At 46.2% G+C, this 288358-nt stretch overlaps 1 protein-coding gene and 1 pseudogene across 3 annotated transcripts; both read right to left on the minus strand.

The window, feature by feature from the left end:
* Positions 1 to 33063: 33063 nt before the first annotated feature.
* Zeb1 (zinc finger E-box binding homeobox 1) lies at positions 33064 to 201216 on the minus strand. 3 transcript variants are annotated; one of them, XM_021653868.2, is made up of 8 exons: positions 201111 to 201216; positions 85103 to 85306; positions 50491 to 50652; positions 47581 to 47783; positions 45690 to 45795; positions 39476 to 41265; positions 37275 to 37455; positions 33064 to 35477 (listed from the first exon to the last, which is right to left on the minus strand). In XM_021653868.2, exons 1-8 carry the CDS (start codon positions 201166 to 201168, stop codon positions 34879 to 34881), a joined length of 3303 nt encoding a protein of 1100 aa, XP_021509543.1. In that variant the 5' UTR covers positions 201169 to 201216; the 3' UTR covers positions 33064 to 34878. The 3 variants fall into 3 exon arrangements, with proteins under 3 accessions (XP_021509543.1, XP_060236619.1, XP_060236620.1); XM_060380636.1 differs by lacking the exon at positions 201111 to 201216 and adding an exon at positions 199266 to 199405; XM_060380637.1 differs by lacking the exon at positions 50491 to 50652.
* Positions 166067 to 170481, minus strand: LOC132653152 (large ribosomal subunit protein eL30-like; annotated as a pseudogene).
* Positions 201217 to 288358: the final 87142 nt, after the last annotated feature.

The raw sequence follows: 288358 nt of genomic DNA on the forward strand, positions 1-288358 counted from the left end.
GTGTCCTGGGTGTGGCCGGCCACACAGCTCTGCCCTGGGTGCGCTGTGGGGACACCCGGGCCTGTTCACTGCAGGTCTCCCTGCTGGGGCAGGGCAGTTGGGGACGCAGAGCCGTGTTTGCCTGAGCTTCCCTTCTCCTCCTTGTGTTGCAGTCCCAGGCTGGAAAAAGCAGAACTGAGTAAAGCCTCATTCCAGAAGCTTCCAGAAACGGCCACAGTTCTTGGAACACTTTGGGGGAAAAAAAAAGAGTGTCTGGCACCTCAAGCGCTCCTTAACAGGAGACAGCAGCTGATTGGGTTAGGGGCGGGGGTGGGGGAGCACAGTCCTGGTGGGGTAGAGCCCCTGGTGACTATGGGATTTAATAAAGCCATTTCCTGCCTTCTCTGTCTCTCTAACCTTGTGTCCTTATGTAACGACCCCGCGCTCGCAGCCCAGTGTCTGGAGTCTATGATCCCTGTCCTGCAAGGCAAGGTGGGCCTAGGAGACAGGGCTCCTTCTTTGTAGGAACAATTTGGCCTTATGGGCCAGCTTCTGGGTCTAGAGGCTCCATTGCCATGGCAACAAGTTCTTCCCGTGGGAATAGGGAAGTCCTGAAAGTGGAGCAAATTGGAAAGGGGCCGCCTGAGTGCCAGCTGGGGCTCCCTGCCGGCAAGGCAGGCTGCAGAAGGGAGCTTGGGCCTAGGGGGTGGGGGCAGGGGCTGCTGAGGCTGGTCCACAGCCCTGAGCAGGACAGGCAGCATTTCTAGTGGGAAGCTACTCGGGCTGGGCACGTGATAGGCGGCCCTCTCCCCTTGGGCCGGTGAGCAGATGTGTTTGCTGAGAACAAACACTGGCGTGGGCTAGGCCTTTTACCTCCAGAAGGTGCTGGGCGAGGGAGGGTTGAGAGACAGCGGAAACCAGGAGTGAAGCTCTGTGCGGTTGAGGCCACTGAGTTGTTTTACAAAACTTCTCATGCTTTAAAGGTTTTAAACCATAAGTTAGATAGTTGTGTGGGTTTTTTTTTTTTTTTTCAATCTGGATATGTTTAAAAAGTGAAAATGTATAAAAGGTGAAAAATACCCACCACCACTCACTGATAACTGTGGTCATGTAGCCCAGGCTGGTTCCCGGCCCCTCACCCTCCTGCTTCTGCCTCCTGAGTGCTGGGACTACAGCACGGGTCCCTGGGAAGCCTTCACCTTTCTGTGTAGAAATAGAGCGTGCTACCTCTGCTTGACTTCAGTTTTCTCTCGGTGTGAGAAAGGCGTGGAAGCCAGAGTCTCTGCTGGCGCCACAGACACACTGCAGTCTATTAGCCTAAAGACACTGCTGGAAATTTAACTTGTGTACACATGTTTTTGAACACTCAGCCTGTTAGATTTCTCAAGGTAAAGTTCTAAAAGTAGAGCAAGTAGGTTAAAAGACACCAACACTTGAATATTTCTCATGCACATTTCTATATTTGGAGGCTGTGGCTTTTTTTTTCCTTCCTTCCTTCCTTTCTTTCTTTCTTTCTTTCTTTCTTTCTTTCTTTCTTTCTTTCTTTCTTTCTTTCTTTCTTTCTTTCTCTTCTTCAGGAGCCAGCAGAACTTAATTGAGAACGGCAGGGAAAAGCAGCCATTCTGCGTGGCGTCTTCTGCTTCTGTGGGGAATTCCTCCCCTCCAGCGCAGATCCAGAGAGCGCTGCGGGTGGTGACCGGGCTCCTGCTGGGATCATCTGGGGCTCCGTCCTGCAGGAGGCCCCGAGGGGGCCAGAGAAGGAGAGTACCCTCACAGTTCCCCATCAGTGATGGCAGGCACACACACCCCTCTCCCTCCCCGAGGCTGGCTGGAAAGCATGGCAGGTATACTCTCAAGTAGGTCAAGGGCATGTGGCCAGAGCACCTCAGCTACAAGTGAGTTATGACTCTTTTCCCGAACCCGTGCCAAAGGGGAGGTTAAACCGGGACAGAATTGCATAATGGGTTAAGATTTCATTCGGCCCCTCACCTTCCCTCTCTGCTCCCTAAACCTTTCCTCCTCCGTGCCAACTTCAGCCGCTCAGGATCCCAAACGACTTAACCCTTCAGGGCACGGCGAGAATGTAGGCCATCTTAGCAGTTTAGATGTTTGGAAATAAAAAATGCTGCTCTCTGAGACACATTGAAGTTTCAAGACAGAAGTCAAAGGGCAGGGAGATTCTTGGCTGAAAGATTCCTAAGATGTAGCAGCCAAGGGCCTTGCTGGTTGGGGTCCCCTGAGCTCGAGGCTGTCCTGCAAGGAATTGTGTCCTTTCCTGGCAGGGGCGGGTGAAGATGATAGGATGGACACCGGAGCAGAGGGGAAGAGGCCAGCAGCCATTCTCGAGCCCCGACTCCCACCCCAGCCCCCGCCAGGAAAGTGAGGCTGGGGGGAGTGGAGAAGGAGCGAGGTACTCAGAGAGATGGAAAAGATGGTACATGAGTGGGGAAAGAATGGAAAAGGACCTCTCCTGGCCTTGGGCTAAGGGAGACACTGGGCCACATACTCCAGGTCAGTTAACATCTGCCCACCCAGTCGGGAAGCGGAGGGAGGGTGAAACAGTGGGCGGAATCCTGGGGAAGGCATTTATTCCCTCTGGGTGTGTTCACGCTGGAGAATGAGTATCCCTTAACGTTGTGGGCGGCTTGACAACGGCCGGTTTACCTCCCTGAGCAGCTACACGCATCGACCTTCACAGGCGCCGTCAGACCGACCGTGTTTCCCCACTAATTCTGTGTTGGAGGCACACGAAGGCGAGGCCTCTCTTCTCGCAGACAGCTCTGTTTGTTCCCTGCTTAGCCCTCTCCGGCCAGCCCCCGCTGCCATAGCCATCTGCTGACCAGCTCTGGTGGCCGGCTCTTCAATTCTCACACCGGTTAGAATCTCAGTCTCCTCCAGCCTCTGTGGCTCTCCATCCTCTCCTAGGTCTGTCCCAAGAGCTGAACTGTTTCCTCCCATCTCCGAATCCCAGGCCCCCCCCTCCACTCAGCACTCTGCCCTTCAGAGGAGTCTGAGGGAGTGGAAAGAAGGCCGGTTTTGGAGCCGGAGCAACTGTGCTTGACCCCGGGGCTGCATCCTTTCTTAGTTGCATCACATCTCCGAGCCTCCATTTTCTCCACCGTAAAGCACAGATCATCACGGGGGTCGGAGATCCTGCAGGGCGGGGGCCAGGCATGAGGTAATGGAGGTAACGTGGCAGTCATGGCTACTGCCTCTTGCTCACCTCCAGGTGGAGGAGGGCCGGCCCTGACCTCTCTCAACATCTGCTTTCCACCTGCTAAGTGTCTCTGCTTTGATGTCCTGCCACAACCCAGCAATGGCCTGCACAAACCAGCCTGTCACCCTTCTCTCTCCAAAGCTACCTGCCTGGATTTCCATGTCGCAATTTCCCAGGCGCTCGGCCTGGAGCAGTCTTCTAGAGTCTGGAGTGCAGACACCGTTGCCCTCCGGAGGAGGTGACAGTAGAGTGAGTGTCTGAGTTACTGCAGGGGGATGTTGACAGGCCGAGGTCCGAGAGATGCAGAGGCCTGGCTGAGGCAGAGCCTGCAGCACAACACTGGATGTAGAGCCTGCTCCTGTTCTGTTTCCAGATTGTCCTTCCTCCGAGCCACAGGCTGGTAGTCTCTCTGCCCTCCAGGCCAGCCTTTCCCCATGCCCCCCTACTCTTGGCCTCCCCTCACTTCCAACAAGCTTCTTGTTAAGACTCCTGGACACCCCAGCCTGATGTGTCCTGGTGTTCCTTGGCATTGTGCTTTTGGCTTCCATCGCAGTGCTGGAATGGCACTGACCAAGGCCAATAGGTGACCTTCTCAGGCTGGTTCCCTTACTCTTGCACAGCTGCGGCCCTCTCCATGTACACGCCTCAGTTAGCCTTCTGACTTCCCCTTAGCTTCTCTTCTGAAGTCCCTTCTGTCTCCCCCTTCTGCCTGGGTTATTTGCTCCAACCTCACTTGAATACTGATGAGCCTCAGGTTTTGTTCAACGCCGAGAAGCTCTTTTCAAGCTTCATATTCTCCTTGGTGACCTCATTCAGTCCTGTGGCTTGGAATCTGTTTCGACACCACTATATTGGCGATTCTGAAACATCTGTCTCTTGCTTGCTTTCCCAGATACTTGTTATTCACTTAAACTATCCTGCTTGGAGTTCCCATCCTGTATCTCCCACTTGCTGGCAGTGTTTGTCGCTGTCACCTGCGTGCAGAGTGGCCAGATGTCTGTTGAAGCGTCATTCTGGGTATGTCTGTGTTTCAGGAAGGGCCTGATGTTCTCTGATGACAGTGGCGTGAAGTCACCTGGCAAAGGATCCAGACTCCTCGGCAATCGTTCTCAAGGCTGCCCATCTCCTAAATGTCTCCTAGAGTTGGGGTGGGGTGCCTGTGACCTGCTGAGGCTCTTAGGGTGAAAAGAGGCAGGATGGGATAGGTAGCGTGTGTTTCAGCTCAAGGCCAAAGACAGCTTGATCCCTGGGAGCTCAAAAGGGTCACAGAACGGTCCCACCCTGAAGACTTTTGTAAGCCTCTGCTCCACAGGGCGTGGGGCGTGACCAGCCTCGTGAGGCAAGAATAAGATGGTTTGAGCAAATAGCACATGGATACATCAGACGCCCAAATTAGAAATGTGGGAACCATTTCCATCATCTTCCTTCCTTCAGTCCAATCCAGTCACTCTCTGGGATTTAAATTCTATCTTCTATTATGTCGTTTACTCTTTATGTTTTTGAAATTACATTTATGTAGTGTGTGTGTGTGTGTGTGTGTGTGTGTGTGTGTGTGTGTGTGTGTAGGTTAGAGAACAGCTTGCAAGAATGGTGCTCTTCTTCTGCCACGTGGTTCCTAGGGACTGAACTGAGATAATGTAGCTTGGCAGCAGGTGCCTTTACCTACAGAGCCATCTTGCTGGCTCCCGTTTAATCTTTTCTGTTCCTGTGGTCCTTATCTAAGTCACATCACTGCTGTCTACTTTCTGTATTACTACCAGAGCGCTTGTGTAACTAGCTTATTATCTGTAGATAACAAGCAGGCGCATTCATCATTCTAAAGTTCCCCTCCTTTCCTGCTGCCTTCTTTGTTAATTCTTCTGTGACTTGTATGCTGTTTTAGACTTTGACAGAGGGTCTCCTGAGCCCAGGCTGGTCTAGAACTCTGTAGCTGAGGGTCATCTTGAACTTCTGATCTCTCTGCTTCTGCCTCCCAAGCAATAGGATTACAGCTCTTCACCAGGCCCAGGGCTCTGCGCATGCTGGTCCAGAACTCTGCCAACAGAGCTAAGCTGCAGCCCTCCGTGATATTTTAAAGGACCAAAAAGACCACGTGTGACTGGTTCCCTTCATGAGCCCTGGCTCCCCGCCCACTCTTCACTTCTTTAGGGCACAGGGACCGCTCCCAGTGCCCTCAGTGCCCTGCAGCATCCTTGGTTCTGTCAGCACATTCTCTCCACCTCCTGCCCCTTGCCAACTGCCTTCATCTCTAAGCATCTCCCGGCTCAGCCTGTGCCTTTTAGACACCAACCTTCCTCCTTGCTCAGGATACCCATAATTCCTTGTACCACCTCATCTTTTCTTTCGCCACGTGGCACTAGAAGCCTGGCTTTGGTGCTGTGTCCCTCCCGACCGTGCTGAATCTCCACCTCAGTTCTTTCTACACCTTTTCTTATCTCTCTTCCCTCTCACCATTTCCTGTGTTTTCAAGACAATTTTTTTTTTTCTTTCATTTCCTCTTCTCTAGTGGTTTAGCAGGAGTTCATTTGATATCTACTCTTTAAAACCCCGGGGGGTACTTAACTGCTGGTCTACCTGAATCCCAAGCCTGATGGCTTCAGGGATGCTGCCTACATTTCTTCTTACTGTTACCAGGGCCTGGTACATGGGTGGGGATGAATGCAATTTTTTAAAAATCTGAGTTCATAAGTAATGATAATAATAATAATAATAATAATAATACCCTAGCTCTCCTGCTTCTTCTGAGTGCTAGCACCTGTACCTTCCTTACGGGAAGTAATTAACATGTATGTTTAGACATGTGTGATATGGTGTGTGCATGCATGTGTGTATATGTGACAAGGTGTGGTGGTTTGCATATACACATGTGTGCATGTGCATACATGTGTGTGTGTGTGTGTGTGTGTGTGTAGGTAGGGCTGGGAATCAAACCCAAAGCCTCACACATGCCAGGCAAGCCTCCAGTCTCAGCCAATAACGAACTCTAAGATTATCTCTTAGTTTTCTGTTTTCTGTCTTCACAATAGCTTCCTGCCAGGTTCGGGTCCATCTCTACCCAGAGTCTTGTAGCAGAGTGTGACATCAGTGGATGGCAGCTTGGGCAAGGATGAGAACAGCTCCCAAAGGGCTTCCTGGGCCTTCACTGTAATGGAGCCACGGCTCAGAGCAGGGGTGCTGGCACAAAGCCATCTCGCAGGGCCTGGAAGCTGCGGATGGACGATGTCACATTTGTGTGATTTGTGGGGGGCAGCACGTCCTGTTTTTGTGTTTGTTTCACCTCCTGGCATTTTAGGAAATTTCTGTCAAAATGTTGTCGAAACACAAACAAAAGGACAGAAACTTCCATAAAAAAAGTCACACATAGCTTTTGCAAAAAAAATCTCTAAGGAGTTTCAAAACAAGTGTATGCCTATGGCTTCTAACGAGGAGGGGTTTTATTCCCAGAATTATTACATTCGCACAACCAAATGCTCATTTTTCACCAACTAAATCACAAGACACAGGTAGAGGCAGCCACAAACGCTTTACTCAAATACTGACAGAGGCTGTGTGCCCTTCTCCCGAAGTCAGCCAGCGTCTACCGGATGAAGTCTTGAAGGCAGCTCTTCCTAACATGGCTGAAGAGCTGACAGAAAAGCTGGACAAAGAACTAAGTGGAGTCAAGAGAAGAAGAGAATTAACAGCAAGGTGGAAAATTATGACAAGGGATGGAAGGGAGAGCGGCCACGGAAGTGGAAACATGAGAAATGATGGGACATCGCTCTGTGGGTCCCTTGGTGCAGTGTGGGTTACACAGGCAAAGAGTGGGAGAAAGAGGTCAAGGCAAACCTTGGAGAACACTGCTCAAACTCAAGGAGACACATTGGGGAGGGTGGAATGTAAACACAAACCATAGAAAATTCCATAAGCAACGCGCCAGCTGCAAACCTGCCGGAAGTCTTCCTAAAGGAATATGCGATAATCCTGTCTGCAGACCAACGCTAATTGACCTGAGCTGGGCTTCGGTAATGTTACCTTACTTATTAATATTCAGTAGTCCTTCGTTCCCTACAGGGTAAAAATCTAAGTGCTTTGCAATTGATAATCTGATTTCAGTGACCCTTTTAGCCTCACTCTCTCCCGCAGCCAGCCTTGAGCCGGCAGACAGCTCCGGGCTGCTCTCCTGCTGCTCTCTGTTCTCCTCGCCGCCTCAGCCTTCACACAGCCTCTGCCTCACCGCCTCAGCCTTCACACAGCCTCTGGGCACTCTTGAGCACTGTGACTTTGAGGGAGCTCTCTCTAATGTCCTAAAGCTAACAAGCTGGTTTTCCCTTGAACGGCAATCCACTCCAGTTACTCACTCTTCCCCAAAGCCTTGATAGGAGTGAGCAAGCCTTCCCCTGAGCAAGGCTTCCCCTGAGCAAGGCTCGGGGAAGGTGAACTCTGCAGGCCTTCTTACCTGTTGCTGAGCTCTGGGCTCTGATCTGGTGTTCTCCTCGCTGGGCTCTGCCTCTTTTTCCTAAAACATTTTTCCTAGGTCATTTCTCCAAATGTTATAGAGGCACTTTTGTGGACACTGCTCAGAAGCTTGTCTGAAGGCCGCTTGTCAGAGGAGCTTTAGGGGGCTGCCATGATGGCTCCTTCCTGGTCTCCATGACTCTCGTTCCCTTGGCTATGACTTCCTGTAGCTTGAGACTCGCTGCGACCTGTCTGGCAAAGGTGCCGGGATGTATCTGGTTTCAGTGTGAACTGCTGTCCACAGAGACGTGTTTTGAGGGCGCGTCCCTCCGTTGCCGGTGGCATCTGGGGGATCCTTTTGTGGAGCTTTTAGGAGGGAAGGCTGGCGTGGCAGAAGGAGGCAATAAGGGGCGGGTCTTGGAAGGGGACACTTACCCCTGGTTCCAGCCCCACCTCCCTGGTACAGTGTAAGCGGTTGCCCCAGGCTCCCCCCACCACAGGCAGCAGTGGCATGCCTTCCCCCCAACGCGGACTGAAATTAGCACGACGCCAAATGTGCCAGGTGTTTGGCTGCAGTGACTCTGAGGTGGCCAGTGCGATTCAGTGAGGCTGTGGCCTAGCCATCCAGTCCTCCTTAGGAGCTTAAGGAGGCTACAGCATGCTGGAAGGGCCACATGCCAGAGAAGCAGAGACAGCTGCAGGTCACGAAGGTGGTCCTTGGCCGACCGCCAGCAAGCGGTTGATACAGTCAGCTACCCAGTCACAAAAATGTAGACTCCGAGAGGGGCTTGAGTTGCCTGAGCAGGTTCGTCTTCAGCTGGGCCTCTGAGAGGAGACTTAGGTGCCATAGAAACTGTGAGGTCATAAAAGCATGGCGCTCTGCACCGTCCCGTTATCCACACAGGAAAGCAGATGAGCGCCACAAGCCGACGGGAGCGGAGGCTCAGTGTCCTTAGGGGAGGATGAACGTGTTCCCAGCCTTGACCTTGGAACCCAGAGCCCTCAGCGCTTGTTGTAACAGGACACGCTCTCTGCTTTCTCCCGGTGAACTGACCTGCTTAAAATTCAAGTGTGGGAACACAGAGACAAGCAAACTGCGCTGGTGGGCAGGGCCCGCAGTGGTTGTTGTCCATAGAATAGGATGTTAGGAAAGTCCAGACTCGGCGCCCTCTGCATTCCCAAACACACTTGGGCATCTTGAAGTGATGTGTCGAGGTTCAGCCCAGGTCCCGTTACCCTAACCTAACTAGGAGAGAGAGAAAGAGGAGAGAGGAGGCCAGGTTTACCTTAGTGACAAAAGCAAAGGACAAGATTTCAAAGTAAGCTCTTCCTTAAAACTTAGAGGTGATTATAGGCGTCAAGGACTAATGGATTCTTGTTAGAATCGCTCTTGTTAAAGGAGGTATACTTCGTGATTACTATGGCTTAAATTTAACATTTATTCCGGCATGTGTGGGGGTGGGGCACAGACACACATTCGGAGATCAGGGGACAGCCTTCCGGAGTCTGTCCTTCCACCATCCAGGCAGCAACGCAACTCACAGCTTCTCCCAGGCAGCCTGCGATTAGCACACCAGTAACTGATTTTCGTGCGAAAGCAGAAAGATTTTACTCTTTCTACAGCAATGGAGATTAATTTAGGGCCATGTGCTAGGTAAGAGGCCACCACTGAGTAGCATCCAATTTTAGAGGCTTTTAAATATAGACTAAACATTAACTTCATCTTCAATATATATACTTAGTTGATGTTTTAAAGTAAGACCCAAGCATGACATAATTGTATTTGGGACAGACTCTATTTAAACAATCACAAACAAGCTAGATACAAATTACAGAACTGCTATTCTATGTTCCAAGGGCCTGAACCCGGTCCAGGCTCCCCCTGTGAAGCTCCTAGAGGTACCAGAAGAGGGAGGATGAGGGGGTGTTCCTTCTTCCATCCAGCCACCTGTCAGCTTCGCTGTCCTCCAGAATGCACGTGTGACCCCGAGGCAGAGCAGCTCTTGGTTGCAGAGTTCTGTTTTCCTGCCTCCTGATAATGTCCCTTCTAATGTCACCTCAGAATCTAGACACCATTCAAAGACCACCAAACAGTTGCTCTTGAGAAGAGGGGCCTTTACCATCCCATACTTAAGCCAGCGCTTCTTCCCTAGGGAGGCTCCTGACCTTTACTTTAACAGGGCCCAACCGAGGCCTGGTAGTTCACACAGGAGCTCTGGCTGGAAACCACAGACTCCATTTTCTTACAGAAAGGCTAAAGGATGATTTCTATGAAGAACTCAGCTCTGGCTCAGAGGAGGAAGAGGAAGAACCAGAGAGAGGGCACAGATCTCCAAGGGCACTTGAAGTCTGGATATGCCCTGTGTAATCGTGGTGGCGTGCTCCTCAGGCGAGCCTTTCCTTGGTTCCATGTGCCCCTGAGGCTGCCAGACTCTCCTTCAGCAGGGCCAGTGTTGGATCTGCAAGCAGCACAAGGCATGAGACAGTGGACGCCAGGATCTGGGGTCCTGTGTCAGGTGCAGGGCTGCTCAGCTCCTAGCTATGTGGCTCTTGGTGAGTTCTTAGCAGCTGAGGGCTTCAGAATCCTCTCGCCTCCCTTCCTCTCCCTTCCCTGTCTACCTCTTTCCTCTCGCATTCTTAGAGAATATGCCCTACCTCCTGCCTTCAGTTCAAGCTCCCCAGTGTGTTTCCATCTGGCCCTGGGCCTAGCACCTACACCAGAATCTTTGATGATGAAGAAAAAGGCCTGTTTTTTCTGTTTCTTATATTAGCTAAAATTTATTTGACTTCATGAATAGAGACCCCATCAAAACAGCTTAAAAATAGCAGCATTCTTTTCCTACTGTGAAAGTCTGGGCCAAGGACCTTTGGATGAAAGATAGCTCTATCCTACCCTTAGATAGGGCCAGCTCCGAGCCTCACTCAGGTGAGCATCAAGCGTTAGGCATGATGTCTGAAGAAGAAGAGGAAAGGAGCAGGGAGGAGGTGAACCATGACTCATATCCCTTTGGTGCTGGTTTGAGTGAGAACAGCCTTCCCTGGGCTCTTGTGCTTGAATGCTCAGTCACTAGGGAGAGGCACCATGCGTGAAGGATTAGGAGGTGTGGCCTTATTGAAGGAAGTGTGTCGCTTGGGGACAGGCTTTAGGTCTCAGAAGCTCAAGCCAGGCCCAGAGCCTTTCCCCTCCTGCTGCCTGCAAATCCAGCTGGAGAACCCTCAGCTGCTTCTCCAGCACCATGGCTGCCTGCGCACCGCCGTGCTTCTGGCCACACTGATAATGGACTGAACCTCGGAAACTGTAAGCCAGCCCCAGGGAACTGCGTTGGTTCATAAGAGCTGCCGTGGTCATTGTGTCTCTTCGCAGCAAGAGAACACTGACGAAGACAGCCAGTTGTTGCTTGGCAACAGCAAACTGGAAGAATGTCGTCAGAAACCACGTCATTTGGAACAATCTGTCTTATGTGAAGGGGCAGTTAGCAGCTCTGGTCACCTTCTCTTTCAATTTTTCTACCATTTGGCTTTTAAGCTTTAAAAAGCTTATAACACATCAGCAAATACTAAGATACGGAGGGAAACCCCACACTCTTGAGGAATGAGTGTTACCAACTCAGCGTGCATTCTTTCATGTCTTCTTTGAGTCATTAGAGACAGGCAAACGCCTCTGTCTCTATGCCCGCTTTGAGTCGGATCTTTAAGGACTGAAACTGGGCTGCACACAGCATGCTAGGGACTGTGTATATGTGATTACAGAATCATTTCCTGTGCCTCTCATTTTCTGTTTTAATAAGTGCATAGTATGTTTTTGTTTTGTTTTGTTTTGTTTTTTTCTTGACACAGGGGTTCACTCTAGCCCAGGCCTTTCAATCCTCCTGTCTTGGTCTCCTGTGTTCTGAGATTATAGGAAAGTGCCATCATACCCAGACTGCTGGTTTCATGGTATCCCATAGATTACATTTTAACTTAGGGACACACTGTATTTTCTTCTACTGTCCCCCAACTATACAATCGAATACCTCTGCATAGGTCATTTACGTTTGTGTGTGTGTGTGTGTGTGTGTGTGTGTGTGTGTGTGTCACTTAAACACCGCTGCAATAAGAACCTAGTACATCATGGAGCATTTCTGTCGGGTACCATTGAATTGCAGTGGATGCTACATGGTAACTTTGGGCAAAGACCTTCTTCAGTTGCATGGGGGAAGGATTAGGAGGTGTGGACTTGTTGGAGAAATTGTGTCCCTGGAGGGGATGGGCTTTGAGCTTTCAAAAACTCAAGCCAGGTCCAGCACCTCTCTCTTCCTGCTGCCTGCAGATCCAGCTTGTAGAGCCCTCAGCTACTTCGCCAGCACCATGTTTACCTGCATGCCACCGTTATTCCTGCCGTGATGAGAAGGAACTGAACCTCTGAAACGGTAAGCCAGCCCCGATTCAACGCTGTGGAGTTCGCACACCTCTTTGCTGTTAGAAGGAAGAGGAGCGGAGAGGCCGGGTGTCTGGGGGACTGCGAAGTTTCCAGGAACACTCTGCCTGGGTCAGTGGAAGGAAGCCTCTCTCCAGCCCTCTCTGCTCGCAGAGACGGAAAAGGTGAGGTCACCTCCTCTGGCTGCCTCGAAGCCGATGAAGTCACGGTGCTCTATCTACACAGGCAGCCCTGCCCTGGGGAGCGGAGACTAATTTCAGGGAGGAGCTTTGTGCCTTGTGGAGGGACTGGAACTCTTTGCTCTTGTGTGGGAGGGCTGGCGTGGAGGCAGCTGTCGTCCTGGCCAGCCAGCAAGTAGACAGAACACGGCTGGAGTTTCTGCTTCTCTGTCATGAACGCCTAATGCCAGCTCTGCATGGTCCAGACAAAGAACTCCGTCCTTGTGGCACCACCACGCTCGCTGGTTGAGACAGGGGCAGTGTCCAAGCACAGGGACCCATTCTCTGTCCCCACTGCTGTGCATCTGCAGGCTTGCATCTGCATCTTCTGGCTTGCATTGCCCTTTGCTTCTTGCGGGTGGCAGGCTGGCGAACCAACAGGGTGGCCACTCAGGCTGGCTACACGTTCCCCAGGAGACACAGGTATCCCGGGGACTAGGGCAAAGGCCAGAGCTGGCTGTCCTGCTTCTCTTTGTCCTTGGTTCCAATCACTTGTTACATCTGCATCCAGCAGAGAGGTCCACAGGGAAGGCATTGGGGACATGTGGCCCTTCCACAGCCAAGGCAGGGCGGGAGTGGGTGTGTCCTGAGCTTCCTCTGCTCCTCCCAATCCCATTGTAAGTCCTGCTTACAATGGTCAGAGGAGCTGAACTTCCTGCTGGGCAGGGCCCAGCACTAGACCTCTACAGTTCTTTCTTAGTAGGAAAGGGAATGTCTCACTTCAGGCTTTTGCTGCTATGATGAAACACCACGACCAAAAGCAACTTGGGGACGAAAGGGTTTATTTCATCTCTCGACTTATATCATCTGTCATTCAGGAGAGTCAGGGCAGGGACTCAGGCAGGGCAGGAACCCGGAAGCAGGAGCAGACGCCAAGGCCAGTGAGGTGTGCTTCTCCGTGCCTTGCTCCTCATGGCTTGCTCAGCCTGCTTTCTTATAGCACCCAGGACTGCCAGCCCAGGGGTGGCCCTGCTCACGGTGAGCTGGGCTCTACCACATCAATCATCACTCAGGAAAGTGCAGCACAGGCTTGAGGCCCACAGGGAAATGCACTGCGGGCACTTCCTCAACTGTTTCCTCTTCCAAAATGACTCTAGTTTGTGTCATGTAGACATAAAACGGGCCGGTATGTGTGGCAGTGCTGGAGAAGGCAGGAGTCCGTGTTTTGATGTCTGAGTGCCCGGCCTGGGGGTGAGGAGCCTGGCATACAGATTTAGATGACCCAGACAACTGTGTCCCCTTTGGAATTCACTTCCTGCCTCTGGGTTCCTGAGACTCTTCTCCCAAGGTTACCCCACGGAAAGACGCCACCACACGCTCCCCTCAGAATGTGTCTGGGACCTACCTCAGTAAGCTGACCACTGTCCAAGCCAGCAAAGGAAAACAAGAGGTGGGCGGGAGGGGAGCAGCCTGTTCTGCCTCCAGGGTGCTGGGTTTCTCCTGCCCTGGGTAGAAAGCTGCGATACTATGTGCTGAAGGTCAGCCCTCACGGAGGGTGTCCGCTTTCCCCAGCCACCCTGAGGAGCTGGGCTGAAGGAGCGCCCCCAAGGGTCATGGCTTACCTTCTCTCCCCATGCAGAGACTTTTGCTACTTACAGATACAACCTCTTGTTTTCCCACACTTGGGGAAGGTACTAACCTCGCCTCCACCCCCACCCCACCCCCGCCAAGTGGTTCTCAACCTTATTAATGCCATGATCCTTTAACACAGTTCCTCATGTTGTGGTGACCCCCCATCCATGAAATTATGTCATTGCTACGCCATAACTAATTTTGCCACTGTCGTGATCCTGCTGTAAATATTTGTTTTCTGATGGTCTTAGGCTATCCCTCTGAAAGGGTTGGTTGACCCTCAAAGGGGTCACGGCCACAGTTTGAGAACCACCGATCTAAGCTATTTGCTCAGCCGCTCAGAGAAACATGGCCTCTAAGGATATTTCTGAATCTCAGGCAGGAGGGCAAGCAGCCCAGCAGGCTAGTTCCGCCGTTCCAGAGCAGGCCGGCCACAGGCGTCTCTCCCTCAGCCTGTGGGCTCTGAGGAGCAGAGCCCATCTTATTTCCCCTGGAATCCCTGGCGCCCCTGCAGAGCGTGGCTCAGAGAATTTGCTAGATAAACATTACTGTACAAATGCAGAGAAACTATGGGTTCAGAGGCAGGCCATGGCCAGGAATGCTGTGTCACAAACACAGCACTTTCGGTTATTATTTCTTAAAGTACCAGAAACGTAAGTCCTGGCCCTCTACCACTGAGCTGTATGACTGGTCCCTCCCTTCATGTTAGGACACTCAGGGGTGGCAAGCATTTCCACAGCACAGCACAGGCACCAGGGTACAAGCTCAGGGCCCACCCTTTGGCTTCCTAGGGCTGAACCAGGCCTGGTGTGGATTCTGGGGCTGTACCGAGTGTTAGGAAGCAGGGCTGACTGACGGTCAAGGGCCTCCCGTGGCCTGAGGCCGCAGGCTAGAGCCCTGAACCCTGGCTGCTCTCTGGGGCTTTTTATTCCTTTCATTCCTGCTCTGCTTTAGTGATTTACATCCACAGGCCCTAGCAACAGTTGCCAAGATAAACAAACAGTAGTGGAAGCCTGGGGCTCACCTCTTCTGAGTGTGGGGGTAGTCCTGGGAGACATGCTAGCCCCCACAGTTGGCCCTGGATGGGTAGAGGGCCTCGGCGGGTTTGGATTGCTGGACACCAGGGACCAGAGCAAGGCCATTTGTTACCTGTAATGAAATTGAGCTAATTTCATTCTGTGACACAGAGGCACAGTCTCGGGGAAAGAAGATCTTATCCCGTGTCGTGTAAATGTCATCATTATCCCCCCACCCCCGGGGAAGAAAGGACATTTTTGATCTGCTCCTGGTCCCCTAAGTGGATTGGAGTCAGTTCCCCGAGGCTCACAGCCAATCTGATGCCCAGGCCGCTAGGAGCCAACTCACATGAAATGTTACATTTATATAATCAGCCCACAGACAGACAGGAAGGTGCTTTTTCTGGATAAAGCTAAGAACTAAGGGAGGGAGGCTGACCAATCAGAGCACAGAGGCCTCTGGGGCCGCAGGGCAGCCGACGAGCTCAGCCCAGCTGTGGCCATTCATCTTTCCAGGTTTGCCCCATGGGGAAATGACAGAGAAGCAGAGAAAAACCCCAGGCAGCCACGTTCCCTTTTTAGTCACTGTCCTAGAGTGGTTCTGAGAAAGCAGGTGGCCCTCCGGACTGGGAAAAGAGAGAGAGACAGCAAACAGAAAAGAATGACCTCAAAATACTTCTCAAGATAAAGATTTGAAACAAACCAAACGCTGGCCTCTGAGAGTTCAAACTCTGGACAGACTCAGCCAAGGCTCCAGAAGGGCTGTGAGAAAAAAGGCTCATGACAAGAGCAGGAGGGAGCGTTTCCTTCAGGGGACTAAGAACTTTCTGGCCTTGCCACCCTCCAGGTCCTTGGCAGAGATCCTTGACCTACTTCCTTCCCTTGCTTGACCCTGACCTTAGCCTTGACCCCCCTCAGAACAGTCACACCTGAAACAACTTGCTGTCCCCAGTGAGGGAACAGCCACCAGGGACAGAGAGCTCTCCAGCTAGGCTGCCTGAAGAACAGCCCAGTTGGAAGGGCTGATGGTGGGGGCTCTGTCATCCCCAGCATCTGGGCCACTGCAGAGGCCTCTGCACTGCCTGATGTCTTGCTTTCTCCGCCTTCCAGCAACTCAGCTATGACTCCAGCAGCTTTTCCTCAGGGTGGGGGCCTCTGGAAGTCTTCCTTCAAGAGAGCTCCGAGGGCCTTTGCAGCAATGGCCAGTCTTAACATGCTGGCTCCAGGGCTTGCTGCAATTAGCTCTTCCAGAAAGAGCCACCATAGACTCAGACCTTAGGGGGGCCAGAGCCAAGCTTACAAGGAGATGTCCGTTTTTGGGAGGCACTTGAACTTCTTTATGCTATGCAGGGCACACGTCACACAGGCCCCTTCCTTCACCATGGGCGCCTGTCACTGGGAAGTTGATGCGCGCCCAGCTCTTTCCTCTCCAATGCTGCATTAGCCTAGGCCCAACCCACTCACTCTGCCAAGGCCCAGGTCCCTCTGAGCCTGGATTCCACCTGAACACTTTGATTTGTCTGGGCCAGCAAATCAAAGAGAGGTGTTAGTTTGTATTTGTCATGCTTGGTGGTCACTGCAATACACATTTCCTCATACAGATTCTCATCCACCCTACTGAAACCTTGGACTTGGGCATCAAGGTCTGGAATGCTCCAGGCACACATTACAGGTCACAACTGGATCTTCTCTTTCAGGGATCAAATCCCAGAGACCCCCACCCCCGCATCCTTTCTCTCCTTGGATTAGCACTAGCTTCTCACACTCTAAATTCTCAGGGATCAGACCCTTTGGCCTTGGCCATCTTTATATGGCCCTGAGGCAGGCATAGTATGCCTTGAAGGTCCATGACCTCAGCCAGGATGGGAATGTTGATATCAGCAGCATCAGCAGCATCATCACAATCATCATCATCAGCAGCAGCAGCAGCAGCATCGGCATCATCAGCATCACCATCATCACCATCATCACCATCACCATCATCTTCACCATCATCACCATCATCATCATCATCACCATCAGCAGCAGCACCATCAGCATCATCAGCATCATCACTATCATCATCACCATCATCAACACCATCATCATCACCATTATCATCAGCAGCAGCAGCATCACCACCATGACCATCATCATCATCACCATCATGATCATCACCATCATCATCACCATCAGCAGCAGCACCATCAGTATCATCACCATCATCACCATCATCACCATCAGCGGCAGGTTCTCCAGAGTCTTGTCTGCCTGTAGAAGAGGTCTTTCCTAAGGAGTTCATTGCAGAGTGGGTTCAAGCTTAGGTGCTCTAAGACCTTCCGTTGTCATAGGCCATCCACGGCAAGCTGGGGGCTCACTACAGCACAAGGGAGGCCCTGTGGCTCGTGACTCAGTAGTGACATCATCTAAAATCCTGGCAGCTCTTCATGCCAGTATCTGATGGCCCAGGAGCCCAGGGTTCTCATAAAACCTCACACAGGTTCTCAAGGTGAGGTCTGCGCCACGTGATGAGGTAAAGTGCCCAGGACTCTGCTGCCACTCTGAAGGTGTCGTTGCAGAAGCTTCTTGGCAGCTCTATTGTGGCTGCTCACGGCTCAAGTTGAAAGGACGTTGCTTCACCTTCAAGTCCCATCCTGGCGGTAGCTTCCCCTGGCCCTGCCGATGTGTGCTTGGCTCTGTCCTAAGGGGTCATCACACATGCCGTCACTGTGGGTGGGGCACTCTAACCTACCAGTGAGGACTTGCCCATCTACGGGCATCGAGAAAGAAGGGGCTTATGCCGCTGCGCCCTGACCCTGATGGCAACTGGCAGTCTGAAGGCATGTGGTGTTTCCCGGGAGGCCCCAGAGTGGGCATCCGAGTAGAGCCTGGTGGGAGAGAAGCACCTGGGTAACAGAGAAAGATGGGACCAGGGCATTTTAGTTTAGCACAGGAAAGGACGGGAAGGACAGGACCTGCAGGACCTAGGGTGGACAAGCGTGACACCAGCAGGAGTATCTGCCCTGTTCCAAGGGGCCGCTCTGAACCTGCGGCCTCCAGGAATCCCTGAGCAGTTCCGGACGGGCAGCGCTGTGCAGGCATTCCCTGCTCATCACCGTTCAGCCTCTAACACATGGGACAATGCTGATGGGTGCTCAACAGCCCTTGCTGGGTGATAGACACTGAACCTAGGAAGTGAATGTGCTTCCACTGTTCTAGAGCTGGGGTTCTGGAACAGGGCTCAGCATCTGGCACCAGCTGGCATGTGGTTCTTCTTTTCACCAAAAGTGCTCTGGTCTTCCGGGAGACTCTAAAGCCAACTCAGATCCTGTTAGTGTCTCACCATAGCAGGCCTGGGATCTGGGCTTTTAGGAGTATCCTTGAGTCTGTAGTCTCATGCAGATGTCAGGAGAGAAACTGAAGCCCAGGCCAGATCCTAGGGCAGGGTCTGTCTTCCCTTCTGGAGGCTTTGCACCATTCCAAGAAGAGGTTGTCTGACGGCAGAGAGCAGAGGCTGACCCCGTCTCTCGTAGCTTGTATATGCTCAGCTTTTCAGGGTCTCTCCTCAGGGGCAGCGGTGTGGGTGCGTATGTATGTTGGGGGTGGGCAGCATGACATCTGGGCCTTCCGCAATCTGCCTTGCTACCTGCCCAGTGTGTGTGTATGCTGGTTAGTTTTTGCCAGCTTGACACAACCAGAGACACCTGGGAAGAAGGACCCTCAGCTGAGGCGCTGCCACGGTCAGACTGGCGCCTGGGAGCATCTGTGGGGCATCTGCTCCAGGGCTGATTGATGTGGGAAGGCCCAGCGAAAAGTGAGTGGTGCCGTCTCTGAGTGGGTGGTCCTGAGTTGTATAAGGCAGGCCGAGCAGGTCCATGAGGGGCCAGCCAGTAAGTGGTGGTCCTCCATGGCCTCTGCGTCAGCTCCCGCCTGCAGGTTCCTGTCCTGGCTTCCCTTCGTGATAGACTGTAAGCCGTAAGGGCCAAGTTGTTTTTGGACGTGGTGTTTATCGCTGCACCAGACGGTTGATCCAGGACAGAAGCAGGTACCCAGATGCTGGAGGTATTGCTATGATGGACCTGGCCATGCTGTCCCGGGAAGGATTGTAGAAGGAGTTTGTAATTTTTTTCCATGGTGCCAAAGCCATCCCCACGGGGAGATGCTAACCCATTACCAGTTTGGCTGCCAGCAAGATGGACCAAAGCTACTGCCTGCTGCCCCCGAGGAAACACTTCCCAGAAGATTTCTGCTCAGTGGTGCTGGTCTCCAGTTCGTCACGGCTGACATCTCAGCCCCAGCTGACCAGCAGAAGTCCTCCCCGTAAAGCAAAGGGCAGAAAAGATGCTGAGTGTTCAGAGCGCTTGCTGAGCCGCTGTGGGAACCCGGAGGTGAGAATGTTGTAAGCAGTGAGGCAGATGGAGGCCCGGTCTGTGACGTTTCAAACGGAAACTTCAGAGCCCTTTAAAGATTCCCCAGGGGCTGTGTGTCTGGGACAGCTGGATAAAGAATCTGTGGTGTCTGGTCAGCTGGAGCCCAAGAGACCAGAACCACTGAGGCAGAACCTTTGGGACGCCTGAGGCTGGTCAGCTGGAGACCAGCCTCACCGAGCAGGAGTCTTCTGGGAAGTGTTTCCTCCGGGGCAGGGGACAGGAGCTCTGCTCCATCTTAAGCTGGCAGCCAAGTTGGTAACGCGTAAGCGTCTCCCCATGGTGATGGCTTTGGCACCATGGGAACCGCAGAACTGAAGGAGGTATGGAGAGAGGTTGAGGCTTGGCAGAGTTGGAGTCCAGGAGAGGCCGTGGCAAGGAGGCAGCCTCCCAGGACAGTGCAGATACAGTAGCCCACCGAGGGGAGCAGCAGATGCGGAGCGGGGCTGGGCCTCGAGTCTGCGTGTGCTGCAGACAGTGCAGCCAGAGAAGCGAAGCTGCCCAAGACCCCCGAGTCCGGACCCTGAGTCCCAGACACCGGACACCCAACTACTCCCATGGTTCCGGTCTGGTGTGGCTTTGATGTGATTCTAACTGTGTCCTTGATCTTCCATTTTGAAATAAGATGGTTTTTAACTTATTTTGGATTTTAGAAGAACCCACAGTTCAAAGACTTTGAACTTTTAAAGTGTTTGAATGTTTAAAAGATCGTGGGACCTATGCTTTATGTTGTGGTGCTAACACAGATCTTGGGGATAAACGAGAAAGGTTCCGTGTTTAATGTGATGCGTTTGTGCGTCGAGACAACTGTGCCCTTAGCATTTGTCAACTTGCTACAAGCAAGAGTCGACTGAGAGGAGGGAACCCCAGTCAAGGAGTTCGCCCTCACACTGGCGTGTGGCATGTTTTGGGGGCGTCGTCGAGATTGACGATTGACGGGGAAAGGCTCAGGCCACTGTGTGCACTCCCAGCTCCGGGCGAGCGCTCCCAGGCTGTGTAAACCACAAGCTGAACAGACCGTGGGAAGCCAGCAGCACGCAGGGTTCCCCTGTGGCCCTGATTGATTCACTTCCTACCCAAGGGGTTTTTCTTGTTTGTTTGGATACAGGGTTTCACTGTGTAGCCCCGGCTGTCCTGGACTTGCTGTGTAGGCCAGGCTGGTCTCGAACTCACAGAGCTCCACCTGCCTCTTCCTCCCTGAGTGCTGGGGTTACAGGTGTGTGCCACTGTGCCCGGCTCTATCTTGAGTTTTTGCGCTGACTTCCTGTCATGGCGTACTGTGATTGCAACATTTAAGCCAACAACCCCTTTGCTCTCTAAGACATTTTTGATCATTACATTTACCACAGCAATAGAAAGAAAACCAAGCAAGCTCCCATGAAGGGAGTAAGATGTTTCCAGGAACCCTTTCAGCTAGCTCCCACCCAGGGGTGCTCTGAAAGCTGGGCACTTTTTCCTGTAGAAACCCAGCTCTTCCTGGTGGAAACGTGGCATGTTGGATCAGTGTAAAAAACCTTGACTGATCTTGGATGTGGCTGGATACAGTTCTCCTCCAGGGCTCAGCTCTGCTTCCCTGTGAGTGGGCCCGGCCTTGGAAACTGTCAGGAGAAAGCTTGGCCAACAGAGGAGTGCAGAGAGAGGAAGAAATGTGCAGAAGGGTGTGGAGGAAGGCGGGAGCTGCAGGGGCAGGGGTAAGGGGAGCCAGTGTTTACAGCAATCCTTACCGACCCTGTGTACAAGGCCAGAGATGTAAGCCGTGAAGCCTGCTCAGCGTGCAGGGCACGGACTGGTCTCGGGTCTGCTTGAGATGCTTTAGCGCAGCAGGATCGTGTCCCTGGGAGCCTGCTTCTTCTCATGGTCTTCCTTTCAGCTTTGCTTCGTTTGTGCTCTTTTTCTTGTTGATGATTTCTCTTCTTCTGTGGCTGAACCATAATGTCTCTTTTCCCCCACTGAACCGGTGAACTTCAGTGGTTGGGCTGTTTCCAGTTTTGAATAGATAGGCTGAAAACCTTTGCAGACTGGGTTTTGAGTAACGAGGTTTTCACTTCACTTGGGCGGATGCTCAGGTGTGAGACTTTGAGATTCTGAGGCACGTGTATCTGTACCTCTGTAAGGCACCAGCAGCCGTTTTCTGAAGGCCCATCGTACAGTGAACGGAAGGGTGAACGAGGCTGGCCGCGTCCCGCCCAGTCCCCGCCCCCTCCACTCGGTGCTCAGTGGCTTGTCTGCATCTGGCTTTAACTTGCCATTTTCTTCTTAACTGGTGTGTTTTATTGGTCCCATTTGCATCCCTGCCCCTTCTTTGATGAAATTATCTTTGTAAATCTTTTTTCCATTCTTCAAAGTTGAGTTCTTTGTGAATTTTGAAATATATTTTCTGTAGAAGTTATTTAATGGACATCTGATTTTGCAAATATTTTCTTTCTGTGACTTTTTAAAAATTCACTTTACACCCCAATCTCAGCCCCCCTCTCCTCTCCTCCCGGTCCCACCCTCCCTCCCTCTCTCTCTTCCCTCTCCTCAGAGAAGGGGAGCTCCCCTCTCCACCCACCCAGCACAGCGGGTCACATCAGGACTGAGTGCATCCTCTTCCACTGTGGCTGGGCAAGGCAGCCCCACCAGGCAGAAGTGATCTAAAAGCAGAAACAGAGTCCACGACAGAAGTTTCTGCGGGTGGTTTGGTGTTCCCCTCCACGCCTGCCTTCTCAACCCTCAGGAGCCTGAAGCAAGAGGGTTCCATGCTCCTGGGCTGCAAGGCGAGACCAAACCAGTCCTGTAACGTGCACTCAGCAGCACTGTGCCGGTCAGCACAGCACTGGGGAAGGGCATCCTCGGGGGAGGTGTTTCACTCTCTCTCCCTTGGGTCGGCTCTGGCTCCATTAATTTTGTCTGTGATTTACAGACTGAATATGTGTGTGCCTTTAGGATTCAAGGGGGCTTGAGATATAAAATTCAGTAATATTGTCTGACGTCTAGTGCCATTCTCTGTACATCTTTGTAAAGCATGTTTTATGCGCATTTCTGATTTTATTTCCTTCAGCACTGTTTTTTAGACCTCTTGTCACGTAACGCTAACCTAGCTCACGGTCCCGAATGCCGTAGAATTCAGTAGCGTAGTGTGCATTCCATGTGGCCAGTTTGTCCTTGTAGTAACAAACACGTGGGCTTCTGATGTCCCTAACATGGCAAATAGCGCTGTCAGCTGCCAGGGAAGGAAGGAAGGAAGGAAGGAAGGAAGGAAGGAAGACATCTTGGGATCGTCTCTGGGCTGTGCACCCTCTGATGGCTGCGAGGCTGGCAAGAAGGGTGTTCCTCATTTCCCTGTGCACTGGCAGCACGTTGGAGTCCATGCTTTTCCTCTCTGCAGTGCTGAGGGTTTTTCTTTCTCACACTCTTCAGCCCTCCACCTCATGAGTGCTGTCTAACTCTCACGTGCGCGTATCTCACCGAGTTTGTCTTCCAGGCCCCATTCAGCCTTCCTTTCCCCCATCTGTCTTGCTTTCCAGGGAAGGATTGTTGATTAGTTTGCAGAGTCTTGCTAAGCTGCCCAGGCTGGCTTTGAGCTCATGCAGCATCTGGGTTTGCACAAGTGTGTCATTGCACTAGGGCTTTTCATTGTTTCTTGTTCATTAATTTTTCCCTAAACTTGTCCACAGGGCTTCCTAATTCTATTTGTTTTCTTGCACATTCACTTTCTTCTTTCTGTTTCATTAAAAATATATATATTTATTTTTTTATGTATATGAGTGCAGTGTCTGCACGGACAGCTGCATGCCAGGAGGGGGCGCCAGATCTTATTATAGATGTGAGCCACCACATGGGTCCTGGGAATTGAACTGAGGACCTCTGGAAGAATAGGCAGTGCTCTTAACCTCTGAGCCATCTCTCCAGCCCCCACATTTTGTTTTGTTTAGTGGTGCTGGAGATGGATCTAGCACCTTACTCAAGCCAGGCCAGGACCCCACCACTGAGCTGCACCCTTGCCCAGAAGCTTCCCTTAGATCAGTTCTGATCATAACGTCTTTTCTGATAGCCATCTCTAATTTATGTTGCTAAACACACCATTTCTATTTTCCATTTTATTCTCTCGGGTGTTAGTTAAGGTAGCGTTTCCTGCTTCTGAGTCACAAAGACATTTGCCTCCATTTTCTGCCCTTGGCCTTAACGCCTTTCTTCTATCCAAATTCATTGGCTTTTGATCCTTCCCCAGCTGCCCAATCTGCAGAGCCTGCCTCACCTACAGCCTCATATTTTCCACACCTTGTCACCTTTTCAAAGGCACCAGGGCAGCTAAGAGGGTGTCAACACCCCCATCCCTCCACAATGCGGCTGTGTGGCTCCTGCCTTCCCCTTTGCCAACAGTGTCCCACCCGTGCCCTCGGCCTCAGCCCTCCTTTCCAGCAGCCCTCTCTCGCACTCTGCTCCTTGACTCTTTCCAGGGCTGCCCACGTACAGATGGGTGAGCCTCCCCTTTCTCTCAGCACCGGGTTGGCTGGACACCAGACACTCTTGGGTACCACGGTGTTTCTCCTGGGAGATGCCCACCGCCTCCTTGCTCAGAAACACCCACTAGCACCGCAGCTGTGGCTGCAGGCTGCGGAGAAGGCGGAACCACCAAAGCCAGCAGATGAATGTGAGAACTCAGAGCCAAGTAACGGAGAGGATAGCATCTCTTTTATGTTGCTGGTGCTGAAAGGCTGCCAGTGGTCTGCTTCGTCCTGAGCTAGCCTGGCCTGGCTCATGCCGGACTGGCCGGTAACACCTGTATCTCTTGATTTTGGCGTTACAGATAAATTTCAGCAGCGGGTAAATTCATAAGCACAGACTCCCAAAATCAGGATGGTGACTAAGGGTTCCGGTCCCTTCTGCACCTCTGCCCGCTGGCATTCTGTGTTCTTCCAAACCCCCGCCCCTGAGTCCTGACATCTCTCCAAACTTGGCTTTCCTGCTGGAAGAAGAATGGACACTTACTTTTCCAAAAATCATTTCACAGTTTGGAGCCCCTGCAACATGCAGCTGGAGCTCTGTCAGGCCTCGAATCAGCTTCAGACTGAGAAGAAAATGACTGGCTTCCAAACATTAAGTTCTTCGTTTGTGAGCGGAATGTGGCGCATCACAGTATGGCTTTTGTTTTCCATCTGTTAGAAACACAGGCGTTTTTCTTCTAGGTTATTGATGAGATACATTTCTAGGTACTTCAAGGTTTTTTTTAAATTATAATTGTCATAAACTGTCTTCTTTTCTATTGTATTTCTTCCTACGCTTTCATAGACAAAGGACACTATCATCTTTGTAAGTTGACATTTCATCTTGCAATATTAGTGAACTCTCCTCAGTTACAAATGGTCCATGTTGTTTTTAACTCTTTGTTTTAGGATTTGCTTGTGAGGTGAGGCCAGAATGAGTTTCTGAGAAGCATTTGGGAATGCTGGCTGAGTGGGTTTGCCCTTCCCACTGTGAAACCCCAGGAACCTTGTCTGGTGGCAGTGTCCTTGTTTGGGGACCGTGTGGTCACTGCTTCCCTCTCTTCTTAGCATCAGCGCAGGGCTTTCTCAGTTCTGTCTATTCAGGTGTCTCAGGGGCGCCCCAGGCTTGTGTTCCCTGCCTGGTGCTCCTGTCTATGGGGCAGTGATTGGCCTGGGGCCAGTCTGTCCTGACAGTTTATTTTATTGGTATTATTAATTTGAACAAACTAACATTTGTTAAGTAAGAATAAAAGAATAAGGTTTAAATGTTTACACTGGCTTTATTCTTTAACACGTTTTCTTTATGAATTATATTAGTCTTAAACTTCTGAGAGATACTCATCTCGTCACTAAAATAAACAATAACAATTTTTGCAAAGCATTTCTGCTGGCAGTGACCCCCCTCAGTGCTTGTCCAGGGCACAGAATTCTTAGCCACCCCCGCCCCAGTACTTTAAATATTTCTCCCACTCTTTTACTGTTGTTGGTTTGCTTGGATTCTTAGAAGCTGATGCAGCCCTTACCTTTTCTCTTCTGTAGGTGAGCCGTCTGCTCCCTCGGTTTCTTCCCTCCTTTTATCTTTGTTATTTTGTGGTTTGAAAACATGTGTGCCTGTGGGGTTTTAGTATTTGTCCTGCTTAGTATCCTCTGCACTTCTGGAACTGTGTTTTGATAGCTGACATTAATTTGGGACAAATTCTTAGGTGTTATTGTTTCACTGTTTCTTTCTGCTATTCGTATTTCCGCATATGCCCACGAGTTTTGATCTGGGACACTTTTTTTGTGATTCTTTCTTTGAGTTTCTGTCTCTCTGCTTACACTGCTCATCTCTTTTTCCACACCGTGAACTTTTTTCCTGAACATCTTTGTTTGCAAATCACGGGTGTTTTAACTCCCCATTCTGGTTAATGGTCTTCGTTCTGTCTGGTCCTGGTATTTGCCTGTCTCCTCAAGCTGTGAGCTGCTTCTCTTTCTTATTCTGCTTTGTAATTATTTCTTAATAACTGAGCAGGGTTATCTGAGCAAGGAGTTGTGGAACCGCAGTGCCTTTGATGACAGTAGGTGGGGGCAGGTCTTCACAGAGTAATGTATAAGTGATATATATTTTTACAATGTGAGCACAGACCACAAACTAACATTTGATGCCAGTATGGGCTCCAAACCTGAGGGGAAACAGGAACTAAGGGGCATGACTTGATGTTTCAGAGAGGCTGCTGTGGAGCAAGGTGTGACTCTTTTAAGGAGTGTGAAGGCTCTGCCCGCCACACCTAGCCCAGAGTAGATGTTAGATGAGGAACTGTCTTAGACAGAAAACTCAAGATCACTTCGCTTGGTTTCAGCACATGGAATTCTCCTTGCTGAACCTCTACACATGACAATGATCTTCTCATTGCAAGTAGGGACTCCTCGGCCGCTATCCCGCCATCTTTCCCTAGGCTGGAAACCTTTGGTGACACAGGATGCTGCATCTCCAGCGGTATCTGGGCCATGGCTCTCTGTGGCCTTCCTTTTTGGTCTTGCTGTCCCCAAGGATCACATGGGGACCTCATAGACCAACAGTCAATGTGTTTTCTGCCCACATTGTCCCTTCTACCTCTGTTCCTCGTGCTCTGCTGCCCTTATGACCTAAGTGTGGTTCCTAGCCCTCTTGTTAGCTGGCTCACAACTGCCTGGAAGTCCAGATCCAGGGGGAGCTGGACACATGTGGCCTCTTCATGTGTACATCCCACACATAGAAACATACCCATACACAGTTACATACAAATAAATCTGAAAAACAAAATAAGACAAAACACGCCAGTCCTAAGATCCTATGCAGTCACAGAGCAGAGGAGCCTGGGGCGCTGGGGTCCACCTGTGCTCAGACCAGCCCATCCCAGCTGGGTCTGGCCACCAAGTTACCCCTTGACTACAGCCAGTCACTCTGCAAGGACACTGTTGGAAATCATCCTTGCTTGCTACATTGGCCTCTGTCTTCCTCGTCCTCTTTGTTCATCTGTTCACCCACTAAATAACAGCTGGCCACCTACAAGATGTTAAAGAAAGAAAAAACAACCCAACTTCGACGTTTGGGCTCTGAGAGATGCTTAAATACAGCTATGGAACTCGGTAGTCACAGAATTCACTGTAGCTCCTCATCAGGGCGGTATCCGTGTGGCTCCAAGAAGGCTCAGGAGGAGAGCCACGGTCATTCAGGGGATGTGTCGATGGCTCATTCCGGAAGGCAGGAGACTGAGTGTGTGAGGGCTCAGTCAGGAGGCTGTGGCCCTGGAGAAGCCCATGGAGCATTACACCACTGAGGCCGGGAAAGGGCCAGAGACAGAGTGGGCCCGAGAGCCAAAGAAGCATCTCCAGAGTGTTTGGGGTCTCTGAGGCAAAGCCAGTGCCCGAGCTGTCCCCAGCCTCCTGGGAGAAGCCTGGGAGAGGGCAATCTCAGGGTCCAGAGTCCCAGACAGGGTGGTTGAGGTATGAGTTCACTGTGGTTCCCCACTGCCAAACTTAGGTTTGATAACTGGCTCGAATAATTCCAGGATGGAAGGAGGCGCTTCAGGTGTGATGGTTTATTGGAAAGGATACAGCTCAGGAGCAGGCAGGTAGAAGAGGTACGTGGTTAGGATTGGGGGGGGGGATGAGCAGCGCCACGCCTTCTCCTTCGTGTGAGCCTTAGTGTGCACTCACTCTAGCCATGCCTTAGCAGCCTGTAAGTCTCCAAATACATAGACACACATACATGCACACACACACACACACACACACACATGCACATGCTCACACACGTCCACACATAAGCACACATGTGTACATACATGTACACACCTCAAAGCTATGGTTCTAGACCCACCTCCTTTCCAGCTGTCTAGAACAGTGCCATAGCTTCTGTGTCCTACCGTCAACTGGTTTAAGGGCTTTCGTCCTCATTTGTCAGTGAAAGATCATCTCAAACCACACTAACCCACAACTGCGCAAGCATTTGTTTTCACTGTACATGCTCGTTAGATGTTCTGATCCACCAGGATTTCCAGTGCTTCTGTACAGATGGCCCTGGACACTTCCTAGTTACTGAGTTTGAGGAGTGGCAAGAAGTAGCTTCATTAGGTTGAAAAAGGCTTCACACTATTCTCTCTAAAGCTGACTGGACTCTTGAGGAAAGCAGTTTATAACGTGACCAAGACTCTAAACTCCTGCTAGTTCATGGCTGGCACAGACACAATTAGGCTGCTTTGGGTCAGGGTGCCCCTGGACACACTCAGAGCAAGCTTAGACACTTGGAGCTTAGAGATGTCCACTCTAGAAGACGGTTCTAGACCTTGGCCCTGGGCTGGGCTGGCTGCCGGAAGTGGAGGGCACGGCCAGCCGTCCATGCTGGTCTCTTCAAGTATGACCGCCGGGTCTTCAGGTCATGACTGAGTCGCCTGCCCCTGTGTTGGCCACAGCTGCAGTCTGGGCCGCAGGTCTGGGTTTCAGCAACACGATAACATTTTCCGGGTCTTCGGATGAAAGAAAGTGTAGCTTGTGGTCAGTCTGGAACACTCCTAAATTGGAGATACTGCTTTCTTTCCCCAACCTCTAAGGCTGAAAGAAAAATAATACCAATAATAATAATAAAAAATAATACCAATTTCACGAGAGAAATGGTGTGTTGGACAGGTGCAACGGCGCCGGCCTCTGCAGCGAGGCTCTGCTGTGCTCAGACACAAAGCCGCTGCAGCCTGCTCAGAAACGGAGGCTCAAAGCTTTTGGCAACGGTGTACTTCACAGGGAAACCGAACTGTGCTTTGACTCAATGAGATAGTCATCGTGTAAGCCAGGATTAAGTTGAAATGTCTTTTCTGAGGATTAATTTCAGTATAATTGATTGCTTTCCTTTCAAACCAATAAGCAGTTTGGGATAGACGCTCAGGGTTGCTGGCACACAGGAGTGGCTGCAGCCGGTTTGGGAAAGACGCTCAGGGTTGCTTGCACACGAAAGTGGCCGCATCTTTTATGTGGAGGTGGGTCCCCTGCACCTGCTAAGAATCAGCTGTAGCGAGCCAGTGTAGCGTGCATCTGCTAAAACTCACCGGGTTCGAATTTAAATGGTCCAGGGTTCGGGAGGTGTTTGCTCTTGTGCTTTCCCTGCACGCTGCTCTGTCGAGCATTCTAATTTCACCTTCACTCACACGGCTTTGTCCTGAGTGCAGCCCACTGCGTGCGTGCGTGCGTACGTACATGGGTGGACGTATTCACCCCATCACAGGGGAGGACACTGGGCTAGCTCCAGACAGGCTACCCTGATGCACTGTCTCCTTCAGGAGAAGCGTGTTGTTGTTTATCGTAGCTAGATCAAGGAGTGGCCCGAACTTCTCTACAGGGTCATCTTCCAGAGGGGACGAGGCATTTTCAATTCCTGCCAGCCATGCACAGATGGTTCGGCTGCTTTAGACCCTGGCCAACACTGGGTGTTACCGAGTCTCAAAGGTTCAGGTGATCTGTTGGCTGGACAGAGGCAGCATGTTGTGGCTAACCCAACCTTAGTAGGTGTTTAGAAGATGGTGCTGGCTTGAGGCTCCCCTGTGCTCATCACACTCACATCCACCTTTTAGCACATTTATTAACACAGCTCAGCAGCACAGAGACCCATGTAGAATTTACTTACACACGTTAGCACAGTCCCCAAGGAAACCTGCACCCACAGAATTTGTCACCATTTCCTCTGCCTCCAGCCTGAGGCGGCCGAAAGTTTTCTCTCTGAACTGACTGGATTCTGTTTGGACACGCCATGCACGGAAACAGTGTGGTCTGTTGTCAGTGATGCCATGCACTTAGCACGAGGCTTACAGTCAAGGCTTATCTAGCCTACTGCACATGTCATCCCTTTTCATGGCCAAGTAATATTTTATTGGACATAACGTACTTCGTTAACCAGCTGACTAAGTTTTACTGCCAACTTTCTAGCTACAAATTGTACTGCTCACACTCGAGCGTAGGTATTGTGTGGACAAATTTTGACTTCCTTTGGTTATACAGTATATACGTGTGTGTTCTGCAAATATTTCATCCCAGGCTAAGTTTTAATTTTCTTAACGGCCCACATGCCAGCAGGCCAGCAGCGCAGTTTGGACAGCACCTCATCATGGCGTTGTCTTGGCACCTTTGACACTGGACAGTGTGTGTGGGTACTGGCTGGTAAATCCATTTTCTTCATCTGTGGCTGTTCTCACACTCAGACACTGTGGTGAATATGAAGTATTATAAAACTACAAATTACACATTCTTCAAATTTATTCTTTTCAAAATGATTTTCTTAAAGTCCTTTGCTCTTCTACAAAACGTCTCCAACATGTGGCTGACATTTCGATTAGAACAGGACTGTGTCAATAGTGAAACTGTTTCCTTAACACTTTTATCATCTGATTCACAAACACGGGGTTTTATTTTCTTTGCATTTTTAATTTATTTCAGCAACATTTTGGAGTTTTTAGTGCACAGGCTTTGACTGTATTTTGTTAAATCATTACTAGATATTTTAGTTTTTTTGATACTGTGTGTAGGTGTGAATTCTCACTTCTAGGACTATTTAATCAAAAAGTGCCTGAATTTCTCATGCCTTCTTGCCTTGCCTTCCACGTTTCTTGTTTCTTATGTACGCGACACGGCTGCCTGCAGGTGAAGCGCTGCAGTAGTCTGTAGGTACAGGACAAAGTCTGGCCCGAGGTTTGGCAAGTGTCAGTGGCGTTCTGGCCTCGCTCCTCATCTAGAGGAAGGCATGGCTATTTCACACTGTGTGTTCTACGCATAGAGGTTTTGAAGATGACAATTACTACAGCAGCCACCTCCCGTTTCTAGATTGCTGCTCACTTCTGACTCGCTGCTGAAGTTTTCTTTTTTTACTTCTCCTATAACCACTCTTTCGGATCTTGTATGAATCCATACAAGATCTTGAAGATCTTGAAGGTCTAGGGCAAATCCCACTTAATCAGGATGCATTTTCCTTTTGATAAAGCGTTCAAAGTAATTTTCTAACATTCAGTTGAAGGGCTTTGCATCCATTGCCTCGAGCAACTGAAGTCTGTAGCTCTCGTATTGAAATGCCGTTTTTGGTTGATCTTAGCTTCACAGGGAACTGAGGAAGGAGATATCTGTGTAGAATCGGTACTACCTTTTCAAATGTGTGAAAGAATTCAACAGGGGCACTGCTGGTTTGAATTTCATTTGCAGGTAGAATTTTAGCTTTGGATTTAATTTGGAATCATTTAGGTTATTCATGAATGAGCTTTGGTAATTAGGGCCTTTCAAGAAAGGCCACTTTTACCTAATCTGTCTGATATACGAGCCTGGAGTTATTACTTCCTAATCTTACTGTTGGGTCTGTAGACTGCCTCCTTTCCCCTCCCCCCCCCAAGATTGGGCAATTTATGTCTCTTTGTGTTCCTTGGTCTATATAAATCTACCTTTTCAAAGGTTGACTTGATTTATGTGGTTTTTTATGCCATCATTTTCCCCTTGTTATTAACACTCTCCTGCTTCATTTGTGTTTTTACTTTTAAAGTCTGAGATGGAAACTTAGATGAGCCAGTTCTTTATTCTTTCCTGTTGCAGAGTTTAACACTGCATTTTCTTGCATATATCACTTTAACTTTATGCTGCAAGTTTTGATGTAAGATCCCATCATTTGAGAATCATCTTTTCCATCAGGAACAACTTGATATGCCTTTCTAGTAATTTGGGAGATTTAAAAAAAATGTATTTATTACTGATTTATAGTTTATTTAAGCATTTTTATGAATTGTGTGTATATGCATGGCACACGTGTGGTGGTCAGAAGACAGCATTAAGAGTTGGTCTCCTTCTGCTGTGGGCTGTGGGGACTGGCCTCGGGTCAGCAGGCCTGGGTAAGCGCTCTTCCCACCGCGTAGTTAGGGAAGCTCCGTGTCCATCCCCTCAGACAGGAGCGCTCTGCTGTGCCCTATAATAGGTTTTTCCTCCACAAGTGTCTCAGGAGTTGCTGGGGTAAATGTGTGTTTGGCTGAATTTTCTTCACTGAGCAGAGGGGCTTCTGGAGGTTCTGTTACAGAACCCGATACGGCATCCATCTGTCCTCGGGGAGAGCCAGGAGTGGATTTCTGTGTGAGCTTGGGCGCTTTTGTAGCACTCTGAAGTCCGCACGAGCCTGAGCAGAACCCCAGGCCCCACCTTCCTCTGCCTAGGAGCGCACTGCGTTCAGGCTGGCCTCTGTTCTTCTCGTCTAGGCCGGGCCTAAGCTTCCTCATGGCCAGAAGAAACCAGTCAACATCAAAGTGGTGCAGGCTGGGCAGATGCGTGAAGCCTGGAGCCAGACAGGCCTGTGTCAGCGCCTTACTGCCTACTGCGCATGTGCACACGTGGCTTTTCTGGTGTTGTCAAGGTGCAAGAGATCACCTTGACGAAGGCGGCAAGGCAGCCACAGCTGAGGGTGTGCTGCTGCTTTCTGTGCTGTGAGGGAGCAGCGGGGAGCCGCTCCCTGTTACATTCCCTCATCAGCCCCTCAGCCACACGGCAAGGCCCTTCGTCTCCAAGACTTGCTCTCCTGGACGCCATAAGCGGCGCCTTAGGATCTGATAACCTTTACAGTACATTTGTCTATGGCACAGCTGGCGTTAGGGACAGAGGGAACCAGGCAGCCCGATGACAACAGGCACAGAGGAAGCGGGGCCCGGGCACGGGGAGTGAGCCCTGGATTGAGAGGTAGTCCCACCCTCAGCTTCCAAAGCCATGTCCCAGGAAACCGAGCAGAAGACACACACCTGGAGACACTTGTGTCATCCCAGGAGAGCTGCCGCCTACAGAGGCGGTGACTTATCACACCTATGCTGAGCGCTCAGCGAAACCCCAGGAAGAGCACGGGCAAGTTACGGGCACCAGTTACCATCTGGATTCTCAGGTTAGAAGCGAGACGGTGAGCATAGCCCGGCTCTGCAAATGCACAGCTTTGGTGCTCACTCAGTGCGTGTCTGTTGCAAGGTAGCTCGCTGGGCGGCAGGCACAGGAGGGACTGTGACACGGAGAAGAAGTCAGTGACAGTATGGGAGCTGGTGAGAAGGGTACAAGCAGCAGAAATAAGCAAAGGGCATCTAAGCTTGGTCATCCTTGAAGTGCCCAAAAGGTAAGGGCGCCCATCTGGGGGGAGGGTTTCAGAAGAAGGGCGACATATGCAGAGGGTTCCCCAGCCCTCTCCCCACAGGAAGGGATGTCTTTCCTGCTCAGCGTCTCAAACACTTAGTGTCTGAATGAATGAACGAAGCTCTGGGATGTAGCGCCCACTTCTCAGACGATTTCCCAAAGACAACCTTGACAATGATCCAAAGAACGACAGCAGGTTAGGCTTGTTGATGCATTTTATTGTGAGCTGGGCAGTCTGGTAAAAAACTAGAAAATGACCATGGTGTAACAAGGAACTTAAAAGGAAGAGTTGGGTTGGTAGCTTACATACATGGGTACAGGGACAGATTGGCACGACATGTTAAACACTGTCCCAGCACTGTGCACAGAAGGCGAGGCTAATTTGGCTTGCTAAGGGATGAGTTAGGCTAACTCTCAACAGAAGACCTGCAGAGCATCATGCTATGAGCCACACAGTGAGTTTCAAAGTGTAAGAGTTTCATATTAAAAACTGGGTAACGGGAGAATGACTTGATTGTAGTTGTAAAACTAATACATTCCCATTTAAACTCCGTTCTACAGTCCACGGCGAGTATAAATGTTAACAGAACACTGTTAAATCAAATCTCAATGCACAGGAACCAACTGCATCTCTACTTTAAATCTTATCAACTTTCCAAAATTTCATACTAAAATATATTATTGTATTAATACAAACTACAGTATTATACACTACACTGTGTAATAAATAAAGAAATATAAAAATAAGACACATAAATATAAAAGTTTTCTAAAACTAAAAGTACGTGTCAGTAAGAAGGGTATTAATACTGCCAGGCTTGAGGACGTACAGTACAAAAATGTTGCACAGATCTATAAACTAAAAGAAAGAAAATAATACTGGTAGGTAAAAATCAGCTAATGTTGTTCATTAACTGGGTCCGTAATAACTAACATTTGGAAATGGTTGTGAGCTTAATACCAATGGCTTATCCATGTCCGACACGCGAGTACATGGAGGAAGGAGTTTGGAGAATTTCCCTTTTGTTTCTGTAGAGATTTCTGAGAGTCAATCAACACAAAACGAAAACTGAGGAACCAAAGGAGGAACCGTCCCAGGACTTCAGCTTCTCCGACAGGTCAGTGGTTTGGAGTTTTATTGGGAAACTTGGAACAAACAATCAACAAATGCTAGTTATCGGAGGCCACACACTGAGCGAAGGCAGCAGAGCCTAAAATACTGACAATGGCACTTCCAGCACAGGTCTTGCTTAAGGCCAAAGGAGACACAGCGCTTCCTACGGCTCCTGCAGAGCTGCTACCACGTACGTGAACAATCACGGACACTGATTGTGCCGACTGTCGTCCTCACCACACCACACTGTCCGTCCGTCCCTGCAGTCAGAACTCAACGACAACCTTTGAACTCCACTGACAATCACACGAGTAAGAAACGCCAGTTCTCTCGGCTGCTCCCTTCTGGCTAGCAACGCGTGGCTCTGCCGTCAGGTGCTCCCTCCCGACTGGCCTGGCAGCAGGCAGCCAGCGCGCTTGGAACCGCTTTCTACCGCTCTGTGAAGGGAATTCTGTAGTGCACAAGTTCTCACATTTTAAAAAAACATAATAAAATACTGAAGTGGATTTAGCATATGTTTACCAATAAAAAATTATAAAACTTCTCCCATTGTACAGCTTAAGAATGAACCAACGTAAGAGTGATAATACTGATAGCCGTGCCAGGCGCTCATCCAGCTCCCTGCTAGAAACCTTGTTTTCTGAGTCAGTAAAGTGTTCTAATCTGCTTCATGTTACAAACTTGTTCCTAACTTTGAAAACTGCATGAAAAATTACTAGGTTTGAGGTTCAGGCACACCCGGATTTTTTTTTTTTTTGTATTTTTTTTTTTTTTTTTCAGTTCTGACATTACACAGTAGTGAGCAGGAACCACAGCACGGGAGCCGTGGTCCCATGAAAAGCATGGGTAATATAGAGCAAATTTCATTACCAAGTAGAATTTCCTTGTAGAAGGAGCCCTAGGCTTCATTTGTCTTCTCCTCAGACAGCTGCTCGCTCTCCCTCCCCTTCTGCTCCAGGCTGCCCGCCTGCTGTGCCGCTCCGGCCTCCGCACCCTCAGTCTTGGCTGCTGCCTCATGCTTGGCTTCATCTACCTCCTCCTCCTCTTCTTCCTCTTCTTCTTCATCCTCCTCTTCGTCCTCCTCTTCTTCCTCCCCCGGGGGGTTTTCACATTCCTTTTCTTCCTGCAATTCTTCCATCTCTTTATCCTCCTCTTCCTCTTCTTCCTTTTCACTGTCTTCTTCCTCTTCCCTTGTCAAACTTTCTCTTTCATCTGAGTCGGCCTGTGAGGGGGACGCCCGGGCCCCAGAGAGCTCGCTCCGCAGGACTTCGGGCCCAGCCTCCTCCTGCTCTGCGCTGTCTCTTTCTTCGGCCTCTCTCTTGCAGTAGGAGTAGCGGTGATTCATGTGCTGAGAGTAAGACCCCGAGTGTGAGAAGCGCTTTCCACACTTGTCGCATTGGTAGGGCTTTTCTCCAGAATGTAACCGCATGTGTTCAATCAAATGATGTTTGTGTTTAAACGCCTTTTTACAGATTCCACACTCGTGAGGCCTTTTCCCTGCAAGGTAAGAACACAACCATGAAACAAAACACTGAGGTAAGTAAGGAAAGTGTCTGGGAGCATTAGGGGACAGTGAGGCTGTGGAGAGGGGAGGGTTACGGTTTCATGCCTCTCCAAATGTACTTACAATAACACTATGGTTTATCACTCATGTGTGTGAAAGCCAAGGCTTCACACACATGACATCAGAGCTAAGGATAGAAGGCTGATGCCCAAACCACACACGTCAGGACCATACGGCACAAAGTTTACACTGAGGCTCTCGTGAACCGTTGGTTGTGAGTACAGGAGGCCAGGACTCTGCTTCCCGGGGTATTCTAACATCTCATAGATCTCTTTACTGATGAGCAAATTCATAGAAGCATACAGTTTCTGTAGAAATTCTTCAGAAATTATAATGTCTGAGACAGCTTTTGCCCCAGAGGGCAATCTTGGCCCTGGCAGGTGGGTATGGCTGTGGGCCTGAGCAACACTGCAGACACAGAGAGTGACAGCTGGGACATAAGCAGCCTGGCTACTGACAACTCCAGGGCTATGAGGCAGTTGGCACTTAAAAACACAGAAGTGACTTTTGACATTTCTTTTTATAGCTAAGATGTAATTTTAATATTGATAATTGCTAGTATTTAGTTCTTCTAAAGGAATGAGGAGGTTTTCTAAGTTTCTCAGTGAACACAAGCCTTACTAGAGAGGGTACAGCTTTGGACCCCAGCAACTGGCCCAGGATCACCCGGCAGTGTGCAATGAACTCTTGTCTGCTTTCTTCTCACCAGAGCGAGTGAGTTAACACAGTTGGTAAGAGCATGAGAGGCATCTGTGGACAGCTACAGTGCTGGTAAGGGCTGGGGAAGGCGCTGGGGCTGGAGTTCATGATGAAACCAGCCTTCACGCAGCCATCTTGGTGAAGAGAAACCGGTGGGCAGTGCGCTTCTCATCGGCCGGGAGTCTGCTGCTAACCTAAACTGAGTTGTCTGATCCAGCTCCAGGTCAGTCAAGGAGGAGTTCCCGGGCCACAGGGTCTGCACACACCCTTGTCTGTGTCTCCTGGCTGCAGGGCACACGCACCAGAGCTGACTAGCGCGGCTCGGCAGAGGGAGGCAGGAAGGGCAGGCATTTTCTGTGAACTCCTGGGATTGGCTGGTCTTTGTCCCTACTGCAACCACTAAAATCTATCACTGGCAAGAACAGAAAAGCAGCTTTGGACAGCAGGCAAGTGAGGGCTGACAGAGAGGAGTAAAACGTCATCTAGAATGCCAAATTTTAAGTTTTACTTTTTAAGTCTTTTCAATCACTAAGAATGTAAAGGTTCATTCTTGGCTCACAGGTATCAGAGACGACTGAAGCCTTGCTTGGTCTGTAAGACACTATCTGCCAGTCCCTAGATCAGCCTAAGGCACATGTATTTTGTGGAGAATTACAGACTCTCAGGGCTGAAGGGATCGTAAAATCAAGGTCAGACTCTGATGCAGAAGCTCTTTCTAGAACAGCAAAGTCCTTCCCGGCGGCCAGGAGGTGAGCACAACTTCTTCCAGAAGCTGGATCCTCTCTCTCCCCGTCCCTCGGGTCCACAGCCCTGACTCTGTCAGCACGGCAGAAGCTGAGCTGACGGTAATGAGTGTGAACGGAACAAAACGCTCTGGCAGACGTGAGCAGCTTGAACGCTGCTTCAGGAGGAAGAGTGGAAAAGCAGAAACTAAAAGCAATTCTGAGAACCTCGGCTGTTACTTCAGTGTTTTTCCTATACACTGGGTCACAGGCCCCTTTAGGACCTCGTGTGTGTCGCCTCTGACGTACCTGTGTGCTCATACTTGTGTCTCAACAGCGAGCTGCTCTTCTGAAATATCTTGTCACACAGGTCACACGCGTACATCCCATTCTCTGTCTTCCGAGTTTTCTTTTTGGGTGGTGTGGAGTCAGAGTCGTTCTGGTCCTCCACGGTGGAGACGCCCTCCGAGCTAGTGTCCTGTCTTTCATCCTGAGGGAGAAAAGAAGGTTAAATCTCCAATCGAGAGGTATGAAAGAGACGGGGTCAGTGAGGGGCTCAGCAGACAAAGGCTGATGGCCAGCGCCGGATCCTTGGGATCCACAGGGAAGGAGAGAACGAGTTCCACAACTGTCCTCTGACCTCTATGTGTGAGTGGCAGCACGTGAGGCCCGCTGCAACACAGAAATAAGCCCAGGGAAAGCGGAAGATGCACAAGAGACAGACTCCACATTAGAGGGCTGCGCCCACCAACCTGGCCACAGCGAGCACACCGCATAGTGACACTGTGGGGGCTCCCAGGGGCAGCCACTCATGCCACAGACAGACACAGACACAGAGGGAGGCTGGGACCGCACAGGAAAAACACTTCTGCAGCTGGGGCCGAGAAGGAGGCCATCAGAACGAGGGCATCAGACGGCCGGGAGCCACACTGACCTCGTTCTGACAAATTATGATTTTACAGCATCTTGCAGAAAGGCTTAATCAATGAGCCTGCTAATTCACCACTCATTTCCAGCCTCGTCATTTACCACACTTTTTATACAAAAAGTCTGAGTTTCATTAAGAAAAAGTTAAGATGCAGTGTTTAGAAAACGTCCTTGAACCGCGTCCTCCATTCTGGAGGTCTCTGTGCTAGCTGCCTGGGTCTGGCAAAGAGGGGTTTTCTTTAGTCCACACTTTCTATGGAATAAGGAGGAGTGCTGTGACAGGGTCTGTGATTTTTGTAAGAAAGAAGCCTGACAATTCTCATAGAATAAGCAAAATATGACCCTTTGCCTCAAGACCCAGGGAAGTCACTGTAGGAGACAGAGAGCCTGTTGCAGACTTAGCTCCACTGAGTCTTCCTGTTTTCCTAGAATCTCCCAGAGCTCTGCCCTAAGCCCATCTATCTCCAGGAAGCTCTGCCTGACAGGCAAAGCCATTTGCTGTCCCTGCAGCTGCCAGAGCAGAGGCGACGCTGCTCCACAGCTCTCTGACACAGTCGCTCATCTGAAATGGCAGAAGCTGTTTCCTTTAAATTCAAACATGTATCAGCAAGGCCTGGAAAGATGGCTAAGCACGGAGCCTTGAGTTCAGGTGCCAGCACACATGGAAAAGCCAGGTGTGTAGTGACAGGCATCTGTAACCCCAGCACTGGTGAGTGCACACAGGCAAGCAGACAGTGGAAACTTGCTGGCCATCCAGCTTAGTCAAGATGGTGGGCTCCGGGGTAAGGGAGAGACGCTGTCTCCAACAGTGAGTGGCTGAAGAAGACAGTCGTTGTCAGTCTCTGGCCCCTACATGCACACTCATGGGTGAACACACCTGTACATACACAAGTATACATTATACACACATGCACACACACACCTCAGAAACCTTGCATCCTGTCTTTGGCTATGGCGACCAAAGACATTTGCACATACGTCACGTATGCAGTGACATTTTCTTCAAAGTCACTGCAATTCTGGGGAAGCCCAGGAGTGGCGGCCTCGAAGGGCAGGGAGGCCTCGGAGCACACCTGAGCAGGACACGGAAGCACCTGAGCTGTGCCTGCTGCACGGCTGAACAGCCAGCTCTGGCGTTTGAGTCAGTTAAAGACTGCCGGCTAAGTGGTGGCCTCAGGCCTAGTGACACAGAGAGACTCGGGACAGACAGCGGGGAACAGCGACAGAGCCAAGCTCTCTCCACAAACAGAAGGGAGCCAGCCAAGCTCGACCATCCAGGGAGGCAAGCACGCTTGGACTCAGCCGCACCCCTTGACGATGACCACCACACAGTCCTCCTGAGGGCCAGAGCGCTCCGCCTAACCAGGGCCCCTTACCGTGGTGTTGGCGCCGCGAAGCACCAGCAAAGCCCTTTTCAGCTTTATGGTGAATGGGAACCAGAACCCTAATTCCGAGCCCGTGACCCGCTCCCCCCCCCCCCCCCCCCGCTATGCTTCTGAGGGCCCACAGGTTCCTTGCCCCCCCCCCCCCAGCTCCTCCCCAGCGGCAGCAATCTGCCTCTCACCAGGAGGGGCGTCACTAACCTGGCTCCCGTTGGGCTGCACCACCTTGGGCGGCTCCTGCAGCGCGGGGCTGACGGTGGCCGAGTACGTGTAGGCTACCTGCGGGATCAGAATAGTCTGCTTGTTGGCAGCGAGCGCGCGCAAGCACGGGACGCTGCTCTGGTCGGCGATGGCCACGATGGTGGGCAACTGGGCAGTGACTGTAGGGATAGCGATATTTATGGGGTTGGCACTTGGTGGGATTACATTTACAACTGGTTCTGAGTCTGTAACACCGCTGTCCTTCTGGGGCTCCTTCCTTGCACAGGACAAGTTCAAGGGCTCCTCCTGGACAGAATAAACACTGTTCTGGTAAACGCTGCTGACGCTTGACCTTTCTGGCCCGTCTCCCTGCTGCTTTGGCAGTGAGAGGTCCAGGGGCTCCACCTGGGGCTCCTCCCGGGCGTCCTCCGGCCCGCAGGGGTAGCCCTGCGGGGTCCTGGCCGAGGACAGGTTCAGGGGCGTGGGGGACGGGGCACAACTCTGGGGGCCGTTGACGGCTGGCCGCCCCGGCCCAGCGGGTGAGCTGGCCACCTTGAGCGGGCTCTGGCCCCCCGGGCCGTCCTCCTGGGGCTCGTCCCCATCCGCAGGTTGAGGGTCCTGGTCGCTCTCCGCAGGGACGCTCCCCGCATTGTCTGGAGAGGGTGGCTCGGGAGCCTGTCCCGGAATCTGTCCGGCCTGCATCTTCTCAAACCACTTTTTGACCGAGTCCAGCGGTAGGTTCACCGAGTCCGCAATCTTGGCAAGCTCGTCGGTGCTTGGCTGCGCGTTCAGGGCATAGTAGGCTTTTAAGAGCGACAGGAGGTTCTTTAACGGAGGCTGGCTGGGTGACAGATCACCCAGGTCGCTGTCTCCGGCTGCCGAGGCGCAGGGCTCCGGGCCGGGGGCTGCGGGCTGAGCTGGGCGCTCCGGGTCATGGTGCTTCAGCGCAGGGAGGGCGGTCAGTGTTGGGCAGTCGTCACACAGAAGGCAAGTGCTGTCCTCCCCGGACCCCTCGGCGCCTCGGTCCTTCTCGGACTTAACAGTAAGGTCTTCTGGTAACTTCTCGCTCTTGCAGCTGTTGGTGGGGGCTGCGCTTTCTTTCTTTAAATTCTGAGGAACAAGTTGAAGTTGGCTGGGCTGCTCCAGGCTGTAGTTGATGATAATTTTGGTTGTCCCGTCCTGATCAACTAAAGGAAGACTGATGGCAGAAATGACAGAATGGCCACCCTGCTGGGCGGAGGAAGCACTGAGTGCTTCTTGCTCTTTGGATGCAAGACTGGCTTGGTTGTTCTCCAAAACCTGCCGTATTACATTGCCGTCCACTGCCACTTTAAGTACATTCTGAATGTCACTCAGGTTGATACTTATGGGAGATACCAAGCCAACTGTTGGCAGAACAACAGCCTGCACCACACCCTGAGGAGAACTGGTAGCCTGCAATTGGCCACCACCGCTAAATACCCCATTTTGTAAAGGGGTTGAACAGTTGATTCCTGAAGCAACCACTATGGGTTTGAACTCATAATCCACAGGTTCAGTTTTGATTTGGTTTACAGAAAGCGGTTCTTGAAGGGGTTTATTCTCCATCTTCTGGCGTATCTGTGGGCGCGTGGGACTGCCTGGTGATGCCGAGAGAGATGGTGAGGAACACTGAGATGTCTTGAGCCCTGACCTGGGCCTCCCATTCACAGGCACCAAGCTAATGCACTTCTTACTGCTTATGTGTGAGCTGTAGGAGCCAGAATGGGAGAACCGTTTCTTGCAGTTTGGGCATTCATATGGCTTCTCTCCTAAACAACAACAAAATGTAGTCATTGAATCACTGCATTTTCACAAGGCCCTACAACAACAAACAGCAGTTTTACAAAAGCAAGACTGTGTGTGCCCACGGCACTATGTTCTTTATAGTTTCAAGTTCAACAGCCACAGGATGTAAGGGGCAGCCTCATTCAGAATGGTGGGCAGGGCCTTGCTGTGTGCACAGCATTCCTGCTCAGACACCATCAGACCCACTCTAGGCCTTCCCTTATCCTGGTTCATCAAGAGTTAAAATTCCACTCAGCATCGTAGAAGAAACTAACATCAGAGGAAAGAAACATAAATGTAATCTCCTCTCAGATACAACAGGCATGTGTGTCCTTAATTGACAAAAGTTCCCACACCCTCATGGCTCCCTTTGGAAAACTTTTTCCCTTTTGGGGAGAGGCTCCATAGAAGCATTTGTAAGCACTGACTTCCCTGAGACCAGGCTCTTGTGGGGTCTGGGATGCCAAGGCCTCAGCTTAATCTCTCACCCTAGCAGGTATGGTAAAGTTCTGCTTTTATGTTCACAGAGTAAATCTGGTTAAATCTAACATTTGTGTGAACTGGCAGGAAAACCAGCGTAAAGTCAGCGAGGGTCTTGCTGCTGGTGGAGGCCTCCCTTAAAATGTTGCTTACGCTCTCCAGGACACAAGGTGTTTGTCCTCCTTGGCCATCAGATCCACTCTGGGATGAAAATTTGAGAAGAAGTACTGACATTAAGGCAATATTGTTATGTGAGCCTGTTTAGACATTTGGTTCTGACTCAGTCACCGGCTATCAGCTCCAGGAAGGTGGGATTCCCAGGGGTTCACTGGCCACTATCTCTTAAATACAGGAGGGTGGGGGTCACCTTTCAAGACTGGTGGCTCCACCGGTCTCTCTAGTGGGCATTACAGCAGAGCGCTTTCCTTTCCTTCAGGGGATAAAGAAGGCACTGAGGGAGCTGTGCGGAAGCTGCTGTGTGTGTGGCGGGGGGGGGGGGGGGGAGTGAGCCCCGCCTTTCAGCACTGTCTTATCTGAAGAGCCAGATATTAGAATTTCAAGGGATCTGAGAAGCACAGGGCAGGTACTGCGTCCAGGCTCCTTCCCGCAGCCTGGGTTCAGATCATCTGCCACTGCCCACTTTGCGTGTGAGTACACACGTATTCTCACCGGGTGGAAAGCTACGGAAGGTCATAAGATTATACAACCAGACTTTCAGCATGGTCCCTACAAACTGCAATGTTCCTACAAAGGGCAATTTTACTAAGACAGGGGCTGCGGCACCACGCCTGTCCCTGCTCTCCCTCGATCCACCACACACTGACTCAGTCCTGCAGACTGAATCCGGACCCTTCACGAGCTTTCTCAGACAGAGCCTCAGGCCCCTGGCAGCCTACTGGCCTACGTCTGGGCACTCTGCCCCTCTCGACATTTTGCACATGGGCTGCCTGGAACGGGATCAGTGCTCGGTCTCACCAGACACAAGCGTGCAGTGGCCGAGGGGTAAAGGGTGACAATGCAGCTCTGTCTGACCTGGGGTCTGTTCTACCTCAGCTCAGTTCAATACTGTCAGCAACTTGATAACGGCTTTGCTGGGTCACAGGGTATTTTCCCATTGGGGAGACAGAAAGGCAGGCGTGTCCCGCTACAGTGGCTTGGAGTTGGGATGCTGCCGACAGAGCTCAGGTATGTCTTGAACTCGCCAAGTGCCCTTGGGGACGTTAATTAAGCATCGTGAGCTTATGTGTCTTTATCAGAAAGAGGCTGTGTGTGACAGAACCTATCTGATGGGGTTGAGACCTGCAGAAGTCCACGCAGCATGTCTTGTCCCTTGCTGATCAGAGTGACCCAAAGGCACGGACAGAGCCACTACTCTAAGCCAAGGTTGTGATGCTGGAAACTCCTGGGTTCTCGTTTCTGCTCAAGCATGGCCTTTCACTTTGGCCATGGCACTAGTGGCGTCTGGAGTTCCGTCAGAATGGGCACTACCAAGGTAGTCCAGACTGCGGGCTGTAAGGGCCAAGGTGTGGATCGCCACATCTCATTCCATACCGTCCAGGCCAGAATGCTGGGCCCATGGAGCGGACATGCGGACTGGGTGGAGGCTGAGCCTGGGCAATGCCGTCCTGCTGTGGGGGCTGGCCGGCACAGCACGTCTGCGCGGCAATGCACACGGCTGACAAGAGCAGAGGAACAACCGAGTGCATTTAGGGAGTGTAATTCCGACTCTGATCCTCAACACATTTTAAGAGCTAAAGAAAAAAAAACTAAGGAAAAAAAAAATCACTGCGCATGATTCCGGAAGAGCACGCAGCTCACCCATTATTAAGCACCTGGACTGTGAGGACTCACGCCACCTGGGGGAAGAGTGTGAGGCCTTTCTTTCTCTCCCTCTCTCTCTCTCTCTCTCTCTCTCTCTCTCTCTCTCTCTCTCTCTCTCTTAAAGTTTCAAGTTATTATTTTGTGAAATTTGGTAAAGTCTAAAGAAAATGGGTTCAGTGAGATGAGATCAAAGTTCTTCCCATCAAGCCTGATGACCCCAATTTGACCCTTGAGACCCAGATGGTAGAAGGAGAGTTCCAACCCCTGAAAGCTATGCTCTGACTCCACAGGTTGACTCACATGTGCACGCATGCGCACATACACACACATAGCACATTTAAAACAATAAAATGTCACAGCAACAGCCTAACATAGTAGTTTCTCAAAGGCTTAGTCTCAACTTGGGTGTCATTTCTTGGAGAGAGCAGGAGCAGGAGGCTGGCGGGTATGTCACACCCTGGCTGGCACTGCGGAGGCCCTGCTTCAAAGTCTTCCTTTGGCATAGACCAGACTTTCAAAAAGCTTATACACTTGGGCTGTCTCCAAGCGGCCACCTTGGAGAAACGTGTTTTCTAATCACACTTGGGTGAAATATCAGTAACCACTCCTGAAGAATCTGACTAAAAAACAGAAACCCTATCATGTTTTCCTACAGTGTGTAAAAATAATTCTTATGATATAATAAATCATATTTTGTTCTTTAAAAAATTTATTTTTACAGGTACTGGTGTTTTACCTGCACATATGTCTGTCTGAGGGTGTCAGATCCCTTGGAATGGGTATTACAGACAGTTGTGAGCAGCCATGTGGGTGCTGAGAATTAAACCTGAGCCCTCTGGAAGGGCAGACAGTGCTCGTAACCCCTGAGCCATCTCTCCAGCCCCATATATTGCTCTTTTTGATGCTCTAAGGAACATTTTCATAGAGCAAGTGTCAGGAAGATAGACCAGTTTTCCTCAGCATTTTTGAATGTTTCTGACAGGCCGCGCTAAGCAGTGCAGGCCTCAGGCTAGAGAAGCTGAGGAATACAGCGTGAGGAGTGCAGAGTTTTGTGTTCTCCAAACCGGCCTGAGCTGGTTCTTATTTTTAAGCACCAGCGCACCGTCAGGTCACTAAGATCTTCATGATGTCAACTCACTTCCTGACTCTCGGTTTTGATCTCCAAGAAGGATTTCTCTGTTAAATTTCAGCGTCTTGTTTCTAGATCAGTATTTTGATCTTTGGAAACAGCCACACACCCCAAGTTTGTATTGTCACAGAGCTGATAACTGCTGATGTAAAACTACAGCATAAATCAGGATTACCTTATCTCTGTTCTTCAGCCCTAACTGCGACACTTACTGACCCTCTTGTTTAGCTAACATTTCATACCATGTCTAACGTAAGGGTATGTGATTTCTTACCAGAGAGCACTGGTCAGTAGCACCTACTGTGCAGGCTGTAAGGGAGAGCCTGTACTTTCCAGAAACAGTAACAAATAAATACATAAGAATAAACTAAAGTTTCCTTTAAGGATCTTGGGTTGAGTGTTTTCATGGGACAATTTTGGCGTATTTCTCACTGAGGGTTAATTCAATGACTGAACAGTGAAACTTGCAGAAATGCAATTCTAACCCACACAGAGCTACAACCACCGCAAAGCAACCACCAGTGGCCTGGAGAGGCATGCATTATCAAGAGAACAGGGTCTGCAGTGGGAGGCCAGATAGCTACATTTTCCTTATAAGTGTTTGTTATTAAATCCACAAACCATGCAAAACAGATGTGGAATAGAAAGGTAACGGTTCTGGGGAATAAGTTTTCTTTTAAATTCTCATTTATGCCACATTTCTTCTCCTTATGCTGCTTGGCTCTCTGGGACCACGACACTTCTCCAAGACTTAATTACGTTCCTTTTTCACTTACCTTATGTAAAGGCTACCGTCACCTACTTACACGCAGATAGGAAGTGGAGTTTGCTCTATTATATGCTTTGGAGGTTAGACACTAATAACACTTAAATGAAGAGCAGCAGGTGGTTCTTACACTTGTGGCCCACTCTGACAGATGCATCCGTTAGCATGGATGTCATGGCTGTATGGAGTGCAGGGAGAAGGTGCCTACTCACCGCTGTGGATTCGTAAGTGCTCTTTTAGATGGTGCTTGTATTTGAAAGCTTTTCCACACTCAGTGCACTTGAATTTACGGTTACCCCCGGACTGTGTCACGTGTCTCTGAAAGAAAGAATTGGTGTTTTGTGTCTCACATCCAGGTAAGCTTCGTGATTCATTTGTCTGTTACAGGTCTGAGGCTGTAGCAGCCATAAGCCGAGGACAAAACAGAGTGCGAGACCTTTATTAGGACCCAGGGACAGTCTTGTCTGTACTCTGGATGACAGACAAGGAGCGCAAGCTGTCTATAGAACCTGTGAGGGGAACAGAACAAGGACCGCCTGGCCGGGCCCATCCAGGAGATGCTTGCTGTTTCTAAAATGCACTTCAAGCCGATGTTTTCTGAAAGTACATTAACCTTTTCCATTTTAGTTTGGTTTTGTGTCAGTTGTGTGTGCCCTGGCTGTCACATCTCTGTTCTATTACTTCTTGTTTCCTTACTACATGGGATTGAGCCTGACACATGTAACAGAAATGGAAACACGTATCAGGTGCATACCTTTTAAGATACAGACATGCTCATCCCTTGGTCACAGTATGATTTCCAAAGACCTGAGAGACCAACGTTCCATAATGGCTTCCGGCCCTCAGCACCCTGCTCACACTGGCCCCATGCCAACATGGCTTCTTCAGTTCATAGGCAGCAAAGAATCCCCACAGAGGGGCTCATGGCCACTGCGCATCCCAACAGTTTGTTCTACAGTGTGGCTTCGGCTCTGGTGTCCATCTGTTCTTTGGTGAGGACCCTTACTGCCAAGCTGGGCAGGAGGCGGCTGTCACGTGGCCCTCCCCACCCCACGCCTTCTCTATGCTGTGACCGTGGCTGAACCAGCCTCTGAGGCAAAGAGCTCTCTCTGTGCTGCCCTTGGGCAGCCTAGGCAGCAAGGCCCAGGAGCAGCGCTCTCCGGGAGCTCCCTTAGGTCGGCTTCTTCACTTCCCCGTTGCCTCCACCTCAGGACGCTATCAGTTACAGCTGCTGGAAACTGCTACGCTCCCCTCAGCCCACCCCCTTATTCCTGAACTTTGTGAGTGACGTCAAAGTCCTGAGCAAATATGCTGACCCTGTTTCTTCTTTCTCTGTTGATGTTTTGGGGAGGCTAGCCATCAGCATAGCAAGGCTGTGGGTAAGGGAGCTATACTGGTCACCTACAGAGGGTCGCCTACACAGGGCTGTGTGGTTCACAGCCCTGGGACACAGGAGCTGGACACAGGCTGGAGCCCTGACCTGTGTCCCAGCGCCCTGCTAGACCATTACTGGACTTGTTAGTGTCAAATGGGTGTCAGCGAGCTTGCTGGCAGCTGATAGCTACCAACCAGTCCAATCACTGAGGTGCCTTCGATTTTAATCCTAACTGGAAAGCCAACACTAGATCTAACTCAGTTAAGACATTCCACTTATACCTCTAGAAAAAGGGCACGGGGCAGAATAGAGTGAGCTATCAAAGTTGTAAGGCTTCAGAGAAGGCGGTTTCTTCTTACTGCTGCACACAAATCACAGCAGCTTATACCGAGTGCAGCGTATGCCTCAAAGAAAATTAAAAATTAAAGCTTCCCCTCATTTGGTTAGTGCCGAAGGCAAGTGGCTTAAAGGCTGATACACACTTTCTACACAGACCGTGTTGATCAAAGGCAGCCTGGAGTCTCTCAGCCTCAGGATACGTGTTTTGGTTTATGCTAAACATTTAGTAAGGATGGCTCTTACCTGAAAGGGAGGCTCAAGACCCACCCTCTCAGGTGTGAGACCGCAGACACGGCAGGGCCCCCACACGAGACGTTAGTGCCCAAAGCGCCTGCTTCCCCTGGGTCCCGAGTGTGGGACCCTGGCGGGCCCCTGCTGCTGTCACTTACTTGCTCTCTTCCTGACTTATGTGATGTCATGTGACGCTCGAGCTGGGTTCTGTATGCAAAGGTGTAACTGCACAGGGAGCAGCTGAAGTTGTCTTCGTTCTTCTCATGGCGGTACTTAATGTGTTCCTTCAAAGACGTGAAGCGCTTGTAGCCTCTGTCACAGTACGGGCAGGTGAGCAACTGGGAAAATGCATCTGGCGTTCCTGGGAAGGGAAAAGCACCAGGGATGCGGTCAGTCGCCACCGCTGTTACCAAGGAGACAATGTGACGATAGATAGAGGGTGAGCAGCTTCGAAGCTGCAGAGCACTCAACCCCTGCTTGCAGAGCCCCATCCTGGAACGGTCTTCCCCCCTTCTTTTGTGGGGCTAGCTGTAGAACACCAGTCAGCGACTTTCGAGCCTGGCACAGTTGGCACGGAACAATTCTGCTGCTTGCTTGGCACTAACTCCTTTCCCCTTGAGCTCCTGCTGTGAGCAGTGCAGTTTCCACAGCTCCTGGGGTTAGGTGTGGCCACGTGACCGTAAAGGGCATGGCAGGCCCAGAGAAATGGCAGGAACACCATGGCTGAGAATCGTGTCACAAAGTGGAGTACTTTGCCAACTAAAACCACCCCGTGCAGGGTCCCATATTTTATTTATTTTTCAAAGAAAGTAGTGCACAAGTGATATTTTAGTGTAAATACACTCTCTACTATTTTTTGAAATTTTGAATTCTTAGAAAATAGGTACCCTAAGTTTGGTAATGCTCTCCAGATGTTTCAGCCCAAGCACAATTGCTTTACTGGAGTTCAAGTCCATGCAAACTAACTATCTCGCTTAAAGACTGGCCTGCAGATGAGACTGAAAACCTGAACCCCACGTGACTAGTCAAGTACATGAGTAAAATCGAATACCCAGAGCTCCAAAGCCTGGTAAGGCGTCTCTAGCTATGAGCTGGCAAGGGCGTGTGGATCCAGAGAGCCTGGTTAGGGATCGTCCTAACGTAAACTCTCTCCTCAGAGAAAACCATGCTACATTTTGCACAGGATGATGGAAACCAGCATTCGGACCTCCCACTTGCCTGAATGCCCACTGCACCTCACAGAGTTAATGGAGTGTGATGTCAAGAGGCGAGGGCTGCTGTTGTGGTGTGCACGGCGATGCACTGTGGCTCCATTAACCAAGCTGCTCTGAGCCAACGGCAGAGAGCATGCACACTCGCTGTTTGCTATGGCTTGTCTTCATTAGGAAGCAAACTGGTAATGAGTTGGGAAAGTGACAGGCTGCTCATGATATCTGAACGGGAAGTTATTTTCATAAATCAGTACATTGGATTCTCTTAAGCACAAAGTATGGTTTTTATTTTGCTAGGCCAAAAAACAATACAAAGAAAATGTGAATATGTCTTAAGAATCATAGAATGAGGAGCTGGGGTGGAACTCTACTACTTTAAAAGCTAATTGATAAAAATAGATTTCAAAGAAGTCTGAGTGACAAAAGAGGCAGGCGATGGCGCCTCAGAAGACGGCACTTAATGACCACAGTGCTGGGCGTTGGTGCACTGCGGGTCAGGAGTCCTCGGTAGCCCCACAAACACCGGCTACTGCTATTACTCTCGGTTGCCCATGAAAACTAAATGCTAAGACCCTAATTCTGAAGACACCATACACACCTGTTTCAAGACCTGGAGAAATCAATCTCAAACTACCTGGGAAGCGTCGCGCTGGCTGGCCCTCACAGTACTGAAGGCAGTGCTCGGGTCATCAGGGAGGGGAAACTGTCAACCGACTTAACCTTGATAGAACCGACATGTGACAGCACTCACCTGCCACGGGAGAGAGAGTGGCATGACCGCTTTGCGGATGACCAGTGGCTTTCTGAGGCCTGCTCCACAGGAGGGAATTCATGCCCAGTTCTGCTAACCTGTGTAACAAACAACCCTGGCTGCCCTGGAACTCGCTCTGTAGACCATGCTGGCCTAGAACTTACAGAGCTCCACCTGCCACTGGCCCCTGAGGGCTTGAACTAAAGGCCTGTAGTACCATGCCCAGCTTTCTCCACCCTTCCTTCCTCACTGGGAATTCAGACTGGACTGAGCAGAGCCTGAGAATGACTGTGCCCAAGTTTGCATGCTTTCACCCAGACCACAGCTTTTACTTGCTAAAAGAGTGACAACCAACCAACCAACCAACCAAACAAACAACCAACCAAATCAACCAACCAAATTAATCAAGGGACAGAACGGTCAAACTCCTCCTCACTTCTGCCAGCAGCTGGTAAAAGTAACCAGGGGAAAGTAACCCAGACAGCGCAGAAGCGCCTGGCTTGTCAGTATGTCTGTGAGCATCCAACAGCTCCAGAGCTGTACTGATTCTCTTCATGAGTACTCACTGCAAGTATCTGGTTTTCATAAATGTTTCCTTTAGAAGAACTACATTCCCATTATAGAGTCACAGAAACAGAGTGCTGGCTGGTTTTGTGTGTCAACTTGACACAAGCTAGAGTCGTCAGAGAGGAAGGAGCCTGAGTTGGGGAATGGCCTCCACAAGATCCAGCTGTGAGGCACAGTCTCCATTAGTAAATAATGAGGGAGGGCCCAGCCCGGTGTGGTGTGGGTGGTGCCACCTGTGGGCTGGAGGTCCCTGGTTCTATAAGAAAGCAGGCTGAGTAAGCCATGGGGAGCAAACCAGTAAGCAGCACCCTCCCTGGCCTCTGCATCAGCTCCTGCCTCCAGGATCCTGTCCTGCTTGAGTTCCCATCCGGACTTCCTTCAGTGATGAACATCAGTGTGGAAGTGTAAGCTGAACACACCCTTCCCTCCCACCTTTTTAGACACGGTGTTTCACTGCAGCAACAGAAACCCTAACTAAGACAAATGGCCAGCCTTTAACTGGAGGAAGACAAGCAAGCGCTAAGCTGTACTGTACCCACCATTTTCGTCATGGCCGCTGGCTTCCGGCGTGCCCTGCCTCTGGTCCTCCTCGGGCGCCTCGGGGTAGATGATGGCGGTGTCTTGTTGTTGCAGGAACTCTTCCACATTAGGATCATGGTTTTGCTCATTTTCTGCGTCTGAGTCACACTCTTCATCTTTTACTACAAGAAACACACTCTCTATAAAGGCTATTTTATACCAAGGTGTTTTAAAGCTTTTCTAAGTAGAGTTTATCTTGATAGAAGTGTGGGGGTTGAACCTGGGCGCTGACAGCAGCTCTGTCACAGCACAGAGAAAGTGTGCGACGCCTTCTGGTGATGTTCTCATGAGCTGCACCCTAACTGCCAGCCAGGAGCTGCCTCGGGACAAGGCACCTCAGACATCACTCTTGGGGTGCCAGTAGCTGGAGTCTGAATAGCTAAGGCTCTTCATGCAGTGCCACTGAGTCCTGTGCAGCTAGATACACTCATGAAGGGCACTTAGATTTCATGTCATCTTATAGATTACATGGCTAGATTTGCCAAGACAGTCACACCTCTTTTCTCAAATAGTTGTGAAAGATTTCAATTTGTAATTCTTTATTTTATAAAATGGTGATACTTTTCATATCACAGTAACAAAACTACATATATAGCTCCTGCGTCTGTCAAGACGCAGAGTAACAGTGATAGCAGCACAGACAGACCGAAGTGAACAGACATTTTACCATGAACTAAAAGGTTTATCTAGCCCTCAGTCTGAAGGCTTTAGAATTTATTTAGAAGTATGTCTGACACATTTGTCTTGTGATCAACCCTGAACTAGTGGTGATAAATGATAAATCCACTTTCAGTTTTAGCATTCTTTTTGCTGCTGAAATACAACAGAAATATCAACTTTATGCACATATGTATTTGCATCAATTGCCCAAAGAGGACCTGCTAAATCTACATGATGGTACTCATGGATGTTTTCAGGGTGGCCATTTGTCACACTGAACAACCAATGCATATTTTCTGATAGAGAAATATGAGAGTTGATCAAAAATACTGTTAAGCATATTATGTTAGCCCAAAACTCTATTCGGTTGCCGAAGCCAAGTATGCTAGAAAGGACTTCCTGTTTAATGTAAGATAGCAAGTCGGATGAGTTCGGATGCTATAAAGCCTGACTGTCATCCAGCTCGGGGCCGCTAAGAGTCAACGCTGTGCCCCCGTACCTGCTGGTGCTGTGTTTGGCACGTGGGAAGTGCTGTTACCATGAGCTATTTTTGTTAGAGCATCACCTATAAGTGAACACCCTAGTTCTGCAGGTCACATTTTTCTCAACAGAAACATTAGGCTTAAGATGTAGACAGCCTTCCCAAAGCCTCGTGGGAAAGCATCACTGCTAGCACAGACGAGCTGACATTAGGTGTTTCGATCACACTCCAGGCTGCTTGCACTAACCTGCACTGTGCTCATGAACTCGCCATGCTTGATTTGAGGCTGACATGAACAATCTGTGCTTTACCCATCTATTTTAAGTGTTCGGAAGTGCACATGATGAAAAGGTCAATTATGAAGCAAATTTCCTCTAACTATGTATGTAAACATTAGCGCAATGGGCAATCCAGTGACAATTCAGTTTTTCTTAGGTGAGAAAGCTCAGCACTGGCTGTCAAGGTGCAGAACTACAGGACTATCAGAACGGATGAGAGAGAGAGTCACTAAATGCAAGCTAAAATATCTTATTCTCAGTGCAAAGCTTCTCACTACACAGAAATCTTTACCACCTAGTTTTGAAGCTTTGTGAAGTATTACCTATATAAACACCAGTGGAGGCGCAGAGACAGGGGGGGTTTGGGGTGAGTATCTCTGTGTCTAAGACTAGGCATGGCAGACAGTTCTAGTGTACTAACAGCTAATGGCAGGTCAGCTGCACACGTGACCTGAGACCGGGGAGCATCCTGAGTGGGTCAGAGCGGACTGCTTCTGTCACAGCCACTCCCTAAACTCAAGGCTGGAGCAAAAGCGGAGGCAACAGAAATGGCTAAGTTTCTGTTCGTTCGCCTGTTGCCCGGGCTAGCCTGGAACTGTCTATGGAGACCCAGTGCTGGGACTGAAGAAGCAATGCCCTGTGCCTGGCATCAGGCTAGACCTTGTAGAGAGTCCCCGTTGAGGTCTCCAGAGCTCCGGGGCCATCCTTCCCTTTAGAGCCATGCTCACAGGGGTTTATAACAAGTTCACTCGTCCATGACCCCACCTCATGTTCCTGGGAGACCCTGTGGACCAGCCAGGAGGAGCAGCTCCATTTAGGAGCTTCCAGGCAGCTTTTAACTCGTGGACTGCAACCCTTTGTGGGGGGCAAACTGCCCTTTCACGGGGGATGGCCTGAGACCATCGGAAAACACAGATGTTTACATTAAGATTTATAACAGTAGCAAAATTAGGCAACAAAATGATCTTACAGTTGGGGTCACCACACCATGAGGTACTGTGTTAAAGGGTGGCGGAGTCAGGAAGGCTGAGACCACTGCTTCAGGGGGACCTTCTGTTGGGAGAGGGGGACTGTCTGTCGGGGGCCGGGGACTGGCAGTTTGACAGCTACTCTGGCTAACACTGCTTTCTCACGTGACTTTTTGAGGGGAAGGAATCTACGTGTACTTCAAAGTGAAAGAGTGTATTTTCATAGTGAAAAACAAACTGTGAGCCTCCAGCTACAGATGTGTCGTTTGACAGTGCCTTGTCTGGAAGAGGGAGCCGTCCCGTGACACCGGTGGCAAACCGTTTATCAGTCACCAAAGTTACCATGAAATGCAACAAGCAGCTGCTTTTGTGTGCACCGGTATTACTGATTTACTTACAGACTTTAAATATTTCATATGGCATTATTGTTTTAGTAATACTAAATACCAAGCTTAATGATCTTATATAAGCTTTAGGACAGGGTGACAAATATTTGACAACAAGCATACGTGAATACATTATTCATGAAAGTTACACATGGCCAAGGTAAGGGACAAAAAGAAAGTAGGCAGGTGGCACAACTCATCATATACTTCATTATTAATTAATTATTTGGAGTTCGAAGAGTTATTTTCTGTTTGAGGGAAATGACAATTATGTAGTGATAATGCTCACTGATGAACTCCTGTTTTGGTCCCTTCCAAGCCATGGATTACCCCAAAGATGTACTTCACACGCAACAAACCTTAACACATTTTAAGCTATAAAGAAACGGAAGGAAAGAAAGAAAGAAAACCAAAACAATTGAAATAACAAGTTAGGGCTATCTAATCCAAGGCTGAGTTTCTATTTCATATACATACATGTGGTGTGTGGTGTGTGCGTGTGTGTGTGTGTGTGTGTGTGTGTGTGTGTGTAACTTTGTGGAAAGTGCATCTTAATGTTGGGAGTTCCTTGGTTTGGTTTACATGCAAACAGCTCTGCCAAGCTTACAGGCCACAGAAGAATGCTGAGGCCAACACATGTAAGAGGTTGAAGGTTTCCACTCACTCCTTGTTTCTTAGCTTTGGTCTGACTCCGTTACAGTGGGTTAGCCTTGGGAATACACACTTTAGTCACCCAGGAGCAAATTTCCTTGTTACTATCATTGAATTTCATTTGGCCACTGAAGTTGGAGTTCACAAGAAAAAAGCTGATTCCTGTTTTCTGTGATACATTCACTCAACTCATCAACCTTCATGATACCATCTATCTTACAGAGAACCCAAGACACTGCCTATTTTCTGTCTGCCTCCTGGGGGTAACTTAAAGCACATCAGCAACTAAGGACTCAGTCCAAGGTAGTCATGATCCGCACTTTCTAGCTTTGATAAAAACATCATCTACATTCAAAGTTTCATTGGAAGACTTCTTTTGCATGATCTCTAAGTTATACTCATCATATGTACAGAATGGAAAATCTGTGTCATATAGAGCTGTAATTATAGATTATATTTAAACAGCATTAGCATCCAGGAGTTTCTGTAGTGCCTCGTATGCTAAAACTCTTAACCATTTGAGGAGGGCAGGCTAAAAGAGAAGGAAATAGATGAAATTCAGCATTCACAGGTGTAAAGGCAACGCTGCAAAGGCCTGTACCAGAGGCTGGTGGTGAGCCCATCTGCACATCTCCACTGCCCCCCCCCCGAGCTTCCGGCCCCGGAGTCCTCGCCCTTCCTTTCCTGACCAGAGAAACATGGGATTAAGGCAGAGCCACACTCACAAATTTTAACTTCTGAAATGTGAAAGAAAAGAGTTCATACTATATTTCATCTTGAATTTTTTTCTTTTAAAAACGACCAGTGTGCTTTCTTTATAAAGCAATCAGGCAGATTTGCTGTTATGAGGATTTTTCAGAGAAACAAAAGTCAGACCAGTTTTGGACCTAATTCTGGAAGTATACTTGTTTTGGAATTATAGGTAAAGTCTACCTTATCTGGACTGCTTTGGGCCGACCAGAAGCAGTTGAGATTTCAGATTTTTCAATACTGAGATAAACAAATGAGACAGCTTTGGGACAGAACCAAGTCTAAAATGCACTGTTTGTTTCTTAGATAGCTTATGCACGCAGCCCTAGCACACCTTCTGCACTGCTCTGCGAGGACAGGTGGGCTGTGCCCAGCCAAGTGCTCTTTGTGCTGCTCTGCTAATGGTTACCTGGCATCACACAGTGAGGTCAGAGTTCACACTTCTCACATGGGGACTGTGCGGGCTGCGGGGTCTCAGGAGAGCAGCTCTATTTATGGGGCGGGGTGCAGTGCGTATAAGCAGTAGTGATTCCCTCCCCCCGTTTCTTCTCCAAACTACACATTCCTGAGCTCCAGGCATTGCATGAGACGCTTCGCAAACCCCTTCCCTGCTAATCTTCACAGCAGTCTATTTTCTAAGTTAAAAACCAAAATAGAGGTGGTGCTGGTCGAACTAATGACTTGCCAGGCACACAGCAGCTTGGGCGAACAGGCTGACTGCGGCCTGGCCTGACTGCCACACCCTGACCTTCAGAACAGAGGCAACAGCAAGCAGGAACACACAAGCAGGCATGCACTCACAGAAAGCAGTACAGCTTTTCCTGGGACTGTGTTCATTATCATATCAACTGGCAAGTCACAGTCAATAGAAATGGAAGGTTTGTTTTCCTCACATGACACCTCTGTGTTCAGAGTGAGCTGGTCAGAATGTTCGATACAGAATAGATTATAAGTAAAGATACTATAAACAAATGTCTACATTGGGTAGGAAGAAATTCTGCTGTCTGTATTCAGGTACATTTGAGTTATCATAACTTAGGAATGTGCACTCACAAAAGGTAGAGTTAAGATGAACTGCTTTTTAACCGGAACAGAGTACATGTCCTGATTACAATCAGAATATTCACAAAATCAGGCAGCACAGTTATTTGTACCCAATCAAATCCCACTGAAGATGTCAGTCAAAACCCTAAATTTGACTTTCCCTAAGGCTGACCGTTGCGGAGAGCTCTGCCCACTCACTGAGCGCTGGTGGCGCATGTGTTCTCTAAGCCTGTGCAGCAGCACCCTCCTCACACTCGGTCCTCTCCTCTCCACACGCTTTTGCTCTTCTGAGGAAAGGTCTCATGCTGCAGCCTCCACTCGCCTGAACCCATAGCAACCTCCCTGCTTCAGCCCTGTGAGGTTGGGCTTACACTACAGGTATGGCTCTGAATGCATGGCCAGTTCTCTTAATTTTTACGTGACTATTCCAGGATAATCATGACATGGAAAGCAGCTAGATATGCATCCTTTCTAAATAAATATGGAAGTGCAGTCTGAAGGATATAGCTATTGAAAGGATTCTTTTTTCACCTTCCTGATGGCAAGATGACAATAGCTACAGGGCAGGTGCCATGTCTGTTATGTGTCTGTAAATATCTAAGCAGTTTCCCTTCCTTCCTCCCTCCTTCCCTTCCTTCCTTTCTTCCTCCTTCCTTCTTCCTCCCTCCCTTCTCCCTCCTTTCTTCCTTTTCTTGTCTTTATTTCGTTCTTTTTAATGCATCTACTTAAACGGAATGAGAATGTGACAGTTACAGTTACTTACACATATGCCTTTTGTTTTTCTTCAACTGAAAACAAAAGTTACGACGTGATAACATAATAGGAAGGGTGATATCAATGGCAAAATTAGCTTTTGAATATCACTGATTTTTCTATTTGTAGATATTATATTTATTTAAAAGCTATTTGTGATTCAATTAAGTAACTTCTTCATTTATTCTCCAAGAATCTAGGTTCTGTAGATGATCATTTGAAATACTTGAGGATCTATTCCCAGAGTTGCTCGTTACTTACGACTTTATAAGTTTTTAGTAGACCGCGTAGCGGAATTCTTGTGTCTGGGTATGAATGTGCATACATGCATGTGTGGAGGCCAGCTGTTGATGTGGGGTGTCCTCCTCAGTCCTCTCCCCCTTTGTAGACAAAACCAGATATTTTGAGACGGGGTCTTTCAGGGAACCTGAGCTCCTCGCTTAACTATGTGATGAGTGGCAGGGACGTGCCTCTGCCTTCCCAACGGCGGGATCACAGGCACACATACCACACGCAGCTTTTTACAGTAGAAACATGAGTTCTGGGCATCTCAGCTCAGGATCCTAGGCTGTGGGCGGTCACTTCCCTGCGCACGCCATCTCCCCAGCCCAGGACAGGTGTCCTCTGCTTACGCTGGTGTTTCCCTCCTCTCCCTCTGCCTCCCTTCCCCCCCCTTCTCCAGTCCCCACCCCACACATGCACTCCCCTTTCCATTTCATTCCCCACGTGCTCTTACCTCCCCGTTACTTCTCTAAAGCATCTCCCCCCTAAACCCCTTCATAGCTTTTCCTGGCTCCCTGACTTCTACCTATATTGACTCCCACATAAATAAACACACAAAGGAGGAGCTGGGGTCTACATATAAGAGAAAACACGTGGAATCGGTTTTTATGAATAGGGCTTCCTTATCTTAATACAGTGCTTTCTACCCACTGCCCGCACTCTCACATCTCTTTATGGATGAATGTGTACACGTACTGCAGGGTTTATTTTCTATTTACATCTAGGCTGATTCCATTTCTTTGCTTATTGTGAACAGGAAGCAGTGAACTCGGATGCACAGGGATGTCTGTAGGAGGGTGCCCAGGACTCCTTTGGTTGTGGGTCCAGGAGGCGTTTAAGTGAGTCACATGGTAGTTCTGCTCTTGGTCTCCAGTACATGTCTATCGTGACGTCCACAGTAGCTGAGCCTGTCTACACTGCCGCCAACAGTGACGGCAGTCCTCTCTACCCATCCTCGCCAGCATTTGTTATCATTTTCCTGATGGTAGCTATTCTGACTGCAGTGACTTGGAATCCCAAAATCTTTTGAATTTGTATTTTCCTGATGAGTAAAGATGACAAAGACTTTTACAAATACATATTGACCATTTGTTCCAATTTCTTCTGAGAACTTCTGTTTATTCATTAGCACATTTATTAAGTGCATGTGTTTAATTTTTGTAGTTCTTTATATATTTTGGATAATAATCCCTTCTCAAAATTATAACTGCAATTTTTTTTCTCCTGTTCATCCTGCTGACAGTTTTCCTTTGTTCTACAATTTAGAAATCTCTACACTTTTCTAGTTTTCTGGCTGAAATTTTGGTTGAAGAACTTGAAAACAGCCAATTTAATGAATACAGAAAACAGTGCAATGCTGGCTTACACATGAGCACTACGTGTTCACTGCAGAAGAGATTCCAAGTGATACTCTCCTTCCTGTTTGTTCAGGCTTAGCACAGAGACAGCACTGAAAAGCGTGTGCACCAATCTCCTTCCTGGGAACACAAGGGGAGTGAGGCAAATATTCTATTTGCTTATAGAATATTTTTCTAGAAGGCAACAATGTCCATACCTTTTGACTGGTTAACCTAAATATTTATAAACTAACGTGATATATAAATATTTATATTTATATAAATATTTATAAACTACACTTTGGTTTGGTTCAAAGGTAGAGCACTTGTCTGATGAATGTAAGGGAAAAAAGGGAGAAGAGGAGAAAGGGTGGACTAAGAGAGTTCCTGAGGCTTTCCAGTGAATTCCAAAGTGACCATACAAACACGAGAAACTTTTAAGACTTTTCAAGGAATGGCAAAAATATACCCTGATAAGTTAAATATTACTTCTGACTAATGAGAAGGAATAGCCTATAATACACAGTAATCAGGTGAATCACTAAAAACTATAAAAAGTGAAAAGAGCAATCCAAGAGCTGACACTGCTTGAGTTTATTCATAGGCCATTCCTGACATAGTGACAAAAATGAAGCAGTTAGTGATCGCCTGGGCTAGTGATGGCATGAGAGGAGGGAGGGCGGGCGGGGAGCATGAAGAACCTTGGGAGCCTTCAGGAAGTGTACTTGTGGAGCTGTGTCTTGACTATGAACGCAAGTGTCAGTGTTTTGGTTGTGATTTCAATTACAATTCTGCAGGATTGGGGGAACCATGTAAAGGGCACACGGAGTTTCTCCAAATTTTTATGAATCTATAACTTTATAAAATTTCTACAAGTATGTAATTACATCACAATTAAAGTTCAAATCAAATAGTCCAAAAAAGATACTGGGAATTTAGAGCCAAAGAGGGAACACTTGTGTTTTCAGCCCTGAGATAATTCCTGGTAAGGACACAAACACGGCAGACCACTGGTTTTAGCAAACACCGAGGGTCTGCACACCGCCCGCAGCCCTGACTCATGACTTAGCATGTGCTGAACTCTAAACTTGCGCTCTGGAATTCATACTCATCTGTCTGTAATCGTTTCAGATTGTTCCTGGAAACTTTTACAGCCCTCTCTAAGGGGCAGTGAAGGCCTGCGTCAGCTTTTCCATACCTGGTTACAACACACTCATCTGCAGAGGAAAGCCTATGGAGAAGGCACGTGCCAGCAAATTCCTGAATTCAAACTTAAAAAAGTGTTCAAACTTTAACTGAGAATAATATATTTCTCTCTGTACTTTTCCAGGCTATTTCTTCTTTCTGCACTTCGCATCCTCCAGCTTCTTATTATATGCCAATATCTGTGGCATAGGTTGAACACACCTGATTTGAGAATAAAGTATGTTTTGGATGTCAGGGCATTTTGGATCATACGGTTTGCATTAGACACGCTCAGCTCAAGTATCTTAAGATCCAAAGAAGTGACAGGAAACACTTGATATGTGGAATATTCACCCTGTGCAAGCCCCTGGAAAAACCTTGCAAGTGTAGGCCACAGTGACCATGAAGACTAAGATGAAATGTGGAGCAAGCATCAACTGAGATGAAAGCCTTCACAAACTACTCCGTTTCCCCTCAAACGTCAGCAATGACAGCGGAGAGAGTGAGAGCTGGCCCCCTCGTGCAGGGAAGTCGCAGCAGCATGAGGAGAAGTACAGGGCACACCAACAGGCTCTTCCATTCTCCTCCCCCCCCGCCCCCCAGCCACTGTGGTGTCCTGCCTGGCTGGGATTCTCCAGTCTAAGTTTATGGACCAGAAGGGGTCAACGAGGAGAAAAGTTAGTTTCTCTTCAGGTCCTCATGCTCAGCCTGAGGTAATTTCCGGGTGATGATGAAGGAGATCAAGGCTCCTGACAACTCAAGTGAGGGCATACTACTGAACCTCCAGTACTCATTTCTTCCTGAGCACGTGGCTGCGGAATGCAGCCAAAAAGACTAAGTCCAGGCCCAGATCTTCAGCTCGATGACTGATGAGGGGCGTTTCCTGGGAAGCACCAACTCTGGGAGGTCGTGACAATGGACATGCTTAGGAAAGCAGCCTCTTTACACTGGTAGTGAGCTCCTGGACTTACAGGCAAGTGTTCACATCTGAATCTGAGCAGGGACTTGACGCAGAGTCACACTGAGTCACTACCTACACCCAGACTAAGCACTGGTCAGTGTGCACGGGCCAGAAGCACACAGCGATGCATCCAATTAGAACTAGTGAGCTACAGAAGACAGCGCACTCTTTCCAGCCTGCATACAACCTGGGGCCCTGCCTGCTGAACCCGAGAGCAAGAATCCCCCGGTTCTCAACAGCTCGAATCTGGTCCGGAGTGATTGGGCATGTGAAACTGGCCCAAGTTCATCCTTCAAGGGAAAAGTAACACAACCATAACATGGAGGGCAGAGGCCAGGAGTCCTGGTTACACACTTGAAGAGTGTGGGAAGTGCTTTAAGAAGGAAGGGCAAAAAATGAAGAAGAAGGAAGGGCAGAGGACACAGGGGTCTGAAGTGAGGACTCTGGCTGGAAGGGCTAAGCAGAAGACTGCAGAGTCGCCTCTGCCAAAGAAAACAGTGACATGAAACCATGACTGGCCCCCTGGAGCGAGGACCTGGGAGACAGGGTGGGGGAGGTGGTTCCCTCCACATCTCCCTTTCACACTCCTCCCTGGCCTGTGTGGCAGATGATGGGCAGAAGTTGACAGCTGAGAACCTCCGTCAGGTAGTGACTCCCGCAGCTGCTGTGCCAGATGGGGCCCTTACTTGAGTGGATCAGCACATCTCCTGGTACATGGTGGGCGGTCACTGAGCTGGCCTTTTTCTGGTCCCTGCCTATAAGAATCACCAGAGTGGACCTGCCTTCACTCGGCAGGGCTGGCAGTATTGACAGTTCTACCTCTAGGACATATTAACTCTGCAACCCTGTGTCACAATTTAGAAAAGGTCTTTAGCATCTGTCTCTTCCAAAAGCATCACATTGCTGCTTTATTTTGATGCCATTGTGCTGAGTAGACCAATGAGCAGGGGGAAGCTACCAGTCTGAACTTCACTGTTAACACATATGTACACCACAAGGCACCAGAGCCTTCGACCTTACTGACATTCTTAGGACTCCAGTGGTGTGGGGATGTGCGGATACTCCTTCTAATATTTTACCTAGCCCCTCACACCGGCACGAAAGCAGCACAATGTGCAGTGGCCTATTGGATCCTGGAGTCAGCACATTCCTCACTGGGGTGTGTCACTCTGGCCCACACAACAAGCGACTTGAAAAGCTGCTAGCATGGGACAGGAGAATGCTCCTCACCAAATTCAGGCTGCTCTAACCCTTGGACCATATGATCCAGGAGAGCTGATGGTACCTGAGGTGTCCTGGCAGATAGGGGTGCTGTTTGAAGCCTCTGCGATAGGTAGGTAAAAACTGGACTTCTGGAATAAGGCTCTACCATCAGCTGCTGACAACTGCTCTCCCTCTGAGAGACAGCTCCTAGCCTGCTATCAGATCTTAGTGGCAAGTGAACAACGTTTGCCAACTTGCCATTACCATGCGACCATGCCCATCATGAACTGTGTGTTATTTGACTCACCAAGTCATAAAGCAGGATGTGCACAGGAGCAATCCATTATCAAGAAAATGGTACACATGGGATCAGGCCAAAGCTGGTCTTGAGGGCACAAGCAAGTGTCATGAAATGCTTATGGCTTCTCCTCCCACGGCAATGACGTCCGCTTCTGAGTGTGGCCTCATGGGTATCGCCTATCATCTGTGGCCTGAGGAACAGAAGACCAGCGCCTAGTTCACTGATGATTCTGCACGTGTGTAGGCCCCACTCAGAAGCGGACAGTTGCAGCACCACAGCTTTTTCTGGGACAACCATGAAAGACTCCAGTGAGAGAAAATCTTCACAGTGGGCAGAACTCCAGGCAGTACATATTTTATACATCACATAGTTTTTGTTGGGAAGAAGAAGTGGCCAGGTGTGCAGTTGTGCACTGACTCGTGGGCTGTAGCCAATGGACTGGCTGGATGGTTGGCTGGACAGACTTGGGAAGAGCAGGGTGGAAAACTGGTGAGAAAGACATCCCAGAAGCCTATGGACAGAGCTCTCCAAAGAGGCGAAGGATGCGAAGGTTCTTGTGTCCCATGTAAATGCTCCCATGTAAAAGGCAACTTCAGCAGAGGAGGGGTTCAGTAATCAAGTGGACAGATGGCCTGCTCTGTGGACACTCGGCCTCTTTCCCCAGCCATCCCTGTCATTGCCTGATGTCCTGATGGACAAAGTGGCCATGATGGCAGAGGCAGAAGTTATTCACAGGGCCAACAACATGGACTGCCACTCACCAGGCTGAGCTGGCCACAGCTGCTGCAGAGTGCCAGATCTGCCAACAGCAGAGACGAGCGCTGAACCTCAGATATGACACCATTCCCCAGGGTGACAGCCAGTGACCTGGTGGCAGGCTGACTACAGTGGCTCACATCCTCCATGGGAAGAACAAGGCTTTGACCTTACTGCAGTAGATACTTATTCTGGTTATGGCTTTGCCTTTCCTGCCCTTGATCCTTGTGCCAAAACCACACTCTGTGGGCTTACAGAATGCCTCATCCACTGTCCTGGTGGTCCTCACAGGAGTGCTTCTGACCAAGGAAGTCACTTCACAGCAGGAGAAGAGAGAGAGAGAGACTGTGATCATGGAATCTACTGGTTTTACTGTGTTCCCCACCATCCTGAAGTAGCTGGCCTGATAGAGAGATGGAATGACCTTTTAAAGACACAGTTACAGCGCCAACTAGGTGGCAGCAACTTGGAGAGTTGTGACAGGATTCTTGAGAAGAAGGTCTGTGCTTTGAATCAGCATCTAAATATATGATACTGTTTCTTCCATAGCCAGGATCCAAGGGTCCAGGTGGAAATGGAATACCTCCATCCACTATCACCCATAGTGTCTCACTAAGAAAACATTTTCTTCCTTCTGCTGGCATAGACGTTTTGTTGCCAGAGCAGGGAGTGCTCCTGCCAGGAGCCACAACAAACACCCACTGAGCTGGAAGCTCATGCTTCCCCCTCTGACCACTTTGGCTTCTGATGTACTAAGCCAACAGTGTTAGGAGGGGTGACTGATCCAGATTACCATGGGGAAATTGGACTGCTTCTCCATGATAGAGGTAAGGAAGATTATGGCTGGAGAGCAGGAGGTCCTATAGGGCGTCTCCTGGTGCCACCCTGCGATTAAAGCCGGTGGGAAACTACAACAGCATAATCCAGGCAGGGCCACAAAGAGCACTGACTCTGAGGAAGGAAAAGAGCCAGTACCTGCCGAGCTGCTTGCAGAGGGTGGAGGAAATACAGAATGGGTAGTAGAGGAAGGCAGTTATGAGCATCAGCTAAGGCCACGTGACCAGCTGCAGAAGTACGGAGTATAAATGCCATGAGTGTTTCTCTCATGTTTTCTTAAGAATGCATTTGTACAGCATTTGTTTTCTTTCCTCAATTTCTTTGTCATGTGACATAACATCCATTAAAAGAATATCAATGGTTATCATATTTGAGATACGAAACGAATTATCCCTTGAGGCACACTGCACTGTACCTATTTAAAATTTATAAATGCATTTGTGAATGTACGAGAGATAGTTATATTAGGTATAATTATTACCTGGTTAAATATACAGTGTATTTTTGAGTGTATATGAGATAGTAATATCATGTTTAGGTGTTATTATCTGATTATTGTTTTTATTTAGAAATTAATGTGATAGCTATTCTTGGTCATTAACTTGACTACATTTAGAATTAAGAAATGATTTGAAGTAAAAAAAGATCTACTTCTTTTTTGTAATTTATTTTTATTTTATTATTTATTCACTTTATTTCCCGATTGTAGTCCCCTCCCTCATCTCCTTTGAACCCATTCTCCCTCACCCTTCCTTCCTCCCCTTCTCCTAGTCCTCAGAAAGGGGGAGCCCTTTTCCCCTACCATTTGACCCCAGACTATCAAGTCTCATCAGGACTGCCTGCATCTTCTTCATCTGTGGCCTGGCAAAACCCCAGGAAGTGATCAAGAAGCAGGCAATGGAGTCCATGTCAGAGAAAGCCCCTGTTCCCCTTACCAGGAGACCCACGTGGAGACTGAGCTGCCATGGGCTATATCTGAGCAGGGGGTCTAGGTCTTCTCCATGCCTAGGCCTTGATTGGTGCATCAGTCTCTGCAGGGACCCCTTGCCCCAAATTTGTTGGCTCAGTTGGTCTCATTGTGGAGCTCCTGTCCCCACTGGGCCCTTCCATCCCCTATTCTTCCATAAAACTCCCTGCACTCTGCCCAAAGTTTGACTGTGAGTCTCAGTTTCAGCTTTGATTCCCTGCTGGCTGGAGCCTTTCAGAGGACATCTGTGGTAGGCTCCCATCCTGTTCCCTCTCTTCAATTGCTTCCGATGTCTGTTCTATTTGCCCTTCTGAATGAGAATTAAGCATCTTCCCTAGAGTCCTCCTTGTTATTTAGGTTCTTTGGGTCTGTGGATTTTAGTATGGTTATCCTATATTATATGGCTAATATCCACTTATAAGTGAGTATAAACCATGTGTGTCTTTCTGGTCCTGGGATACCTCACTCAGAACGATCTTTTCTAGTTCCATCCATTTGCCTGCAAATTTCATGATTTCCTTGTTTTCAATAGCTGAGTTCCCATTGTATAAATGTACTACACTTTTAAAATCCATTCTTGGTTGAAGGACATCTAGGTTGGAACTCATTGGCCCAGGAGACAACTTTCTGAACAGAACACCAACAGCTAGGCTCTAAGATCAACAATCAATAAATGGAACCTCATGAAACTTAAAAGCTCATGTAAAGAAAAGGACACTGTCATCAGAACAAAACGACAGCCTACAGACTGGGAAAAGATAGTCATCAGCCCTACATCTGACAGAGTGCTAATATCTGGAATATATAAGGAACTCAAGAAATTAAACACCAAGAAACCAAATAACCCAATTAAAATGGGGTACAGAACTAAACAGAGAATTCTCAATAGAGGAATATCGAATGGCTGAGAAACACTTAAAGAAATGCTCAACGTCTATTGAGAATTCCGTTTAGCTCTATATCCCAATTTTTAAGTAGATTACTTGATTTGTTGCTGTTTAACTTCTTGAGTTCTTTATATATTCTGGATATTAGCTCTCTGTCAGATATAGGGTTGGGGAAGATCCTTTCCCAATCTATAGGCTGTTGTTTTGTTCTGTGACAGTGTCCTTTGCTTTACGTAAGTTTTTCAGTTTCATGAGGTCCCATTTATTGATTGTTGATCTTAGAGCCTGTGCTGCCAGTGTTCTGTTCAGGAAGTTGTCTACCATGCCAATGAGCTCTAAGCTCTTCCCCACTTTTTCTTCTAACCGATTTAACGTGTCTGGTTTTATGTTGAGGTCTTTGATCCATTTGGACTTGAGTTTTGTGCAGGGTGATAAGTATGGATCTATTCACATTTTTCTACATGTAGATATCCAGTTACACCAGCACCATTTGTTGAAGATGCTATCTTTTTTGTTTCCCCATTGTATAGTTTTGGCATCTTTGTCAAAAATCAGGTGTCCATAAGTGTGTGGGTTTATTTCTGGATCTTCGATTTGATTCCTCTGATCCACCAGCCTGTTTCAATGCCAGTACCATGCAGTTTTTATTACGGTTGCTCTATAGTACAGCTTGAGATCAGGGATGGAGATACCTTCAGAAGATTTTTTATTGTAGGGGATTGTTTTAGCAATTCTGGGTTTCTTGTTATTCCAAATGAAGTTGAGAATTGTTCTTTTAAGGTCTGTAGAGAATTGTGTTGGTAATTTGATGGGAATTTCATTGAATCTGTAGATTGCTTTTCGTATGAGGCCTATTTTTACTATGTTAATTCTGCCAAGCCATGAGCATGGGAGATCTTTCCATATTCTGATATCTTCTTTTTTCAGACACTGGAAGTGAAAACAAGGAACAAGCCAGGAGCCTACCACAGAGGTCCTCTGAAAGACTACCCATCAGGGTATTATAGTAGATGCTGAGACTCATAGCAAAACTTTGGGCAGAGTGCAGGGAATCTTATGAAAAAAGGGGGAGATAGAAAGACCTGGAAGGAACAAGAGCTCCAAAAGGAGACCAACAGAGCCATAAAAACTGAGCCCTGGGTACACTGAAGAGACTGAGCTCCACAAGAAGACCAACAAAACCAAAAAATCTAGACTCAGGGGTGTTTTCTAAGACTGATATTCCAACCAAGGACTATTCATGGAGATAATCTAGAACCACTGCACAGATGTAGCCCATGGCAATTCAGTCTCCAAATGGACACCCTAGTAAGGGGAGCAAGGGCTGTCTCTGACATGAACTCAGTGGCAGGCTCTTTGATCATCTCCCTCTGAGGTAGGCAGCAGCCTTACCAGGCCACGAGGAAGACAATGCATCCAGTCATGATGAGACTTATAGGCTAGGGTCAGATGGAAGGGGAGGAAGACTTCCCCTATCAGTGGACTGGGCAATGGGCATGGGAGGAGAAGATGGAGGGAGTGTAGGATTAGGAGGGGACAAGGAAGGGGGCTTACAGCTGGGATACAAAGTGAATAAATTGTAATAAATAAAAAGAAATTTTAAAAAATGTTCAATGTCCTTTGTCATCAAGGAAATGCAAATCAAAATGACTCTGAGATTTCACCTTACACCTATCAGAATAGCCAAGATAAAAAACTCAAGTGACAACACATGCTGGAGAGGATGTGGAGAAAGGGGAACCCTCCTCCCATTGCTGGTGGGAATGTAAACTTCTACAACCCCTTTGGAAATCAATCTGGTGCTTCCTCAGAAAATTAGGATTAGTGCTATTTCAAAATCTAGCTATACCACTTGTGGGCGTGTACCCAAAATATGTTCACGTATATAACAAGGACATTTGTTCAACTATGTTCATAGCAGTTTTAGTCATAATAGCCAGAAAAAGATCTACTTCTAGTTCGGGTCTTTGAGGTAGGAAGACATACCTTTGATCTAGATCTAAACTGCGCCACACCTTCTACTGGAAGCCTATATAAGGAAGAAGGAAGCTTTTACTCTTTGCCTGCTTGCTCTCACCTTGCTGGCACATACATTCCTTCACCGGCATTAGAGCCTATTTCTTCAGGATGCCAACATATCCTGAAGACCAACTGAGATATCCAGCCTCATCAACTACAGATGTCCAGACTGAGCAACTACAGGATTCCTGGACTTTCCATTCACAGCCAGCCACTGTTGAATTAGTTAGACTGCAGCCTGTAAGTTATTCCAATAAATCCTGTCTGTCTGTCTGCCTGCCTGCCTGTCCATCTGTCCATCTATCCATCCATCCATCCATCCATCCATCCATAAAATCCAACAATGATTTATTGGAATGACTTAAATACAAAGACTTACTGACTTTATCTCCTCTCTACATATATCTACCTATTATGTATATGGAGAGAGAAAGAGAGAGAGAGAGGAACAGAGAGGGGGAGAGGAAGAGGGAGAGGGAGAGGGAGCGGGCTGTACATTTGCGGTCAGCTGCCATGGTCACGTAGCCACTCTGAAGGTGCTCGCCCAAGCTACACTGGGAACAGGGACTGGAAAGACAGCACCATGGGTGAGGATCCCTAGGACCCGTGTAAAGGGCGGGTGCTGCGGTGCGTGTTTGCAGCCCCAGCACTAGAGGGAGCAGAAGCAGGCTGGGAGAATCTCTGGAGCTTCCTGAGTAGCTGGTCAGCAAAGGGTTCAGCCCCAGCTTCCAGGAGACTCTAGAAGTAAAGGCTGGAGTGGGATTGCAGACAGCAGAGGCTCTCCATGCGCAGGCTCGGCCCCTTACATAAACATGCATGCATCACACCACTGACACAGACACCAGGAAGAACAGCTGGAACACACACTGCAGCAAGACTTCCACGTTCTTCTGGAGTGCTCTAAACACTAAGCACATCTGAGCAGGCGGTGAGCACATTTCGTCTGCTCTAACAACCGCACACTTTACTCACTGCATTAGCCAAAGTGCAAAAAATGCATCATTCTAACTTAGAAAGTTAATACTAGATTTATAGAGATTCAATCAAAACTAGAGTACAATATTGAATATACTGTAATTATAAAAAAGAAGTTACAAAAAGTGGAACAGAAAAAACAAATAATAAAATGGCAAAATCCTAAATCCAAACAGCAAAGCTGCATTATAATAGTGTAAACAAGCAATTAAGGTACAGACCTTCTCAGACTAGATGGCAAACCAACCTACCAAACAAACTCTAGTTCCACTTCACCTGCTAGCTACAAAAAATTTATTTTAAGTCTAACAATAAAGATGAGAAAGTTGAAAGGATGAAAACCGTATTACACAGGCATCAAACAAAAGAAAGCTGGAGTGATAATGTTAATGTCACACAAAAGTGGTGTGTGGCACTAAGGGCACCAGCAGCCCAACAGAGAAACAGCACGCAGTGACACTCAACCCACGTGCTGCAAATGTGGCAAAGACAAACGTACACGCACAGATGCAGAAAGGGAAGCCAAGTGGACACAACAGAGACAAGCCCTCAGCCCTGAAGGAGCTGCTCTCTCAGTAACAGCTGGGAACCGAGCAGATAAAAAACCAACAAAGATGAAGGGCTGGGCCACCACGGCAGAAAACTAGATCCAAACTTACAGACCTTCCACCCAGCAACAACAGAACATTCCTACGAGGTGCACACAGAACATTCATGAAGACACAAGATCCAAGATCATATGGATGATAAGAGCTGGCCACGAACACATGAGGATTTGGAGTGTTTTTGTTTGTTTGTTGTTTTTCCAGATAGGGTTTCTCTGTAGCCCTGGCTGTCCCAGACTTTCTCTGTAGACCAGGCTGGCCTCGAACTCACAGAGACCTGCCTGCTTCTGCCTCCCAAGTGCTTGGGATTAAAAGCATGCACCACCACTGCCCAGTTGAGGATTTGAGTTTAACCCCAGCACCCACACAATGAAGCCAAGCATGGTGGCATGTGACTGTGACCCCAGAACTGGGGAGGCAGAAGAAGGGAGATTCCTGGGTTTCAGGTCAGTCAGACTAGCAACTTGTCAAGCTCCAGGTGGAAAGCAACTAAGAAAGAATCTGATGATGACCTCTGGGCTGTACACACGTGTGCACACACATGAACACACATGAATACAAAAATATTCAGGACATAAAATAGTAAGTCTTAAAGACTGAAGTCCTTCAAACACATCTTCATGACCACAATGACTTCAACGAGACACCAGCATCAGAAAGTTGCCATGCAAATCTGCAGATATGGAGATAAGCATACTTTTAAAGTGTGTCAAAGTGTTAAAGTGGGTCAAAAGTAAAAATTTTTAAATGTCAAAAATTTTGGAATTGCCTTAAGTTATTGCTTAAAGAGACAACTACAGCATTAAATGTTAACGTTCTAAAAAACAAAAACAAACAAACAAATAAAAAAAAACACAACTAAGAAAAAGAAAAAAAAAAAAAAGCCAGGATCAGGCAAAAGGAAACACTAGAGACCTTAAATAAACAAAATTTACAAAAATAGATCAATGAAACAAAAGCTGGTTGTCAATGAAGACCAACACAGTGGAGTGCCAAGTGGCACGGCCAGCGTGTGGGCGCTGCAGTAATTCTGGGACAAGCACACACGAGAACCTCTGAAATGCACTGAATAGAACTGAAGCTAGAAACTACCCACACAGGCCAATGAAACCAGTCACCTCGACAGCCCTATAACTACTTTAAAAATCAGTTTTACCATCCATCTAGCAAGACTCTGGACACCAGGCCCAGCACCGCAAACCAGGTGAACTTAGAAATTCTCCCACGTAAAAACTCCATGCCAAGATTATTCTATTGGCAAACTTTATCATTCATTTAAAGAACAAATACATCAAGTTTAACTTTTATTTTGCAGGAAAATAAGAGTAAGAAATACTTTCTAACTCATTCTAGGATCCCACTGTTCTTCTGGTACCAAAGCCATGTAACTGGTCAAAAAGAGCACTATCCTTAACTAAAAACAGACACAAAAATTCCATTAACATATTGTCAGTCAGTTCAATAATACACAAAATGACCAAACCAGGCTTTCCAGGGAATCAGGGTTGGTTCAATATTTGAAAACTCGTTAAAATATAATATATCATATCAGTGGGCTAAAGACACAAAACCTCATACTTTCAATTAACAGGAAAGAAGCCAGTGGAAAAAAAAAACTCACTGCTTATGATGTAAGTTCTCAGCAAAGTAGGAATTTTTAGCAATCAAGACAACGTTGGAAAGAAAAAGAAGCCCAGGCCTGTAGTTCCTAACTTGAGAGCATCTTTAAACCCCAGTGCTGGCAGAGGACACAGACGTCAACAGAGCCGAGAGCACAGACAGCTCCACCTAAATAAAGATGCTTAGCTCCTGACAAAGGAAAGCCAGTGCCACACAGAAAGACCGTCTTTCCAACAGAGCGTTCAAACAACTAGACACCTAGATCAAACAAAGAATGAGCCGTGACGCCATATCTTAAAAATGTTAGCTAAATGAGTCCTCAGCTATGACTCCAAAAGCATGCTCTGTGAAAAGAAAAACCTGGTAGTCCACACTTGAGAGAACGCGTATCCTGGGAAGGATGAGGCTGACAGAATGGAAAGACAAGGTGAGCCCTGGAAGGCATTCACTAAGGGTGAGTATGCTGCTTCGTGGCAGTGCTGCTGGTCTAGCCTCGCCTGAGACCCTGCTCCATGCCCAGCACCAGAAAGGCATGGATTTACAACTCTAAACAACTCTCAAGCTGGGAGAGGTGGCACACGCGTGTAATCCCAGCCAGCACTCAGGAGGCAGAGGCAGGAGGATCTCTGTGAGTTTGAGGCCAGCCTGGTCTACAGAGTGAGTCCAGGACAGCCAGGAATCCTGTCTCAAAAATATCAACCAACCAACAAAGCCAGAACCAAACAAAGAAAGAACTCTCCTATCTTTAATAGAATAAGTCAGAACACACACAAAGAACAGCAGATGTTTCCCTGAGCACAGAAGCAAGGAAGCGTGCAAGCTTCTGCTTCACTAGCTATTAGGGAAAGCCAAAATCAAACACGTGTCATGATGACACACTGAAGACTAGATAAGGTAAAAACTACTGCAAGGCCAGTGCTATCAGTCAGTGCCAGAGCACGGCTGCACATGTTCACCACCCTGGGTTTGGTCCGCAGCAGTGGAAGCAGCAGCAGCAGCGACCCAGGAAATGCTGGTGTGCTGAGGAGAAACGGGCCCTCCCTTTGCAGATGGCACAGCCACACTGGTCAACTGCCTGGCAGCTTCTGACACTATAAAGAGACTTACTGCGTGCACAACAGTCCCACCTCTAAGCCGTTACCCCACAGAACCCAGGGTGCGTCACAGCCTCCCGCACGTTAGTGTTCAGGCTTTCCACACTTCTCCAGAGTGGCCCCGCGCATGTGCACCTGGCACACCATCCACTGCACTATTATTCAACAGACGGGGTCACAGATCCGTGCTTGGGGAAACATGTCTGATGCAAATGGCTTCACATCAGATGGCTCCACTTTTATGGCATCCTCCCCCCCCCCCCGGAGAGAAACTGTATAAATAAAGGCCTGGACCACGACAGTCGCATCTGGGTGGGAGGAAGACGGAGCTAAAAAGGAGTTGCACTTGTGAATTTTAATAATGAAACTTTCTTTGTTCTGTGTGTGTGTTAAAGCACATCAGACTGTACACCAACAATAAAATGTTAGGTTCATTTTTAAAATGATTCTTGGGTTAATGTTTAAAAAAAAACCAAGAAAAACAATTTTCTAGTCATAGGCTCTACCTAAATGGAAATGTAGAATTGTACTCTGTCTAATTAATAAAACTACTTTACTATCTTAGTCTTGACATCAACTGATAGTGATATTCAGCAATAGATTTGAATTAGTGAAGTAAACAGAAGTCAGATTTGCTGGTTCACAAGTGTGACCTCAGCATGCAGGCGACTGCCATGGGAAGACTGCTGCCAGCTGAGACCAGCCGGGGCCACACGGTCAGTTTAGGGGGAACGTGGGCTGCGCAGTGAGGCCCTGTTCAAAACCATGAAACCAAATCAAACAAACACACACACAAGTGGGAAATGAAACCGAACCCAGAATCTGTGGGTACTTTTAGGACAAGAAATAGGGAGGTCAGAGGTAAGAGCAAAGGCCAGTAAGGAAGAAACACCACGTGCCTGAAAGTCTAGTAACATATAATCTGACTACACATGCAGGGTTTCAGTGTTTACCTCTGGAAGAAAAACATCCAAAGGCTCAAATTATCCGATAGATCAGTTCATCCTACTCAACATCCTCGTTCCTGGGTTCAGGAGTCACTTGGGGAAGGGTCACGAGTTCTTTAGTTTTAACTGCTATAAAACCAGGGCACCGCCTAGCAGGACTGGAAGACTGAACAAGAATGACCGGACTGGAATGGATGTGAGGTACTCAGCCCAAGGCCTATACCGCAGGTTTTCCGTAAGTCATGGCTTCTGTGATGCAGTTTAAAGAAACACAGTAACTGTTGGAAGAACGTTACCCTCAGTACATGCAGAATTTGGAGATCATAGTTTAAAACACTGTGACCTCAAATTAATTCAATCAATTCTAAGAGCAGGGTCAAGTGGACTGACAGTTACAGAACGGCAATTAACTAAGCCATCCATTACCCGCTCTCATTATTTGAGAGCTTACAATGAACCAGAAACTTTGCCAGGTGCTGGAACATGAGACTGCAAAGACTTGATCATTAACTTCAAAGAGTGACTTATGGGGAAGAGACAGTTATTACGGTGCTGCAACAGGGTGCCACTGGATTGCATGAGAGCAACTTAATTATTTTTTTAATTCCTACGAAAGTTGACCCACAGGGATTGATTTAACAAACAGTGGCATCTAATTCAACAGTGACAGTGAGTAAAATCAGCTAACTTACATTCATTTCCAGCTAGCCATGTTTCTTTAGTACCATTCCTTGTGCATGTGTGTGGGAGATAGAGATAGATAGATAGATAGAGAGAGAGAGAGAGAGCGCACTAGAGACAGAGAGAGCTAAAATACTTGTGATAACCTACCGATGTACAAGCAAGGTACCATCATTTTTTTCTTCCCACCACAGATTAGGTAAATAAAATAGCAGATGTCCTGGATCACACGAGTATCTACGGCACTGCAGAGTATAATGGCGTAACCTCTGGATTCAGACCAGCTAGATCAAGTCCCTTCTCACACAATAGTGATTCTAGAAAGTGCCCACACCCTCATCTACAAAGCAGGGGTGTTACCCATTTCACTGCATAAAAATCAAACACTGGCCAACAGAACACAGCACACACAAAGTTTCTAGTAATGGCTAGGAGGCTATTACCGTCATGCTGTGGTATGTGGACTGTGGAGAATTTTCACACATATGTGTGTAATCTAGACAATAATACCTTCCTAAAGATGCCTTCGTTCTAATTCTCCAATTCTCCAAAAAGTCTCAAGTGGCAAAATAAACATGTAGATGTGGTTAAGGCTGAGCTTGAGCCAGAGGTTTTCCTGTGGGGTGGTTACTCGGCTCTTACAGGGACGAGCACAGAAGAGTGGAAAATGAAATGAGGGTAGAGCCCAGTGTAAGCGGACTTGTTCTGTCTTTAGATGGAGAAAAGGTTGAGTGTTAAACGTCAGATTGTCAGAGTCCGGGAGCACCTGGAGATAAGCTGCTGGGCATGCCACAGTTGGAGTTGGAATGTTGTCCACCTGGGGTGGTGCCCTCCCTGGCTGGGAGTCCAGGCTGTGTAACCGGAGAAAGCAGCATGTATCCCCCTCCCTGATCCTGACTGTGGATGTGATGCGGCCAGCTGCTTCAAGCTCCTGTCACCTCGACTTCCCAGCCTCGGCGGGATGTACCTTATCTGTGAGCCAGAACAAAGCCTTTCTCTCGAAAGTTGCTTTTGTTAGAGCACTTTACCACAGCAACAGGATAAGAAACTATGGCGTGGGTCATGAGCCAAGGAATGCAAGTACCCACCGGAGGCCAGATGTGGGCCCGAGCCAGCAAGGAAATAAAGTCCTCTCCCAGCCAAAAGGACAGAACTTCTGCCAACAACTCAGGAGAGAGAAAGAAAGATCCTTACTATGAACTTCCAGAAGGAATTATGTCTGTGTTTTAATCTAGTGAGATCGTAATGGAAGCAAGATAACTAACTTGCATAGTTTAAACCATCAGATGTGTAGAAATTTGTTGCAGCAGCATAGAAAACACACAACTGATTAAATACTGTTAGAGAAGGGAGAGAGAATCAGGGTAACAACTATTTGTCTGTTAGCTGCAGGGAAGATTCGGTCTCGTTTCCATTTTGCTGCTTTAGTTTTTCCAGACCCTGAATTTAAAAACCAGTGATTAGTGGTTCTTAGCCTTGTTGGAGGCCATGGGAAATACAAAGTAGCGCTTGACATGGCAGCTGCTCTGAAGATAGTCCCTCGAGGAAGGACACTGACAGCACAGTCTAACTACTACCCATTGCTAGCATCTTGATGACAGGCATATTTAATGTATGTATGTTTTCTGTTGTTAGAAAAGAAAGACAGAATACTTTGAGACCACACAGGTCTGGCTTGAGTCTCAACCTTCCATTTAGTTAATGACAATAGCTATTGTGCAGATCTGTTGTAAGAGTAAAAAGATAATGCACAGAGCAAAGTGACTGATGTACAGCTGCTCAGAACACTTAGCCTTGTAATACCTGCTGGTCTCCTCAGCCCTGCAACACTGCAGAAACCACATGAGTCTTAAAATCCAGCCAGACCTGACACAAACTAAGGAAAGGAAGAAAAGCTTGATTATACTGGCCCCCAGTTCCAAGCCTTTTGAGAGCATCCTGAATGTGGAGTTAGGTCGGCAGAGACAAAGGTCCCAGTCTGGGAACGGCTGCTCCTCCAACAGGATATATATTATACAAGCTGAATTGTTAGCTTTCAACAGTTTCCTTCTACCCTGTTAAGAGTTTATTTAAAAAGTTGAAACAACTTTTCTCAGAGAAAGGTAACGTAAGGAAACTGTTTTATGCTTTATTTTGATCAGTATGCTTAAAGGTCTTTAATTAGAAACTCCTTAGATTTACAGAGAAGTTCTAACTTACTCTTTAATCAGCTTCCTCTCCTCAGAGGGAGAATTTACAAGTATCACAGGAACTCTGTCGTCCCCATTACTACAGTGCCGCCAGCCAGCCTATAGGCTTCTCGGAGTTTTGCAGGCCTTCTCACTAACTTTGTCTCCTGGCTCAGAGGCCGCTTCAGTATCTTACGCTGCTGTCCATGTTGTCATGTTCACGATCTCCTCCAATAGCACATAACTTGTAGTTTGTGATAAACTAACTTAAGACAGCCTCTGGTAACTGGCAGCAAAGATGGTCCTTGCCATGGACTGCCGCTGCTTGAGGGCTTAGGGCATAATTACTGCATGCTGCTAGTACTCTATCTAAACAGGAAGGATGTAATGGTAGGCTGTGACTAAGAGCTCACGCTACAAACGCTTACGAGAAGGAAGCCTTCCTGACGTGCTTCTGCTTTAAATACTGTGAAGAATGTTCCAGCGGAGTGAACCTCTGCAGCGGTTATGCAGTGGCTACACAGAAGACTCCGACATGCACTGTGCTGTGCAGCGGCGGCGCTCGAGGTGTTGCAATAGTGACTCTCCATTGGTTGCTACAGAAATATCCTTACCTGTAACTGATGGTTGTGGCTGTAAGGGTATGCTGCCTGTATTCTAGCTTTATGTGCTAGATTTTAATATCCTTGAGCCTGGGCAAGTGCGCACGTCTTTTTAAACAAACAAACAAACAAACAAAAAACAACTTGGTTTACTTGCACGAAACTGATCAGTTTTGAGAGATCTTAATGCCCTGAGGTGGCTTTTTATGGGTATGAAACAAATGGTGAGATTTTGAATTGGTCCCTCTTACTATAGTACTGAAATTAAGTCTACCCAATTTATCAAGTCATGTTCATGCCCTGACTTTATATACTTGTATTAACAAAAATTGTAATATTTGGGAAAAAAAAAGATTGTGATAAGCTGCTTCGAGTCTCTGTTCGTTTGTTTGTTTTATTTTTCAAGACAGGGCTTTGTAGCCTTGGCTGGCCTGGACTTTGGAGACCAGGGTGGCCTGCGTCTGCCTCCCCGAGTGTCGGGATTAAAGGTGTGTGCATCGTGTCTGGCTGCTGCATCAAGGCTTTGTGTCTTGGACTCTGACACTTTTGGAGAACACTGGAGACTCACTTTGCAGCACCCACTCCACTTGGATCTCTGCTTTCTGATGTCTGGACTGACACTGTAGTCTAGGAGAGGGTGCCAGCGGCAGTGTGCTGTACCCACTGGTGGCCTGTCCCTATCTCTCGGCACTGCTGACGCTAAGAGCTCAGTTACGTGGCTAGAGCAGAAGATGGCTGCCAGTTCACACCACTTATGATGTATTTCTTGATAATGAATTAGTAACAGTATAGTAGGAAGTTCTTTTAGATATAAAAATACTTATTAAAAATTTGCTAATTTACCCCATTTTGATTCTTGACTGAAGCAGTTATTACCATGCTATCTGCCTATTTCTCTACTTATCAATATGTAATTGGAATCCTACTAGCAAGAAAAGCTGCTCATTTCTCATATATTTTTATCTTATGTTTCAATCCACATGGATGAATTCGTATTTCCGGTGTTACTATTTTCTTGTAAACAGTGCTCTAGATTGGGTTATGGAAGCTCTTTCATATTGGATCCAAGTTCCTTTGATAAATCTACTTATCATTCATTCAAATGCCCCAGCTCACCTATTTTCCATGTCCCACCCAGCTCTGCAATTGGTCATTTCTCTTCGGACCCCTGAAGCATTCTGTTGGTGAATGGCATTTGAAGCCTGCATCTCGGTACTATACATCCTTACGGGAGCTGTCCTGTGCCCGTGCACTCTCAGCAGAGCAGGCAAACACACATGTGCTGTGTCTGCATATGCCTAGGCTGAGTTTCCATATTTATTTTAACATGCACGGTGGACCATAAGTTCATACTGAGAATTGCAATTCTAAGTGACCACCATAGGGTCCATTGAGTCCTTCTCATGAAGGAATCGGGTTATGGTAAAGTTCTTGAAGGTCGGGTGTGTGATTATTTCTTAGGCTATATTATCTGGTTGAGGACTGTTCTGCTCCAAGCTCAGTGTCATCTGCATTTGTTGCATGCAGTACGCTCTTATTACTGTGTCCAGTAAGTCTTATTATTACAGATCATAAGAAAGGGCACTGAACAATTTTTCATGACAAACAGGTTTTTGTAGCCTTGATCTTGTAGTAAACGTAAGTACCTCTAGTTTTAAGACATTTCTTATGAAAAACTCTTACCGTCACTATCCTGAGACATTTTAGAATATTAAGAAACAGCCATGTTACAGTATTTTACACCATTAGGTTGGTTTTAGATACAGCTTTCACACTAAAAGCACATGGTGTTTCTACAGAGGTGTCCTGAAGTTCAGAGGTGTGTGTGTTCAAAGAGGCTTCACGGACACAGCACCAGTCTTCCGCAGAACTACGAGGTGCTGCAGGATGAATGCATGCAGGCATGCAGCCACCGCCTTATCATGCCTTCTTCCCACAGAAAATGCAGACAATATGCCTTGACGTTATGCTTGTTTTCAATAGTGAGCACGCCACGGGTTTCTAATAGAGTCCCAGAGCTTGCTGTGTTCTCAGAGAACAGTCTCTTAACGGCACTTCAGCTGGCACTCCAGCAGACTCCATTTTCCCCGGTCATCTGCAGCTCTGATTCTTACTATGTTACTGCAGTTCCACGTGTGAGTCTGCAGCACACCAACTTTCAGTGAGCACTCTCATGCCAGTCCGACTGTCTTTTCTATTCAAGCTGATGTTTCCTCCTTCGTGGAAACAAGTCATTTTGAAGGAAGCATGGACGTCTTTGTTATCACTTAAGGAAACAGACAGCAGCGGAGAGGCCGAGGGAGCTGCTTCCCAGGCCACTCTCAGCATCTGCTCCTCACAGGAAGAAAGGGTTACTGGGCAGAGGGCTCATGTTTACTGCAAAGCAGCAATGGGGTCAGGTCTTCCCCACTAGGCTTCTGCCCACATCACCCTGGGCAGGAAGGCTTCATTCCTGTCTTAAGAGGGTTCTACAGAAAGCTTCTCTGAGCGAATGCTCGAATGCTCTTGTAATCCTGACTCTTCAGGAGGCTCCTCGGCCCTACTCAGTGGGATGGTGGGAGGCTTTGTTGCCACTTGCTCTTGTGTGACCCCCCTGTGGGAGGGGATGGTAGGATGCCCGCTTCAGTGAGAACAGAAGACAGAGCTTCCTCCTGAGGAGCCTGCAGTTTTCTCTGTGGCATTTGGCTACAGTTGAACAGTTACTGTCTAAAAGTTTGCTGTCTCACAAGGCTGTTGTTTTCCTGAATTTAGGCTGGAGGGAGCTTGAGCCATTGTGTCATGTGTGTACCTGCTAAGGTTTTAGACTGGCTTCTCCAGCAGACAGCCTCGTGTATGACAGGGAGAGATAGGGAGCGGAAAATGCAGGGATTCCACTACCACTGCTCTGGCATTATTTGTCTTCTTTTATGTCTCTCTTTCTCTCTCATACTTAACAGGAGGGACAGGAAAAATGTCTATTCTATTCTTCCAGAAAGAGATCTTTATAGTCCTTTTTAAATAGGTGATAAATTAAATGACTATCTGACTTCACTACTTTTTAGGTATTTTACACATGAGCTAAGAAAACAATATTTTTAATTGGCTGTATTCTCTATTCTTGTTTTAAGGAAAGATAAACACTGCAGAGGGAGTTTTTACATAGTTCATATTTTATAAGTGTGTTACAAAGGTCAAACAGAATGTCACATAATTAAAGATGAATGTAACAATTTAAACAATGTAATGTCCAAACAGTGTCAGATAAAAGTAACAAAGAACTGAAGCTCTCAAAATAAAAGAAAAAGCAAAGAAGGGCAAAACTTATTTTCTTGAGATCAATGAAAGGTCAGAATTTAAAAGGAAAATCTTAAGGTATTTATTGCAGACATGCTGAAGAGATGTCTGCAATAAATACCTTAAGTGAAGAGATACACATGTTAGTACATCAGAGCCTCTCCTGTCAACAGAGTGCTCAATACTCCCATCCCCAAGCAGCTGTGGTGCCCTGCCACTGTGCGAGGGAGTTCAGGTTTAAGAGGAGGTGACAGAAGAGAAGGCGGAGGAGCAGGACATGGAAGGCGAGAGACAAGAGCAGTACAGATAAGGTTGGGAGGGGCGCCTGTAAGGTTAGCATTTGCACTCAGATCCAAAAGCAATGGAGAGCTGCAGGAATGAGGTCCCATCTCTTCCAGAAAGCACAGCGGTCAAGAACGCAAAGATACCCAAGCCCAGGGCAGCAAGTCCCCACACAAAACACACCCTCTCATGGATTTGGCTTTGGGTCGTGTTCACAGTTAAGGTGTCTTTACCACGGGGGCTTACATCCCTGGTCAGAAACTATCATCACTGTCATGTTAGTGCTGACGTCTTGTCTCTGAGTGGCTCTAATCTTTGAGGAACAGTGAAAATTGATAGATGGGCAAATGCCGTCCATGATCTATTTCCACTTCTGACTTCCTTCTGTAAACTACAGGTAAATACATTTTTTTTCCTACCCAGAAAACATTTTATGGGATGAGGTGATAATGAATACAAGCAATTAAACAAAGAATAAGACTACCAAACCCCCAAACAAGCCACCCCCACCCCAAAAGCCCCTATCACCAGCAGCCAGGGTCACTTTACTAACAAATAAAAAATTAATCATAAACTGGTCTCAGATCCATTTTTGATAACATTACTCCAGTATCTGTGGAAAAACTGGTAACTCTAGTATAACTGGATATTTAACATGATTTTCTGTTATATTTATTTCTGAAGACACAGATGAATTAAAAAGTAGCTGAATGAATGCATAAAAAGTGGTTTCTGGGCCAGATGGGAGCTCTTGGCAGTGGCAGAAACTTGCTTCCTGCATGAAGCTGCAGGTCCGGTGCCCAGCGCTGCTGAGCAAACACCACCCAGGCAGCTACTGACATGAAGCAGCTTGGCAAGAGCAGTTTATAAAAGAAAGCTAGAACTACACCCCCAGCTCCATCCTCGTTCACTCTGCAAATATTCTGGAAGGCACAAGGGAAATGGACGTGATAAATGCCAGGATCATGAGAAAGGGTAGCTAAGGGGTACAGAAGGTGAATGACTTGTGAGCACAGGGCCTGAGCGCAGACCTGCACCACGTGAAAGCTGCTGCTGGCCGGTCGCATCTCATCTCAGCACCTGCTGGGGATGGAAGACCCAGGCTCAGGGGTCAGCTAGCCCAACTCCCAGCAAACCTGAGCTTCAGTGAGACTGTGTCTCGAACGATAGGAGGAAAGATACCAGATATTCTCCTGTCTTCCGTACGCACACTGCACACCTCTGTGAGTACATGCACATACATGTGCACACATGCAGGAACACATACTTGAAAAATAAAACTATGTAATTTTGATTCCAACAAAATTACAAATAATGAATGTCATTCATTTTTTTTCAAATGTCAATAAACAATGGAGCTGAGATCATCTTACTCTTTTCTCTTATTCCAGATTACATCTTTCAAAACTTCCTATGAATAAGCTCTCACCTTGAAAACACAATCGGAATTCTATACCTTCCTGCCTTCTCTACAGCTGGCAACCTGACTGGGCTCCGCTGCTGCCTTCCTGTTCCTCAACTGGCGATGTGGCCTTTGCAGCAAGTAGCACCACTGTTCTGTCTGTACTCTCCCTGCACCCACCTCTGCAAATCCACACAAAAGTGCTTCTTACAATTTTAAAATCGCCAGCTGTTATGAAACTTCATTACCACTCAGGCTTTACTGCCTTTGATCTCCCTCTGCTTCTTAGCCTCTGCTGCTCCTATCACAGCACGTAAAAGATTACAGTGATGCCCACAGATATCATGTGTTGCTGATACAAAGTCAAAGAAAGATACTTCACTGTTATGTCATTTCCAAAACTCCACACCCGTGGTCTCGCTACAAGAGAAATCAGACAGGTTCAAGCTGAGAGATGCTCTACAAGATTCCTGACCACAGCTATTCAACACCGCCAGTCCTGGGGACAAAGGATGACTGAGCAGAGAAGGTGGAGGGACACAGCAACTACCTACAAGGTGACACACCAGAAGGAGCCCTGGGGCAACAGTAAACAGAAATAAAGCGCAAAGGAAAGTAAAACCTAGTCTGTCCCATGAATGCAATGTTCTGTACTCACTGTGGTAGCCTCTAATACCATACTCCTAAAAGTTTATAATTTTTTCTTATAGTCATACACACCCAACTTTACTTTATAGCGCTTACTGATATATGGAGATTACTTTAAATTCAGTGCTTTATTTCATTTGTTTTACAGTATTAAGAATTGAACCCAGGGCCTCACATACTACAGGCAAGTTCCCTAACACTAGGCTAAATCCCCAGTGGTTGGTTACTTGGTATTCAGAAAACTTAGCAAATTATTTACTTATTCTAATATACTTATCTATAGATTCAATATTAGGTATATGACTATCATTTATAAATGATAGATTTTTCCCATTCAAATTCCTGCCTCTACTGATTAACTGTCCAGTCTTCTACAGAGGAGCCACCTCAGCAAGAGGCTGACCGGGTAGACAATGGCTGCCCCCAAGTTGTTTCCAGTCACAAAGATGTTAGACAGGAAGCGCTCACGCTTTTATGACATCCACTAAATTCTGTTAAACATTTTCCTTTTTGTTGAGACAATTAGTATTTGCTTATTCTGAGGTCTGCTATGGTGACAATCAGAAACTACCTGAAATGTTATCCTGACATGGCATTCCACATATGTACATGCACATAGTTTTCCTCATTTTGAACATTTGTAAAATTCCTCCATTTTTTTCATGCACATGTATTTTTTTCATGCACAGGATTTTGGCACCTGTGTCTGGACTGGGAATTTCCTTTTATTTGGCTCTCTATATGGTAGTCCCTAAGACTAGGGTGTCATATCCTTGAACGTTTAACAGAACTCGCTGGTGCCATGTGCATCAATGAGGCTCCAGGCTCCAGGCAGGAAACACACTAATATCCAGAAAGCGTCACTGTTACTTCTGTTGTTCAGGTCTATACGCCGCAGTCCCCGCACAGGCTCAGGGAGGAACCTTTGCAAGCAGGTAGAGAACTGTCCCCTCACTGCCCGAAGTCCCCAGGGCTAGTGAGCTATCGTACTCTCCCCAAGTCCACATAACCAGGGATTTGTTATTTATGGAAGGGCTTCCCTCTGAGAAATGGCGGAGGCAGTCATTCCAGAACGCCTTCTTGAAATGGACTGCTTTCACGGAGCACTATGCTGCTGAGGTCGGTGCACCCGGATGCCCAGGCCAACAGTGTGACCTTTGTTCCACCGCCATGTTTGAGGGCACACAGTTTCCTTCCCTCCACCTGTGAAGGATGGGGGGGTCCTCACACTTAGTTTTAGGGGGTGGTTTGCACAGCTGGCTGACTCTGCCTGCTGAGAGCAGCATGTTGAAGGCTGCTGTGCTTGTTACGTTGCTGGTTTTCCTTCAGTGCTATGACTTGCTTAAGATGTTTGCTAGCATACTTTTGAAAATTTTAAAATACTTTACTTATCTCATCAGTGTGCACTCGCACGTTTAGCGCAGTCTGCGTGGAAATTAAAGACAACTTCTGGAGTTGGTCTCTTCCCCCATGTGGGTCCCGTGGGATCCTGAGGGTCCAGCCTTCTTGCTCGCTCGCTCTGGTAACAGTTTTGTAAACACACTATGTGACCACTCTGCCTGCAGTGACAGGGTTTCACTCCCACTTCATTGTTCTGATCACCATTCTATGGAGTAATTTTCCACCCTCCCTCTCTGAGCCTGTGTCTTCGAAGCTAAAGTGAGTCTTTTGTAGCTGGAACAGAACATCAGTACAGTCATCTGTGGCTTCTGGCTGGCAGTCAGGCCACTCACACTCAAGCACTGGTCAATCACGTGATGGCACCATTCTCTGAACGGTTTCTGCTGTTTTGCTGTCTGCCTTTGTTTGATGTTTTCATGCTGCGTGTATTTTGATTTTTTCGTTTCACGTATCTTCTGTAAGTTTTCTTCTTTATAAGTACCATATTTCTTACAGTGTGTATTTGGGGAAATTGCTCTTTTTGCTTGGAAGGACAGCTTTGCTGGGTACAGAATCCTACTTGGCAGTGTTGCTCTTTCAGCACCTCTGGGATAGACCGCCCCACTCTACTCTTGCCTTTTAAAATGTTTCTTCTTAGAGACGTCACAGACATGTTTAGTGTCCCTCGTTTGTAGTGAGCCACTGTGATTTCGGTGCTTTCAGCACCCTCTCTGTTTTGAGAACGATGTCTGTTGGAATCTGTTCACTCAGAGGCAGCTGCAGCAGGCTGCTGCGTGCTCCTTCCTTCCCCTCTCTGATTGCCCTTGGATGACTGAACTGTGTCTCTGTACTCAGATGTCGCCTTCAGTTCTGCAAAGTTCTTATCTTCTATTGCTTCAGATGCTACTGTTGCTTACTCTCTAATTACCTGGACTTCACCAGCATATTACACTCTGCCTCCTAGCCTGCTTTCTATGTGCCTGTTTGGATTTTACTTTGTGCATCTTCTCTACTTTATTTATTCTCTAACTAGATTTAACTTGCTATTAAATTCATTTTTTGGAGTGGGCTCAGAGGTTAAGAGCACTGTCTGTGCTTCCAGAGGTCCTGAGCCCAATTCCCAGTACCTACATGGTGGCTCACAACCATCTATAGTGAGATCTGGTGACCTCTTCTGGCATGCAGGTGTACATGCAGATAGAGCACTCACATATTAAAATAAAAAAACAAAACAAAATTCATTTTGGGTTCTTGCCACTTATATTTTTAAGTTTTTGGAAATTACATTGTTTCTAACGTTTTCATTTACTAAGTTTGCTTTTAGGTAATTTTGTACACATATGCGACACTAACCCATAGTTGTCACCCCAGCTCTTTAACACCCTGTCAATCTTTCCTCCTGCCCACAAATCCCTCTTTCACATTTCTGCTTATTCATTCTGTTCTGTGGCCATTGAGATCAACCAGGGCTATCAGCATGGCCATGGGTTTGGAGCTAATAATTTATGATATCTGCAGCTAATTTCCAAATTGATTTTCAAATAAGAAAGAACATTTCATAATGAGAAGAGTTTGAGTTAGCCTTTGCTTCCTTTACTTCCTCCCGTTCCTGTCCTATTATTGGGAGGTCTCTGTAGCACTCAGAGGAAAGGTTTGCTGGATGGATACGGAGGCTTGCAATACCTGCGCTTCCACTCACACACGGCCTCAGATGCCTGAGCTCAGCACTCAGCCATGTGAACTGGTGCTCAAATCTGTACACACAAGTGAGGGTGCTAAGCCCTCCTCAGACAGCCTTCCATTTCCCTGATGCTGGATCCAGGCAACTTTAATTTGCTAACACTGTAGGCACAGACAGTAGGGAGGCTTGTTTTCAGTTCATAGTTACACTAAAACATCCCATAACACAGATTTGTTTGAGCTGTTTGCATATTTATTTATTTTATTGCATTAATATTTCAACAATATGTGGAAAGTTCAGCCCTGGTTAGAAAATTCTAATAATTTCCATGTTTTTAGGTACTCTGCAACCTGTCAAAACCGCATCATTCTGAGTCAAAATTTACTTCCACAAAATAAGTAGAGCATCTAATATTGGTTAATGTACAAATAACTTTACTGTTTATTTACCACCTTTACCCAGTTTACCTGTTCCTCTAATACGATTGTAAGAGTCAGCGCCCACTCACCGGCGTCTTGCCAGCAGCCCTTGGCAGTGGCCCCCCTGTCACTGGCCCCTGGTAGCACTGTCTGGTCTGCTGGCACGTCGTCGTCGTCGGGCACGCCGCCCTCACAGTCAGCCGCATCTGCGACGCTTTCTTCCTCCACGATGTGGAGTTTGTCTTCATCGTCAGAGTCTGAGCTCGCTTCCACCACAGTGTTATAAGTTGTAACTGTAACACGAAGGAATCCATGATCAAGATACAAGTTAACTTACAAACAGACCGCGATTTTAATAGCGTTTATAAGACCATGATTAGCAGGCAATGCATCTGGTAACACATCTGGGCACTGGATGGCCACAGCGACAAGTACTGGTGCCTGCACCTACTGAAAGCCCACAGAACGTCCAAATGCTTTGCAAGTATTAGCTCATTTAACTCTTAGTGTTTTAAAGCAGGCACACGGCACAGGCTCTCCCAGCTGCTGCCTATGTTCCTACTGTACGTGTGAGAAATCGGGGGAGGGTAGCATCTCTGGCAGGCAGCCAGCAAGTCACGGAGCCAGAACCAGGAGCCCAACAGTCTGTCCGTGTTCTGTGCCCTCAAACTGTGTGACACGTACTCTGCACCTGCGCTGAGCTCACTCTGAGCAACGCTGCCATGTAAGTTTAGGCTTCGAATCCTTACAGGGGCCATCTTTCCTAATAAAACCCATTCATCAGCAAAGTTACTCTAAGAAAAGGATTGCTGTCAGCCACATGCACTGTATAGTAATCCCACAGTCGCTTCAGAAAGCAGCAACTAACTGGGTCAACTTTGTATATAAGAAAATTTCTAACTAATTTTAGTGAATTTAATATCATGATTATGGACAGTTTTGAATGGTTTCCAGACTTTGCAGAGTCTATGAGTCACAGCAGACAATAAACAACTGTAAACAATCTAGTAGAGATGAGGTTTTCCTTCGAAGTGGGCAGCAACCACCCTGCAGGCGTGGTCAGTATCTAAGAGGGCGGGCGCAGGCACAGAAGACCTCATTCAACTGTTTGCACAAAGATCACTATCTCCTCACTGAGAGGAAGGGAGGGAACGATGCTTAGCTCCGTCTGGATAACTAACACAGTCAGTGCCCGGCTTCTTCCCTGGACCGTCAGTCAGCCATTCTGGAGAGTCACCACCTAAGTGGGCAGCATAACCCTCTCCCTACAGAAGCTCACACATGTGTGTGTGTCCCACACATCATAGCCAGCCACCCAGACACACATACACCACTGACAACGTGTACAAACACAACTGAGAGTGTAGTTATGCAAGTGAAGGAGAGAGGAAATAAGCAAAACCTCCAGGATTCCTTTTGCAGGCCACAGGAAGACAGTTTGTTCAAAAACCAAAGGCACCATGGCACTACATCACACGTTTTTCACATTTTGGGTCCAAAGAAAATACTGTTAATATTTTAGCATAAAGACATTTATCTAGATCTTGTTTCTAAGAGCAAATGGTTTTCTCTCATAAAATCCACGTTCACCATAAAAATAAGAATAAAAACTTTCGAAATAAGCAAAAGCACCCATCTTCCCTCAACCTCTATGCATTTGCCCTACTATAACGATAACGGGCATTGTGTCAGCACACTGGGCACACACGCTGTCCATCATTAGACCGCTCCGTATCCTGCTCGACCATAATAAAAGTCCTGCATGGCTGTGCCTGATACCTACCACAGACACGCACACAGCACCGTATTCTACCATCTGGCCCCTTTACCGTGAGTGGAGAACTTTTCTTGTCTGTGTACCTGAAACTCAATTCTCCTCTGGTGTTGGCCAGACAGCCATGATTGTGGAGATACAAGTTTTCCCCGGTTTTTGATAAAAATTGTTTCTGGTGGTAAGAACTAACATCAAAATAACTTTTCCTTGCTGATACAGTTTGGCTATGAATCACCCCCACAGGCTTGGGTACTGAGAGGACACGGATGGAGGGGGCAGGCCCTTCCTGATGCCTCCAGGTTGTGCTGTAGAACACTGGGCAGCTCCTGCTGCTAGGACGTTTCCCTAGACGCATGTGGCCAACCAGCGACTCAATATTCTGAAACACTGAGTCCAATGCTTTTCCTCCTTCAAGTTGTTTCTGTCAGGAATTTTACCAAAGTGACATAAAAACTAGCAATACAATGGCCTCTCTTGCACAGATTTATGAGATAGTTTGTGGGGGTGGGATGGTTGGATCAGGGGCAAATTTTGCTCGGTAGACAGTGTTCATACGTCACTCTTCAAAGTGACTTTTTAAGTGTTTCTCAGATATTACGTGAGAAAGCCGGCTCAACTTAGCATTAAGAAAAAGGTTCCCTGATGTTTAAAGAAGATGCCAGTGTGAGGGGATTCTCTGTGACAAGCCACAGTGTGTGGCTGGGAAGCACCTCTTCCCTCCTATGGGAAAGAGGGAGACGACCCTCAGCTCTGGCCCATGCTCTCATGATGTCCCCTAACCCCCAGAGAGGTGCAGCCATGCATGTACACGGAACAGGGACTTTGCAAAGCATGCTATTGACTTTCCTTCTGACTGTCTAGGTTTCCTTACAGTAGCCTTCTTCATGATTTGATAAGGGCACTCGAGAGCAGACAAAGCAGCTAGCTCTGGCTAAGGCTGGAGCAGGTCTCTGGCTGCTCTGGAAAGCTGGGCTGACTGCAAAGTTCTCACTATGCCTGTGCACAAGGGAAGTCTACACGTGGACAGCTCAGCTTCCAACTGCTTGCTCCACAAAGCGCTGGTGCAATTCTGAGATTCCAGCTTAGCCGTCAGTTCATATTGGCGCTGCCCTTACCTTTTGATGAAGTAATACTATACTTTAGCATTATCATAATTAGTTTTGTTAGTTGTAGGTGCTTCGGCCAACTTTTGATTGTATATTTAATGCATTGTAACTAGAGTGTTTAGACTTGGAAGTTTCCTCTGAATTTGGCTTTAGGGCCCAAGTGCACTATGTTTTAAATGTCTGTTTGCATATCTTGTATTTTCAGACTCCCTGTTAACCTAGACTGCAGTATGTTCCACAGGCTAGCACTTTCTAGGGCTTTCCTGTCCCCAGTATGATGTGCCACTGTGGTATGAAACAAGCTGAACAGCCAAAGCACACAAACAACACACATATAAGATTACAGAGCGTATGTTGATATGTAGCATATGTAGCATGGAAAAATGCCTTAACTTCCAAACTTTATTGCTTATGGCAGAAAAAACAGATCAATAACTGTTTTCCAAATTTTTTCCCTTTCTTTTATCTTTTCTTTTACCCCAGTCACTTGGCAACAGAAATCAATGAGCACCCTGTCTACTATTTAAATGACAGTAATATATATAGTATTATATATATTATATAGTATATATATATATATATAGTATATATAGGATTATATAGTAATCCGGATAGAATAGTAATTCTGGATCTGTTCTTTCAGAGCTTGTGGACTTTAGATTTTCCTAAGGCACCACTGAAACACACAGACTAACCCAGGCCCTATCAGAGCCCATTGGGTGCGGCTCACACCTATAATCTCAGCACTCAGGGAGGCAGAGCCAGGCAGATCTCTATGAGTTTGAGGCCAGCCTGGTTTACAAAGCAAGTCCAGGACAGCCAAGGCTATACAGAGAAACCTTGTCTTGAAAAATCAAAACCAAACTAAAATAAAACACCCTCCCAAGACCCCCAAACCAATCAACCAACATCCACAACAACACAAACAAACAAACAAACAAACAAACAAAAAAACAAACAAACAAACAAACAAACAAAGATACAGCTTGGTGAAAGAGGCACATTTCTTTTATACGTTCACATGATGGACACTCACAGAAGTCATAAACTGTGTCAACTGTGATGCTCTCAAGAGATCTGACAGAAATAAACGGTTCTGAACCCACAGCAGCCAAAACAGAATGAATCCAAGGTGCCCTGGGAAGGACTTGTCCATGCTACATCACGACCCCACCACAGTGTTGGTTCTAGACATACAACAACATGGCACATGTGTGCATACAGTGCCACCAAATGCCGCCCGGAACACCTCAGGTCACATCTGAGGCTGGGGTGCTTTTACATCAGTGTTTTAACTGTATCCACCAAGCTTCTTGCTCACACAGAAGCAGAACACTGCTATTACTTAGCAATTCAGTACTATCTTTGGATTGTGCTGTATTACTTGATTTTTAAGACTGCTGATTTGAGTTCATGAAAGAACAATAGGAAATGGTTTTTAGCTTGAGATTAGGACAGAGTTCCCCACGGGGTCCGAGAAAGCCATCAACATTCTTCTGCTGTTCTGTACTGTACGTTTATGCGCAGCAGCAGTCAGAGTCAGCGATTATAAAGGTCGAAGTGATGATGAGCCCTGGGAAGCCTGAGGTGCTGTGGACCCTGAAGTACCAAACACTCAGACTGAATTTTCATGTGAAAAGAAACAAGAATATCAAGCTCACTGGTGAGTTTCTTTGTCTCTAGTCAGTGAGAAAATTATATGCATGCCACAGAACTGTTTTAATCCACAGCCTCTGTGGTTTGTTTTCAGCAGTCCTTGATCTGTACACCAATGTGGTGGTTTGAACAAAATGCCCCCCAGGCTCAGGCATGGGACAGTTGATCCTCAGCTGGTGGCCCCGTTTGGAGCTAATGGCGATGTGCAGCCTTGCTGGGGCAAGTGTACCCATGGGTACAGGTTTTGAGAGTTTAACGTTCTGTGTACTTCCTGTTTGCTCTCCCTGCTTGTAGGAAGAGAGGTGAGCATTCAGCTTCCTGCTCCAGCCTCTGTGCCCACGCTGCTCTGCTCCATTTCAGACTCTTGTCTCTCTGGAGCTGTAACTCCAAATGAACTCCTTCTTTAAGCTGCCTTTGGTCATGGTGTTTTACCACAGCAACTCACCTACTTTCTACAGTTAGATACTAGGGTCCTGTGAGGATATCCTGGGTAAAAAGGGTCAGTAATGGAAACATTCATGAAGCCTTCATGTACAAGATAACTCAATACAAACATACCATGTGATGATCAAGTCAGTGCAATTAGCATGCCCAGGTCCTCAGTGTTATAACTCCTCTGAGATTTCCTGTTGTGGACCAGAGCTGTCCCAGTGTCTACCAGGCACTGGACTCACTTCCTTTTCTCTAAGCACATTTGCATCACCATTAAGAGATCAGTTACAGATCATCCTAATTCTGGAATTAGTTAAAACAATAGATATGAAGAAAGCAAGGCTAAAAGAAAAGAGATTTTCAAATCTTTAAACACAGAACTGGAGAGAGGCTCAGCTGTTAAAAGTACCGGTTGTTCTTCTGGAGGACCTGGGTTAGGAGCCCAGCATCCACACAGCAGCTCAAAACTGTCCATAACCCCATTTCCTGGGGACCCAAAGCCCCCTTCTGGACTCCTTGAGCAAAGCACACACACAGTGCACAGGCATACATGCAGGCAAAACACCCCCCCATAAAATCATAAAGTGAAAATCCTTCAAATGGCTTCCAGTATATAACATGGCTTTCAGTGAGGAATGGAAACTATTTACCTCATTCTTATCATCAGTGCGTGCTAATGGCCGCTGACTTACGGATAACTCTTGGTACTATTTAAGGAGCTTGTGACTGCTCTTGTCCCTCCTCTTGTCCTGCCTCTCTGAATCTTCAAGAATCCCAAGAAGCACTGTTGCTTCTCTCTTTTGTTGGCAGATGTTCAGAGCAGGTGAGAGACCTGCCCCAGCTCGGGAGTTCCAAGGTGCACAGTGGGACTCACACTGCAGTCTCTGTGCGCTGAGCTGCCTGACCCAGAAATGCTGTGTCAGTCACGGATACTACACATTTGCTGCTTCTCTGCCCTACAGCTCCTCAGCTCCACGCTGAACAACTTGCTGGTGAAAACATGTTCAAAGGACAAAATAAATTTAAGCATGGGATTTCATAATAACGTAACAGTATATAATTGAGTGGTATCATTCTAGCCAATAATTGTTGCAAATATGTCCTAAGTTACTTAGTTTCTTGAACATGGCATTAAATTAACTGCACCAATTAAAATCCTCTGTAAACCCCCTTTTCTTAAGTGAGATAGTGACAGATGATGACAATGACAATATTCAATAGATTACATGCATGTGGCTTCAGAATGAGGCAAGGTAACTGCCCCTGAGCACTGCCTGAGCACCTCATAAAGAAAGACGCTCACCATAACGGTTCACTGTGAGCTGCAACAGTGCTTGGCACATACGCTGGGATGTGGGAAAGATTAGGTCTGTAGTCTCTGCTAGACGGTATGTGTCATGTTCTACCATAAGCTTTGGGATGCACAGGCTTTCCTTCCTAGAGCTTTTCCATTATGTGGAGACATTAATTTGTGCTTAACTACACCTTAGTCATTCCCGTCGAGCTTCTTAAAATACTCATCTGCACAGCAGAAAGAGAAGATCTTACCCAGGAAAGTCTTCCTAGTGATCTTTACAAAGACTGCATCCAACAAAGCAGCTCTGTATTCACTGGCCTGGCACACGGCCATGAGGTTAGAGACATCTAGAAACGCTCAACAATGTTTCACATGTGTTAGAATGAGGCAAAAAATGCAAATTTAGGTATGTGCACTAAGAAGAAAAAGGTGGAGAAACTGAATGTGAACTTCTCCTAGTTGGGATGAAAATAACATTTATATACATGACATACATATATACATGTGCATACACATACATGTGTGTGTGCATGTCTGGCATCGAAAAGAAGGTAGCTAGATGCTGCCTTCTGTACAGCAGACACAGAATCATTTGTAGGGCTGAATGTGGGGCTACACCTTTCTCAGTGAAGAAACTAGATAGTATAAGTAAATGTTGTTGGTAATTCCAGAATATGAAGGCGGGGGGCTCCTGCCAACCAGACACAGTAAATAAACACACAGAAGGAGAAGGAGAGACCATTTGCTAACTCACAGGTCAGAGAAAAGTTTTGTACATGACAGTATTCCAGAGGGCGCCGCACATACCTTACTGTACTGGGCACATACTCAAAGTGCGACCTGCCCTGCCCTTCGCTGTATGACGAGATAATGATAGACACAGGTAACACAACAGTGTGCGAGATAGAGATTATTCAAGTTTAAAAGCTAGAACAAAGGCAGGCGTCGAACTAGTTTTAGCACACTCAAGTGTCAAGCACATGCCGGGCTTAACAACAGTAGGGGTTCGGCAAATCTGGGGAGTACTTTAGTCACCCTGAAGATACTGTCCTTAGTCAAGGATACATACTCAGCTGAATAGCAATCATAAGATATTTTTATATATTCAGTGTGTCACTTGAAGCCCAACTCCAAGGAAAGGCAGTGACTGTGGCTTGTTCCCTGCAGAGGCTGAGTAGCTTTTGCAGTTTTCATACACAAGCTATTAATAGAATGAAAACTCACAGGCAAAGGCAGACAGTTGTCATTACTTGCAGAATCTTAGCTTTTCTTTTTCCTCGTCTCTCAGGACATAAGAAATACTAGGAATTGTTAGGACCTGTCTCCTGTGCTCCCACAGTCCTTATGCTGGTCTTTTCCCATCCAGCACAAGTCCCGTCCAGAACCACCTCTCTCCGCTGCCTTGGAGAGCTGGGCTCTTCTGTGGCACCAGAACTGTCAAGCTTGTAAGGGAAGGTTTTGGCAGTTTGGGGATGGTTATCAGCTTTTTGACAACTTCCCAGTGTTATTCTAGTGTCTTCATGTGCTATCTCATCTCTAAAACTAGAATCAGCTATATTTTTCTGCAAAGCATTATCTAAGTTATCAAATTACTTTCTTAGACTTATGAAAACATCCATTAAATTCCTTTGTAATTACAGTCACTTCAATTTCACTTGCTTTATTCCCTCTTATTCGTGTGAGTGTGCATGTCTGCCTGTCTGTGGTTGCTGGGGAACAAACCCTGGCCACACACGTGTTAGATAAACACTCTTGCACTGAATCACCCCTAGCCCACAGCATTCTAATACTGCATGTCTGTGTTTCTTAGTTCTTCTCCACAATCAAACAGGCTGGTGGTTTACCTGTAGTATCTGATCCTCAAAGACAGAATTTTGCACTTATTTGTCAGGAGATGGCCTGTATAGTTTTTATTTAATATATTCTTTTATTTTCTATTCTGCTTCATATTTTTCTTAGGTTTGTCATACTAATATTGTACAAGTCACAGTTCGTGTAAGTTAAAAATCATTCTTACAAAGACACTGTTTGGCTATATGAAGAAAGCATGTTAGTGATAAGGTGGTGTGAATTGTTTCAGCACAAATACTTTGTGACACGCAGTCAGTGTTTCTGGGCTGAATTAGTTCACTGTATTGAGGCTCAGCTCTCACTGCTTTATCTCCCTCCTGTGAGTCAAATTAAGCTGAAATTAGCTCTTATATGAATGAGAGCCCTAGACCCTACATAAAGTGCTGGCCCCTGCCTGTGACATCTGAGCTGGCGGCAGACAGAGCGGAGGACATGGTGGCTTCCAGCTCAGTACTACGCTCACCAAGAGATGCTGACACACAGCAATAAGGACAGTGGCCAAGCAGAGCGCAGAAACCTCCCTCTGGCCTCTACAGGGGTAGCGCTCTTGCATCCGCACACATTACATGCCCACACCAAAGAGACGCCAGTTTCACCATACACACAGACTTACACCTTCACCCAAAATACAGCACTAGATTAAGCATGGGAGTATCATGATATCTATTTATGCGTTAGAGATTTGTAAGATAAAATGTTGTCTTTATTAACAATGTTATAAAACAGTCACCTTTTTAAATGAATACATGAAAAATTATACTAAAATGAGCAAGTGAAATTTATTATTTGTAGGTAGTATAATATTTCTGTGAAATTCAGGACTAAATATTACTATTAAGGGAACTAGTAAACCCTGTGACTTAAACAGAAAAAATTAATAACCTTTAGATATGTCAACAACAACTAGTTGAAAATACAATGGCAGGAAAACCCCGCTAATATGAACCACACAAAGACAGTGCGTAAAGAAAAACCCAAAGGACAGGAGTGTCCGACACGAAGCCCCTCAGCATTCCACTGACGGCCAAATCAAGTAAGTGAAAAGGTACAACTTTACAGATAAGAATGATTTTATATTATAAATACACGAATTCTACCAAAAGAATTTATAACACAGCACAATTTTCATACTAAGCCTGCCATCCTGGACGACAAATGTAAACGACTTAGACTCGGACTCCAGAGCTCAGAGAGAGGTAGATGCTTGGCATCTGCCCAGACAGCCCGGTAAAAATCACCATCCACGCCATCCGTGTGTGCCGAGTCTACCCTCCCCTATGTCGGCCCTCCTCTGCGGGGTGGAATGTGTATTCCAGCATGGTGTCCATAGTGATGCAAAGTATTATAAATGCAAAACACTTCATAAAGTACGACGCACCATGGTCTCAACAAATACTGTTAGTATTATCTGAGAAAATAAGAACACCCAGAAGAAATAGCAGCAGTGGAGTCTCGGGTGGATCTTGACTCATCACTAATGGCAAATGCACCTTCGGGTAAAAGAGAGTAAAGTGAAAGAGCAAACAAAGAGAACAAGCACAGGCAGTCAAGGGCTCCAAAATAGGACCCTGAACAAACACAAGTTTTTAAATCAATGCAGGGAACAAGTTTTCAGTTAAAATCATGTGGAAAAAGTAAACCCAGAAACTCGTAGCTCAGCGTTTCCACCACAGCAAAATCTACACAAACCAGAGGTTTATCTTCCTTCCGTGAGCCGCGGAGACGCGGCAAAGCCTCCGCAGCCTCCCGCAAGAAGCCTGCCTTGAGCACATGGACCCATGACGTGAAAAGTATCTGCAAATGCAAGAGAAGGCTGTTTCTTCATGACACAGAAAACTCCTTATATACCCACAGGGAAAAGATTCGCCACCGAAGAATAACGTAAAATGTACACTCGGCAGCACAAACGGCTTCCACACATGCAAAGGTGAACCGTGCTCATAACAGGAATACACAGGTGAGTGTGACTACTGCAGTCAACCTGGCATGCTCTTTTGACTTCCTTGCTTTTCCTGAACTCAAATTCCCACTTTTCCCAACTCCACAGTTTGGTCTCTCTTGATTGCAAAGTTTCTTGGAAAGTTTTAAAATGAGCTTCTTCCTGTTTTGAGCTGGAACAAACTCCGGTCATCACCTTGCACCAGCCGCTGTCATGACTGCAAAGGTCAGCCACAGCAATCTGGTGACACGCTTGCTTACTGCACACTTGTCACAACCATGACTCCCTCCTCTTGGCTTTGCTGGCTCCTCCTACCTCCCTGGCTGCTGCTTTCTCGTACCTTCCACCTTCTGGACGTGAGTCTGCCTTCGTCCCTCTCTTGTTGACTGGCTTTATACCCTAGCCCAAAGTTCTGTAGCTCACATACTTGTACACACTTAAAAGCTCCATTTTAGTGGAAACCCACCACCGCCCAAACTCAACTCTAGGCCTTCCCCAGTAGTCCCCTCTTCTGGAAATGGCAACTCCACTCTTCCTGATGTCTGAGTTTAGGACACTGAAAAGTTTCATTCCGCCACCACTCAGGTTAAAGCCCAGCTGCACTCCCTTTCAGCGGCTCCTCCCCTACCTCCTGTCTGCCTGGAGGAAATACCAAGGGTCTAACCACAATGGCGGACTCCTTCCCACATGTGAAACATACACACGGCAGCACAAACAGCCTCTTGATGGAAGCCCCTCACGGAGAATCTATGGAGCTGGCTTCTCGCTCGTGTCCCTTCCTGGTCTCCACACAGCCGCTGAGGAACTTCCAAAGCCACAGTGGGCCTCTCTGCTCAAACCATCTCCTGATGATAACCCACTTCACGCATGACACCTGAAGTCCCCTCAGGCACTGACCCCCGTGTGTCCCTTATCACTCAAGTGTCATCTACAGTTAGCCACTGCACAGTAGCTCCTGTCTTCTGTGTCACAGCGTTCATGCCATGTCCCTCTACCTGGAAAGTTTACTCAATTTCAACAGCTCAGTGGTTTCCCCTGACCACTATTTAAATTTGTAGACCCCGTTAGGCCCACAGTATTGCACAGGTCCTTTCCTGGGTAAGCCTCAACTTATCACTGAATTTTATCCAAATGGACCCACCTGCAGTTGAAAACACCAGGGACCCCAGGCTGAGGAGCTGTGGCCAGTCCACACATGGCCAGTCCAGGAAAAGATCAAAGTACGGCCCTACTGAATTTGTGCATTTTCATTTCATTGTAAACGTGAAAAATCCTAATCTGAGCCATTGCCATTTAGAGGCTTTCCGTGTCTGTCACTAACGGCCATGATCTACTGGATGGAGGTAGACAGAAGTTTAATGTACTGCCAAAAGGGCCCAGGGGAGAAACAGTACAAGGAAGAGATAAGGAGAGCAATACTTTATCAAAGTTGGAAATATCTAGCCAACAAATTTCTTAGCATTTAGCATACCAATTCACTTATACATGTGTGCAAACACACATATTTCTATCAGTAAACTTATTTTAATTACAAACACTATTAACACTCATGGGAGATCCACCCCTTTTTACCGACACATACAAACATCCTTTACAAAACTTTGGTTCCATTCCTGCCGGAATCACAATGAATGCCATATAGTACTTCCTATATGTAGGATGACATTAAGTGACACTGTCCAGAAGGATATATGACATAATGAAACAGTAACTTTTCTGCTTTATTCTTTTCATATAATTTGAATGTTTACCTTGTTTTGAAATCTTTAACAAAAATAAATTTTAAATGTTAAAATCTGAAATACTTTTCAGTATACTGTTACTAATGGAAAACTTTAGGAAATTTAATTGGAATTCAAGGAAATAGTTTCTTCCTTAATGTTTTTATGGATTTGAACTTTTTGATAATAAGCAGAAGTTACAAATGAACATAGTAGGAAAGCTCAGGAGGCAGAGGCAGGCAGATCTCCAAGAGTTTGAGGATAGCCTGGTCTACGTATGTGAGTTCCAGGACAGCCAGGGCTGTAGAGAGACGCTGTTTCAACAAAAAACCAAAAAGCCAAGCCAAACCAAACTGAAACAAATCCCAGTAATCACCATAAGGTAGTGAGAGTTGGAGAATGGCTTAAAGTAAAGACACTCGTTGCTAAGCCTGAATCCCATGTGGCAGAAGGGAAGAACCAGCCCCCACGGTGGTCCTCTGACCCTTACACTCATTCTGTGGGAAGCACACATGTTGACACACAAAATAAAATTTTAAAGTTATAATAAAAATTAAAAAGATAATAAAATGAAATCTAAAAGAAAGAATAAAATGCTATTTAAGAAGGCAGTAAGTGTTGTGTGAACCTTGAAAGAAAACTAGCTCTCATAGTACCAGAAGGTGCCGTGCACGCTGTCAAGGGAGGAACACAAGCAATAGTCCTACCCACCCGCGACACCCATGACCCACAACAAAGACCCTCATGGCAGGATATTCCTAACAGGACAATAGCGGCACTCGTATCGGAGCATAGCGGCCCTATAACTGGACTTGAGGCCAGCTCAAGAGGAGGAAGTGGTGCATAGCACTGGAAACCCAGCGAGCTTCCCAGGCCTGGTGAATCATGACCCTCAGAGGAGAGTCTACCGCTAGCACCTTAAGAATTGTTTTTGTCCTTGTGTCTACAGGTAAGCAGCTCTCACCGTCATCAGCAAAGCTTCTCTGTGCATCGCATGGAGACCACTCCAGAAAACCACAACTGGTCACAAGCTAAGACCAGCTGGTCACGGATGTCCAGCCCCACTGGGCACATCGACAACACAGCTCCTGGACTGAAGGTTCGGGGAATGTCTCAGAGGGAGGAACGAAAGAACTCACAAGCCAAAGGACCAGCAAGTCTGCTGTGAGATTGTCCCCTCGCAAGGACAGGAAAGCTACACCCAGGATGAGGACAGGACCTGAACAATGACATCACCAATAGTCGTGCTAAGCAGAAGCGGAGTCTCACTGAGCCCCACCCCTAGACAAAGAAGGACTGCCACCTGCTGACTGATGAGTCTACGAAAACAGCCTCCCAGTGGCCAATCCTCTGTGTGCACACATGCATTGCTAAATGGACTCAGCAGGCTGTTTCGTTATACATACACACACACACACACACACACACATACACACACACACGCATATGCATATGCATATGTAAAAACATTAATCAAAGAAAAAGTGACTATGCATTTGAGAGAGAGGAAGGGGAAGGTAGAAAGGGAGTTAGAGGGAGGAAGACCTGGAGTGGGGCCTGGGAAGGGGAGAAATTATCTAACTATATTTTATTTAAATTAAAAGTATTTTTAGTTAACATGTTCTTTGTGTGTGAAAGGCAGCAATGTGTCATGCAGTACACATAACATTCACCTTTTCTTAGCCAAGTAAGACATGGAATTACACAGAACGTAGAGGAAGGCAGCGTGTGCTAAGCAGCAGCTGAGGGTCTGCCCCTTCCCGTGGTGCGCAGGAAGTTGTCCGGGCCCTGCAGAGGGACGGTGCCTTCCGCTCCCAGGAGAAACCTCCAGTACAGTTAGTGTGGCCCGGCCGCCCACCCACAGCTACAGGTGCTTTCGGCTCAGCATCTTTCTCATTAAAACAACAACAAAACAATCGTAAGCCAGTGAGGAAACAGTCTGTCATTTTCTGTCTTTGATGAGTAGCTGAACTGACGATAAAAATATAAGGAAGGGAGCAAAACTTGTATCCTAATAACTTTCCTTTGAATCTCCCTGGTGCCTTTAGACTAGAGACACTAGTTTGTAATGCGAAATTGCTAGTTGGAGGGGGAAATCACAGAAGGGAGAAGAGGTCAGAAGCCGTGGACATCCTAACAGTCGGTTCCCCAGCCTGTCTGCAGGAGTGACGACGGTGTGTGGCACCATGGAGACCTAAGGACAGCCCTCCCCTCCTCTGGGGGCTCCACAGTGAGGTTCTCCATCCTGCCTTGGAGACTAAGTCCTCTCGCTCCTCTACTGCAGACATGGAAGCCCAGGCTGACAAAGCCTGAACTGGAACTTAGTTCTCTAATTTTCTTTAACATTTGCTTATTTGTTCATTCGTGTGTGAGGTGGGGTGTACATGGGGAGGAGGTACACATACAGAGGTCACTTTGGGGAACTGGCAGTCATTATGTAGAGCAGACTGTCCTCAAGTTCACAAAGCTCCACCTGCCTCTGCCTTCTGAGCACTGAGATTAAAGGCATGTACCAATATGGCTGGCCAGGAACTCGCTCCTTCTCGCCCTCCTTCCTTCCCTCCCTCCATTTCTCCTTCCTTTCTTTCTTCTTTCCTTCCTTTTTTTAATGCATATGAATGCTCTGTTTCATGCACACCAAAAGGGGGAATCAGATTCCATTATAGATGGTTGTGAGATGCCATGCATTTGCTGGAACTTGAATTCAGGACCTCTGGAAGAGCAGACAGTGCTTTCAACCTCTGAGCCATCTCTCCAGCCTGGGGAGCTCATTTCTTCCCACCACCTTTAACATTTTTTAAATTTTATTTATTCATTTTACATCCAAGTCATAGCCCCTTCCTCCTCTCCTCCCGGTTCCAGCCTCCTTCCCTGTTCTCCTATCCTGCCTCCCCTACTCCTCAGAGAAGGGGAGGCCTCACCCCAACATATCAAGTTGCATCAGGACTGAGCACATCCTCTTCCTCTGTGACTTGGTTAGGCAGTCCCTCCAGGGGAAAGTGAAAAGCAGGCAACAGAGTCCAGCCCCCGCTCCCCTTACTAGGTGACCCATATGAGGACTGAGCTGTCCATCAGCCACATTTGTGTAGGGAGCCTAGATCCAGTCCAGGCACTGTCCTTGACTGGTGCTTCAGTCTCCACAACCCACCCTCCTGGGCCCTGGTTAGTTGGCTCTGTTGGTCTTCTTGTGGAGCTCCTGTCCCCTCTGGGTCCTTCTATCCTTCCCCCACTCTTCCACAAGTCTCCCTGCACTCCACCCAATGTTTGGCTATGGGTCTCTGCATCTGTTCCCATCAGCTGCTGGGTGGAGCCTCTCAGGACAGCTATGCTGGGAGCTCATTTCTTAATGAGTCATTGGAAACAACTCTGGTGAGCTCACCAGAGTTTGATTTTACTGAGATTTACTACCTAACACAACACTACGAATGAGAACAAATGCCTTAGTTCTTCTAAAATGTCTGGAAGGTGATAGAAGGAAGACACAATATCAAAGATTTCCACTTCTGTGACACAATGTTTTAGAGTTACAGACTGAATGTTATGGTAAGAAACATGACAGCATAAACTAAACGACACAGGAAAGGAGGACCCCAACCAGGTTCCAACGCTCTTTTATGCCTTGCTAATATGCTACTTAGTAAAATTCTTAATATTTTGTTTTGTTTTAATGTGAAATAACCATTGGGAAATCAAGTAGACACTGAAGAATCCTTGACATCTTGTTAAGTTACCTGAAAATCAGTGTGCATTTTATTCTAATTAGAATACAATCTCTGGACATAGTCACCTCCAGGAAATCTGTCACATCCTATAAATGAAAAGATCCCATGAACCAGCACCCATTTTCTTACATATCTTATCTTCTAGAGTAAGTAGGCGGGGAAGACAGAAGCAGTCACTCTTGGGAAATGCTTATACACAGTGAGTAAACAGCACATGCAGACATGAACAGGACATCCTGCTCCACGTCAGCCATAATTTCTTTCAGATACGTTTATTGGCTAGGCTTGGTAGCTTAGGCCTGTCACTCAGCTACTCAGGAGGCTGAGGCAGGATCAAGTTCAAAGTCCCCTGGGCTGCAGAGAGAGATCAGGACTAGACTGAGCAGTGTAGTGAGACACAATCATCAAATGCAAAGTTAAAAAGGCCAAACACATGTCTTACTAGGCTTATTCTCCAGCATGCGAGAAAAGAAATACAAGCTCTTAAATTCTTAACCATTGTCAAAGAAAAAAAGGTTAGCCCATCAGCGCCCCTTGTATGGTTTTGTCCCCTGCTCCAACCCTGACCTCACTCTGACCCAACCATTTGGTGAGTAAGCCAACCCTTCAGCAGCCTCTTTTCTAGTTAAGGACACTGACACCTGGGCCCTGGTGGACAGACTCAGAAGCAGGCTTCTGTTAGGCCTCAGAAAACAGAAGTCACCAGCCCTGCCTTAAAAGCAAAGTGTGAGGCTTCCAGTGAACTGTTAAACACTCAACAAACATTTAACCACATCTTTTAAAGCTTCTTAGACTCCAATAATTTTAATGTTATAGATTGTTATTATTTCTCGTTCCTTCAGAATAGAAGTAGAGAGAGGGCACATATAATCACAGACCTTAGTTAACTATTTCCTGATGCAAAATCTTCAACAGTTTTCCACTACGAATCTCACACATTCCAAATCCTAGCTCACAGCAACTGTCCTTTCCAGAGCCATGCTCCCTCTTTACCTCTAACTGTTCACCAGCACACAGCAGCTCGAGCACAGCAGCCCGCACACACGCCTGCTTGACTTTAGGTGTCTTCTTTCCCTTCTCCTGTCCAGTGGCAAAGTACATCACATTTTTGGAATTCATATCCAGTCCATCAGTAAGCCTCCTGGTTAACTCACATCTCTAACGCTATTGCTCTTATTCCAAACTCACCTCTCCTCTGGCCCAGAACGCAGCACGAATGGTCAGGTGACCATGCTGTCTGTCTCCTTGAGGCCTCTGGCTTCTCTCTGTGCTGTTGTGCCCTGCCTGGCTCTGCATGTGCTCTGGCCTACTGTGCAGTCACGTGATCATCCGAAGACTGTTCTTTGTAACTGCGGAGCCTTTCTTTACCCGTTAGCCCCTGTGCTTGTTCTCCCTCTGCCTGAACGCTCTCCGTGCTAGTCTTCCCTCAGGTCTGTCCTCTATCCTCCACACTGTCGTGTTTCTTGTCACTCCTGGCCAGGCAGCTGCCCCTCCCTCCCCTCCCCTCTGTAAGTATCCTCCATCGTCATTTGCTCTTTTTCTTATATTTCAGTTTCTGGCATATCCGCTTCCGGTTGCTGCTTTAACAACCTGAAGTGCTGAAGAACAGAACTCTGCCAGTGCCTTGGGTTACCTCACCGTCATACTTGCTTTTCTGGCGCTGGGAAGAGACACCATAACCAAAGCAGCCTATAAGAACAAAGTCTTCAATTCAGGGCTTGCCTGCGGCTTCCCAGGGTGAGTGAGACCCTCCAGACGGGAATGTGGCCCTGCTCACGATGGCAGCAGGAAGGCGCGGTGTTCGAGCAGGAGCTGAGAGCTTACATTTGAGCTGAAGCTGGGATGCAGGCAGACTGGGCCTGGCATGGGCTTTTGAAACCTCAAATCCCATCCCTAGCGACACACCTCCAAGGAGACCACACCCCCTAATCCTTCCTAACAGGTCCACCAAGTAGGGAAGCCTCAGACACAGGAGCCATGGGGCCATTCTCATCCATTCGAGGGCACCCAGCACGCTCTGCCTAGACTCCCGAGGCTGCTTATTTCACTTGTCCTGACGCCCTTCCCACGTCCAAGCTCAGCTGTGGCCAGCTGGACTTGTCGCAGCACACATTCCTCCACCCGCCCTTCTGTGCTCCCCAGCTCCGCCTGCCTGCCTAGGGAATCCCAAATGATCTGCCTACTTTAAGATTGGCTAATTAACATTCTTTGACACCAGGAACACAAAAATTAAAATTACACGATATCCTACTTTATGCCAATCAGACTGTTCTGGTTAGAATTTTCTTTTCTCTTCTTCTTCTTGGCAGCTTGACACAAACAGGTCATCTTGGAACTTCAACTGAGAAAATTCCTCTATCAGGCTGGCCGTGGACAAGTCTGTGAGGGCATTTTCTTGACTGACAGCTTATGTGACAAGGCTCAGCCATGGAGGGCAGGGCTACTCCTGGCACATGGTCCTGGGCTGTGTAAGGAAGGTGCCCGAGTGGGCCGAGGGGAACGAGCAGTGAGCACTGCTCCTCTACGATCGCTGCTTCAGTTCCTGCCTCCAGGTTTGACTTCCTGCCCTGACTTCCCTGACGCCTGGTGCCACCTGAGAGTTTTAAGATGAAGTAAACCCTTTCCTCCCAGCTTGATTTTAGTCATGGTGTTTATCATAGCAACAGGAAACAAACTAAGACAGCAATTATCACATACACACAAACAGAACAAAAAACAAATGTCGGCGAGGATGTGGGGGTGGGAGGGGAGACTGAAACGTGGTTAGAAATCTGCTAGGACAGCCACCTCAGGAGTCTGCACAAAGGAACCTCAAGCAACTAAAAGTTGAATGACCATATGATGCAACTATCCAGTTCCTGGCATACTCGCAAAGATCTGCACCAGAGAAGCCCAGAGGTGCTCGCATACCCATGCCTGCTGCCAGGCTATTCACAGCGGCCACAGCACCCAGGAAAAAGAGCCTAGATGCCATCGGCACACGGACAGGTGAAGAAGATGCTGTATACAGACACCACAGCATTTGTCCAGCCATGAGGAACAGGCTGTGCCGCCCTCCAGAGATGGAGGGGGCCAGAGAGACTGCAGACTGCAGCGCTGCGTGTTTGCCGAGGAGACAGACCAGGCAGCGGGGCCTGAGGTGCCTGGTCCGAGGCACACACGAGGCTCGGCATCCCGTCTCCAGCTCCCGTCGGCCAGCTACAGCGGTACAGTTGTAGCTCTGGCACTGAGTGATGTGGAGTGCACAAGCAGATCCCTGGAGATCACTCGCCAGCCAGACTCAGTCAGTTGGTGAGCTCCAAGCCAAATGAGGACCCTATTTCAAAACATAAGATGGAGTCTAGGAAGACACAAACATTAACTTCTGGCCTCCACAGGCGTGTGTGTACACACACTACATACATACACTTCATACACATATATACACTACATACACACACACTATACACACACACTATACATACACACACACCACATACACATGCATTACATACACACATTTCATACACACTATACATACACACTACATACACACACACACAATTCATATACATGCATTATACACACACACACACTTCATACACATATACACTACATACACACACCACATATGCACACTTCATACACACACACAATTCATATACATGCATTACATACACACACTTCATACACATATACACTACATACACACACTTCATACACGCACACTACATACACACTACTTACATACACATACACTAATATATACATACTACACACACACACTACATATACACACACTCCCACTGTGAATGTTCTCTCATTTTAAACTTAAGTTTTCATACATGACATGAACATATAAGATAAACCATTTGGGGGCAAAGAGAAGCAAAGCACATACTGTGCGCGTGTGAAGTTGCTATAGCGAGGCTTACTCTGTACACTACGTTTTAAAGATGAAGGAGGAGTTGGTCATGAGCATGATTCCTACTAATTGCCCGCTGTCAGGTTCGTGTGGACACGGGTGTGCTCGGGAGGCCCCTACTTTGCCTTGCGCGCTCTGATGAACAGTAAGGTGCGTGAGGACGAAGACGCTACTTTTACACCACAGTTCACACCATCAGATCTAAGTGTCAAGTTTTACAGGCCCTGCCATGCACACACATGTGAGATTTTTATGGAATTAGTGAAAAAACTAAAACACAACAGTGTCGAGGATGCTCTCACAGCCTGGGGGTGGGACCCCGGCCCCCATCCGAGCCAGTCAGGCCTCTCCACTGTGCTCCACTCCGCTCTGAGAGCAGGCTTCCCAGCTTTAGCCTAACCTTTGGTTTCAGGACTTTGAAGCAGAGTTCATTTCCCAAATCTCATTCCATTCACGGTCCCTTTAGGTCTTTGGTGGAGTCTGGAGCATCCTGGTAACATGCCGATAAAGGAAATGTGACTAATAATTTGGTCGGGGTTTTGTGTTTCCCACAGAATAAGTAAGACATGCTGTGTGGGTGAAGGGTGACCACGCTGTAAAACACACCAAGTTAATGAATTTGAGATCAGGAAACGTGAAGATAAATCTTCATATTTCACACTTAAGAAAACCAAAAGCCCAAGAAGATAAAGATTTGTCCAGTTGCACACACACACACACACACACACACACTCAAATGTTAAGCCTGGCCTCAAGTCCAGTGGCTGCCGGGAGCAGTTGTTACAAAGCCTCTGTAGATGGGCAGTGCAGGCTTATTGGTGTTCTCACTATGCTGTTCTGCATGCAAGTGCTTCTCATTCCTCAACAATTAAAACAAGAACTCACTAAACACTTGTTGAATCTGTGGGATGGTGTAGAGAGTCATCCACAGATTCAACTATGTTAAATACATTTTAACTCAGCATCTCTCCCCACCCTTACAGGAAACACAACAAAGGAGAAGTGGAAGCAACCATTGTACGACATCAGTCTCCATCAGGAAGCTCTCCCTAAACGACTCTGACTCAATCCTCTTTGCCCTTGCCATCTAGACAGGGAGGGTAAAAGCATCTCTACAATGATAACACTATGGTGTTTGCCATTTGCACTTTTACATTTGCACACACATGGGCTATTTTCCTTTTGTGCTTTTACATTTGTGCTCATGCGGTGGTACAGGAAACCATTGACACCTTGGGCATGAATCAAGGCCGTGGAAGTGAATCCTGCCCTTCCAACCCTTAAAAATACCAACCAACCAACCAAACAAACAACAAACCAAACAACCAGACAACCAACCACCAACCAACCAACCACCAATCAACCTAACCACCAACCAACCAACCAAACAACCACCAACCAACCAACCAACCAACCAACCAACCAACCAAACAAACAAACAAACCAAGCCCCAAACAACCCAATCCCAAGCTCCAGCAGTTTTACTTAATAATGTAAATGACACAGCAGAATTACCCCATGAGAACCTTGGCCCTAACAGGTCTGAAGCCCTTTAATCTCCTCTCAACAGCCCTCAGCACAGCATCAGGCACTACCTAACTGACACAGAGAGTCTTGGGCAAACAGGCCACGACTACAGAAGTTTTCAGCAGAGCAGGCACCTTGCTCCAGATGCGCCGCTCTACCGGAGAGAGCAAGCCATAGCAAAGGGTGTGGCCTGAACTAAGGTATTGCAGGCATTCTCTCCAACTTCACTAAGAAAGCCACGCACTCCCATGAGAAAACAAACAACAAACACATTTCCAAAACTACAACTTGAGATCTGGGATTAAATCTGAATTCTGGAAAACCTAAAGGCCCTGAAATCCTACCATTTCTGAGATAAGAGGCATTTCTAGAGCAGCTGGTGGTACTGCTGGTGTTTTTAGGTACATGTCAGCATCTGTGAGATTTGTACGATTCAACTCATCTATTTCAAATTCCTCTTCAATGCATGAAGTCACAAATTTGTTAAGGAGTGAAAGGACTGGTCACAGTTCACAATGGATGGTGGACATCATCATACTGTGACAAGCCACTGAGTGTTCTGGGGCACTTTCAGCTTCCACAACAACAAATATGTCTTGACGACCTTAAAAACCTGCCATTTAACGCACTTTCACAGAGTGCACACAACTGTCCAAAGGTTCAAATTTTAATGATACAGTATTTGTGTGAGCTCTTAGCACACTTTAATCAAAGTAACAAACTTGATTTCCTCCTTATTGACAGTTTCGTTTTCATGGTGTCAATTACCTAAAATTAACATTGGTTCAAAAGTATTAAATGGAGTGTTTCAGAACAAACGATACATAAATTTTAGATTCCAGTTTCCTGAGTAGTGTAGCGAGCGCGCTCTCCCCTCCCCTGGCCCGGGAAGCATCCCTTTGAGCAGCTGGCCCCACTGTGTGCTGCCCACCCAGTAGCCACCTAGTAGTCACTTTCACCATCAGAGGACCAGCACCGCCTTTCCTCCTCACTCTTGTGTTCAAGCAGCTCTTCTTTTATGTAGTAACTGTCGCAAAGAACAGTTACTACATAAACTGGCATATTGTAAGTGCCACAGAACCATTCTATGAAGAGGTCTAAGTCTGCAACTCCCTAAGACAGATGTCTGCATGCTGTGAGCGCTAAGAGCCACAATTAACAACGAGCAGGCGCCGGCAGAATGAGCACTCAGAGGTCAGGCTGTGTGAGCAAGAGCAAGGACTTCACTCCCAGTCTCAGACCGTCACTGCTGGCACGGTGCAGGGAGGGGGCAGAAGGTGCCTGTGCAAGCAAGCTCCCCTCCCCCGACCCCACAGTTGTCCTAGTCGACTGGCTGTCTGTGGCCCACTGCTGATCTTCACTGATACACCAGTGGGTGTGCTTTGCTGGCCTCTTAAGATGCTTCTCGGGCTGGAGAGATGGGTCAGAGGTTAAAAGCACTAGCTCCTCTTCCAGAGATCATGAGTTCAATTCCCAGCACCCACATGGTGGCTTACAACCATCTACAATAGGATCTGATGCCCTCTTCTGGCGTGCAGGTGTTCATGCAGATAAGAGCGTTGATATACATAAAAGAATTGAGTAAATATATTTTTTAAAAGAGTGCTTTTTGATCAAGCCTACAAGTACTTACTGCAAAGACAGCCCTTGGTGGGGGCTAGGTGTGCATTCCCCACAGTAAAGGGGAAACTGCAAGACCAAGTCAGATAGATTAGAGAAGCAGGTGTGAGAATTATGCCATTTCTATGAAGACAGATTAGAAAACTTTATACAAAAAAAAAACCAGTCACTATATAATTTTTAAGTTATTAAAATGTTAGTTAACACTTAATGACTTTATTAAGTATAAAATATTTTATAACTTTGAGTTTAAATTATGAATACAGTTAACATTGATCAATAATAACGTACATAGTTAAGAGCACTCTGGGCCAATTGTTTCTAAATGAATTGGATCCTGAGGTAAGTAGGTCTTGAGAATTGCAGTGTCTGCTAAGGTAGCTACCAGTCACATGTCTCTATTTAAAGTTAACTCCCAGTATAATACACAATATATGCGTATTACATATAAGAATACAGTCATCTTTTCATCCCAGACATGGTCCAAGTGTTTAAACATCAGCAGCTACTGATGAAACAAAGATCATTTCTGCCGCAGATTTAGGAGGCAAAGCAGGTCTAGCCTCTCTCCAGTGTAAAGTCTGCATTTGAGAGCAGTGGCTGCGGGTCTTACTGGACACGACTGTCACGATTCCTCAGCACTTTGCATGGCCTGTGTTAATGCCCTTCAAAGGATGGCCGCCTCTTTTAAGGCAAGGATTAACACTGAGCTCTGTATCTGTGAGTACGTAATGATATGAATGATATTTTATGGATATAATTACATAGTTTTATATTTATACTCTGAGGCAACACACATCTAAACATTACACCTGCAGAACTGAGGATCTATTTACTTACTATCTATGGAGAGTTTTACACAGACCGGAACCATGTGTTATATCTGTTGCCATCCATATATCAAAAGTCCTTTCCAAATTTACAAATGCCTTTTCTCTTATTTTGTTTATTCTAAATTACTTTGTTGGGGCTGGAGAAACTCCTCACTCTCTCTATGCTCTTTGCAGAAGACCTGTTTGGTTCCCAGCACCCGTGGCAGCTCACAACTGCCTGTCGTTGTGACAGACATGACATGCTTTTATGGCCTTCCTGGGCACTGCGTACATGCAGGCAAAACACTCAGACACAGTAAAGCAAAGTCCGTCAACAACTTCTTGTTTTACTACTTCACTTCATAGTTCTACAAAATAAGGCTTAAAGGCAACTATCCTTTTTTGTTGGTCATACTTAGGTCTTACAGTTCATAATTACAGATTATTAATTATGACTTTAAAGTTTTCTTAAGAGTTCTGTATGTGTTTTCAAGAAATGTCTTCATTAAATTACATCTGTAAACAAGACAGTGATAGATCTGTTTGACTAATGCGCATCCCCTGGGGTTTCATAACCTCGATTTCTGTATGGGTCTTCATTTGCAGAGTTCTGACTTCCTGAGTTTGGGCCCTGGTCAGTTTGATTTGGAAATACTCATTTCCTGCTAAAAAAAAAAAAAAGTGAGGTTTGAACATTCTAAAAACTTATTAAAAATAAGCTTTAGGGGTAATAGGATGGTTCAGAGGGTGAAAGTAATGGTAAAAAAACAAAAACAAACAAAACAAAACAAAACAAAAAAACCCGGACAACCTGAATTTACTCCTGGAACCTGGTGGGGAGGAGAGAGCCTACTACTGAAAGCTGTTCTGTGACCCCTGCCACACACACCCTGTGGGCCTTGTGCACCTGAATAACACAGACAGGCTGCAAAGGAATAAAAATACTTTCTTAGGAGGTCAGCAGAATGGCAAAATGGGTCTCTCCTGTGTTGCTCCCAGAAGGGATTTTCTGTTTTTGCTTTGTCTTCTTCCTGTATTCTGGTTTTAAGAAGGTCGGGAGAATGACTGAACAATCAAAAAAGTTGTGAGTGGATACGGAGGAGTCTGAGAAACAAACAGTGGATGAAATAGAAAAGCCAAGCCTCTCTCAGCCCTCCCGCTTTGGAAGGGCCCGGGAAGCAGGAAGAGAGGAGGGCTCACACCTGGCGGCTGACAGCCAGGGCCCTGCTCCTGCTGCCCACAAGCACTCTGGCTGCCCAGAGCCCCTGAGGCGAGGGGCCAGGAAGAGCAGGGGTCTGGACAGGGCAAAAGGGTTAATCTTGATCTGGAGGAGTTGCCCGGGATGACACAGGCACCGTCAGCTTTCCCAGTAATTGTACAGCACATGCCTGCCAACGGTGTAGGTCGAGAGTATGATGAAATGACGAGGCCTCCAATAAAAATATCAGATCTAAGTTTAAAGAGTCTGTTTTATCCTACAGGACACAGTCACCACTTGTTAAATAAATATTAAGTCACTGGGCTACCAGAAATAAAATTACTCCCCAAGACTGGACGGGCAATTTGATGGGAATTGCGTTGAATCTGTAGATTGCTTTTGGTAAGATGACCATTTTTACTATGTTAATCCTGCCAAGCCATGAGCAAGGGAGATCTTTCCATTTTCTGATATCTTCTTCTAATTCTTTCTTCAGAGACTGGAAGTTTTTTTCATACAAGTCTTTGACTTGGTTAGGGCCACACCAAGGTACTTTATGTCATTTGTGGCTATTGTGAAGGGTGTTGTTTCAATACCTTTTGTCTTTTGTATACAGGAGGGCTACTGATTTTTTTTTTTTTTTTTAGTTAATTTTGTATCCGGCCACTTTGCTGAAGGTGTTTATCAGCTGTAGGAGTTCCCTGGTAGAGTTTTTGGGGTCACTCACATATACTATTATATCATCTGCAAATAGTGATAATTTTACTTCCTTTCTAATTTGTATCCCTTTGATCTCCTTCAACTGTCTTATTGCTCTAGCAAGGACTTCCAGAACTATGTTGAAGAGATATGGAGAGAGTGGGCAGCCTTGTCTTATCCCTGATTTCAGTGGGATTGCTTTAAGTTTCTCTCCGTTTAGTTTGATGTTAGCTATAGGCTTGCTGTATATTGCCTTTACAATGTTTAGATATGTGCCTTATATCCCTGATCTCTCCAATACTTTAGACGTGCATGGAATCTTATGTAAGAAGTAGGAAATAGTAAAGATCTGGAGAGGACAGGAACTCCACGAGGAGAGCAACAGAACCAGAAAATTTGAACACAGGGGTCCTTCCCAGAGACTCATACTCCAACCAATGACTATTCATGGAGATAACCTAGAACCCCTGCACAGATGTAGCCCATGGCAGTTCAGTGTCCAAGTGGGTTACATAGTAATGGGAAGAGGGACTGCCTCTGACATAATCTGATTGGTCTGCTCTTTGATCACCTCCCCCTGAAGGGAGAACAGCCTTACTAGGCCACAGAAGATGACAATGCAGCCACTCCTGATGTGATCTGATAGACTAAGATCAGAAGGAAGGAGAGGAGGTCCTCCCCTATCAGTGGACTTGGGGAGGGGCATGCGTGAAGAAGGGGGAGGGAGGGTGGGACCAGGAGGGGAGGAGGGAGGGGCTTATGGGGGGATACAAAGTGAATAAAGTGTAATTAATAAAAGAAAGAAAAAAACCCTGGGGGGAAAAAAAAAGACTGGAAGGGCATGCAGTGGAAGTTTTGGTTTCTTTAAAAACTCAGTTATGTTATGTAAACAGGTTTTATTTTATTCCTAAGTGTGGGACACGGGATACCTTAGTTTGTCCATAGCTGATAATTACCTCATGTGGCTCAGAGAGGGGCATGGTCTTTGCCAGCCGTAGCTGAATTCTAGGGACACTTCCAGGGATTCAGAGTGATTGCTGGTGCTGAACTGCTAGACATCCTGACAATTGAAACTGGTGTTTTCCGGAAGAACCTGATGACCCCAACCCGCCAGAGCTAAGTCTAAAGGTCTACATCCCTTGCCCCTTCTAACCTTCTTTCTCTTCTACCTAGGGTCGGGTGTTGAAAGGGAGGTAGAGGCTTAAGAAACCCCAAATAAAGTAGAGTTTAAAAACTAGCGCCTACATTGGGGAAACACCTTTCTTTCCCTGGTAGTTTCGAAAGAGCCTTCTTATCACACATTAGCTACGTTAGCAGAAAATGCCTTGTGGCATGGAAAGGCTCTAAATTCACTTTTATGCCCTCCTTCCTGTCCATCAGGTTAGACTTAAGTCTGTTCAACCTGGCAACCTGTTGAGATCTGAGCCCAGTGCTGGCTTTGTCAGTGTGCTGGTGATCTAAACCGTGCAGTGGGTAACTGCCGTGGTGATCCTCAGAAGAGCAGTGGCTCCTTCTTAAAAGACTGGGATCTTTAAATCCAAGAGCTTTCTATAAACAGGGTTAATAAAGTCAACCCCAGGTCAAGAAGCAGAGCAAGCAACCAGCTGACAGGGAGTGAACACGGGGAAAAACCCATAAAGAGTAAGAGGAGGTCCGGACAGTTTGAGGGTTTTTTAAGACAGTATGGAAAAGGTCTGTTTTCCTTCTGGGAAGTCGGCTGAGTAGGAAGATCACCTGGGTGCTTTCTCTGCCTCCCTGAGCTAGCAGGCTTTCACCCCTGCATCTGGCTCCTGAGTCTTTATTGGCAAAATCGAACTTGGGGATTTTGTTTATAAACAACAGGGAGGAGTAGATGGAAGGAGGGTAGATGAAGAGGGAAATGAAGGGGAGAAGCTGACAGCAAAAGTCCAACTCCTAGGGATACTGAGTCCTGCACCAGCCGGTACCTGGTGCTTGTCAGTTAGAGGAGTCAATAAGGACACGCTGCCATGACCTCTTGACCCTTCTGTTAGCTTAGACTCGTAACTGAGCTGAGTTTCTGAAACCTGTAATTAAGACACATTTTTACTACTGTACAGATAAGGTGTACCATGGTTAAATTCAGTCATCACCTTGACACACCCAGAGTGACCTGGGAAGAGAGAACTTTAGCTAAACAGTTGCCTACATCAGATTGGCCTGTGGCCATATCTGTGAAGCATTTTACTAATTACTAATTGGTACAGACTCAGTGCATGGTGGGTAGTGTCTGGCCTGGATGAGAAAGCTAGTGGGGAAAATCAGAAAAAGCCAGTAAGCAACTCTCCTCCACGGCCTGCCCCGCTTCACTTCCTGTCTGCAGGTTCATGCCTGTAACAGTTCAGTTCAGGAGATAATTTAAGTTCCTTAGAAACACCTACAGAAGCTGCCACACTGCAGAGCCTGTGCTGCACAGGAAGACCGAGCTCTGTGTTCCATGGTCACGATCTCCCATCAGGACAGCGACAAGTGCCATCTAAGGTGGGACTATGGATATGCGCCATGTACCCAACTGAGTGCATAATCCTCCCATTCTGAAAAGGGACCAACCTCCAAGGCGAGTGGGAAACTGCTGCCACCGAAGATGCTGTGCAACCCGGCACTGCAGTTTCCAGGCACGCATCCAATCACTCGCAAACAGGGGACATGCTGTATTACCTGTGGATCAGGCACAGTCACAGGAAAATCGAAAGAGCTCTCTGCACAATGCAAAGGTGGGAAGTCAGACCAATTCCACAGCCAGAAGAACACCTCGGCAATCTAGGACTATGAAGAGAGGCTGAAGACATCAAGCTCCCCTTAAGAAATGTATCAGAAGTCCCAGAGGAAGCTGGCAGTTCCACAGCAAGTCACGAGTCAACCCAAGTCGCCAGGTGGGCGGGAAGGGTCAAGGGGAGCTATGATTTCTCTAGGCCACATTTTATAAAAATAGAGCAAAGTTAGAGTTTATCAAGAAACAATTTTCGTATAGATTTAAACACGAGCATCAAGAGAGACAAGTGGAGAAGGCTACAACAGATATGGGTGTGGGCTTTCCAAGAGGGAAACTTGCATCTTCAGTCATCCCCACTCCTTGGTTTTGTTTCTATGAGACAAGAGGCTCACTACGAATTTGCAGCAATCCTTCTACTTCAACCCGAGTGATAGGATTACAGGAATGAGCCACCAGGCTCAGTTTGGACCACGTATTTTGTTTTCACCTTGCAATTCAGATGGGTAAGGAATACAACATTATTAAACCTGTAACATCTTTGGAATTTTCAGGTTTCAGGGCACTTTGGCTAGGACATGGTCAAAGCAATACTGAAAGCCTACCTGTGGTGGTGTGAATGAGAAGGGCCCCACAGGCAACGTCTGAATGCTTAGTCTCAAGTTAGTGGAACTGTCCGGTAAGGATTGGAGGTGTGGCCTTGTTGTATGAGGTATGTCATGGGTGGGGGGAAGGGTGGCTTTTTGATTTCCCAAGCACATGCCAAGCGCAGTCTATCTCTGCCTCACTATCTCTGCCTGAAACTTGAGGATCAGACATGAGCTCTCAGCTACTGCTCCAGCACCATCTTTGCCTGTATGTTGCTATGCTCCCAGCCATGATAATCATGGACAAACCCTCTGAATCTGTGAGCAAGCTCTCAGTAAAATGCTTCCTTTTATAAGTTGCTTGGTCATGATGTTTTGTGATGGCAATAGAAGAATAACTAAGACTAGTGGAATTATAACCACTTTGTCTGGAAAAGGCATATGAAGCCTAGTAATCTTAAGCAAATTTCTCATATTTACACATAAATTAGGAAAGGATTAAATAAAAGTCTCTTCAAAATTGTCTACGAAGTAGAAATTTCTGGTTTCTTTGAAGACTGAATTTTGTCATGTGATGTTTTGCTGCAAGCTGGGCATGTGATGTTTGCCCAGGTTGGTTTGTGAGAGGCACATGATGTTTTGCTGTGATCCCTCATGTGGGAGGGGTATGACTTTTAGCCAGGTGAGAATATCCGTGGGTTGACTCTGAGGAGAGGAGATATATAGAGGCCCAGCAGAGTGAGACATCGCTTTTAGAACTGACATCATTGCGCTGGTCTTTGTGCTTCGAACCCTTGACTTCTCAGAGAGAAATATTTCAGAGAGCTTCTCCGGGCAATCCAACTTGGTCTTGGGCTTTTGCTGACTTCTTGTTGCTACTCTGTGTTGACCTTTGGACTGGACTGCCGGTACCCTGACCACTGAGTATGGCAATCCCCTACTGCCCTTCCATCCTGATCAGCAGGAAGTAGATAAAAGAGAACTACAGCCCTTTCCCTTATTAATCTCCTACCTCAGGTTGTGGGGTTTGGAAGGGAGGTAAAGGTGCTTACGAACCCTAAATAAAGGAGGTTTGGTGAAAAACCTAAGCCTACACTCTAACACATACTACACACTTATACTTGATCTTCTCATTATATACATAGTAGTCCAGGTTTCAAACACCATTCTTAAACAATGTGATGCCAGCTTGACTACATTTGGAATCAACTAAGAGAGTGGCTGCTGGGCACACCTGTGAAAACTTTTTCACTCAGGTTATTTGAGGTGGGAGGACTCAGCCTAACCGTGGATGGCACTTTCCTGCAGCAGCTGGATAAAAGGACATATGAGGGGCACTGCTTCAATGTCCTGCTGTTGAGTTCACCCTGCTGCTGCTGCTGCATCTTCTTGCCGGTATCAGAGCCCAGGTTCCTTGGGCTTCCAACATGGACTAAATGCCAGTGTTTCTCTTGGAACATCCAGGACTTCAAAGTCAGCTGGGGACTGCTGAGGACTCCTGTCTCACAGTCTAAGTGGCTACCAGGTCCTTTGCCTGCTCACCAGACCATACCACGAAGTCCAATCTAATAAATCTCCTTTTAGTGTGTATTTATTTTACCTGTTTCACTCCTCCAGGGAACTCTATACAAACTCCATTAAACTAAAAGTGCTACATGACAATAAAAAAGTGAAAAGTAGCAACTGACATTTAGATTTAACAACAGATATTTTTAAATCTTTAAAAAGGAGTGAGTTTTGCATAATTCAAAATTTCTTAAGACCCTGCTGGCAGCTGTGATGACAACTGAGGAGAGCGGGCCAAGCAACAACGGGTCAGTGGCAGAAGCTGGGACAAACGCTTTCAGCTGAGTGCCGAACGAAGGAACTTCTCAGGTCTGCTGTACAACCTTCAGAATAATCTTTATTGCTATGTTTCTAACTTTCTGGCCTGCACTTTTTCAGACACAACTTCCTGGCTGGCACAGGGAAACGAAGCTCACTTTGGTCAGCCCTGCACACACTGAGGTCACCCAGGGCAAAGCGCTCCAAACCCATGAGGCACAGCAGGCGAGGCTCATTAATTACATTTACTCCCAGCTTCTCTTTTCCTGGGTGGCTTTATTTTTAAAGGAAATCATCTAATAGCCAAATAATTAAATGCATGCATTTCTTTTCTTTATGTTTAGGATTAGTAGAGTTTAATAAAACCGTAAGCATGTCTGTTCTTTTCTATGTGTATGTGTATATGTAAGTTCCCAGTTTCCCCAGGATTGAAGGTACTGCCGAAAGAAACTAAGAATTCACCTGCTAAAATGAAGATTTTTTCCATCAAACAACAACACAAAACTTGGTTATATTTACTTTACAGGAAGCCTTAACTAAAATATGACTACTCATATGAGGATTCTAGTTTGACTTGCCACATAAATCACCAAGCATAAAACATTGATCAGTTAGCCTCAGAGTGTAAACCCCTTATACTCTAAAATGAAGATGAAGCAGTGAGAGACTAAGATTTGGTATCACTTGAACAAGGAAAACTAATGCATACTACCTTCTACTGTATTACACCCAAGTCTACATGTCAGACAGGAATTCCTGCCTCAGCCTACAAGAGCAGCCCAAATGTTCTGGCATAAGTTTAGTTACCCAGGAGCTTTCAGGCCCAATTTTTTAATCATATACATCTCTTAAATGAAACAAACAAGCTAATGAGTGTTCCTGAACATAAGGGTTTCAATTCTAAGGTATGACACATTGGGAATTGTTCACGTTTAAGTAAAGCTAACAAATCATGTATTAACCACATCAAGGATCTACACACTCAGAAACAACTAAAGTACATCACACTTAAAACAGTGGCTGGCAGCAAAGGCATGACCTCCTTAATAAATTTCACTCACGTTAACAAACTTAGTGTTCCCTGTGATCTAGTAAGATAATCAATTTGTTGATCTGGTCGTAGTGCTATGCTATGATGAAAGGGTGGTTGTTGTAGTAATTTAAAAAATAGGTGTGCTATATAATGTTTCTTATTATTGACCCTATGATTATCATGGCTGTATCATCTAACCTGTTATCACAAATAGTAAGACACAGACACTGGTTAGAGTCATAACTGCCTTATTTACCTTAGGCTGGGCAGATCTATTTCTTTACACTGTCTCAGTAACCTCACCATCCATCTCCCAGTCCCATCCAATGTCATCTGCCTTAATCCTCCTCATCGGATCTACTCTCCATCCATAATCCCATGGTACTTGCTTGTATTCTTCATCTGAGCCTTTTCGTGCCATTACTGGAGTCCTTTCTCTCTGGCTATGTGGTATTTTCTTCAGGCTAGCCCACCCTGGCGTCCTCCTCCTTCCTTTCTTCCTGTCCGTGTGTCCTTCCCATGTTTCCTTCTGGGATTTTCCAAAGTTCTGGAACCCTAGCCACACTTATCGAATTCTGCCCTGCCCAGGTAATACAGGCTGTTTAGTGAACCAATCAGATATAATGATTTACTCTGGTTCACAAAACAAGGATAGATGTAACAAGATCTTGAGGGTCATCATTAGAAAAAACCCCAGCAGGTGGTCTAGGGACAATGTATAATCTTGCTGCTGACACAGACTGTTAAGGACTGCACACATCTAATGACCTAAGTCTCTAACACAAGTTTGCATAAACACCTATTAAAGAAGAAAACGGAAAGTGTGTTCATGGAGTGGCAGGACACTGCTCAGGGAACAAATTAAAAATAGATACTAAGAGTAGACAGACATCTAAAACAAGCTGGGCCCATTTGTCCAAAGAAAACGGAGGGACACATCATACAAACAGGCAAAACACCAAAGCTGAAGGCTGTTCTTTCCAAAGGTGATTATCACTGCATCTCTAAGCACATTCTAGAATTATGGCTTCCCTGCCATAATTGACATAAAGTCTTAAATTCTCTTTTCAAGAATTTTAAGAATAGACCCAAGACTAGGCTTGTACAATTCACATCAAGTAGATATAGTCAGATTCCCTTTTGTTCAGCTATATAAAACCTTCACTAAGGTTTCTAACTAAAAGCCGTGACATTTTCTGAAGGAAGAAACTTCCTACATAGCCCACTCCACCCCACTTCTCCACTTAGTCCTACAGCCTTGACTGTGAAAACAAGCAGGACCCCGAAGCAAGAGACTATCTAATTGCTCACACGCAGAGTCCCGTGAACTCACACTGCACGGCAACACTGAGAGATGCTACAACATATCCACAGTTATGGGGATCATCTGCAAACACAGAGCCGCTGGGAAGCATGCATCCTGGAAAGCAAGATTCTTGGCTGTTAAAAACTGCAGGCATAGCCCAGTTTGTACTTAGTCACTCATTTCCTTTACCTACTTATAGAGCTTTTTGTTCAAAACATTTAAAAAATAAGACCAGTTACTGTTTAGAGTCCGCTCATCCGTAAAATACGAACAGAACTTTTAGTCAGCTGCAATAACTCGCTATCTTTAGCAAGGTGCATTCACATGGAAAACCATGCATGGCAGAGAAGTGGCACCTGCACCCCAGGCTGCAGTTCAGAGGATATCACAGGTTCTCATGTTCAAAGCCGAGGCCTGTGGTGGAAGCCTGCTTTTCCAGCAACACGCCATCTTCCATGCAGTCACCAACAGCAGACGTCTATGAGGCTCTTCAGGGGAGACACTAACACAGACACTAACTCTGACATGGTCCTGATGAGTCTGAACAGAAAATCACTCTCCTCCAGGCTTTAAATGTTTCACCATAGAAATGACTGTATCTACAACCTCACTCTTGCAAAGGCAGTTCAAGATGTGCAGACTCCTGAGGATAGTCAAGTTGTTAGGGTGGGAATCACCTCTTGTTTATCTCCTTCCTCCAGGCCTTCACCAAATGTGAACAACTGCCATGACTATCCTTTACTGCCACTGTGTCCCACGCCCAGAACTCAGCTTCTTACCAGACCCTAGAATGACTTGCAGGCCTTAGAACAAAAAGGGCTTTGTCTGAAACATGTCATCTGTTCTGAAGACTGGTCTCATGACTACAATGTGCTAATGAACAAGGACATAAAAAAGAAGTATAGTCAGAGCAGCCTAGTCAGCTACAGAAAAGATGGCGGCCATGTAAGTGTCTGTCTGTCTACCTCCCTCCCTCCCTCCCTACCTGCTTACCTACCTACCATCTGTCTGTATCTATCCACTGAACAAAGTAAACAAGACTTAAATGGGATCACCAGCTAAGGGAACCAGGACTGGTCACCTACAGTCAGATGAGTGACACAATGGCTGACCCCTTCCTTCATTCAAATCATCTGCTGAACACCTGTCACACCAGAGTCTAATAGTTAAGAAAATGAGCATCACTTCTCTCCCCAAGGACCTTGTGGAGAGACACGTAAATCAGTTCTCCATACTGCGACAGACACAGCAGAGGGGACACACGCAGCCACAAGCAGAGACTGGAAGAAAGGGAGGATTAAGAATAGACACTGGGGACAAGTTTCTGAAAATGGAAATGCTTTAGCATGGAGGAAATCTCTAAGCCTATTTCCTTAAGCAGGGTTTTAATGTCTCTGATAAAGCAAGAGAACAGTCACTTTCAAGTGAGGAAATCAAAGCACTCCCGCAACAAAGCCACCAAGCTACCTTGCAGCTTAGCAGAACGGATGGCATACATGCAGACACGGGGCTTTGCTAGAAGACAGAAGGCTGACTTCAGGTGTGCTATTTTAAACTTTAAGACAGTGTCTGTAACTGGTCAGCATGATCTGAAACCATCTGGGCATTAACGCCCTGTTAATTGTGCCCCTACCTAGGCACAAACAGCCCCCCACCCCTCAGTGAAACTCATGAGCAGGCCCACACTTTCTAAAGGCATTCTAGCATAAGAGGCCAATACCCCTCTCATGCCAGTGAGGCCCTCTCTCCCATCCCCAACTACACTGCTACTACCACCTGCTCTGACTGTGTTAGGGCGTCCTGATCCTCCGCACAGCTGTACCAATCACGGAGGTTCCAGACCTTGAGTGGCAGGAGCTGGAACAGCTCCACACTGTCAAGCCCTGTGAGCCACTTTACTTCAGTATCTAATGTATTTCTACTCTTCAAGAGACTGGAGGAAAAAGTGCAGACACCTGGTTCTACCTGGTTTCACTTTTAGAGTAAATAAGCTGGTCCTGAGTCAGCCTAAAGCAGCAGGCACAGGGGCCAGAAACAGCCAGAGAGCTCACGGGACGTTTGGGAAACTGTAGTATCTACAGAAGCAAGGAAGAATAGTGAAGGAGCCACAGGAGTTAAGAAGAGTCTAAGATAAGCAAGACTTGCTAGAAGCCAAGAGACACTGGGGTCCTTAAAAGGGCCACGGGGGTTACCAGGATTCTAAGATGAGTAAGCTCCAAAGGCCCAGGGTGCTGTTTCTGACACAGTCCTCTCTACCCGGGTGTGGACAGGACCTAGGAAGACGACAGTTTATCACAGCCATGATCATAAAATTTTCTGGAAATGTGAAGGGATTTGGCACATGTAATGAAGGTTCTACTGGGTGATTCTATGTTTATCCAAGGAGACTGTTCTGGACAGGCTTGACTAATCCTTTTATGTTGTTCGCCTACTTTGAGAAATGGGCTGCTCTGTGACCCACACTAGCTCAGAATTTACTGTGGAACCCAGGCTGGTCATGTCCTGAGGCAGGCCTATAGCCTCTGCCTCCCAAGGTCCTCCACCTCCCAAGGTCAACTCTTCAAGAGGATTCAAACCTTTGCTGATCTCAGAGGCTTGAAGCAACAGAAAAAGCTCCCTACCTGGCCACATTGTCCTTGGAAAACCATGCTGTGAGCTGCATAGGACAAGAGCAACCTCAGAAGCTCAGGGAAGGGAAAACAACCCACCACTCGAATTCCCTTGCAAGAAAGCCCTGAGCTCCACAGGAGAATGGGGCCACTGACACCACTGGCTCACAGCAAGTGTGGATAACAACCACACACTTCTGGTCACTAAGTGCACAGCTCTGTGCTATGAACAACAGAGGGTTAATCTGTCAAAGTGGGAGCCAGCTTTCCCAAGAGTCACGGCAAACTGGGCCAGGTCTCGCCACTTATGGGGATGGAGCACAGGTTTGCTGAAGATCATGAACAGGACCTGGCAATTTAAGTTATAATGGAAAGGATGCTGGAAAAGATGCAGTTCAATTCTTAAGACGAAACACTATGCTCTGACAAGACAGACGTCCCCAAAGGTTCTTAAAAGCCTTTCACATATGGGGTCTAGAGCAAGAAAGGGGGTCTTAGAGGCACGTGGTGGAGAAACTAGTCACAGAGTGACTTCACTGTTGCGAATGGAGGTTGTTATAACCTGAGAGTGCCCCACATGTGGTCCTCTGCACACACCAGTGCCCACTCTGCTTCTCTGGTGTGAACTGAGGCTCACTAGAGGCTGCCCAGTCTACAAACGACTTGGGTGCTTACATCAGAGGCAGCACAGTCACTGCTCAGCAAACGGAAACCTCTTTGAGGACTCCCCTGCGTACTATGATGGGACCTCTAGAACTATGCTTCAACCAGGGCTCCTCAATTTACTCTACTTGCTCCACAAGTAAGGAGATCTTTTTGTATTCCCCCTGTTCCAAATGGATGCTTCTGTTCTTCACTGCTGCCGCACTAGGGTAAAGCCCTTACCGTGTATGGCTCCCTATACGCTGGGCTGGGCCTCACTCTTCACTTGTATTCCCTGACACTCACCTTACCACCTTGGAACATCAGTGTATGCTACACTCCTGCTTGGAGCGCTGTCTTTGACTACCACCTACTCATCTGAACTTAAATATGGGCTTAATGCCATGTCTTCAAAGATATCTTGATATTCAGAACATCTTATGCATGGCAATCATCTTGCAGCATGCAGTTCATCTTATGAGCATGCTTAAATGCGCACCTCTGCATTATGCTCAGTGCCATAAAGTAGCTGTTTTTGTCTGTTTTGCTAAAAAACAAAACAAAACAAAACACAACTAATGCTAAGAACATGGGTATCTAACAATCTATCCAAACATCTATCAACTGATAAAAGTTTTTCAAGTAAACAAGGGATAAGATGCCATCCACCAACAAGGAATGAAAGCTTTTGCTAGCACAAATTCGAACCGAGGAGCCCAATCTGCAATGCATTCCACTCCAGAGCACAGCTCCTACCTCAGCAGAGACAAGCAAGCCATCAGGTGGCTCTCACCATGCCTGCCTGCTCCACAGCCCCACGGCAAAACAAAAGAAAACGCCCCAAAAAGCAGTCTGGTTTTATTTTCTAAGAATCATTGAGCTTATTCATAAGGTTTTTAAATTTTTCAGTATTTTACTATTAGGAAAACAGAGCTCTAAAATTATTGACAGAAATATCTTTCATGACGTGGCTTGCTTACCCTAGCACTCTGACACTCCTACGGCTCTGTGCACGTGCTCCCTTCCGCTTCCCCATCAATTCTTGAGAGAACTGCTGCTTCCTAATCTTTCCTCCCTACATCTCCCTCCCAGTAACACACACACAGAGATACACAGACAGACAGACAGACAGACACACACACACACACACAAACACATGTCCTTAAACTGTGTTCATGTCCCTGTTGCCACAGAAAGCCCTCCTTGTTCAGACAACCCAGACTCAGCCCGTCCTGGCCAAGCCTTTTCAGAGAGGGCTCAAGGGTGTGGATGGGAGATTTCAGAGCATACAGGGGGAGCTCGCAGGGCTTTGTCGACAGTGGCGACTGCACAGGAAACCCTGTGGCCTTGATTACTGGGTTCTATGCGATCCTCGAGTCACCCGAAGGAGACACGGAGGTTTTACATTCATCTTTCATCCTCACACTGCTTCTACTAGACAAGCTTCTAACAGCCCCAGAACAGAAGCCCGAGCACTGCACATGTCTGCCATAGAGAACCGGGACTGGAGTGGGGCTGTCTGCCCATCTGCGAATTTCTTCCATGAGCCAGAAGCAGCTGGCGAAGCAGGCTCTCATTCTGAGGTTGTGGTCCCAAATTCTAACAAAATGCTTGGCATAAAATAATGTTCAATGCTTTTAGGCTATGTGAATCAAACACTTTATGAAAACCAATGTATAAACAGAACCATATTGGGTGCTCAGATAGGGAAATGGAGAGAGTACCTGATGTGAAAATAGAAAACATTTAAAATATTTTCAAAAACCCAAACATCAACAAACATTCAATCATAGAATGTAAAGATTTTTATTTAAAAAAGCATCCCCGCATATCTCCATTTCAGAGCTGCCCTGCCCATCACCAGGGAGGCACCAGCAGTTGACACTTACTACCTGTGGTCTCAGCCTGAGAGGCATGTGCATGCTCACGTGGGGTGGGCGACCGGCTGGCTGCAGCACCTATCCTAGCCGCACTTCCACGGTCCCAATGGGAGAACGACCCAGGTCAGAGGTGTGCCCTGACTGAAACCATAGACTTCACAGATGTGTGTAAAGAGCTAAATGGGAAGAAGAGGAGCACCCCTAAGCGGAAAGATGGTGTGTAAAGACAGGAGACGGGAACGGACGTGCGCATGACCGGAAGGATGCCACGGGGGCACTGCTGAAGTTGCCAACAGGCATGCTCTGGAAACTCATGTCTGGGCTGTCTAGTTTTGACTTGGTAGCCAGCTATTTCCTTCCTTAGAAGTGGAAAATGCAAATACTCGCTAAACCAAGTGTGTGACAAATGGCAGGTCCTCAAATGTGTCTCACAGAGATTAGGTGCATGCAACTCAAGACTGAGGCCAACACCAAGCTCAAAGACGTGACAGCTCACCACTGACAGGCTTGCAAATATTGTGACAGCCGACATGTTTGCGCTGAAGCTGAGCTCACTCATCAGAATGATACCACAAATTTGGGGGTGCTCCGGCACAACCAAGAGAACGTTCGTTACAGTGCTTTATTTGGTGACTATATGGCCACACTACTGAATTTCTGGATTAACTGCAAAGTCTGTAACTGAACTCACTGTCTGCAGGTACTCCTTCCCTCGCCACCCAGCACCTCCTGGTTTGGAAGCTTCTTTCACATCTTTGGTGAAATGCTGTATTTAAAGTTGGGTGGGTAGGAAGGTGCTACTAGATCTGGGAGGAGGAATATGATCAAAACACACTGTATGACATTCTTAAAGAATTAATGAAAACACCATCTTCAGTTGCCTCCATACCTTTTAAGAAAATGAGAGTTAATACTTAATATTTTACATTTCTGGACCTTCCTGTCAATGTCTGCTATGAGGGTCCTGCATAGCTTAATACTGGATCATCAAATCTAATGCTTTACTGTACTCTTCATTATTACAATGGTAAAACATAACAATGAAATGCTTAATATTTAATTATACCAACTTTGGCCTACAAGTCTACAGAAGAAAGAGAAAAAAGCACACTTATAAATACGTTTACAAATAAGTTAAAGATAAGCACAATTAAACATAATGGACATTAAATTATAATTACTAAGAATAAGAATGCTTAGTTGATATAGTAGCATAGGCCGTACAGTCTGTATACAGCGAAGCACTTGCCTGGCATGTGCAAGACCCTAGGTTCAGTCCCCAGCACCCTCTTCCCTACAGAGAAAGACAACGAGACTGTACTTGTGCTTACTTCACATGTGAAATCTGGGAGAAGCACATGCTTTGGGACAGGGCACAGACAGGAAGCGTGGAGCGTGGGTCAAAGGTGCCATACACTCTTCTGCCGACAGGGGCGGGGCCAGAGGAACAAGACAGGGCACTCACATTTAAGAGCCTTATAATTAGTCCTGGCTCCAGTCAACAAAGAGCCCACGCTGGAGCCACCTTGCACTCTGGAGATTAACCCGGGTACCTCTTAAACAGCGCAATTCTGAGTAATACGTTATTCCCACTGGAAGAGAAACGGAAAAGCTAGGGGTAATCTACAAAGAGCCGTGGAACAAAACTACCAACCAATTGCAGTGTCTCTAGGTTACCCGTTAGAAGAAAAGGCAGCAAGTATCCAAAATACAGGTTTCACATTCAAATACACTTTTTATTTTATGTGGTTAGTATGCATCCCTCAAACTTTTTACAGAACTTCTAAAACAGTTTTGCATAAGTTTTTACTTAAGAATTGAAAGACTAAAAAAAGCTCTAAAAGAGGATCTCGCCACCCAGTGCTGCCTTTCACCCAAACTCCGCACTACAGCAAGGCCAGGGAACTTTCTGAAACGCTGGTGGCAGAAACAGAGCAGGGGGCAGTGCTGGTGCGTCTTAAGGTTTGTGCTTCATTCAGAGTGTATGTGGGTTAAGCAACCTCATGCCACATTCTCCTGCTTGAACATCAAGTGACTTTCAGAGGGGAACTGAAGATGCTGCGATCCGCCACTGGCAGTGCCTGCCCGCTCCATGCTCTGTCTGAAGTGCAGTGATGAGGGTGCAGGTAGGAGACTGTGACTGTGCAGCCGTGGGGCATGCTGGGAAGCCGGGTCAGGTGCAGTCGAGGACCTGGGTCTTGCTAATTTGTGTGGGTGCATATGCTTGCCTCATGCTAAGCTTTGGCTCGCACCCTTCCTCAATGTTTGAGAGTTACAGCATATGAATAATGCTTTCACAAACCTTTGAGATTTGTTTCTTATTCAATATATCAAAAGTCTGTTTGACAATGCTGCTATTTCTAACCAAGTAAAGACTGAATTTTACTTTGCTGAGTCACAAAAGAGAGACAGTTAATAATGGATAAAGGTTACGTATAGCATCATGCAGAGAGCAGAGGACAAGGACAGAACTAGCAGGTACTCTACAGTAAATTATTTCAGGTAGAAATATAACAGATGGAGACAGAACTAGACAGTTTGGTTGAGAAGAATTTTATTACTGAAAGTCAGACCAAGTCCAGCTCCACAGGAGCTCACCTGCCAACTCTTAAACTTACTCAGGAGAGAGTTAACGCCCTTGGCATAATGATACTATATGTTATGCCCCAATTTATCTTTGAAATAACTACCTATGAAAAGAAAACACATTAACTGTGTGCATGCAAAGTAAAACTTTGTCAGATCCATTCACTAAGGTATTTTGTGTGTTATTACTTGAGAAGAGAAGAGAAACAACGTGCACCACACATATAACGGAGCATTAATCCTCGAGTGGTCAAAGCACCTTCAGTGACCTGGCCTCACACAGCAAACAGCTGAGGCCCAGAGAGGCGGGCTGATTTGCGAAGAGCCTGCTGAGGACTGAAAGCAGCCCAGGTCTCCCAGCCTGTCAGCCTTAAAGGCCATCGTTTGTCTGTGAGGAAGAGCTTGGCCTGTGCGGTGGACTCTGCAGCTCATTCTTGCCTCCCTGCTGCCCTCTCCTTCCCTTGGCAACTGTGTGCAGTCACTCTGCTCAGTACTTTCTGCCACCCATTCTAATGCCGTTACCTTTACGTTTGTCTCCAAGGCCTAAACCCAGGGCTCTCTTGCCCCTGAATTTGTGACCACACATTTCCTTCCTTTTCACTAGAATGTGTCAAAAGCACCAGCTACATTTCTATCTCCTGCAGAACATTTCCCTGGGGTACGGGAGAAAAAAGACATGATTTGTTCCACTGGATCAAAGAAACAAGGCCGGTCGCCTAGAGGGGCAAACACATTTGCCCCCTCGCCTGTCCTCTGGTCTCTGCTCCACTATGGCTCTGTGGGTGATGTCCCAAGTGTCTGCTAATACGCTACATTTGACTTCATTCTTACAATCAGCGCTGTATACAACACCATGCAGAACCACACGTAGCTCAATGTTTACCCTTGTAATTTTAAATAAAATTCAGTGAAATAAAGCTGTCTGTCCACAGTCCAGACTGCCTCATGAATGTACCTTAAGGTGGAGAAAGGGCTGCATAGAAGCCTACTGGTCAAGCCAGGCTTCTCTCTAGGACACAGGACTTGAGCACTGTCCCTGGCATGACAGCGGCACTCCTGCTTACGCCTTCAGCTGATAGGTCCTCATGTCTCTCTGGAATTCTGTGCTCCCTGGTGCAGGTTTGCTAAAAGGTTTTGGACTGAAGCCAAAGAGAGATCTGAAACAGTGCCACCGAGTCCTTAAATACTCCCAGAGTCTTAACTATTGGCCCTCCAATTTTAAAGCCAAAATTTCATAAGAAAAGTAATAATAAAAATGATGATTCTCTCTTCACCCAGTTCTAAGACATCAGCTCTTTATGACATGTACAGACGTGGACAAAGGACATTGGTGAAAGTAGCCATGTGTCTTTACTACATCTGCAGAGAACTGCCGTAGCCAGCGGTTCCCCCAACCCTTTTCTTCCCTAAGGGGAAGAGGGCCTTACCCAGCACAGCCAACCCTGGCTGGCACTCCTACCACGGTTACAAATTTTCTGAGAATCATCTGAGCTGACTCAGTCCAGTCCATGCAGACCCCTACGGCGTCAGGTAATCCCGAACATCACCCTGCACCATAGTTAAGGAGAATACCAGGTAACCCGGATTAAGCAATGTCAGGAAAGACTTGCTTCTGCTTGTTCTAGAGCCAATGATGGTAGCAATGGAAAATGTTAGCAAGGAAGAGACATAGAAGAATGAGTCTAGGTATACTACAAACAGTATCTTCAGTGTTAAATATGTAAGCACTATAAGGCAATCAAAAACAGGAAAATAACAGGCGTTGTTAAAAGTCACAATGTTGAGATTCTGAGTTCCTATACTTCATGTTCTAAAGTATTTATAAAAATAAAATTTACTAGTGCTATAATAAATTCAAGAGACTATGGCTACTTTAAAGAGGATATGACTATCAAATGATAAAAACACTGTATTGAAAATGAACCATTACCTCCTGGGCCTATGTGGATCCCTGGGTTCAAATCCCCAGCACAAGGAAGGAAGGAAGGAAGGAGGGAGGGAGGGAGGAAGGGAGGAAGGGAGGGAGGAAGGGAGGAAGGGAGGAAGAAAGGAAGAAAGGAAGGAAGGAAGGAAGGAAGGAAGGAAGGAAGGAAGAAAGAAAGAAATTATATATATAGAACTGACTTCATAAAGTCTTCATATGAGAAATGGGATTACTTTTGGTTTCATGGAAGACAATTTTACCAAGCTTCTTCAATTACAGAGTATCTATACACCCATATAATTGCATTGAAATCAGGCCAATTTTTCCCACAAATTTTTAATGCCTTTGAGTCATCATTTGAAAAATAATTTTCAGTCTGGTCATTTTATGAAAAGGAATGAAGAATCAAAGAGAAGAAGTTTCTGCTTCCTATTCTCTTATAATTTCTATTGCAGAATAGGTTACACAATTTGTAGGACTCCAGGGCCTAAGAAAATACCAGCCCCTTCATCTGAAAATCAAGAATTATGCTGAGGCCATCATGAGCCTGGTCTCCTGAATAGATCACACACCAACAAAGCAGGCTTCTTCTTTGTCTCTTGTGACCTTGACTTCATTTGCCTATCAAACATTCATGGCCTCTAACACAGTGGTTCTCAATCTGTGGGTCATGACCTCTTTGGGGTTAGAATGACCCTTTCACAGGGGTCACTTAAGACCATTGGAAAACACAGATATTTACCTTATGATTCACAAAAGTAGCAACATAACAATTACGAAGTAGCAATGAAAATAATTTATGGTTGGAGGTCACCACATGTTGGGTCACACCCAACTCTATAGAAGGGTCCCGGCATTAAGAAGGTTGAGACCTTCTATCTATGGCACCACCTCCTGCCTGTCCACTCTTAGCCACTATGTGGCAGAGGCCTCAGTGTCTCCCAACCCTGTTTCTACCTTCAGATCAAACAAACAAAAGAAGGAATGCAGTCTCAAAAAGATAAAAGGCAGGGCCCATGGCTCAGAACACCACTTCCCAAAGATTCCACAGAGTTCAAACTCCAGCCCCGTGATACACGGTGAGAATGGGGTGGCATGTGTGAAAGCAGGCTGGCTGTGAAGGTCGGGGAGAGGGTGTCCTGTCAGCTGGACACATGTGCCTTGCTGGTAACCCAAGGATCACAGCAGCTGGACGTTCAAAAAGAGCACAAGGCTACTAAGTGGGTGGCTTTTTTTCTACGACTATTTGCCATAAACACTGTGTATAGGCGAGTAAAAATCTAAATATAAATACACACATACGTATGTATACATATATACAGCAGAGAACCAGAACCTTGTATTATTAACAAATTAAGAAGCATTTATTATTTGACTTTCATTCATTGCTAAATTTTGGAAAGCCACAAGAGAGAGGGCTCTAGCCCATGACAAGAAATATTATTCTCAAATGCAGTGATGTCTTCATTAATTTTTTCATACACTATATTCTGATCATGTTCCCCACCCCCGGATTATTCCACTTTCCCACACTGCCAACTTCATGCTCTCTCTTTTTCAAAACGTAAACCAAAACCTCGCACAAACAAAATTCATAACCATCAGGCAAAGGACCAATAAGACAAATACAAAACAAAACAAAAGAAGTCAAGGTATCACTATTTACAGATGATATGATAGTATACATGAGCGACCCCAAAACTTCTACCAGGGAACTCCTACAGCTGATAAACACCTTCAGGAAAGTGGCTGGATACAAAATTAACTCAAAAACATCAGTAGTCCTCCTGTATACGAAAGACAAATGGGCTGAGAAAGAAATTAGGGAAACAACACCCTTCACAATAGCCACAAATGACATAAAGTACCTTGGTGTGACTCTAATCAAGCAAGTCAAAGTCTTGTATGACAAAAACTTCAAGTCTCTGAAGAAAGAAATAGAAGATATCAGAAGATGGAAAGATCTCCCATGCTCATGGCTTGGCAGAATTAATGTAGTAAAAACAGGCCTCTTTCGAAAAGCAATCTAGAGATTCAATGAAATTCCCATCAAATTACCAACACAATTCTTTATAGACCCTGAAAGATTCTCAACTTCATATGGAAAACCAAAAAACCCAGAATCGCTAAAATGATTCTGTACAACAACAGATCTTCTGGAGGTATCTCCATCCCTGATCTCATGCTGTACTACAGAGCAACCGTAATAAAAACTGCCTGGTACTGGCACAGAAACAGAATGGTAGATCAATGGAATTGAATGGAAGACCCAGAAATAAACCCACACACTTATAGACATTTGATTTTTTTTTTTTCCAAAGATGCCAAAGCCATACAATGGAAAAAAGATAGCATCTTCAACACATGGTGCTGGTCTAACTGGATATCTATATGTAGAAAAATGCAAATAGATCCATATTTATCACCCTGCACAAAACTAAACCCAAGTGGATCAAAGACCTCAACAAAAATCTAGATACCAAACCTGTTAGAAGAAAAAGTGGGGAAGAGCCTGGGACTCAATGGCACAGGAGACAACTTCCTGAACAGAACACTAACAGCACAGGCTCTAAGATTAGTAATTAATAAATTGCTAATTTATTAATTATGAAACTGAAAAGCTGTGTAAAGCAAAGGACACTGTCATCAGAACAAAACAATAGCTTACAGATTGAGAAAGGATCTTCACCAACCTGTGTCTGACAGAGGGCTAATATCCAGAATATATTAAGAACTCGAGAAGTTAACAAGCAATAAATCAAGTAATCTAATTAAAAAATAGGGTACCAAACTAAACAGAGAATTCTCTGTAGAGGAATATCAAATGGCAGAGAAACACTTAAAGAAATGCTCAATGTCCTTAGTCATTAGGGAGATGCAAATCAAAACAACCCTCTGAGATTTTTTTACCTTACACCTATCAGAATGGCTAAGATAAAAAACTGTAGTGACAACACATGCTGGAGAGGTTGTGGAGAAAGGGGAACCCTCCTCCATTGCTGGTGGGAATGTAAACTTGTACAACCACTTTGGTAATCAATCTGGTGCTTTCTCAGACAATTAGGAATAGTGCTACCGCAAGATCCAGCTATACCACTCCTAGGCATATATCCAAAAGATGCTCAACTATACAACAGGGATATTTGTTCAACCATGTTCGTACGAAAAACAATCTGGATACAACCCTAATGTTCCTCATTGGAGGAATGGATATAGAAATTGTGGTGCATTTACACAATAGAATACTACTCAGCAATTAAAAACAAGGAAATCATGAAATTTGCAGGCAAACGGTGGGAACTAGAAAAGATCATCCTTAGTGAGGTAACCCAGAACCAGAAAGACACACATGGTATATACTCACTTATAAGTGGATATTAGACATATAATATAGGATAATCATACTGAAATCTGTACACCTAAAGAAGCTAATCAAGGAGGACTCTGGGTAATATGCTCAATCCTCATTCAGAAAGGCAAACAAGACAGACATGGGAAGAGGGAGAAAACAAGGAACAGGAGCAGAGGGCCTCTGAAAGACTCTATGATCAGGGTATGGAAACAGAGGCTGAGACTCATAGCCAAACTTTGGGCACAGTACAGGAAACCTTATGGAAGAAAGGGGAGCTAGAAAAACCTGGAGGGGATAGCAACTCCACAAGGAGACCAACAGAGGCAAAACCAGAAACAAAAACAAAAAAACAACTAGGCCTAGGGGATCCTGATAAGACTGATACCCCAACCAAGGACCAAGCATGGAGGTAACCTAGAACCCCTGCACAGATGTAACCCATGGCAGCTCAGTCTGGTTCCATAGTAAGGGGAACAGAGGCTGTCTCTGACATGAACTCAGTGGCTGGCTCTTTGATCACCTTCCCCTGAGAGGGAGCAGCCTTACCAGGCCACAGAGGAAGACAATGCAGCCAGTCCTGATGAGAACTGACAGGCTATCATTAGATAGATGGGGAGTTGGACTACCTTATCAGTGGACTGGGGGAAGGGCATGGGAGGCAAAGAGGGAGGGTAGAATTGGGAGGGGTCAAGGGAGGGGCTACAGCTGGGATACAAAGCGAATACATTGTAATAAATTAAAAAATAAATTAAGAAAATCTCCACAAAAGTACAGCAAGTGTGTTTTGTGTTGGCCAGTTACTCCCGGGCAGCTGGCTGCCTCGGAGTGTGGTTCTCACACCCAGTGACACTCTAGCAGAGAAAAGTTAGCAGGTTATGGGAGATGGGCAGGGGCTCCTTGCTAAGAGCTTGCCGCGCAGTCAGGAGGACTTGAGCTTGGTCCCTGCCAACCCCAGTACAGGGAGGCAGAGGCAGGCAGAGCCCATCCTGTCCAATCAGCAAGCCCCACACTCCAGTCAGAGAGCCTATCTCAAAAGCCAAGGTGAGCAACATCCTGCGAATGACAGTCACGGTTACCCTGTGACCCCACACCTACACACACATGTCACAGGCACAGATACCACTTCAAGTCTAACTATAAGCATAAAATTAATTGGCTGTATCAATTACAATCTTTTTAAAAATCTGATTTAAAAATTTAAATGTCCAAAAGGGTAATGTACTTAATCTTTAATATCTTGCTAGAAATGTAATATGTGTAACTAGCCTGATATCAAATGGTTTCGTTTCTTAAAAATTATATGAATTTTCAGAAATGTTCTTTTCCTACTATCTACATCTATTTTAAAAGATAACAGAAAATTTAATTTCTGCAAAGACATGTTACTTTTACTATTTCATTAGCATTACCAATATGTTTAAATCAAAATTAAATTAGATACATTGGAAAGTGGATGGTCAGCTCTGAATACAGACACACACACACACACACACACACACACACACACACACCAAACTGAGCAGGTTTTATTTAGGATATATGTGTATATAAGGACCTATGTGCACAAAACCACAATTAATGAAAAGAGCCATGAATTTAGAGGAGAGCAGGGAATGTATCTGGGAAGACTTAGAGGGAGGAACGAGCGGGGAGAAGTATGTTTAAATTATAATCTCAAAAATAAAAAGTTACAATTTAATTTCTTTATAGTAATTTATGGAAACAAGAACAGCAGGACCCATGATGGGATGGACGGCCGTCCAGGTGCTTCTGATACACAGACTTTAAAACCAGTGGCTTAGCATGTCTTCAAAATGTGCCACATTTCTTGAATTTTGTATGAAGAGTATCTACACGTAGATCAATTGAACAATTAAAAAAAAAACAATTTTAAGAAGCTGGGCATGGTGGCACACACCTGTAATCCCAGCACTCAGGGAGGCAGAGGCAGGCAGATCTCTGTGAGTTTGAGGCCAGCCTGGTCTACAAAGCAAGTCCAGGACAGCCAAGGCTACACAGAGAAACCCTGTCTCGAAAAACTGAAAAAGAAAAAAAAAAAAATTAAGAGAAACAAGACATCAATTGTGCCCAGAACCTATTGTTTGTTGTTTGCTGGCAAAACTAGAAACTATACACAGGAGGAATTCTGACAGAATGACTGTAAAGTCGTCATCAACACGTCAAGAAGCAGAATATAGACATGACCAAAGGCCTTGAGTAATAACTCGTTTTGCCGATGGGGAGCTAGCGCAGCAGGTTGTATCCTAAAAGAGAGCGCAAGGACAGAGCTGGGAGTGCTGCCCACTTGTTTCGTAGCCGCCCCCGCGTGAAGCAGATCATTTGACACGAAAGCACACACCTTCACGCTTCCACTATTCAGTGTATTTCTTCAGGACCTCATAGAAACTCTTCTGCCCTTGTCATAAAGACTCCATCCAGCATACTGCAGCTCTGACCTTTCTCCTTTTCCTGCTTGCTATCCCATCAGCATCCTTCCAGCCTGAGGAGCCACATCAGGCTGCCAGGACCACATCAGATCACCTCCATTCATCTGCCCATCTTGGTTTTGAAACTACATGGTCTTTGTTTCCTCACTGCTTTTGCTTCCTCAATGTTTTCAAACAAAGAACTTTCTAGGTCCATTTTAAAAGAAATAAATCAAGTCAAAGATACTTATCTGCTTTAATTCCCTCCATAAGTGAATTTCCCATGAGGCCTTAGGAGCCTGCCTCTATTCAGACACCCAGAGCAGCTTTCCCAGGTCCAGCAGGGGAAGGTAGGAAATTGTTATAATCACTGTAAAACATAACCAATAACTTTGGTTCTTTGTTTTTTCATTCTCATAGGAACTGAACTTCATATTTTCATTATGGTTTTATTGCTAAATATCTTAGAGAATTAGTAATGGTTAATAAAACCCTAAAAGAATGAACTAAGAGAAACTGACATGTGAATCAACATTTGTAAAAGTGGACAAATCCTCAATCACCAACCAACCAACCAACCAACCAACCAACCAACCAGCCAACCACCAACCAACCAACCAGCCAGCCAGCCAACCAACCAACCAACCACCAAGCAAGCAACCAAATAACCAAGGGTGACATCAGAACACATTCAGCTATGAGAATCACATCACCTTTGCACATTTTTAAAAATAATACTAATCCTTTGCAATCCTTTTCAAAACAGTGTCAAGCAGTTCTTGACTTGCATGCATCAAGCTACAAATGAATTTGGTGCATGGGCCATAGTTTGTTGACTTCTGCTTTACAGTTGTACAAAAGATTAAACACATATAGATGTGACCAAATTCTGAATTAAAAACACATTACATATTATCAAAAGAATAGCTATAATATATACGACCAAAAATCAAAACCAATTCCTGCTTGAAATGAAACCAAGAGAAATATCAGTCATCAAAGACGTACCCATCTGGGAGCTCGGATGAAAACCTGCAAGAGCAGACATTCTCACAGTGCTACAGTGGCATGATCATTCTTGGCCTCTTTCTTACTGGGGTTGAGGCCTGTTCCAGGAAAGAGAGTACTGGTTTTGTACTGGTCAAAGGACTTGGCTAGGGAGGACCATATGGTAGAAGGTACTATTGTTATTTTCTAAAAGGATATCTACTTATACTCCCTTCTAAATACTTACACTTATATCCAGAGGCTCATGAAGCTGCAAGCCTTAGTCGGTGATAGTGAAAATGGAGACTAATAATACAGACAAGGGCCAAGAATAAGGAAGTGCTGAGTGCTAACACTCAGCATCTGTATAACCTACTCTGAGGTGCAGGGTCACTGCACAAGGGGGATGAAAGGGCTGTAAGAGATAGAAGTGGGGAGAAAGGGTCTCAAGCTCTGTCTTCTGGACCTGACACGGCCACTGCAAGCAACAACACACAGCAGATGTGACAACCTGCACAAGGCCTGCAGGCAGCAGGAAGAGTCATGGGGATAGGAGCGGGGTATGAAGATAATGAGAAGAGATGGGCAGTGTGATCACAAAACATGGTACACAGCAAGAAATGGTTAACCATTGCCAACCGAGTCTAGGAGAGAGGAATGCCTGCAGAGCTGAGTCAGTGGCTCGGGGGTACTTCCTGTAAGGCAGCACAGGAAAGAAGGGGTAGGGTAAGAGGGGAAGCAGAGCTTTATTTTTGTTGTTCTATGTCTCTCTGTCCGTCTGTCTATGGGTGTGTGTATACATAACTGCATGTCTGTGGCCACGTGTGAGGTTGATGTTGAGTCACCCTTGATTGCTCCCTACTCTGCATCACTGAGGCAATCAAATCAAGACATAGCAATTTGCTATCCAGCCTGCTCTGGAGAACCCTGTCTTCGCCTTCCAAGGCTGGAACTCCATGTGTGCTGCTACGCTTACCTGGCAGAGACCTGAACCACAACCATGCTTACTCAACAAGCACGTTAGCCACTGAGCTGTCTCCCCAGCCCCAAACCACGTCTTTAAAAGGAACTTAATCATGTTTTTAATGAAAGCTACTGTGGTGGTTGGAATGACAGCGGCTGCCCCAGGCTCATGGGTTTGAAGCATGGCCCACAGCTGGAGGAACTGTTGAGGGAGGGCTGAGAGGTGTCCTTGTTGGCCTAGTTAGCTCTCTCTGCCTCGTCCTTGTGAATTAAGATGTAAGCCCTCAGCTATCACACCATGCTTGCCTACATGCTGCCATCGCCATGATGGGGATGAACTTTCACCTTCTGGAACCACAGGCACAAATTACACACATCTCCCACTGACATCCTAGAGCACAGCACTACACAAACATGATGCATACTTAACAAATGAACATCAAGTGAGCTTATTCAGTGATGAAAACAACGGTTTGCCTGTTAAAGCGAAACCTGAATTAAAGACAAAACTTTGAAAGAAGAAAACTGCAATGAAGTGAACTTGAAGAATTAATTTTAAGTGTGTGCCCTCTGTTAGGGGACAAATGAAATTCTAGAAACCAAAAAGCATGATTGTGATTACTTTGCTGTCGTCCTCCCCAGATTGTAACAAGGTAAAAATGTCCTCCATACAGAATGAATCATTACTGATGGCTACAAACTCACCAGTTCACTCTTTCTGAGGCACGGTCTCATCATCACAGAAAGTGTCCAAAGATCAACTTTGGGGCAGTGCTATGGGGAAGGCTTGTCAGCAGCCCTGGGAACCAGCGCCTCCTGCTGCACCCTGCATCATGCGTGGGTTCAGGCTGTAACTCCATCTTTCACTGCATTCCTAACAAACTCTGATGAACATTCATTTCAGTCTGTTAGTCTTGCTGAAGAACTGGGTTAGTCACTCTCCACAAACCAGCTCACTCCCAGGCATGGCAACCATGCTAATTAAATACGGTGATGAAAACACATTGTTAAGTGTAAAGGCATTTTGGAATGGCCTTCATATAAAATACACAGGATGTGCTATTCCTGCACATAAAGTTATGGCACTCTGGGAGAGGTGTACTGTAATGCATGTGTAGAGAGCAGGAGCATCAAGAGCCAAGGCCACAACAAATGTTGACCAGAAGCATCCAAGGAGACCAAGGCAGAAGAGAAAACAGTTTTCCACAGCTGAAGTAACTTTGTCAGCATGCGTGCTAATGATGTAGTTACTCATTGTCTAAGCTAATGAGCAGTTATTTGTGGGAACCAGAACTGTGTAACGCTTCGTATCTACCTGGAATATCAAGTCATACTCATTACTGTCCTTCTAGCACTTCAAATCCAAGCAGCCTCTTTCTCCTCAGTGTCTGTATGTAACAGAAGAGCCTACCACCGACTTCTGCCATATCAGAGTCTTTAGCTAGCCACCAGACACGTAACAGTATCCCTGCATTCCTCACTTCCTCTCTAGCTAGCCCTTCCCACAAACTATAAAACACCAGCACACAGCTGTCTCCATCAGTGCCTACTCTTCAGCATCACTGTCACCATAACAGCTCAAGGCCACTGTCCCTTTCTTAGTGGCATATGAAGCTTACCTGTACAGCGCATTGTACAACCACAAGAACGACTAGCAGCTCGCCAACACAGATATTACAGTTTTTGTCTGGCCTCCTTCACATAAGTAAGTACATTCCTGCATGTTGCTGTTTCTATACAGCACAGCACGGGCACATCACGGAGGAACCCAGGCACCATGTTTCCTTGATGAATGTGGGGCAGGGCTGGTGAGAAAGAGAGAAAAACGAGGAGTCCGAGTTGCTGATGACACTTCCAAATATGTTCAGTTGTGATGATTCTGGAAGCTCCATACCTCCAGTAAGCTCACTGCTCTATGTACACACCAGGCTTTGGTTAAAAGTTTTAGAAAAAACACAAATCTGGCAGCCACTGTCTTCTCTCTGCTCTTATATGGAGGCCAGACACCTCATCACCATGTCTGAGAATGTTTGGTCTTGACTATGTCATGTCCTTCCCTACCCTCCATCAAGCCCTCAGCCCAGAATACTATTTTGGTTCCCATTTTGCTTTACTAACTCCCACTGATGTCTCGTGCGCTGACCTGTCTTCTTTGCGCCCCCATGCCCCACGTGCAACTCTCCAGCACACATCTTCCACAGACTGAATTACAAGGGGCAGGAAATGTGTTTTATTTATCATCCTACTGTCACAGTTCTCCATGCGTTCAATCTTTGATTGGATAAGCTTGATTGTTCCCTATCTAGGAACATGACGGGTATGGCAGAATTTCAAAGTCTGAACATTTCAGTAAAAACTGAAATTATTAAGAGCTTTGGATATATAAACATGAAGAAACTAAGTCACTGCAGTTGCAAATGCACAAAAAGACAGGCATGTAGGCAAAGACAGGCAAAGACATGGCTCTCATGATTGCTTCCGAGTCCTCGTTCAGACAGCAGCCTGTGGAATACCATCCTTAAAACATGAAGAATCCCAGCCCTTGTCCTCACACAGATGCTGGATTGTTTTTGATGATGTGAAAATCAAGGCTCCATCACGAACTGCTTGAGTTGAGTGAGTTAGGCCGAGTAACTGTTTTGAACGAGAAGACAGTACTTATGCCTACCTAGACTTTAAAACAAATTGTGTATGCATATCTGCAATGTTTCTGAGGTTTTAAATGTTTACATGGTGAGCAGAATGGATGATTACAAATTACTAAATTCTTTATCCCCATGATACCGGAACAGCCAGCGGTGGCTTGACAGAAGTTTTGATACAAGTCTTTGGAGATCTGACCTAGATTAAGAACCTGGTGCCTAACACCAGGGCATATAGACAGAAAGTGATTACATCACAGGTGTACCACAGACCCTCTGACGGCCGCCCCGGCATCCTTGGACTAAACCAAGACTGAAGTTGTTTTTCTTTTTTTTTTTTTTCTGTTGCTTTAAATTGTGGTTTGAGAAATAACTGAAGCCTTTAAGCAAAAGAAAGCCAATCTTGTGAACAAAAGTGAAACCCAAAACAGGTCAGTTGTATGCCCTTTACTGTTAAACATGTCAGCCGGAAAATCTTGCACACCTTGTTCATATATAGATGTAGGTGTTACTGCACAAAATGATGAAGGTGTTAGAAATTTGAAGTCAGGCAAAACAAGATTCTTACATAAACAAAAGATATTTCCAGACAAGAAATGAGTAACACTTCACCTTTCAAATGACAATAATCCTGCCGCCGAAGGCCACGGCTACCAACCAGCTTCAATTCCCCCTCAGAGTGAGGAAGGGACACACACAACGAAGAACATGCCCGAGACCTTGCAGGCGACTGGTAGAAGGAGGGCTATTTCGAAATTTCCTTAAAGTGAGCACTGTAAAGAGTAGCTTATATTCTCGTTCTCTGCAGACGAGTCACAGTCCCGGACACAGGCCTCAGAAGTGAGTGGATCTGGAACGCAGCCTAGCTTACGCTCTGAGGGGAGGAAAGTGCCACTCGCCATGGCAGCCGGGAGCAGCGACGCCCGAAGGCCCTCCCTTTAGTGAAGACGGTGGAGCCCTGTGAAACCTATTGCCCTCAGGGAGCACCAATGCCCACTCCGGAGCCTTGGGGGTCACATCTACAGTATACAGAGGTTACTAAAACCTTAAAACTGCCACTAAAATACACTTCAGTGTTAAAGAGTGCTTCTGCCGAGAAGCGTAGAGAGAAATGAAGACGCTGTCGTGGTGACCAATGGTCACCAGCAGCTTACTAAAGCAACAGGTACCTGCTGCCCGGTCCTCCCCAGTGCTGAGCAACCCTCTTCTGGGCTCATGACTGCCAACCTGAGAGTCGGGTGCCAGCCTCAGTGCTGGCCAGGGCCAGGGGAGCACCAGAGCGGCCGAGGCCTAGAGCTCGAGGGATGACTGTGTGGGTGAGTGCGCCCACCGAAGCTGCAGAACGGCAGTGTGCCCTTGACAACTCACTTCACGAACTCATGTCACCGACCTCTGCATTTCATAAACCTCCCACCTCAGGGCAGCCGTGCGGATCTTAAACGCTTCGCTTTGTGAGTGTGCAGCTCCTGTCAGGAAAGCCCCTCCCTGTCATAACTCCCCGGCTGTGAAGCTCCGACTCTGCAGACACCTCTCAGGGGCAGTCTCGGCCCTCCCAGTCCCACAAGTTTCCACAACGACAACAAAATAAAATATGGCACAATCATCTCGACTTAGGTAAATTAACCAGGGTCATAATTATGCTAAGTAATTATTTATCTGAAATTCAAATTAAACAAGGCCTACTATTTTGCTTTTTGCTTTCTATTAAACCTGGAAACTCAAAACTACGTGAACTGCAAGGCTGCCCAATGGACAGATTAAGAAGACTGTGGAGGCTCCATTCATTCTTTGTCTGGATCCATCCAATCAAACACAGCAGCTCACATGTGGCTCACAGCACCTGAACTGTGGCAAGGCCAAGAGGAGACACCATAGTGTAACATGAATATGTACATACATATACATGATATATTTATCACATTTTGAATGCTTAGTAGGAAAAGCAACAGGTCTCATACATTTATATAACTGATTACCAGCTAAAGCATTATTCAGATAGGGAGGGTTATTACAATTAATTTTGGCTATTTTCCTTTTTTCGGTGTGGTTACTAGCAACATTAACGTCATCACAATTAACTTACTTGTATAATGTGCACTTGTGACCTGAATCCCTCCTGTCAGTTTCACTAGGCAGAGAGGTTCTGCATGCCCGCAAATTGTCTTACTTCCCTTGTTGTACTGGTAAACGCAGAGGACCAGCCTGGCCCCCACGGCCTTACAGCAGAGGGCCAGGAAAAGCCGCAAACAAGGAAATTCAGCTTCCAACAGGCACTGTTTGCATGGATCAGCCAGGGTTGCTTTAAAAATAACAACCAACATAGATTTAGACAGTAATGGAGACAAAACCAGAGACCCAACTTTTAATAGCCCTTTCCTAATTCAACAGCAGCAGTGCACACTAGCATCTACACTAACATCTACATACACGCTACATGAAAACAAGGTGCTCGTGCTGACCCAGGTCGGCGGACCAGCTGGTGCCAGCAGCCAACCTGCCAGGCCTGCATCTGAGCACAGCACAGGGCCAAGGCTCACCTTGCTCCCCGTAAACGTGGTGTACATTATCACTGCCAAGTGCCCTGCAGAGCTCACTTCTGGTCACAGACAGTGACGCAAGATCAGTGGTTCCCAAGTTATGCACACACCATGCAGCCGATATGAAATTAAACAGTGGCAAAAATGGTGAAAACTATTTTTTAAATTTTTATTTATTATTTATTACAACTTATTCACTTTGTATCCCGCTGTAGCCCCCTCCCAGTCTCACCCTCCCTCACTTTTCTCTCCCCTATATCCCTCCCCTAGTCCACAGATAGGGGAGGTCCTCCTCCCCCACTATCTTACCCTATCCTATCAGGTCTCATCAGGACTGACTGTTAGTGCTAATTTCAGGAAAAATTCCTTTTAAAATGATTTAGTTATTTTATATTATGTGTTCGAGTGCTCCGCCTGCCTCTATAGGACCTAAGAAGATATTAGATGCCCTGGAGCTTGTTAGTGCTTGTTATGACAGGTCCTGGGTGTGCGAAGAACTGAGCCCAGGCTCTCTGCAGGAAGAAGAGGTGTTCTCAACTGCTCAGCCATCGCTCTAGACCCCCAGCAGCATTTAACTTTTTACAAAAGGGTATGTGTAGGGACTCTTTAAATTAAATATGATTTTACAACGAAAATTTAATAACAAAGCTTTAATTTGAATAAGTAATAATCTGTATTACTAAATGTCCCCTTACAATTTCAGTATGTTTGTTTTATTTCCAAATTTCTTCCCAATTGGCTAAAGAGGTATATTCACCCACTTTCTTCCATGCCATGATAATGGCTCAAAATAGTTTATTTATTTTTATATCATGTGCATTTTGCCTGAATGTACATGTGTGTGAGGGTATTGGCTCTCCTGGAACTGAAGCTGCAGACAGTTCTGAGCTACCAGGTAGGTGCTAGGAACTGAAACCATGTCCTCTGGGAAAGCAGCCGGAGCTCAACCACTGAGCCATCTATCCAGCCCCCTGGAAATATACAGCAAGCTAATAGCTAGCATTAAATGAAATGGAGAAAAACTCAAAGCAATCCCAATAAAATCAGGGATAAGACAAGGCTGCCCACTCTCTCTCCATCTAAAAAATATAGTATTTCAAGTTCTAGCTAGAGCAATAAGAAAACTAACGGAGATCAAGAAGATACAAATTGGAAAGGTTTTTTTCTCAAACTATTCGCAGATGATATGATAGTATACATAAGTGACCCCCAAAATTCTAAACCAGGGAACTTCTACAGCTGATAAACACCTTCAGCAAAGTGGCTAAGTACAATTTAACTAAAACAAACAAACAAACAAACAAACAAAAACCTCAGCAGCCCTCCTTTATACAAATGATAAACAGGCTAAGAAAGAAATTATGGAAACAACACCCTTCACAATAGCCACAAACAATATAAAATATTGCGGTGTAACTCTAATCAAGCAAGTTAAAGACCTGTATGACAAGAACCTCAAGTCTCTGATGAAAGAAACTGAAGAAGATACTACAAGATAGAAAGATCTTCCATGCTCATGGATTGGTAGGATTAACATAGTAAACATGCCCATCCTGCCAAAAGCAATCTACAGATTCAATGCAATTCTCATCAAAATTCCAACACATTCTTTAAGGATCTTGAAAGAGCAATTCTCAACTTTGTATGGAAAAACTCAGGATAGCAAAAACAATCCTATACAGTAATAGAACAGGTATCTCCATCCCTGACTTCAAGTTGTACAACACAGCATAGTAATAAAAACCACACAGTATTGGCATAAAAACAGACAGTTCAACCAAGACCCAGAAATAAACCCACATACCTATGGACATCTGATTTTTGACCAAACCAAAACCATACAATGGAAAAAGACAGCATCTTCAACAAACGGTGCTGGTCTAACTGGACGTCTGCATGTAGAAAAATGTAAATAGATCCATATTTATCACCCTGCACAAAACTCAAGTCCAAGCGGATCAAAGACCTCAACATAAAACCAGACACACTAAATCCAAGAGGGAAAGTAGTAGGGGACAGCTTTGAGTGCTTGGCCCTGGTGTTCCTGAACAGAGCACCCAAAGCTCAGACACCAAGAACAACTGAAAAGCTTAAACTGAAAAGCTTCTGTAAGGCAAAGGACACCGTAAAAAGGACAAAATGGCACCCTACCGATTGGGAAAAGATCTTCATCAATCCTCTATCTGATAGACGACTAATATCCAAAATATATAAAGAACTTAAAAAAATTAAGCACCAACATAATAACCCAATTTTTAAAAATGAGGTACAGACTAAACCGAGAATTGTCAACAGAGGACTTGCTATTGGATGAGAAGCAAAGAAATGCCCAATGTCCTCAGTCATCAGGGAAATGAACATCAAGACAACTCTGAGATTCTATCTTACACCCATCAGAATGGTTAAGATCAAAAACTCAAGTGACAGCACATGCTGGAGAGGATGTAGAGAAAGGGAAACTGTCCTCCATTGCTGGTAGGAATGTAAACTTCTACAACCACTTTGGAAATCAATCTGGCTCTGGCACTTCTCAGAAAATTGGGACTAGTTCTACCTCAAAACCCAGCTATACCACTCCTGAGCATATACCCAAAATATGCTTTACCAAACCACAAGGATTGTGCTCAATCATGTTCGTAGGAGCTTTTTCATAAAAGTCAGAATCTGGAAACAACCCAGATGTCCCTCAATTTAGGAATGGATACAGAAATTGTGGTGTATTTACACAATCAAATACTACTCAGCAATTAAAAACAAGGAAATCGTGAAATTTACAGACAAATGGATGGAACTAGAAAAGACTGAGTGAAGTATCCCAGAAGCAGAAAAACACATATGGTATATACTCACTTATAAGTGGATATTAGCCAGGTAGTACAGGATAACCATACTACAACCCACAGACCCAAAGAAAGTAACAAGAAGGGTTCAAGGGAGAATGCCTAAATCTCACTATGAAAGGGAAATAAAACAGACATCATAGACAGGGGAAGTGGAGGAGAGAGGGAACTGGGTGAGAGAGGGGGTGAGAGAGGGGGTGGAGAGGGGAAAGGGGTGGGGGATCAGGTGTGGGAAGAGCAGGGATGAGGGGTGAAATTTGGGGGCCCCTCTGGGACAAGTTGGAGACCTAGGATGGGGGAGCTCCTGGGAAGATCTGGGGTGACCATAGCTGAGACTCCTGGCAGCCGGGGATCCTGAGACTGAAGTGGACACATCCTGTAGCCAGGCAGGACTTCAGTGGAGAAAGGGGATCACCAACCCGCTGGTAAAAACGTTGACCCAAAATTTGTCCTGCCCATAAGATGTGCAGGGGTAAAGATGGAGCAGAGATTGAGGGGATGGCCAACCAATGACTGGCCCAACCTGAGACACACCCCAAGGAAAGGACACTATTAATGATACTTTGCTGTGCTTGCAGACAGGAGCCTAGCATAGCTGTCCTCTGAGAGGCTTCACCCAGCAGCTGATAGAAACAGAGGCAGAGACCTACAGCCAAATGTCAGGCGGAGCTCAGAGAGTTTTTAGGGGAAGGACTGAGGGAGCTGGAGGGATCATGGACTCCACAAGAAAACCTACAGAGCCAACTAACCTGGGCCCATGGGGGCTCACAGAGACTGAACCACCAACCAAAGAACATGCATAGACTGGTCCTGGCCCCTGCACATGTGACGCTGACGGGTGCTTGGTCCTCAGGTGGGTCCCTAACAACGGGAACAGGGCTGGGTTGGGCTTGGACTCTGTTATCTCCCTCTGCGTTCCATTTCCCTAACAAGACTCCTTGTCTGGCTTCAGTGATGCGGCTTGATATGCTGGGGTCGGGTGGGAGGGAGGACTCCGGGAGAAGTGGGTGGGAGGGAGGGGCTGGAAGGACAGCAGTGAGTGGAGTTGCAACTGGGATGTAAAATGAACAAATAAATATGTTAATGATGAAAAATTAAGGCTCAAAATATTTAGCATGCTCTCAGAAATAAAAAAAATCAAGTCAATGTATGCATATATGTAATCTTTAAATTATAAATGCCTGATGCTTCTATGGACTATAACCTGTGTTAGAGTTCTTAAAATTTTTTAACTTTTAAATTACCTGCAACAAGACTAGCTCTGGCCACTGAACTACCAACATACTGAAGTAAGATATATATTCCATGAAGGCCTAAATTCTCCTTTTTCTCATTCTAACAACAGGAACAAGGGGTTGTTTTCCTTTAACACATTTTATTAAGCAGATACAGGAAGGGCGCAGTTTTGAAAAGATGTTGGTCATGTTTTAGAAACAGGGCTGCCAAGCAAAGTCACCAGGACACTCTCTCCGCAGCTGCAGTGTCACCGTGTCTCTGAGACCACAGGAAATAGTGCTTGAACGCAGTGGCCGGTGGCATTCCCCCTCACCGCACGGTCACCAACTACAGTACCAGGGAACTGGCTTAGAACTCAGCTTCTTGCTGGAAGCAAAACCTAACCAGCACTAACCTACTTCTATCACAGATGACTTTTAAAATCACCATCCTCTGGTCCTCCTTAGAAAAGGAATGGCACCTAAGTGATGTTTCCGTCTAGATTAGTTGTCTTGAGGCGTCAATAAATCAACAAAAGAACCATGAGGTTTTCTGCTGTTAAAAGTTCGGAAGTAAAGCTGATGTAAAAATTTATCTCCTGCTGGAGATATTTCTCCTGCTGGAGTAATATTTCCTGGGAAAAAAAAGGTGATTTTTCAGCATTTCTTTCAATTAGGATCTGACATAATAAAAGTTATAAACATGTTTTTTTTAACATTAAGCATTTGCTTTCACACTTTTTGAAACGTAAATGGATGCGAATGATTTTAGAGAGCTCTGAAGTAAAACGCAAGACACAGTTTGAGAGAGGCCATGAAAAGTAGTGCTTCAAAGTCGGGCCTCTCAATGCAAGACACGCCACCAGAGTGGCTAAGCGCTCAGTGTTCCAAAAATCCTGACTTCAAATCTCAAGACATTCACGGATCTTGCTGAGGAATTAAATCCTGCAATTATAAACTGGTTTAGATGCAGACTGAACTGAAAAATAAGCGTTAGCACAGCTGGGTCTGTGTGTGTGTGTGTGTGTGTGTGTGTGTGTGTGTGTGTGTGTATGTGTGCACACACATATAAGGGCCAAAGGTGTCTTCCTGGATCACTGTGCACTTTGTCTTCTGAGACGGGCTCTCTCCTTGAGCTGTTTGCTGGCTGGCCAACGAAGTATAGAGATTGCCTGTGGTCAATTCACTAGGGCTACACACACTGCCTGCCACACCTCACCTTCTCTCACGGGTGCTGGGGGATAAACTCAGGTCCCTTGCTTCTGTTTCAGGAACTTTATGACAAAGAAGACATATCCCCAGGCTACTTTTTTTAAAAAACAATAAAACGAAAGTGTAAAAAGCTTTTAAGCTCTAGGGCAACTACATGTATGAAGAGTGAAAGCTTGGGATGGACATGGTCCCCTGCCCACATGGTCCAGCCTGACGGGGGCTGGCCACAGAGTGCGCTCGCTGCCCAGCTTGCCTTCAGGAAAGAAGGTGGCTGACACACTGAGCCAGCTCTCAGCCCACCTCCAAGGACACTGAAACACACCCGAGGGTGCGGGGGACGCCACAGTCTTCTTGAGGTGGAAGCCTGACACTATCCTCAAGAACGAGAGAAGAGGAGACATTAACTGAGGCCACACCACAGGGCACGCCTGTCCTCCATTACAGTGACGCTCTGGAGAAAGAAAAGGGTTGACTAATGACATGCTAAAAGGTCACATTTTCTTCTTTAAAAATCTTTTTTTTTTTTTTTTTTTTTTTTTTTGAGCCAGGCATAATGGTGTACTCCTGTAATCCCAGCACTCGGGAGGCAGAGGCAGGCAAATCTTTGTGAGTTTGAGGCCAGCCTGGTCTACAAAGTGAGTCCAGGACAGTTTACACAGAGAAGCCCTGTCTCAGGAAAAAAAAAAAAAAATCTTTTTTCTGTGATACTATATGTTCAAGTATTACATCCTACACCAAACCATGTGGAATTTAAGCCCTGCCTTATCTCTGGGCAATTCAATCTCTGGGAAAATTTGTGTTGTGAAATGGTCACAACCATACACCACACTTCAATAAACTGTTGTAGCCCAGAGTCACATCTGAATCAGCCTTTCCGTGTGTAAGGGCCACAGACAGACTTTTGTTTTTACTTGGCACATTTAGTACTAAAATTTTTCATGAATAGAAAAAATACTAACAAACTAAATATTTCTGAAGTCAAAACTTACATAAAATGAAATAATCAAAAGACTACACATTTTGATTTGGAAAGTATGTCCTTTAAAACAATATTAATAATCAAAAACAAAACAAACAAAATTAATTAAAATAATTAATATTTTAAATGTTAAAATAATGATTCAAAATGATCATGAGAAACGATCAAAGTATGTTATTACAGCTGACGGTCCTGAGAGGGAATGGGATAGCACAGGTTAAACCATGCAAGAGCAACCGGAGTGTTGACAGATGGAATACAGCGAGCCTATTCATACTCCAGTGTTTCTCCTCACCTGAGGAGAGCTGGGCATGACTCCGTGACAAACCGTTACTTGCAGTTCCGATGCTGCCTGAATACGCTATGATATCACACTGAAGTTATGCCATTCAGTCAGTGTCGTTTCCATGTACAGTTTTAAGAATGTGTAGTTTGTTCACGTTTTAAGAATGTGAAACTCAGTAACCGAGCCTCTTCATTTGTTTTCTGTTAACTTATAGAACATTGGTAAAAACAACGGCCTTCCTCGAAGTGCTGTCCAACTGTTCAGACTAATTAATTTGGTAGGAAAAGAAGAAAAGCAGAAGTCACCTGACCAGAGCTGCTGCTTTAGGGCTCACACACAATAAAACAATAAAATCTGCAAGGGCACTGGACTCCAGAACAGTTCTTCACGAAGCAGAGGATTCTACTGAAGGTAACAGAACTTGAAGGGTAGTGCTGGCCCGGGAGAAGTGGAAAGTGTAGAACGCATTTCATTCGGGACAGAGGCTCCCAATTATCATTCAGCAGAAACCCAGAGTGGGAACAGCAGCGAAGTCAGGACTCAGGTTTACTCAGAATCGCTGAGTCGATGCCAGATTAAGTTTTAACACAGCAGGCCACAGTTGAGTAATGCTTACGTTCAGCTCCCTTGCAAAGCTCTCAACATGTAAAGTGTGGTGGCCGCAAAGACCATCTACTGTTTGACACAGGTGGCATGTGGCCCCGGCTGGCCTCAGAGTCACTAAGTACAGACCTAGCCGTCTCCCTGCCTCGCCTCCTGTGTGCTGGGGTACATGTGTCCATTGCCAGGCTTGAATTTAACCTAGTGATTTAAAAGCTTATTCTAGTGATAAGTTTTCTATCAAACATCTAGGAGTTAAATCTTGCAGGCATGCCAACTATACCTGCACATTATCAATGGCACATATAGTGTCCAACTACTAATAAGGATAAATAAAGGTAAACTGTGGCATAAATATAGCATCAGATGTACACGCACACAAACAGCCAAGGTTCTTGCGATCTAAACCTACCAGAACACACACCTAGCCAACACTAAGTTATAGCTGCATTTGGTAGTAAAATGGTGCCTCGTCTAATCTCTTCAGAAGTGGTGAAAATTGTTTAAATAATTCAGTAAGATCATCTGGTAAATCAGACATGTCCATGCACACACACACACACACACACACACACACACCACACTCATATACACTTTATGACACATATTACTTCCTGGGTTTTATTTTCTTTCCCTTAAAAGGCTACAGTGTCCTTTTGGTTGACACTATTGAAGACCCTAGCACTGTCTTGCAGTGTTTCAAACAGCAAGGTTTGTAGTCACTACCATTGCTATATAAAACGTGTTTATAAAGATTTAGTGCATAAGTGAAAAAACTTGGTACCTTTAACAATTTAGTATTAGTACAAAAATCAATCTGAAAATTAGACTACGGAACTTTACATCCACAGCCACTACACGAATGCAAACTAGAACTGTTTCGAGATGCTACCTAATCTCAGTCTGAATGGCTAAGGTCAAAAAGCCAACAGACTCTGGCAAGAATGCAACAGGTAGAGTAACAAGAGTAAAGGGAGCCCTTGACAGCTGGGCGTGAGTGGAGAACGGCACAGCCACCATGGAAACCAGTGTGAGACCTGAAGGGATGACTACCGAGGACCCAGCTATGCCACTGGGTATATGCCCAAAAGCCTGTGTGTTCCACCTGGCTGGTAACTTGCACATCCTTATTTACTGCTGCTCCAGTCAGCAAGGAAATGGAAGCAGCCTGGGTGTCCACCCGCTGATGGGTAATGAAAATGTGATCCATAAACACAAGAAACTTTGCGCCATCAAGACAAATGAAATCATGTGGTTTTCTGAAAAATGAAGCCAGAAAATATTACATTAAGTGAAAGGAAAGAAAAAAGGAAAGGAGAGGGGAAAGAAAAGGAGCTTTAAGGGGAACAAAGGTCAGCAGAATAAATGAAATATGAAAGTGGATCTGGAATCCTGAGGATTGAAAGGTTTAAGGGGCGCTTGTATGGCAGGAAGATAAGGGGGAGAAGATGGGGGAAGGTCAACCAAAAAGGTGTATGAAAACGCCCTAGGAAAATCTGCTATTTTCTAAGTTAGTTAGAAAAAAATACAAGTTTGAACAGAGGGTCCCTAAATAGGATAAAGCTGCTCCCAGAATCTGCTCCATTATCTGTCCAGCCCAAAATGAAGTAAGGCAGTTACAAGGTATCTGTGTCTCATTGATCAAAATAGCAGGTTAAGTAATACCACCGTAACAAAATTATGGGGCTAATAATAAACATAATTAGCCCAAAAGCATTTATTGTCAACAACAGGGGGGAATCTACTGCTGGTACTGAAGACCTCATAAAAAGCCCTTGGCTAGGAAGGATATGGGTCCCAGTATGGAAGCTACTGAGCTTGTCCTGAGTGGATAGGATGCATCTGTCAAACAGCCTTATACGCATGTGCATTCTATGCACATATATGTACATACATGAGTGTGTATGTATTTGCCCATTACTAGTGTTGCTATCAGCTCGGTCCCGAAAGGGTCTGTTTGCAGTGTACAGTGGCTCGGAAAAAGGCTTGTAACTAGCTAAAATGTTGGAAATGTTGTGGCTTTGACTCCTCAGCCTCAAAGGGAACAACTGTATAGCCCTCCTCCAATGTTCAGGAAACACTCGGAAGAGCAGGCAGAAAGAGCGTGCAAGCCAGAAGTGACAGGGTAGTGTCGTGGACCGGTGTTTAGTAGTGTCGTGGACTGGTCGGTGTTTAGCCAAGAGGTGGCCCCTGCCCTCCCTGACTCTCAACAGCTGTCATCACCTACAGAAGCCCGTCCTGGCTCCTGCCCCTCTCCATCAACTCCCCGCCCCTGAGGTTATCAGAAATGAGAGGGCCTCGGCTCTCCATGAGAATCGCTGGCATTAATGTTTGCTTGGGAAAAGAGAGACAGTTTGTTCAGTCATACAGTCACTGACGCTGATCAAGTGTCTATAAATAAATAATCACTGTGGCCTACTCGAAATGCTATCACACACACACACACAAACTAAAAAACATCAAAGTATAGTGGAACTATTTGAGAAGAGAAGGGGATCAGCAGGAGTGGTAGAGGACAAAAGAGGGTAATTGTGGTGAATACAATAAAAATACATTATATATTATATACATTATATATACGGAATGTTACAATGAAGCTAACTATTATGTGTAGTTAATAGTTTTATTTAAAAAATTAGAAAGAGAAACACTATACTCAATCTCAGCAAACAGGCCCAAAAATTCAAAAATGGTAACTTCATAAATTTTCATTAATGTGGAGAACTGGGGATGCCAGTGTGTGCCCAAGACAGAAATATGCACTTTCTATAAAGAACAAGAAAACTGACACGTTAGGGAGCTAACACAGTGGATTCAGCCTCTCTATTTATCTGCGGCATGGCAGAAACCAGACCCCAGGGCTCCTGATTCCACCTTAATACTCTTTAAATGTCTCTGTTCTTCCTGGGAGAGTCACGACACAGTCAGAGAGAAAGGCCCCAGTACATGTGTGTTAACTGGCTGCATCAGAACTAACAGGAGGAGGGGGCCACACTTGCAGGCCTGAACAGTCACTCAGCATCATACAATGAGAGAAACATTTCTGTGTTGCAAACCAAAAGATATACTTGATTATAAGACATAAACTTAGGGTTTTTTATGAATTAAAATTTTTAATTTATTTTATGAGTGTTTTGCCTGTGTGTGTGTGTGTGTATGTATGTGTGTATGTATGTTTGTGTGTGTCAGTGTCTGCAGAGGTCAGAAGAGGCCATCTGAAACTGCGGAACTGGAATTACGGATTGTTGTGAGCCACCATAAGGGTGCTGAGAATTGAGCCTGGGTCCTCTGCAAGAGCAACAAGTACTTTTAACTGCTGAGCCATCTCTCCAACCCTCTTTTTATTTTATTATTTAAACAAAAAATATTTGTACTTAAAATAATTAAGTTAATTCACCATATATGTTCCTCTTTTGCATATGTAAACTTCAAAGCTATAAAGAAACTGTCTCCTTAAATTTCAACTGAAAATGTTTTCAGCAAATGTATTACTTGGGAAAAATCATTTAATTCTGAATACATATATCTGTGTAGGACATCAAATCAAATATATAGTGTGTGTAGGACATCAAATTAAAATGTGTAGAAAGCCTCACAATTCAAACACCAACGCTCATGCTAACAGGACTGTGCTAAGAGAATACTTTGTTTTCCAGTAAGGTAACAAGTATCACTAGGTCCTTTGAGGGTTACAAACCCACAGTATAAGCTAGAGCTAGTGAGGAAAAGCTGCTGTAGTAGGTCTTCACAGGAGAGAGAATATTCAGCACATCTCTTTATTCACAAACTTACCATACTCTGGCTAACTTTCACAAGGTATATGACAGTGTTTGGCAGCCCTTCCTAGGTGAGAGCGACCCCTTCTCCTGGGTTGGGACAGTCAGGAGTCTTAGGCTAAATGCCTGGGTGACCTTGGTCTTGGAGGTATAACTATGAAGGCCTCTGTGGAGTGGCCGCTGACATGTGGTTCAAAAGGAACCACAGACAAGGTGGAAATCCCCGGTCTCTTCTCTCACTGAAACGGTGGTTACAGGTCTTGGTAATGAGTCTGATCTGCATATTAGAGGTGACTTATTTCAGGGGTGCAGCTCTGAATCTGGTGGAACGTGATTTCTGGGGCATATTAGGGAAGCACTCTGCCCTTAAGCTCCACCCTGAGCCCAGGCAGGGCAGTTTATGAGAGATTTGTTATCATTATTATTACATCTGTGAACAGTAACATATGGAGCCATGCTAAGCACCTTTTACATGTTACATGCTGCTCCAGAAATTTACTATGCATAACACAATCTAATTTTCTGCATGATGTATACTCCTGCTCCACCGCAGAGAGAAGAAAAGGGAAGCACGGGGAGGTGTCCCCTGGCTCTGGACTGTCTAAGGGTAGGCAGTAACAGCACTCCAGCCAGTCTGACCCAGAGGCCAACTTAAGTGCAGCATGCACGTGCTTAGCAACTGCCCGCTATGACTTTATCCAATGACACGTGTAAAGAAATGACCTGTCTAACGTGCAACACCCATGACAGGCGCTATGGGTGTGTACTGAATGGCACACATAACAGACGGCTTGTGCAAGTTCTGCCATATACTGTTTCACTAACTTAACAATCTTCCTTAGAAGTTTCTCTTATTAAATAAGACATACACGCAAGACTGTTTTGCTTTCTAAGAAACACTTTCAAAAACTCCCTGCCAAATTTTTATGCCAAACTGAAACCTATCTCAGGAGGAGGGTGAATCGTGGGCGGATTTATCAGTGAGACGTTAGCACACTAACGGGCAGCGCCTGAGGGGTCTTGATGAAAGGTCGCTTGTTTTCCCAGTGCCACAGGTCCTTGGTTGTAACTACCTGCTCCACGTCTCTGCTCTGTGCTAAAAGCACAGCCCAAGGACCATGCACGCTCAGCACATGCCCAGTGCCCCCAGCCACGTCTAACAGCAGGTCCCACGACAGTCATTTCATGTGTGCATGGGATTTATCTTCCACCTCCTCAGTTTCCTCAGTAAAGCCCCACCCTAAGGGTGGTTTAAGATCTGACAACATCAACCTCACATAAAATGTGACATGTTGGCAGTTATTGTCAGGATATTGAGTTTACAGACGGGACACAGCTTGAACCCTCCAGCTCCACACCGTTCCTGGTTGCAACTTGTTTCTTCTGGCAGTAGGAGCTTCAAAGATCCAGACAGACGCTGCGACAACATAATGCATCTGCTGCACTAGAGATACTCCAAAAAACCCTCTTAGCCTTTGCTTGCCTCTGGAAGCCATTAATAAGCATTTCAGCGGAAGAGCTACAATGCATCACCTCCATCTGCGCCCTGTGTGCAGCAGTGTTCCACTGTGTGTGTGACGGGTTTCGCTGTGCCATCTTTGGCTGGGCACGCACCATACCTTGAGCTTGCTCACTCTCATTGCTCTCCCTTACATTCTGTGTTTCAAGTTTCTTCATGGTAGCAACATTCTAGCTGACACCTTGGAAGTCACAGAACCAAAGGAGTGGTCAAAGAGAACATGTCATGAACACCACAAGGGGTACTACAGCAAAGAGAGTTTCCGTATCCCCAAGAAGCCCCTCCAGAAGCCCTGTGAAGAAGCTTCTCACTGGTAAATTAGGGGAGGATCATTAGCTCTAAAAACATGAACCTTTCTGATGTTAGTTTTCTGTGTGACATGACCGATTCACAACAACGTTACACAGTTTAATAAAGGGTCAGAGAGAAGAAGTCAAGGCTCCAAGCACAGAGCAAATCCAAAGGCAAACGCTGCCCACCTGACTTTGATGGCTCCACACGAACATGCCAGCAGCACGCTCGGTGCCAGTGTTAGTATAGTTAACACATGGTAAAATTAACACCTAAGTGACCAGTTTTCAAAATATTCATGACCTAACATATGGAAATAATTAACTTTATTATTTTTCAAACATTTACTAGTGTCTCCTTTAACTGGGATTGTATCATGAAGTGCCAACCTCAGACATCTAAATGCCCTCATTTTATTTTTCAAAACTTAATGATGCAAAAAACTTTAAATAAATGTGTAAGAACAAAAAAAAATTACATTCTTCTAACAGGATTAAAATCGATGAAGAAATCATACATTAAAATGTCTGCATGACTTTCTATCAATTGAAGAATTCAGAGTTCTCCATGCATAATTTCTGAAACACTGCAGGATCCTGTAGGAATTCTCCCACAGATAAAATTCTCTCTTAAGAATTCAGCTTTCACAAGTCTCTGTTGCAAATGTTTAAGCAACTTAAGAAACTATAAAAGAAGTCTAAAAATGTATTTTTCCATGGTCAGAACTGAGTCATTCCAAGGTTTTATTTAAAAGGTGTTCAGTATAATATAAAAGTTTAGAAACAAGGTAATGCTTTAGCTATTCATACCCCAAATTACTGCTTCTCTGCTCACGGCAAGATATGCTTCCTCAGGCCACTGTCCGCACATGCAGTTCTGCCTTCTGACTGCAGGTGATGTTGTGAGCACCCTGCACTGTCAACATCTCAATGACTGCTTGAGGGAGATGCTGAGGCAGGGCTTGTCACGGGGCAATTCTGATAAATCTACCATTAAGTGTAGAAAACAGCTAAAAACATGGCCAGACTCCATTAATATACTTTTCACATCTTTAGTTAAGCAAGAAAAATTATTCCAACTATTTCAGTTTCAAAATCCTGTTTGATAGCAAACCAGTCAATAGAATTAGCACACAGGATTACCATGCTAGTCTTTAGAAGTTACTCTCCAGTTACCATAAAGCTACTATGGCCGTGGTGATGGTAACATAAGCTTTCGTAAATGCCAGCTTTAGATCAAAACTGTTGCTCCTCGCCAAAGCTAACCCAAAACAATCATGAATCCAACAGACAGGGATGTATTTATAAAGAGATATGTAGACACTAAATACATTCTTAAAAAAAAAAATCTCAGTTTAAGTTCATTTGTAGCATATCAAAATAAAGCAAACTGGGTTTTCTGCTTCAGTGTAAACATAAAAAGAATGGACAGAGAAACCTCGTTTTTATCACCAAAGTTTGGTATTATGAATAATAATCTGGTTCATTTTGGTTATAGAAACAATTTGTAAAACAATTTGATACAAAGGCATAATAGTGAATTTCAATGCACAGAAGCATTTTTAAACCGTCATTTCTCCTGCCTCAGTCTCAAGAGTATGGGGACTAGAGGTGTACCCCACCACCCTGACTTCTATAGCAATGTTTTGAAGGGAAACAGATTTTATTTGTTCCCCATTTATATTATTTTGATATCAAGGTAAAATCATTATCCAACAGACTATTAAAAACTTTATGATATATACTCGAGAGATACTTAGAAATTACACAGGCAAATTCAGTCTGGTATAAATAGTCTTAAAATTTACTTTCTTCAAGCAGCATTTACACTATTTAAAGATAATGAGGAACAGAAGAACTACAAAAACTAAACTTGTTAAACTCTGCATGAACCATATAAACTAATTTTTTCATTTATTAGTTTTCTTAACATTGTATGTATAAAATCTCTTGTAAGATGTAACAGACATGTAAAACTTGTACATTTGGTCTTATGTCCCAGAATAAAAATTCTCTACAACTTTATTTTAAATATATATGCTTTATGCACATAAATGCACATGAAAGTTAGGTGAAAGTTCTTACCATGCTTTCCTTGTGATAGCTTATTCATTATTCTTGATGGTGTCTTCCTATGTCAAGTAGTCAGTAGCCAAATTGGCATTTGGGTGCTCACATCTTCAGATGGGAAGTTTTGGCCAATTGCCAGTTGAGAATTTAAATTGAAACTAAATCCCCCAAACCTTGTTATGCCGTTCCCATGTCCACCAGCTGATAACGAGCAGTGACAGTAAGCTGGGAGATCAAGAAAGTGCATGGTCTGCCTTCCCTAAGCAGTCAGATCATGTTTGAGAAGAAATGCTATGACCAAAACTAAAACTTCCAATCTCGTCAGAGAAGAGCTTTAACTAGGTTCAGTCTACCCCCTAAGGGCCTCATAATCATCCAAACATACACATATATAGTAAAGATGGTATTTATTTGACGATGCAATAATTGTGATGATGTAATAATCATAATTTCAAAATACACAATAAGTTGTTAACTATGTACAGTCCTCCTGTACCACAGAAGAAATGCAAGGTCACCCTGCAGACAGAGGCCATGGCCGAAAATACCATCTTAGTATTGGGAAAGAAGGTCACCCATTCACAATTATAACAAAAACGCTTCAGTTCTTTCTTCACACCAATTCCCTTTCCCCATCATTGAACTGGTAGCTGCTCTTTGGGAACTCTGTCAATCCTGTACAAGCTCTGATCATTAGTTGGTCTTTATTATTACTTGGTTCTGCAAACTGTTTTGATGCTTCTCATATTGACTACTGATTAAAAACTTTCTGAGTATCAGCACAGTAGGTCCAAAATTAAGTGCATATATCTCGACAGCTTAACGATCTCAAATCTCAGAGTCTATGAACAATCACACAGACGCACATCCATCTACCCATCCACCCAGCCTCCCACCCATCCACACACCATTCCTTCATCCCTGTATCCATCCATACATCTAACCATCCGCCCAAGCTCCCATCCACCCACCCATCCATCCATCCATCCATTCACACATGCATAATTATCATTCCACCAATCCAATGTTTCTGTATCATAACCTGAAATTGCTACAAAGGTACTAAGTGAGAGAGGCTACAGGTTGAATAAGCTTATGAATAAACCAAAAGAAATGGGCTTCAGACAGAAGTCCTTACTATAGTTAAGGACAGAACCTTAACAGAGCAATTATTGTGCACCAAAGAGTTTGCTCTCCCAGAAACAGGACATTGCACTGTTTGCTACGTTGTTAATTTTAAGTCATCCAAACCCTCAACAGGCACAGCATTTACAAACTATTCGGAGAACAACAGAGTTCAGTCTTAAGTACTGGAGCTTCAAATGAAGGGTTCTTTTCTTAAGGGCTTCATAACATAAACCTCACTGGTGTGCGTACCTGTGTGTGTGCGTGTGAAGTATGCTGTGCAAATGACTGGATCATACTAGAGACTCAAACACACTGAAGCACAGAGTGTGGGCGGCGTGCTGCACGAACAATTGCATTTCCACCATGAAAGGAAGCATACTGCAGCAATGTTAAGGGGTTTGAACCGGTTGATGACACATGGAGCCAATCTGAGAAGCCTAATTTACACCAAGAATTTTCTCTAGGTGAAATTACTTTTTCTGATCTGGTTTAATAAAGCCTACAAAGCGAACAGAGACTGGACATAGAACATGGCTGTGGAAGTCCTCATGTCCCCAAAGGGCAGGGTCAGAGAGAAAAGCCTTAGTCAAAAGCAATGGCAGCACATGGAATTAGCTCCCCCAGCCTCCAAGCCAGGCTTTCAGAGGAGAGATGCAGTTCTCAACATGTTCACTCACTTGACTGGTCACAGTCACCATGGCTATAAATTCTCTTTCAATACAGACACAAACCTGACAAGTCTCTCTGAGACAAACAAGATCATGAACATACAGAATGACTACTGCTAGCAACCCTACACAAGAAAGTTGCTTCATATTTCAGCAGGAGAATCCCATGAGATCAACCTATACATGCATGAGCTCGCACAGAGATGAAACAGAAATACATGTACAAGAGTTTTAAACACCATGTCTTCTTTTTATAAATAAATAAACAGACCCAGAAATATGCCATTGTTTGACCAAAGTCACACAGTTATCAATGAGACTAAGACCCCTAAGAATATTACATACTACATTTACTGCAACGGAAAACAAAAACAAAAACCAAAAAAGACACCCAAGTCAGATGTAGTGGTACACGCCTGTAATCCCAGCACTTGAGAGAATCAGAGGGAGGCAGATCTCTGTGAGTTCAAGGCCAGCCTGATCCGCAAAGCAAGGCCAGGACAGCCTACACTACACAGAGAAACTCTGTCTCAAAAAAAAAAAAAAGAAAATAAAAAGATACCTTGGGGAGGAATAAGAGAAATTTCAACATTTTTAAAATTTTTATTAATTACACTTTATTCACTTTGTATCCCCTCATAAATCCCTCCCTCCTCCCCTCCCAATCTTACCTTCCCTCCCCCTTCTCCACGCATGCCCCTCCCCAAGTCCACTGATAGGGGAGGTCTTCCTCTCCTTCCTTCTGATCCTAGTCTATCAGATCTCAACAGGAATGGCTGTGTCTTCCTCTGTGGCCTGGTAAGACTGCTCCCCTCTCAGAGAGAGGTGATCAAAGAGCAGGCCAATCAGTTCATGTCAGAGGCAGTCCCTGTTCCCATTACTATGGAACCCACTTGGACACTGAACTGTTTAATATTCTTGCTAATATTACATTTTCAGATGTACATATTACATTCAGATTACATTTTCATAAGCCTTAGAAAATGCAAATTGTATAATCCGTAAGGTTTGAGAGAAAAAGACTCATGAAATGGAGTTTCCTAAAATTTCCATGAATTCACATTCATTTCTCTCTCATTCTTGGTTCTGTGTGTACATGTGTGTGTGTGTGTGTGTGTGTGTGTGTGTATGAGAAAGAGAGAGCGAGAGAGAGAGAGAGAGAGAGATTATCTAAACTGAACAGTACTGGAAAAACAAGTCTCACTGTTTCATGTGATAGAATGCATCTTTCCTCTCAATATAATATATAAGCACCTGGGCAGCAAGAGAAGACTTCACTGTTCAGATGTAAGAAGAAGCTCTTTTTTATTTCTTTTATTTGTTGTTTATTAATATTTATTAAATTTGTGTCCTGGATATGGTCCTTTCCATCTATCCCCTCCCAATCTTACCCTCCATCACTCATTTCTTCCCATGCTCCTCCACTGATAGGTGAGGTCCTCCTCCCCTTCTATCTGACCCTAGCTTATCAGGTCTCATCAGGACTGGCTGCACTGTCTTCCTCTGTGGCCTGGTAAGGCTGTTCCCTTGTAAGGCTGTTCCCTTGTCAGGGGGAGGTGATCATAGAGCCAGCCACTGATTTCATGTCAGAGACAGCCCCTGTTCCCCTTAGTAGGGAATCCACTTGGATACTGAGCTGCCATGGGCTACATCTGTGCAGGGGTTCTAGGTTATCTCCATGCATGGTCCTTGGTTGGAATATCAGTCTCTGCAGGGGCCCCTGAGCCTAATTTTGTTTTTCTTTTCTTTTGCCTCTGTTGTTCTCTTTGTGGAGTTGCTGTCCCCTTCAGGTCTTTCTAGCTCCTCCTTTTTCCATAAGGTTTCCTGCACTGTGCCCAAAGTTTGGCTATGAGTCTCAGCCTCTGCTTCCATACCCTGAGTCTTTCAGAGGCCCTCTCTGGTAGGCTTTTGTCCTGTTCCCTCTCTTCTCTAGTTTGCGACATCTACTGCATTTGTCCTTCTAAATGAAGTTTGAGCATCATCCCTAGGGTCTTCCTTGTTGTTTAGCTTCTTCAGGAGAATAGGTTTTAGTATGTTTATCCTACATTATAAGTCTTAATATCCACTTATGAGTGAGTATATACCGTGTGTGTCTTTCTCCTTCTGGGATACCTCACTCAGGGTGATCTTTTCTAGTTCCCACCATTTGCCTGCAAATTTCATGATTTCCTTGTTTTTAATTGCTGAGTAGTAGTCCATTGTGTAAATGCACCACATTTACACAATGTGTAAATCCATTTCTCAGCTGAGGGACATCTGGGTTGTGTCCAGATTCTGGATATTACAAATAAAGCTGCTACAAACATGGTTGAGCAGATGCCCTTGTTTGTGTAGTTGAGCATATTTTGAATATATACCCAGGAGTGGTAAACCTGGATCTTGAGGTAGTACTATTCCTAATTTGCTGAGAAAGCACCAGATTGATTTCCAAAGTGGTTGTACAAGTTTACATTCCCACCAGCAACGGAAGAGGGTTCCCTATCTACCCACACACCTATGGATGCTTGATTTTTGACAAAGAAGCAAAAACCACACAAGGGAAAAAAGACAGCATCTTCAACAAATGGTGCTGGTCTAACTGGATGTCTTCATGTAGAAAAATGCAAATAGACCCATATTTATCACCCTGCACAAAACTAAACCCAAGTGGATCAAAGACCTCAACATAAAACCAGACACACTAAATCTGTTAGAAGAAAAAGTGGGAAAGAGCCTTGAACTCATTGGCACACGAGACAACTTCCTGAACAGAATACCAACAACACAGGCTCTAAGATCAACAATCAATAAATTGGATCTCATGAAACTGAAAAGCTTATGTAAAGCAAAGGACACTGTCGTCAGACAAAACGACAGCCTACAGACTGGGAAAAAATCTTCACCAACCCTGTATCTGATAAAGGGCTGATATCCACAATATATAAAGAACTTAAGTTAAATACCAACAAACCAAGTAATCCAACTAAAAATGAGGTACAGGGCTAAACAGAGAATTCTCAACAGAGGACTACAGAACGGCGGAGGAACACTTAGAGAGACGCGAAGCGTCCTTGGTCATCAGGAAGAAACTCTTACAGCACTGTTGGAAGGCACTGTTGGGTCCCAGCTTCTTTCTACCTGCTTGTGACTGCAGAAGGGGCAGCGAACTAAGTGGGCTATGAAAATTTATCAACAATGAAGTTTCTGAGTATGTAGCGACCCCAAGTCAATTAGAAATCAAACAGTGGCAAAGGCCCCTGCTACACCTCACGGCGGCACTGCAGCTCTGAACCCGCAGCGTGCCCGCTTTGCACTGCAGCTCTGAACCCGCAGCATGCCCGCTTTGCACTGCACAGGCCACGCACGCAAGGCCCTCCACACTGCTGGGCACGTCCCCGTGCAGATCCAGACTGCAGCCGTGTTGCTGCTGCTCACAGCCTTCTGTTCTTGAAGAGCATGATGGCTCATGTACAGAAAACAGACTTTTAAGTATTTTTCTACCACCATTCTTCAGCATGTATCAACTTCCTGCGTCTTTGGAATGCACTGCGTCGCACTGTTTAATTTTTCATTGCTATTGGTGTTGCTGACGGGTTTTCAGGCTTGGGATTAGGCCAAGGTTTCCAGCATTTTCTGAGTTCTCTTAAGCTTCCTTCATCCATTCTGCATTAGGTAGTGATGTGAGCAGCATGCTCAGCACTGATAATTAGAAAATCAAACTATCCATTGACTCTGGAAAACAATAAATATGTTCTTTGTCCTGCAGTATCAAATACTCAACCAGCTTTTAATTTAAAAAATAAACAAGTAATCCATCTCCTTAGTATGCATATTTGCTTTCATCTTTAATAAAAGAAAAAAATTACATATACATCAAAGAACTGTTGAGAATGTATTCATGATCATGACTTGTAGGCCATTTTTATATGCCTGTAAGCTTGGGGTCACACAAAACAGTGTTGAGTGGAAGGAGCCCTGAGTGTGAGGTGTGTGAGACGCCCCAGCTTAGACCTGGTGACGGTAAGGGCTGTCTGCTTCACCGACAGCTGCACTGTGCGTAGGACGCTTTCTACCCAGGCATTTCCAGGGAAGGGCAGCCTGCTGCTTGTTCACATGCCTCAGAAGAGCACTCATCAGACCACATCTAAAATCACCAGAGTCCGTGAGCAGACAACGATGCTGAACAAGTCAGTGCTGTCATGCACCAACACACTCATCACTTTCCGTCTCCACAGTCAGAGGCTGCGAACCCAAACGGCATGCAACATTTGGCCACCTATTATTTTAAAAGACAAAAGATTATCATGTGGTACCAAGATTACAGGAGTGTAAGACATTTCACTTATATTGTATTGGTCACAAAGTGGCAATCTCAATGTTTTCTCTGCCTATGTGTCCATAAGTGCACGTGCACACATGCGCAGTGCTCAACGGAATTAGTCCAGCGTTTGAAAGAGCTCGATTACACAGAAAGATCACAGACCTCTGTCACATACCGCTTACACAATACCACTTACCGTACAGTAAGAAGCAGCACAATAGCTTCCTTTTTAATATCTTTCTCTTTTTTGAGAGAGGGTTTTAGTGTAGAGCAGGCTGGCTTGGAGCACACTGTGTACACACCCAGGCTCCTTTTTCCTCAGCCTCCTGACTGTTGGGATCACAGGTATGAGGCACCACCCCCAGCAAAACTGGAATTTTAAATTTCAGTAACAACCTAACTTCCTTTTCCAAAGCACATGCAGCCAATCCAGAAACCTACAGCCATTCCCAGTGTGCCTACGAACCAGGAACAGATAGAAACAGAAATGAAGGATCCTGGGTCAATAAAGAATTGAAGGAAGATCCATCTTTTATCCCTTCGTGAGTAGAGAACAGTAATGACATTTAGGCAAAAGTTCTAACAGACAAGTCTCAGTGCTTGCATTCTCACTATACATGGCAAAGTCTGCCCAGTGTTACAGGAAGAGGGAATAACACAACATGCCCTCCCAGGATCTCAGGCAGAAAACAACCTCCATGCTCTTAGCTCCCACAGAAGGCTTGTTTCAATTCAATGAGCAGTATAAACTGGGAACACAGAGAAGAGATTATAGTTAGAGGTATTAACCAGCAAAGACACAAGGAAGAGACTGAGTCAGGCACACAGGACAGACACCACAGAGACCTTAAGATAACTGACATTTCACAGGAAGGAAAACTACTATGTCAGAGAAGACAGTGTGGCAGAAAGCAGGAGCCTGGTGGACTGCAGAGGGGTCAGCATAACCACACACCCACCAACCTGAAGGATGCCCATTTCACTCTCAGCTCAAAACTTAACAAGTAACTCAGGAAGCAATGCTGCTGGACACTCTTTTTAATTTTAATTTACTCATTTTACATCCCAGACTTAGGCCCCTCCCTCCTCTCCTCCTGCTCCTACCCTTGTTTCTCCTCCCCTCCTCCTCAGAGAAAGGGTCCCCTCCCCTCTTTACCCACCCCAGCTCATCAGGTCTCATCAGAACTGAGCATATCCTCTTCACCTGTGGACTGGCAAGCCAGCCCACCCACCCAGGGGAAATGATTGAAAAGCAGACAACAGAGTCCATGTCACAGTCAGCCCCTGCTCCCCTTACTAAGAAACCCATATGAGGACCAAGCTGCCATTAGCTACATCTGTGTAGGGGGCCTAGGTCCAGTCCATGCATGGTCCTTGGTTGGTGCTTCAGTCTCCACAGCCCACCCTCCCGGGCCGGTTAGTTGGCTCTGTTGGTCTTCTTGTGGAGTTCCTGTCCCCTCTGGGTCCTTCATACCTTCCCCCACTCTTCCACAAGACTCCCTGGACTCCACCCAATGTTTGGCTGTGGGTCTCTGCATCTGTTCCCATCAGCTGCCGGGTAGAGCCTCTTAGAGGACAGCTATGCTAGGCTCTAGTTTCTCCTTTTGACAGTAGTGAGAGATGAGAATCTAGAGTACCATTAAAACTCATCAACTGACTGTAGGGAGAAAACACGTAAAATGATGATTTAAACTTTTCAGACTATTTTTTTCTGGCAACTTCCTATTCTGCAGTGATACATTTGGGAAAAAGGAAATGGTGGACTGTCAAATGTGGTTTAGTGGTGGCCACAGAAAGTTCAGAGAAGGAAAGAGGTAAGCTCTGGTGTTAGGACACAGTCCTCGGATTTATGGTGCTCCTCTGCTAACAATGCTCACAGATCACAACCCCCTTTTGAACACACACCTATGGTCTCTGAATGTTACTGGAGAAAGAAGGAAAAAAAAGTTTAATAGACAGAATGGCTAGAAAATAATGGCAAACTAGTTTAAAACTATAAACGCCTACATTTATACTCATGAAGGCGCCCTGAGACCACCAAATAATAGGGAGACAGCCCTCACTCACCATCTCCTTTCACTGAATGATGCTCCCAGTATCAGGACCGGGTTATGTGTAACAGTTGTAGGTCAAGAAGGTCCCACGGGAACCCCCTGACAATAGAAAACACAGGCTGTTGCCAAGACCATAGGTAGCGCTCCACAAATGACAGCAATTATTGTCTCATCACTGAAGACAATGTCTACACAATAATCATTAAACAGGAGAAGCTGAGCTGAAGCTGTACAGAGGCCATGCTCTAGCGAGTGTCTTCAGTATGCTACCAATGAGAAATGGAAACACTCACCCAACCTCAAACCCTTGAAATGACAATGGAGTCCTTGAAAGAAATGCTAGGGCAATGGTGGCACCAAGCTTGTGTGAGTAACCAAATAATGTCTGGTTTGACTTAAGATCCATTCCGCAAGATAAAGACTATACATGATACTGCTTGGCTGACCAAGAATCTGAGAGTAGATGGCCCAAGGACCTAGAGTAAAACCAAATACTACTGATGGAAAGAAAGGAAGGAAGGAGGGAAGAAGGAAGGAAAGGAAAGAGGGAAGGAGGGAGAGATGGAGGGAGGAAGGGAAAGGAAACACATAGCAGTAAAACAACAAATGACTCCCAATGATCCTCATAGGTTGCAGCCAGCATCATAGATGCTTCTTCCTGAAGCAGATGGAGTAAATACAGAGACCCACAGCCAGACACCACACAGAGAATCAGAGACCTTGGAACACTCAGTTCTATATGAGACGGATCCATCAACTCCCTCCTCGCAGGGGTCAGGGAACCCTGCAAAATAGGAGGCAGAGAGAGCACAAGAGCCAGAGGGATGGAGGACAGCAAGAGAACAAGGTTGTCCAGACCAACATGGTCAACACACACATGAACTCAGAGTCTGAGGCAGCTAGCACAGGGCCTACACCAGGTCCTTTTCATATGTATTATGGCTTTCAGTTAGTGTTCTTACAAGATTCCTAAGTGCGCAAACAAGTTTGTCTGTTTCTTGTAGTGTCTCTTGGGTTCTTTTTCCTTCCCTTTAGTTTGTCCAATTCTAATGTGTTAGTTTTGTTTCATCTTATTGTGAATCTGGATGGGAGGGGAAGACCTGGGACGAACTGGGGGAGGGAAACCAGAATATATTATGAAAGAGAGAAAAAACTATTTTCACTAAAAACCCCAAAATCTCAAATGAATAATGTAATGATTTGCTCCAGGCCTTAGTGAAATCCGCAACAGCCAGATTTCAAATGAGCAGTCTAGAATTCAAAGCTTAGATTACACACAACAAATGTCTGCAGGCAAACAAATAATGCAAAATATGCAAAACAATCAACAAAAAGCTTTGCTGTTTACCAGCAACACACCTTTCTAATGCTTCTGGTCAAATTTCAATTAAAAGCAAAGGTCATTTCTTTCTGCAGGAGCAAAAATCCTTGTTCATTTAGACTGAAGCCACCTTTACTTACATATCATTAATCTTTTAAACATAAGGGAAGTCTCAAATCAAAAATCACACCCATGATCTGAGTCCATTTCGCTCCTGGAAATCCCCGCACTGATGATAACGCAGGGAGGGGCTGCTCAATCACATCACCTCTTTACTGAAATGCTGCAGCACCAGCTGTATATTTAGCATGCTTATAGCATCAATTGTATATTAGAGACAGATGAGTTAAATAAAAGCTATGATAAATTCTGAACGTAGTAAGTTTTTAATTTTCAGGAACACCACTCTTAACACAAATGGGCAGCAATTACATCACTTACAAAGTTTTACAAAAGTGTAAGTGAAACTTGAGATTCGATAGTACTTTATGAAGATGAAGCTTTTATTGATCTGACTCCACTTTCCCTTTTCTCTCTTAAACAAACTTTAAGACCACTAATCTTATTTCCAGAAAAGGGCAGCATCACATTTTAAAAGCATGCATGGTGCTGGCGCTTTGAGTCTCTCGGTACCAAACTATGCACAGACTGTGTCCTCAAAGACCATTACAGCAGCAGAGCAGGGCAGCAGCATTAAGCAAGCCCCAAGGCTCAAAGCACAGTGCTAAAGAAAAAAGTTACACTGTCCCCAGCTTTTTAAGCAAGCTTCCACATGATAATTAGCACGGCAGTGAGTAATTTAACAGGTGTGATCTTATGTGTAGCAACAATCCCAAAATATCTCAGCCCAAACCACAGTCATTTACCTGCTTTGTGGCCCTTACTTAAGGGGGTGGGAGGGACACAATTCGGAGCTAAGAATTAACAGGGCATGGCACACATGGAAATAAACAAGTTCCGTTGAAAGGAAACCAAATAACGAGAAACAAGGGCATGTCAAAGCACTAAGCTGCCGAGGACACACAGAAACCATTCGGACCACCTCTTTGTTATGTTTGTGTGGCCCAGATACTAAAATACTGATATTCAGAAATCTGAAAACTAAAAGGAAATATACAGTAATTTAGAGAAAGACATTGCAGTCAAAATAGCAAAACATAATTAATGTCTTCATAAGAGAGCTTTAAGACCTTAAAAGTAAAGTATTTTTGCTATGTAAATGAACTTTGCTTTTTTTGTCTGAGTCGTAATGAAGAAGCCACACTTTGTAGGTACCAATTTTATCAATCATTCATCCATCCATTCATTCACAATGGTCTGGGCACGGTTCTGTCGTGAAGAAAACTGTGTTGCTCACAGGGCAGTGAATCCAATTCTTCTCCCTCTGGATTTGGAAAAGAAAATTACACAATCCAAACAAATTAATATTGTGTAGCTAACTAACTAAGTAAGTAACTTAATTTTTAAAAAAGAAGCGACTTTATTCTGGCTTCAGCTGCATCTTGTTCCTGCTATTCTTTTTTGCTTTAAAAAAAAAAACAAACCTGAAGATTTCTTTTTATTTTTTGAAATTCTGATATCATATCATCCCTCCCCGACCCACACACACACTCCAAGCACTCCAATAAAAACTCTCCTTGATCTCTTTCAAATCCATGGCCTCTTTTTCTTTAAACAACAGCTGTGCTGTCTTTGCTGTGGTGGAGGTAGTGTGTGTGTGTACCTGTATATTCCTAAATACCTGTGTATTCTGTTTCTTGTCTGTGTACTTTCAGGGCTACTGGCTTTGGATAACCAACTGGCCCATTCTTCCCTGGAGAAGACTATCTGTCCACTCTCAGCAAAACCCGCCCTTTTCAGACATCCTCACTGCTACTGTAGCCTCTTCCTTCTCTGTATTTATTTCCCCTTTTCCTGATCAGAGCCCCCACTTTTCCTATCTCCCTGATCCAATACCCTTCTCTTTCCCTCTCCACGGCTCCCCAACCCCAGCAATAATATCCTTATTCTCCTGTTTCTGCATCTACTCTCAGTTATATACTCACACCTGAGATGCGCAGTTAGGAAGTCCAGACAAGAGAGAACATGTGATGTTTGCCCATCTGGAGTACCTCACTTTTTCCTAGTTCCAGCCATTTACCTGAAATTTTCGTTTTTCACAGCTGAATAGTATTCCACAGTGTATGTGTGCTATATTTTCATCATCCATTCACCTGCTGAAGCATGTCTAGGTTGTTTATATTTCCTAGCTGTCGTGAACATGGAAGCAATGAACATGGCTGAGCAGTGTCTGTGGAGTAGGGTGTTGTCCTCTGAGCAGATATTAGGAGTGGTATTGCTGGGTCAGATGGCAGACACATTTTTCAGCTTGCTAACGATTTGCACACTGATTATCACAGTGGCTGGGCCAGTTTGTAATCCCACCAATCATGAATAAGGGACATGGCCACATTCTCTCTATAGCATTTGTTATTGGTGGTTTTGTTGACTTTTGCCATTCTGACTAGGATAAGATGGAATGTTAAAGCTGTATGATTTGCATTCCCCTGACTGCAAGGATGATGAGCATCTCTGAGACAGCTCTCAGCCATTTCTATTTCTTCTGAGAACTCTTGGTAATGGACTCTCAAGCCCATTTTTTAATGTTGTTTTCTGAATTCTTTTATACGCTGGATATTAGTCCTGTCAGAACCGGCAAAGACTCTCTCCCATTCTGAGGTCTTCATCTTCCCTTGTTTGTTTTTCTTTCTTTTGTTTTAAAGAGCTCTGGCAAAGTTTTATTAAAGGAAAATTTTCCTGGTTTACTTTTCACCAGTTTGTCCCAGCACGCTGCTAAGACTATGAGAATCCCCTGGGCCAACGACACTGCATACGCTGTCGTATGATCCACACGCTGTGCACAACTCTGTATCATTGCCACTGTAGTGATGGACACCAGTTTTAGCAAGAGTGGCATAGGATTCTACTTCAGATTTCCTCAAAGCTGGGCAGTTGCTGGTGAGGACAACCAATTCGCTCTGCCTTCTCTGCTCATCTTCAGTCTGTATCCCAGCACGTACTTCCCACTTCTCATAACAAGTTGGAGCCTAGAGCTCATCTGCTCCAGAGACTTTTCTGTCTTCTCTGAGGCTACCATGTTCCCGCCTGACTATCCCCACCAAGATCAGCCACCAAGATGGCCAATGAGCGAGAAAGGAAGGAGCCCTAATTCTTGAGCAAGCAGAGTCCCATTCAGGAAGTCCTTCCTTACACCTTATCCTATAGCTCCTGTCAGGTGCTCTTCCAGCAGCTCCAGCGTTTCCGGTATCGCAGCTGGGTTTGTTCCATTATGGAGCTGGTTTTCGTGCAAAGTGATAGGTATGGCTCTAATTTCACTCGACTGCACCTGGACATCAGTTCTTCCTTAGTAAAGACGCTCTTTTCTTCAGCGTATGTTTTTGGCATCTTTGTTGAATATTAAATGGCTGAAGTTATGTATACTCATGCTTGGGTTTCCAATTTTATTCTAGTTCATATGTCTGTTTTCCTGCCAGTATCATATTGTTTTAATTACTCTGTATATATCTTGAGATTTGAAATAGTAATCCTCCCAGCCTTATTCTTTTCCCTTGGGATTTTTTGTTTGTTTTGTTTTGTTTTGTTTTGTGAGTTCATGTGAATTTTAGGATAGTTTTTTCTATTTCTGTGATGAATGGGATAGGGATTTTGATTGGATTGGACTGAATCTGCAAAAGCCTTTTGGTAAAATCATCACTTTCACTATATTGATTCTACCAATCCATGAGCATGGGATGCCTTTCCATTTCCTGGTGCTTGATCCGTCCCCTCAGAAGTTTAAGTTTTTCTCTATAGAGGTCCTTCACCTCCTTTGTGGACTTGACCCCTGTTACTTCCTTTCTATGAGGCTGCTGCGACCTTGAGTATGTCCATAGTCTCTCCCTCTGTGTTTGCTGTCACTGTCTAGAAAAGCTATTGGTTTGTTCCAGGCTGATTCTGTATCCTGCTACACAGCTGAAACTATCATTTCTACAAGTTTTCAGGGAGAGTTTCTGGGATCTCTTATGTAGAATAACTGTCTGCAAGCAGAGGCAGATGGTGTCCTTTCCCTTTCTGTATCCCTTTGGCTTTCTTCTCCTGCCTTTTCAGCACAACACTGAAAAGAATCAGGGACAGTGGGCAGCCTTGTCGCATTCCTGACTTCAGTGGGATGGTGTCAAGCTTAGGTCGATACTAGCTGCACTCCTGCCATTCTGTGTTTTTGAATCAGAGGAAAGCATGAGACTCCCATCTAGCTGTGTTGGGGTTGCCCACGTGCTGCGGCTCTTCTCCCCTGAGCTACCATTCTGCATTTTCAGTGTCAGATCACGGAGTCTGCATGGCAGCTGCTTACAAACATGTGAAAACATCTGGTAATAATGAACAGCCTCCTGAACTTAGAATAAAAATATAACATGCAGTAAAATTTATATTTGAAAACAGTATTTCTTCCTTTCCTTCTTCTCTCTCAGTATTTATAACTTTCCTAGCTTTAAAATTGTCTCTTGAAGAAGGAAGGGACCAAGTACATGCTCAGTACAAAGATCAGTAGAGGCTATTTTAAAGTCACTTTACAATCAACAACTAGCCTGCATACAATCTTTATTTCAGAGTCCTTCCCAGAATGTTGGCCACAGTATGGAGGGTGGAATGTCAGACGCTGCCCTCTCTGCCCAGGTGCACACAGACTGCTCCCACCCCACTGCTTCTCCCTAAAGAGATGAATGCCACAATCTAGGCCTGCACTGGGTCTGCCTTGCTGGGCTTGACAAAACAGACGAGAGATATCACTGCTTCAGAAACCACAGTAATTCATAACAACTCCTGAAAACTATCTTTGCAAAATGTTTTCTTTCTCAGTCTCTTAGTTTAACTAGGAGTCTATTTCTAGAAACAAAGATCCAAAAGCAAACTCTTACCATCATGGAAAGTGTAGTGTGCCTTTACAGAATAATAGCTGAAACAAAACTGTTCCAATTTCTCTAAGTGTCAAACTGGCAAGAAAAGGAAAATCCCAAATACCTATGCCTTTCCTCTTCCCCTACACACATGCTGGCGCACGCGCACACACACACCAGCCCTCTTTTTCTCATATAGTCTAAAAGCTAATAATTTTTACCGTTCTAAAGTCCTTCCTATGCCTATCTTTATTCTTTTAATCATCTGTTTTGAAACAGTAATGTTTTATTTATTTATTATTTGAAACAGTAATGTTTGCCTTTTGTAGATACTGCTTAAGACCAACGTAATCCTCAATATTAGTTCCCAGAGCAAATAGCAACAAGGGTTCTTATTCTTCATCTTTAAGGATGGCCAGTTTTCTGTGAGTCTTATCTGGTGAATGAGACTGTGTTGTCACTGTCATACAGATTGGTGAGATTGGTGACCGCGAAGACTAGAACAAACACCAGTGACTCATAAAGAAAATTTTAGCTCCGCCGATTTTAATCATAGGAAATGTTGTCTTTCTATGTCTTTCTTAAATCTGACAACTAAGGTGAAAGGAAAGTGCTCTGACATAGTGCTTGCTGCTTAGTACACACAAAGTCTTGTCTTCTATTTCCATCACCATGGGAATGGAGAGAAAAAGAAAATTTTCCATTAGAAATTACTATCTTTCATTACTCAGCATCTTATACCCAATGGATCTGGAGAACAGATCATACAAAATGTCTGAGCTGACCAAAGTGAGTGGATGTGTGGTGGACAAGGCTGCTCAGCAAAGTCACGAGATTATTCTGGAAAATGGAAGTTAGATATAATGTATAACGTAGAACTATGGCAAGCAGGAAGAACTTATTTAAAATACTTATTTAAAGGACAATTATTTAAAATACTTTTACCAAAGACCAGCTCACTATGGTACTGTGTCTGGTATTGTGCAGTCTGTATGGTACTGTGTGAAACTAGCTATAGCATTAGACAGATGCTTGAAGACCTGTAAATGATGTAATCGCTACAACTTTTTCAAACCAGAACTTTTGGAAGAGCTTCACACACACACACATATATGGTGAGTATAAATATATTATATTATAAAATATTATATATTTATAATACATAATAAATATATAATATGTCAAGCTATTCCGAGATATATATATATGGTGAGTATAAAAGATAAAACCTTGAGATAATTGCCATAAATTACCAAATCTCTGTAAGCACTGTCTTACGGTGCATGTTCTGAGAGCCCACAGGACGCTTGGAGCACATGGAAGTCACATAAGCACCATCCATGTATTTTCCTTCAGTGTTCTTGTCATAAAGAGCACATTTCCCTTCATTCATGCTGGTCACAGAACCTGTTTTAACTAACCAAGTGGGATGAACTCTGGGAAAGTTCAGAATCTAGACCTTGAAAAGTCCAGCTTCTCAGAGGAGTACACAAAGGTCAGCTCACCAACACGGGCAAAAGCAGGCAGAGGACGAGCGCTGCAGACCAGGCCTCCCAGCTAGGTAGCCTCCAACAGGAGCCCACTCGGTGCTGGGGGCCTTCAGGCTGCCTTTCTGTCCTGAGCTCTTTAGGTGCTTGGATCTGTTCTGTGAAGACTGGTGAAGCCATCCATCTTCTGGAACACACATTTAGAATACCCAGTCAGGTCACTAGGGCAGGGAAAACTCTGCAGTGTGGCTTTGATTTGCCCTGTGCGCAGGAGCTCGGTGACTCCAGGCTCCTCCCTCAGCATGTGTGGTGGGTTTGCTGCAATTCCTGATGATAGCCCCTCGCACAATCATTAGAAATTCACGGTGACAAAAAATGGACGGATGGCTGGCTGGCTGGCTGGATAGATGGATGGCTTTATGGACGGATGGATGGCTAGATGGACGGACGGATGGATGAACAAATGAATGGAGAGGGTGCAGATGGTGCCTTTGTCTCGGGAACACTCCCTGAAATCCCTACCACGCTGTGAGGAGGACCAGGGCCATGCTCTGCCAACCAGGAAGGAAGAAACTGCAGCTGCCCTTCCCAGCATCCCATGCTAAAAAGAAAGAGCTGAAGACTCCCAGGGCCAGCCCTCACAGTAATAATAGTAACCCACTGCTGTTTGGAGCCACCTAACTTCAGCATTGCTTTCTGTGCAGCAATGATAACTGGAAGAAACACTCCTTAAAAATGCACTTCAAAAATGTCACCACCATTTAAAGTCCAGCAAAACTCAGGAACATTTGGTTTTAGTGATTACTAAGATAGCAAGGTGGAAAAACAACAGCAATGCCTAACTTTTAAGACTTGCTGATGATTCCATTTAGCTTAAATTAAAACAAAACAGGATTCAGTATTTAAAATCATAGAGGGTCATACAAATACTGTTCTTTCTAAAGTTAATATTGGAGAAATCATTTAGTCCTGAGAAAATAAGGGCAGCACCATAAGTTTGAGAAAAGGGCAAATGGGTAAGATGGATTTTACTGCTGTAAAATATAGCACTTAGCTTAACACTGTATCCTACGTGCTCGGCATCATGTAGCCCACATCATATGAAGAACTAAATATGACAGAGCATAGAGCACTGAACTCTACCAAACATGCTAGTTTATATTACTCAGAACCGAGGGACAAAGACATTGACGAAGCACTGTGTATAGGAGAAACAGCAGAACTCCTGTTCACAAATATTTTCCCTTGAGAGGGGTATAGATTATAGCCTACTGCCTCTAAATGTCATATTATCCCACAGAATGTGCTTAATCCACATACATTTCACAATTACAGATGCTTTGGTATCACACTCTTCCAACCAGATCTAAGAGCGACGTTTACTGATGAAGGGTAAACCTCATCTCCAATGGCGTTGAAACCAGCAAATGCCCAGCTAGAAGGCAGGCCCTGTGGCCAGCACGCCCCGCGAGAGCCGCGGCCTATAGAGCCGAAAAAAGTGTACGGAACACTTCCTTTGTAGAGTAATAAAGAACAGGAAAAGCTAGATGTCCACATACACCATACATCTTCAAATTTCTCACATATTAAAGAATTTTAAAAATTAAAGAAAATGTAAACTCACATGCTCTACCAAATATTTAATGTAGTAAAATTTTCTGAAAAAAAAAAAAAAAGAGAAATTCAGTGAATTACTCAACTTCTGAACAACTTTTAAAACAGTCACTGAAGGACTTTCTCAAAAGCAAAGCTACATCTGGCTAGAAGCGTTAAGGCCTTGTCTTCCACGAGGCTCTGAGCTTCAAGCTTCAACTGGTAGATTTCTCTCCTGCCACTACCGAGCACACACTAAAGACAGTCTGCATTCTCTGACGTGACCCCCAGGCTCCACTAAGCCGAGGTTGAAACCATGCCCGAGCCTTTCCATATTCACACAGAGCTGCTCTTGGGCTGTAAAGGGGCCTTTGAAAGAGAGAAAGTGAGCATAATGGGGAGAAAGGAACTGGGGAAGAGAAAAAGCCTCTTTTGTACGGTTTGAATTATTTATTCAGCCAAGCCATGAACTCACTATTTCTAACTAACTCTACCGGGCACTCTCAATAGTGAACCCCAAGAAGGAAAGGCTGCAAGATTATCACTCCTTGACCAACCTCTAACATTTTTTCTTGTTTAGGAATAGTTTAATCACATGACAGATTGTGTTGTATCCAAAATTTACATCTTTAATTTTAAATTTTGTAAAGCTGACCAAGATGCCAATTTTTAAGTGACCCCAAATCAGCAAGTAGCTTTCAGGAGCAGCTTTTGGGCAATAACAAAGCCTCCTCTGTCGTCAGTGCAGGCACCCAGTGCGGATGCGCTCATTGGCGAACCTTACTCCTGCCTGACAGATAACCAAGCGTCTTAAACTGGAGACAAATCTTTCTCTGCGGCTGAGTGCTGTTGAGATTTACTTCACAGAGACTCTAGAAAGGAGAGCCTGGCTCTTGATCAGCAGAGACAAGCTAGAGTCAGATTTCTCCCAAACCATTAATAACACTTGCTTCTCTAAATTATTAATAGTGATGAAGTCTCCTCTGAATAAGGGCAGAGATAGGCTCTTGCTTCCTGAAAGAAAAAACAGGTCTAGTCTGCACTCCAATGGATGAACAGTCCTGCCCCATTTTCCCACAAAACAATTTACTTTAAAAATGTGAACAAAGAGCCAACAAATACACCAACGTATTTACAACAAAGCTGCTAACAGAACTAAGAAAGAATCCCCCAATAAGTGGCCTTGAGAAAACTGAATGTGTCTCTCTGTAGAAAGGGATGAGACTCTGACCTCACAACATGCACAAAAATCAGGTCAAATAAAACCTAAACACCAGACTGCAAATTACAGCAGACACAGGAGAAGAACACGGGCAGACACAGCCTGTCACGGGCGATAACTTTTGGAGACATGATTCTAAAACACAGAGAAGAGAAACTTAACAAACTGAAACATAAACTTAACATATATTCACAAAAAGAAAAGCTCAAGACTGAAAAGACAACCTACCAGATTGTAGAAAAAAATATTTGAATCATATCTGATTAGACATTAATATCTAAAACCTAGAAAGAACAAAATCTACAGCAGAAATAAATCTGAAGTTGCTGGAAATACATTTCTCAGACTATAACATAAGAGTTGAGGGTTGGGATACATTGGTTCAATTATAGCAAAATATTAGTTCACAAGTAAAGATCTGTGACTTCTCTGCCTCAGGTAAAGAAGCAAAGGTCATGGTGGTGAAGACGGCTTCTGATACGTACTATACATGTGAAGATGGCTAGGAAGTGCTCTCAAGACAAGAACTCAGAGACAGCACACTTGTTAGCTTAATTAAGCCATTTCACAGTACATTCATAATAAAATCATGTTGTTAGTATAAATACATTTAATTTTTCAACTTGAAAATAATCAAAGCATTCCTTAATTTGTGAACAAGTGAATTATATTTGTACGGGTATGCTACAAGTTAAAACCTACACAGAACACGTCTTCTGGAGACTATCTACATACTGCTTAACATTATACATCTTCATACTTTCCCTACTTGAACTATGTAAAAATCCCTACGCTCAGCAGTATCTACATAATTTTACTTGACCTCATTCTTGCAAAGATATAAACCACAAGTTTCAGACCAGGAATCCACATGTTGGAAGGAAAGACTCCTGCAATTTGTCCTCTGATCTCCACACTTCAACACTGACAAACCAAACAACATGTTAAAAATACACGAACATTATGAAAAGGGCAAGCAAGAGGGCTCAGCAGTGGGGATGGGGGGCAGGGGCTGCGTGACCTGAGACCGGCTGCTGGTGGAAGGAGAACCCACACAAGTTGTCCCCTGCCTTCCACATGTGTGCCATGTCACACATACCTGCACACGCGATCCATAAATGTTTTGTTCAAACTCCCCTAACCCCCTCCCTAACTCTGCCTGTCTCTGGGTTCATCCACTCTCCTTCCTTCTATTTTCCCCCTAGAAAAGCCAGTGGTAAGACACCAGCACTGGTCCCTCCCAATGACGGTTTTTACGCAGTGGGACAGGGGCTGGCAGAGCAGTGAGAACCTGTACACACAAGACCTATGCCCCCAGCACACAGCACGACAAAGGCTAAACCCATGCTTCTGGTAATTAATCCTGAGATAGTGTCTGGGATTCCCTGCCGGAGGATAAAGATTAATGTTTTCAAAGCATATCAGGACTATGTGCCGCCAAGTCCAACAACTCTTATCCTGGATCTCTGTCATGAGGACAAAGATACAAACTTTCAGACAAATTTTCAGAGCATATACCCAGGACAGGGGAGAGCTCAATGGTAGAGCATGTGACAGCAAATATTCATGTCAGGTATCTGCGGGGAAGGACTACATCCCACCACACAAACCTAACAGGTCACCAAGCGTTACGGACGTTTTAGTTAAAGGCATTTCCAATGACAACTGGCATCTGTGGATAAAGTTTAAGAATCTATCCTAACTGAGCAGACTTGTTACATGGAGAGTCAGCCAGCTATGGGTGGAATCTTGTATCTTACACAGGTGCTAACTCTATGTGAGAAGAAAACCACCCCAAGCTGTGAGACTTGAATCTGCCTGTTGCTAGGGACGTGGCTTCGTAAGCAACATGCTTCTTGTACAGCACAATGACCCATGCTGGGTTCCCTAGGGCCTACATGAAAAGTCAGGGGCACTGACCTCCCCCCTCAGCACAAAAAGGGAAGGGACAAGGGACAAATAACATCAAGGTTATCTGATAAAGCCTCAAGGAATCAGATATTTACCTAAAGGTATACACAACACAGGAAAGTGTGATACACACATGTGGCACGCCCGCACACACATTGAAGTTAGGCCACTCGGGCTGACACTGCCTCTCAGGGGTCGAGGGTAGACCCCAGACCACAAAACTTGAAAGATTCAAACTGGCTCTGACCGGGAAGCTCCTTTCCTGTGTCTCCCCTTCATGGTTCCAGAAAATGCTGTGCGCACTTGCCAAAGGAGGGGCAATTTAGCAGTTCTGCCCAGGGCAGCACTTCTGAACTACAACGGCCGGCAAAGCCAGACACCCATAGAGACGCCTTCACCTGAATGTGGCATTCACATGCGCAGAGTAGCTGATAGCTGTCTAATGGGATTAGGACCCACTCAACAAGAGGGAAGCCATGCCTTATTCTGGAAACCTAAGTAGCTTCATGGTGCCTAGGAACACTCTGTTAGCAGTGTTCTAGACTAGCATTCCTTACACCATTCTAAATGCTATCCCCATGCCCAAGGAAAACACAGCCACGCCAACGCAAAGCAGCCTCGTGTACAGCAGTGGGAGGCCACCACAGAAACCACAGCTCCTGCGTCTGTGACGTGGGGAACACTGCAGAAGAGGGGAGAAAGGACGAAGAGCCAGAAGAGCCTCTCCTAGAAACAGCTGCAGAACATGGCGACTGATGACGGGGACACTTGCCCAGGGCCGCACGGCTAGACAAAGAACTACAGGCAACTAGTACCTGCTAGAGGAAACGAGCCTCTCCAAGAGAGGAGCCCCTCATTGGTTGTCAGGTGCTCAGCCCCGACACTAACACACAACAAAATGCACTCAGAAGCTTGTATCTTTGTTTGTGTACACACACATATGCAGCAATATGAGAAAAAGATGCCACGGACTTGAGAGCCGGACAGCGGCATGGCATGGGCTGGAGAGAGGAGCGCTGGAAGGGGGAAGGTGGGAAGACGCAGGGGAAAGCTGGAATAATTCTATTTCAATTCAAATATATTTAAAAAGACAGTACAGCAAAGTAAAATAGCCAGGGCTGCTCCTTTCACGCGTGCGCTTGTAATCCCAGCCCTGGGGAAGCAGCAGCAGGCAAGCCCTCGGCCTCACCGCCAGTCCACCAGTGAATCCCCGATCCAAACGGCCATGCTGAAGAGCGAGCACGGCTCCCAAGAATCCACAGGCCGACCCAGAGCCTCCACACACACACACACACACACACACACACACACACACACACAGACCCTTTCTCAGTCCTGGGGATGGTGTTCAGGGGGTGTGCAAATTACATTAGCATAGGTCCACTTCCTTACACTCCTAGCCCTTGTGAACAAATAAAACTAGAACTACACAATTAATTTCTTTCCTGTCACCTTATGAAATAAAAAAATAATATCTAAGTTTCCTACACTTGACCGACTTCGGGTAACAGTTCTCCACCAGCCGCTAGAAGAGAAATCTCCACAGGTGTTCTGAAAAAGTGCAGGCCCAGCATGGTGACTGCCTCTAATCTCAGCGCCTAGGAGGCCATGGCAGGCAGATCTTTGAGGTCATCACCCTGGTCTATGCCGCGAGTTCGAAGTCAATCAAAGGTGTGTGAAAGCCTGAGAGAAAGAAGTCGGCAGCCCAGGACCCGGGAAGGGTTCTGACTTAGAGCACTGCCCACTTACTGAGGGGTCGGCCCTGAGCTGCCTCAGAACTCACTGTGGAAAACCTGCAGGGCACACCTTCAGGCCAAGCAAATGGCTCGGTCGGCAGAAGTTCCCTCTGAGAATGATGAACCTGTTAAGCAGGTAAGATTATGCTTTGAAGGCCGAAGGCATAGGTATTTATGTGTGTAACCTAATGAGACTAAGTTCCCTTTGCACATCAGAAAGAAAATACACTAAAAGGCACTGAAGAAAGACTATTTTATGACAAGTTATTTTTCTACTTTATTAGATATTTCACTGCACTCTTCAATAAGTGCTCCCTTCCTCACCTTTTCAACACATAATGAGAATACTGAGATGCAAATTTTACTTCAAAAGAGAAAAACCGAGCACAATAGTAAACAGTTTCACTTCTTATTTACTATTGCTAGAGGAAGCACTAGGAACAGGCCCTCAGGCAGGGCTTCCTGCAGCCCTCATGGAAGGAGAACCAACTCACAACGTTGCTCATTGCCTGTTGCCCTCCACGTGTGCCATGGCAAGCACACACCCACACAAACAAAGACAAAGTTTAAAGTAAATCAAGGAAACGGTACTCTTTCCAAAGCCCTCGTGTGCTGTACGAACCGGCAAGGCATCTTTGGAGTACCCCAAAAAGGCCCTCTGTTCCTTCGGGCTTCTGCACGCTCAGGGTTTCCACACCAGCTTCCAGACTCACAACACCACTCTAAGCGGAGTTTTGAAAACCAACTATTTATCTACAAGAGACAACTGAGGGCGCTGGCACACCCACGCCAGTGGGAGCTTTCTTCTGGCCATGTCTGCAGAGGTCAGAGCCTTCCTTCCACGTGGACACTGACACTGCTTTTCCTCAGAAGTGGGTGGTGAGACAGGGTGCCTGCTACAGTGTAACAACTGGTAGCTCTCTGTCACATGGTCCCCAACAGTGACGGGCCCTCTGCTAACCAACCAAATTCAGGAAGGAAATGGCCGCTGCTTCCCAGCCAGACCACGCAGCACTCTGCCTCAGCTCTCTCTGAGATGACTCACACTGGACAAATTTCAAGGTCCTTTCCCACTGAAGTTCCTCATTTCATTTTTCTTTCCCTTAAGTCTTTCTCAAAGGTGCAAGTCAGAGTAAAAGAAAGTGTTTCACCTTCGTGTGTAGAGCTGCCCTTAGGATACTTTCTAATTTTTCCAGTATTGCCAAACTCTGAGAATAGAGAAAATCTGATTTCCTTTTTAGCAAAATATCCCCGTAATTGAGCAAGCTGTCCCTGCTGTGGCTCTTTTGTCACCTTCCTTTCCAACTCCTGCCACCTACAGCATCAATGGCCAGGCCCCTGCTCCTGCTTACAGAAGAGGGACCCTAGCAGGAGGATGTCAGGCTTCCAGAAAACAGCTGTGCCTAGCAGACAGATCAGAGCACAAAGTCTACATTCACCAGGTATCTAACACCGGCAACAAACCTACAGAAGGAAAACAATTCTAGGTTACTCAAATATCTTGTCACAAAAGCAATTCTAACTAGCAAAATTAATGCTCCCCCTTAAATAACTTCAAAGGGATTGATTGAATTGTATAATACAACCCTCCCAATCTGTTTTCTTCTCTCAAAATGGTTATACTTTGCTCTTCTGGTAGAAACTAAAAGATCTTATCTTGAGAAATCTTTAAATATTTTGACCTGTGTTTTTTTTGTTTTGTTTTTAAAATCAAAACTATTAGATATCAGCTCCATGTAACGCTTTGTATTAACTTAAATTAACACTCACTGAATCCATTTTAAGTAAGAGTCTTCATGATGGGAATAAACAAGCACTGTCTGAGTGGCTAGAAAGCCCACCTCGTGAGACAGACTCCCTCCCTGGCACTGCAAACACGGTCAAGAACCTGCAGCTCCACAGGCCCTGCGCCCCCAGGAGACCGCACGGCTCTTCCTCTGCCGGTGGATGGATGGTACTGCGCCAGCTCCTAGTGACTTGGCGCTCCATCAGCACATCTCTCAAGCCCAGGAGGAGGCCGCTCCTACTGTGGTGTCAGTTAGCATGGTCAGTCAGCCCCGAACGGCATAGACCTCACCTCAGGGGGCGTGGTGGGAGATGAGCTGGGAAGACAAAGAGCAGGCGATGGAGGACATAACTTCACAGGACTGGCGCTCCATGCAGAGCTGCATACACCAACTTACATGAACTGTGACAGCACGAAAGACCTGTGCAAGCTCAAACCAGGACTAAATCCCAGAGTCAGGGCATGAACTCTCACTGCCACTCACGGGACTGCAGGCACCTGAAAGCCACCAGAAGAGGGAGAGTAGGATTTCTTCAGTGCTGTGGGGACTACACTCACTCCCAACAGCAGTAGCTGGGCAAATACAAACTGGACTTGCTACGTTTAAAATAAACAAACAAATGAAAGAAAAAAAAGAAAAAATACTCAAAGTTGGGTGGGTGAATATGAGCAAAATATATTGTATGGACTTCTCAAAGGATTAGTATAAAAGCTATTTTAAAATAAAACTACTTCACTTAAAAACTAAATCATAATTTAGCAAAATAAAAAAACATGAAGTGACAGTTTTCAAGCATCCTACAACTCTACTCAGTACCTTTGAAGTCACTGTGAACAAGACAGAGCGTCCAGGTTAGTGGAAACCCCACAGGCCAGGCTTCAGGGAAAAAAAAGCCTGGGTCTCTTCAGCCAAGCTCAGCACTGCTATGTGTCAGTGAGCACAGCAAGAGCTAGCTCCCTGTCTGCCATGCTGCCACCTAAAAGCACCTACTACACTGACAATCCACAGCCGCACCTTCCATCCTGCTGTGGACATCACCAGCTTCCATGTGGGAGAACAGCGAGTCTAAGAATACCCCTGATTCTCTAGCAAAGGATCAGAAAATAAACCAGAAACTCCAAAGCCTCAGGAAGTAGTCCTCTTTATTCCTACAGACGCCAAACAGTACTCATTCAAATGTATTTGAATATGTTAAGGATATTATACTCGAGTATAAATCATCTAAAATTACCCGATGTCCACAGACACACAAAGGAGCCTCTCCGTTGTGTGTGCACCAGTGAGAACCTGTGTACTGTGTGCTCACTGATAAAGGGGCAGTGGACTGCCCACACAGGTTGTACACACTGCAGCTAATGGTCCTCCAATATGGCGGAGGGGGCTGGGTTAAATGAGAACCAGGAACACCACCAGCAACTCATCTAGTCGGCTTTGCCGGTTTTCAGGAAACCCATCGGGACTGCACCGCATGGAGAAGAGTCCACAGACACAGCGGGTCTGCCTTTTCTGTGGAAGAACTGCCACCCACCCTCCAACACTGTTTGTGAAACAGGAAAGGGTGACAGCTGGATTGTGGCAGGTTTACCCTAGGTTTTTTGTTCCTCCTCTACATCTGATTTGCAAGTATTCAGGTTTACAAAGAACACAGCAAGATGAAGCTATGTTTGGGAAAGTCATGGCTGCTGTGCCAAATTCGCTAGGCGGCAACTCAGCCGCTGCCCACTGGGACCTAAAAGGTGGGAGGCGCTGAGCCATGGCATCACTGCACCTTCTCCAAAAAGGTCCTTGCACTCTCTCTCTCTAAATGTATTATGACAACGAATTTCAAAAAAAACTATATACAGGGTGATGCAAAGTTGTGGAAAGGAACAACACAGAATTGTACAATCATTAAATTAAAAATTCCAGAAACCCAAGGCTGTTCTTTACATCAGCATGATAAGTTATTTTAGGTTTAACACATTTTTGTTTTTTGGAATGTACCATTGTGCCCAGCTACATTTTTATATCTCTATGAAGGGAAATATTCAGAGTACAAATTGTAATGCTACCAAAATAGAGGGAAAGAAATCAAAGCTTTAAGTAAAAAACAAACAAAACAATAAGCCATCATAATGACTAATCTTTTGGATATGAAAATTTGATTAAGTCTTTGAAACATTCTGAAAATGGTCAACTTAAAATACTAAGTATAGTTTCTTGTAACATGAAGCTTACTTCTTCCTTGTGTTACTATATGAAATAGACAGACCCTCTCAAGAGCTTCAAATACAAAGTATCCAAAAAGAAGCTTTCAGGGAGACAGAGGCAATGGGGTCAGCAAGGAACAAATGACAGTCCAGTGGAAGGGCACTAAGGTGTGAAGAACAAATGCTCCATCTATCCTTGAAAACTGTACCTGGCAGCCATCAATCCAAAGGGCTGTCATGTGCTGCCAGAAACAAAACTCTGCTCTGTCTCACTATAGGAGACATGACATAGTTTTTTTTTTTTGTGAATGAGATGTAATTTTTAAAATTCATACTTTATGTACAGTTGGCTTATCAGGTAAAGTTAAAAACTCTTGTATTTAGATACTGAATACTTTCTAAACTTTCACAGCAAATTTATTTATAAATGAAAATAATCAACTTCAATATCAAACTCAGATTATTTCAGTCTTTTTGGCAAGCAAGATCTAACATCATCCTATGTTCAAAAAAGAACTCACAGAAAGAAAATGAGATAGGTATTTCACGCTCCACCTTTCCTTAGCTACACGTCTGCAATTAAATAAGCTCCTGAGGTCTGGATCATGGCGTTCCTCTAATCAGATTATGAATCCATACCTAGGCATTTCCAGCACCTACAGATGGACCTACAGAGCACCTGTAACAGCTTTTTCCTTCCCAAAGTCCGACTCTCAGTCATCTCTCCAATCTCACTCAAGAAAGCATAAAGCCCCACAATTCTTTCCCCTTTCTGCCTTCATTTCCACATGATGCAGCAGCGAGCTCTGGGCCCAGAGTCCCTCGGTTTGCGCACCCCTAGCTCAGGCTCCTCTTCCTTCCTGGATGACCCGTCCCACATCTTCACAGGGACAGCAGCAGCACATAGCATGCCCGGCTGCTCATGGACTGAGTGGTGTCTGAGCCTATCCTGTGCCAGGCACAAGACAACACACATTCCCATTCTCATAGAACATAGACTCTGAGCTCTTTAACTAGGACGGTTGTGTGAACAGTTACAGTGTGCAGAACAACACACAGCACACAACCCGTAGCACCTGGCTGATCGTGCCCAGCGCATGCAAACTCCCACGCCTTGTCTCCCTAAGCTCAAACATGCTGTATCTGAGGAAGCCTTGGCCTGGTGCTCACCCTCCTCCATGGAAGGTCTAAGAAGCACCACAGCCTGTGGCTTCCCAGTCTCAGCTGGGCCCGGGGCTGGCGTGGAGACACACCCTGCCATTCTGCCCAGTTACCCTTCCGTCTCCACTCCAGACCCTCTGCGCCATCTTCCGGCTGTCACCTACCACACCCTGCTGTGCTCTTATCTCCTGTCCTCCTCTCCTCTTTAAAATGCACGTGCTCACTTTTGGCCTCACAGTTTCCTCCCTCTCACCAACAGGTGAGCCCTGACACTTGAATTCCCAGTCTGGGAAGCCCGTTTCCACCCCGCACAGCAGCTGCTGCTTGGCTGGGCCTCTGTCTCTGGACTCAGAACTAACAGGTGGCCATGACCTAGTAAGTGGGTAACAGTGTGTTACAGAGAAGATTCAATGAGGCAACAAGCTGAAGGTGCTTCACAATGCTTGATGGTGAGACGCTTGAGGGTGAGCGGTTCCTGGAGAAGCAAACCTCAAGACGGACCAGCAGATTCTGAAAATGTGATTGGCAAAAACACAAAAGAAATAATGAAAGACATCATACATGCTTCAGGAAAATATAACATGGTAAGGTAATGTCTTTCTCAAGGAAAAAAACATAAAGATAGAAATCGTTTAAATTACCATTTACAAAAAGCAGAAAAGAATTAAAAATTCTTGTATCACTTAAAGAGACTGTCATGGAGTGCTTCAGAACTAGAGGTAGAAATGATGATCTAGTAATACAAAGTCAGAACTAAGTAGAGACACTCAAAAGTAATGGATCTAATGACATGTTCACAGCTCCTGTGAGTAACGGCGAAATCAGTTACATTAAGCGATGTCCTTACGATCAATTTTGCAGTTCTCAAACAAACCTACCTTGGTTGTGATGGCCTTCTGTCCCATACAGCGCTGGATCAATTGGTAATAGTTATAAACTCCCAGGCCAAGGTTATTCTTCAATTTTCCTTTCTCATACTTTCCCTCTAGATTCATAAAATGCTGGGAACTTCTTGTCCCTTTCCTGCAGGGTGAGCCTCAGTATTTGCTGGATCCTTTACAGAACGTGTTAGAAACTATCTAGCTGGCATTTCTCTTTGTGAGAAGAAAAGCCTCTTGTGTTTTAAGTCTTCAACTTTTCTACCAGTGTCCCCAAATCTGTCCTTCGGCCCAGATCATTCTTACATTAAGGATCGACAACTGAGGTTTCCTGAAACCTCCAAAGTCACGTCCCCATATTCACCCTAGACCCTGGTGATGCTGCTTTATTAATCTGGCTAGCATTCTGCCAGCTTTCAGACTGCACAGTCAACCACTTTAGCTGCACTCTCACTCTGGGTCATTTCTTCTCCACTTCATTACCATATGCCCCGTCCTTACCATTTCTATGTTAATTTGGGCTTGTCTACAGGTCTCTGTGGGCAGGTGTGCCTGCCAGTTCGTCACATACACATGGAGGCCAGAGCTAACACGTGCTCTCTCTGTCTACTGCAGTGGTTTTTAGCCTGGGGACTGTCACCCCCCCCCCAGTTAAATGACCTTTCACAGGGGTCACACCTATCAGACAGCCTGCATATCAGACATTTCTATTACAATCCGTAACAGTAGCACTATTATAGTCATGAAGTAGCAACAAAATAATATTCTGGTTGGAGGCCACCACATGAGGAACTGTGTTACAGGGCAGCAGCACTAGGACGGCTGAGGGCCACTGCTGCATTTTTCCAGCCATTTATTTATTTATTTATTTATTTATTTATTTATTTATTTATTTATCTGTCTATTTATTGGGACATGGCCTCTCACTGAATCTCGACCTTGCCACTCAGCTACACTAACTGGCCAGAGTGACCCCAGGGTCCCCATCTCTGTCACCCCAGCCCTGGGGTTATGGGCCTTCACTACCATGCTTGCTTTCACATGGGTGCAGAGATTTGAACTAGGGTCCTCGTATTTGCACAGGAAGCCCTTTACCCACTGAGCTCTCTCTCAGCCCTCTGTTTTACTTGAATGAGAAGAATATCGTATTGCTCCTCTTTAGTTCTCAGAAGTGCATAGCCAGCACTTTCCTCCTCAGCCTCTAATGCTGCAAAGTAACTGTTAAGAATCTACAATTTCACAAAGTACTGCTAGAGCTACTCACAAGTTCTGATAGCACTCTCCTGGTAACAGGCATTTTCTAATTTTCTTTATGATTCTTTGAATCACAAACATATTAATCTTCAGGTACAATAGAAACTATCTCATATCTAAATTAATGGCATTGTAAACACATACTAAATTTCTGTGAAACTTGTTGTATTCGACTATGATTAACTATTCTTTGTGTGTTCAAAAAGAACACTGAGGCCGTGGGATACACGGCTCCATCCTGCGCAGAGCAGCAAGCTGGTAAAGACTCATAGAAGTCTGTCTTCTTGTTGATCTCTCTTTGCTCTTCCAACACCTACTAAGAAATTATTTCAAGCAAGCCACAACATAATGAACTTGCCTGTTCCTTTTGTGATTCTTTTCTTGTGCTTATTAGATTTTAGAGGAATATTAGTTACATGGCAATTTCAAACTGCACTGTCCTTCTAGCGCTTACTGATTCTTGAAATCAATTTTGTCTCGAAGTCAATGTTGATTGATAAAATATAGCCAAGCTTTTGTGTGTTCAGTGACCGTCACTGGCTTTCCACGTGTTTCTTAAAGGGATGTTGCTTGCAGTGACTATCTAACAGGACTTTGCTACTTTGTTCCATACAGTTAGCTTCTCTTGACTGTCAATGTAAATGCACCAAATTGCTCATACCTGCAGTTATCACTACTAAGTGCATGCTGTTTCTCATGTTTCCTTCCTTCTTCCTCACCTCTGCTTAGCTTTTTCATACTTCCCCCTTCTCAAGTTACACTCTGTCTAGGTCTACAGCTAATCAGCAGTCTCGTCCGGACCCAGGCTTTATTCAGCATTCGTTCACAGCCACCCATGCTTGCCACTCTCTGTAACCTTCTTCTCCCACAAGTCCCCTCCATCTGTGACTACTTTCCTGTCTGAGAAAGTGGCAATCACAGCTCCAGAGAGAAACGAAGATTCGTGGCCAGCATAGTTAACGCACTGAGCTCCACACAGCTCGCCAAAAGACGAGGAGCTGAGGATGGATGTGGTGGTGAGCCCGGGGAAGGCCAGCACCGACGGCCTTCCAGCACACGCTAGCTGTACTCCAGAGGAGCAGACGTGCCCAGAGTAGCCTTTCTGCCCCTTACTGCTCTCAACTACTTTTCAAGTTGGCACTATAAAACTCCACTTGCTCACCTTAAGACAAGAGAACGATGACATTTCCTACTAAAGAGGCAGCCTGTTAGGAACGCTGGCCTGTCAGGCACTTTACAAGCACTCGGTTTCGGTTTCACAGTAGCCACACACGACCTACCGGCCAGTTAAACACACAGCAGAGTGAAGGAGAAAGGAGTATTTGCAAACAGTGAGGTTAGTCAATTTTTAAAGTTCAAAAATTCCATCATACAGGATATAGTAACACATAGAAGACGAAAGCCCTTTAATTGACATAAACTGTACCATGTGAAATGTTTAGAGAAACAGAGACAAGCACAAACGAGACACCTTTATGTAAGAAGTGTTGCACTCAGAGGTCAGGACATATGAAAGTGAATTTTCCTAACACACAGCCCTTGCAAGGCACTGGCTTTAGCGGGTCTTGTAGCAGACAGCATACCTTCCAAAGGAGTTTGCTCTCTAGGCTTTTCTTACACAAAGCCTCACTGTGTAACCCAGCTGGCCATAAATTCATGATCCTCCTGCCTTGCCTCTGAGTGCTGGGATTAAGGACAAGTGCCACCACACCCAGCCTCAATTCCTTTTATTTAATAAAAGAATACCATACCAGTCTGGGCTACAGTATATTGAATAGGAAGCATTAAGGTAAATTTTTATTTTTATTTGCAATTGGAAGATTTTTTTAATGCCTAGCTAATTTAATTCAAATAATAAAACAGCTAGTTGACTTATCACCTTCATTTGTCACAGACAATCACTCTTACAGTGTAAGAGGACAAGAATGAGATAGACAGCGTGGCTCATGCCTATATCCCAGCACCTGAGAGGACGAGGCAGGAACAGCACGGCTTTAAGCCACGCCTAGACTACACAGGAAGTTTCAGGCTGGACTGTAGCAAATGTCTGCCTTAAAACATATAAAGAAATTAATTAGAAAAGAAAGGTGGGAACTGCCTAACTGCAGTTAAATATGTAAGGCTCAGTATCAAAGCACAGCGACAGTTCCCAGGCGGGATTTTATTCAGACGTTACTAAATGGCAGAAATAACTGCCTTGGGTTGCTTTCAGCTGCTGTGCTAACCCACTCTGACCCAAGGCAACTTGAAGAGGAAGGGTTTATTTTGCTTACAGATCACAGTTCATCACAGAGGAATGCCAAGACAGAAACTTGGGAGCCAGAGCTGAGGCAGAGGCTGTGCAGGGGACTGTTTACTGGCTTCTCTCTGGCTTGCTCAGCCTGCTTTCTTACACAACCTGAGATCACCTGTCCAGGAGTGGCATTTCCAGCAGCAGGCTGGGCCCTCCCACACCAAACATTTATTTTAAAATGCTCTGCAGATATGCCCACAGACCAACAGCTTCCTTTTCCTAGATGATTCCAGGTTGTATCAAGTTAAAAAAACAACAACAAAAAAAACGAACTAGCCCAATAAACAGGAATGATTTACTAACCAAGAGTACAGAGCATGTGTCTTTGGAAAACAGTAGTTAATGGAAGTAAAAATATCTCATTCAAGAGATTTTTAAATCACAACATTTGTTTGGATTGTGATTTGACTTAGAAAGAAAAAAACTGAAAGTATACAATTCCCTAGAAGAACACAGAGAACAAATTCACTGCCAACGGGTGCACATGTGTGAACCAACCCTGACCTGTGTAAGCATCTAACAACCTAATCCTGTTGGTGGCATGAGGGCGGCAGTGGGGACATCAATGGCGGGGACACCACTTCTAAGCAATGGCGACATGACTCTGCCAGTGTGATCTGACAGGTCAGGGAAGGAAGGGTGAGCTCCTACTTTCAATAATGCAATCACGTGTTAACATTTACTGTATAGAGAATCACTAAATGGTGAATTGCACAGACATAGCAATACAATTCCCTCTTCAAGCCCACTGGCAGTTCCACATCACTCCTAGGACAAAATGCAAACTCGGTTTTCAGCATAAATTTTTTCTTCATTTGCTTTCTAACTCTCTAGATTCATCCTTCTCCTCCTACATGACAGACAAATGTCTTTCAGATCCCAGTGTATAGACATGTCTCTGGCAGCTAGCTGCACAACCATCCTCTGCATAGACCATGGCTGTGGTTTCCTCAGGATGGCCATGCATGGCCTTTAAGTCTTATCTCCAAGCATCCGCAATAGGACCAATTACTGAACTAGATTTTTGTTGAGCTTGATTCCTGTTTTCTTTTCCTATACCACAAGCACCTTTGGTTTCCACCTTTCTGACTGGTGCATGGTAATTACCACATCAATTCCACAGAAAGCAAATGGAGGCTTAAATCAATCATTATTGTTCAAACTTCATAGAGCAAATAACATCAAATTAATATTATAGCCTATGACTTTTATATCTCTCACTCATTGCTGTCTTTCTATAAATGTACCCATCAAACCAGATCAAAAGGAATTTTATATTCACATGTAGAATGTCCAAGAATGATACAACCAAAGGAAATATAAAAACATGAGACACTTAAGGGGCTGGAGAGATGGCTCAGAGGTTAAGAGTACTATCTGCTCTTCCAGAGGTCCTGAGTTCAATTCCCAGCAACCACATGGTGGCTCACAACCATCTGTAACGAGATCTGGTACTCTCTTCTGGTGTGCAGGCAGAACACCATATACCTGACAAATAAGTAAATAAATAAATCTTAAAACAAAACTTAAAAAATAAAACCAATCTAGGTGGTAGTGGCTCAGACCTTAATCCCAGTGCTGCTGGGGAGGCCGAGGCAGGAGTATCCTTGAATTGGAGGCCAGCCTGGTCTACAGAGTGAGTTCCTGGAAAGTCAGGGCTACACACAGAAACCCTGACTCAAACAAAAACAAAAACAAACAAACAAAAAAACCAAGACATGTAAGCACTACAGATTTTTCAAGGAAAATCAATAACAAAAAGAAATGGAAAAGCTAAAAGTAATAAAATGGAAAATGAACTAGTTACAGAACATCTTTTAGAGAACAAGATGTGTGTGTGAATGTGAACTCATGCACTGGTCAGCCCGCCGCTTGTTCCCTTGGCTCTAGCAGAGTGAGCAGACGAGCACCCGTGCTCACGATGAGATGCAGGATCATGCTCCCCATGCACAGCTACAAGGTGTGTAGTGTGAAAGGGCCGTGCTGGGCACACCACCACCATGCAGGAATCTGAAAGCCAGCAGATTACAATCACATTCCACCTAGCCACTGGCTCCCCGTGGGCAGCCTTTCCTCATGCTGGAGCCTTGCGAACCCTGAGCTCATGGTGGCACACTCCTGCAATCCCAGAGTCGGGGGCAGAAGGAGCAGTGGGGCCGCAGGGGGAGCTCTGTGTTCAGTGAGAGACCCTCCTCAAAGTCACAGTGACAATCACCCGAGGAAAACGCCAACGGTGGCCTTTCCACTCCACAAGCACACAGCCACAGACTCATGTGCACATCCTAGAACCACAAAAACAGAAGACGAACAGGTCAGATTTTTTTTTTTAAACTCGTGAAAATTGCTGAAGGTAGACTCGGGCCCTTATAGATCAAGGTAAAAAGAGAATATGGACAAGATTTAATATGAAATGGATCATAGGCCTGAATGTTAATGCTTTAGAATTTCGAATATTTAGAAAAATCTTCACTTTGATCAAGGAATAAAGCCCAAAAGAATAAAATCTTAACTGATAACAAAGATTTTTTTTTCAAAATTAAAAATCAAAGACTACTCCAAAAAAGGTTAAGCCCTTTAAATACTTATATATAACAAATAATCTGAGTCCAGAAAATGCAAAGTCCTCTTTCAATTCAATCATTAAAAGAAATCTAACTAAAAGGGATGTATCATTTGAAAAGCCCGTGACGAATGACAACAAGCGAGCAACAGACGCTTAGCTTCTCCACACACCTTTACTCGCCAGCACAGTGGTGCCACGCCCCCAGAGAATGGGGCAAGCAGAACTCGTAGAGGATGGTGGGGGGCACAAAAGTGACAAGCGCTTTATAGCTGGGCAGTTTCTTGTCAAGTTAGCCACACGCCTAGTGAATGACCCAGCAATCTTTTTAAGTGTACAAGAGCAATGTCAGTCTATGGTCCCATAAAATCTGTGTGTTTATAGATTTAATTATAGCAAAGCGCACAAATAATCAAAATTAGTAGGTCAACTAATTTTAGGTGAGTAGGTGAAAAGCTATATAAATTATATTACATTCATGAAAACAGAATACCACCCAGCAATTCAGGAGAATGAACTACTGATGGCATGAACTTCAAGAACACTATGCAAAGCACAGTAAGGAATATAAGGAAAGAAGTCCATGTTTCCTGGTTGCAATTCTAGGAACAATAAATCCAATCTTTAATGAGCAAAACCAGACAGACCACTGATTTCTTGGGGGCCAGAAGCGGGAAGTTCTGGCTGCCATTTGGCACAAGGGAATTTCTGGGGACGACAGAGATACTTCCCATGTGAGTGGTTATATAAGCATGCATGTGCCAAAATGCACAGGACTGTATCTTATCACATATTTAGCATTGCAATAAAGCTTACTTAAATAAACATACCTACAGACCCACACATGGTTTTAACTTCTGTCTTGAGATTGTTCTGATCTAAAGTGTAGGGACACAGTAAAATATTCCAAGCCAAGTGAATGCATGAAAACTTACAGGTTACATGCATCTTAAACTGTTCAAACACAAAATGTACAGTTTGGCTTCCTTGGGCTTCAGTTTTTGCTTTATGCAACAGAGTACAAAGTGTGTTATTTCTAATTCCAAGTCAACATTTACAGAAAGTGTTTCAGTACCTCTCCATATAATGCACCTTAAGAGCTGATCCAAGATGGTCCTCCCTGAGCTAAAAGACACCTTAAGGAACAAACGATGATGCTCCAGAGGACTGGAAAGATGCCCCTGGGGTAGGCATGCCTGCTGAACAAGCCTGTGGTCCTGAGTCTGAGTGCCAGCACCCACACTTAAAGGCAGAGGCATGGCATGTGCCTGCAAGCCCAGTGCTGGGGAAGACACAGGCAGAGAAGGACGATCTCAGTCAGTGAGGGACCCTGCCTCAAATGAATGATGCGGAGAGTGATAAAACACCTGATCTACCCAACTGACATTCAGACATCCATGGATGTGCACAGGCATGCACGCCCACATATTGATGCTCGTGTAAAATGAGAGTGCTAGGAAGGGAGAGAGGGGCCAGAGACATGAAGCTTTAGTGTAAGTTTTCACACAGCAACTTCATATGGAAACATCAGACCCTGTGAGCTAGTCCACTGGTCCTGCCCTAAGCAGACAACACTTAAGGCCAAAGCAGAGAGTCTATTTCAAGTAGTAGTAGTGCATTAGTTAAGAATGAATAAGAACCTGGGTGCAGTGGCTCACACCTTTAATCCCAGCACTTGGGAGACAGAGGGAGGCGGATCTCTGTGAGTTTGAGGCCAGCCTGCTCTACAGAGTGAGTCCAAGACAGCCAAAACTATATAGAGAAACTCTGTCTCAAAATAAAAAGCATGGATAAGAAATAGTTAACTATACAACAAGGACATCTGCTCAACCATGTTTGTAGCAGCTTTATTTGTAATAGCCAGAATCTGGACACAACCCAGAAGTCCTTCAGTTGAGGAATGGATACAGAAATTGTAGTACATCTACACAATGGAGTAGTACTCAGCAATTAAAAACGAGGAAATCCTGAAATTTGCAGGCAAATGGTGGAAACTAGAAAAGATCATCCTGAGTGAGGTAACCCAGAAGCAAAAAGACACTCATGGTATATACTCACTTATAAGTGGATATTAAATATATAATATAGGTAAAAATCTGTACACCTAAAGAAGCTAATCAAGAAGGAAGACCCTGGGTAATATGCATAATCCTCATTCAGAAAGGCAAGTGGGATAGACATGGGAAGAGGGAGAAAACAGGGAATAGGACTGGAGCCTACCAGAGAGGACCTCTGAAAGACTCTACCAAGCAGGGTATCAAAGCAGATGCTGAGACTCATAGTTAAACTTTGGGCAGAGTACAGAGACTCTTATGAAAGAAGGGGAAGATAGAAAAACCTGGAGGGGACAGGAGCTCCACAAGGAGAGCAACAGAACCAAAATATCTGGGCCCAGGGGTCTTTTCTGAGACTTGATACTCCAAACAAGGACCATTCATAACCTGGAACCTCTGCACAGATGTAGCCCATGGCAGCTCGGTGTCCAAGTGGGTTTCCTAGTAAGGGGAACAGGGACTGTCTCTGACATGAACTCAATGGGTGACTCTTTGATCAAAGAGTCAGGCCACAGAGGAAGAAAATGCATCCAGTACTGATGAGACCAGATAGGCTTGGATCAGATGGAAGGGGAGAAGGACCTTCCCTATCAGTGGACTGGGGGAAGGCATAGAGGGTGAAGAGGGAGGGAGTGTAGGATTAGGAGGAGATGAGAGAGGGGGCTTACAGCTGGGATACAAAGTGAATAAATTGTAATAAAAAAATAGTTAACTGATACAAAATGTATTTAAAGCAAATACATAAAGTTTAAATTAGCATTTACTGAAGGCTTAACACAAAATGTGCTGTTTCATAAACCTCATTTAGCCATTCCAACTCTGAGAGTAGCATTTCAGCGGAAAGCTATGTCACTTGGCCAACTTAAGACAACTAGTAAAATACAGGATCAACCCAGCTCTTACCCTGCTTATCCTTGAAAAAAATAACACTCGCCAGGCAGTGGCAGCTTTTAATTCCAGCACTCAGGAGGCAGAGGCATCAGATCTCTGTGAGTTCAAGACCAGCCTGGTCTACAAAGTGAGTCTAGCTATGACTGTTAAACAGAGAAACCCTGTCTCAGAAAACTGAAAGCAAACAGGCAAACGCCCCTCTATCCAGCCACGCCAGGCGAACTGTAAGCTGCAGACCGAGCACTTGGGAGTCAGGAGGATCTGCACAATGTCAGGGTCAGTCTGGGCTCCTGTACGAGAATGTCTCAAAACAATAAAACCGCAACAACAGAGAAACAGAGAAGGCCCCGTTATATCAGGGGTTACCTCCATACACACAAGAGACCTAACGATAAAAGGCAAAGCAATGACACTAACAGAAAAGTTTCCATAAAAGTATTTTTAATCTACATATTAGGAAAGATTCCCTCCTACCCACAAAGTCAAAACTCTGATGGATTTAAGACTAAAATTAAGGATTTTTGTACCATCATTAAAATTGATAGATGATTGGTATACTTGCAATTATGATACTGAAAACACCCACAAAAAAAATCTAGGCTATCAACAAGAAATACAAAAGTGAACCCAAATTGCTAGCCAAGGATATGCAGAAAGGATCAACCTCCTAGTAAAATAAAACCTCCTCAACATCTTATTTAGCAGTGTCAAAATAACAAAATGGGGCTGGAGAGATGGGTCAAGTGGTCAGGAGCACTGGCTACTATTCTGGAGGGCGGGTCCAGTTCCCAGCACCCACATGGCAGCTCATAACTGTCTCCTGCTCCAGTCCCAGGGGACCTGATGCCCTCTTCTGGCCTCCACTGGTGCCACTCATGGTGCTCCCACATGCAGGTAGATAAAACTCTTACCCATAAAATAAGGAAAAATTGTTTTTTAAAAATGCAAAAGACATGATATTGTAAAATGCCATACTCTGGAAAAACTCTGAAATAATAAGTAGTCCCACACTGCTGGTGCGGGTGAAGATTGGTTTTGCCATTTGCTGAACTATGTGGCAGGATTTAGTCACTATCTACAGAGAAATCTTTCCTCGGCCCTCCTTCCTGACATGGAAGGAGGCCTGTGACGGGACCCCCTGGACCCTGGAGTCAGACTGGGGCTCCAGCACCAGGAATTCCTAACTAGTTATAGCTTCAAGGAAACAACCGCGGGTAGAAGCAACCAAGAGACACCTGAGACTGGCACCGTGCAGGCCTGGAGACACAGGCCTGGAGGGGAGAGCAGCGCCGTCCAGATGAGAGAAGTGCTCTAAATAAGGCTAAGTGAGGGACACAGCTACACCGGCTAGGTACCCACATGCCGTAGAAATCCTTTTTGTGCCAAGATGACTGAGCACTCTATAAATACACGAGAAACACTGGCATCCACTTGCTTGTTACAAATTCACAGACGAATATACTTAATGTTCTGATAAAAGGCAACAAACTAGGACTTAGTTTTCACTAACTAGAAAGACAAACATGGCAAAGTCAGTGTTTCTTTGTGTTCGCCTTTGTGCATGGGTGTGCTCCAGCCCTCCCCTCCCTCTCCCTCCTTCCTAATCCTGTCTTCCTTTCTCCTCCCTGTGAGGGTCTCACTTTGTATCACAAGCCAACTGTCAAATTCACTATCCTCCTGTCCCAGCCTCCCGAATGACAGGATTATGGGCGTAAACCAGCACACCTATTATCACTTTCCCCCTGAAAACCGCTTTTGATGATCCACCCAAATTCTTCTGTCTCCAAATGTATACTGCTTTACTGTCTTAAGTGGTACTCATAGGAAATGATTTTCCTTTTCCCACTTCCCTTGTTCACTCAAATAAAAAATAACCCTCAAAGGGATACAGAGGAACTTGGTTTAGAAAAGTGAGCTGCAACAGTGTTCAGTACCAGCCAAGTATTGGGCATTGGGGGCCATCTTGGAGCACACACTGATGGAAAGGAGGGTTAGTAAAATGTAGTCCTGTGCCACATAAGGATGTGCTCAGTGTCAAGTTTCACCTCTAGTGATGCTCCCGTAAGACTGACTGTCCAGCGACACAACAGGGCGCTCACTGTGATGGCCACACAGGGCACATCTCTAAGAATGTACTTACTCTGTGCTTAGGAAGAAAGGAGAAAACATCAGAGATGGTGATTTTCACAGTCCATTCTGGCATGCCCAGAGAGCAAGGTTACCTTAAGCCTGGGTCCTGACCCTGACTCCATGAAACTTTTGCCCACGTAGCCATCTGGCAGCACAATTCAAAATACATGTTCAAGAGTCTGCAGCTCCCCCCGGCAGCTCACCCAGAGCTTCACCTGGACCAGTGTCCCGGGAAAGGGATTCTGGGGAAGACAATCTTTCATTGTCAAAAGATATGTGTGTTGTTGTTGCTCTTATTTTCTAGACAGGGTGTCTCTGTGTAGCCCTGGCCGTCCAGAAACTTGATTTGTAGACCAGGCTGGCCTTGAACTCACAGAGCTCTGCCTCTGCGGCCCAAGTACTAGAGTTAAAGCCATGTGCTACCAGTGCCTGGCTAGGATGATTCGTTTTTAAGCCAACAAGCTCTGGTTTACTCTGAATGCGATCTACTTAACAACAACAAGCCCTCACACGTTGTGTTCAATTAAGTCAAGGGTCATGAACAGAGAAATCAAATTGTTGTTAGTGCCCATGACCAGTGGTGGAAATATCTGAAGGGAGCGCCCTGTATTAAAAGAAAGATAGAACTAGAGCTTTCTGGGAGAGATGGTTAACTCAGTGACGTGCTTGGCTATGACAGCCCGAGTTTGGATCTCCAACCCCCACATAAAGGTCAGTGTGCCTACAGCCTCAACACAGGAGAAGAGGCGACAGGAGGGTCCCTGGGGCACCAGCCCAGCCAGACTCATCAATGGGTAAGGCCCAGATTCAATGAGAGACTTGATCAAGCAGCTATAACCCAGACGCTTAGAAAGATGAAGCAGGGAGATCACAAGTTCAAGGCCATCCAGGACAACTTAATGAGCCATTGCATTCAACTGAGAAACTTTAAAAAGGATGGTAATGTGACACAATGGTAGAGTACTTGCAGAATATTTATGAGGCCCAGGTTGAATCTCCAATACCATAATAAATACACAAATAAATAAATCTTATGATATTATTAGTAACCCACTTTTAGGTTAAGAGCAGCATAATTCACCTCTATTAAGCTTAAAGCTCAGGCAGGCATGTTCACTCCACATGGGTAATCTTTATGTAGTAAATGAGGTCCCTTTGGGGCTGTAGAGATGGCTCAGCAGTTAAGAGCCCTCACTGCTCTTCCAGAGGTCCCATGTTTGTCCAGCCCCCAGGCAGGCACCTCACAACTGCCTGTACCCACAGGCCTCCTCTGGCCACAGTAGGTACCTGCAGACATGTGTATAAACCTATACATAAACATACATAATTTAAAGCAGAATAATTCTTTTCTTTTAAAGAATGCTTCCTTTAAAAATGGAATCCTCAAAACACTGTCCATCTACAGGAAAGTTTATTTATTCTCTCCGGTAGTGTCTACACAAAGATCAGGTTTACCTGTTGGAAAACTTCACATTCCTCTGCGGAGACTGCTTGGGGTAGAGATATGCTTGTGTGCTCACTGGGCACTCCTCTGTGCAGTCTTAACCACAGTGCTCTCAAACCTTTGCACACGATGCACAGAACTGACGTTTACACCACGATTACCTCCTAGGATGTACAAGGTCTAACTTTTAAAGGATAGTTTTAAAGGATACCCCAAACGAGGGCCCTTCTCCAACTTCAGCCTTTACAGTGTTCTCTCCACAAGGCTCTTGTATTTTGGTCTGCATCTCTACAAGAAGTGAACGAGGGATTAACAGCCATGCTGCAGAGCCTATGAAAGCACTTCAACCTTAAGTGTCATCTCCGTGTCCATGACAGCCTCCAGCCCTACTGTTCCTCTGCACACTGACGCAGACCTACAGCAGCTGCATGCGTCTCTCCTCCTCGCTGCAATTCAAGATAAGTACCCAAGAGCAGCTAGCAGCATAATCCCCCATGACCGTGCATCTGTGTGTACACCTGACTCCAACCGCACGCTTAGAAATGACTTAGAAAAGGAAAAAGAAAAAGGTCGAAAAAAAAATCACTGTGGGAAATGTTTCAGGATATTTTAGAAATATTCCCGGTACAGCCTTCTTGTATTTCAAAGGCAAATTACAAAACACAGAGGTGTGCTAAGGCGGGCAACATTAGCAAGTACTCCTCATGCTTTCTCTTCACCAGGGTCACCTGACCACTGAGCGACCCTTCCAGTCTATACGACATTGCTGATGTTGTGCTTCACGAAAGAATTCATACACTGTGAAACTCTAAGTCCCTTAATTCACGAAAAAAAAAAAGAAAGAAAGAAAAGAAATGAATCTCTCATTCATGGAGATCTCAGGACATAGAATACTACAAAATTAAAGAGACACCTGTCAGAAATGAAAGCCTGTGCTTACAGACAGTCCGTGAGAAGTCCACACAGACAGCGCGGCTGTCGCAACATGGTGGAGCCGTCAGTGCCTTTCTAGAACTGCCATTGAAGTCGACGGTGAAGAGATGCTTCTAACTTTTGACTGGTGAAAGCTTACGGTTTATATTTATCTTAACATAACTATATGAATACAAAGCAGAAACATTCAAGTTCCATGTAATTTTTATAAGCCAAAGTCATCATCGTGGTGTACATGGTTTGCTTAAGGTAGTAATTATTTGAATATAACCAATAAATAAATTATTAGAGGCTCAAAAAAACTTGTATTTCTTAATTTATAAAGGGGAAACCTAAAGTTAATATGTTCCTGGATTCTTCACTAAAGGTGGGTACGGGATGGGCAGGGGACCCCATAAGCCTCTTATGAGAGGCTTACAGCACAAAGGAGAAAATCAAAGCTACAGCCAAACAGCAGAAGACTAGCATCTAAGTCTCAAGTTTACCTAAGCTATGGGGAAATACTACTCAGTATTAGCAATCACTTAATTAAAACTTTTTTTCACCATTCCTAACCAGGGACATCTTTAACATGTGAAAAATGTGTTGCTCAAGACTCCTACTATGAACAACAACAAAAGGTTAAAAAGTATGAAAAATATGAAAAAAATAAATATACGTAGCCACTGCATTTTCTTGCCCAAATCTAAAACCAAACTTTTTAAATACTGTAACTGCTTTAATGTGATACCAGAGAGTACCAATCTCAAGATTTTAAAGCTTAAGTGTATAAGTACCTTCATGTGAACACATTCCTACCTCTTTCTAGCGTCAGCAAGCTAAGGACCCTCAGGCTTGTTCTGAAGATTTACAAGGACACAGAATATTGCCCATGAGCACAGAAGATGCCAAAGCTTCTGCTGCTGCGCCAACAGTAGCTTTGGTTAGCATCCTCTACTGGTGGTTCCCAAAGGCAGCAAGAAGACATGGTGCTGGTGACAGAAAGGTATGTGCCTGCTATTCCATCCAAGGTGAATTAGTCAGCATGCAGGGCTCATTTCTCAAGAATAAAAACGGGGAAGGAAAACGTCATACAGAATAGAACTTTGGAAAAGAAAAAATTTAAATACAACAAAGCATTAAATTAGAATCTCAGCATTTCTAGCACCACTCCTGTAGACAGCTGGCCTCACCACCATAACACCCCCCACAGAAGGCTGCATGATTTAGGCAACCTGCTCAACTGCTTCACCCTTTTTAAGTTACAGTTTCTGATGTTGTCAGTGTCCTAGCCTGCAGACACAGTCTAGAAAGGAAATAAAATGTTTTACTGCTGGCTTAGCCATAAAATCTACATACTTTATTTCAAAATGAATACAAATATAATTTATGCAAAAATAATATAGAATATTTCTATTACCACCTCCCACTGTATGCACCACTACTTATTCATTAAAATGGAATTCAAGAGTTAATATCTTTCCAGATGATTCTCTCCTGAAACATCTGCAACTTAAATATGACTACGTTGCTAAGAAATATCAACCAGCACTTATCCCCAGGTTCCACAGCACAATGCAGATAACTTCATTTTTAATTTGCAGAAACAGCAAGCCGAATCAAACAGCATGACTGCAACGGTCAGCGATGGATGAAAGCATTTGAGAACAAAAAGAAAGAAATACAAAGAGAGAGGCAAAAGTGCTGAAAATGGAAGGTACCTGTGGTAGCACAGCGCTTTCTCACACACCTTTTGTTTTCTCGGAGTAATGCATACCGCAGTCAAGACATTTCGGGTCCAAAAGCCCCAAATCTGTTTTTCTAATATTAAACACAAAGGAGAAACCCTGACAGCAAGCGCGGTAAATAAACCCCTCCCCTGAGAAGGCAGGCGGCGAACAGGAGGGGGCTGGCATGCATGCAGGAGAAAACTAAACACCATCTTTTTTCTACCTGCACAAGTTGCCATTTGCTGCAGCGATCACGAATCTCCTTTTCCTGCCGATCTCAGGCCCCTTTCGGGATAGCTTTCCCCCCCCATTAAGTCATCTGTTGATATGCCTTATGTGTGTGATATTAATATCCCAGGATCTGTGGGAGAGAAAGCCATTCTTCCCTATTCAGGTAAACATGTTTACAGCAGCTGCACAGACAGGGGGTGGCTGGGACTCACATGTCACACACATGTCGTCCGCAGCACGGAAGCCCCTTTCTCTGGCGACTGGCGTTTTAAATAAGGTCAGGGCACGGAGCAGCCCTTTCCTGGCCAACTTACCTTTCATAAAGCCACATCAGCAGTGGCGGCGGCGGCTCCCTGCAGAACGGACACTATCTGACGCCAGAAGCAGGAAATTACACTCGCGGCAGCCTCGCTCGGGTCCTGCCACACCAGCCACCTCTCCACAATGACGCCACCCAGCACACCTTGCTCGGAGACGCGCCGCTTAGCTCAACGACCGAAACCGTTCACGCCAGCGGGGCTTTCAACGTGGGCTCAGACCTATTCGAAACGTGTTTACAACCGAGCAGGAACCTCTCTGGAACAGCCTGAAACCTTCGTATCTGCCTCTAGACAGGAAATCCCACACAAGATCTAAAATTGCCAGGAGAGGTTACAAAACCTGGCGTGCGGCATCCCGGAGGGGAGGGCGCCGCGCGGAGCGGGCGGGGTGGGGCGTGGGGGCGCGCCGGGCTTCCCTGGTCCCCTGGACGCCACATCGCTGCCACCGGGCCGCGCTCATCCCCCCGGTCCTCCCCACCGGCCGCCCGGCACCCCTCGGGAGCCCCCACGCAGCCGCCAGGCGCGGAAGGCACGAGGAATTCCTTATATAGCCGCGGCCGCGCAGGGCTGTGGCCGCCCGTCGGCTCACTCAGGTACCCGGGCAGGGGCATCCCCCGGCCGCCGCCGCCGCCGCCGCCGCGGGGACTGTCCAGACAATGACCGGCAGCCTGGAGCCCGGAGCACACGCTCTCCCGACCGGGGGCCCCGGCCGTCCTGCCACTCCCGCGTCTCCCCAGCACTGGGCGAGCCCACGGGGCGCCCACCGACAGGAGTCGGGGCGTCGCGGGTTCTCCCGGCGCCTGGGGCTTCTCCCCTCTTTTAAACACAAAACAAAACGAGACAAAAAAAAAAAAAAAGGCACCATCGGAAAAAAAACAACTCCGCGGCCAGGCCGGGGAGCGCGTTTCCCTGGCACCCCCGCGCAAATCAATACCCCGCGCAGCTGCACGGCGAGCCGCAGCCCCGTGCGTCCGTCGGGCCGCCCGCCCCCTCCCCCACCCGCCCCACTCGCGACCCCGAGCGCCGGCCCGGCTCCGTTATCCGCCCGCGGCCGCGCGTCGGGCCCAGGTAACAACTTCCCCAAAGCCAGCGAGCCGGAGCCTGGCGCATGCACGCCGGGGGGCCCCCCGCGCCCGCCCGGGCGTCCCGACCTGTCCGCGCCCCGGCCCCCGGGTCCACGCACACGCGCGCCCCGCGGCGGCCGGGAGGCGTCGCAGCCCGCTCGGGCCCCGACGGGCGGCCCACGCGCGGAGCTCCAGCCGCGGGAGCGCCCTGCTCCCGGCGGCCCCGCGCGTCCCCATCCCCGCCCGCCCGGCCGGCCGGCCGCGAGCGCGCGGGGCGCAACTTCCCCGCGGGCGCCCGAGGCGGCGCGCGGCGCCCGCCCGCTCCCGCGCACACGCGCGCACGGCCGACACGCAGCCGACACGCAAGCCGGCCCGCGGCCGCCCGTCCGCCCGCGCCCGCCCGCTGCAAGTTTGTTCCCCACCGCCGCGGCCTGCGCGGAGGGAGGATCGCGCGCGGGGAGGCGCCGGGGGGCGGCAAGAGTGGAGAAAGTGCGCAAAGAAGCAACAGCCGCTCCACCCGCGGCCGCGGAGTGGCCGGGCGCGGCGGCGGGATGCGGCGCGCCTAACGGTCCCCGCGGCCGCCGAGCCGCTAGGCGCAGAGGCAGGTAAGACATAACGGTCCAGGACGGCGGCGCGGGGCGGCGGGCGGCGGGGCGCACTACTTTACTTTCCCACTCCGCCCGGCCCGGCCCCGCCGCCCCCGGCCCGCCCGGCCCCGCGCCCCTCGCCGGCCGCCCGCCGCCCGCCCGCCGCGCCCGGCCCCTCCGCCACTCACCGTTATTGCGCCGCGGGTTCGCCTGCTTTCTGCGCTTACACCTGGGGCCATCCGCCATGATCCTCTCGCTTGTGTCTAAATGCTCGAGTCACCTCCTCCCCCTCCTCCCTCCCTCCCTCCCTCCCCTTCCCCCCCACCCGCCGCCTCCACCCCTCCCCCTCCCCACCGCACCTGGTTTACGACACTCGCGGCTTTACGACATCACCTTCCTAACACCTAGCGGCGCTCGCTCTACGGCCGGAACCTCGTTGCTAGGGCCGGGGCGGTTTGCGGCAGCCCCCGGGGCGCTGCCGGAGTTTGAATCCGGGGAGGCGAGGGAAAAGTTTCGCTCAGGTGTGCTGGGGGCGCGGAGGAGGGCGCCGGGGACGCCCCCGGGCACGGGGACGGGAGGCGACTGCGTGGCTTTCCCCGGGCCAGGTGGGGCCGGCGCCCGCGGACCCCCGCGCGGACGGGTGCGCCCTGGGCGGCCCCGGGCGCTCGCTCGGGCTGCGGGTGCGGCGGGCCGCGCGTGCGCGCCGGGGCCGTGGACCGCTCGGCCGAGCCGCGGGCCGCCCGCGCCCTCCTGCCTCCTCCCCGCCCTTCCACGGACGCGCGGGTTTCCCCGGCCTGCCCGGACGGGAAGTGGCTGCAGCTGGACCGAGAGGGAGGCGAGAAATTCCGCTCGCAGGAAAGCAGCATGAGTAATGCCCGCGCGGTGCCAGGCTCACTTCCTCGTCCGCGCACGGCTCACCTGCTGTCACCTTGCCCACCCCGCCCTGCGGGATCCCGTGGGCGTCGTGACTCGCCCGTGGGGGCACAGACAGCCCTGGGGGGTGGGAGTGGGGAGCGCCCCTGGAAACCTGTAATCGGACAAGTCAGGGGCTCCAGGCAGAAGGATGGCCCGGAGTTAGAGGCCGGCCTGGGCACAAGAGTGGGACCCTGTCTCCAAGTAACTACGGTTTTACAAGTACCTGAGAGTTTGTCGCAGTGTGAGGACCTCATGGCTACAAGCCAGACTGACTGTTGTGGGCTGAGGCTGATGTTTATCTTAAGCCCTTCGACTTTTAAGACCCAAAATACCTTGATATCCGTCTTCGGAAATTTTAGGATTTAAATTTACTTTCTTGTCCTACTTCCCACCCGCTTTCAAAGGAGGGGTTATGTGGAACAACGTTTATGAGTTTTATTAGCAGTTATTTCAGATACCTAGTTATTGGGCTAGTGTATTTATGGATAGAAATAACAAACTGAAACATGCCTTGGAGTATGAAAAACAGTACATCAAATCAGCACAGTGCGGATAAATGACAGCTGCGTAGGTTTCTGCCATACCCGGGCAGATCCCCCTCCCCCACACACAACTGGACATGGTGACAGACACCAGCAGCCTTTTGAATGTGGGAGGTTGGGGGCAGGAAGGTCCAAGGTCCAAGGCCAACTCAGGCTGCATAGGGAGCCCACCCCACCCCAAATACACAAATATCTCAAAATGTTAGAGATTCGTTAGGCTGAAGTGTACAGCCAGAGCCCGGCATTTTAAAATGCCGTAGGTGAGAACCCTCCCTCGTTTGCTGTGTCTTAGTTATGCAGTCCTACAAGTTCTTTCAGATCCGCATCCATTGCAAAAAGGCTTTGTCTTGGTCCTTGTGCACACAGGCAGTGTCTTAAATACCGTGTTAACTGAAACACGTGTGTCAGAATGGTAGCCTTGGGCTAGTGGCCTTGAGTCACTGTGTGGCACAGTCCTTGAACTTGGAGTCCCTGCCTTATCATCCTCAGCTGGGATTACAAAAAATGCGCTTTCTGAATCAGGTCATGAACTTGCCTTTTACCAGAAATTGTCTAAACCAGGCTGGGTTGCTACACACCTGTAATCCCAGCGCTAAGGGAGGCAGAGGCAGGCGGATCCCTTGAGTGAAAGGCCAGCCTGATCTACAGGTTGAGTCCAGGACAGCCAAGGCTTGCTACCCATGAGAAATCCTGTCTTGAAAAACCAAAAGAGAAAATTGTTTAATTGTTTAATTTTTATGTTCCTGCAGCCACCCTAGTTAGAAAGTTTGCTCTGTTCCATACATTTTGCCTTCCCTTAAGTTTGGGAGGAGTCACACGGTTCTGGCCTGTAAAGCCTTCTGTGCCCTTCCTCAGCTCAGCAGTCAGACACAGACAGCCCCGGGGGCTGCTCTGTGCCTTCCTCGGCTGCTGAGCTGCCTTATTGATTGGGGACAGTTAACCTTTTCTTGGGCTTCCTGTGTCCATATCCTCAGCACATGACAGCGGCCTAGCCACCCAGTAGATGTTTAATAAATATTTCTGAAATAAGTTTCCTGAACCTGTTCTTGTTGATGGAGTGAAGATTGTGTGTCTTGCTTCTTAGGACCCCCGAGGTGAGTGTGAAACACGGTAGCTGCCATTCATGGCCATTCTAGATCGTAACCTCTCCATTATCATTTTCCTTTTCCCAAAAATAATTACTTCAGTTCTATTTTTAAAATATTACCAGGAAAATACTGGTAAGCCAAATCTAACACAATGCCTCACTTTCAGAAAAGCCGCTGATAACTTACAAATTAAATATTTGACTTATATTCATAGTTCCATAATGTTATTGAAGATATTTTTGAAATCTGTGCTAGAAAGAGCAGGCTCAGTTACACAGAGAAACTCTGTCTTAAAAAAAAAAAGTCTCAAATATAAACTACTGCTTTAAACTTGATTTTTGTGTGATAGTTCTATGTTAACCAAAGAATGGGGGGAAAAAATCTTTGGAACCAATTTAAAAAGAAAATACCGAGTTCAAAGTCATCCTAGGCTTTATGCTAAGTTCCAGGCCAGTCTGGGCTCCAGGAGACCCTGTCTGAAAATAGCAAGAGTTGAGATAAAGGGAGTGAGGATACTACTGCATCTTTAACATGCTTCATGTCCTGTTTGCCGTGACTGGTGTGATCAGAACACACCCCCAAAATGTGCCTTTGATAACGGAATGTGAGCATTGCTTCGAGCATGAGGATTGTATATGCTGAACAAGATACACTGTAAAAAGTGGATTACTGTAGCTTCTGATATACTGGGACAATATAAATGTATCCATTCAATTTTGAATTTTCCTGTAACTTTTTCATACCCTTCGTGTGCCCTTGTTTGTCATACAAGATTCACATACAAGGATAAACTGAAAAATTACTATTTTGAAGTTTAATTTGGGTGTTGTACATCAGGGTACCTCACTGCAATTCTCGAGGCCGCTGTCAGATGTCAGGTAATCTCATGGAAGGCTCCTCTGTCTGTCACTTCTGCATTCAGTACCTGTTTGCACACTGTATCTTTGAGGGGGTGAGGGTGTACTCAAGTGTGTTTCTTAGCTAGGGTTTTTATTGCTATGTTAAAACACCACGACCAAAGGCAACTTGGATGATGTCTTAAGTTGCTGTTCTGTCGCTGTGAAGAGACTCCACGACCAAGGCAATCAGGTAAAAAGGAAACATTTAACTGAGGGCGTGCTCACAGTGTCAGAGGGTTGCCCACGGCGGCCGTGGTGGAGAGCTTGGCCACCGTGGGGCCAGAGCAGCGGCTGAAAGCCTTACAGGGTGGTTCACAGGCAGCAGGCAGAGTCCCCAGGCCAGGCATGGGCCTTTGAAACCTCAACCAGTGACACACCTCCTCCAACAAGGCCACACCTCCTAATCCTTCCCAAATAGTTCTCCTCCCTGGTGACTGAGCATTCAAATATATGAGCCAGTGGGAGACATTCTTGTTCCAACTACCACAACTCAGATCAGACTGTTTCTGAAGGAAGCCAGGGCAAGAACCTGGAGGCAGGAGCTGATGCGGAGGCCATGGAGGGTGCTGCTTACTGGCCTGCTTCTAGCACCCAGGACTACCTGCCCAGGGATGACGTGCCCACAGAGGGCTGGGCCCTCCTATCAGTCGGCAGTCAGGAATGGGCACTACGAGCCACTCTGGTGCAGGCGTTTTCTCAGTTGAGGTTTCCTCTTCTCCAATGACCCTAGCCTGTGTCAGGTTGACAGAAACTCACAGGACACATTTAAAGAATGCAGGGACCCTCCAGGCTGCATCTCCGTAATGACTCAACTAAGACTGGATTTGTTCACAGTGGATCAAAGAAAGCTTGTCCCCTCCCTGCTGCAGATCAGATCTCGCAGGCAGACCTCGGGAAGATTCGTAACCACCTGTCCTCAGGACCCAGGCCGGTCTCTCTAATAAAGCATCCTCGGAGGTGACAAAGGGTCGAGTTTTCCTCATGCCTCCAGGTGATTTTTGCTAGGTTCCGCACTAACAAAATTTCTCTCTGAGGAAAGGCTCCCACTTGTAGTAGGCGCCAGTAAACTGCCAGCAGGTTGGGCTGTTGACGTTGGTGGCATTTTCAAAATATCTAACATAGCAGTATAAACTTATTTAGGGAGACAGTTGCAGAATGTCAGTGATGATTTCCAAAAGCTAATACAATAACTATGAAGGTTAATTTCAAGGAGCACTCTTTGAATATATTCTTTATTGCTACCATGTGTGAACACGGGTGACCTGCTCAGGTGAGAGAGCCCCGCGGGAGCGAATGGTTTTTCAGTGGGTTCTACTTCCCACAGTATGGGGGGCCTGGCATTTGCTTTGCGCTGCTGTTTTTGAGCCCTTTGTTTCCCTGTATGTCTTTGTTTGGCATCTTGACTGCTCTTAGCAGCTGACTGATTTTGTTACAGAGTGCATCTGTTCTTTGGCTTACACCCCTGGCTTTCTGTAACCCAGGCAGTGGTCTCGCCTACAGGCACCGCTCACATTTACAAACCCTTGGCACACGTGTAGTTCAAAGTTAAAATTAAAGAAAGAACAGTAGCCTGTTTTAAAACTTTGACCACCATGTTAAGGTCGCATGAAAAGGTTAGTGACAGAGAACCATGTTCAGGTACACCCACAACTGTGCGCCCCTGGTCCGACCTCGCCTATCTCTTCACCTCTTGCTTCTGTTCCTTTGCTGCTTTCTTTATCTTACATAACCAGGCCACACCCCACTATTTTACTTTTTAATCATTCTCTTCCTCTTTCTTTGTCCCAGGTCTGACATAGTTCTGTTTGGATCTTTTCCCGTTATCTTTTAGGTCAAGGTTTTTAAAAATTGTTCCAGCTCTGAAACGTCCTGCTTGTTTATTTGATGAGTTCTGTTGAGGCCAGTGAAGTCTGTTCTTTGCTTGACAGTGCTCTGAAAGCCAGCTTCTGGGACCGTACCACTCAGGTGCCTTTGCCCTCCAAGTCTGCTTGATTTCAGCCAGGTTGGGAAGCATTGGCAAAAGACCAAAGGAACGAGGGAGTCTGGAGTAGTTCCTCCCTTCCTGTGGCTGCAGCTTTATCTTCCACCAGTGCCCGTGGCTCCTGCCACATACCTGTGTGTTGTAGCCAAGTTCTGGAAAGTGCCTCTCTCCCTGTGCCTTCAGGCCTAGAGATAGAATGGCTAGATTCTCCATTGTTCCTTCTCTTAAGACCTGTCTCCACCTTTGTAAGAATTCATTAAACCCTCTTCAGTTACCCTTTAAAGGCACCATCTGTTTCTTGCCAGGACTCTGAGAAATTCATAAGTTGGAACTAGAAATGGTGCCCAGCTTTGTCAAAAGTACCAGTCCTATCGATTCTAAATTGAAATTTGAATGTGAAATAAATATCTTATGTTATCCTAATATATGCTCGTCCAAAATCTGGCAGATGCCGATTATTCAGTAACTTTTGAATGAAGGCTCTGGTCTCATCTAAAATCCAGGTGAAACAATTCAGAATACTGATTTGATGGTTCCAGGTGTCTTGTGGTCTTTGTGTGACAGAAGTGTCTCTTCTCACCACAGGGCTCCTTGCAGTAACGGCTCTGCTCCTTTCCTGCTCGCATGCACCTAGGTGCCACTAGGCTGCTAGTTCTGAGCAGTGTGATAGCAACTGAAGTTGTGGGCAGCACCAAGGACAGTCTTCACCGTTCTCGAGCTTCTCCCTGTTGGCTGGAGTCAGATGTGCTGTGCCAGGCTCCAGCACCGAAGGAGCAGAGCTCTTGACAACCAACTGTCACTGGCCCCAGGTTTCCTTCACAGAGACAGACACCGCGGCCAGGCCATCGTTATCTTCATTGGCGTTGGTGTTCAGCCAGCGGCACTCCTGTTTGTGTAGTGTGGGTGTCCATATTAGAGTTCCCTTACTGCTGTGCAGACCTGGCCCACCGGTGAACAAAACCACGCTCAAAAGCTCACCATCCTGGAGACGGAAGTCTAACACAGGCCAAAAGATTCTCTCCTGAGGTTTTGGCGGGACTGGGTTCTATCAGCAAACATTAGGGGAGAATGTTTCTTTGCCTTGTCCACCTTTGAAGGTCACTCCTAGCCCTCAGTCTTTCTTGGGCCTCTTCTCCATCTCCAACCTCGCCACTGTCTGCAGAGCCTTTCTCAGATGGCCGGCTTGCTGGTCGTCATTCTGATCATGTGCCTCAGGGGGCATGCGTTGGTGATGAACTTAGCCTGCCTCACCCAGGCTGCCCCTGCCTGAGAGCAGCTAGTAAGCAGGTTCACTTCTGCCGGTGCCCTGTGTCTCCTTTGCCATGTGACTAATATATGCACGGGTAGCTTGGTTGGAATTGTAATACATGCTTAAAGTTTTGTGATTGAGAAGCAAGTTTTCATTAACTTGTTTAGCTTTAATTTTAGTCTTTATCTTTAATTTCTGTGCAGCTTTCCAGCATTGTGCTAATTGGTCATTACTCTTTATGGGACATTTAGCAGTATGTGCCACATAGAAATCTTTCATAATTAAGTATTAATTAATTTCCTTCAATGTCTGTTCCTGAGAGCATTTCATGTGGTAGACTCAGCATGGATCTATAAATCTCTAGCACAGTCCCCGAGTTCAAGAAACTTAAGAGATTGTGGGAAAAGCAGATTCGTCAGCAGCAATGACACCGATGGCAGGAAGGTGTGCTCACACATAGGAGGTACTGACTGAGGTGGAGACAATGGGTATACCAGAAGTGGGGCAGAGAGAGAAAAGCGACTGTCGATGGGCGCACAGCCCTTCGACAGTCCAGCCTGTGGACGTGAGGGTTTGGCTCCTGGGAGCTCCTGGCTCCAGATGAGGCTGCCGAGCTGCATGGGTGTGAGGACCATGCTCCATGTAGTGTGGATGATGCTCCGAGAATTTGGGGCATTACATTGAAAGTGACCGTGGACCTTTGCCCTGGATCCTGACAGGACCGCACGTCAAGATGCAAGTCAGTATTCTGGGAGGGGGAGCTAGAGACAAGCAGGACGAGCAGTAAGAGGGCACCGGTGTTTTTCTTCAAGCACTTAAGATGAAATTCAAGAAGGAGTAGCCATGTAGATGCGCACATGCCGTGAGGGTCCTGACAGTTCACGGGGGAGGCTGGCATTTCCAGGTGATCGTAACAAGTGTGGAGCTGCTGGTAAAAGATAAGCGTTATTAGCCGGCCTCACACTTTTAATCCTGGCACTCGGGAGGCAGAGGCAGGAGGATGTCTGTAAGTTTGAACCCAGCCTAGTCTACAAAGCCAGGACAGCAGGGCTTACACAGAGAAACTCTGTCTTGAAAAAAAAAGAAAGAAAAAGAGAAGAGAAAAGAAAAGAAAGGAGGAAGGGAGGGGGGGAAGGAAGGAAGAAGGTAGGGAGGGATGGAGGGAGGGAGGGAGGGAGGGAGGGAAGGAAGGAAGGAAGGAAGGAAGGAAGGAAGGAAGGAAGGAAGGAAGGAAGGAAAATACTCTGTTGTAAGTTACTGAGGTAGCCCCTGGCTGCATAACACTGTGCTGTTACCAGCTCTTCAAAGTGCCTCACCAGCGTGACAGACCTTCCCAGTGTACACTACATGAACAAGTATTAAACAGTTGCCCAAACGTGCCCACCGCTGCTTGCCGATTTCTGGCTGCTCTTTTGTTCTAACCCAGGAATGCCACTCCTGTCCCCTTGGAGAGCTACTTGATTCCAGGTTCTCTCGTGCTACCCAGAGGGCAGCTGTGCTCGCTTTGCCTGGGGTAGAAAGTGTCTGTGCTCCTGTGGGGTGTGTCAGGATTCCAGGGACCAGCCAGCAGTCCCCCTCACGGAGCGCATCATTGTTCCACACACCCCTGAAGGCCTCCTTTCGCTACAGGTTTTTAAAAATTTTTATTTCAAATTAGGCGGGTGCAGGGCACACATGTTTACGTGACGGCGGCTGCTGACAGCAGAAGGTGCCAGAGCACCCAGATCCTGAGTTAATGGGGGTTTGTGAGCTGCTCAGAGCGAGTCTAGGAGCAAAGCTGGGGACCTCTGAGGGCTGGAACATCATCCTGACTAACCACTGAGCCATCTCTCCAGCCACAGACAGTCTTCTTCGCCTGATGTGATGCTGGGGATTGAACCTCCACATGGTAGAGGCACGCGCTCTACCTTCAGTCTACCTCCCCAGGCCTGTTGTGTGTGGCTGTTGTTGTTTTTCACACCCGTCTCTTCTCTTGCGCTGAGCTTTTCATCTTGCATTTGTGACGCTTAGGCAGCACTTGTGCTATGGGAGAGAAAGTTTTCACTGGTGACTCACTGCACAATGGGCTTTTGTGATGAGCAAAGAAGATAGTGAATGTAAGTTCTTACTAGTGTCTAGCGCTTGGGAAACAGTAAGTGAAAGGCAACAACAACCAAGTCAAATTCACAAAGATTAAATCTCTTCAGTGTTAGTGAAACACCAAGGGCATAAGCCACTGGAATTCCTGCAGAGCGCTTTCTTCTTCAAGGCCAAAAGCAAACTCTTAACCCTGAAAACAGTGTCACCTCCGTCACAGGTCGAGTGACTGTGTCAGAGCAAGGACAGGCGTGCTGGCACACCTGGCGAGCTTAGCTGGAGCCTTGTCAGGAGGTGATGCCGGCCTTCAGGAGCTTGGTCTCCAGCAGCAGGCGTCTCAGTCCAGGACAGTGGTTCTCAGCCCTAACAGGCGACCCTTCCTCCAGTTCCTCCTGTGTGGGGACTCCCTAACCATAACATTACTTTGTTGCTACCTCATAACTGTAACTTTGCTACCACCATGAAACGTAAATCACATGTGCAGTGTCTTTGATTTTCAACCCCCATGTGGGTCTCGACCCACAGGTTGAGAACTGCTGCCTTAGAACAAACAGCACAGTCCGCAGTGCAGTGTGTGAGGTGGCACGTGGTACTTGCCATCATCCATCTATACCTTAAAGATGAGAAAACCTCCTCTCTTCCATCTGACCCTAGCCTATCAGGTCTCATCAGGAATGGCTGCATCCTCTTCCTCTGTGGCCTGGTAAGGCTGCCCCCCGCCTCAGGGGGAGGTGTTTAAAGAGCCAGCCACTGAGTTCATGCCAGAGACAGTCCCTGTTCCCCTTACTAGGAAACCCTCTTGGACACTGAGCTATGAGTTACATCTGAGTGGGGGGTCTAGGTTATCTCCATGCATGGTGCTTGGTTGGAGGTCCTTCCCTCTCAGTGGACTAGGGAAGGGGCGTAGGGGAGAGGAGGGTGGGTGGGTGGACTAGGCGGAGATGAGGGAGGGGGCTACAGCCAGGATACAAAGTGAATAAATTGTAATAAATAAATAATAATTGATTAAAATACATACACATGTAATGATTTAAATTAAAAGAGGCCAAGGTTTAGAGAGGGAACGGGAGAGGGTACCCAACGATTAAATTAAAAGAGGCCAAGGTTTAGAAAGGGAACGGGAGAGGGTACCCAGGAAGTAATTAATAAAAGGGAAAAAGGAAAAAAAAAGATGGTGAGAAAAACTGAATTGTTGTTTCTTGGTTTGAATTTCACAGACACCAGTTGGAACAGGCTGACACAAAATGATGAGAATTGATAAAGATAAGAGGGTTGTTTTTGCTTTTTTTGTTTTGTCTTTTTTAGACCCCAGGTGTAGGGACAGAGCTGCAGGAACCCGTCCAGGTGCACTATCTTTGCCTCTGCATCTTTCTGAGCCTCTGTTTCATTCTGTTTCTGGCTGTGCTTGGAGGTGGATGGCCTGAAAAGAGGTATGTAGAGGCTTGACCACATCACTGCAGTGCATAGAGGAAAAGCAAGCTTCCATGGCCCCAACTGTGTGGGTAAAGATTGTGTTAGATCTCTTTACGTGGGCAGTTTGCATAATGATAATATAGTAATATTAATTTGGGGATATATACACAAACGTCACATCTAGCTTTAGTGCTGCACTGCTTTTATTTCCCTGTAGAATTTTCCTTTATGTCTACATGAGCTTTGTATTCCTTTTGTACTGGGCTGTGACACTCCTCAGTCTGTACATGGGCCGTGATATGCTAACCCAGGCACATATTATTGACAGTTTAAATCAGTTGGAATGTTTCAGTTTTATAAAGAATAAAAACTGTTACCATACAGCTTTTGTTCTGGTTTTTTATTATTTTATGGAATAATATCCCCAAATGTGTAATGAATTAATACATGGGAATGACATGGCTGCCCCTCCTCCCTTATGTAGCTCTGGCTCTCCTAGAACCTGATACATAAAGCAGGCTGGCCTTGAACTCACAGAGATCTGTCTGCCTCTGCTGGGAATGCTGGGATTAAAGGCATGCGCCACCATGCCCAGCTTTAAGGGGAGAGCTAGGCCTGGGTGCTGGGAACCAGACTTTTAATTGTAAGCCTACCCTTTAACAGGTGAGCCGCCTCACCAGCGGCTTGTATTTTTAGGGGTTTGGCTAGCTTACTTTGAGAAGGACTCCGTTTCTACGTGATGCACACGAGAGATTATCTTAGCATGATTAGGCCGGGAGCTTATTTACAATGACTGAACACACTTGAATTCCTTGTGATTTTATAAAGACAGTGTTGTAGTTAGGCTTCTATTGCTGTGGTGAAACACCCTGGCCAACATAACCTGGAGAGGTAGGCTTTATCTCAGCTTGCGATTCTTAGGCCACAGCCCGTCAGCTGTGGGAGGTCAGGGTATGAACCTAAGCAGGGCACAGACCTGGAGGCGGCAGCTGAAGCAGAGGACGTGGAAGAGTGCTCCCTGCAGCCTTGCCAGCCTGCTTTCTTAAGGAACCCAGGACCACCAGCCCAGGGGAGACAACCCACAGTGGGCCCTCCTACGTCAGTCGTCAGTGAAGAAAATGTCCTGCAGACAGGCCTACAGGCCATCCCGCGGGGCATTCCCTTCAAGAAGATTCCCGCAGCTGCCCTTAGCTGCCTCTTGGGTTCTTCTTTTTCCCACCCTTTACCCCCCAGGCTTCATCCCCAATTACTAGGTAGGAGAGAGAGAAGGGTAGCAGAGGAGAGAGAGCTCTAAATCTAACTTCCTTCTTCTTGTTTCCTCTTTGAGCATGGCTGCTAAAAAACTACAAACCAACCCCCTGAATGACCACAAACCACCAACCCCGCCTCTGGAGGCCCTCGCATTTACGTACCTTCTGAAAAGTTCCCAGAATTCCCAAGGTCACACAGTCCTGGAACCTATCTGCAGGGGGCATGAGGCAAACCCTAGTTAGCGACTGCAGACAGTTTGAAGCAGCCCACTTCCCCACACCTAAGACCAAAAGGAAAACATGTTCTCATAATATTCCTGTGTTTCTGAAGAGGCCAAAATTCCGGATTTCTCTCTACAGCAGTGTGTTATTCCCACAGCAGCCATGCCATGATTACAACAGGGCACAGCTTGCCTGGCGTGTTGGCGCGGGCTTGCAGGGTTCACAGCTGCACTGACTGGGGATGACCTTTCTTCCCCCAGCAGCCTACGATACACTTCCACACTGTGCGTGCTGGCCTCGAGGGCTCCAGCTTGATTTCTGTAGGTGACCATTTGGTGTCACAATGATCGGCCCAGACGGTAGCCGGATCGTTTGTCCTGACCAGTTTATTGTCAGACTAACATGAGTCAGACATACTGGGGAAGAGGGACTCCCCACGCGGAAGATGCCTCCCTGAGACTTGCCTGTAGGAATGTCTGTGGCACATTTTCTCAATTAGTGATTGACGTATGCGTGCATGTGTGTGTGTGTGTGTGTGTGTGTGTCCCCAAGTTGTGAGTGTTGCCACTCCTGGCCAGGTAGCTGTCCTGGGGTGAGTAAGGAAGCAGACTGAGCAAGCAGGAGGCAGAGCTCCTCCGAGGCCTTTGCCTCCAGGTTCCTGCCCTGCCCTGGCTTCCCTGGGTGATGGACTTAGAAGCTATAAGGAGCAGGAAACTCTTTCCGCCCTGAGTTACTTTTGGTCATAGTGGTTTGGTTTTATCCTAACAGCAATAGAAACCCCGACTAAGACTGTTAAATGCAGTTGAACTTGACCACGTTTTCCTTTCTAAGGATACTTTCTATGGCATTCTTATAAACCATAAAAAGGCCCTCAAAGAACCTGATTTACTCTCATATTTGATGTCCCACATAGTTTCTGTATGGGGCTGGGTATTGTTTCATCCTTGGGAACCATATTTTAATCATAGCCATTTCTGGGTAAGCATATGTTTATCTATTGCAGCCTATAATTTATATTATTTAAATGCAAAATTTGCATAATTTAGTTACTTTCTTTGCATTGAGTTAGTTGTTATAATAGTAAATTCCTTTTCTTTTTAGAAGCTTAAATTACCAATAAATACCTTTTTTTTTTTCTTAAAATGACATAATATGGAAGTTTTCCGGCAGGAATTTTCATTAGCAAACTGGAAACATTTTTAGTAAATGCCAAAAAGTAATGTTTGAACATATAAAACATGAAATGTTTGGCATTAACTTTATAAATAGCAAAATGCTTAATAAAGAAATTACTCATAGTGTCACTAAAAATGATTAAAAACATTGACTACATGAGAAAAAATATTCTTTGAGCTAATGAAATGAATTTATTACGGGAAGTCCCTTTTTATTTTTCTATGGAAGACATATTAAAAACTTTAAAGTACATAGCCTTTGAGTTATTTATTTTTGTACTGCCTAGTTTATTGCGACTTTGTTCCCTCGAGCTCACTTTCTCCAGACTTTGGGTGTGTTATCAGTGTAATCAGAGCCTGAGGCATACCTTCGGTTGATGCTCTGGCTTGCGGCGTGTTCTGGTTCCATCTGCTCCTTCCGTTGCCAAAGAACTGACTGCAGAGCCTGCGGCTGACAGACACTCAGTGCAGAGTGTGGCAGCCGGTAGCTGGAGAAGAGCTCCCTGAATTTCGCTGGCTTTCTCCTTCCCTTGCCGGCCTTGGACCATACAGATCAGTGATGCAGCAGCAAGAGCTACCCTGATGCCAAAGGGAAACAAGGCCTGGGAAGACACTCCGGCCCTCTTAATTTCCAGGCCACTTGAGAGCAGCCACAGTTCATTACCCAGGAAAATTGCTTGATCTCTGGGAAAGGGGGTGCAGGAGGTGAAGGAAAATGAGTTTGCCACCAACACAGTTCACCTGGCAACTCAGTCATTTGGATCTAACTAGAGAATGATTGCAGCCATGTTCTCGATGAGGCTGAAAGCTGCTTCCTGCAGCAAGCCAGTGACCACGTGTGTCCTGTGTCTAGAGCGTGTGCAAGGAAGTAGAGGGGAGCAAAGAAGGGCCCTCTCCCCCCGGCTTTCCCATCTGCTCTTCATTTTTCATAACAGCAAATTCTGCCCTCTTGCTGCATGTGGGAAACTCGGAATCATCCCCACAATGAATTCCAAACAATGTATAGAAATCTAGATAAAAATAGGTGCAGAAATACGCTATTGAGTAATTAGCTGTATGTTTTGTCTCCATACATGTTCTCATTACATGCAGAACTTGAGGCCAGAGGTATAGCTTAGTGGTGGGACACTTAGGCCCTGGGTTCAATCCCACAAACCCACCAAAAGTTTTTGAGTGAGTACACTTACTTCACTCTTGTCTAGTTGGACAGTTTCAGAAACACAATACAGACCCCCCTGCTATGATGTTTTCCTTGCTGGTACAATCCCATAATTCCGCTGTCCCTTTAATTCTCTTCCCTTTGTTCTGATGTCAGCACTCGGCCCAAATTTTGAATATCTGCCTATTTGATACCTAACTACCAGACTACATTATAAATCCTAATTCCTGACAATATCTCCTGTTCTAGTTATGACTGCATCTGCCTGTAATTTTTAAACAGATGTGCCATCGCTACCCTACTTTGGTGTGTCTAGAAATAGAGACATGACTGGTGGTGTGCAGAAAGTTTTCACAATGTCTGCAAACATAATAACCCAACATCATAGAGGAGAAAGTGCAGAAGCGTCAAAGGGTCCCTTCCAGATGAGCTGCCCATCACACGCGACCTCCCATTACATCTCAGCACCAAGCCCCTTGCATACATTTGCTGCGTCCCAGAACCAAGGAAGAAAAGATTGATTTTTCTTTTGTGGACAAAATAAGCATCTTTAACTCTCCCAGATAAAGCAAAGACAACAGCAAAATGGCAGCTCACTGTTGGCGGTATCCTGTCCAACACAAGTCGGTTCTCCATTGGCATGCAGCAGCCCGGAAGAGAAAGGAATCTCCACTCTTTGTAAATGTCAGTACTCACGACAGAATACCTTTGGAATTGTGGGACACCAAGTGTCATAAATAGGTGATGCAGACTCGGTGCTTCTACCAGAGAGAACTGAGAGTGGGAGAGAAGCCAGTGTTATTGGCAACAGAGTCTGAAAGCAAATCAAAAGATTCTCCTAAAACAGGAAAAATGCTGTTATACAGGGGTAGGGCTCAGGCCTGTACTCCAAACACCTATGGAGGCTTAGGCTGGAGGGTTACGGATTATGAATACCCTGGGGTATATGGTGAAACCCTGTCTTTAAAAGAGCCTTTTTTATGAAGCCAAGAGTCAGTAACTATAGTGGTTCCTTTTGTTCCACATTAAGGACCAACCCCACACACATGAAGCTCCTCCCTCACAGTCCACATTTGGTTGCATACAAGAGTTAAGAAAGGGCAGTAGGAGGAATTAAGGAAGGAAACTGTTTTGAGATGATCACAAGATGAAGGTGTCATGGAAAGGACCTTCAGCTCCAGAGCAAGAGTCCTGAAAAGGAGGTATCACGGACTGATCAACAGGCAAAAGACTACAGAGCGGGAGGAAACCTCAGACACCTACCCGAAGATAATTTAAGGTGAAAGATAACTTAGATTTTAATATCAAAATCAAGATTGTTTCTATGAGAATAAGATTAGTGTTTACACACAGAGAACCATACACACAGGATGCAATGATTAAGAGTATTAAAATGAAATTACTCAGTATCTGAGAAAATGGTAATGATAAGCCGGTAAGGACGGGGTAACTATGGAATGTGAAGGCACTTAGTGGGGAAAATGTAAATATAGACGCAATTGCTACAACTTCCCGGAAACATACATAAGTAAAGAACCTTTTCAACACTAACCAGGTGGGACAGGCAGGTCCAGGTTGGGACCACTGGCGGCTTGTCCGGAGTGCCTGGCCTCGATTCCCAGCATCCTCATGGTGGCTCACAGCTGACCATAGCAACAAGAGAGCTAACACCCTCTTCCAGCCTTCCCAGCCATGCATGCATGCGGTACACAAACACACATGCAGGCAGAACACGCACACACATAAAGTAATAACTTAAACGACGGAAGTCAAAGTGCTGGGGAAATTAGACATTCTGTCTGTAGGAGTGTGCAATTAGATCGTCATCTTAAATAAAAATGACTCAAAATGGAAGAAAGACCTATCCACATGACCCAGAGGCATAGAACCATCAGAAGGACAAATAGAGGAAGCACTCCCAGATACAGGTCAGGGAAAAGGGTGTTTTCCTATGACTCCCAAACAGGAAACAAAAGCAAAAATAAGTAAATAGGACCGCAGCAAAGCAAGAAATTTGCACACAGCGAAGAGACTGAAGAGACAGCCAGAGGAGTTGGGAGGATATTTGAAAGTTGTGTATTCCTCCAAATAATCACAGAGCAGCTTAGTAGCCTACCACACGGAACCTGATCACGGTGAACAGTGGGCCTGAGGAAACTGATGCCAAAGGAAGTTAGGCAAAAATGGTGAACGTCACAACCATCAGGGAAGCACAAAGCTGAGCTACGCTGAGGCGTTCGCTCCTGCTAGGATGCTGTTATCGAAAGATGAAGGACAGAGAGTGATGAGGGTGTGGAGGGCAGGAGCCCTGCACACACTGGTCTTGGCACGCCAGCGTGGCCACTTTGGAAAGCAGAGCAGAGGCTCCTGAAGAAAAACGTAGAACTACCACTGCTCTGAGTCCACACTCCAAGGAAATGAATGGCGTGTTGCTGCTGGGTACTTACTTCAGGGTTAATTCACAATAGCTAAGCTATGCAAGCAAGTGTCCCCAGGCTGGTGACTGGATAAAGATAATTCACTACATAAACCTAGTGGAATACTATTCAGCCTTCAAGAAAGAGAACCCTTCCATTTACAACAGCACGGAGCTGGAGCACATCATGTTAAAGGAAGTGAGCCAGACACAGATAGAGAAACACCGCACATCCTCACCGATATGTGGCATCCAGAAAATCACACTCTCAGACGCTGAGAACAGAATGTGGATTTGGGGGATCGGCCGTAGGGTTGGGAAGATGTTGGACAAAGATACAGCATTAGGAAGAGCATGGGGAGGGGCTGAATTGTATGCGCAGCAATCATGGTTCATCACGTGCCTATGTACCTGGTATTTGTGGCGGCGAAGTGTGCTCATTACAAAAATAAGCATTCGAGGTACCAGCGTGCCGCATGCTACAGTGCCAATTTAAACTGGGTACAGAAATCACTGACGAAGATGCGACAGAACAAATTGCAGTGGATTCTGCCACTCACGGGACTCCTGCACAGGAAGGTCAGGGGAGGCCGTTACAGAAAGTCGCCTTAGGTTGTTCCCAGGAAACTGGGTAAGACTGTGTACCTGAGTAAGATTTAAAATTCAAGCCGCATGTTGAGGCAATAATGTTAAAACACCATTTGGCTGAAAGTAGTTTGGGTGCAAGGAAGAATAAAGAAAAATACAGCAAAGGAAGCAGTCACCGAACTTACTGGCAAACACTTCTTGCTCTGCTCTCACAAGCCTGGTCGAGGGAGCTGACAGACAGCAGTCCCTGGCCAGCAGAATGTACACATGGACAGCAGAGAGAAGCGCCAATCGGTGAATGGGTAAGGGAACAATGCTGGAAGATTAGATACCACAGGAAGGGATGGGCCGTGATGAGGCCTGCAGAATACCTGCTTTAAATACAGAGCACAAAAGCCCGGGGGTCCCGGGAGCTGTCCTCGGAAAGGTGCAGGCATGTTGAAGAGGCTGGGGGATCCAGGAAGCTGCCCGGGAGGCCAACTCCATGTTTCAGTCAGCAGCTCCCGTTGGGTTCAAAGCCAGGCATGACAGCAGAAAGGAAAGTGTAGGATAAACAGCCATCATTCTGTGTGTGCAGAAATGCAAGTTTTCATGAATTCTATCATAAACAAAACCTGTGATGTTGTCCACTGATTCCTTAACACCTGTTCTTTTTCTTTTTCCTCACTTTAGTTTTGTTTTCCGTTTTGGCAAATACTAATTCACTGCTGTTTTAAAAATGAAATAATTGAACATATGTGTCACTTCAGCCCTAAAACGTTTACATTTTCCCCATCAGATTCAAGGAAGGTGCAATTCTCTGTGTTCGTATGCTCATGGAGACGGGGATAATTTATTCAGCTACCAAGGATGGACATGTATGCTCGGCTATTTTGGCAGAGAATGGACACAAGGGAGAGGCCAGCGACTTGCAATTCACCAGGCGCTGGCTTAGCCCTTAATTGCATCCAGCCATGTTAGCGCTGTCATAGTCCCACCTGGGGTCACTGCTAATAACACTTATTCACAGCTGTGTGGGAACCTCTGCCTCCTTTTCTTGGCCGGGCCGGTGAAAAGGCTTTAGAATTAGGAAACCAAGCTATTGTTATTAAAGCTCTGCAACAGTAACAGTTTAAAGAGCTTTGTGTCCTTTGCTAATTAGAACCTCACCTGATCTCAGTAACAGTACAATGGCTGGAAGATTCCTTGCAAACTGAGGGTCAGAGCTGTCCGGCCTGGAGTGGGCAGCACAGTGCGTTGTTGGGTTGAGGTAAATACAAACCACAGCCTTAACAGAGATCTAAATTATCTCAAGATTCGATAGGGAGAGTGAAGCGTGTAACGGGGCTGTCCAGATGCAGACCAGGTTTGTCTAGGTGGGCGCATGCCGTTTAGTGGCTGAGTGTCCTTCCTCTTGCTCCTTTCTCCTGCTCTCCGCCCAGCTAGTAAGTAGCTCACCGAGGCCCCGCTTCCTTGTGCCTCTCAGGCTTCAGGGACAGAGCTGCTCAAAACTCCAACCAGCACAGAGCTCCGGGGGTTTAAGTGTTACCTTCACGTGGACTGGACACAGTACATCCTGCAGAATCACACTCGCTAATTCACTAGTCTAGTCTTAGGATTCAAAATGCAAAGGAACCGGGTGTTACAAAATGAACACTTCGATATCAGTTTTAACTACTTTGTATATAATTTATGAAGCAAGTAAACACTTTTAGAATTCAAGTTTGCAAAATGTTCTATCTTTGCTGTCCTGACAGAAGCAGAATTGCAAGGCGCTGGGTCACTGTCTCTTGCTACAGTAAATCAGTGCTAGGAACACCAGCCACTGCAGGCTTTGCCTGGGGCCTCTCCCTAACTTGGTCAGTAACTAAGGTTACAAAAGAAAAACTTCTGTTTAATGAAATAGTGACACTAAAAAAAAATGTTCGAAAAGTAATGTGTTTTCTTTTTATTTCTATTTAGAACTTTCTGGATTGTTTTCTTTCATTCTCCCAAGAGATTAGTAGATGAGTTCAGTTGGATATTAAAGAGAGACTTGCAGCCTCATTCCAGACAGTGACAAGAACATTCACTTAATTTACTGGCAAACGCTTCTTGTGCTGCTCTCATGAGCCTGGTCAAGGGAGCTGACAGACAGCAGTCCCTGCCAGCAGAATGTACATAGGGACAGCAGACAGAAGTGACAATCGGTAAATGGGTAAGGGAACAATGCTAGATTAGATACCACAGGAAGGGCCAGGCTCTTCCTGGTGTAAAGGGGTGTCCTGCTTTGGACATGGGGATTTTCTGCCTGATTTGCTTCTAGCCTGGACACAGAGTGGAATGAGTGAGCTCGTTTCCTTAAAGCCTGAATCCTGGAGCACCTTATTCATTAAGACTTTGCCCCTGACATGACCTCATTTCTTTTGCACTACATTCCCGTTACAGCTATCATCAGATTGGTGCTTCTAAGCTCTCAATCCCTTTGACAGCAAGTGTTCATACTCAAGCCTCCATTCTCCTCAAATCTCAGAGGACCTCATACTTGCCTGACTTCTCTCTCAAGGAACCCCTGGTCAGTCTTTCTTAGTTGTTGGTCTTCTTCTAAACCAAATGGCAGAATGCCCAGGCTCTGTCCTCAGACACTTCTCATTCTCTGTCTCAGCTTTGTTACTCTAGTTTTCATCCACAGGCCAGAGACAATTTAATATCTCCCCTTCAATAAATTATATCCAGAGTTGTTAAAATGGTCTTCCGCGTCTCTGATTAGCACCCCCAAGTCTTAGGTTTCCCATCCTTTACTCTCTTAGCTGCACCAGACTTCCGCTGTTCCTTGAAATGCCAGGCACAGAGGCCTCTCTGCCTTGGCACGGAGGCCTACTTCTAAATCCACATTGGAATACTCTCATAAAAATATGAACCTTGATCAATACTAATTTTTAAATGCTCTTATTAAGGAAATTCATAATGTAATACTTTATTAGAAACAATTATGGGATGAAAAAGAAAATGACATAATTGAGTTGTGTGATGTCCGATATGGGCAGAATACCTGATAGTGAGCAATTCAGCCAAGGATATGCTAAGGACTGACATCTACCTCAGCACCACAGGCCGCGTCATAGTATCCAGACAACACAGGGCTGTATGCCCATGGTGTGAGTGTGTGTGTGTGTCTGTGTGTGTGTGTGCGTGTATCTGTGTGTGTGTGTGCGTGTATCTGTGTGTGTGTGTGTCTGTGTGTGTGTCTGTGTGTGTCTGTGCATGTGTGCGTGTGTGTCTGTGTCTGTGTGCGTGTGTGTCTGTGTGTCTTTGTATTCGTGTGTGTGTCTGTGTGTGTATGTCTCTGTGTGTGTGCATGTGCGTGTGTGTGTGCGTGTGTCTGTGTGTGTGTGTGCATGTGTGTCTATGTGTCTGTGTGTGTGCGTGTGTGTGCGTGTGTGTGTGTGAAAGAAAGGCTGAAATGCAAATGGTTTGCATAAAGGACCTGCTCACCTGAGCCCTTTGTGCCTCTGTCCAGTCGGAGATGCTAACATAATGGTGGCTAAAGAGGCTGGGAATACAAGTCTTACTGAGTTTCATGTATCAATGAACTTGAAACATCTTAAAGTGAAGAAAATAGGAGGGGCAGGGAGATGGCTCAGTGAGAGCACTGGCTCTACAGCCTGGAGGACGTGAGTTCAAATTCCAAGTTGTTATCTAAGCCAGGTGTGGCTGACTGTGCCTGGACCCTGATGCTGGGCAAGTCAGGTCCCAGGAGCCTGTGGGTCAGCCGGCCCAAACAGCGGGCTGGCAGCTCTGTGGGAGACCCCTCCCAAGGCAACAAGGTGAGAGCAACAGGGGAAGCCTGCTACCCTGCTCTGGCCTCAGCCTGGGCACACGTGGGATGTACACCCACACACTTACACGCAGGCACCACACACAAACACATACCATGCACACTCATCTTTCAAAGAGTATATAAGATACAGAAGCCATATTGCATAAAATTCAGCTTTCATGCATGCCTTTTAAGAGGGAGCCTCTTAGGAACTAGGACTAGGAAGAAGCCCTCTGGCAAGAGGCAGCCACAGAAAGAACCCCGGTCAAACGTTATGTCAGGTTAGTGAAAGCAGAAAATCCCTTCTGAAATCCAGATACTGTCCTAACCCAAGCGATAAGACAAGACTCAAAACATACAAGAATCGGTAAGAAAGAAAGGTCATTATTCGTAGGTGAGATGGTTGGGACAAAGAAAAGGCAAGAGTGATTGCCAACAATGATGAGTGACAACATCACATAATACTGCTCCCAACATTAGCAGTAAACATTGCATAGAAAAATAAAGACATTATATAGAATAGTTTTTCAAATCATCGAGTATCTAGGAAAATGCATAATAAAAGATGTGAATAAGCCATCAAAAACACAGCAGAATTTAATAAGCATGTGTATATTGGAAAGTGTATGACAAAGACAGAAGTCCTTCCCTAAATCCAGCAATTATAATGTAAATGGAGTAAACATAACAACCAAATAAGCATTGCACAGCTTTTTATGAGAGACAAGATGAATTTCAAGTTTATATGGCAATGCAAATATGCAAGAATAAGGATAGCGAAGAAAAGGAATGCAGGAACGAATCAGTTATGATTTGCTATAAAATAAAGCAATTAATTTTAATAATGTGGACAGTGGAGATTGGAGATGGCTCAGCAGTTAAGAGCTCTGCCACACAAGCGTGAAGACCAGGGTTCAGGTCCCAGTGCCCACAGACTCAACCAGACGGCTCTGACTGATGCTGGGAACCCCAGCCCTGAGTGAAAAGTGGAGGCAGGAGGATTGCTGGAGCTTGCTGCTCACCAGCAGAGCTTAAGAAATGCAAGCTCCAGGCTCACCAAAGAGACCCTGCCTCAAACAAACAGGCACAGAGTGCTGGAGGGGAGCCCCAGTGCCTCCTTTACCCCCTGGTATGCACTTGTATACGCATCATGCAAATACGCCACTCCTACACAACACACACACACACACACACACACACACACACTTAAAAGGGGGTCAGTGGGCCACAAAAGGGAGTTCAAATCTAACATTGATGGATCCTTGATTCTGACAAGTAGTGTCTTTTCAATAGATAATATTGGATCACATGGTTTAAATGAATGAAACTTTTTACCATATGCAAAAATCTATTATAAGGACATTGTAATTTCACAAATATCAACTATAAAATATTAAATCTTCTAGTAAATAGAACGCTGTCTTTGAGGCCTGTGGATAGGCAAACATTGCTTAAATAACTAACAAACAAAACGACCATTCCAAAGCAGAAGAACTAGAGCCGGGAGCTGGCTCAGGCATGGGGCTTGCTCTGCAAGCTTGGAGACCTGAGTTGGGTCGCCAGAACTCTGTAAACAGCCAGCATGGCTTGATGGCGGCGCTCACTTGTCTCAGCCAGGGCAGGCAGAGACGGGCAGTCTCACACTTGCTGGTCAGCCAGCCTAGCTTACTCGGCAATCTCCTCACACTTGGGCAAACGATGCCCAGAGAACCACACGGAGGCTGGCCGTGGTGTCCGTAAGCGTATGCACGGGTGCACATGCACACAGCGTGAGAAAACGCCTAGAAAAGACTGCACTAAGATGAACGGCTTTTCCCACTCAAAGGCAACCAAACATGGCTTCTCCGATCTGTCTAACCAAGAGCTCCTATCAAAGCACGGCAACTGCTACAGATGGGCAAGGAAGAGACAACACTACAGAAAAGCGGCTGGAGACTTGGGCACTCCACAAACGTGCGAATGTTCCGTAGAGATACAGGAAGGTGATGTTGTTCTTCAAGAGAACAGAACGTGAAATAAAAGACACCACTGGACACCCACAGGAAGAAGGAGGAGAAGCAGGCCACGTCAGGGCGGTGCTCACGGTACTGCCGGGTGGACGGCCCATTCTACGGCACTGATGTTTAGAACACCGGTTTGTATTTCCTGTGAAAGCTGAACACGCCTGGACCTTTGAGCCAGTTGCCCCGACCCTCAGAGTGTACATGTGCCGGAAGATGCTGTATTCAGAAAAAGAGCCGACCATCCAAGATCACAGAACCCGGAAGACCAGTGCCTTTGGGGAGGGAGGGTTTAGACCCAGAGACTCAGGCTTGTGCCCTTGAACTGGTTCACGGAAGACACGGCCCCTGGGCCGCTCTCTCAACTCTGCAGGTAGGATTTCCACGGTGATGTGTGTCAGCTACAGTCAATAATTTTGGAAGTAATTTTCTTAAAGTACAGAAAAAGTCTTGCTTCGGTCTGTGATAAGCAGCTGGGGGAGGAGGGGCTTGTTTCCCTTGCCAGCTCCCTGTCTGTCGGTGCACGCAGCCAGGGCAGGGCTCAGGGCAGAAACCTGGGGCAGACACTGAGGCAGGAGACTGGACCATCTCCCTGGCCCGCGCAGCTGCCTTCTTACCTAGCCCACGCCGCCTCCCTAGGGAGAGTGTGGCCTGCACCACAGGCCTGCTACGTCAATTAACAATTAAGAAAATGCCCCACAGACATGGCCAACTTAACAGCCAATTCCTAGTTCAGTTTTCCTCTTCCAAGGCATGTCTAGACTTGTCTCAAGTTGGCTGAAGCTAACCCCTCACAGCTCTTCCTTAACAAGCACCATTGTGGATGCATTTTGTCCTGTTACACACCCCACAATTGTTGGAAATTAAAGCACTGCATTAACAAGAAGAACTCTGGGCATGGCTCAGGCCTTAAGAGCACTGGCTGATCTTCCAGACCACAAGGGTTGGTTTCCCAGTACTCACCTGAAGGCCCACAAACACCCACAGTTCCATTCCCAAGGGAGGCAGACCCTTTTCCAACTTCCATGAAGACCAGAGATACAGCTGGTACCCAGACAGACATGAAGATAAAACAGCCATACACATAAAATAAAAATTTAAGAGTTAATAATCAAATCATACTGTTGGCCTTAGCAGCTGCCGGACATGCTACTGTATATTTTGTCTTTTTGTTGTTGTTTTGTTTGTTTGTTTTTCAAGACAAGGTTTCTCTGTGTAGCCTTGGTTTGCCCTGGACTTGCTTTGTAGACCAGAATGGCCTCACACTCACAGAGATCTGCCTGCCTCTGCCTCCCTGAGTGCTGGGATTACAGGCATGTGCCACCACACCCAGATTCTACTTTATATTTTGAATTAGCCACCATGGAAACAAAACTTAAAAAGAGTTCTTTTGTCAAGTAAATGTATTTTTAAATTTTTTAAATAATGAATTGGGTGGGAGGGGATGATGAAGAAGGAAGAAAAAAATAAAACCAAATTTTATTTGGGAAAGAACATAATGAAACATAATTCTTATAAGCTAATAATTAAAAAAAATTCTATATAAATGTACTGTCCATGTTCTTGGCATTAGATTATGACTGCCTTTTTCAATATACCTAATACATGTATTTTTTAATTAAATGTGACCACACTTAGCAAATTACTGTGTGATTTATTTTTACATCTAAGATAGATGCTTTAAATGAACCTATTTGTTAGAAAACAAAAGCTTGCGTGTCATTTATTTTTATAAAGTAATTGCTAAAATATTCAAACTAAGAAGTTATGGGATGGAAGGATCTGCACCCTCATAGCCAAGCATTTGTATTTTTTCAGAATTAAGCACATTAAAAATACTTTCGCACCTTCCCCTAAACCCTCTGCGTATGTGCCAGCATGGGTATGTGTTTGGGTTGGAGTGGGTTACTTTTCTTGCATAACTTGAGACCATCTCCTGCAACAACTTCTCTCGTCAGTGTGGTTACAGCGTGCAAACATAGTCACACATCTATGTTTACATCTTAAATCTAACAACCGCTTTGCTTGTAACACTTGTGTAATATGCCAACAGAGTGAAATTCATTTAGTCTTTCCTTCACCAAAAGGCATTTATATTGTTTCTAGGGCTTCCCCTTGTATTTGAGGAAGTACATGTATTGAAAATGACTCAGATCATACTTTACTTTTGTGAGCAATTATGAAAAACTAGATATGTTTCCACACTAAGGCTGGAGCTCCAGTAAGGGAAGCTCCGTTCTCCTCCTTGTCTTCCATTCCGGACTCTCCAGACTTGCTCTTCCTCCTGCTGCAGGAAACTCCCCTCCCAGCCTATCTCCAGCCTCTAGGTGTGCAGGCTCAGGCTCCAGAGTTCTCCACCATCCCTTTCAGGCTTGCCCTCTAGCCTCTCCATTCCTTCCCGAGTCCCTGCAGCACTACAGAACTGCTCTCTGCCAGGGACCACACACCCACCACACTTGGCTCAGGCTCAAGGGCTTCACAGATGTCACACTTGGATAAGACCCAGACAGGGCAACAGTAACCAATAAAATAAAATCACTGAAGAAAAGCCAAACTGAAGTAAAACTGGGAATGAAAAACTCAGGATGTCAAACAAACAAAAAACTCAGAGGTAAACCTCATGAATAGATTAAGAGACATTAAAGAGAGTGCTTACATCTTAAAGACAAGGTACAGGAAATGGATGACTCAGTCAAAGAAAATATTAAATCTAAAAAATATAGGTACAAAGCATCCAAAAAATCTGGGACACTATAAAAAGATCAAACTTATGAAAAATAGGCATAGAAAAAAAAAGAGAAAAACTCATGTTGAAGGCACTGAAAGTATTTTAACAAACTTGTAGAAGAAAAATTTCCCAGTCTAAAGAAAGAACAGCCTGTCAAGGTACAAGAAGCATACAGAACTCCAAACAGACAGTAGCAGGAAAGGAGCCCCATGACACCCAATAGTCAGGACAGTAAGTGTACAGAGCACAGAAAGGATTTAAATAGGAAAGGGACATGTCAAAGTGTTTTTGTTTGTGGGTGACACGACTTTATAAAAGACTCTAAAGACTCCACCAGGAAGATTTTACAGCTGATAAACAATTTCAGTGAAGTAGCTTGATCCAAACTTAACCCACAAAGATCAGTAGCCTTCTGTACGAATGACAGACATGCTGAGAAAGAGAACAGGCAAGCAGCACCTTTAACAATAGCCTGAAAAGAATCCTGAGATAACTCTAACCAAGTCAGTGAAAGGTTTGTATAATAAAAGCTTTAAGACACTGAAGAATGAAACTGAAGAAGACACCAGAAGATGGAAAGATCTACCATGCTCGTGGATCCGTAGGATTAATATTGTGAAATGGCCATTCTACCAAAAGCAACCTATAGAATAAAATCCTCCCAATCGAAATGCCAACACTATTCTTCACAGAAATTGAAAAAAAAAACAGACTATAATTTCATATCCAAATACAAAAAAAAAAAAAAACAACCACAAACCCAAGTTAGCTAAAACAATCCTGAATAATGAAAGAAATGCTGGAGATACCACCATCCCAGGTTTCAAGCTGTCCTACAGAGCTGCAATAAAAAGAAACAAAGTGGCATAAAAACACTCACTGACCAATGGAATCAGACTGAAGTCCTGACGTGATCACACATCTACCGACACCTGCTTCCTTCACAATGAAGCCAAAAGTGCACACAGCAGAACAGACGCCATCTTCAGCAAGTGGTGCTGATCAGACTGGACGGCCAGGTATAGAAAAGTGAAAATAGTTTCGTATATATCACCCTGCACAAAACTCAACTCTGAACAGATCAAAGACCTCAGCCGAAGACCAGATCCCCTGAATGTGGGTAGAAGAGAAAGTGGGAACTAGGCTTGAAGTGACACAGGAAATGAATTTCCAAACTGGACACCAAAAACATGGGCACTAAGACCAGCAACTAATGAATGAGGCCTCCTGAAGCAGAAGGCTGCTGTGTAACAAAAGAAGCCGTCACCCAAGTAAAGCAGCAGTCCACAGAACATCCTCACCAGCTATATGCCCGATAGAGTATTGCTATCTAGAGTATATAAGTAACTAAAGTACCCTGATCATCAAGAAAATAAATGATGGAACAGTGGGGCACTGAACTAAATAGAGCTTTCAAAAGACGAAATACAAATAGCCGAGAAACAAAGGAAAGTTCAGCATCCTTAGCCATCAGGGAAATGCAGATTAAAACTGCTATGAGATTTCATCTTAGACCAGTCGGAACGGCCAAGATCAACAAAGCGAATGACAGCACTCTCTGGTGAGGACACAGTGAAAGGGAAATGTCCATTGCTGCTGAGGGTATAAACCAGTACAGCCGCTATGAAAATCAGGGCAGAGGTTCCCCCAGACAGCTGAAAACAGATCTACCACAAGATCCAGCTGTAGCACTCCTGGCCGCATGCCCAAGAGTCTGCATCTGACCACACAGACACTTGCTCATCCATGTTCATTATTGCTCTCCTCATGACAGCCAGAAATTGGGGAAACAACCTAAATGTCCAACATCTGATGAATGAATAATAAAAAAAAATGGTATATTACACAATGGAATATTATTTAGCTGTTAAGAAAAATGAAATTAGGAGAATTTGAGGTAAATATATGGAGCTAGGAGCAACCGTGCTGAGTGAGGAACCCAAAGGTGGAAGATTTTTTGAAGACACCACACACTTCAGCGAGAGCCCAGAGGTCTCATACAGTATCTGACCTGAAGGTCTCCTCCCGAGGACTGGCTTTCGTTGTGCCGGAAGTCTCCATGCAAGCTTCCGAAGGATGAAAGAAACCAACGTGCTGCTCAGTAAGCCCACCTGAGAACCACAACAGGGACCCAGGATGGCACTGAGGGTATGGCAGTGAAACACATGCCTTGGTGGTAGCCAACAGCTCTTTAATTGGACTTAAGACCAACTCTACAAGGGGGAAATCACGCCTGCAGGGGAAAGCTAGCCAACCTTCCAGGGATAGGGAAGTCATGGATGTTGCAGGAGAACCTACAACCCCTGCTTCACTAAGCCAGCAGAATCCCTATTTTCTAAGTATTTGTTTACTCCTATGCCCACAGATAAATACGGCTCTCACTTCACCACCACCAAGCAAGCTCCTCTTTGCAACAGAAACCCCTGAAAAACCCAACAAATCAAAATGCAGAGCTGTGGGGCACAGTCCCAACAGGTAGTCTGCAACTCCCAGAATCCAGCGACCATTGTGGGAGAGGGTATGGAAAGACTGTTGTAGACAGAGGATCAGGGGTGTTGCTGTGAGATTATATCTCCTGGAAATGTCAGATGTAAAGTCTCACCAACATGGCTGCCTAAACATGGACTGAAAGCATGACATTGAACATGCTGAGTGGTTGAGGGAAAGCCCAGGAGGCTTCAGCCCTACATTAAGAGCTAAAGGTGACCAAGGAATTTGGAGACTGAGAGTAATGGTCTTCGCCTCGAAGAGCACACTAACTGAACATCCAATACCAGATGTGAGCCCTGACAACATACAATAACAGACTGAGAAAGCTGTATGTATGTCTTATATATATGTATATCCACTTGCAGGTAGATAGATAAATGATAGATGGATGGATGGATGTATATATATACATACACATATATATATACATATATATATATATACACATACATACACTGGGTGGTCTCTGTAACAATTAATGAAAAACAAGGACTCGAATTGGAAAGAGAACAAGGGAGAGCATATGGAAGGATTTGGAGGCAGAAAAGGTAAGGAGAACTTTAATGAAAATCTCAGAAAAGAAAAAAAAGCCAGTGTTGTAATTCAATATAATTCAATCACCACTATATAACAGATAATCAAGAAAACATTTTATGTAGATTTGCTGTCATTAGGAGCTCCCATCCCAAGATTATAACAATACTTTGAAAATCCATAATCCTTGAGTCATGCTGTTCTAAGAATTGAGTTTTTCTTCTAATGGAAAGTTGTTGATCATTTCCGTCTGCACCTACTGCTGCTAGCGGTTTTCAGTTTAACACCAGGACATGAAGGTATCAGACGCTCCCAGGATGAAGCAGTTGTCGGCGCACACACTTACGCTCTCCGAGGAGAGCTGCATTGAGAAAACATAACAGTGCAGAGCCTCTCCCCAGTCAGGAGACAGGTCCTCCGGCTTCCGGCAGCCCCCAGCTTGACGCGTCAGAAGAAGATCTTCTGCACAACACAAGCTTGCTGACAGCAAGGAGAGAGGAGAAAAGATGGAAGTGCCGCAAAGAAATGACTCTTAACCTGGTCGGTGACAAATAATGTCTGGCTCCTCATCAAGAGCGTGGTACACTCATAAACGTTCTGGAATTCACTCACCAAAACATGGTATGAGGTGTGTGCAAAATAGGGTTAGAGACAAGATATCCAGAGGCTCAGGTAAGGCAGTGACGGGCAAGCAGAGCAAACCATAATCGTGCAGGCATCGCCTCACATGCACTCGTGTGTTCTCCTGACATGCACCCAGGTGCGGCCTTACGGAATGCACAGCTACTGGACATGTGGACCTGCTGTCTGAACTCAGCCATGGTTGCAATAGTTGGACCATAACCTATAAGCCACTCTAATAAATCCCGTATGTGTGTGTGTTCATTCTATGTATGCATATTTATTGTGTTTCTATATCTATTATATATTCTATATATTCATTATGTATATTTCATACATTTTGTTTCTCTAGAAACCCTGGTAATACATCCAATAATTACCCAGGTGTTCTCCTGGTGTTCACAAACATGGTCTCCTTCCACTGTTTATGAGGTGTGTGTTCTCCCAGTGCTCACACATGAATATCATATCATGCAGATATTCAGTATTCACATAGGTGTTAGGCAACTATTCCTTAAAAACAATTCTCTCACTACTTATGTAGTTGTCTGGCTAGCCAACTTCTTGTAGCCTTTGACTGTAATTCCCGCTGTCTTGAGTAGGGGCATTTCTGTGGGTGTGACGAAGACACCACAACCCAGTGAGACCTAGCTAGCAGAGGGTTTGTTCAGCTTGCAGTTCCACAGCCCATCACCAAAGAAAGTCGGAACTCGAACCCGGCAGGAATCGTGCAGAAATGCAGCAGAGGCCACAAACGAGTGCCCCTTGCTGCTTGGCAGCTTGTTCGGCCTCCTTCCTCACGGTACCCAGGACCGCAAGCCCAGGGCTGGCACCACCACCATGAGCTGCCCCCTCTGCCACTCACATCAGTCAAGAAAATGCACCACATTCTTGCCCTTGAGCCAGTCTGGTGGAGGCATTTTCTAAATTGAGGTGCCCTCTTCCCAAATGGCTCTAGCTTGCGCTGAGTTGGCATAAAACTAGCCAGCACCAGTGAGTTCAAGGCTCTTCCCCAGGTTCTCTTCAGTCTTCCTGATCTTATGTTGCATTGTCCCTTAGTCTATCTGGAGTTGATGTTTGTGTGTAATGCTCAGTAGGGATCTATTTGCCTTGTGCGCGCACCTCCTTAGCTTGACCAGTACCATTTGTTGAAGATGCCGTCACCTCCACCCCCAGTTTTCCGCCTTCGTTATAAAAAAACAAGGGGTCCATAGCTGTGTGGGACTATGTCAGGTTCCTAAACCTGATTCCATTGATTAATGTTTTTATGCCAGTATCATGCTGTTTCTATTTCTATAGTTCTGTAATACAGTTTGAGATTGGGATGGTGATGATGCCTTTAGCAATTATTCAGACTTGGGTTTTGTTTTTCTTTTTTCTTTTTTTAGCCATCTTGGGTTTTCCTGTTTCCATATGGAGCTGAAAATTGTCCTTTCAAGTTCTGTGAAGAAACGTGTTAGGGTTTTGATGAGAATTGTGTTTAATCTGTAGATTGCTTTTGGTAGCGTGGCTATTTTCATTATATGAATCCTACCAATCCAAGGGCATTGGAGATCTTTCCATTTTCTGGTGTCTTCTTCAGTTTCATTCTTCAGGGTCTTAAAGTTTTTATTAGGTAGGTCTTTCACTTGCTCAGAGTTATCCCAAGCTATTTTTGAGGCTATTGTGAAAAACCCCGTCTCCCTGATTCCTTTCTCCGTCCATTTGTCGTTTGTGTCTAGGAGGGCGGCCGACTTTGCGGGCTGAGTGTGTACCCCGCTGCTTTGCTCAAACTGTTTATCAGATGGGAAAGGTTCCTGGGGAGTTTTTGGATCATTTATTTATAAAATCATATCATCTGCACATAAAGATACTTTGCTTCTTCCTTTCCTATTTATATCCCCTTCATCTTCTTTGTCTTACTGCTCTAGCTAAGAATTCAAGTACTTTATTGAATAGGTATGGGAAAAGTGACAGCCTTGCCTTGTCTCTGAATTTAATGGAAATGCTTTGAATTTCTCTGTTCCGGTTGGTACTAGCACTGTGCTTGCTGTAAGTGTTGAATCTTGTCAGGGCCTTTTCTGTGTCTAAAGAGATGATCATGTGTTTTTTGTCTGCTTATACGGTGGGTTACACTATCTGTTTATGTATGTTGAACCATCCCTGCATCTCTTAAGATAAAGCCTACCTGATCATGGTGGATAATCTTTTTGATGTGTTCTTGGATTTGGTTTGCAAGTATTTATTGAGGATTTTTCATCTAGGTTCATAATTTTTGCTTCTATGTTCAGGGAAATTGGTCTGTGACTCTTTTGCTTTGTTAGTTTTTTATGTGGTGTAGGTATCAGAGTAATTGTAGTCTTGTAAAACAACTTGGCAATGCTCCTTCTGTTCCTATTTTGAGGAACAGTTTGAGGAGTATTTGTGTTAATTCTTCTTTAAAGGTTTGGTAGCATTCTGTGCTGAATCCGTCTGGCTCCCCCCTTTTTGAAAGAGGGAAGCTCTGCTCTTTAGCTAGGGGTTATAGGTCTGTTTAAATTGCTTATCTCTTCTTCATTTAACTTTTTAGGTGCTACATAACAAGAATTTACCATTTCTTTTAGGTTTTCCAATTTAGTGAACAACAGATTTTTAAAGTATGGCTTTCTGGTTTCCCAGATTTCTTTGGTGTCTGTTTTTGTGCACCCTTTCGTCTCTAATAGGCTTGAGCACATTGTATAGGAAAAGACTTTCTGAACAGAACGCCAACAGCACAGGCTCTAAGAGCAACAACTGATAAGCGGGCCCTCATGAAACTGAAAAGCTTCTGGATGACAAAAACACCATCATTTGGATAAAGCAGCAGGGTACAGAATGGGGAAAGATTTGTACCAACAACACACTCGTAAAAAACTAATATCTAAAATATATGAAGACCTCAAAAACCTGAACATTGAGAAAAAAGTAACCCATTAAAAGGGGTGTACAGGTCTAAACAGAGTTCTCAAAAGACGAAACTCAAAGGGCAGAGAAACAAATGTTCAACAACCTTAGTCATCAGAGAAATGAAAACCAAAACTACTTTGAGATTTTGTCTGACACCTGTCAGGATGGCCAATATCGACAAGCCAGGACAGCTCATGCTGACAAAGATGTGGGGTAAGGGACACTCATCCATTGCTGATGGCAGTGCACGCTCACAGGGCCACTGTGGAAGCCAGTGTGTCGGTTCCTCAGGCAGCTGGGACTGGATCTACCTCAGGATCCAGCTATACCATTCCCGGGCATATACTCAAAGGATTTAACACCCTGCTATAGAGACACTTTCTCAACTATATTCGTTGCTGTTCTATATTTATAACAGACGGAAACTGGAAACAGATCAAGAAAATGCCATACATTTACAAAATGAAGTATTATTTAGATATTTAAAAAATATGGAATCATGAATTTCACAGGTAAATGGATGGAGCTAGAAAAAAAATCATCTTGAATCCATATCCAAAAGACCAATGTGATACGTGTTCTTTCATATGTGGGTGTTGGCTGTTAAGTTATGATCATCAGGCTATGATAACCGCAAAGACCAAGTAGAGCTCAATGGACTGGGGGCGGGGAGGGTCTCCTCAGGAAGGGGAAAGAGCTGTGGAAGGATGGGCTGGGGCCCTAGAGCAGGAGACTCCAGCAGGGAGGGCAAAGGAGGGGAGGGGTCAGGCGGTGAACTAAGGGGCAGCTGAAACTAAGGGTTATTTAAGGGTGTATGAAAACCTCCTATAGTAAAAGCTCCTTAAGACACGTACACATGAAGGAAGTCTAAATGAAATCACCAAATAATGGGGAGACAAAACCCCAACCAGATATCTCTTGCCATCAAACAAAACCTCTATACCAGGAATGGGTTACAGCTAACTGAGCTGCTCACCAGTAGGCCGTACAGCAATCTCAAAACAACACAGATGATTGCCAAGGCTGTTGGTTACTGTTCACAAACTAACGGCAGTGTCCTGTTGCTGAAGACCATACTTACCCAACTCAACTGAGCATGGAGAAATAGCACTGGCCCATTCTATAGGATGAACCTGTGCTGGGCATTGTTCAGGTGGCCTAGACCCTGAGACTAGATAGACCATGGACCCAGGGGAAAATCAAATACTACCATTGTGCAAAAGGAATGTAACAACGTAACGTCTCCTGATGACATTCTGCTGCACCTGTAAGCCAGCCCTTTGCTCAGTGTGTCTAGACACGCTTTCTCCTACGGAAGAGGGGAGCAAGTGCAGAGACTCACAACTGCAAAGAATGAGAGGCCTTGGAACACTCAGCCCTAAGTGGGATGTCTCTGCTAAATACAGCCCCTTAAGGCTCGGCGGATTCTCCAGAAGAGAAATCAGAAAGCATTTAAGAGCCAGAGGGAACAGAAGACACGGAGGAGACACGTACATATACACTCACAGAGCCTGTGACAGAACACACGGACCCGCACACACCTAAGCAGATAGACTCCTGGCAGTGAGAGGGGAGGCAGACACAAGCCCCCAACACTAACCCAGAAGCTTTCTCCAACTGATAGTCGCTCACACAGCAAAAACTGTTTTTCTCCAACTGAGTCTGGTTGGGTGTACAAACCACACTGAGGGGCAAGCCCAAGCCGCACTGTAGATCCCAGCAACACAATCTTAAAGGAGGTGGGGTGGGCTTTTTCTTGTCTCACAGTGCTTTGTCCACACATTTCCTTTTTAGCTTTACAGGTCTTCTGCTGACATACTATGGTTTCCTGCTTTTTGTTTGTTTTTATTGGATTTCTATGTGTGTGAATGTGTGTGTGTGTCTCTGTATGTATGTGTTCTTGTGGGCTTTCTTTTTTTGTTGTTTTTGTCTTGTTCAGATTTGGTTTTCTTTTTCTTTTTAGATGCCTGTTCATTTCCCCCACTCCCTCTCCATGTTGTTTTGGATAAGGTTCTCCTGAGAGGCCCTCAAAGAACCTATTTAAAGAAACCAAAGCTTCTCAGCTCCGACCTAGAGTAAACTGTGTTCACTAATAGGCATTGAAGAATAAGCACAGATGTCACATACCTACCAAGGGACCAGAAGGAAGGAGAGGATTTCCCACGGAAAAGGAGCTCAAAATAATGTCGTGGAGAGAGAAAGGGGAAAGTAGAGTAGGAGAATTGAATGGGAGGGGGAGGGGAGGACAGGGTAAAGGAATTCGGGAAGGGGCAACTGAAATGGAAGGCCCTTTGAAAACTTGTCTGAAAACCTACCACCGTAGAAGCTCCCTCAATATACATATACATATAAAGAAGGAATTTAATGTGTCACCATATGATGGGGAAATAGTGATTGCTCTAACTATGTCTAACTATTCTGTGTCATCTGTAAAAGCTCCAGTATTTGGAATGAGTTCCATCTTTTGAATTGTTTAGCAAAGGAGTCCAAGAGACTGAAAACTCACAGGCTATTACCTATTACCTATTACATGTTATTGGTTGCTCTTCACAACCTGGTGGTAAGGCCCTGTTGCTGAAGACAATACTCATGTCATCAAACATGGAGAAATTGAGCTGGTGGCCAACTAGAAGCTTCATCCTTACTGACTAGCTAGAAGGTACAAACCCTGCAACCCCTAACAACAATCTGCCGGCAAGATACCCCAGGAAAACAATAGCACAAGTGCTACAGGAAGAACCAACCATCTCTAGGTCAGATGTAAGGCCAATTCCCATCAGGTTAAACCCAAACCCGACACTCCTAAAGTGGTCAGGAACCTGATAGGTCCTGGGACCCAGGGGAAAACCTCCACACAGCAATATGACAACTTCTAATGACCTATTTCTATACCCATAGGTCAAAGCATCAATCAGCCCTCATCAGAGGAGCCTCTTCTGGCAGGGTGGTGACCAATACAGAGACTCACAACTGGATGTGACGAACATGAGAAACTTTTGAGCACTCAATCCTAAGTAGGATGTCTCCATCAAAGCCCTCCCATCAAGGCTCAGGGATCCATGCAGAAGAGGGGGTGAAAAGATTTGAAGAGCCAGAGGTGATGGGACTCCTCACCTCTGGAAGGAAACAATGTCTTCCAGGCACAGCAGGACTAATGGACATAGAAACTGCCACCAGACTACAGCAGATGCACAAGACCAGCAGAGGTCGAAACCAGACAAAATCTCAGCCCTGAAAGGGAAGGGATGCAAAGAGCCATTCATAACCATGAAGTTTCTTCAAATGTGGTGTCACTGGGTAGATCAGCCATGCCCCAGGGCAGGCCCTATGCCCAGGAGAAATTTTTTTTTAGGGGGGGGGGGTCTGTTTTGTCTTGGTATGTTTTGTCTTACTGTTTTTTGTTTGTTTGTTTTGATTTTCATTTTTATTGTTTGTTTGGGCTGGGTTTTTGAGAGAGAGAGAAGAAACACATAAACTTAAGCTTTTAGGGAGGTAGCTGGGAAAGGGGAAAATATGATCAAAATATATCGTATAAATTTTTTAAGAAAAGACATCTTATTGCAATGATAAGTCCAGAGAGACCTCTGGCTGCCATGATTTATGTGTGAAGCAGCCTTCACAACACCTCTCACTGCATCTTTCCAGAGTGAAGGGAGCACACTACACCCACTTTTATCAGGGCACTAATCCCATTCTCAAGGACATCCCCCTCGGGATTTAATCATTTCCCCTGGGATACCATTCTCAGCCCCACTTAGTGGTTCAGTATGGCCCTTGGAGGAACAATCACAGTGGGGCAGGTTGTGTCTCTACTGGGCATGTGCCTCCATCCCCTGCTCACAGGTAGCTGGAAGTGAGAACCACATCATGGAGGAATGGTTCTCCAGGTTCTGTGTGGATCTTAGGATCACCGGGAAGACTTGTGAAAACTCTGGTTTTTAGGTCTCTTAACTTCTGCATCAATTTTGCTCATTGGGGCTAGAATGAAGGTCAAAAATTTGTGGGTTTTTTACTTTTGAGTTTTAGCCACCTATAATATGATGACTTTTGTGGTCCCTTAAAATTCCAGGCAGGTTTCACCCTGAATTCACCCCCAGACCCAGAATAATGTACAGAATCAACTACATGGCTGGGAAGAAAATGACCAATCAGGAAGTGCTTGCTCACCTTGCAAGATATGAAAGCGTGATCCAAGTCAACCAAACCACAGTCACACTCGGAGGGCCTCCCTCGGGATAATCTAGATCAAGTGAGTCTCTCTCTCTTTCTTTCCCTACTAAAGCAGGAAGCCTCTGGAGCTGTTGATAGACTTGACCAAAATGAGGCTCTACCTGCATCTGCCTGGGACTGGATGGTGGAGGGAATAAAAACAGTCAGGGCCACTGGACCGAGCACACCTGAAGCTTAGACACCTTTTTAAACTTGTCTACAAATATTATTCTTTATTATTTTCTATTTTATAGTCTTTATTATTCTAAATATTAATACTTTGTAAGTTCCCATCAGTTGTATTTTTTGCTTCATTTTAGTTTTGATCTAAGTAGTTATTCGTAGACCAAGGCTGTTGGTAAGAGATATTACCGTGAATGTATTTACATTTTCATTGATTTATCACACTAAGGTCTCCAGAGTGGTAGGGAACTGTGGGAAGTGCATCTTTGTCCTGATTCAGGCCTCAGGGAGGGCTTTGCTTGGGTCACCACTAAGGCTGAGGCTTGCTGTGGGTTAGAGGCGTAGCTTGTAAATTCTCATGATCGGATTAGTGAAATCTTGGGTTCCTACTCATACATCATGGAGATTTATTTTTGTTGAACTTCATCACATATGTTCTTTCTTAAAATGCCTGTGTTGTTTTCTCCTTTTAAAAAATGAAGTAAATTAGATGAATTGACTTTGAAATGTTATGCTATCCCTGCTTCTCCACACGAAACTCTGTTTAGTAACACTCTGTTTAGTAAATGAATGTGATCTGCAAATCCGTGATGTAGGAATTTTAAATTGTTTTTAAGAGAAAAACTTCTGCAATGTTCTTGTTGAATGTTGTTTGTTAAAGAATGTGGTTCTTCCTTCTTTATATGCTGCAGAACTTAATAATGAAAAAAATCTTGCTATTTTTAGATTTTCTTTTTTTTTCAGTTAACCATCTGGACTTAGGGTTCCCCGGGAAACTTTTCGTGAACAGATTTCACTCTTGAATATATGTAAGTATATACATAAAAGTTTAGTTATAACCCTTATGTTAAAAATTACTTTTTATTTATATGTTATGATGTGTGTGTGTGTTTTGTTGGCGCTGTTCGGTTCTAATTTTGGAAGAATTTGGTCATTTCGTAGCTTCCTAAATTCACGAGATCTGTGTGGTGCTCGTGTGTTTGATAACTCCTGTTTAAGGCAGTGTGTGCTCTCTGTGTATCTCTGTGAGACCTGTATGATGCCCACGGGTTTTCTTTGTGTTCAAGTTTGTATGTGCTCTGTTTTTACTGTAAGTTTTCCCTGTTCTGCTTAATTGAGCTCTACTGTGTATTTTAAACCTATTTTCTTTCATCTTTTCACTTTTCTGAGGATTGATGTGCTTTTCCCTCTTGAGCCTTCTTAGGTTTTAGAGAAAAACATTTCCCATTAGCATTTTTGTTTTTTCATATGTAGAATCCAGATATGATTTCCTGCTAGGTAAGCTTTGGCGATAAACTTTGAATTTTGTTATTTCTTTGCTATAATTCAGCTCAGAGTATTCTGTTTCCTTTACACTTTTTCTATGAAATATTTGTTTGAGTATTTTTCTTGTTATAATGTGTTTGTTGGCAAAGTTGGGTTAGTATTAATTTCTTCCTGTGGTAAGAAACACACTAAGCGTTTTCAGTCTTCAAACTTTGCTGAGACATTTTTTTTATTTTTTATTTTTTTAAATTTGTATTTATTAATTACACTTTATTCACTTTGTATTCCCCCATAAGCCCCCCGCCCTCCTGGTCCCACTCTCCCTCCCCGTTCTTCACAGATGCCCCTCCCCAAGTCCACTGATAGGGGAGGTCCTCCTCTCCTTCCTTCTGATCCTAGTCTATAAGATCTCATCAGGAGTGGCTGCATTGTCATCCTCTGTGGCCTGGTAAGGCTGCTCCCCCCTCAGGGGAAAGTGATCAAAGAGCAGGCCAATCAGATTATGTCAGAGGCAGTCCCTCTTCCCATTACTCTGGAACCCACTTGGACACTAGGCTGCCATGGACTACGTCTCTGAAAGGCTCTGGCCTGCAGACTATCAAAGCAGATGCTGAGACTTATGGCCAACTGTTGGGCAGAGTGCATGGAATCTTATGTAAGAAGTGGGAAATACTAAGATCTGGAGAGGAACAGGAACCCCACAAGGAGAGCAACAGAACCAGAAAATTTGAACACAGGGGTCTTCCCAAAGACTCATACTCCAACCCAGTACCAGGCTGAGACATTTTTTATGAACCCAGATATGGCTGGATTTGGTTATTGTGCCAACTGGGTTGCTTTTTGATGTTTCTTGACCAAGTTTGTTAATTGTATTGTTTTGATCTTCGGCAGTCCTAGGTTTGACCTGGTGGTTCTACCAGTTACTTCAGTGTGTGTTAAAAATCACTACTTGGTTATACTTGGTTAAAATGACATTAGTGATACTAATTTCTGATTTATATTTAAGTCTCTTATTTCCTTGTAGGTTGATATCTGTATCAGTATGGAAAGTCCCATTACTTATTCATGTATCTTGTTTTAAAGTCCTTCATCTATTAGAATAATTAAAGAATCATTTTCCTTACTTTTACTTTCAAATTGAGTCCTCAGATATATCTCATATAAATTAACTATTATATCTCATATAAGTTAACTATTATAGTATAGCTCATATATGTAGATCTCATATAAGTTATAACTATTATAAGGGTTACTGACTTCATTTTATATTTTTGATAATTCAAGTCTTTCATTTGGAATATTTAGCACATTTACATTTACTTGTAAGTGTTGTTAGATTGAAATCACTTCTTTGTCTTTCTCTATTTGGCTCACCTGTGTTGTACTCTGTCTTTTGTTCTCTTTGCACACTTGCATTAGGTTTTCATTAGTTTGTTTCATCGCTGATTTCTTATCCATTGCTTAACTTCTCTCTACCAACTCTTCTGGAGATGGTAGTTCACACTCTGGACATGTCAATCTCAAACAGACAACTACTTTCAGTGCTTCTGGGATAATACTAGGATCGGATAGCTTTTCCACTCCATCCCTCCTCTGCTGCTTCTGATTTCTATACGCATTTTCATTGTTGATACAGTTTCAAGTCTGTGAGACCAGTCATTACCACCACCACCATTTCTATACTCAGTACTTGGTCTTCAAGACATTTTGATGCTGGGTACTTTCATCACATGTTTGATTTCTTTATCTCTCTGGAGTTGTTTATGTTTGCCCTAAATTGCCGGGCTACTACTGGCAGCAATTTCTCCCAGGGTCAGTTTTCACAAATAGTGTTCATGTCACTTTTTCAAAATACATGATTCCAAGGTTAAGAAATAATGATTTCGCTAAAGAAGGCTTTAAAAAAAAAAAAAAAAAAAGACCAACAACAACAGATGACCATGTTAGAGTTGTGGGAGAATAAGCAAAGCCAGAGAAAATTACACAAGGAAGCATCCAAGCACCCTGCATATGCACAAGAAGACAGATTTATCTTTCTGAACACGACAGACAGAAGACAATTTCCATAGAAGGTTGGTCTAGTATGAAACAAAGGCTCAGGTGAGGCATAGAGCTGGGGTTGTGTGAGCTTGTGCCTTCTGGATGCTCTGTGGAGGTTTTCAGTCGTGTCCTGGCTGTCTTCTGTAATCCTTCCTACACCTCGTTTCATTCCCTTTCCAGTTGAGAAAAGGAGAGGCCTAGGACGCAAGCATGTTTCTACTTAACACACACCATGAATGCACCACAGGAGAAACGCGCCCCTCCGTGTTGGTGGCAGGTTTTAGTTTTTCTTTCTGTTTGTTCTATTTATGATTAAGTCCTGGAAAATAGATGCCTGCTTCACTTTTTAGCCTGCCAGCATGGTGGTCTGGAATGTGTAAGTAATCCACTAATGAAAATATATTGAAATATGCTGTGTTTTGACCCTTGTAAGAAAATAAATTACGAGAGGCTGGAGAGATGGCTCAGAGGTTAAGAGCATTTGTCTGCTCGTCCAGAGGTCCTGAGTTCAATTCCCAGCAATTACATGGTGGCTCACAACCATCTTTAGTAAGATCTGGTGCCCTCTACTGGTGCACTGGCACACATTCAGGCAGAACATTGTCTACATAATAAATAAAAATAAAATACACAATTCCAATTCTTTAGTCCACCCTGACCTTGAACTCTCTCTTCCTTGGGAGAGAGCTGAGATCTTCAGCATAGAGCCTAGATTAAAAGCATGTGCCACCCCACTGACTTCCTTCTCAGGTAAGGTTCGGATGGAAAATATACCAAAGGCTCACTAGTACAACTGACAGCCCAGGAGGAAGAAGCCAAAAACCTCAAGGCAAGAGGCTTCTAGCTCAAAGCCCAAAGAGCCAGGGAGCTGAGCTGCTGAAGCCAGAGCTTGAGCTAAAGCTCTCCTTCTCCACTGTCTTAAACGCCCCTCAGCTCAAAGTCCCTCCTACTCCCTAATCCTTGTCAGCTGGTTTCTTGCTCCTGCCCCCACTCTTGACCCAGGATTAACTTTAAATTAGATCTGTATACAGAGAACACTTGGATTAAAGGTGTGTGCTAGGCCTTTTTGAACCACACCATACTCACCTGTTTACAATAAAAAGTTCTTGGATTAAAGGTGTGTGATAGGGCTCAACCACACTAATCAATAAAAGAGTTTTACAGTTCACAGCTTTGGGGCTCACAATGGGATCAAACATCCTGCAACATTTTTTTGTTTGTTTGTTTGTTTGTTTTATGAAACAGGGTTTCTCTGTGTAGCCATGGCTGTCCTGGACTCAGCTTTGTAGACCAGGCTGGCCTTGAACTCACAGAGATCCACCTCCCTGAGTGCTGGGACTAAAGAAGTGTGCCACCACACCCAGCTTCTTGTTTAATTTTGGAATTTAGTTATGCATTGTGCTTATCTGAAGAATAGTTGACAAAGTTTTTCTTCTATCCTGTAGGTTGTCTCTTTGCTCTGTTACTGGTTTCCTTTGCTGTGAAGATTTTCATTTCATGTAATCCCATATGTTAATTTTCAGGTCGATTTCCTGTACTAACAGATTCTTGTGCAGGAAATTCTTATCTATGTTATATCTTAAAATGTTTTCCCTTTTCTTTTTTCTTTTTTTTTTCAGTAGTTCAGCACTTCATTTCCTAAGGTCTTTGATTCAGTTTGAAGTGACATTTGTGGATGGTGAGAGAGAGACTTGGATCTAACTGCATTCTTCTGCTGATGGATGTCAGTTTTGTGAACTCTCTATGTTGAATAGGCTGACTTTTTATCTATTTTGACACCTTTGTCAAACTTTATGTGGCCATAGGTGTGTGTGTGTTTATTTTCTGGGTCTCCTAGCTCATCACACAGACTCCGCATCTGTTTTTGTGCCAGTAACACGCAGAAGCGTGCTGTCTTGCCTGAGTTTGTGGTATAATGTGAAGTCAGTTGTTGGGGTACTGCTAGCCCTGTTCTTTCTGTTTGTGCGTTTTTGTGTTTGATTTTACATTTCTATATATTTTTAGTTCTGTAAATAATGTTATTGGAATTTTGACAGGGTTGCTTTGAATCTATACATTATTTCATTTTATTGATTCTGCCAGCGCAGAGCATAGAAAATCTCTCCATCACCTCTTGTCTTCTTCAGCTTCCTTTTTCAGTGTGGAAATGTTTCCATAGATGTCTTTCACTTGGTTACATTTATTCATGGGTCATTCATCCATACATTTGAGGCATTGTGAATAAGATACTTTTCCTAGTTTCTTTGCATAAAAATGTTACTGGTGTATATGAAAGATATTTTGTATCTTGCAACTTTAATGAAAATATTTATCAGATCTAAAAGTTTTCTGATGGAGCCTGTAGAACATTTTAAGTATACAGTCATGCCATCTGCAATTAAGGATAATTTGATTTCTTCTTTTATATTTTTTTACCTTGTTTATATCTTTCTCTTGTCTTATTACTCTAATACTTCAATAACTATATTGAATTACTCTAAGATCCAACACCCATATTGAATAACACTGAAGAAAATTGGGCAGCCATGTTTTAAGTAAAATTAAATGGTCAAGGCGTTTTGTTTTTCAATCTTTTCTCTCTTAACATTTAGTATTTTGTTAGCAATGAGTCTGTTTTGTATAGCTCTATTCCTTTGACATATGTCCTGTCTGTTTCAGCCTCCTTCCTGACTTTTATCACAAAGGCATGTAGAATTTTATAAAATACCTGCTCTGCAGTCATCGGAACTGTCACATGTATCACTTTAATTTTTAAGAATTTTGTTGTAGATACTTATAGATACACAGTGTCTTTAGCGCTTAAATGTGCACTGCCGTCTTTTGTTTTCTAGTATTTCTGCTGAGAAATTATTAACCAAATTTTTGACCCTTTGAAGGTAATTTTTTCTTTGATTGCTTTTAAGATTTTTTTAGTGTAGTTTGTCCATGTTCCAGAAATATTTATGTTTACTTTTGAGATACTCTCTCTTTTTCTTCTTGAGGTTTGCAGAGCTTAATAATCTACGTCATAAAACTTTTTGTAATTTGGAATAGCATCTTGGGATTTGTTATTTATTCCCGTGTGAGCGTGCTCGTGTGTGTAGGTATATGTGGGTGGGGTGCACACGTGCCGTGGTGTACCTGTGCAGCTTACAGGAGTTGGTTTTCATCTTCCACTCTGGGGTCCTGGGAATCAAAGTCAAGTTCTTAGGGCTGGCGCAGGGCCCTTCACCTGGGCCATCTTGCGGCCCGGGAGTCATAGCTTCTTATCTCTTCAGATACTGCTGAAGCTTTTTTCTCAGGGCCTCCTGTGGACCCCGAGTGTGCACCTCTTGGTCGCATGTACCGTGCACTGTGCTCTGGGGGAGTGTTCTTAGTGTTCTGCTCTGCTCGCCAGCATTGGCACCCCTCTGTGCTCCCATCACCAGGAGGCAAAGGCAGAGGGATTGCTTCGAGTGTGCAGCAGAGCAGAGTTCAGACCAGACAGGAGGACTACACAGCAAGACACTATTAAAAAAAAGCCCAGTTTCTGCATGTTGCTGAGCAGTCACTTAACAATATTAAACGAAACACTTATGGCAGACAGATTAATTTGGGAAAAGTCTAGTAACCCTTATTCAAAGGGAAGAAATCACTTTTAATCTCTGTAGTTGAAATATGGCCATTAGAGTGTTTTAGAAGTTGCTGGTCACATAGCAGAGCCCTGTTTTGCAGGGAACAGGTCTTATTTACCGTTCAGAAAACACGTCATCTCTTCTTGCACACCGAGCTCCCAGGCTTGTCCTCGGCTGGGGCTACATACAGAGAGGGGAGGGTGGGACAGAGAGGGCATGCTGGCTCCGGGCCTATTCCCGGGCCTGTGGAGAGGCAGTTGAGATCCTGCTGTTCTCACTGCCTGAGAGTCCAAGAGAAAAAGATCCCAAAGGAAGAGCACACTGGCAGTAAGGTGAGCAGCTGCAGTGTGGATGCCAAGTCATAGTCACGAGCAGCGCGTGAACAGCCAGAAAGCAGAGGGCACAGCCAGCTCACCAGGCAGGTTAGCTTCCTGTGAATAATGGAGCTCTGGCTCTCATCATCCCCACCATGTTTGCCTTTGCTTCTGACTGTGTGTTCATGCAAAGCGCAGGACTGGACTAAGATGCTAATAGGTGAAGGCACAGACTCCACCAAGTTACGTACCCTCCCCCACCTGCCTCTGCTCTCAAGCATTCATATTTAAAGTCAGCTTAAGTAAGGCTCTGGAGCAATCCTGTTGGCAGCAAAGAAGGAATTAGAGATGGCTGACTCAGCAGTTCTTCCTGGCCACTTCAGGCTCCGCAGCCAGCAAGAACTCCTGGCCTCTCCCTATCTAGATCCTCCCTTCATGCTGAGAGAAGTATACCACACACACACACACACACACACACACACCACACATATATACACACCACACACATGCACACAACACAGACACATACATGCATACATGTGCACAGGCAGTGTATGTTCATAGTATACACCCACACCATAGATACACACATCATACACACACACACACTGAATCTTTGCAGCTTTCTTGTCTTGCCCTGCTCCTCTGTTAGCACTTGGATGTCAGCCCACACTAGACTATTCCTGGTGCTCTCAGTCCTTAATTCTCACACAGATTAAAGCCCCGGATGAAAGTGCTCAAGGGAGAGCCGTGTCTGTGCTGAACATGTAGTTTTAAAGCTGTCACGATTCCGGGCAGCATGAAGGAGGACGGCGTTCCGCATCGTCTCCTCAGAACATCTACACGCGTTATTAGGTGTTTCAGAGTTCTGAGGATCTCACTGTGTGGCCCAGTTTGCTCTAACTTCAGAGTCGCCCCAGTGTGGGCTGGGAGGGGCTAGGGGGCTCAGAGGGACAGCAAGGGCTGGGAGGGACAGCACGCCCAGAGCTGCAGAGGACACAGCAGACCCACGAGACAGGCACAGGCTCTAGGCAAACGCTGCACCCCCACAGCTGTGGCATCTGAAGCTGCTGGTGCCCCCCGGGGTGCGCGCTGAGTCACAGAGGCCATCACGCTCCGTGAGCACTGTGCCATTCTCCACACCTGCAGAGGCCCGCTTACCTCGTGTGTCTCTTCCTGGAACACATCCGGCTTGCCTGCTCCCTTGGCTCCTCCTATCTCTGTTCATGATGATCTGCTTGTTCTTAGCACTCTCTCTCCCCCTGTCAAATACCTCGAGTCCCAGCCAGATGTGACCTTTCTCCCTTTATACTGTCTGAACCCTAGGCTTGTGTCTCTCCTGGGACTTTTAGTACAAAAAAGTTGTATTGAAGAAAAGTTGCTTGTGTGCTTATGTTATCCCTCTTCTTAGACAACTTTTAAAAGAAAAGAACTGTAAAAATTGTAAGTCCACAGCTCGGCTCACTAAAGTCCTGCAAATACTAGTCAGGTAATAAATGTTGATTAAATTAAGTGACGGTGTCGTGTGGCAGGGTGGGTGTCTGTTTCCTCACCGGCCAGTGACTGTGGCATTCTGTCTGTTGACCTTCCTTCAAACACTCACCTGAAGGAGGTATCTGCAAACTGCACAACAGGAGTTAGTATTGAGGATACATAAGGAACTCAAATGAAACAACAGTTGAAAGTAATCCAGTTTTTAAATGGCTAAGAGGCCTCCACCCCATGCTTAATATCTATATTAAAATCTCTTAATAAACTCCAACTCTGCTTCAAAAATAAAAAAATAAGACTGGCCAAAAGAGTTAAGTGGACACATCTCAAAAGATGCCCATGCGAACAGTAGGCAGATGACAAGCTGCTGAGCCGCCACATCAGGGAAGCGTGTACTGAAGCCTCCGCCTCTCTCCAGAAGATGGCTGTTTCCACGAAGACAGCTGTATATATATATATATATATATATACATTTGTATGTCCAGTATATAGCCAAGGGAAATGACATCAGCACAATGAGGAGTCCTCTGCATCCCCATGTGGTTTTTTAGTGCTATTTACAGTAGCAAAGAAACGGAAGGGATGTCAGTGCCCTTCACACAATGAGTAGATACAGAAAACGTGGGATCTGTGGTTAAACCATGGAGTACTACGCAGCCATATAGAGTGAAATCTGAACGTTTGCACCTATGTGCGTAGAACCGGAGGTCAGGACAGTAGGTGGAATAAGCCAGGCACTGAGACAACAGCCCGTGGTGGCACTGAGCTGGGAAACTCTAACTCAGCTGAGGACGAGAGGGCGAGAGGTACCGGGGATTGTGGGAAGGCGGAAAGGAGGCTCCGAGGTGTAAATGGGGAGACGCCTGGCATGCAGCGAAGGGTGGTCATCACCTAAAGTAGTGAGTTATAGTTTTAAAAAGCCTGAGGGGAGGATTTTTAATGGTTCTCACCACAGAGAAATCATAGCTTCAGGGATGTGTATGTGTTTATCTTGACTGGAACATCTCACAGTGTGCTCGTGTGTGGGAGCACCACGCGAGTCTCCGTACACACAGGCACGACTTTTGTTAACTAGAAAACATCTGAAGTTAGTAGACAGTCATTCTTTTAATTACCGAAAACCAGCCTGGATCACGGAGTCCCCGGATCACGGAGTCCCTGCTGTCATGTTTTCACGGGGGGTGGTAAAGATAGTGGGGACCATCTTAAGTTTCTGTTCATTCCCTCTCTTCACTGCCATCATAGGAAAACAATTAGAAATGCGAATTCTCAAGCCCCACTTCAGACGTGGTACCCTGGAAAATTTGGGGGACCCAGTGAGCTGTGTTTCATGAGCCTTCTGGATATCAGGGCTTAAGAATCATAGCCGTTCCCATTGTCTTTTAATTTAAAGCTGTATCATAACTAATTCCTGTGCTCTGTGTCTTCATTACACACACACACGCACACACACACACACGCGCACACACACACACACACACACACACACACACACACATTTCTTGCTAGTTTGCCCTCTCAGGGATCCTATACTGACTGATTTCCCCATGCTCCTTGTAGGTGAAATATACCGAGAATCCTGTGTACAATTAGCCGACTAAATTGGGGTGACCCTTTGCCAATGACTGTCTGGACTCTGGATTTATTGACCTTGTTGCTCTTGTTGTTATTGCCAAGTGAAAAATCAATGGAGAGTTTTCATAGAATAGATATGATAATTATATGATAATTACCTCCTATGACCACTAGCCGTTGATTAATCTTGGGATTCACACTGAAATAATTTGTGTTTTAGTTATGGAAATAGAGAACTAGTCACATCGAAATAGAACGGGCTATAATCAGAATTTCATTTAGGATGACACTCTATTTGTAGGGAGGTTGGATATAAATACCATGAATTTACTTCACCATTAAATGCATTACCGAGGTCTGAGTAACTGAAATTTTGTCTTTTCATGAAATTATAATTACAAAAATCAACCAATCTCCAACCTAAAGTTTCCTAAATCAAGAGATAATTTAGTAAATGTCTGTATACATTTTTCATATTTTTCTCTGTGTGTGTGTGTGTGTGTGTGTGTGTGTGTGTGTGTTATGCATTCATATGTGCATGCAGGTTCACATAGGTGGGGTGACATGTTTGCAGGGATGCATAAGTGTGGAAGCCATGGGTTGACGTCAGGGGTCTTCCTGTAATCCCTTTTTCCTTTGTTAAGATGAGGTCTCTTGCTAAGCCTGGAGCCTGCCAGTTCTGGCTGGTCTGGTGTGCCGACTTGCCCCTGGCACCCACAGTCTCTGCCTCTTGAGTGTTGCTAACGGCAGTTATGGCTTCCCGACTTTTTCATGGGCTTCAGGGATCTTAATTCCCATCCTTATGATCATGCAGCTAGGGCTACTAAGACATTTCTCTGGCTCAAATTTCCCGTATTTTAGGAGAAAAATGTCTTACAAAGTTGGTTCACCAGCATATTTACACAAAAGGAAATGGACTTTAACATTAATTTTTTTTTCTCTCAGTAGTTTTCATTCAAGGCAGGGTAAATAATGACAAGATTCTCTGTAAGTGTCGGCCTTCTGCTGAGTCATGAGAATCTAGAAGACAGTGCTCAATGGTATTGTTTAATAAACATGCTTTTCAATCATTTTATTCACACGGGAAGGAAATAAACTGGCCTGAACTTCCTCTGCTTCCTCTATGACTAACGAGGACGATCGGTTAGCTCAGTAAGAGTTAGTTCCCAGCAAGAACAGGGCTAGGTTTTATTCATGTCTCAACTGTGTATAGACTCCACACTAAACTTACAGATTTAAACCAAGCATTTCAATGTCTAAGCTCATGTCTGATGCAGACATATGTATGTTACACACAACACACACAGGTATGTGGAGAAATGCATTTTCATGTACTTTTCTATGTTCCTGTTTATTTTCAATCATATTCAGGTAAAGAAAATCAATTAAGTTTTAATTAACCTCTGCAGTACTTGCCTCCAGCAGGGTGCTGGCATAGCTGAGCGTTTGGGCCAGCTGGAGAAAAGCAGTGGTCAGACAGAAGAGGAGAGCCGGCATCTCTAAGGAAGACTCGCCCTTCTGCAGCGGACTTGAGGGAGAAGAGCCATCAAGGCCTGCAGTGTGCTAGTCCCAGAATAACTGTGACCACACTGGGCTGCTGTCTTAGGTGGGCGTCTATTTCTCGTGCTGTTTGCCGCCGAGAGCTGCTAGAAGGGGGAATCAGTTTCCTTTAACTGAGTGACACCATCAACTACAGTTCCGTGTGGGCCCCTGCTCAGGACTTCCTGGTCAACACAAATCTGAAGCCATAATTTTTTTTTTTGTACTTTTAAAAATTGTTTTTAAAGAGACACAAAGAACATGAAGTTGGGTGGGTAAGGAGATGGGGGGGTCTGGGAGGAGCTGGGTCAACATATAAAATATTTGCATAAAATTCTTAAAAAATAAATGAAAACACAAAAATAAATTGCACACATGTTGTGGGATAAACAGTAAACACTCATACTTGTAGAAAAGCTAGTTGTTTTTTTTGTTGTTTTGTTTTGTTTTTTTAATTCTACATTTCACATAGTTTAAGAGACTTCAGACTTCCTTACCATAAACAGTGGTCCCTGAAGGGCCACGTCAACTTCAGAACAACCTGCGGGTGACCTGAACTTTCCACAGAGGGCGTAGGCTCTCAGATTTCACCGTGCGTTAGACAAACAGAGCGGAGGTCTAAATATCCTTTTACGCAGGAGATTGAAATATTTTGAAGTGTAGGCAGCACTAACAGTCACTAAAATATAGACAAGGGGAGGAAATAGGTTGTTTTTTTTTTTGTTTGTTTGTTTTATTTTGTTTTTTTGCCTACATTAATGGAACACAATTAAATGAGCCTCTATGGCATTTTCATGCATAGAAATAACAAACACCATTACCTTTTCTGTCCCCTTACCCCCTCCTCTCCCTTCTGTAACCCTGGTAGCCCACCTTTCGCTCTCATGTCACACACACACACACACACACACACACACACACACACACACACACACTGAATTACAAATATGAAAGGTAGCACGCAATACTTGCCATTGTGAGTTGGGCTCATTTCACTTAGCGTCATGACCTGTACTCTTACCATTTTCCTCCAGTGAACATCTTTTAATCGCCCCTTCTGGCTGAATCTATTGCATTTTCTTTACTGCTCCTCCACCGGACGCCCAGGCGGATTGCACGAGTGCACTACCAGGAACAGCGCAACAGCAAGTGCTGGTGTGCTGTCATCTCTGCGTTAGGCTGACTTCCATCCTTTTGGTTGGATACCCAGAAGAGTACCACGAAATCTATGGTAGGTCTGTAAAGGAGTACTCATTTAGACACAGGAGCCCCCTTCTCGGTGCTGCAACTGCTCTGTCCCCTTCTGCCTCCCCACACGGGACAGCTGTCCATCATGTGAGCTGTGCTCTGCCACACATGGGGGGCGGCAGGCTCCTCACGTCCCCACCCCCCACCCTCACCCTGCAAGTCACAGTCATTTTCATCTCTCTCTCTCTCTCTGTACGTGTTTTGGTAGGTTTTACTTCTAAGGCTCCAAAGAGAATGCATTGTTTGGTAGGCGGTTTGGACCGGCAGGCTGGCGGGTTATCTGCTGTCCTACCTTCCGGGTCCTGCTTCCTTTGCCTGGTGCAGGGGGAGGCTGCGGGGCTGGGGTCAGCTGTCTTCCTGCTTCCCAAACAGACAGACCTCAGTGACTGGCCGGCAGGGCGCAAGCAATTCTGCTTCTGTTTTCTCCCCTCTTTCCTTTCTCCCCCTTTTATGAACTCTCCCATCCTTAGTTTTTCTGCTAGTTTTCACTAGTTTGGGGCATTCAGAATAATTTCCTTTATTCAAGTGTGTGTGGATGGTGGGTATTCTGGGTTGTTTGTGTTTTTTGCTTTGCCGTTACAGTGGATCTAAAAACAATTCCTTCGATTTCACCTCTGGTTATGCTGCCTACTTAGAAATGAGCTTTTTAGAGATAATTTATTTTCATTTTTACTTAGCAAAATAACACATGACCTGTTAGTACATTTTGAAATCTAAAAACTAAAGTTTTAATTGTTGAGAGCCAACCCTCCCCTCACTGAAACTCTTAATCCCCCAAACTGACTACCCAGAAGCAGCAAAATCCAGCTGTTACAGCCGTCTCTGTCCTTGCAAGTCGTAGTGCAGCAGCTGCTGCTTGGCCTGGGTGTTTTAGAATAGAGCGTGAGGGGTGATGGTTCATCCCCCCTCCCCCCACGCCTTGCTTCCTGGAGTGCAGCCCGCCCTGGCTGAACTGCCTCCATTGATGACAGTGTGGGCGGGCCTCCACCTCTCAGTGCTCCCTCAGATGGTACACTGGGATTATGCCCTTCTTTCTTGTACAACTTTGTAGAACTGATAATCTCCTTCTTTATGTTTGATTTCCCTGGTTTCCGTATATCCACCTCTGGGTAAGGTTCCCTGTGTTGTAATGTCCAGAGGCGGAGCAAGCAGCCGTTTTTCCAATTTTCAGAGTTTCTCTCCTACAACTTTCAGTCTCTATGCTCGAGGGAGAAATTGTTATCTAAGAATGCTGCACAGATGTTGTTCTTGAGCCTTCTCTCACTGACTCCTGGGATGTGTGTTGTCTCCTCATCTTGTTTCCTGTATCTCAGCTCTCCCTTCTTCAACAAGTTCCTCCTTCATGCGGGGTCCATTCTCCAGTAGCTTCCTGAGTCAGAGCAAACAGAAGAGAGACCTTTTCGAGCATTTGAATATTTAAGCGCTGTCAGGATGATTCATAGCATGCCCGAGTCGAGTATTTTAGGTTTGAAACAATTTCTCTGCAGCATTTTGAAGACGTTTCTGAGCTGCCCTCTGGCTGAGGGCATCGTTTGTGGGCCAGCTGATGCTTCCTGAAGCCTCTGGGAGCTGGCAGCTTTCCTTGGATTGTTTGTTCCTTTCAGGAAGATTTTAGGGCGGTGTGTTCCTACGGCTCACCGAGGTCACCTGACGTATGCCCCAGCCTCCTCCACTCTGGACCTTCTCACCGTTTAATCCGAGAGCATTCAAGCAACTGTTTGTTCCGACCTCTGGTCCTTTTTCTCTTCCCTCTCTAGGACTTGAAAATAATTTCAGTTTCTGATCATGTGTTTATAGGGCTGTTTAGGACAGAAGAATAAGTATGCTTACTTATTATGGAGAAAGAAACAGGAGACGATTTATCTCACTCCTCCTGTTCATGTAATGCGTTTAGATGAAGACTTTCCCACTGGCCTTACCCCCTCCTGTGGTTAGCTGTACCACCATAGACTATACCAGTAGTAAGGCTGTCATGGTTGTTAGCAACAATGGCTCCCATTGTGTCTGTTTGTGTGTAGTGGGGTTTTCCTTGGACCATAACAAAATCTACCCCAGTGCTGTGAAGATTAAGTCACAGCACATCGGATGCGGAGAGCAATCAACAGCAGTCCCCTACCTCCTGCCCTATGAACCACCCAAATGTGAAGCGCTTATATCCTCCTCAATTTTGGGAAAAGGACCCCGAGGCCCCCTCTTCAGGTGACGGAGCTCACAGGGTGGAGCCGGCTTTTCTGGGTCTGAAGAGTGTGCTTTCCGTTCGGTGGAAACATCTGCGGAGGTGCTCCTGCCTTCCTTCCCATGCGGCAAGGCAGGAGGACTCCCCGATCACCGATCACCGGAGGATCCCAAAGCTCGTGGAAGACCCTCTGCCCCAGATGAGTTAACTGCTTCCTGTCTGGAGGCAGGAGCCTGAGTGAAGCATTCCACCTCAGGGCATAGTTGGCTTTGTCTGAACCCAAGGCCGTGGTGATTTTCAAGGAGTTGACGCGTGTGATTCGTGAGGAACAACTTTCCCATGCCAGACAATGAAAACAGCTTGTCCTTGTGTTTGTGTGTGTGTTCTCATTGTTGTTCCTGCGTGTGTGTGCACATGTCCCCGCGTGTTTACACGTGGAAAGTAGAGGTCGACACCCAGGATCGTCCTTGGTCATTCTCCATGTGCTGAGGAAGGGCCCTGCACTTGAACCCAGAACTTGCCAGTTGGGTTGGTGTGGCCAACCAGCTTGTCCTGGGGATCCCCACATCTGCAGCCGTTTGCACGGCTCCGAGGAGCCCGGACTCCCGCCCTCACACACACTGCCAGGAGCCAGCTCCGTCTGTGTTCTGGAGGCACTTTCCCCCAGGCGAGCTCTGCTCTCCTGCCCTAACTGTTCCCCGCCATCCACCGCTTTATTCTTGTGGCTTCGACAGAAGCACCTTAAGGAAGGGAGAGGTCATTTGGCTCACAATTTGAGGACACGGTCCATCACGGCTGGGGCGTCCTGTGACAGAAACCTGAGGCAGCTGGTCAGTTTCCAGGCATAGCGGGGAGACAGAAAGGTGAACGCAGTCACTCGGCGCTGCTTTCCCCTTCTTAGTCAGTGTGGGCCTGCTCTTCCCACGTCCATTACCCTCACAGCCAAGTCCAGAGCCTGTGGGGTTCAGCCCTCCCAAGCTCTCCTGACATGTCCCCGTGTGGTGGCCCAAGGCTGAGTGTGGACTGCTGGAAGAACCCCAGAGCCTGTCCTGACAGAGTCAGCTCTTGCTCCTGCAGAGCCTGTGACTTGCTGAGCAGAGCTGGGGGCATAGGCTTCACCTCTCACTCTGGACCTGTCGATAGTCGAGGGTCCATTGCTCTACACACACCTAGAACTTGAAATACTAACGTAAGTTGGTGTGGGTAGAGCATGGTCTCCACCTTTCTCGCCATTTAAGAATCTCTCTAAGAATCTGGTAGCTGTGGTTGGTAAGGCACTTAAGGAGGCCGGGTTGGTCCTTGTGACCCCGGGTATGTGTCCTAGAAAGTAGATCACTCACATTCAAGACTATGAAAACAAGCAGCAAATAAAATGTGCAGTGAACCGTCAAATGTCACCATGGGCTTGCTTCTCCAAAGCACCCGATTCTCCTGCAAAGTCAGGTTCCTGAGAGCTTCCTGTATTTGATGCCAGTGGGAGCTGAGCGGAACAACAGCCAGGTGGAAGGAAAAGACTCCACTCCCATCATGCATTGCAACTCCCATTGCCCCAAGACTCACTTTAAAGATAAAGGGATGACCAGACTGGCCAGAATAGATGACTGGGTCAAGACCAAATGAGAGCACTAATGTGGCCAGTACACAAGGAGGCTGAGGCAGGGGGATCGTTCAAGCTAAAGGACAACATGGTCTACATAATGAGTTCCAGGCTTATATAGGGAGATCCCGCCTCAACAAACAGACAAAAGGGCAAACAAAAATCGACAGTAACAGAGCCAAGGGGACAAGAAGGCACTGTCTCGGAACGAGTGCCTCCTGTGACTCAGTGTGCGTAGACTCTTCCCATGCACCAAACTGGATTCTCAGGCTTGTGGAGGAAGTAATTTCTGTTCTTATTCAATCATCGAGGAAGTCAAATCCTTTTAAGTCATACTGAAAAACTACATAACCTATGGTTGTGAACCGGAATCATACTCAATTTGGGATTGGCTTTAAGGTCTGTGTTAGCTGGTTATGGTAGCACAAACCTGTAATTGCAGCCTTTGGGAAACGGAGGCCGTAAGTTTGAAGACTTCCTGGGCTACACAGTGAGACCCCCTCATCTGGGAAAACAAAATCTATGCTCTCTTCACTCTATCACTATCACACGTAAGCACACACACACACACACACACACACACACACACACACGCACACATGCAGCTGTTATGAACTGATTGGCCTGAGCAGAGGAGCAGGAGGTCATTCACAGTAAATTCAGGCCACACTGTTTGAACCCCGTGTGTAGGTGAGTAGGCGAGTGTCAGTGTATGCGCGACCACACTCAACGCCTGTGTCTCTGTCCCACTATGAAACGGAATAATGCCAGAACCTACTCCATAAAGCTGCTGCAGGGCACAAGTCTCAAGGAAAGTACAATGCATCCAGCAGATGGTCAGCTGGAGAGGTCTAGGGCACCAGGCTAAAAGCCTCAACTTTCAGCCAAGTTATTTTCATTTCTCTCTCTCTCTCTCTCTCTTTCTCTCTCTCTCTCTCTCTCAGGGTTTCTCTGTGTAGCCTTGGCTGTCCTGGACTCCATTTGTAGACGAGGCTAGCCTCAAACTCAGAACAGTCCACCTGCCCCTGCCTCCCGGGGCGCTGGGATTACAGTCGTTCACCGCTGTGCCCAGCTCAACTTCTTTCCTTAGTAAGACTGGTGGCAGTGTCCATTGCGCCACACACACCTTGAACACCTTGACTGGTGGCGGTGTGTGCTTTCCAAGCAATGTGCAAGCTGGTGCTTCTGGGCACAGTGTGGATCACAAACCCAGCACAGGACTCAAGGAGGCAGCAGTACTTCGGTGGGAGCCGTGGGGCAGAGAAGGACTCCTGAGATTCCGAGCGCGCAAGAATGAATGCAGTGGCCTTCTGTGCGCATTATTCATTATTGCTGTTGTTGACTTGATACAAGCCCAGGTCACTTGGAATGAGGGCGCTTGAGTGGAGGAAGAGGCTCCATTAGGTTGGCCACAGGCAGGCACATGGGGCATTTTCTTGATGATTGATGTGGAGAGGGGGTCACAGCCACCCAGGCAGGCCATCCTGGTGCTGTCAGAAAGCAGGCAGAGCAGGCCGGATGGAGAAGTCGGCGATCATGCTCCTCTGTGCTTCTGCCTCAGTTTCTGCTTCCAGGTTCCTTCCCTGACTTCCTTATGAAGGACCATCAACTGCAAGGTGGAGAAACCCCTTTCCTCTCCAGGCTGCTGTGGCTGTGTTGATCCGGGTCGTAGAAACCAACCTAAGACACGGTCTCACTGGAAAGAAGGCCACTGCATTAATTTTGTTAATCACTGATCACAGCACACCTAGTTATTCAGCTAGTTTTGAAGCCACTTAGTTAGAATTTGCAGTCGTCGCCTTTGAAATCAACGAATTCACTCGTTCATTTACTAACGCTGTCGCACACGCCTGCCTCCATCCCCGGGGGTGGTGCTGGAAGGCCTGGTCATGGGCAGATAACACGCATGACAACATGAGCAACAGCAGCGTGTTCACAACCGCACTGGGAACTCACACAAGACCCGGACATTCCCCCGTGCTCCTTGTTTGCCTGGCGAAGGGGCATTGAGGATCAAAAGAAGCGGATCTGACACAGAGACAGGTGTGTAAAAGTCCAGAACAAAGCATCCTGGCAGGCCTGACGAGGGACGGGGAAATTGTCACTGGTTTTGCTCTCATCTCTGACTGGCCCTGCAGCTGTGGGGTGGACACAGAGGTAAGACAGGCCTGTGCAGGGAGAGCTTGCTCCGAGCATCGCGTCTCACACAAGAATGTGGACGGGGGTCACGGACGTGGATTCCCAGCTCAGCCGCGTGTTCGCTGCAACATCAGACAAGTCCCCCGAGCCACCTGGGCCGGCAAACCCCGGGGCCTTATCCTCCACGGCGCCTTTCATTTCTCACGGCCCACACTTGTGCTGTAGCATTTCTTCGCTGCGTGGGCCTGGAATTAATCGAAGAATCAGAGAAAGCATCTGGTTCCACAAAGCTCTCCAGACGCCAGCGGACACCCATCACCACTCCTAATCCGGTTTGTCGGTTCCAGGTGACGTGGGCTTCTCCCGGGCCCAGCTGTCCCTCCGAAGCGCCGGAGCCACGCCGCCTCGGAGGACCCGGCAGACAGATGTGTTCCCCTTGACCCCCGACGCATGTCTTCATGGTCTCCAGGCCATCTTCCTGGCATGTCTTCATCCTCTCCAGCCCTTCCATCCCCACCCATCTCCTCTCCCCACGTAAGGGCCAAGTAGAACGAAAGGCGAGAAGACGACCCTTGGGCAAGCCTCTCCACGTGATTTACTGCCTTATACCGAGTTTTCCAAGTCCCCGAGACCCAAAGTCAGGAGAACTGGCAGTCTCTCACAGGAAAATGAAATATTGAGAAAAAAATGCAATCCCAAAGGCAAGCAGGGGGATGAAAAGAACTTTCCATTTTCAATTCTAAATGTCAAACAGCCGTTCTAGTTTTTATTGTAGGGCAAATAACCATTATTTGTTGAAATTCTGCTGCAAATAACAGTATGTTAAGGCTTTTTAGGAGAAATTGCTGAAGAATGTATTTAACTCACTCAGAATTCACGCCAGGATGACTATTTTAAGCACAATGAAATACCATTTTAATAATTTTATATAATATTGTCATGATGAATGCTGACTTTAAATTTACACGCCAGCTATGTAAATGGCCGTAAGTGATTTTTCATTATCCTAAATGGTGAGCCATTCTCGATATTGATGTAACAGTGCAAGAACAACATTTACAGCTTATTAAGCTAAAAGGATGCTAATCAGTTATTATATTTAAAACGACACCCAGGAGGAAAAGAAACTGATTTGCTAAGATACTTTTTTTTTTAAGATGAAAAATCAGTAAAACTGAGGTGAGTGCTGAGGTCAACCATGTCTTTGACTTCAAGAAAAGGCCATGCCTTTTGTGCTGATCAGAGCAGAGCAGTGGTGGACAGCAAGGGTGCCAAGTGGGTGGACCCTTGGTCGCTTAGCTCCTCTGCAGTCACTAGACTGAGCTGCTTTGCTGTAGCGCAAGCCCCGCCCTTCCACCAATCATCCTCCTGTCACAATAACAAAGCACCGGAGACAGTCTGCTTACGGTTTGGTTTGGACTCAGAGTTTTAGGGTCTCTCTCTCTGTGACTGGTTAGAGCCATTGATTTGGTTCTGCGGCACATGCACAGCAGAGCCAAGACACAGAGAGAAAAGCCACACAGTCCTTCAAGGACTTACCCTCCCAGTGACCTAGGACTCCCCAGGAGTCTTACAGACTCCAGCACCCCCCCCCCCCAAAGAGCCACCCCGGGCCACCTCTGCTGCACATGGGCCTTGAAGAGAGAGGCCCTCGAGGTCTAAGAAATTGCTGCCCGAGAGTTCAGATTATATGTGGACATCTGGGCTGTATGCTGCTGTTTATTTGGGGGGGAGGTCCAAAATGGGATAGCAGGGCTATCCCCGTCTAAACGGCTTGAGAGCAGAGGTAGCTCAGCCGTAGGATTCTGTTTATGAGCGTGAAGTTTTGTTGACATTTCCTACTGTAAACTGTTCTGTGCCGAGTCACTGCACTAATCCCAGTGACTAAATGATGAGCCCCTGGGCACTTTTAAAGCTATATATATAACTAATGTTTAAGAACATGGGATAGGTTTACAAAGTTTTTCTTTTAAAATAACATATTTTGTCACCAAAGAATCAAGTTCATTTTACTGAGGGTTAATTTATACCTTTCACTGTGATTCTGACTACCTCACGTTTAGATTTTAAAAATCATCAAGTGTATTTTGGCCTTGATAGCTAAATTTTAGTTAATTTAGAAGCTGACATTTCCTAGAGAGGAGAAAGCATGTGTTTAACGGGTGTCAAGTTGTTCTCAATGGTTAATTCCTATTTCATTCTTAGTCACATTACTTATGATTCTATAACACTTGGAAAATTCAAGACAAATAAAGCATTATTTACCATGCCACGAGTCGCCCTCCTAAGCCACTCCATTTTTTTCTGGGCTTTTTACCTCGGAGAGCATATTTCAGTTGATGCCACATACCTATAGTTCTAACTACAGGGCAGCTGAGGCAGGAGGATCTCTTGAGCCCAGAAATTCAAGGCCAATCAGGGAAACACAGAAACAGTGTCTTTAAAACAAAATAAAACTAAGTTAAAAAACAATCAGACAAACTCTTTTCCAAGCACAGTATTACAACATATGTGGAGTTCATTCATTTATTCAGGCTTGATTTCAGGAAACAGTCGCTGAAAGTGTAGTGGATATCAAATAGGGAGGCACAGCCCAGGGGTCGTAGAAAACAGGTTTGTCAGCTTGCTTTGTGGCTGCAGCAAAGCTGAAGTACAGCAGCTCAGGTGATTATGCTCTCCCTGCAGCAAATCCGTAGGTCCGAATCGGTGAGTATGTTCTGACGCCCCAAACGCGTGGCTCCCAAGGCTGTTTCCATCCTCATGTTTCCCACACAGCAGGAAGGAGAAAGGCGAGGCAAAAACTTGTCATTAGGGAGGGGACCCCACAATCCCATTTCTGCTCGCTTTTCCCTGGAACGAACTCAGTCTCAGAGCCGCAGCTAGCGAGGTGAGAGCCCTGACAGAATCTAGGGGATTGCAGTGCTGGCAAGAAGAGCATCCAGGAGCTGAGGAGCCACAGCACCAGTCTATGCAACAAAATGAAGAATCACAGAAGCATGGCTGAGCTGCAGAAGCCGGGGAAGGGTGCCCAGCTGAGCGAGTCCTGGGGTAGGAAACTTGGGGTGCAGAGGCTCCTGAAGCTACCTCACATGCAGCCTGTTTCACCATAGAAATTTTATTGCTCTCAGGCATATAGGAATCTAAAACAGGCATGCAAATAAACATTTAGTGATGATAAATCATAAGGAAATTTACTTTAAGACGATTCTTTGGATGGGGCTGGGATTAGAGGAGACGGCGGGAGATGGTTCACTGGGCAAACGCTTGTTGCTCAAGCATCAGGACCTGAGTTCAGATCCTACCATCCATGCAAATGCCTGGTGCTTCCATACATCTCTGTAAGCCCAGCACCGGGAGGGCAAAGACAGCCAGAGCAATGAGCCCCAGGTTCAGCAGGGGACCATGTTACAAAAACAAGATAGTGACAGTGTCAACCTCTGGGCTCCACATACTCAAGGGCAGATGAATGTGCTCCCTCAGCCTTGCACACACACCTGTAAGCGTCTTCCCAACATTAGCCCCCCATGCAAAAAGCCCCTTCTTGGTGTACATATAATTTCATCACTCGTTAGAGACAAAAGCAAATGGACACACTGATGGATGGATGAACGGGATTGTTTTTGCGTGAGGAACTAATTCCTGGTGAGTGTTTCACACTAGTGTGTAGATCATCGCTAACACTTTTCAGAGGGGTGTGGCAGGTTTGTCCTCTGGCCATCAATGTGGAGAACACTGCTCCCCGTAAATACTGCAAAATAGCAGAAGCATTTTAAACATTTCCAAATTTGTTGGAAATTCTATCCTAACTCCAGACCAAAATGCTTTTATATTTCAAAGAATTTTAAAGTTTTAAAGTACATTTTTATTTATTGCTTGTTTGGAAATTTCATACAAGGACACAATATGTTTTGATCAAATCCCTTTCCTTCAAACATTCAGTGATTTTTTTTTTTTAAAGTGATGCTCACATAAGCAACTTTTCCCTCTAAAGTCAGCATTGTCACACAATACCACCCAAAGATGTATTCGTCTGAGAGGTCCGTGCTGAGGAGTGATGGGAGGAAAGCATCACTCACAATGAAACCACTGTGTTTCTGTAACGGTAGAGAGCTCTGCACGAGCGAGCAGTCAAGCACTGGGTTTGAAAACAGCTCGTGGATACAGATCTGAGCCGAGACATTTGTTGGTGTGGTGCTACACCGTGACACGAGGCCATGGCTGTGTGCTGTGTGTTTGGAACCAAGGATGCAGTGTAGCTGTTTGGGGCAGCACAGGCAGGGGAGGGCTGCCAGCAACTCTCGGCTTCGTTGGCCGTTGGATCTGGAATTAAGTTTGGGTTTTTGCGCACTCAGAACCCTTTCACTGCGGCAAACGTTTTGTGACTTGTGTAGGAGTTGTGACCCTCAGTTTAAGAAGCTGCAGTGTCACAGCCCAGGGTCAGAGTCCTGTGGCTTCGTCAGCTCTCACGAGGCCCAGGAAGCTGTAGCCCCGACTGTGGTTAACACCAGCGTTTGTCGGCCAGGCTGCTTCCTTCTGTCCTTGTTGTGATTTGTTACCGCTTTGCTGGAGGGTCATAGAATTTCAAGGAAGTTTAAAACAACAACCAAAACAAAACACGAGCATTTCAAATCTTGGGCCTAAAAGCCAACATTGCCTTATTTTATTTGGATTGCATTTCATGAATTAATAATAGCAATGACATCTTACTCAGTCTTGGAGTTCAAGAGTTTGACCTAGGAGTAATGCAATCAAAGATGTGGCTCATCCGGTCACATCCCTCCTTCCCAGTGTTGCTGGGAGGCTATCGCTCAGCAGCTCCTAGGAGCTATATTCTTTCCAGTGGGTCAGCCGGGGCCCATGGGGTCCTTTGCAGACATCCATCAGAGAGACAGACACACACACACACAGACAGACAGACATGCAGACCCAGAGACACAGAGAGAGACAGACATAGAAACACAGAGACAGACAGACACAGAGAGAGAGAGAGTGACCGGAGGTCCAGGGCCAGGCTTAGATGAGAGCACATGTGACGCTGTGGCTGTGCTCTCGAGAGCTCAACAACACCCCTGAGCCCCTCAGAACATGCTGAGACCACAGGCAGTGGGCTCCAACCCTACCCAGCGTCAGTTGCTTCCTAAAAGCGTATATTAGGCAAAGCTCACTTCATAAATCAGGCTCGGAAAGAGCTTAACAGCCATGGTTGATAATAAAACAGACAACTGTGATTTACAGACAGAAAAGTCACATGATGTGGTCGCTGCCCTGACTCCGGACAACTGTCAGTATTCCCAGACCTCAGGTGACTATGGGCAATTCAAATCCTGGAGTGCAGAGGCAAAGCTAAAGGAAGATGTGCTCCCATTCCAGTGGCCCAAGTGAGCCCCGTGACCTCACCCCGGGGCACGGCAGTAACGTGCACAGTTCTTCTGAGCCCGGAGCCAACGGGGAATAGTCACTGTGTGGCCTTGCGCCCAGCACAGCAAAAACAAAAATTAAAAAGACGGAAAAGTTGTTTTCTTTGCAGTCTGGAAACATCTGTTAGGACCTGGAATCACCTTCTCGTCTCTGCAGGGACCTCAGCTGTCTCCCTTTGGAGCTGGGCAGTCACCTAAGCGCGATGCTCGCTCCCAGAATTTCACTGTGCAGCCCAGACTGACCTTAAACCCAAGAGGCTCCTGCCTTAGTTTCCTGAGTGCTGAGTCTACAGGCCTGTGTGTGTGTATGTGTGTGTGTGTGTGTGTGTGTGTGTGTGTGTGTTACATGCCTAGTTTTATACACTTCATTTTCACCCAGATTCCCGTGTATTTCCTTGGTTAAGGGGTTCATTTCCCAACTCTCCATACACTAGCTTTGAAAACTTAGAGAACTTTCTATTTCTCGTGCTTGTTTTCAATCCCTAAGATGAAGACATAAAGGACGCGGGCTGTCATGGAGATTAGAGCTCCGTCCCAGGAGAGTCTGGCACGCAAGCGAAGTTATCCTCCCAAGAAGGAGCATGCTGAGTGAGGCAGTGACGTTTTGGTTTAATACTGAGGCTACTTCCTTAACACTTGAAATACTTTAGTTCATCGTGTGAGCATTTTCTAAGTGTGACTTAACCCTACTCAACCCGCCCCCGATCCACCCCGACTCGTAAGTGTCTCTTGATCATAGTCATCTCGATTTCTTCCAGCCCCCCACCTCTGTAAGCCCCAACTTCATGTCCTCTTTTATTTTTTTAATTTCACTTTTAAAATAACCCCTGGACTCCAGTTTGTGCTGCCTGTCTGCTCTGGGGTGTGGGGTCGTCTTCCGAGTGTGTTAGACTTGACCAGGAGCCACAGCCTCGGAGAAGCCACCAGCTGTCCTCGCTCACAGCGGCTGGAGTCCTCCCTGCACTGTGCTCGGGGGTACTGGCAGGACGTTGGTGAGTCCTGTGTGGGGGAACCACAGCTGCTGAGTCCACTCTTCCCAGCCTCTCTTCAGCAATGGAGCCTTGGCGAGGATGTCCCCTTATGGATGTCTCTGAGGATGTAGCTGAGCACCTGACCGACACGTACTATCTGTACTTCAGTTGTGATTGTCTGCGTTAGCCACTGCCCACTGCACAAGGTGACTTCTGGGACGGGGTCCGAGAGCGACAGTAATCTATAAACGCAGGGAAACTGACTTTCATGGCCATTTGATACCCTGTATGTCCACGGATTCCCAAACCACCGGGGTTCTTGGCCAGGTCTACAGTATCAGGTATGTGCTTCCTCTCGTGGAGTGGGCCTCACATCCACCCAGAAAGCAGTTGATTGCCCTGTATCAGTTATGCCAGTACCGCACCCAAGGCAGATTTCAGGGTCGGTCTCAGCTTGGTTTCTCCATGTCCTGTGACTCCTGTGTCTTAACACCAAGTTTTAGTAGGCAATCAAAAGCATTAGAAGTGTGTTGTTGGGAGTGACAGGTGAGGAGAAGTGTGCTTTTTATCCGACCACTTGACTTTTGGGAAGAGCACGGGGCCTTGTGTAGAGGAACTCCAGTTATACGATGCGTGTAAAGTAATGGTTTTCTAGAACACCTGTGCCATTATTGAAAAAATACGTTCTTTTTCAGGACAGTTAGGGTACAGAGGTTTCTTATGCTCCCCACTCCAAACACACACATCTGCACACCAGCTGATCACCTTTATCAACATCTGTGTCAGGTGGGGTGTTAGCTTCCGCCGATGGACCTACACGGCCCAGCACTACCCAGTCCCCTCTTCAGGTGAGAAGTCAGTTCTCTCTTGTGGTGTGGTACCCTTCCAGGCGAGCCGCACCCCTCAAATGTGTCTCAATTTGACTTCTCCAGAAAGCTCGGGTCACAACAAAGGGCCTTATCTTCTCTGGGTCACCACAGGGTCAAGAACCGTGAAGCACGAAGACAGTGGGACAGGGTGTTGTTTCTTGGTTGTCCAGCTGTGCAATGGAGAGGTGTGTCCTGCAAGACGTCCTCCGAGGATCTGTGTGCCTACCTTCTTACACTACCTGAATCAGGGGCAGGCGTGAGGTCCTACTGACCGGCTGTCCTTCGTTGCTTAACCGTCACCCTGCTGGAAGCTGAAGCTGCACACTTGGTAGCTGAACGCAGCTCAGCACCCAGTGCATCCTGGTCACCGGGGACAGGAAGACCCAGAGCAAGCTGGGGCTGAGCACATCTGACAATAGGCAGAGTCGTACCTTTGTAATATCTAGGGTTTTCCCCCTCGTAGAATGTCATGTTGATGACACTCACAGAGAGAGTTTGTCACATTTATTTCTGAACACGTTATTTACGATCTCTATATTTCTCCCGTTATGATAAAATTGACAGAAAGTGTGTGTATAAGAAGGGGTTGGGGATCATTCATCAACAGGGAACTATTGTCTCCTGGTGTTAGGACTGTCCTTGGTGGGATAACCTAGGGAAAGGAAAACAAGCTGATGGGATCTGAAAAGCCCAGATTACTTGCTATTATCTTTAGGGTCCAGAGTGCCATCGTTGGGATTCCCATGGCAAGGGATCCTGTGAATCAGAGGGTCAGTTAGCCACCTTTGGCCTATCCCACTCCCCTCTTGATTTGCTTCCAGGCAATTTCTACTCTTAGATACTTAAATATGTAATAAACAACCTTTGGGTTCCTTCCTTTCATTGTTGGAAAGAGTGAATTGAGGATGGTAGCTCTTCCAAACCACACACCCTTCTCTCGGCCTCCTCACTCCCTAAAACTCAAACTCTCTTGGGCAGCATCATCCTGGGTACCACGGGAGCATCTCCAGTGAGACAGAAAGGGAGCCGGACCCTTTCATTTGGAGTGGTGTGAGTGTGAAAGTCCGTTTCGTGCGGGAAAGTACTGCGGGCCTCACTCCCCATCTTTCCCGAGGTCGTCCTAGTGGGGCCAGGTGGAAATTTCACAGCCTGAGTTCTACTCAGGAGCTAATATGTGCAAACAAAGATCCCAGGTATTTGTCATGGTGATTATCCCAGGCTGGTCTGAGCTTCTGGCTGGTTGCTGTTTAACCGTGGAGTCGCCACACGGCCTGTTGCTCTTCTACGCCTGTCTGGATGCACTTGTGCTGTTCTATGCTATCAGGTTTCCCCAAGAAATGCCATTGCAGTGGCCATTTGTTTATGTGCTCCAACACTATTCACTGTCTTAGGCTGTCTGGTAGTATTTAGTGACCTTCACCAGCTCAGCATTCTTGGCAAGGATTTTCCCTTTGGCCACAGGGGAAACTTGCATTTCTCTGGATCCTTCCAGGAGAGGGGAATGTAACCGCAGCAGCTGGGGATATGAAAATAACTAGGAACAAAATAGATAACAAACTCAGAAAAGCCCAAGAAAGACCTCTCACAGAAGACATTCCCTGCTGACAGCAAACATTTTGTAGAAGTTGGTGATAAGCTGGGCCCCATGAGGCTGTTTTTAACCGAAACGAAAGCAGAGGTGGATAGACAAGTGATTTCATACTTTAAACATGGATGAAAAGAATTCTGCCTTCATTCTCCTCTCAGATTGACATGTGTGACTCGTATCATGCTCTGAAATACATGGCCACATGACAACTAGAACAGCCTTCTAGCGTCTCTCCCTCATGGGAGAAGAACAAACCTCTGGGGCTTCACATTGAAAAAAGAACAACTATTGGGTGGATTTCAGGGCCTAGATTTCTGTTAATTTCAGAATGTACTTTTTTTATATTAAAAAAAGTTTTATGGCTTGTAAGGGCCAAAGTTCATTGAGATACACAGTGTCTTTGAGTGAGCCTTCCCAAAACATGAATGATTCCATCTGGCATGGGCGGTTCTTTGTTCAGGATTCCCGGCCAACATAACCACAATTCCTCAGTAACATACCCGTGAGGCTCCCAAGAAGTTCTGTCCCGATGCAGCCCTGCTTCTACATTCCCAGAACAGGGCGCTCTGCGAGTACCATTCAAAGCAGAACAATACCTTGTTCTGCCCTAGAGCAGCTGGCACTAGCTTCCCCTCCCCTGGGCTGGAGGCAAGCCTGCGCCAGAGACTGGGTCCTTCAAAGCAAAGGACGCCTCGGCACAGTGCAGGGAAGCTTCGAGAATCCTGTCTCTTTGTTTTCGGTTTTTCTCCTAAGGTATTTTAATGTAAAAAAGCTCAGCTCTCAACACAAGGAGAAATACTTAAAACATTGGTGCAGTTCATGATTCAGAGACTTATTTATAAGGCTGTTGATTTTGGGACACCAAGCACTTGCATTAAGCTGCCGAAGTGAGTCATGTTTGTGGGAGGTAATTACCACCAGAAGGTACAACTAACTTGTAAGCTTCTCTTTAAAATGTCCACTCACATTCTGCAATTACAGCAAATAACAGGCTACCGGGGCTCCGCGATGTTTCCTGGCCGTATACATTTATTACCAGTGCATTAAGCAAGACCCAAACATACTTTTGTCACAGAGGGGTTCTTGGAGGAGAAACGAGCACCTCTATTAGCACCCGTATAGATTTCTGAGGACGTGGGATGGAACATATATAACCCCAAGGTGGCCTTTCCCGTGTGGAGAACAAAGCCCTAAGAATAGCCGTCCCGAAAGAATAACCATGGATTTCACTTGCTGGAAAATAGGTCTGTGCATACGGATTGGATCGAATTGGGCATCAGTTTCAATTCACAGAAGCCAAGGTAGGCGCTTGCTTCTTACCACCCCAATGTCTCTCCCTGAGTTTGCCTTCTCCCCCCACGTAGCAAATGAGGAACCCTCGATCGAGCACGAGAAGTGGGCCGCTCCTTACGGACAGTAATGCCAGACTCTTTGAGAACATCCTGCTCACAGGTCTGCAAGTCCTTCTGCCCCAGTTAGTTCCAGAACTCCTCAGACGTGCAGCGAGCTGGTGGTGCTGCCTGGAGGAAGAGGAGGAGAAGACTCGGTGCCTCGAGTCAGCACGAATGAGGGACGGGACCTGAGGAAGCACCAGAAAGGGAAAACTGGAGTTACAGGCCGCAGCCTGAGTTTTTGACAACTTAGCACGCTTGGACTGGCTCCTGTTCCTCTCTGCTGTGGTGCCGGGGGCTCTCGGTCTCTCCCCTGAGGTCTTCCTGCTTGCTGAGCTACACGCTCATGCTTGTGAGGAAGGGTGAAGCCATGTGAAGCTGTCTCCTCAGGCATCTGGAAGCTGGCACTACCTCTTTCTTACTTTGTATTGTATGAGTGTCTACAAGAAGTCCTTGTGCAAGGGCTGGGCTCCATCTCTCCCAGTCCCTGTTCCTGAGCAGCTGTGAGAGCTTCATCTTGATCATCACCATCATGGGCAGCACGGCATGCGAAGGGTTAATTTTACACCCTTCTGTTTGGCGAGGGGTTTCCAGAGAGGGCTGGTGAGGTGAGTGTGAATGAGAGCATCTTGGGATGAGCCCAGGAACATAGGCTGTCTGCTTCCTGGAAGCCAGCTGGGGAGTGCCGCACGAGGCCTCTGCCACTTTGAGCAGGGCTAGGCCCTTTCCCTCGGCGTCATCTCTATGTGTTTATCACACCAATAGTGCAAACTGATACAAGGTCACCCTGTGTTGCTGGGAAGATAATCATAAAGGTACAACTTGGAATGTGTGTGATAAACACTACATAGAGGTGAGGGGGTACTGTGGGACACACACATGCATGCACCGGACACACACACACAGCACACAACATACACAACACACAAACACACATTACCACAATACACACAACACACAACACACAAACACACACAACACACAAACACACATTACCACAATACACACAACACACAAACACAAAATACACACACAACACATAAACACATACAACACACACACATACACACTGCCCCTGTCTCTCAGGAAGCAGAAAGCAATTCTTAGCAGTGCCTATATGTAAGCGACAACCTGAAAAAAAATTTAGGAGGTGGTCAGGGGACCAAAGGAGCACAGGCAAGAAAACAGGGCAAAGTACCGTGTAAGAATAGGGACAAAACCAAATCCTGGGAAACCATAACGATTTATTTAACTCAGGAAAGCTCAACTGCATCACGGTGGTGATAAAATTGCTGCACAACAGAACAACGATGGGGGAATGGACAGACCTCATCTGCCGTGTGAGGCGGTGGGGATGTGGGGATGTGACTGCGGCCTCACACACCGTGTCTCTACAGGACGCTGCAGATGCTTGGGCTGCTCCTGCAGGCTCGGTCCTGAGGATGTTTGCACCCCTCCAGCTGCCTGGTCCTTCGAGCCTGTGTGGCTGAAGGAAGAACAGACATTCTGCTTTGAGCTGACTCATCCAACTACCCAGGTTGTTCTGTTGTGTTCAGGTCTCACCAGCACCACACGCCCTGTGGCCCATGAGGGTGACAAGGTGACAAACCCCTTGACTTCTCTATATCCTCATAGAAATGTCTTTCTGGCTTAAGTTTAACTAAATTTTGTGACGAAGCAAAATCATTCACTCAACCAACATTTAAGGACTGCTGCATGCTGGGAATCTCTCAGCTGTCCGGTGATGATGGTTGGACAGGCTTCTGCCTCAACGGCAGCATTTTGGAGGAAGAAGGAGAGTGTATGAGGTAGTGATGATGGTTTAGATCATGGTTCTCACTGGGTCGAAGGACCCTTTCACCGGGTCACACAGCTGATATCGGGCACATCAGAGGTTTACAGGTTCATGACAGCGGTGAGATCACAGTCACGAAGCAGCAACAAAATACTTTATGGTTGGATCACTGCAACGTGAGGAACTGGGTTCCTCAAGGGTTGCAGCATCTGGAAGGCTGAGAACCAGGGTCCTACAGGAAAATGCTATGATTACTTTGTAGAAAAATTAAGCAAGGGTTTTGGATGGTGTGTGTGTGTGGTGTGTTTGTATGTATAGTGGGGGGGGTTGTGTGATGTCTTTGGATGGTGTGTGTGTGGTGTGTTTGTATGTATAGTGTGGGGGGGTTGTGTAATGTCTTTGGATGGTGTGCATACATGTGTGTGTGCGAGCATGTGCAGTGTTTTAATTCAGGACTGTGTGGAGAGCACACTCATGTTAATCAGTCATTGCTGCTCTTTCAGGGAACCATTGCTTAGCTACCAGCACCCATGCTATGGGGCTCATAGCTACTCACAGCCATTGCTCCTAGGGATCTGATCCTCTCTCCTGGCCTTTGTTTATACTCACACACGTAACACACACATAGATACACACATGCACTTTTAATATGGATAAACAAAAAAATTAAATTCTAAAACACAGGATTGCTTCAACTATGAAACTGGATGATGTCAAGGATAAAGAGACAATACTGAACTTATCAGAAATGGAATCAGATTCAACGCGCAGAGACTCAGTGGCCGACAGCACGCTTGTTGCTGTTGGCAGGTGAAGGCTGTCCTAGAGGAGAGGAAATTCTCGCGTGAAGTTTTATACTCAACAAATCTGTTAAGATGCATGAAGACTTTTCATAATTACGAAGACTTAGACTCTCATTATATAACACACATTTACATAATAGAATTATACCTAACATTATATTATATGTAATTACAGATTTACATATAATTGTATATTATATTGCAAATATAATTACATATCCATGTTTTCATACACACACACATACACACAAATACACACACACATGCATACATACCCGGGGGCCAGATAGATGGCTCAATAAGTAAACAAACCTGCTACAAACTTGACACCCCAAGTTCAGTCCCCAGGACCTAAACGGTGAAAGGAGAGACCCGACCCCTGAAAGTCACCCTCCGGCTTCCAGACTCTCGCTGTGACAGGCTGGCACATACCTCCTCACAAACAAACTATAAATAACAGAAATGTAATTTAAAAACCTGTAAATTTAAGCCCTGAGTAGCAAGTTGAAAATGTTCAGTGGGAAGAGGTTAAGAGGCTGAAGAGCTTCAGACTTTGTTTAAAATTTTATATGCAAAAATGTCTTAAAATTTTAATGGTCGTCAGGGACAGAGCAGAATTTATAGCAGAAAGAAATTAGGAAACGGGGGAAGGAGAAGAAAATGTCGGGCGTAACAGAAGACAGCGGAGTGCGATGGCAACGGCGCAGAAGTTGGCAACTTAAGTGTGATGGGCAAGCGAGGTGCCTTCTGGAAATGCTGGATACAAACATTTTGGCCATTCTGTCATGCGCAGTTTCTGGAAACCTTTTAAACCCCTGTAACATGTGACCCACACAAAAGTGGGTTTCGAGACAAGTTAGCTGCGGACATGTTTAGTCAAGTTCTGGATTGAATTTTTAACAGATGAAAAAAAATCTCTCATTAAAAACATGTATTTATTTGCCTAATATATTTGCCTAATATATTTTTAGGCAGTTCAGCTTGTGACTCTTTTCACAGGAGAGGACCCTAAATCTACGCACAAAGGCAAGGGCCCAGTGACTATGGAGATGTGGACACCTTCAGCAAGCTAATGCCTGGTGTAGGTTTCTCCAGGGCGCTGGGGACCACAGGGAGACAGAGCATGCCTGGAGTTCCTTGTGCGAGGAACGAGGTTGCACAACCACCCAAGCGTGCTGGCTGCCGAGGGCCGAGGGTTTGGGAGCCTCTGGGCGCCCATCAGATGGCTTCCTGGTGTATGCACAGCACCAAGGAAGGGACCTTTGCTACAAAGAGTGCGAGCCGGTTTTCAGTGACAAAGCAGGAGCCAATAAAGCAGGCCTAATGACAGTCTCTTAGTTACTGATAGGTACAGTCACACTACATAGTGTAGGCCTTGAATTGTGATCCTCCTGCCTCCACGCCTTCACTACTGGGATCACAGATGCACACCACCACGCCTAAACAGCCTAATAGTTTCGTACAGAAGGCTGCGCCCACTCTGATAGAAAAATGTATGTTCTCAATAATTAGAATGGTTCCAAATTTTGATTATACTCTAAGCAATATAAGAAAGCTAAATATATTTAAAGACGTTTTAACACTTAAGGAATTTCTCTAAATAAAATGATATTCAGCTAACAGTGGGGGGTGTGGAAAGTAAAGAAAAATGATATGAAATAGGTGCATCTAGGTGTAGAAAGGAGAGAACCCTGCTACAAACTCAAACTGGCTGATCAAGGTACTAGCATCAGAAGAGAAATATTGACGTGTGCGCTGGGATGTAAAACAGCACTGAGGAGGCAGGACTCCACCCACCCAAAGCTCCGGGTGTATCAGAAGTTAACTTGAAGGGAGATTAAGAAGGTAGAGAATGCCTCAGGGCCTCTGCTGGGAAACAGCCGGAAGGCCTCAAACAACTGTGTCCCAGGCAGGCGGACTGTGCCTTAACGGGGAGACAGGACATGGTGGCACGCTCGCGGCTATGACTTTGTGAGCATGCGAGGTGCATGGAGTCGTGGAGGTTTGAGCCAACACCGCAGAAAGCCGCCGAGGATCAGCAGCACAGGGCAGGGGCAGATTCCCCGCAAAGAGGTCCTGCGAGGTCGGCGCTTAAAACTGTGCTGGTGGAGCCCACGCTTGCAGTGGGCAGCCCAGGACACCAGAGTCCGTCAGTGAGGAGGCCACATGGACGGGGTGGACAGGCCGAGGCACCAGAGCCGATGCTCCGGACAGAGCTGGAAGGGCAGAGCCACCCAAGGGCCACGGAAACTCACCACAGAGCTGCAAACGTAGTGTTTGCCCCGCCCAGTCTCTGCACAGTGTTCACGCCACGGCCTCATTCTACCGCTTTGAAACGGGAATGTCTGTGCCATTCCGTACTGGAACTACCTAACCAGATGTTTTGTTTGTTTGTTTGTTTTTTGATTTTTTTGTTTGCTTTTGCTTTTAGAGGAACACATAGTAAAAAGATTGTCTCAAGTCTCAAAATCTTGGACCTTGGCCCCCTGGACAGTATTGAAACTGTTTAGATCCGAGGGACTTAAGAAGCTGACCTCACTGTGTTCTGCACTAGGTGCTGTCCACAGCCCTAAGCGGAAGCAGGAATGTAAATTATGATTTGGGCACAGTGTGTCCCCTCGGGTCCTCGAGTTTCATCGGCCGGCGGTGATGGCGGTGCTGTTCTGGGAGGCGGTAGAAGGGCGAGCTGAAGCAAGTGGGTCACTGGGAGGCAGATTCTATTTCTGATTTTTTTTTCTCTGTTTCCCCATCCACCCAAATGTGAGCAAGCCTCCAGCTGCTCCTGCTGCCACAGAAATCCAGCTACCACGCCTTCCCCACCAGGGTGGACTGGGTCTCTCCAGCCGTGAGCCAGGTAAACGCTTTCTGCTCTAGGTTGCTTTTTATTCGATATTCGATCACAGTGGTGAGAGAAGAAAGCAGCACAACTGGCAATAAAACATTTGCTTTAAAACACGCTAGAAGAACTCAGAAATCGTGTTCATTGCTCAGCAGCAGTAAATGTGCTAGCTAACCAGAAGAAAATATATAGCCCAAAATACTTACCCTAAAAATATTTATTTAAAAAAAATAGGTTTGTGTTTGGATTAAGAAGCCGGGAAAAGAATAAGAAAATGATCTAAAAAAATAATTAAGATTAGAATTTAATTACATCCAATCAAAAGAATAAAAGGGCTATAAACGAAATTAAAACTGCTATCTTGAAAATAAAACAACAAAGGACAAAATCGAGAAAAAAGACAAAAGGCTCCAACTTGTATTTCCCGGGTTATAGGAAGATTGACCACAGATGGGGCTTCTAGCGCCAAAGATAACCATGAACAAGCTTAAGCACCAATTTAAAAATGTATCTGTTTAAAAATATATCACCAAGTTAAGTCACTATTCAATCAGGAAAGGCACTTTCAACCAACGGCGTGTGAGAAACTACATACGGACACGCAAAGCAATGAAGAGGGTAGGCCCGCCCGCTCTCACGTTCTTGGTTTGGTGCCCACTTGCGCTTTGTTAAGATTCTTTCTGAGACACCACTGACAACTTCAGCAGACATGTTGTGGACACGGATTCAGATAACACATTGGTCTGAACTTTGGCCATTTCCAGGATGGCTCCTACACAGAGACTCAAACCAGAAGAAATAGGATAAGTGTGTTACTATCCATACCCTATTACACGGTATCACCAGGAGACAAAATGAACCGTGCTTCCTGCTCCTCAGTCATGGTGTGGTTGAGGAGCAGGAGTCAGAGAAAGTCCTTTTGATAAGTTCCGTGCTGGACTTGGCTTCATGCAATCCCAGGAAGAAAGCAATCAGAATATTCAGCAGCCAAGAAGAGAAGTTTCCAAAATATCATCTCCTAAGGGTGTGTGTGTGTGTGTGTGTCAGAGACAGACAGACAGACAGACACAAAGAGAGAACTGAGAGAGAAGGAGGATGGAGATAAGGACAGATCTCTCAGGCCAGGAGAAGGGTGGGGCCTCCCTGGGGGTGGCTTTATGTGTAGCCACTCCTGTCTGGGTTTTGTGACAAGCTATCACTTTGTAGCTCAGGTTGGCCACTTCTGTACGGGAACACTTTGATGTCCACAGTTCTGGTGACTCACGGGGCAGCTCGAGGGGCTCTGGACTTCAGATGACTAACCCTGAGTGTGTTATGATGAACCGAAGTGAAATCATCCTGGAAAATACCATCCTGGGACCCATGGGGTCAGCCCTGAGATCTGGGAAGCAAAGCAAAACAGGTGGGGAGGGCTGAGCTGGGGCTGAGTCACAGCGGGAGGACTGAGGCCTGCCTCCCAGAGATGGGAATGGGGAGCAGCGGGTTTGAGCCCTTGCCGGGGGCACCTGCCCAGCCTCTCCCTGCCTTAGCGTTCAGAGTTGGTCTAGTCTCCATGCGTCATTCCGAGGCATCTCTCACACTCGCAGCTCTGCTCAAGATGACCTGCCTCCTCTCTCACCCCAGCTGTTGCTGTCTGGGCCCATCAAGATTGGTGCTCGGGAGTGTGAAGCTAGAGAGTTCCACTCCATTGTCCTTGCTGTGGATTGTCCTCTCGAGGCTCCTACTCTGTGTCCCTCCAGTATTGGTTGGCGTGGGTTTTGTGACAAAATATCACTTTGTAGCCCAGGCTGATCCTTGAAGCCATGATCCCCCTGCTTCATTTCCCCACCACCAAGTGCCAAGAGTTGTGGGCATGAGCCAGCAACTGGCTGCGTCTGTGTCTACCACTGCAGATGGAAGATGAAGAAGATGCTGTCATCAACAGCCCTTGCCAGCTGTCAGGCTCTGCACAGGGGTTGGAGTATTTGCCGCTTAATGCAGCGTCTTCCTGCCAACTCTCCTTAAAGGCAGCTGTGCAGATCTGCTTTGTGGGTTAAGTAGGGACTCCGGTTTTGGGCCTCCATGGATCGTGCAGATGCCTGTGGTAGCTCTGGCTTTATTCCCCTGGATCCTACATTCATGAAATGTGCTTTTCTTGCCCGACTTCAGAACTGGGAATCATAATCTATTCAGGATTGTATCAGAGATTAAATTAAACCCTTTATATGAAGATGCCTAGCGCAAGGTACACACCTAAAAAGCCATAGTGTCTTCATTTGATTCACCGTTTCCTGATCCTCGCTTGGAGGTCCCGGGTTCCCCAGCTTGAGTTTGGTCTATAAACTGCACACAGAAAGCCTCGGTCAATGCAGGAAGGGAGGGAGGGGGCCACTGAAGTACCGTGTGTGATTGGGAGAGCCTGCAGCCAGTCTTTCGGGCTGGGCATGGCTCAGCAGTCAAGCACTGCTTCCAGAGCAAGCGGGAGGACTTGAGTCTGATCCCCAGGTGCCCAAATCAAAACTGGGTGTGGCAGTGCAGGCCTGTGGGGACATCTTGGGAGGGGCTCAGACAGACCCTGGGGGCACTAGCCAGCCGGTCCAGCTGTATCAGTGAGCTTCGGGTTCAGGGAGAGACACTGTCTCAAAGGAGAAAAAAAGGTGGAGAGAGATTACAGAAGACAGATGTCAGCCTCTGTGTCCCACATGTATGCACACATGCACGCATGCACACATGTAACATGTAAGCATCCTCTTCCCTTCCCTGTGTGGCCCTCACATGTCTCCTTTCTGCTTCTGCAGCCTCACCGTCAGGCCCGTCTCGGATATACTGCTCTTTCCCCTCAGCCAAACCGCTTTCGCTCATCCCCCTGCCCAGGGCGCCGCCATGGCCACCATGCCTGGTCAGTATGTTCCAGCCTCGCCCAGCTTGCCCAGGCTGTGCCTTTGAAGCTACAGCCTTGGTGTTAGAGCATCGGACGGAGGAATCCTGTTTAGCTTGCTGGGTGGTCTCGAAGGGCCAGGTCTGCTCGGGAGACAGGGAGGTGACAGCCCTCTGCAGTGTGGTGAGCTGAGCGAGGCCACCTGCTGCCTCAGCAAATTTCCAAATAATTAAGCAATCTGCTGAGAGCCCGGAGCTCAGAATAACAGAAGTAAGCGTTGGCTGGAGGGCCCAGCCGGGAGTCTGCAGCGGCCTCCCCCAGCCAGCAGCTCCATTAAGGAGATTCACGTTCGTGCTCCGGGTGGGTGCACCCTTCCCTTTTGGCCATCGACAGCTGCGCTGAGCACCCGTGAGAGGTTGGAATGAGGCCTGACGCTCAAGGAGAAGCTCTCTCTAGGTGGAGTCCCAAATTAAGGCCCTTAGGAAAATGAGGGGTCCCTGAAATACAGAAAGGTGGTTGGCCTAAAATCCTATTGTCCAGGTTGGGCCGTTTGGTCAGTCTGTCCCCAGCTCTACAGCAGGCCTCCTTCAGGTCAGGAGACAGCTCCAGCTGTCTCCACCACCCTCTGGCTGACGGTCCTGAGTCTCAGAAGTGATGCCCTTGACCTCAACACACTCACCACGCAGAAGCTCCAGGTCTGCGTCTCTGCCTTACTCTTGGTCATCGGGCTCCTCCCTGCCCCAGAGTCCTCGGGACAAAACCCTCACCTTGCTGATGTGTGACCGACCCTCATTCTGCGTGGAGCTGCGTGGACTAACCCGTTCGTCGTCAGCATTTCCATCTGTCTGTAGAGCCGTGGGGCTGAGTGGGAGCTGCTAGGAAGCAGCAGAGCCAGGGTCAAATGTCGCCGAGAAGGAAGAGACTCCCATCTCACATACACCTACCGGACACCTAGCACCCCCTCCCACAGGCCAGCCTCCGGTGCTGTGCGCGTTCATGCGCATCCTTCCCAACAGTCGGGGCTGCTCCATATGCCTCCATGTCAAAAACCACGCAATTAGGAGGCAGAAACCGCTGTGAAGCCGTAAAGATTTCCCTAAGCAGTAACTAGGCAGAGGATCACTTCCAAGGCGGAGATTTTGTTATTTCATTTCAGGCATTCTAAATGAAGCCCCGGAGAAACATTTTATTGCTAATAAATAATCGCTTGTTGTAATATGCATTATTGCTGAAATAATAGACTACATTGGTATCTATTCATGCTATTGTAACTGAAAAATAAGAGCTGAGAATATTGTTTCATGCCCCAGGACTGAGGGGGAAAAAAACAAATGCTAATTTCCATACTGTCGTGTTTGCCTTAAATTATCTATTCTAAAATACAGACATGTATTCACTTTCACTATAATGAATCCATTTGTTACTCAGTCACATTTGATTTTTATCAATTTTCTTTCTAAAAAAAAAATTATATGGCAGAGTCCAGATGAACAAATCAGTCTGTAACTTAGCAGCTGATAAATAGCACGCTGACTTCACTGAACAGGAGTGTTGGGAGACTCCTTTTCAGACTTTTAAAAGACATTTGTATTAGTGGTGTTTGTCATCCTCCCTGTGATTAAAAAAAAAAAAAAAAAGTTTAACGAGGCAGCTTGAAAAAGAAAGGATTTTCTTGTTTCCCGTTTAAAGGGGAAGGCAGGCGGCAGACTGCTCCATGGGGTGGGGGTGTGCACAGGGACCCACTGCCCACCTCCTGTCTCAGAACAGGAAACAGACACCGGAGAGGAAGTGGAGAAGGTCTATAAACTCCTAGCTCCGCCTTCCGGTGACCCACTTCCCCCACTTCCTAAAGGTCCCATAACCCCTCAGCACAGAGCCACCAGCTGGAGACAGAGCGTCCGGCACACGAGCACACGGAAGGTCACTCGGTGTGCAGACCATCACAACGTTTTTAAAAGAGTGAGTTACAGTAAACTCTTAAGTTTCCTTTCTTGGAGATTGCAAAGTCAGGAGTTCAGATTCCTAAGTACGTGCTTTCCCTGCTGAGCCATGATTCAGAATGTACTGGTGGCTGCAAGGCCCAAATAACCTAGATAGACCCCGACTCTGGCGAACACATTCCGCCCTCCAGCTGGAGACTCACGTGTCTGACTGACTTGAGTTTTTAACCCGCAGGAGTGATAACTGAAAAAAATAAATAAAAAGAAATGAACTGCCTTTTCTTCATGTGGCTGTTTTTGAAGCTTGATTTTTGAAAGGCATTTGTTGCTAACTGAAGCACATAAAGACCGTGACAGTGGGTCTGGTGGACTCCAAAGCCTTCCAAAACTTTTGTTTCAAGTTTTCCAGCCCAGCACCTCTCAAGCTGTGTGATGGAGGGACAGCTGACGGAGTGAACTGGCCATGAGTAATAAAGAGAAAACGCTTCCGTGAAACAATCTTCTGGCCATGCTAGCAGCTGGTCGACAATAGCCAGTCTGGGAGGCTCACCGGGGCTGAGCTACGAGCAGGCACTGTCTCAGGCAGGAGTGCCACAGGATCTGTGTGGAAATTCAGGATCCATGGCCGATTAAGAAAAACCTTGGGTTTGCTGAAACGTTTAAAGATGCTGATAAAAAGCCACAGTTAAGTAGAAAGACCATCCTGTGGGTCTCAAGAAGTTCTGTCCAAGCCTTTGAGTAAAAAGAGTAAATTTTGGTTTCAGTGGTTGTCTAAAGCAGCCAGGACACAAAGGACCAATATCCCAGGGGAAAACAAAAGAGACTGAAAAAAAGGACCTAAAAATCTTGACATCAAATTCTCTATGTTTATCGACTCTTTAGCAGGCAAATTTTAGTGACTTATGAGAAAAAATTGAGACACAAAGTTCTTCTTTGTCTCTGTGTCTCTGTGTGTGTGTGCACGTGTGTACGTGTGTGTGTGTGTGTGTGTGTGTGTGTGTGTGCCCACGTGAGCATGTGGTATCTGCACATATACATGTCACATGTCTTCCTGGTTAGAAAGGAAAAAATAAACTGTCATTGCGTTCAGGAAATTCAAAATAATTTATAACCTATTATCATTCTTAAATGCACTAAATACCTCATCAGTGCACGCACCTTGCAGGCCGGGTGCAGCACAGTGCTTTAACTTGCCTTGCATGGGTGAGGTGCTAAGTTTGGCTCCTAGGAATGAAAGAGCCAATCTTTTGTATTTCTATATAGTAATCCTAGCAATGGTGAAAAGGAATTTTAAATGAAAAATTAATTATATAATATGTAACAGCACCATCAGTTGTCAAATATGGGGGCGGTGATGTAGCCCAGTGCCGTTAGGGTACTCTCTTCCAAGCGTGACACCATAACTTCAATCTCAAGACCCCACAGAGAGGGAGGAGAAAACTGGACCCTGCAAGTTGTCATCACACACGCAATACGTCGATAATCGTAGAAACGTTACCAGATACCCAGCATCGCGTCTCAGGAAAAATGTGCAAGACTTCTAGTTAGAGAATTACAACAGACGACACAAAGTTAGAGAAAGCATGAATTAACCTATGCCAGTCATACATGGGGGACTGACTTAGGATCCTTCACACCTCCACATGTCGATCTACAGAATAAATATATAGTCAGTTCCAGTCTCTCTCACCGGACATTTGGAGGAAGGGAAGTGTACATCAAAATGCTGACTCTGAAATCTACCCAGTAATACAAAAGTCTAGAAACCGTCAAGAGAGTCTTAAAGAAATGCCAGTTTGAGAAAAGTACCCTATTGTTTGCTAGCCCTCATGGTAATGATGAATGTATTATGTCTCTTGTATAAAGAGAGGCAACCGTAGAACAGAAGCCTAACGGAAGTCCAGAAACAGAACCAAGAGGTGGCCTGGAAAGTCTTGATTGGAGTAAACCCCGTCTCCCTCTCGCTTGGTCATGCCCTGGTACCCTGGCCAGTAGCGGGGAAGCTGAGCGGGCCCTCTGGAGGACCTCTGGAGGCATCTGAGGGATAAGGGCTGCCTCACAGTGGTCCTGGAGGTGGCACCCAGGACAGCGGAGCGGGGTGCTGGACAGCGTGAAACGGAACGGCTGAAAGCAGGTCCCGTCCTCTCCAGCTTGGAGAATGCCACAAAGACGCCAGAGAAGCAGCTAGAGCTAGCTCTGGCCCTCCAGCACCAGCTCGGCCACCCAGAGCTGTCCAGGCAAATGCCCACTGCCCAGGATGCCCGGGTAGCATGTCCGACGGCTGACATGGTTCTAGGCCCACGCCACCAGGTCAGCTCACGGCTGCCTCGCTTTCCTGGTTCCCTCTCCCCCCGCAGTCTCTTCCAGGTTGTGGCAGAGCTGGGGGTCCACAGGCTGGACCCCAGCAGCCTGCTGGTGACCACCAGGTTCTGGTGTCTGAGTTCTGTTCCGTCTTGCTCTGAGCGGGTCAGGTGGCCCGGCCTGGCTCCAGGTCCGCTGTAAGGCGGAGGCTGACTTCAGCTCGTGTCCATCCCACCTCCGTGCCGGACTCCTCCTGCTTGTCACCAGCCCTGGCTTTGTCACCGTCCCTGGACAGAGCTGATGAGCGTGCCAGGCCTCACGCTTTCCATCCCGGAGCTCCTGGCACAGGGGTGTTTCTGGAGCTCTAACTAGTGCTGGCTTCTTCTCGTGGGTGTTCTGGGCACCCTGCTGGGTCGCTCTGGGGAGTTCTCTGTGGGAGAACCTGGGAGTCGAGGCTGAGCTCCCCCGTGGGGATGGGAGCTCGTCCTCGCTTGCTTGTAACTGGTGCCAGCCTGCAGCCGCCTCAGCTGGGCACGCAGCCGGCCCTGCGGGTCACACGGACTGCTTTAGGCCCCTCTGCGTGTTCCCACAGGAGAGTTTGTCTCTTCTCGCCCAGCTCGGAGCAGACGCAGGCATGTTGCCCTCTAGGCGCTGCTCTGCATGTCATCCGCTGTCCTGGCATCCCAGACAGCCACAGGCAGAAGTGTCACCTCCCCGGGGACAGCCACCATCTCGGCAAGGGTGGGCCCCGGTGTCGGGTTCCTGGTACCCAGTCCCTGCTGACGGGACTGTCAGTCCCTGCTGATGGGACACTGCCCTTTCCTTAACTTCAGGGTCAGCTCAGCGACAAGCACATTTCAGAGAATGGCAGCGAGCTCTTCCGTACTAACTGACGGAGTCGGGGTGCAGCCGGCCTCTTTCGGGGGGTCCTGCCAGCTTCTCTAGAGAGGGTCCCCAAGTCTCCCCACATGAGCCATCTTCTGGAAAGCCTGAGGTCCCCGCCGCGCCCCGACGTAGGTATTGGGTGGAAAGCAATACCCCCCCCCCAGCGTCGGAGCTTCATGAAGCAGGGAACGGGGCTCCTGCGGGGATGTCTGAGCTCTAGATGGGCTTCAGACTTAAGTCGGGGCAAAGGCTCTGTGGTGTTTCCACCGCCTGAGCAGCGGGAAGCATGGAGCAGGTTTTATAATGCAATCCTTCTCCCAAATGCACAACGTGGCACCAGGCCGAGCCCTTGTCGCTGCCTCCAGGAGGAGCAGGGTAAGGCCAAGCTCCCTTGCAGCAGCCTGGCCTGCAGGACGCGATTTGCTGACTTGCAGGGATGGATGGAGACCATTCAAGTTACGGCAAGAGTTTGTGCTGTAAATGGGCTTCCACCCCCACCCCTCCCTGTCTCCCTCTTCTCTCCACATTTCTATAAAATATCACATTTTTATAAAACCCACCGCTTTCAAGATCCTGCTTAAGGATCAACAACAGCATTCCTAGGCGAAGCAAGACACAGCAACACATCCAAGCAGGCTGCCCTCCAGGATCAGACTTCTCTTCTAGAAGGAGTCGGCTTCTTAGCCGTCAGTTATAAGTCTAGGAGGAAATCACATCAGAAAAATTAAAAATTTAATTTCATCAAAGTCCTCTTCGCAGAAGTCACAGGAGGCAATTGTGTTGATAGTATTCTTCACACACTTTTTCTTCTTTCTTCCTCTGGATACCTGTGCACTCCCTAACAATCACTCACTTGTATTCTGGTTCAACCGATGAGCTGCGTTTCAGAGGATCTCCACCAATGAGCTGGGCTGCAGAGGATTCTGGTCCCTTCCGCACTGTGGACAGCGTTGAAGAAACCAGCGCTGTCTGCTGGTTCTTCCCTTTGAGGACGCAGGCGTACTGAAGCTTCTGCAGTGGAAGAGACAAGGGTGCAGTAAGCCTCTGGGTTGAGGCGTCTACAAGGCTAGCCCTCTCCCCCGATGGGCACTTACACGCACTTATGGCTCAGATCCTGGTTTGCACGGGGTACTATGGTCAACTTTTTCTCATTCACCTGCCCACACACTTCTGCAGGCTAAATGTCTTTTCAGCTTTTGCCATCTAACTGTCTACACGTCAAAGACTAGGAAATTCCAGAGCCACAGAAGAGATTAACGTTTGCAAAGCCCTGAATGTTTATTGCTCTGCTTTCATTATAACCTGTTGCTGTGTCCATCGAATTGCTGTGGCGTAGATGTAGGAAAAAGGGGAGACAAGGCTGGGGAGGAGAATGAAAGAAGGCTCGGGGGCAGCAGAGCTGCCTGGGCATGCACAAGGACCTGAGTTCAAATCCTGAGTACCCGTGTTAAAGGGGGGGTGTGGTGTGGACACTACAGCTCTACTGCTGGACAGTTAGACAGGAGGACCACTGAGGCTTGGTGGCCTCCAGTCTAGCTAGCTCCACATCATTGAGAGACCCTGTCTCAGGTGAATAAGGCTGTGTGGCCCGCAGAGCTGGCTGCGTGCCCAAGCCAAAGGGGTTGCAGGTTGGCACCATTTACAAGCAAGCAAGGGCAAGTCCCCATCCCCATGGGGGAGCTCAGCCTCAGCTCAGAGGATTCTCACACAGGGAACTTTGCACACACGATGTGCATCCGAGCTAGGGGTCCGCTCGGCAGCCAGGACTCAGGGAGTTTTCCACATTTCCTAGCTCCACCAGCGAGAGCCCTATCATGAGTGAGCGTCTGTTACTTCTTGGCCTCTTTGGATCTTCACGTCTGTGAGTGGCAGCCGAGATCCGGCCTTGGGAAGGACAGCCCTGAGGCCGCAGGCCTCCAGGACGGGCTGCTCAAGGTCCTGGCTTCGGGAGCCCTGTTCCCATGGTCTCTCTAATGAAGGAACCTAGTGTCCCCAGGGAGGGGCTTCTCTGAGTGCCCCTGTCCTAGGACAAACACTTCCCTGTGTACAGGCATCTGTCACAGTGGCAGGCGATGCCACTGCTGGTGGGACCCTGCTGTGGGTAGGGTTTCCAGTACGGGCCGGCCTGGGATTTGACTTTTAGTACCCTAAGGAGTCTGGACCCTCACCCCCCACCCAAAGATAAAAATAGTTCACCGACCTTTCAACGGCTCTGCCTTCCATCTGGCTTTCTCTGTGGGATCATCTAATCGGTAAAGTCCTTGCCTAAGGTAATCATGCGAGGGTTTCCAGTAAGCAAGAGCTACGGGATGATCGATAGAAGTGTTTTAGTTAATTGAATATTCTGGCGCATAAATGTGACATCAGCATCAAGGCCCCCATCAACCATCAAAGTGCTGGGGTTCTGGACATGGCGCAAAGGGGTCCTGTCATTCACGGACATGAGCAGCCTGGGAGGGCTGGGAGGTGCTTCCGTGGGCCACATTCCTGCCACACGTGTGGAAAGAGCTCAGTCACCAGCACCCAAGTGAGCGGTGGTCAGGTGGAGCCTCGGGTCTGTAGTCTCAGCGAGCAGAGGGAGAGACGGGATACCTAGAGCGAGCTGCTGGCTAGCCTAGCCGAATATCCGGAGCTCTGGATTCAAATGAGAGACCCTGCCTCAGTATAGCAGGTAGAGAAGCATCAAAGAAGATAAGTGATGCTGGCTTCTGGCCTCTGGGCACATGCACACACATGTGCCTGCTCACACATGCGTGTAAACACATACATACGCGTGGGGTGGAATGCAGTGTGTTTGAGGATTGCTGTGAAAAGGGAGGCAGTGCAGTAAGGCGGGTGATGGGTCGGGACTGACAGATGGCCATCAGTCAATTACTATTTGATGAGGGAGGAATTTTGGGAAGCGAGGAATGAGATCAGTCACATTGGGCTTCATGACAGCCAAAGACAGAGTGGTGTGGAAAGGAGCACCCAGCTGCTGGGTCTAGACTTTCCTCAAGGCTTGCCTGGTGAAGGCTCGGCCTCCAGCTTGATGTGGCAGGGGTGGAAGGAGAGCAGTCTAGCCATGCGGTCTAGAGGGAGGTGCTGAGGTCACTGAGGATGTGGCCTCAAAGGGAATGGGCGGCTCTGGTCCCTTCCTCTTTCTCTGTTGCTTCCATGTCATGCCCTGAGCAGCTTTCCTCGGCTGCTCGCTTCGGCCATGATCCGTGACCTCACCTTTGACTCTGAAGCTACAGGGCCAGTGCCGGCAGATCTTGAACCCAAACCACAAAGTCTGAACCAAGATAACCTTTTCTCTCGACTTGTTTTATAGTGAAGCAAAGCCAACATATAAGCCAACCCTGGGAAGAGGCATGGCGCATGAGCCTAGGGACTGAGCAGTGGCAGGAGGGCAGGAGGGCAGGGGTCCCAAGGAAGGGGAAGTCACAGAGCAGTCAGGACCCCAGAGACCATCATTTGGGGCTGCTAGGAGGTCTTGAAGGAGCCACACTATTGGACACAGCGGGGCCCATCCAGGAGCCTGGCTCAAGATCCAAGGACAAGAATGATAGGATTCCCTCTGCGCCAGACTGAACAGTGACATGACAGGATAGAGGCACAGGCTCGAGGCCAAACAGGCAAGGGGATGTGACGAGCAGAGAGGCGCTGCCGTGGCTGACGCAGAGGGCTAGAGCGTAAGTGTGTTCTGAGCAAGATGCCCATCTGAGCAGGAGCGTGGATGGCCATGAACCCAGTTGGCTTCCAGGACCCTGTGGACAGCTGCTGCTCAGGGTTCTCCCCACAGGAGTGTAGGAGCTTTGTGTGAGAAGAATCAGCTTCGAGTGCTGAGGAAAGGCAGCAGAAGAGGTGGAAAGTCAGTCAAACTGTCAGGGAGGGAACACACCAGTCCCCTCTGGGGTTGGGAGGGCTCAGAGGGCTACAGAGAAGGTGTGTGAAGCAGGCGGATGCACACAGCCACACAAGTGGCCAGGAGCGAGCAGTGGCTCCCAGAAGTAACAGCAGCACAGTCCAATCTCTCGTGAGCTGGGGCCAGACTCCTGTGGACTACAGTTCAGAGCCTGTGGTAGTCAATGGGCCCAAGGCTGAGGAAGAGAGCAGGCAAAGACTGAGGACATCGACGGCAGGCCCCAGCCCGGAGCCCAGGCAGAAGCAGAGAAGAGCGCTGTAACTGAAAATCCACAGCACAGCCAAAAGTGTGCCCGAGGAGGGGTGCAGAGGAGAGGGTCCGAGGGTCAGCGTGTTGGGGCAGATGCTGCGACACCCACTTCCTGATTCCCTGGGCGAGCACACACGAGGCACGCTGCCCAGGAGTGTGAGTGCACGAGAGAGCGGTCTGACCGTGTGCAGGTCTGTGTGCACAGCAAAGATGCTGCAGGCAAGAGAGGCCTTTGACTCACAAGAGCGAGCAAAGAACAGGGCATGTGGCAGTGGTGAAGACACAGGAGCAGGTGACAGGGAGGCATGGCTCTCATTCTCCTTCCCTCTGTATGTTTGCCATGTTCGTCTCTCCTGACTCGGGGAGCCAGGATCCCACATTGTAAAGCAGGACAAAGCCTAGAGCAAGTCAGCACCAGGCTAGACGCCAGGAGCAATTTCCTCAGCCCAAGAGCACCAAAACCACCGAATGGGGCACACTGCCGGCCCGCCCTGCTCCCCTTTAAGGGCACACCCAGGCTTTGTGCCCCCTCTGCAGCCCCAGGGCCGCCTGTGCCCTGGCAGCTCGGTGAGGGAGCCGGCCTGCCACCCACACACGGGTGCCGAGGTTCTGGGGCCCAGTCTCTGTGCTGTAACGTGTGGTCAGGGCTGAAAGTGCACAGGAGAGGGATGGCTGTGCGTGCATGAGCGCTCTGGACCCATGTTCCCTCGCCGGGCTTCAGGAGAGCCTTTGGCTGTGCTCTTCTCAAGCCCCTGTTGGCAGGACCACAGCCTCGCCTGCTCTGAGTGGGTGTGCCACGGGCTCCGCCGTGTCGGTGCTGTGGTTTCAGTGCGAGCGTGTCTGCACTCTGGTCCTTAAAACACTTGCTCCTCAGCGCGCTCTTCTGGGAGGGCGTGGAACCTTAAGGAGGTGGTGGCTGGAAGCGGGTGACCAGGGGCCAGCCAGGGGGTTCTAGACCAGCTCTGGCTCTGGAACACTCGCTGCTTTCCTGTCCACCGCAGTGTGAACAGGCTCTGCTGCATGCTCTTGCTGCCATGCCTCACTACTGCGATGGCCTGAGACTCACCATGGACTGAGCCACAGGCACAGTGTGCTCAGGCATACATGCAATGCACATGTGCATATGGACACACCTATACACACACCTACACACACACACACACACACACACATGCACTCACTCTTGCCTCATGCCAAGCCTAAAGTGAGTACTTACTTCAAGCTTGCTGGGTGGCTGAGTAAATGAATTAATGATGTTGCTCTTCATACTTACTTTGCCATAAATACTTCTGTGTATCTGGTCATTCCCCAACCTCCTGTTAATCAGCACATCGGTACCTCTCCTGGACAGTTTTCCATAATATACAATTGCTTCTTTGTTGGGGCCTAATAGACTTTGACTTTTAATTTCATTCTCTTCCACCCAGCCGTGTCTGTTAGTCACTCCTTGTTGCAAAGGTACCTGTGTGAAATCCGTGAGCCAGCCAGCCACAGGGGAAAGCGTTATGTCGGTGTAGCTCCAGAGCTCCGTTCGTGGTCGCTTGGCTCTTGTTTTGCTGTGGCGAGTGAGGCACAGTATCCCTGTGGGATGGGCGTGGGAGGGCATGAAGGGAAAGCCTGCTCACCTCCTGGCTGCTGGGAGGTGGCAGAGGAGGGGTGGCCAGGACAAGGCAGGGCCAGGTAACTCGCCATGACACTCCTTCCAGCGAGGACCAACCTCATGGCCAGCCAGCTAAGACGTCAATGGGATGGTCAGCTGTCTCGTCAGCCCCATCCTGAGTCCACCTTTCAGTAGCCCCACCAGCTGTGACCCGTCTTCAGCACACGAGCCACCCACCTGGACCTCACTATTCCAGTCAATACTGACAGGACTGCTAACCTGGAGAACCTCCAGAGCGTGGGCTAGAAATGGATTCTGGTCAGCCAAGGTGTAAGACATCATCCGGAGGCCGTTATTAACAGGGACCAGAATGTCTCGGGCACCCTTGCTGGCAGCTGTCACCAGCATCACTCACACACTTAAGGGCAGAATTCACCCACCTCCCAGGAGCCCCATGCCCATTCAGTAGCGGTATGCACAGTGTCTCACCGGGTCTTCACGTCCATACAGATCCCTAAATAAGTGCCCCACATGCTTTAAAAAAAACAGCCAATCACTGTGAAGTAATTCCTTCCTCTAAGGAAGGTTTTCACAGGACTGTGTGAACGTTACTTGAATATAGCGGGTTTTCTCTGTGATTTTTAAAATGTCCTTAGAGCCTCAGAAAATTTGATTTATGGAGGTAAAAACCTAGGTCCCTCTTAAAGCTGGGATAGTGTGTCCATTTCAAGAGCTGATGCAAGGTCCCAGTCATGTCTCCTGGTTCTTGCCTGACTTCCTCTTGTCTCCAGAGCTCGGCCGCCATGGAGAGGGTGACAAGTGACAACTGATGCTGTGATAGAGTTCAGACAAATGTTTAAGAGGACTTTGTGCTGAGTGGAATCAGGGTATGCTGATAGTAGCCCTCCCTACTGACCCAACTGGTCACACCAGGAAGGCCTGTGGTGGCCCAGAAAAGGGCAAACCACACCAGAATGAGACCCAGGCTGTGCAGACTTCACTGGGCCGTATGCAGGATGACGACGGCCGTGCGTGCATGGGTGGGGCCACGCCTCCCTGCCACCTGTGGCCAGGCGCTTGCTGTTGGCCTCTGTATCCTCGCACCAGGCTGTGGAGACCTCTTATGTCCTGAGAGGCCCTCTCTCCACAGGGCCACTCCTCGTAGCCTTGACAGGCGGCACAGGGTCCGAGACCACCTTGTTCACCGATGGCTCCTCTAGGCCTCTCTCCTCTGTGCTCATCCCTGGACACACAAGCACGCACGTCTCTCAGCTACACCTCTGGTGCCTGGCCTCCTGGACAGGGGGTTTTGCTTTCTCGGTCAACGGTGTCTGTCCTGTGCCGCCCTACCCCAGGGCGCTGCTTCTCCTGTGGCACAGCCCATGTCCCTGGCTCAGTGTCCACATGATCTGCTAACCTGGCCTCTGGTCCTTGGTCTTTTAGGACATCCCCATTCAGTTGCTCAGGTGGGCTCACCAGTCTCAGGATCTTGAATTGAGGGTGAAATTGCTGAGTTTTTGTTAGAAAAGATGGAGACACAGAAGATGAAAAACATTATCTGGTGTTCCAAGCTAGGAGCCTAATGAGAAAATGGCTGTCTGGGAGCTAGGTCAGAACTTTGCCACAAGTCTTCAGGTGTGGCCTTATATACACATTCAGGACACTCCAGTGTAGTTGGACTTTGGATGCCTTATGGGTTTCTTTTTCTATTACCCTTCTCTGGCCCTATTCCATCCTTCCAACCCCCAGCACTAGGTAGGAGAGAAAGAAGGCTAGAGGGGAGAAGGGGTGTAGGTGTTTAGACCACTTCCTGTTAGTTAGGAGTTCTTTGGGGCAAGTTTGATCTTTGCTGTCAAGATATCTAATTCCTTCTTCTTGTCTCTTTGTGCACAACCACTTAACAAACTGCAAACAGCAGCAAGAACAACCAGCAGCAGCAGCAGGAGCCATGGCCCCTCTCTGGGCTCGGGCATTTATATAACCTCTCAGGAGTATCCAGGATTCCAAACATCATACAGTCGCAGGAACTATCTGCAGCCAGCAAAATCACACCCCTCACAGAGCATGAGGCAAATCACAGTCAGCTGCTGTGGACAATCTGAAGCAGCCCCATATCCCACATCTGGGATTAAAACAAAACATTTCCGTGATTTCTTTGTTTTTTGTTGTTTTGGTTGGTTAGGGTTTTTTGTTTTGTTTTGTTTTTTCAAGACAGGGTTTCTCTGTGTAGCCCTGGCTGTCCTGGACTCACTCTGTAGACCAGGCTGGCCTTAAACTCATAGTGATCTGCTTGCCTCTGCCTCCCAGAGTGCTAGGATTAAAAGAGTAAGACACCATGCCTGGCCACTTCTGTGTTCTTAAATGAAACAAAAATTCTCACTACACACCAGGCCCAGCACACTCATCTCATGGCATCATTGTTTGCAGGCTCAATAGACTGCAGTGTATTCTGATTAGGGATCCTTCACACTAATCAAACCTTTGGACAAAAAAAAAAAAAAAAAGATGTTGTTTAGCCTGGTGGAAATCTCTCTCGGATATTACCAAAACAACCATAAAGGCACAGCCCAATCCTGAAATGTCTTGCGTTATTGACAAGGAGATGGAAAGTGTGAATGAGATGACA

Source organism: Meriones unguiculatus, chromosome 3 (genome assembly GCF_030254825.1).
Source record: "Meriones unguiculatus strain TT.TT164.6M chromosome 3, Bangor_MerUng_6.1, whole genome shotgun sequence".
Classification (NCBI taxonomy): Eukaryota; Metazoa; Chordata; class Mammalia; order Rodentia; family Muridae; genus Meriones; species Meriones unguiculatus.

Coding starts and splice junctions, on each gene's coding strand:
- Zeb1 (XM_021653868.2), bottom strand. CDS start 201,168: ATGGCGGATGGCCCCAGGTGTAAGCGCAGAAAGCAGGCGAACCCGCGG. Junction 45,796..47,580: donor ATAAGTCAGGAAGAGAGCAA/GTAAGTGACAGC, acceptor TCTTTCTTTCAG/AGACACGTGACACAGTCCGG. Junction 35,478..37,274: donor ACACAAGTATGAGCACACAG/GTACGTCAGAGG, acceptor CTTACCTTGCAG/GGAAAAGGCCTCACGAGTGT.